The 214,404-nt window shown below is 41.6% G+C and overlaps 6 protein-coding genes across 21 annotated transcripts; 1 reads left to right on the forward strand and 5 right to left on the reverse strand.

Annotated features, from left to right (window-relative positions):
• Positions 1-1,545: 1,545 nt before the first annotated feature.
• LOC133969256 (carbohydrate-responsive element-binding protein) lies at positions 1,546-19,706 on the reverse strand. Of its 9 annotated transcripts, none has more exons than XM_062405610.1 (18): positions 19,184-19,699; positions 17,055-17,161; positions 16,789-16,871; positions 16,521-16,610; positions 15,381-15,422; positions 11,849-11,962; positions 10,964-11,138; positions 9,502-9,582; positions 8,294-8,445; positions 7,609-8,221; positions 7,458-7,513; positions 6,341-6,608; positions 5,281-5,387; positions 5,015-5,137; positions 4,721-4,848; positions 3,565-3,688; positions 2,087-2,216; positions 1,546-1,993 (listed from the first exon to the last, which is right to left on the reverse strand). In XM_062405610.1, the coding sequence occupies exons 1-18, from the start codon at positions 19,534-19,536 to the stop codon at positions 1,827-1,829; spliced, it is 2,913 nt and encodes a 970-aa protein (XP_062261594.1). In that variant the 5' UTR covers positions 19,537-19,699; the 3' UTR covers positions 1,546-1,826. The 9 variants fall into 9 exon arrangements, 8 of the variants coding, with proteins under 8 accessions (XP_062261594.1, XP_062261593.1, XP_062261595.1 ...); XM_062405609.1 differs by having other exon boundaries at positions 6,341-6,611; XM_062405611.1 differs by having other exon boundaries at positions 6,341-6,611; positions 7,609-8,200; positions 19,184-19,698.
• Positions 19,707-21,476: 1,770 nt separating this feature from the next.
• On the reverse strand, positions 21,477-25,988 carry c1qbp (complement component 1, q subcomponent binding protein). Its single transcript, XM_062406588.1, has 6 exons — positions 25,604-25,988; positions 24,028-24,178; positions 23,848-23,944; positions 23,635-23,730; positions 23,389-23,514; positions 21,477-22,283 (listed from the first exon to the last, which is right to left on the reverse strand). Exons 1-6 carry the CDS (start codon positions 25,854-25,856, stop codon positions 22,134-22,136), a joined length of 873 nt encoding a protein of 290 aa, XP_062262572.1. The 5' UTR covers positions 25,857-25,988; the 3' UTR covers positions 21,477-22,133.
• A 1,149-nt stretch (positions 25,989-27,137) lies between these two features.
• Positions 27,138-34,384, reverse strand: dhx33 (DEAH (Asp-Glu-Ala-His) box polypeptide 33). Its single transcript, XM_062405494.1, has 12 exons — positions 33,961-34,384; positions 33,623-33,783; positions 32,717-32,944; positions 32,389-32,559; positions 31,913-32,098; positions 31,522-31,633; positions 30,902-31,061; positions 30,673-30,761; positions 30,457-30,584; positions 30,117-30,320; positions 29,306-29,392; positions 27,138-28,726 (listed from the first exon to the last, which is right to left on the reverse strand). Exons 1-12 carry the CDS (start codon positions 34,169-34,171, stop codon positions 28,418-28,420), a joined length of 2,046 nt encoding a protein of 681 aa, XP_062261478.1. The 5' UTR covers positions 34,172-34,384; the 3' UTR covers positions 27,138-28,417.
• A 10,783-nt stretch (positions 34,385-45,167) lies between these two features.
• p2rx1 (purinergic receptor P2X, ligand-gated ion channel, 1) lies at positions 45,168-65,300 on the forward strand. 6 transcript variants are annotated; one of them, XR_009924187.1, is made up of 14 exons: positions 45,168-45,645; positions 48,970-49,114; positions 50,076-50,147; positions 50,509-50,578; positions 51,721-51,808; positions 51,924-52,004; positions 52,579-52,720; positions 52,845-52,990; positions 63,596-63,686; positions 63,773-63,838; positions 63,927-64,022; positions 64,308-64,389; positions 64,493-64,537; positions 64,623-65,300. XR_009924187.1 is itself a non-coding variant. In XM_062405498.1 (13 exons), the coding sequence occupies exons 1-13, from the start codon at positions 45,509-45,511 to the stop codon at positions 64,626-64,628; spliced, it is 1,185 nt and encodes a 394-aa protein (XP_062261482.1). In that variant the 5' UTR covers positions 45,170-45,508; the 3' UTR covers positions 64,629-65,300. The 6 variants fall into 6 exon arrangements, 3 of the variants coding, with proteins under 3 accessions (XP_062261484.1, XP_062261482.1, XP_062261483.1); XR_009924188.1 differs by having other exon boundaries at positions 64,189-64,537; XR_009924186.1 differs by having other exon boundaries at positions 64,308-64,537.
• Positions 65,301-65,992: 692 nt separating this feature from the next.
• camkk1a (calcium/calmodulin-dependent protein kinase kinase 1, alpha a) lies at positions 65,993-129,554 on the reverse strand. Of its 2 annotated transcripts, XM_062405496.1 has the most exons (17): positions 129,127-129,554; positions 102,254-102,707; positions 96,505-96,552; positions 94,566-94,619; positions 90,180-90,231; positions 87,788-87,921; positions 83,927-83,963; positions 83,537-83,558; positions 81,811-81,899; positions 79,519-79,718; positions 77,732-77,785; positions 77,345-77,418; positions 74,116-74,203; positions 72,431-72,559; positions 70,751-70,854; positions 69,251-69,298; positions 65,993-68,905 (listed from the first exon to the last, which is right to left on the reverse strand). In XM_062405496.1, the coding sequence occupies exons 2-17, from the start codon at positions 102,584-102,586 to the stop codon at positions 68,833-68,835; spliced, it is 1,539 nt and encodes a 512-aa protein (XP_062261480.1). In that variant the 5' UTR covers positions 102,587-102,707; positions 129,127-129,554; the 3' UTR covers positions 65,993-68,832. The 2 variants fall into 2 exon arrangements, with proteins under 2 accessions (XP_062261480.1, XP_062261481.1); XM_062405497.1 differs by lacking the exon at positions 69,251-69,298.
• A 4,991-nt stretch (positions 129,555-134,545) lies between these two features.
• Positions 134,546-182,412, reverse strand: atp2a3 (ATPase sarcoplasmic/endoplasmic reticulum Ca2+ transporting 3). Of its 2 annotated transcripts, XM_062405894.1 has the most exons (22): positions 182,070-182,412; positions 169,727-169,744; positions 169,352-169,434; positions 164,498-164,602; positions 163,062-163,200; positions 157,492-157,572; positions 157,142-157,227; positions 156,592-157,056; positions 150,367-150,455; positions 149,100-149,202; positions 147,964-148,095; positions 145,361-145,477; positions 145,039-145,257; positions 144,044-144,379; positions 142,581-142,801; positions 142,272-142,474; positions 141,414-141,499; positions 140,962-141,095; positions 140,146-140,263; positions 138,409-138,526; positions 138,204-138,237; positions 134,546-138,087 (listed from the first exon to the last, which is right to left on the reverse strand). In XM_062405894.1, the coding sequence occupies exons 1-21, from the start codon at positions 182,185-182,187 to the stop codon at positions 138,233-138,235; spliced, it is 2,976 nt and encodes a 991-aa protein (XP_062261878.1). In that variant the 5' UTR covers positions 182,188-182,412; the 3' UTR covers positions 134,546-138,087; positions 138,204-138,232. The 2 variants fall into 2 exon arrangements, with proteins under 2 accessions (XP_062261878.1, XP_062261877.1); XM_062405893.1 differs by lacking the exon at positions 138,204-138,237.
• Between the last annotated feature and the right edge of the window lie 31,992 nt (positions 182,413-214,404).

Here is a 214,404-nt window from a genome sequence, read left to right on the forward strand (position 1 = left end):
AGGTGAAAGAGGGAGAGATGGTCAAAGGCCCTGGGAAAACATAACCTAACACGCCTCTTCTTCCATGTTGCTTCAGAGAGAAGATTTCCTAAAAATAGACATTGGGGTTCTGCTTGTTTGACACAGTGGGGCAGTTGGCACTTCCTTTAAAAAATTCATGTTTTCAGGTAGCCATTTTGACATGTCATGGCAGGAAAAGGTGCAGATTGTTACGATTAAATGTCAAAGATCTATTCCATTCAGTTGCTTCAGTTTCAGGGTCCTGGTTTGGTCACTCTAACATGATTTGGGACATTAAAAGAAGTGAAGATTTGTTAACGTTATTAGATTTCCACTCCATTAAATGGTAAATGGTCTGTATTCATATAGTGCATCTAGTCATGATCACTCAAAGCAGTTCATTCATATGGAGCAGCTATGTGCAGCACAAACTCTATCATACACACTGTGCTCCCGTCAGAGGAAATTTGGTGTTCAGTATCAGGCCCAACGACAATTCATCATGGAGAATGGGGCAGACTGGGATCAAACTTTTGACCTTCTGGTTAGTGGACGACCCGCTGTGTCTCCTGAGCCTCACCCTGCTGTGAAATAAATCTAAAAACCATCCTCCCTAACTTGTGACATATCCCATGTGGGTCTAATCACTTTTGGATATTGACTGTGTCCAAACCTCATGTGTCCAAGCTCCCTTAATTCTCACAATATAGTCCACTACATAGTGAGTATGGGTTAGTGAATGAGTGGGTGATTTCGGACACAGTCCATGTTCACCAGCACCAGAAAGAAAGGATACAGGCTCAACTCTGGGATACTGAATATCACACAAGTCAGGGTCATAGCTTAACTTTTGCCTTGGTTCTAAGGGAACCTATAATATATCTTATGTTATGGTTTTGTTCAAAACTGACACAAAAATCTCGAATCAGAGCACCTGTCATTATAAAATAAAAAGTTTATGGGGGGGAATCATTTTGCTAGTCCTAGTTTGACTCTGAACCATGAGTCACATGTAATGTAATGATGAGTCACATGTAACAATCCTGGTGGTCTGCAGACTCCACTTTCAGAGCCGTCCATCCATTATTGACACCATGGGGAGCGGCACCAAATCCCAGTCCAATTTCAGCAAGAGGCAGGAACACGCTGGACAGGTTGCCAGGTCATCATAGCCGACATAAAAAAGAGAATCCACCATTCACACTTGTGCATATGGTCAATTTAGGGTCTCCAATTAAACTATACCCCAATCAGAATGTCTTTAGACTGTGGAAGGAAGCTGGAGTACCGAGAGCAAATCCACACAGAAAGACCCGGGAAGAACCGGGATTCAAACCAAGAACCTACTTACTGTGAGGTGACATTGCTAACCACCCTAAAAGCTACTGAACCTTATATTCTAAAATAGCTCTTACATTTTTTTCAAGCACTTTTCCAGGCCTGGAAATAAACATTTAACAATTCCATGACTTTTCCAGTTTTTTCATGGCCATAGGAGCCATGAACCAGATGAAACAATAATAGATAATAAATGCAGCCGTCAACTGATGTAAACAAACTTTATTTTACAAAAATGTAAGTCATTCAACAGTCACAGTAACTGACGTCACTTTCTACTGAACATCTTATGAAATTCTGCTTTGCCAAAGTAAAACTACATTGAAGATGAGAAATAGTTTGAAACATATAACAAGTTTTTATGCCGATACCAAATATACATTATTTTTGCAGCTGGTGGGTTTTATTGGAATATAATTACATACAGTCTCAGGGATGAACATTCTAGGCCCTGCTCTGGCTCCCGGTCTCCTGTACACTGTGTTTTTTTAATGGTCAAGGTGAACATCGTCCCAAGTAGGTGGGTGTAAGGAGTCATCCGGGGGGGCAAGGGGGTCACCCTGGGTGACAGCTAGGGTGGCCTGCTCTGGAAGGAGCCTGGGCTCTGTCAGGATGGCAGTGCTGGTGCTCAAGTGGCGGAGTGAATTCAGAACCACTAATGACACATGACAAAGACAACTTTCAGTAATGAGAAAGGACAACACATGGAGCGATGGCAGTATTAGTTTTACATCAGCACCGGACTTACTGGGTCTGAGGGCAAGCAGGGAGCAGTGCTGGTCCAGCCAGGACATAGTGGTTCTAAAGTGGTCCTCCACGCTGGCAGTGGACACCATTGAATTATAGGACTCGAACAGCGGCTCGATGATGAAACCGAACTGATGCTGAGTTGAGAAAAGGCTCATCGAAAACGTGAATTCAAGAAAAGTGTTTAATAGTCTTTAAATCAACATATAAAGTTTATTTTCTCCAAATAAGAACGAAGCCAAACTGAGGAGTTGGTCCTCAATTTTCATTGGTTCTTACTGCAGACATATATCTCATAAAAATTGTTTATAAAAAAAAAGCTTAGCATGTTTCAATGAGAAAATGGAGAATTAGTTGGGCAATACATTCCCACTGCAAATTGATACACATTTGGTGCAGTACATGCAGCAGCAGATTTGTGAATGTGGATCAATTCAAAATAAACTAAAGTGACCATATCCGTGGTAATAAAGGAACATGTTCTGTGTAATACTGTGGCTCACCTAAAAAATCCGGCATATTTAGGGAACTGATTTCTATTTGGTTATATACTTTGATGTGGCCTAATCGATCTAAAGGAAACTGTTCGGCCTTGGCAGGGGTATATGCTTTTCTGATTGATTTTTGATTATTGATTTGTATTGATATAAATACGGTTTTGGTTTTGGTCTTTTCATGTGATTTAAATAAGAAACTGGTAAATGTTGCTTATCTTGAATCCGAGAGAAAGCATCCTCTTGGAAAACCTTTGTATTTAAATAAGGATACTTTGAAAGCAGATCAAGATAAAAGCACAATCTCTAAAGGAACCATCAGGAAATATCTCAATATTCATGGAGAGGAAACCCCCTCGAGGTGTTTTTTTGTGCAACACACAAACATGATAAAATCATTATCTAGTCTTCTAATCTTGCCTCCAAGATAAGAGCAGCGGTAACGGATTAGGTGATCATTAAGGGAAGAGTTATGTATTACATTTACATAATCATTTTTTTATGCAACACACACACTTTTGATGTATCTCCCTGATAAGGCTTGGCATAATCATGGGCTTTGTTTGAATTAAAACTTACCTGAAATAATAAAACCCAAGTTTGGATATTTATCATTTAGTATGTCCTGGACTAAAGGCTCCATTTCTAGGGATATTTCCCCGGCCAGACTATAATTTATAAACACTATCTTTCTCAGTATCTGTCCATATTGGCACAATACTCACTGTAATAAGCTCATTTGGATTCTGGGATAAAGGTTTTAGGAAACAAGATGTAATTTGAAATTCATCCAAAAGTCTGCAGAAGCCAAATGATGCTGCAGCCAACTACAGTACTGAACCATAAGACGCTCACGCAGGAACAGAAGGGTACATTTAGTGCACAGCGCTTAATTATAATGCGGAATTAGTTTTATGCAGATTAGGTGAGTTTTTAAAGTCGTGTCTGTTTTAATTAACTTGCAGATTTACATTCACAGGGATACGATCCAGAACTTCCAGTTTTGCAGAGTCTGCATCCGGACGTACTCTCTGAACTTCTGCCTCATGTGGTCGAAGCGCTGCCGCGTGATGGGCACGCCGGTGGCCGGTAGCTGCATCTGACACGCACTGTACGGACACACACACAGTGAGTTAACAGCCCCCCCCCACCACAACAGACAGACAATGGTCAGCATGAATTCATCCAACTTGTCTGTAACACCCCCATACTCAACTGAGTTCTGTCTTTACAAACTGCCATTAAAAAAACAGGGTTACTCCCAAATATAAGACTTTGTGCACACCATGATTGACTTACCATTTACAGATAAAATAAAAGACCCCTCACTTTCTTCAGCAGTTTAAATGGCATCAGCTGATCATCAATTTATATCACAGGAATATAAAACAATGCTTCTATACAAGAGAGTAATAGGGCCACTTGTGGAGAAAAATATATATGAGATTTTTTAATTAAAATTGTAATAGTACGAGAATAAGGTCGTACCTTCAAACTATGTGTCACATTAGATGGAGACTATCAGGAGATCAGCCTGTTTTCTGTGTTAAACAGAGGAATGTGGAGCATCCTGTTAAGGTGTATTTTGGTGTAAGTTTCACATATACCAAATTAGGTTTTGTCAAATCAGCGTCACATTATCATAGTATCAGGTCTTTGGAAATAATGTGGAAGAAACTGAGTCTATTCTGCAAAAAGAACAACGAGGAAATTGCCTCTTTTGTTGAGGAGGAAATGTTTGGTAATTGTCACAATGAGTCTTGTGCGAGTACTCCCTGCAGCTTACTTCCATAAATGTTCTCTACTTTATTCTTGGTATATTTCAACTGTCTTCTCAATTAAGAATTTATTACTTGACGCTCCTGATATTACGGATTATTCCAGAAATCTCAGAATTATCTTTACTAATATGGCCCTAAAACCTGTTCTTTAAACACAACTTCAACAAAATATTTATTTTTAGAGTGTTCATCCTAACTGCAGAATATCCAACAATCCTCATGGAAATACTTACACTCATATTGATGCACGCATGCACACACACACGTACGCACACACACACACACACACACACACACACACACACACACACACACCCAGTGAGATAGAAAGTAGAAGTCAGGCCGATCTAAAGGTCTCACTTGATGTCAGAGTTGAGGAGCTGGACTTCCTCTCGGAGCTTCTGAGCCTGCTCCTGCAGCTGAGTTCTCTCCTGCTGCATCTTAGTGATGTACTCGCCCGTCTTCTGCAGTGTGGTGGCATTACTGATCTGTGACGGCACACAGAGGATCACCACGTCAGCCACACTGAGCGTCACAAATATGAAATAGTCCTGTGGTTACATTCCTAATAATAACGTTTGTGGTCATCTGCATTCATTTACGTTTTCCGGTCAAATACATTATCTATACAAGCGGCAATCTTTTTTCCAGTACCTTTATGCTTGGCTGAGAGCTGAGTGTTGTCACAAGGTTATGTAAAGTGTCAAATCCCGTTTTGATGTTGAACCGCCTCTTCTGCTCTGCTGAGATGTGAGTTACCCTCCTGGTCTCGGAATGCTGCAGACAACAAATCTTAGAAATGTGCACTGAGAGTTTCTCTTTACTTTTCACTTCTCACATATTTAACATTCAACAGGGAAAACAGTTCACTGCCTTCACGTTCAGTTAAAGGGCAGACTGAAGGAGATAGTATGTATTACCTTACTTGACTCTCTCTTTACATGGACTGGCTGCGGGGACTCTGGGTTGGAGACCATCTCTAAAGGGTTTGGTGTTGATGTTCTCCCAGGATGTTCTGAAAAATTTACTAAAATAACATTTTATTACAATATTTTGACTTCTACATCTCGTCTTTATACCAAAATGTACTGCTGTGCACCTTAAAATCTCAAAAGGACAATAATCTAATTTATATTACATATCATCATCCTTTCAGTCTATGCTATGATTGTGGATGCTCTGACTTCTACAGTAATCTTTATTCAACATTACTTTTTTGCTACTTATCGACTCACAATTGATGAGAAAATAGAGGAACATACATTAATGTGTATACAATTTTAGCATTGTAACCATTATCTGTATATAAAGATGGACGACGCATCTCCACTTTCCTTCCACTATCCTAAAATTTAGATGAAACATCTTGGATATCCTGCCTTCAGAAGCTATACGGTAGTGATCACAGGATGGAGCCACAGTATCAAGGTCCTGCTGATACATGCAATCAACTGATCGAGAGTCAGTCTCAGCCGTCAATCTTAACGTTTAACCCCATTTCTATAGCTTTGGATAACTAATTAAAACCAAACATAATGGACAAATGAAAACATCAGAGTGACAAGTGCTATGTGAAATGACATCTGTGTGAAATGACACCGTCTGTGAGATTTTTTTCTTTTTAGTTTGGTCAATGACCCATACACTAACATGGAGGAGGCAGGGTCTATGACCCATACTGCAGCCAGCCACCAAGGGGGAATTGAGCTGTGGGACAGTAATGTCATCCATCTTTATATACAGTCTATGGTATAGTGGTAATTATCCAAAACTCATAAAAGATGGTAAATTGCTCCTTCACTTTAAATAATTTTCTTTTAATTTGTAATCAGTCAATGACAAAAAAAGCAGTTTATTTTTTATAAACCACTGGACAGAACAATTTTTATCTTCAAATTTATCTTTGACGAGCTGAATTTGTATTTCTTGACAATATTTGCATTTAGAAAATAAAATGTTTCAGAGCTCTGAGGGCCTCACCAGATTGGCTGCTCCTGTCTGTGCTGTAGATCTGGACAGGAGACAGTTTCTCATTCTTGGGAATGACCATGGTGGGGCCAGTATGTGCAGAGCCGTGGGCGAGCAGGGTAGACACCCCCAGGCCCCTGGTGGTTCTGTGTTGAGGACTGCTGTGACCCATGGTGGTGCTCTGGTCGTGCATAGGCGTCAACACGTACATTCCCGCAGGCCAGCCGGCTCCATGCGGCAGCTGCGAAGCAGCTCCACCAACATGTGCGCTGCCTCTTGACTGCTGAACAACACACAACCTCTACTTAGAATGATTTCAAGCATTTAGGCTTTTAGTTTATACATTTTAAGTTTCTTTAACTTGGATAATCATTAAGTTTCATGTAATATAACTCTTCAGATACGGTTCAACTTTACATTGATGCATGACTCCATTTATGTTGGAAACTGTTTTTACTCATGAATGTTTTATTTTATTTAATCTTTATCCTTTTTTTCATTATAAATACATTTAGCAGTTTTGTCAGTCCCCACATTGAAGATACACTACAGATCAAAGTGGGTTCAGCTTGACATAAAGCCAGAAGTTTTCCCATGTCTCTTTTGCACCCCATTATTGATTAGCTGCTTTATGGGTAAAATAATGACAATTTCTAAATAATTTATCCAATATAAGTTTTGTCCTCATTTTATTAAAAAAAAACAACAATTAAACTATATTTTACACCTGTGGTGTCTAACAACCCAGACAGATCAAATGTGTAATTTTCTGTTTCCTTAAACTTCATTGTGCTGTCTACATCAATGTTTTAGAGCAAATCTCATAAAATTATGAGAAGACAGAAAGTGAAAAAGCTCAAGTTAAAATAAAGTCGAATTGTTAAAAATGACCCACAGATCCTAAGCCTAACATCAGAGTTAATAATACAGAGTAATTATAAAATACTGCAGTGTAGCTTCAAACTTATTATTTAGATATATGAGTGGTATAATAATATATATTCTTCATTTTCTTCTTCTTCTTCTACTTCTTCTTTTTCTTTTTCATCTTCTTCTTCTTATTATATTATTTGACGCGGGCATGCTATACCCAGCTACTTACTGTATCAACAGAATGTGACCGTCTTACCGTGGAGCTGGGAGATGATGACCTCTGACCTTTGGCTGTCACCAGCAATGGATGCCCTGAAAACCCAATACCAATACTTGTTTCCTCACAAAATCTTGTTTCCAACTAATAACTGATGTTAATGACAGAATGATGGAGAGAGCTGACTTACGTTCCCGGGTGCCGGAGAGCAGTTGAGCCAGGCAGCTAGGGGGTTTGGGGGCAATGAACTGGGAGCCAGACTGAGCGATAGAGGGACTAACTGTCCTCGCTCCCCCGGTCTTTTTCTTGTGCTTCCCCCTGACCCCAGTGATGGCGACCTGCTTCGGGACGGAGAAGTAGTGGGCCGGGGTGACAGAGGGCAGCATCGCCTGGAGCGGGTCAGACATGTTGGCAGGGTAACTGAGAGAGTGGCAGGGAGTCTGTGCGTATGTGAAGCCGTGACCCTGCTGCACAGAGCCCTGGGCCCCAATGGTAGAGGCGGTATGGGTGATGACACTGGACGTCACACTTGTTGTCGGGTAGATGCCAAACTTTTGGGATGGTTGGTGCAAAAAAGGAATACTTGCAGTGGCCGGCTGCTGGGTGCAGGTGTTGAAGGCAAGAGCAGCAGGTGCATTGGGGTACAGCTGGTGTCCATAGGACATGGCTTGTGATCCCATGCTGGACGTGTGGTATTCGCTGAAGTCCTGCCCTGGCCTTGTCGGTTCTGGACGGATATTGGATGAGGACAGCTGAGGCAAATTGACAGAAGACAGACTGGGCTGGAAGAGACAAGATTGACTCTTTACTGTGTGTGAAATATTTGCACAGCAAGGTGTCTCAATAGCAGGTGAAGTTGTTAGCAGCAACTGTACCTGGGCGAGCTGGCTGTCCAAAAGCAGCTGAGGAGCTGTTACTACAGGCGAGGGAACCGGAGCGAATGCTGTGCTGGAGGAGCTCTGGAAATAACCGCAGTCAGCAAAACCAGTGTGCGCCATGGCCTGGTCAGTGCAGTTCATAAAGATATCTGAGGAAAACACACACACTGTTAATCACAAATTCTGAACCCTGACAATGATGCGAGGAGACAAATTATAACAATATAGGAAAAGTAGAGTCTTGGTGAATTTGTGCCAACTCAATAAATGATTCCATCAATCATTAAATGTTGAAGTGACTCAATTTTTTTAAATTTTGTTTGTCTGTTTGTTAATTTGTCAGCAGCATTACGCAAAAACTACTCAACCACTTTCCATGTAGTGTTTTGGAGGGGCATGACTGAAGGGAGGACTCCTTGAGTGTCGGTGTGGATCTGAATCAGTGACAAACACACACACTGTATTTCAACAGTGGGTGGCAGGAACTATGTGTGTCTTACAAAGATTGACGAGTAGCCAGTGGCCTGTTGGATTGTTTCACTGACAGTAACACAACAACCACAGCCAACGTGCCTCTGAGCAAGGACCTAAACCCAGCCTGACTACTCCATCCTGTATGCAGGTCCCCTGTCGACGTTGTCTTGCTGCAGGCGCGCTGTTAGGGCTCCAGAGGTGAGCAGCATTTCCTGCCTCTCACACTCTGGAGGACATATTAACAAGTATTAACTTATAAAAGGATTCAGGAGTCAGCCAGTAGAGAATCAATTATCTTGCACTAAAATAAAACTTGTTGCTGTTGCTGATTTTATTATGTGTTTACTTTACCAAGACCTTTACATAACTCTGCACTTACTTATTTTGGGCCATAGTGGATCCCTCTTACGTGAAAAGATGACAGACATGCAGAAAATACACTTTAAAAGTCCACTGACTGCCTGCTGAGCTTTTCTTCTTTTTATGCTTCAATAAATTTTTCGCACAGATAAAGACAAGCTCTTAAAACAGAGGTCAGCATCATCATTTTGCTGCAGTGTGCATCATTTTCTATTCTTTGTTAAAGAAAAAGAAATTCTCAATTATATCAAACTATGATTTAATTATTAACTACGCAGGAAGACACACAGAGACAGACAGACAGACAGACAGACAGACAGACAGACAGACAGACAGACAGACAGACAGACAGACAGACAGACAGAGACTACCTTGCATATCCATGAATTCAGCCAGGTCGGGCTGCAGTGGACTCAGCCCTGGCTGGATAATATCAGCATTGCTGGTGTAATCTGAAGAGGAAGGACAACGAGATGGAAAAACATTTGATTGAGTGTATCTGTCAATGTGTCACTAATTTCCTTTCTTGCAGAGAGGAAGACGAAAAGATCATGATCGATCGCTAAAATCTTCCTTTGAATCCACAGTGGCAAGAAAAAGGTCTCTGAAGACTTCCTCACTCTAGTCGGGGGTTAAGGGCAGAGGATGTCGCACCTTGTCAAACCCTATGAGGCAAATTGTGAACTGTGAATATAGCCTATAAGAATTGAAATTTGATTGATTGATTGATTTAGAATAACCTGTTTTCCTACATTAACTAGTCGTTGTGACGCAGCCTCCATTAAACTTTCACTGGGTGGTGAAATATACGTTGAACTCTATGATTTATTAACCGGTGGAATGTTTTCTGTAGCTGCCGTTTAGACCTGAACAATGTCAATTTACTCCCAGAGACATGCTTGTCAGCTCAGCTTCAGCTATTCGTGAGATCACTAGGGTAAACTCTTGAGGTACTGCCGTAGCATCTCTATTCTGTTAAGGTCTGGGCCCTGACTTGGCCACTTCAATGGGATGATTTGTGTTAAGGATTATTTTCCTGCTGCATCACCACCTCCACTGGTCATCAGATAAATAAATATGATACACAGATACATTTACACATCAGCACCTCAGTTTTGGTGTTCCCTTCACTGTACTTCCTGTTGGATTAAGTGAAGTGAATGAAGGTCTGCTCAAAAGGCCACATAATCTATTTTATTTAATCAACTCAAAAAGAGTAAAAATAATAAGGTTGCACAGCGAGTTCAAGCTATAAAGTATTATTATGTGGTTTAGTTGAAATTGATGATGATAAAATTACATTGATTACTATTGGACACAGCAAAGCGATTCCCCTGTTTCCTAATGCTAGACTCCACTACACTGTCCTGGCTTTGGTCTTACATCGAATGAACAGTTATGTGTATGCGTGTGGGAAAGAAAACATATCTATATTTATAAATAAAAAATGAATATATATAGAAATAAGGTAAAAAAAAAAAAAATAAATAAATAAAATACGCAGCAATCACATTTATCAGCAAGAAGTTTCAGCGCTGTATGAAAGCGATTTCATCAGATTTGATTGGGAAAATTGCGCTGGTGGCATGAGAATCAATCACAGAACTGTATTCAAAAATACAAAATCCTGAATTGATGTCTGCAGTATATGTTTGTCCAAATGCAAGTCCTTTGAAAAGAATACTTTTTAGGGGCTTTAAAACATAAGAAATGGGATATTCTCATTTTATTATGTTACATTATATATCACATACATACAGTATATGTGGAGCTGATCTATCCGTGACCCTATATGTGAGACTGGGGGCAGAGTCACAGTGTGTGCCTACTTACTGTCCTGCTGGTCGCAGGCCCAGGAGCCCGGCTTTTGCGTCATGGTGAACAGGGTGTCGGCGATGTCGGACAGAAGGCAGTCCAGGTCAAACATGTGGGCCTCCACTGGAGCTGCCTCAGGCTCCTGGTGCATCTGACTGTTCCATTTCTCCAGCTTGGACTGGCACATCTGACCCTGCAGCACATCAGCCCAAGGAGAACAACGCTTCTATCAGTCAATGCCTGATCCATCCATTGGAGGGCGCCCTGCACATAGGGCTGCGAAGGCCTGAATGCAGATTAGGGCATTGATGGCATTTAGCCCCACCTGAATTCATCCAGCACTAATACTAAAAACTAAAATGTAATAATACACACTGAATGGATCCAGTTACCAAATTACAAATATCAAAGCAGCAAGCACTCCAGTTGAATCCAAATACTAAATTACACACATAGGATCTGTATATCCATTATCCATCCAGCCAATCAGCGATTAAGTCCAAGAGCCGGTTGCCCTCTTTAAACCCAGTTAACGAAACTCACAGAGAAAGGAGCTCTTGGCTCAGGCTTTTCCCTCTGTTTTGGAAATGTGAGGCTACATTTATAGGGAAGCCCAGACTGAGCCGGAAACAGTTTTGATTACGTCTCAAAACATGACATATCCCCGCTGGAAATTTATTTATTCACCCCTCGATTTGTTTTCTTTGCAGGAGAATATAAGTGAAAACCAGCCGAAATGAGGTAAGATTGCCGTGTGCATATATGCATGTTTGTGTGTGTCTCTGCGTGTAAACACAGTGCGCGATAATGAAAAAGCAGTTTTGACATATTGTTCAAAAACACTAGCACCTCACAGATTCTCATTATGTTGCCTTTGTCAATTTCATTATTTTGATGTCTCACCGTTTCAACAAGACCAGCAGGCTTTTGTCCCTGACCTAATTTTGGCGGCACGTTCACGTTCACGTGTGGCGACCGGGGAGACTTGAAGCCCCTCACAAAACAAATTGCTGTTGCCTTGGTGAAGAAAGAAAACATAATGCGCATGCATATGAGCGACTCCAAGTTTCTCACTTCCGATTGGGATTATTTACAATTTTTGAGGGCTTTCCTACAACTGGGTGGAACAGTGCATTAAATGTGTGACATGAGATCAACAAATATTCGATAATACACAAGATAATATGATATTGACATTAAAATATGTAGGCAGATGCTAAAACACACTTTAGTCTCAATCCATCCACATTCTCACAGGGTCCATGAAAAAGTTTCCAGACGTGGTAAAAATATTTTTTTATGTGTTATTAATATATTTTTCTGAGACATTTCTCTTGTGTTGTCCTTTCACATAACTAACTAAAACGAAAAAAAACAATAGGCTGTGTCAAATTATTCCGTGGGATATACATGAACAATTGAGAACCTCTGCTCTAGATTGCTGTTATGCAGTAATCTGCTCCAGACAGCAAATGACTTGAGCTACAAGATCCAGAAAATATGAGGAAGTGGATACAGGAGGGTACACACAGATCGCTAGGCCTCTCCCACAGACTTTCCCTCAGATGTAAGAAAAATGAAGGACAATTAAAGATATCTGAGAATGAACTAAAACAAGTGAAATAGCCTTCCAGGTTCAAAGTGATTCATATATAAAACAACTTTTGTTAGTTGTATAAACGAGCAAAAAATGGTTAACACAGAATAGGTCTCCATCTTGGAAAAGAGGTGTAACTGTAATTTCCATATGGAAATGAACAAGTAGATTTAATTTAATAAACAACAAGGAGATAAATTATTATGAGCAGCAACTTTTACTCCAATATAGGAAATTATTTGTCCAAATAAATATAAACCATCAGAAGATGTTGAGTTGAGGAATCAGAATTGTAATGGGGGGAAAACAAAGTTAGGCATCAGTAATAATCATGTGGTTAATTTGTATCGGTTTTATAATATTTTATTCGGTTTATTGAGAATACAGTTCAGTTGTTTCCAGAACTGTCTGGGGTAAAAAATATCCTGCAAAAAAACAAACTCTATTGTATTTGGATTTTGCATTCTTTGTTCTGGTCTTACATGCATTCCTCAATCAGAAGTATCTTTTGTTTGAAGAGGCTAAGATGTGAACTGAAACAGGGTAAATGTCTACCATTGACTCTTATACACTTATTTGCAGTGACATGTTTATCATTTACTTCACTAAATTAGAAAAAGAGACATTCCGTCAAATTTACATTCTACCGTCTCAGTCTAATATTTTTCAGAGGAATTGTGGAATTTAAGTTTTCCCTTCACTTAATAAAACAGAGTGATCAGATACAACAATCTGATTGAATTCTCCCTTCAGGTCTCCAGTCGAACAGAGATGAGGACAGATGAACCTATCTGGTTGCTTCATTGATTCTCTATGTGAGGTTTACGGTAACAATACATTAGTGGGAGTCAATCAAACCAGTTACTGTTGACGTCACCCAAAACAATCACTTCATCATGCCTCTTAAACAAATCAATAGTTTGCAATATGTCATTCTGGAGGAGAGGGAGGCCTATAAATATTACCAAATTTTTTTGAAATCGCACAGAATAATGCTAATGAAAAGAGCTTTAAAATGAACTTGGTCTATCACATAGAAACCAGATCTGCATCACATCTCCTCCCGGCATCCTGTCAGCACCACGCAGAACATTAAGGTCATTATAACGTGTAACTGAGGCTCTGAGGGAATCACTTTTTAAAGCGATGTTCTTATGTTTAAGATGAGCATGTTACTGAATCCAAAAAGCCAAAGCAAAAGGTCAGGAAAGTAAAGTGGGTCGTGAGAGACACCTACCAAATACATAATCCATTACAACTACACAAACAGACAGGACTAACAGAGAGGAAGTGACCAAAGCTTAACTTTAAAAACAAGGCCAACCTATTGACCCTCAACCCCACAGGCCAAATCCACTCTGACCTTTGTCTCCTTCAATGTATTTACACATTAAGGGGACTGATCTTTATGAGATATTCGGTGCAGCTTGATGGACTTTAAGGGGACTGGTGGAGGAATGTGCTCTATTGAGTGGCATTCTAGTTCAGTCTGGTTCACTGTGGTGTACTGACCAGTCGACCGACCAACCTACGTTGGTATCTATAGAGGCGTAGCCTGGCTACAAATCAATAGTGATACCCCATCACTATCAAAGTACAAACTTCTGATTGGTTGTACAGTCCACTCCCCATGTTGAAGCACAGCGTTCCTGCTATGGCCTTTATTTATAACCTGGTTCAGGAGCCTGGGAGGACTTTGTTTCCCTCTTAAAATGATTGACTGAGTTTTGATATTAGGACCGACAGTGTACTAACAGTCTATAAGAGTCTGTAAAAGATCAGATCCCCAAAGGCGTTTGAAATGCAACGCGCAGTGTGAGATGATAAAGCTATTGTCCTTGCGTAAATCAGAATGTAAACGAATTTATGAGAACAACACACTAACTTTATTTAGCCAATTCAATTTTCAAATGAGGCTTTGAGAGCCACAAACTGTTATAAAGTATATGACATAAACAAGCATTACAGTAAACTGATATTGCAGGTATTGTTTTTACAGCCACTGCAAATGATCTGTTCAGTCAAACGCGAGATAACACTTTGGGAACAGGGAGCATAAAAGCAGCTCCATGAATCTTTGACCTGTCAGATATGTGCTGACTTGTGCCTTTTCATGCGCTGCAAAGTGCATACACAATGTGATCTGCAGACACACAGACACTCACACCACTGCAGTGCTCTTAACTGTGACCTCAGTTCAAATGTGAGCATCCGGTGGCACAGAGAAAGTATTGGTGAAAGGTGAAAGAGTAGTAATAGTGGGACGTGGGCTGTGATTTCCGAGGGCCCAACTCAGGCTCTGTGAGTATACGATCATGAATGAAGTGCTTCCCCACAGTCCCTCCCCTCTCTTTGCTTTTCTCCTATTTTGCCTTTTGCTCTTTTGTGTGTTTTTTGCCCGCTGAACTAGGTCAGATTTGATGACATTAAATTCTGTAGCTATTTCACCTGAATACAGATGAAGCCTAAGGGTCTGTGAGAGGTATTGTCGCTGCAGGAAATCAATATGCGTCAATTGCCTACAAATTATGGACCAAATCTTTTTGCATGTTTTTGTTTCTATTCAGTTGTTTATTTTCCTCTGTACTTAATCAGGGGAGACTAATAGCTGTTTGTAGAACTTTAATGAACATAAAACCATCAAACAATGCCAGCAGGTCACCAGCTCGCACACACACACACACACACACACACACACACACACACACACACTCACACACACACAGGAGGATGGGCCAATGAGCCAAATTCAGCTTTCAAAAATCAAATCAATGTTTCTTTTCATTAATGATTTTTATATGATAGTAATGCTAAAAGTGGACTGGTCTGTTGCCATACCTCTTGCAGCATTGAAAGAATATCATCCTTCTTTTTCTCAAGCTGCAAAGCAAAAGCAAGAGAAACTGTTTAATTGATGAGAAAACTCACAAAGCCAAAAGCCGTGGTAGCAGACATGCTAACAACACAGTGCAACCGGGACTGATGATGTCATTATTTTTTGGCAGGAATTTGGTCACAAACTACAAAAAAATTCTAATTCGTTTAATGATGGTGTTGGAAATGTCAAAGTCATTTGAGGCTCATCCTGTTGGAAACATGTTTTCGCATTAATAGGTGCAACATTTCACAGCAGTCAATCCAAATGGGCCGTGGCGCAGAGAGCTCAACGCAATGCAACTTCACAAAACACATGCAAATAAACACAACACATAAACAGGTGTGCTACAAATAGAAAGCGCACAGCAAAACAAGTGTTTCCAGGGGACGCTAAACGAGATGAAATTGGCCTGGACCCACTTGTTGCCATTATTTGAGACTCCAGAACTAACTGATGTTGGCTTTACCTCAGTGCTAAAAAATGTGAATTGTGTGACAAATTTGATAAACAATTTTTTTAACATTTATATGTTTTTTCTGATAAATGCTGTTAACCTAGCATTAGCACTGTGCACAATGTTAGCCTGCCAATTCCAGTAATCGGATGAAATACACTTAATTGAGAAACGGACTAACTTCATGTTAGGTAGCTGTTAGGTATCAGATCAACAACGTCGCAGTAAAGACAATACATGTTGATCTAAAAAAGACATGAAGTTACCCTGTTTCTTAATTAATTCTGCGTTTGGGTTTTTTCTATACGTGTACGTGTAGTGTCTATTTGTTCATGTGTCCTGACGTTGTAATGCGTTGACCTCTCAGGGCCATTATAGAGACATAGTGAATATTAGTGAATACTACCTAGGAACCAAGACTGTCCTTGTGGTTGTTTTGCTAATCCATCTAGTTAATTTGGAAATACTTGTTAGGGTAAGTGTAACTTTAGAAATTTTACAGGACAAATCCATCCCTGCAGTCGGAGGACTTCATCCTCTATGTATATAGGTACAAAATATTAAAATGTCAATCCAATCCACTGAGCTGCGAGCATACAGCTCAAAATAAACTGGTGTGCTTCTAAAATAAAATGAGTTCTCTCACCCTCTTCTTATAGTAAATCCTCCACTTATGATACTCCCTGATCACCACCTCAATCCTTCTCTTCCAGTAGCTGCCCTCCAGCACAATCGTCTGTTGATGTGAAGCAGAAATACAAAAATCACACGTGTAAACGGTCATTAGCTTATTATATAAACATCAGCAATATACGTTTATTATCATTTGCATTCATAACTTAATGAAAAAGAACCCAGCTTATACTTCATCAAACAAGACTGATTAAAGAATTCCTTAAACACAGTGGACTCACCTGAGGCTTTCGATGGGCATCGCCCTCAGAGCCCTCCAGAGGGGTGACGAAGCCACACACTGAGCTCTTCTTCCTCTCCCAGTCTAAAGAGACATAGCAACAAAATCAACAGGATTGTAGCTGTTGCACAAGGAACACTCATTTAGAGTTCTAGTTAAGGGGGAATCTTTAGTTTGTGTGTGTTTTTTTTTTATTTTTCTAATTTCTGTTGTTTTTCCTGTAACGTCATTGTCCATCATGAGGAAGGTGCAGAGTGGCGGTCTCACACTGAATGTACCAGCCTCTCCAGATGGCATTGTTAATACGAATTTTATCCCTCCACAGCAGCCGCAGACCCTTAAAAGACTTCCACTTCGGTGAGACGATCTTGCCACTGCAACAGAGGGAAAGAAGACTTTGAATAATACATTGTTTGTGGAAAATATTATTTTCTCTTCATGATTAGTGGCACAGACAATTGACAAAATACTCTTTGGAGGGAAAATGACACAGTGGAAAAACTCAGTGGCCACATCTGTTAGAAACCTGTCTTGATGTTGACTAATAGTGTCCAATCAGCTTTTTCACCAGTGCACTGCAGACTTCTTGCACTCTTTCCCAGTGTCCCTTATCCCGCTGAGTGCTCAGAGGAGGCCCCATAATGTGAGGTGCTTGGGAAGTTGCTAGGAAGCCAGAGGGAGTCATTTTCAACATGCATTTAATGGAGAAACATCGCTGTCAGGATGAGACCTCATTAACACCTGTCCAGTTGAAGACAAAGAACCGCACTAAACCTGTTCCACCTTATAGGTCCTTAATGCTGCAGTCCTTAAGGGGAACGTGGTCTGGTTTTACTGGAAACCATCTTCAGGCATTATTGTGCTACTGTCATGAAACTACTGACACAAAGTGCAAGAAAAAGATCTGCTCTGGGTCTGTCATTTGTAACTGCAACTGAAATATGCTTTTAAAGAGGAAGAGCAGGAGCCTTCTTTGCAAGTGTGCTCCAGATGTGGTCACAAAACAACAGCTTCAAATCTGGACAATTCTTATTTCATACAACATTTTTAAATGTCAAAATACAACTTGGCATTTTTCATCTTTCCATTTACACAGTATATATGTAGTACATGAAATAAGCACAGTGTTAAGTCAAAGCAAAAGGCTAACTAAAATAATGTTAGTCATCATAGGATCTTCTCTGCTTTCCCTCAGTGACACTGTAGTCTGCCCAGTGCTGCCAACTAGTATCAAAGTCCAGTTTTCACTGCAGATTTTCCAAGCTGTTGCACAAGAGGCTGCAAAAACATCTCTTTTCCAACACATCCACTCAATGGTCTAAAACATTGAGTGGATACTTCACAGTTTTAAAATGAATGTGCAGAAACAATAAATCCTGGTATAGTTTTAGGTGGAGCTCTCTATGTCTGTGGCTCTTGAAAACACATCTAGAGAGTGGATCACAACACAGGGAAAGATTGTATTCTTATCAATAATGCCCTGCTGGCTTATTTTTCAAAATAAGTTGCTGCAAACAAGAAACAGCGATCATGTGGTCCATCGTTTGTGAAAACATGGCCACGCCTGCCGCAGCTGGAAAATTAAGATTTTAATGCAGAATTTTTGAGAATATTAATAAGGAAAGTCAGCAAAGATTTCATTATGGGACTCATAAATTGCAAAATTTTTATATTATTTTTTAAGATAATATTTTTATTATAAATTTTTAAAATATCTTAAGATGTAAAAAATAATTGTCCACTTTTCTCTTGTTCAGGATGACCACCATTGTATCCCATGTTTCAGAAGATTGCACTGCAGACATTTTTAGAAAATGAAAGGGAAATCAATTCAATTTACATTATGGTATTCATCAATTGCTCAAAATTAAATATAATTTAAAACATCATTTAAAAAATGTCCTTAAAAGGTGTCAAAGAACCTCCACCACCCTCTTGTTCATTGTGACCACCCCTGTCTGCATGTCAAGTTTCAAGTAATGTACTGTAGATATTTTAAGAAAACTTAAGGGAAAATACCATCAATTTTCCGTAGGAAATTAATAACTTCCATAACCATAAACAAGAGTGAGGTGAAAATGCCTATATGACATTTTTTTTATTATCTTTATAATATTCCATTTCATTTTACTTGTTAATATCGTTTTACATTTTTATCAAACGTCCACAACAAGTGACATTAAACCTTGTTTTTCGTCCTTTTTCCAGCACCTAGATCGTAACACCTGGAACAGACGCGCAGACGAAGGCCCACATAACCGCAACTAAAGGAGAAGACCTGAACACATTCACCAGAGAAACTAAAAAGAATGGCTGCAGATTCAGATGAAGAAGCAGCCAAACTGAGCTCATGCACGGTTTTCACGTGGTTCCAGAGAAGACGAGCAGGGACCCACCTGTAGGCCAGGGACATGCACTCAAACAGGCGGGTCAGAGTGGGGTCGATGCTCAGGCTGCCGGAGCTCAGGGGCCCGTAGCGGTAGGTCTGACACCACGTCCTGTTCACCGTGTCGAAGTCGTACCTCAGCGACTCCCCGCTTTCCCTCTTGCGCCGCTCGGAGTCGCTGTGCGGCGACGACACCATGAAGTGTCCGCTGTGGATGACCTGGACGCGGTTGGAGGAGAGGCAGGAGGAGCGGCTGGAGGAGCAAGTGGACGGCCCCGCTTGGGCCGCCCGAGCCGGGGCCCCCTCCGGCTCCAAGTCCAACTCCCATGAGTGCTGGAGCTGGCTCTGCCCTTTACCCGCCATGGTGCGTCGTTCTTTCAGCGTGGATTTCTCCTGCAGACTGTGAACTTTCTCCTCAAATGACTCCGCCACTCTCCTCCTCCTCCTCTCCCCGCCCCCCCTGGGTTTCCCATGATGTTCCAGTGTCCCTGCTCACATCTGTCAGCTGAGACACATCTGTCCACCTCAGCAGCCGCACACCTCTGACCCATACTGTTATAACAGCGGAGCGTTATGTCAACTTCCTGAAGAGGCTAATCATTAATAGACCAATGCTGATGAGGTCATTTCAAAATATAATAACGATACATTTAGACTCTAATACATGGTCAGAATGGGCCTATCATTTACAATGAAATATTCTAATAGCATTTTCATATTTCAGAGTAACTCTAGTTACTCTAGTTTAGAGTATTTTAGACTGTTCGTACTTATTCTAAATTCCCTTAACGATCAATAAAGTTCCATCTATCTATAGATCTATATTTCTCTCTCTCTCCCTCTTCTCTCTCTGTATACAGTATATCGATCTGTCTGTCTATCTATCTATCTATCTATCTATCTATCTATCTATCTATCTATCTATCTCTCTCTGTCTATCTATCTCTCTATCTATCTATATCTGTCATTACAGGGGGGGGGAAACCACTTCAAATGAGAGTGTTACCATCTTGTAAAAAAGAGGTTGATAAGTTCAAGTTCAAGAAGTTGGTAAATTGCTCTCTTGGCCTGATCAAGGCCTGAATGACTAAAAGTCATTGGAATGTTTTCACTGTTGATTTGATTCAATAGATCTTAAAGGCTTTTTTAACTTCCTACATTCTTGAGTTCCTCCGATTCCTTCAACTTCACCCTGCACTTCATACGTCTGCTCTGCCACACAGAAATATTGTCCTGTCAGTCAGCATAGTTATTTTACTACATTCATTTCGGAGCTGTAGTTATTTTTATGATTTACTACTAATGATCAGCTCATTAAATATGATACATATTCTCTTAACGATCGTAGAGTTAATAAATATATTTTAGCAGTGCTGTGCAAAGATTTTAGTGTCTTTAGATGTTGACAGCATATGTGCTCCCCACCCTAAGGGTGATGTAAAAGGAAAAAACTGCCGCCATGTAAATACGGTGAATTGTATTTTTTTTTATCTTGTTTTATGATAAATGGCAAGTGAACTGTATTTATTTAGAGCTTTTCCAGTCTTATCCACTCACACGCACCTGTTTCCACAACTTTATAAAGTGCTTGTAAACACTGCGTTTTTCTCCATCAGACACCATTCACCACCCTCAGCCATTAGGGTCAATTTGGGGTTCAGTGCAGTTGAGTTTTCCGTCTGGAAAAGCTTGGGATCGAACCACCGACTCTTGGTTAGTGATTTTTTGTTTTACTTGAGAGCACTTTATTACTTTGGAAACAGCTCGACTTTCGCCAGGGTTGACATAATGAATAAATCACATGTTTATCTCACCTCTGGTTTGGAAGTCATATTTGCATCTTTCCTACTCTCCTTTGAACAAATCCTCTCAGAACTTATTTTTGGGGAACTTGGTATATGCCATCTATTAAAAGTATATTTATTAGGAATGCAGGTAATAGCAAGCAATTGCCTAAAAGAGAATAATTCTCAGAGAAAAAGACGGTAAACATACAGAAATCAAACATTTTGAGATGAGTTCAAAAGCCCTGGATGTAAATACATTTTTCAATGTGAGGAAAATAACAAAAAAAGGTTTCATAGTAATCGGTCTAGAACTTATTGTGTTATCCTGCTCTCAAATTGACAGGATGCAAAAAGTGGAGGACATTTACCTTCCTTGAGGGCTGGAACCTCTGGTATTAAAAGTACCATGAAGGTTGTGATCTTTTCAGTGATTTGTGAGGTTCTGATAATTGTCACGTGGCCACTCGATATATTTTAAAGAGGATCACCTGATGAAATAAAACATCAAAACATCCATTCATATCAAACTGTTTTAATGAACACAGACCTTCCATTCTCAACACACAAATATGCCATTCAGATTTAAACTGTTTGTTATGGTCTTACAGAGTTGAATGTATAATAGCTAACATGAACTCCTGTTCCAAGCCACCTAACAATTAGACTCAGCAGGGTAACATAGAATGTCACACACACGAGAGTTAGGAGTGACTTTGTAAACGCATTTGTTTTTCTGTGTTTGTGTTTTGAAGTTCCATCCTGACTAATTTTCCATTTTTTACTCGAGGGAACTTGAACATTTACAATAGTGCTCGAACATGTTGAACCACTGCAGTGAAGAGAGTATCTCCAGAAGAGAGAGGCATTTCTTGAGATGATGGTTTCTGCACATTTTCATGACCTAAACTGTTTACAGCCTTCATATATTTAACTTATATTTCTATCTTGTTTAAGTTACAGAAAAATAAAGTCACATTTTCTCAAAGATCATGCTTTGCAGCCCAGTCTTTGTGACATTTCGTGTCACAAACACTACCGTCAGTCTCTTGAGAGTGCCAAGCAGATCAATCTTTCAGTGCTGCAACATTCGCTTTAGTCTTGCTGAACCATTGAATTTCCAAATTTGCCAGGACATGATTTAAAGATCAGTGAAATTCAGCTTCTATCTTAGCACTAGTTACATTTAACAAAGCCTTGGAGGTTTTCCAGAAATTTGATGTATTCTTGATGCTCAATGGCGGTGCTCAGCTCCATCAGTTCATCAGCAAAAGTGTTGTCGACCCCGCGGTCGGCCAGGAAGTCCATCAAGTGGTCATACAGGGCCTGAAAAAAAACCACACAGCATGAAATCCTAGGTCATTTAAAGTGACTCTTCCAACCTCAAGTCTCATCAACTCCTATACCCACACACCAGGGATGTCACGAGATTACATTTTTTTCAAAGGAAATATCAAGGTTTTTTTTGGATAATCAATACTACTGAAGTAAAAAGAAGTGCAATAAAGAGTATAGTATAATTATTTAGCTAATGAACTAAAATATGATATATTATATTATCAGTTTTCATTGTGCAAAGCTGGCTTTAAACAAAATGATTTATCTAAGCTATTTTATTTAGTTGCCTTATTGTGTAAGGCTGGTCAGTGAATTTGTGTTCCCTTTCATCATAAGCAGTGTATCTGGTTGGGACTTTTATTGTGAAAGCTCACCAACTCTAATTGTTCTGTTTTCTGAGCGAAGTGTGGACTAGTTTTGAAAAAATAAACAGGCATACTGTCTCGGTTCAAACTCACATTCTTCATGTCCTAGTTAAACTTTAACCTCTCGGTATATATGAATTGAACTCTTGGCTACATGTATAATGGTTAATAGGAAGATAGGGAGGGTGTGGGTGTGTATGTTTCAGCTGAAGGAGCTGTCAGTGGGCCGAGTTAAACATGTCTTCTTTTACACCCTCTGATAAACTACAGCCTTATATATCAGACTATATAAGACTAAAACAGACATTGACGGTGGTCCATGGTAATGATCTCCGTCATGGCAGCAACGGTCATAAAATCACATTTCTTTGGCAAGTTACCTTCAAAGTAAAAGCACAACATTTATTTTGTCGAAGTAATGTTTTGTAGAGAGTAGAATTAAAAGAGCTTTTATTGTAAAAAAGCTGAGCCTGAAGATTGTGTCGCTTGCTTAACAGACCTCTGTAATAGCCGACATGCAATGTATAAAATATAACAGCAGTTATCTTAATCATTTAAACTTGTATATAAACAACATGTGAACTATAATAAAGCAAATTCAGTTTCATTTTATGAAAAACATTGACTATAATATCTTCTTTGCAGATAAACCAGGTAGGAGGATCCCAAAGTAGTCTAACCACTCAAACAACAATAAACAGGTTTTTGTTCCCCATCTCAGGTCTTACCCAGTCCAGAGAGTCTGTGCCGAGTGTATAGCTCGTCTCCTTCCACTCATCATCTCCCTCGGGCTGGAAACTGACCTCACGAATGGCAAAGATGTCGCTCTCCTCCTCTCCTTCACCATGACTCATCTAGAAATGCCAAACGAGATTCTTATGTACATCACAGATTGGCTATTTCACAGAAAGGTCAGAGACATGCCGTTGCTTACAATACGACAGCTTACATGAATTTACACATACTGTGCTTACCTCATCTTCAGGATAATGGCAGTCAAACACCAGGGAATGTTTTGCACCCTGTTTCGTTACTTCAACAACAAAGTTTGGCGATGACACCATTTCTGGCTGTAAACAGAATTATAAATTATATTAATGTCAATCAGTAAATTCTTAAGTACCAACATAGTTATGTTTTTTTACATACACGTCTGACTTAAACAGTCAGGTTTGCTGTGGGCTCACCTCTTCTTCTGCTGCTGCTGACTTCTGCTGTCCTTGTTCTGCCTCTTCCTCGAAGCTAGGAGGAATGCTGTTGTTGACGTTGAATGTGACAGAGATCCTGTGGAGCAGCAGATGCATTATGAGCTAATTTACAGTAGCGTTAACGAACCATTATTTCTTTAGTCACAGCCGCAGACTTACTTATCTCCTGCAAAATGTCTTGTGAGTTTAGCCTCTGTGCCGTTCAGCCCAAGATCCCATCCTCCAGACATCTTGGGAAGAGTTTTGGTTTTCTGGATCTTCTGCTCTTCTTTGATTTCATCGGACAGGAAATCACCGAATGCTTTGTCACCTGTTAAAAAGTGTCAGCCGGGTTAAATGACTCCATCATGAGACGGAAGGCAACAGAGATAAACTGATACACAAGATGAAAATTCATCAAGTCTCATGTGCCAACAAGTGCAGCAAACATTTACGATTCATTTTAACTGTGAGTTTTTCACATTTTCTAGACAGAACCAGGGATTCAATTTAGACAGGGCTGTAAGAATCAGCACAATGAGCACGTAGAAAGTGGGTTATCAGTTGTGAGCATGCATACTTTTCATTGGATCCCTCAGGATGGATGTTAATACCAGGACCATAGACTTATCATGGGATAGTAAGCCTTACACATCAGTCTGATGTATATTTCTACAGCTTTCCTGATCTCAATAAATGTTAACTTTGTGACTGCAGAGAACATAAATGAGGCACTAATGTGCTTTGCCTAAGCACAGGCTGTCGACCTTATACGTTTGTGCTACAGAAGGTATTTTATTTCAGATATATTGTGTTGGATAAGTGTTTTTTTTTCTTCATATTAACATTTATATTCGCCCTGATTCTCAGGCCAGCTCTCCTTAGAGACAGATGATATTCACACTGCGTGGCCCTCCACCCACACATTAGGCAGAGCAGTGAGGCTGCAGTGGACACAGTGTAGCAGGTGAAGTGATAACTTAACTTAATTTGATGAAAACTTAATTTGTTCATAGGTCAGGTAGTGTTATTTTTGTGGTTATTATGATGTTACAACAGATGTGTTATAATATCAACCTGTTTGTCACAAAGGTTTTGATTTTGTTCATTTAGTTTGTTAGTTAGTGTATCAGAAATAAAGTGGATTTAAGGCAACACACCAATACACTTGCATGTAAACGGCTAATTAGACCTTAACATTTGTTCTGAATTCAAAACCCTATAACTGAAGCTGGTTAATACCTGATAATGTGCAGAGATCATGTTAAAAAGAGAAGAGGATGATCACATAACATTTGATTGGAGAAAATATTATAATTGTAGCTAGTACAGATAATGTGTATTTGACAGTAAGGGGGATTTCTGTTGGAAACCACTTTACAATGTGTCAAACAATTTTTCAATGAATATGTATTGCTTATAATATATATATACATAAATACATATTGGAAGATATCTTTTCTCTCCAGATAAGAACAGACTGAATCCTAATCCTAATTTAACCTCTGCTCGCAGCCACTGTCTGTCAAGGTGAATGCCAACCATCTAAAGAGACTAGATGCTATCCCTGCTAACTTGTGACTGACAACAGATCGAAACCAGTTGTGTCTAGAGGCTGAATTTATCAATTGAATATATTAATTTAAGTGAACAGTTTGTATAGCTCTACAGCTTGGTCCTCCCTCAACGTGCAGCACTGTCACATAGCATCTAGCTTAGCTTAGCTTCCCTCGTTCCCTGGTTCCCTGGTGAATACCTTCTGTGTGCAGTCCTCCACATCCACACGACACCGAGGGATTCCGCACTCTGGAGCTGAAAAGCTGTGGCCGGTATCCCGACGAGGCTCCGTTGTTGTTGAGCATCCAGAGGGAGCGGGTGAAGGGCCGCGCTGTGGCCGAGCTCGGAGAGCACAGAGTCGGGCAGCAGAGCGGCAGGGCTCGGGCTGTGGACGCGGTGGCTGAGGAGACGCGGACGGCGGCTCCCACCGCCCGGACAACAGACTTCAGCATGACTGGGGTAATAATGATAAGGTGAACAACGAGGGAATAAGTTAGTGTGGAAACACACGAGCACCGAGCTACTGCCTGTTGGAGCCGCTGCTGTAAGATGACAGGAACACACGTGTGGAAGGACACATTGACCTGTCGTAACTATGACCTCTGCACCGGAAGTTAAACCTTAAAACCCAGTGAAGCAAAATTACATCATCTGGATTCTTTAACATTACAAAACCATAAGACTTGTATGCTACATTAATTATTTAACTTTAATTATAAGGTATGGATAGTAACATTAATAACATTAATAACATGGATTTTATATAGGCTTTGATATCCAGGTTCCATTCCAAACAGCGCCCCCTGCGGCTTGATGAAGGCACTGCAGCTTCAGAGCAGAGATCTGACCTCAGTGAAGACTTGAAGGTTACAGCATCTGAAACAGCACCACGTGTCTGTGTAAGATATCTGGGTCACATCATCAGGGACAATTTAAGTAATGATGTAGAGATGTGCAGTGTCATTGCTGAAAACTCTGTGTGAATAGATGATGTTAAAATAGATCTTCTTAGAGCCTGCTGTACTCTGTTTTAAACAGCACACTCCCCAAGATGTGACCATGTTCCAACATGTAAGTGTAAGTGGCTACTGAGGTGGCCCCACCACTCATGCTCTCCTGACAATCAATGTTTATGTCTTGATCGATTTAATTGAGTATTGCATTACATTACATTACATGTCATTTGGCTGACGCTTTTGTCCAAAGCAACTTACAATTAGTACACTCAACATTCATGAGGGAGTAATGTGATCATAAGGGCCTTAACCGGGACGACAGAAACACTGGAACAAATATCTGTTCTGTGTTTTTAATTCCTGTGGACATGTAAAGTGGGCGGTTGTGGCTGAGGGGTAGAGTGGTCGTCCTCCAACCTGAAGGTCGGCAGTTCGATTCCCAGTCTGACCCATCTGCATGCCGAAGTGTCCTTGAGCAAGATGCTGAACCCTAAATGGCCCCCCATAGAATAACTAAGTGCTGCAAATAAAAGCACTCTATGAATGTGGGTGAATGGGTGAATGTTGAACTGTACTGTAAAGTAGTGGTCATCAAAGACTAGAAAAGCACTATAAAAATACAAAGCCATTTATCACAAAGGGTGTGATTTTATTTTTATACTGATCTATTGAAATTAAACGTTACTAACTATGTTACATCAAACATGTAGTGGAAAACTCCCATTACCCTCTTTGAATCTTTACTCTCCACATTCACAGCAGACTCGTACACTTGGGCAGTGTTTTTTTGTTTTATTTATTAGAAATTATAACATCTGTGTAACTAAGACCATAACAAATTACAAGATGTATAGTTATAATAAAGTCATCAAAGGCGTGCATTCATTTGTGTAAAATTGACAAGGGCTCATGCAGATCCTAAACCATTTACTTAAAAACCTCATGGGCCGCCTGATGTGCAAGACTCGATCTCTGAACATACAACCGGTATGTGGGAGTAGGTCTGATGATCTCTATAGCAACACCAGATGCAACTGGTGTTTAATAGTTTGTAAACTTAGAAACAGTTCTCATTTTATTCAGGTTACAGAACATGTTGTACAATCCTGAGTCCAGTGTAAAAAAAGAGGAGCATCCATCCTATTCTTCAAATTGGTGAGATTTACATTCTACAAAGTATGTAAGACCTGAGTGATCAGATCGCTAACTACAATCTCCATGCATTGCTTTGCATCCATTGGTCGTCAGCATACGTCGGTTGTTAGTCTTTGCAGTCATGAGTCATGGATCTGTGCAACAAGAGTAGAACCTGGAGAATAAGGCATGCTGCTTCTCCTGACGTGCATGTATTTGGGAAAGTGTGATACAGTCGTAGTTGTGTAACACGAGCACCCTGCGTTTTAACCATAACTTTGGTGTTTTTCATGTTTAAATATTATTACAGGAATTTATGGATTAAGACAACGCTACTGTGCTTGTGTATGAAACCCCTTCAGAGCACTTTGTGTAAACCTACACGACATAGTGGGACCGTTTAAGAGAAGATTGCTTTTCTTAGCCTCCAACTTTCAGGCAGAACTGTTCAGTCAACTACCCTGTATGAAAAAGTACTTTGACAACTAAACACAATATTTTGTGAAGTTATATGACTAAGAGAAAAAAATTGATACAGTTATCAGAAATGCATGCAAACATTGAAAGAATAGGAGCAGGGAACCTAAAAGAAGAATCTATTCTTAAATATGTTAAACATGTTGCTAAATGGAAAGAATGAATGTCAGGCAGAAGAAAAATGGTTTATAAAATGTGAATAAGAGTCTGGAGGAGGTCAACAAAGTTGTGAGGCCTCAGTTTGCAGATTTCTGCTGCAGTGACACATGCCAGATGCTGGTCAACTGAGAGGTAGTAAAATCCAGAGAAGATTACTGCACAGAAACTCAGATTCTTCTGATTTGTAGCAAGTGTCTTAATCCAAATTCAGCTCTGTAAAGAGGAAACATTTTTCCAGTTTTTCAGTCACTGGGTAAATTGAAAAATGTGTCCTGTATCTCTACTGGTTAGCTCCTGGTGAGGTGGAGCTTGCGGCCAAAGTATTCTGGTGCTGCATCCAGCAGCCAGTCGGCGTCAACCAGACAGAGGTCTCTCATGTAGCAGCGCGACGTGTGCAGCAGCTCATTAAAGACCACGTATGCTGGCTTGGCCTGGAAAAGGACAGAGGAGGGATGGATGGCCACAGGCTGGTGGGTGTCCAGAGCTAAGTAGCTGCCGTCGGGTTGCAGTTCTGCCGCGTTGACAAACATCCCGTGGGCGAGGCAGCGGCGAACGTCCTCCGTGTCTGCTCCACATGACTCCATCTTCAAATTCATCTAGTGAAACAAAAATAATCCAGTCATCATGAGGCTCAAATGGGCTGCTGGTTCTACTGCCGTGACTTTAGGCCAGTGATTCTCAAACTGTCTCCCGGCATATCCGATGGGGCACGCTGAAGCTGCATGCTTCATCATCTTTTTAACAATGTGATTATAATTTAATACATTTTCTCTATTTTTGAAAAGTACAGACTGATAGAGGAATGTAGAGATAAATGTCACCAAAGGTACTTAAATTAAGTTGAATTTGAGAAAAGTTATTGCACTATTTTTTGTAACTTTTAAAGCGACAAATGTCACAAAAAGTTGTTAGAAAGGGGTTTTTTATCTGCACATCAGAAATTCCTGAAAGTAATGTGAATATAATGTTCTTGTGTATGTTATGTAAATACACATGTTAAACTTGGCCCATTTTGTCATTTGTTTGGTGCAGGGGAGAAGTCGGGGCATGAAAAATATTCTGGCTCCAAAGTGGGGCATGACAGAAAAAGTTCGAGAACCACTGCTTTAGGCCTACATAGAACATTCACATTCCCACTGTACATCCAGTGGTTACAGTGATTTGCAGTTATGTACCTTAAGGCAGATTTCTTTAAGTTGCGCCTGGACGTCTTTCACCAGACCCATGTTCCTGCTGTTGACAAAGTTCTCCCGACACCACTCCTTTAAAAGCAAACATAAAGACACTCAGAAACATGTTCTCATAATTTCATTTAATAGGGCTTTCATTTCTTATTTCAATTCAAAGATTCATTGGAACGTTGGGGGAAACGTTCATAGTCAACCCATAATGACTCGGTTAAATTCAAATTATACAGTCTAGAACAGGGCTGTTCAAACTTTTTTTCCGAGGGCCACAAAATTATATTGGAAGGACTGGACCACTCACTAGACGTGAGGTATACTGCCTCGCTTCTAATGCACTACTATTGTCAAAATCAATCAAATGCAGGTAAACCACGTTCATGCTGGTAACCGCAGCCTCCGCCACGCCCCCCATGCCAGTGGTCTGAGGGACAGCTGGCAAGTCAGGAGTAAGTTTGGCGCCACCTAGTGATTAGACTTAGAAGTGTAATTCAGTGGGCCAGTCAATTATAGTTTTAGACATTGATACGGCCAATTAAACATGTATGGGCCGTAGTTTGGACACCCCTGGTCTAGAATCTCATCAGACCGACTGAAGTAGGCTTTCCTGATAAAGCAGAGATGCAAGCAAATCTGTCCTGATCTGATTCGTTACACCAGAGCATTTAAGAGTCTGTTTTCCGGAAACCCCCTTATACAACTTGTCAATTAAAATTCGCTCAAACTTGATTTTTGGAAAAACATACAGCCCTAACGTGTAGACATTTATTATATTTTCCTCTACTTGTCCAGATATTCTCACCTTATTACCACTGACTTTCTTGAATGCTCTGTAAATGCTAAGGAGGGTCATGTGGTCTCCTTCGCTGGAGGAGAACTTCTTGCGCGCCGCGAGCACCTCTTCCCGCCGGGCTGGAGGGTTGAACAACACCGTGTCTACTGACAGTAGAGACACAATGCATAAAATCTCCTCAGAACAGGAGTAATCCGGGGACAGCAGGATGGTCTGTGAGAACGGAGAAAAGAAGAAGGCATCAACCACATTGGCTCTATGCATAATAGACTTTATGTCATCTTCAACTAAATATACAAATCAATGCAGAGCTCCTGAACAGTTTCTGCTTGTGTGAAGCACTTTCTACCTTGGCATATCTTGGCTCCAGGGGGAAGCTTGCCATCTTCTTTCCAAGAGCAGTGAGGAAATCCTGGCCCTCCTTCCTCTCCACGGCTCCAAGCAGCTCTAAATGCTCCACAGCAGAGTGAACGGCCTCTGGGATAAACACAAACTGGTCACTTCAACCTACCAACTCTCTGGATGACCAGACGAGCACAGTGAGTCATGATCAGTAGCATCTTACCTGGAGAGGGCTTTGACATGAAGTCAAAATTCATCACGTCTGGGATCCCCAGAGCCATTAACTGCAGCATCACGCTGGCCAAGTTACACCTGCGGCAGACACACACAGAGGGGAGGAAAAAGAGCATACTCGATCACACTGACCCAAATGAATCAAGGTGCAGGAGAGCCTTGTTCAGAGCAGCACACACTGTACTGAAGTTTATCAACTGCATGAAACAGAGACTTACCTCTGGATCTCAGGCACGGTCATGGGGATGAGGCCGTCGAACTCCGCCTCGGTGTAGAGACGATAGCAGGAGCCAGAGTCCTCCCTGCCAGCTCGACCCGATCGCTGCCAGGCCTGTGCTTTAGAGATCCGCTGCACTGCCAGCACCTCCAAACCACTGTCTGCGGAGTCACACAACACATGTACAATAAAACCACAACATGCACAATCTACTGTGTCATTCACCATAAAATGAATTATTTTATAGTTAACACTTAAATTAGGGTGTTTGAAACATTTTGAAAGGGTTGAGTCTATTAGGGTGAAGTGTAGGTTAGGGTGGGGGTTAAATTAAAAGACCATAGACTATTCAAAACAAGTAATAATAAAAAAACAAAAACTTGAAATTCATACTAGATGAAGTATATTTAACATAAGCGTTAATCAAATCAGTAAAGAACATTTGACATGACTAAATGTACATACTACACTTAGGTTGAGCCATTGCCTTGTGATGATTAAGGTAAGGGTTAAGAGTTAGGGAATGCATTATGCTAATGACTATCCTCGTAAGGATTCAAGTACAAGGGTGTGTGTGTGTGTGTGGGTGTGTTTGCGTGCGTGCAGAATGAATCATCTCACCAGGATTAAACCGTTTGGCCTTCACCATCCCTGTGTCTATGACATATTTAATCCCAGAGATTGTAAGCGACGTCTCAGCGATGTTGGTCGAGAGGATGACTTTCCTACAACCCTGGATCAAAGCAAAGAGAACAAACAATATGTTTGACAATAGAAAATAACAAGACAATGATAATGGCAACTTCAGAATCACAAAAAACTGGTGATTGAGTGTCTCTACTGCTTTAAAGAAGCCAAACAAGTACATACTATTAAGGATAATGACAATTGAGAACAGCAGCACACAGATTTCACACAATCTGTCCAAAACCAAAGTGACTGTTCATTCAGAACGACTTCCTTCAGTACATACAAATCTACAGAACTCTGTTGTGTTTGTTGTTGTCTTTACCTTGGGAGCTAGCTGGAAGACCCTGAGCTGCTGTGCTGGGGGCAGCGATGCGTACAACGGGATAACCACCATGGGACTGCAGCCTTCAGGAAGATGCTTGGCGATGTCCCGGCAAGTCCTCGCCAGGGCCTCGATTTCCTCTTGGCCCGTCATGAAGACTAAAATATCATGACTCGGAGGCGCCTCCTGCAACGAGACCACGTTGTGTTCCAGTGTCACGAAGAGTCATCACAGTGCATGAAACTGCACCAAGGGAAATGTTCACTCATTGTTTGCTTCCTTACGATACAGAAGTAAACACCTGATATTTTAGATATCAGTGTTTAAATGAGAAAATGATCACGCGGCGGATGTTCACCGCCATCACTAAGACTCATATGAGGTCAGCATAACCTGGACCTTTGATCTTCCAAATCTAATCAGTTAATCTAAAGTCTACTTGACAGATTAGTTGATAGTTAAATGTTGAACACTACCTGATGGATCTGGAACACTGACACCAGTGCAGCCTGCAGGTAGTCGGACTGGGGATGCTTGGTGTAGTAGATCTGAATGGGATGCTGCCTTCCCTCCAGGTACAGCACTGGTGACTTGTTAAAGTATTCAGAGAACAAATCCACGTCCATTGTGGCCGACATCACTATGACCTGTGCAGGAAAAACAATAAAAAAAAAAAAGAGATCAACAAAGTAGGGGCAGAAAATTTGCTTTTGTGTAATAATTCAGAGCCAGTTTTGATGAGTTGAGTGTCGACTACGAAGTGAAACTTTATTCAACCCAGTGCAGCTCAAGCTCTTCTCCTACCTTCAAGGGAATCTTGTGAAGTTCTCTCCGCTTGCGTTGAGCAGCCTTCACCACGCCGAACAGCACATCCGTGTGCACGGTGCGCTCGTGGGCTTCATCCAGGACCACCACGGTGTAGCGCAGCAGTAACGGGTCTCCGATGGCCTCACGCAGCAGCATGCCGTCTGTCATGAACTTCAGCTTCGTCTCTGAGGAGGTGACATCCTCAAAACGCACCGTGTAACCAACCTGACGAGAAGATTGAGTCAGTGAGACTTAACACTGCTGACATTGGCTAGTCAAATGAATAAATGTGATGAGTTTGTATTTATTGATTTGGTTACTGATGGCTGTACTACTAATTGCCCCTCAGGGATAATTCACCTTGAACACACCGATATTAGGGACACCACAGTTGAGATTTTCCCATCAGGTAATAAAATTAACAAGAAAGCATGCTTGAGGTTCAGCGTCTGTCCAGAGTTTACTTAATGTGACATTACACCCAGCAGCCTCTGGCTTCTACTTTAATTATTCAATGAACCGTGCTCTCCACCCATCTCTCTCTTTCAAACACACGGGACTTGTCTGAGGTGTAACAGTAGATCCCATAATAACATTTTGATCAAATCCTCCTCATCCCTGTCCGTCAACTCTCCTCCCATCATGTCATAAGACTACGGGACACGGAAGGTGTGAATGAGTGTGTGAAGAAGTGAATGACAAAGCTTTGTTGTGAAGAGCTTTGAGTGGTCATCAAGACTAAAGCTCTAACATAACTGATTAACTCAACACACACACATATATATACATCATCAGCAATGTATTCCACCTTTTCTCCTACATACAGAGCTGAATCTTCAGCATTGTGCCTCGTGTGTTTCTAAGTACACATGAAGCAGTTGAACACCGGTCTCCTGTTCGTACCAGCTTGCCGAGCTGAGTCCTCTTCTCCTCGGCCACCCTTCCGGCTAGCGAGATGGCAGCGACCCGGCGAGGCTGAGTGATGGCGACCATGCCCTGTCGCCCGATGCCAGCCTCATACAGATACTGGGGGATCTGGGTGGTCTTCCCTGACCCGGTCTCACCTGAGGTGTGCACGAGAGAGAGGAATGAGGCGGAGTCAAAACAAGGCGCCGTTGGTGTTCAACAAAAGTTGATTATCGCCAACATAGTCTGACAATGGTTGATAATAATAACAAATCGCCAGCCTGTCTGATTACTACGTGAGATCTATCTCATGTAAAGAGTAGCGGGGACTCTACCTATCAGAATGACATTGGGCAGCTGCCTCAGTTGGTTCAGCAGCTGAGGTTTCGCCTGGTAGATCGGAAGCTGTTTCCTCTGGACTTCTATCGGAGTGGTCGCATTCCCCTTTCTAGGAAGCAGCATGCCAGGCTTGTTCCTATCCAGACGGAAGAACACTGACCCCGGCTTGAATTTCTTCGCCGGAGGAGGGTGAGGGTCGTTGGGCATGGTCTAGAAAGAGTGACTCTGGTGGGGGAAACCGTCGCAGCTCCTTCGGGTTGGTTTGATGTAAGGGGGAAAAGAAATCAAAAGTTTTTCTCCGTGCTCACTGACACCAGCGTCACTGCGGATGTTTTGCTAGCGCTTCACTAAAACGTCCCCACGTGGTTACAGCGTGGCGCGGACGTTCGACGTCATCTCACCGCGGGTAAAATCCAACCCGCGTCGTGACTGTCAGGTTCATCCTCGTTAAAGCCCTCATCAAACCACCTCCTCTACATCACGTATTAGGGATCTTATGATTGTAGATAGCTGGCACGTGCGCACACAGACATCAATTTACACTAAATTAATTGTATAGTCCTATTTGTGCACAGATTCCCTGTCAACAAATATATTGATTGAATAAAAAAATCTAAATATCAGGTCGGGGGATTAGACTTGGTGGAGTTCCGATGCCTCTCAACCCTTACTCCTAGTCTCCTGCATTACAGTGAATTATTCTCAAACTGCTGCTTCAGGACAGACACTCATCAAAGGTCCTGTATGTGTCCGAGTCTCTGTCGGAGTCTGCTTCCTCTGACACTTTAACAATAAACACCATCACTGATCAGCAGTTGTTATAACACGTACGGGACCGACGTTGCCTTTGTGTTTGTTTGATTCTCTCCAGAGCTCACGAGACACGCGTTTAAACCTGCTACACAACACGAGAAGTGACGTGACGCGCACAGTCAGGAAATCAGGATTAAGACGCAGCGCGTGTTTTAACTTCAATGTTGCAGAAGAAGCGACGCCCCGTTTATCAAGGAACATAAATTAGGGTCAAGCAGTTTTTTTTTATAAAGATCAGTTCTCATCAGAGGAAAGGAGTCACCTGTTTACCAGCGGAGTGATGCGCCTCGGTGCAGTGGTGCTGCCAAGGGGGGCCAGGTGGGGCCACCTTGATAAAGGCTATAATCAGAGTTTGTCCTTTTAAGCTTTAGATGCAGCAGTCTAAACTGGATGAATGTCAGTGTGAAGAGCACTGACCACTGTCACAGACTAACTATAGTAGTCTGATTACAATTTATTGTTGTAAATTTTGGTTTAATCAACCGATGAAACAGCAGCTACGTGCAGTGCTATAGGCAATTGTGGATGTGATACATCGTTGTGTATTCGAATCATTGACTGCTGAATGGTAATCGAATCGTGAGGCTAGTGAAGGTGCACTACTGCAGTGATTTTTATATAGTTAGTAATATAGTTTCTAAATGTATTTATACTCAATCAGTGTTAAAACCTGACACACACAAAGCTCTTCATCAACAGCTCTCAGTGTCTGTTTTTAGTGTTTATCGCAGTCAAGCTTGAAAAGCTCAGCTCACAAATATGTTGTGGAAAACGAGAGCAATGTCCAAATAGCTTTGTTGGCCAGATTGGGGAACTCCTTGGCAGCAGATAGCACAAAGCTGTCCAAAGGAAGATCAGCAAAGTTTAGTTTTAAACCACAATCTTGTTTCAGCTCAATAAGTTCCTCTTGCGCCTGTAAAGTCATGTCCTTTCCAGCATCTGATGCTGAGCTGTATGGGTCCCTAACCCAGTCAAGGCATTCTGTGAAGGCTGAAGAGAAATAAAATGACAACTTCTCCTCAAGAGTTTTCAAATGTGTGCCTATCACCTCGCACATTGCAGCAGTGTGGACATCATGTCTTTTCTAGGTCAGTGGGAACATCTTAAGGTTCCCACGCTGCACATGTTGTTGACAGAGCTGCACCTTTAAACGAAATCCATTTATTTTATCAGTGCTTGGAAGCAGGTTTTCATTTCGGCCTTGCATCCGTGTGTTCAGTTCATTCAGATGATGAAATATATCAGCCAGGTAAGCCAGCTTTGCACACCACTCATCAGTTGCAGGCAGCTTTGAGTAATCGGACCTCTCAATTGTCAGAAATACTTTCCTTCGCCAAACATTATGTATAACATTATCTGCCACACTTTATTACAGCACAGACCAGGGGTGCCCACACTTTATAGGCCTGTGAGCTACTCTTGAAATGACCAGCTCAGCAAGATCTACCGACCAAATAATGTTGGTATCACCCAACAGACACTGGACAATGGTTAATTAGGTCATATTAGATAATTTCCCACGGCACACTAGTGTAAAAATCACTGCACTAAACGATCTGGCAGAGGAAAAAGGAAACAGGCAGTAAGATATACTGGGGAGACTAATGACTTGATGGAAGGCAGGTGTGTCTTTGGTTGGGGCTGGTAAAGGGATGTGTGGAATGAGGAAGTGCAGAGCAGAGGGAGTGGCTGAGTTCTGAAATGACATCATGATTAGTATATACTAGTGCTGTCAGTTAAACGCGTTATTAACGGCCTTAACGCACACCCAGTTTAACAACGTCAATCCACTTTTCCATGTTGAAAAGAGCATTAAAGCGGAAAAAAAAATATGGAAAAAAAATAAATGAAGGGACATTTAGAATAGATACAAATTTGCGATTAATTGCGATTAATTTTGAGTTCACTATGATATAAATGCGATTAATTGCAATTAGATATTTTAAACGTTTGACAGCACTAGTATATACAAAGGATACGATTGGACAAATAAAAATGTTAATAGGAGGGGGAATTCGTGACAGACCTTGACAAAAGAATTACAGAGAAACATGCAGTTTGAGATTTGGGGTGATATCCTGCAGGAGGAGAAAAATAGTGTAATCTTCCAGGATTATAATGGAAAGGAGCAAATCGTTTTCAAGATAAAGCTAAAAAAGAAGAGGAAGCGCAGACCTATTCAAATTAAGCAGGTTGCAGGTGCTGCCTCCTCTGAAGAGCAGCCACAGGTGGAACTTTATGTTTCATCCACCCAGAACACTGAGGAGGAGATGCAGCCAATCAGCAGCCAGACTGACCTCACTCTCACTCCTCATGTGAAGACCTCAGTCACAGAGGAGGGGGAGGAGGAGAAGCTGCCTGAGGACACTGTTGATGTTGTCCCACCCAGAACACTGAGGAGGAGATGCAGCCAATCAGCAACCAGACGGACACAACTATAGATCTCCTGCAGGAGGAGAAAAATAGTGAAATCTTCCAGGGTTATGGTGGAAAGGAGTCAATCGTTTTCAAGATCAAGCTAAAAAAAAAGAGGAGGCGCAAACCTGCTCAAACTCAACCGTTGGCAGGTGCTGCCTCCTCTGAAGAGCAACCACAGGTTGGAGTTACTGTTGATGCTTCATCCACCCAGAACACTGAGGAGGAGACGCAGCCAATCAGCAGCCAGACTGACCTCACTCTCAGTCCTCATGTGAAGACCTCAGTCACAGAGGAGGAGGGGAGGAGCTGCATGAGGACACTGTTGATGTTGCATCCGCCTAGAACACTGAGGAGGAGATGCAGCCAATCAGCAACCAGACTGACCCCACTCCTCATTTGAAGAACTCAGTCACAGAGAAGGAGGTGGAGAAGCTGTATGAGGACACTGTTGATGCTGTGTCCTAACAGAACACTGACGAGGACATGCAACCAATCAGCAACCAGACTGACCTAACTCTAACACCTCGGTCCCACAGGAGGAGGTGGAGAAGCTATTTGAGGACTCTGTTGATGTTGCATTCAGCAGATTCAGCAAATCAGTGAACAGTCTGACTCCACTATCGCTCTCCTGAAGTAGCCGAAAATGAGAGAAATCTCCCAGGGTTATGGTGGAAAGGAGCCAGATCAAGATCAGGATCAAGCTAAAAAAGAGGAAGAAGCTCAGACCTGCTTAAACCAAGCCACAAGTGGATGGAGACGCTATCCAAGATAATTTTTGACAGTTTTCTCAACCATGGCAGCTTGGAGGACACCAGGAGCACTGTGGCAGACTGTGCGCCAGGTTTTTGTCAGATTCCTGACACGGAGCTGGAGGAGGATGGGCCTGTTGCTGCGTGAAATGTTCAACAGCAAAGCAGGTAGTTAAAATTCTGGAAGACATCATCGATCAACTGTGGACATTGATGAAGAGGTGCCCAACATCTGGCTGTACCTCACTTAGGTGATCCGCCCTCTGCCTCCGGAGGCGTCTCCGTTGAACAGCTTATTCAAGTATCTTGTAAAAAACATTCTAGAAATAAAAGTTTTACAGTCCTGATCCCTTCTCTGCTTGGTCACATCATTAATCCAGCTATGAAGATAATAGAAAGAAACCTATGAAGAGTATAGAGCACTGATTTTCAACCAGTGTGCCGCAGCACACTAGTGTGCTGTGAGAGATTGTCAGGTGTGCTGTGGGAAATTATCTAATATGACCTAATTAACCATTGTCGAGTGTCTGTTGGGTGACATACCTGGCTGATATATTTCATCATCTGAATGAACTGAACACACGGTTTCAAGGCCGAAATGAAAACCTGCTTCCAAGCACTGATAAAATAAATGGATTTCGTTTAAAGGTGCAGCTCTGGCAACAACATGTGCAGCGTGGGAACCTTAAGATGTTCCCACTGACCTAGAAAAGACATGATGTCAACAATGCTGCAATGTGCAAGGTGATAGGCACACATTTGAAAACTCTTGAGGAGAAGTTGTCATTTATTTCTTTCAGCCTTCACAGAATGCCTTGACTGGGTTAGGGATCCATACAGCTCAGCATCAGATGCTGGAAAGGTCATGACTTTACAGGCGCAAGCAGGGCCGGTCTTTCCTACAGGCGACATAGGCGGTTGCCTAGGGCGCCACTCAGAGGGGGGCGCCAAAAACTGCGCCGAGCAAAAAATAAGATGAAATAAAATAAAAATTGTTTTGCTAGGCAGAGTTTTTTGTGCCCCCTTCTATATGTGGTATAGCCAAAAATATTGTATTTAATTACTCTGACAGTAATTTAAGTAGTTTCATTAGAGAAATCAGTAAATGACAGCAGCACTCAGGTGGAACGTTTGGCACGGGAGCAGTTTCACCCGTACTGTCAGGTGCAGTCTGGATGAGGAACTGAATGCTCCGTGTCGTTCCTGCTGCTGCTTCCATCCTGTATTCTACAGGGTAGTAGTGGGTGAGAGTCACCTACGTTAGCTCCTAAAGCCTCGCTTGATCACCACGGGTGTCATTGAGACGTGTTGACTGGTAAAACTTAGAAACTCCGCTGGGCAGTGAGGAGAGACACTCGCGCACTAGGTGGGCGGGGCTACATTCGCCTGTAAAGGTGTTTATTTTACCTGCACGTCGTCTTGCAGGCTGGTCGCGATAGTATATTGTTTACTTTACAGTGTGTAGTTCAGCTCCGACACACACAGACTCTGTAATTCATGTATTGTTATTGTGCCTTATAAAGACCAGTTATAAGCTAATGTTCAATAGGTCTATATTGTAAATGTTTATATTTCTTTATTGTTTAATTTGAATAAGATGCAGTCTGGATGTGGAACTGAATGCTCCGTGTCGTTACTGCTGCTGCATTCATGCTGTATTCTACAGATATGCTTTGTTGCTGTGGTATCAATTTTGGGACCCATAACATATATCTCCAACCAATATTTTGACATTAAAAAAATGAATCTATCATTAGGGTAAAATGAGGCAAAAATTGAGGTACGAACCTCCTTGGTGTTGTCAGAACATGCTAGCACATTGAGGCGTATGGTTAGTGTGTGTGTGTCCAAGCAACTTCGACGAAGAAAGAAATCATTTTATAATAAGCTTTCGTGTGTGTGTGTGTGGGGGGGGGGGGGGGGGGGGGCGCCAGGAGTGAAGCTTGCCTAGAGCCGCCAAATATGCTAGGGCCGGCCCTGGGCGCAAGAGGAACTTATTGAACTGAAACAAGATCGTGGTTTAAAGCTAAACTTTGCTGATCTTCCTTTGGACAGTTTTTGGCTATCTGCTGCAAAAGAGTTCCCCAATCTGGTCCCCTTTTTTCCACAACATATGTGTGAGCTGAGCTTTTCATAAAAAACTAAAAACAGACACTGAGAGCTGTTGATGAAGAGCTTCATGTGTGTCTTTATTCCATTACTGCCAGGATATCAGTTTGTGTTCATCTAAACAGGCCCAGGTTTAACACTGAGTGAGTATAAATACATTTAGAAACTGTATTACTAACTATATGCATTGTATATACTGGGTCAGGCCATAGACGGTCATTTTGTGTCATTTTGATTGGTAATATGCCCCAGGATTTTGTAATTGTAAAAAATGTGCCGCGGCTAAAAAAAGGTTGAAAATCACTGATCTATGATATGTACGCTACATTCTACAATAGATAATTATCTTAAAGTACAGACTTTCATGACAGAGTTTCAATAGACGTTACTCCTGTACATCTCTATTAACTCTATCTAGTCTCTATCAAGATTCCTCCACAATCACCTGAATAAAGCACTTCAAGTTTTCCTGCTCCAGAAGTAACATATCTTTGTAGAACACTCTGCTGTTCCAGTACCTGGGAGAGAACCCTTGGTGTTACCACAGAATCCTCATCGTCTAATAACCAACGCCATTACCACTAGAATCAGCTATATTTTGTGTATATTCAGCTTTGTTTGCAAGTGTTAGCATTATAGCCAAGGATTGATTATAAAGATGGATGACATGACTGCTCTGCATAAGTGAAGCCAAAGTGTCTCCATCGTCACCTGGGGGCTGACTGCAGTATATTTTGAAAATCCCTCTTCCTCCATGTTAGTGGACAGGACATGGAACAAATTAAAAAGTCAAAGTGCACGTAAAAAAAAGTTTCCCAAAGATGGTTTCTGTCATTGAAAGTTGTCCTAATCACACTGATGTATTTTCAAGTTCTAGTTTTCAAGAACATTTGGGTATAAATACTTATTTGATGCTATAAAAAACTGATTCGATGTCATGATGAGCACATGCTTCGGTTTGACCTCGCTACCACGGCTCCATCACGCAATCGCTACTGTGCAGATTGTGACTCCAGATAGTTTCGTTCAAATCCGGGATAGAGTGGCTCTATATCCGGAGAGAAGTCTGAAACTGGAAATGGATTGTCCATGATTAGAAGCAGTTTATGATTATAATCTAAGGTGATGAGTACAGTAAACATAAAGTTTAACACCTAGCGTTGCGTAAGTACCCAGAGCTGTGAGCATTACTCTGTAGACCTTTCGGGTGTGTCCAAATTCATGTCCAAACACTGCTCTACATTTGCTCTCAACCATTTTGTTACTTGTATATGTTACCACTGCATCCGCCTCGTAGCCCAAAAAATTCACAATTGGATAAATGTGATATCTATGGAATGTACGCTACCTTCTACAACAGTGGTGATCCTACAGTACGGACTTTCATGACGGAGTTTCAATAGATGCTATTCCTGTACATCTCTATTAACTCTATCCAGTCTCCATCCAGTTTCCTCCACGAATACCTGAATAAAGCACTTACAAGTTTTCCTGCTCCAGAAGTAACATATTTTGTAGAACACTCTGCTGTTCCAGTACCTGGGAGAGAACCCTTGGTGTTACCACAGAATCCTCATCGTCTAATAACCAACGACATTACCACTAGTATCAGCTATATTTTGTGTTTCATCCGAATTGTTTGCCAGTGTTAGCATTATAGCCAAGGATTGATTATAAAGATGACTGTTCTGCATAAGTGAAGCCAAAGTGTCTCCATCATCACCTCGTGGTTGACTGCAGTATATTTTGAAAATCCCTCTTCATGCATGTTAGTGGACAGGACATTGAACAAATTAAAAAGTCAAAGTGCACGTAGAATAAAAGTTTCCCAAAGATGGTTTCTGTCATTGAAAGTTGTCCTAATCACACTTGTGTATTTTCAAGTGAGATTTTTTCAAGAACATTTGGGTTTAATTACTTATTTGATGCTATAGAAAACGGGGTCAATGTCATGATTGAGCACCTGCTTCAGTTGGACCTCGCTACCACGGCTCCAACGCGCAAACGCTACTGTGCAGATTGTGACTCCAGATAGTTTCGTTCCAATCTGGGATAGTGTGGCTCTATATATCCGGAGAGAAGTCTGAAAGTGGAAATGCATTGTCCATGATTAGAAGCAGTTTACGATTATAATCTAAAGTGATGAGTTCAAGCATAAAGTTCAACACACAGCGATGCGTAAGTACCCAGAGCTGTGAGCATTACTCTGTAGACCTTTCGGGTGTGTCCAAAATCATGTACAAATACTGCACTACATTTGCTCTCAGCCATGTTGTTACTTGTGTATATCAATCAATCAAATAATCAAATTTTATTTGTATAACCCATATTCACAATTCACAATTCGTTTCATAGGGCTTTAACATGGTGTGATATCCTCTGTCCTTAACCCTCAACAAGAGTATGGAAAAACTACTAAAAACCCTTTTAACAGGGTAAAAAGAACATAGAACCCTCAGAGAGAGCCCCATGTGAGGGATCCCTCTCCCAGGACGAACAGAAGTGCAATAGATGTCAAGTGTAGAGGAAAACATCATCCGGGTAAAGGTTTTAGCAGCATTGATGAGGGTAAACATTTGAAGGATAACTGAAGGTCAGATACTTGAAGGTCAAGTATCTGAGGAGAAATACTATATGTCAAGCAGTCCTGCTGCAATCATAGTCTATGGTCAGCAGCCAGCAAGATCATGATCCACCATCAAGATCGAATGCCACTATAGTCCACAGTCATCGTCCATTGCCGCCAATTAGGATCCATCTTCAGCTGCCACCTCGGTGGTGGTCTGCTTCCCGAACTGAAAGTGAGAGATTATTCCACAGGAGAGGGGCTTGATGGCTAAAAGCTCTGGCTGCTACTCTACTTTTATAGACTTTAGGGACGACAAGTAAGCCTGAATTCTGGACGCGGAGTGCTCTAGTGGGTTGATAGGGTACTAACAGCTCTTTAAGGTAAAATGGCACCATATTATCAAGGGCCTCGAAGGTGAGGAGAATATTTTAAATCCTATTCCAGATTTAACCATAAGCCAGCGTAGCAATGCTAATACTGGATAAATGTGCTCTCTTTTCTTGGTTCTTGTCAGGACATGTGCTGCGGCACTTTGGACAAGCTGAAGAGTCTCTGATGACCTACGGCTGGAGCCTGATAACCATTCATTACAGTAATCCAGTCTTGATATAACAAAGGCGTGGATTCTACGCAAGTGGAAAAGGGTGGTCCTAGAAATTTGTTATTTGTTATTGCTATATAATTAGATAATGTATTTCAAATGTGTTTAGGTCAAGTATTATAACCTCTGTTTTATCTGAGTTTAATAAAGAAAATTGCGGTCATCCAGGTTTTTATGTCCTTGAGAAATGCTCGAAGTTTAGTTAATTGATTACTTTGTTCAGGTTTTAATAACAAGTATAACTGGTTGTCGACCGCCTACCAGTGGAAATTTACCGAGTGTGTCCAAATAATGTTTACTGGTGGAAGCATATACACCGTGGTTAACTTTGGTGGGCACAGAGATGACTCATCTCTAATTTGCACAAATTGGAGGCGATCAGACAAATACGATTTTAAACCAGTTTAGGGCAGTTAATTAACTGTTCTAGTCTCTGAAATAAAATGTGATGGTCAATTGTGTTGAATGCTGCACTGAGATCCAACAGAATGAGGACAGACACGAATCCTTGATCTGAAGCTATTAGAAGGTCGTTAGTGACTTTTGCTAAGGCTGTCTCTGTACTGTGATTGTTGGTTTTTTGAGAAGGGATTTGATTACTGCTATTTTAAAGGACTGTGTTACATAACCTGATGATAATGACAGATTGATTGTGTTCAGTAACACACTATCAATTAGTGGCAGAATTTCTTTAATTTACTTTGTAGGAAAGGGATCTAAGATACAGGTTGTTTGTTTAGAACCTGAGATTATTTTGGTAAACTGATCACAGGTGATCAGGGAGAAGCTTTCTAGATAATGGGTAGGACTCTCAGCCGTTTCTGAGATTTCTGTTCTTGGTAGGGTATTAGTGCCAACTGAGGGCAGGAGATGGTTGATTTTACTTCTAATAGTTCAAATTTTATCATTAAAAAAGATCATTAAGATATTGCTATTTAGGGATCGAGGAATACTGGGTTCGGTGGAGGTGTGACTCTCTGTCAGCCTGGCTACAGTGCTGAAGAGAAACCTGGGGTTGTTTTTATTTTATATGTTACCACTGCATCCGGCTAGTAGCCCAAAACATTCACAATTGGATAAAAACCTATATCTATGGTAGGTACGTTACTTTCTACAACAGATAATGATCACAAATAATGATGATTGTTAGTGTCTGAAATCTTCCTACTCACTGTCAAGAAAACTACTGAGTGTCCTTGGCTGAGTGAACAAGTGAGCGTTTTCAGACACAGTGATTGACACAGTTTTTTTTTTTTTACACTTGCAATCCCACCAAAGTCTAGACAGGGCTATTTGTAGACAATTTCCAATGTATATTGACGTCTCCTTTGGAATAGGCTTAGCCACATCTAGATTTGGATTTTTGATTCCAGCACAAGATGTTCCCTTCACTAATCTCTCGGGATTAGAAGGAAGTGCACACAAGCCAGGAAAAAACATTTTTCAGATGGAAAAACCTTTCATGCAATGTAGTTTTTATATGTAAACAATTTCATACCGAAATGGTAGAAATGCAACAGTTCACTTTGATTGCAACAACAGTTTGTTTGCCACCTTCCTTCACCTGAGAGAGGGTGGAAATAAGAAATGCAAAGCAACCTCAGTATATGAAAGGGAGAAGTTGGATTGTTGGTTGTTTGTGAGAAACACACAAACCCGACGCAGAAATATAATAAAACATAAGAAGGCTTAGTGTCCTCATATGGTGACATGAGAGCAGGCAAACAAGCTGAACTGTGGCGTACGCTTTCTATCTCTGCTGTGCAAGCAGGAAGAGAGTTGAGAGATAAGGTTTGATTGCACATGCAGCGGAGGGATGTCCGTTGCATGTGTTGCAACTGCTGAGTTCCAAACAAGTCAAGACTCGTCTCCCCAAAACATTAGTTTATGCCAATCTATTGTGAAACTGGGGCATGAAAGATAGAGAGGCAGAGAAAATTCAGAGGAAGCAGTGATGAGGTGAGGGACATGCTGCACCCATGAGTGGAGAGAGAGAGAGAGAGAGAGAGAAAGAGAGAGAGAGAGAGAGATAGAGAGAGAGAGAGAGAGAGAGGAAGTCCAACACCTCAGGACTTCTTGCTTCAGACGTCACTGATGAGAGGAAGGAGGCAGAGGACCCTCGCCACCAGTGAGGAAAGAGTCAGAGGCGACCAGGACGCACAGAGAGTGGAGTTTGAGTGCTTGGGTGAAGAGAGAGAGAGAGAGAGAGAGAGAGAGAGAAAGAGAGAGAGAGAGAGAGAGAGAGAGAGAGACCCTCCTCTCTGCAGGTTAGCCCATGACAGAAGATGAAAAGGCAGATCACCAATGCCCTCGCTGACTTCTTTTTTGAGTATGAGACCCCTCGCCAGGTGTTGGTCAGGAACAGTAAGGTGGGAGTGGTGTGCCGTCTGATCCAGCTGGGAGTCGTGGCTTACATCATTGGGTAAGAATCTCAAAATTAGCCTACTTTGGCTGTGTTTGTTTTGCTATCTGGCAGCTTTTGTATTGCCTTGGAGGGACGCAGTGTGATGCAGGAATGACCTCTCAGAGTGCACATTCCTGCAACTTCAGTATTAACATACAGGTTGACATAAAAACTGACTGTGATCTTCATTTTGCATTTCGTTTGAAAAAGAAGAGAAAAACTTGAGGCCTCTTGTTTGACTTTGAACGTATGTATGTATGTATTGACGGTTTGAGTGATGCCGAGAGGGACGAGAACATGAGATGACATGATCAGAAGATCACTGTTGTTATATGCCCGTCTAAAGTTGAGACCAAGCAGCAGCATGCTTTATAACTTACGCATCACCCACACACTTGCTTGGACATGTTGCCTTTGTGCCTTGGAAAGTCACTGTGGAGAGCGGAGAGCGGAGAGCTTGTTGTTAATTAATCTCACTTCAGATGACACCATTTCAGTTTTCAGTTTGGGATGACTCCCGGGCTGTCGTTTGTGTGTTTGACATTATTCCCTTGCACCTCTGAGGAGCAGAACCTGAGGAGCTGGATGTGATGAACGAGCTTAGACATATGCTAACACAGATAACAATCAACCGCTGCCCAATTCACTGCCAAATGGCGCAGAAATGTGTTACCTTCTGCTGCCGGTGGTGATCAGTCACCAGAACTGTGACAGAGAAAGACAAATTTAAGAACATCTCCTCTTGCTGATGGCAAGGACTATTTCCCTTTGATTTAAACTGATTTGAAATGGCACACATGGTTTCCCTTTGTGGTTCACATCTTATCACTGGACTTTAATCTTCACAAGCCCCAGAGCCAGAAAAAGTTCACCATCACCATTTCTGTAATGCAAAAAAAACGGATATAAATTACACATTATATTTTGCACTTTGCGCTGATACAATTTAAAAGTGAACAGATGCAGAGTGTTTCAGATGTTTGGCCTGTGTTGGCATCAGGGCTGTGTGTGCATGACAGAGCTTGCACCCTGTCACCTGCCTTTTTGAGGTTGGCGCAGTGATGGACATGAACGGAGATGTGATTATAAAGCCGTCCAGATTCTCCTTCTCACCATTTAAGCACCAGGGCTGACAGGTCGGAGCAGCAGTCAGCCCATGTCTCTCAGGCACTTGCAGTGAACCGGTGTCTCGCTGGTCGTTTTGTCCCGCAGGAAGTTCTACATTTTTATTTTGTCTTATACAAACACACACTACTTATTTTTGAGATATTAAATGGGAAATATTTCAAAATGCACTTATTTTCCAAATATATGTTTGTGCTTTTGCTCACTTATTCCTCATTCATGAAACATGCACCAGGGTTTAGCAGTACAAATACAACACAGAGCTTTTGCATTAAAACAAATGCACAAGTTCCCATTCATGGTTTTGAAAATGTTTCATACATCACTCAAAACTGAATCTCTAAAATTAAGCATACACTAATTTAATGGAGGACAGCAGCAAAACCATTATGTCTGTTCTTTTAATTCATTCCCATCTTGTTGCTTTTAGGTTGACAAAAAAAAAATGCCAATCCACAGTTTGCATTTTACAGTGATTAGTTGGAGCTGGATGTTTTCATTCATTCATTCTAATTTGTCTTCACAAAACGAGGACTAATCTCGGCGCCACAGTATGGTGGAAGGAGAAAGCCCTCTCAGCACATGAAGGAGCTGCCTTGTCTCTGCGTCGCCTTCTGTCGGAGCAGATACAGATCTCACTTAGACTGCTGTTTCGGGAAGATTCTTCCATTATTTCATGCTCATGCGTTTCTTTATTCCTTTAATGTGCTCCATTTCTTATTCCCCCCTCCACGTCCGCTTCAGTGTTAGCTCCAGCTTACATAATTTGATTGGCCAAACTGATTGGCTCATTATGCACCTTATTTCTCTCTGCAAAGATGTTTCTGTTCGTCTGTTGCCGTAAGGTGCTCTCATTGTGCACACACAAATGAACGTGTGCAGCAATGCAAACCGTCCTGCAGGCTTTCTGCCCGGGGATAATTACTTTTCACAACCTAGCTCCACATGCGCGTGTGTGTGCATACAGTGTCTGTCCAGTGCAGGCCAGCTGTTAGTCATATCCCTCCTGGCCACACAAAGAGTGAGCAACACAATGAGAAGCTTCACTCTGCAGAATTCAGAAAAGTGGTGCACTCGAGTGTGAAGTGGGGTTTTGCTTGATGCCAATCCTTTTATATGATGAGGGATTCAGGCACTTAATTTGGTCAAGGCGACATAGCTGCAGTTTTTAGCCAGAAAAAAAAGGAATATTTAACATTTGCTGTGTAAATAAAAAAATGGATTTAAATCCGGAGTTCAGTACACTTCAAATCTCTCTATGGATCATAACCACAGATTGAGAAAATGGTAGTTCCTTTACTTAAGTCAAAATATCAATATAATATATATATTTCTTTGAAAATAAGTCCTGCATTTAAAATTCAAATAAATTACTGAGATGGTATTATGTAAATACAATTGCTCTGCAATATGTATGAGAGATATATTAAGATTAAGATTAAGATTAAGATATGTTTATTCATACCAAACACATGCACAGACATGCACAACACACCCATGTAATGGCAGGCAAATTCAACCTCTGCATTTAACCCATCTGTGTGCAGGACACAGAGAGCAGTGAGCGACCATGTACGGCCCTCTGGGAGCAGATGTTGGGGGAGTAGGGTGCCTTGCTCAGGGGCACTAGATAGGGTAGGGAGACTCTTGGATTTTTGGACAGATCAATCCAGGTTCGTCTTTTGTTGTCTCTCCGTGGAGTCGAACCAGAGACGAACCAGAGACCTTCTCTGCCCATAGTCCAAGTTTCTACCACTAACTGCCCTAAACTGGTTTAAACAGCTTTGTTTTACTTTTACTTGCTACTTTATAAATAAATACTTAATACTTGTAGTTAAATGGTTCCCAATTTAGGTCATTCATCTGTGAATGAGCACAATAGCTCTACTGACCGAAACCGCAATTACTCACAGTGTGTTTACTTCCACCTTGTGCTGATTTAAACTTTTGACTTCTATCTAACGTGTTACTTTTCCTCACATATTTTGAAACTGGTAAGCTGCCACCTTGAAAAATAACTATTTGTAAATGCCACGGACAATAACATTCACATGTGAGCCTGTGAGGTGTGCTGGTGGCATCTGGGGTCACTGTGCAGGCTATCAACATCACAATCACACATGCAGTCGCCTGTGGGGTTCAGATGTTTGGCTGAGGTTGATAGGGAGTTCGAGGTGCTGACATGCCTGACAGAACTCTTTGTGTGTCCCCCTACAGATGGGTTTTCATCTACGAGAAAGGCTACCAGTCCACGGACACGGCAGTCAGCTCCGTCTTCACCAAAATGAAAGGCGTGGGCTACACCAGTGTGAATGGATATGAGAGAATCTGGGATGTGGCTGACTACGTCTTCCCACCGCAGGTAGGTGGCTGCCGGTGAATGGTGAAGATTTTTTTTTTGCACCTGATACAAGTTACCGACCATTGTTGAGATTATATCAAATCTGGGTCGGAGTCAAATGTCATGACATCCACAGTCCATGATTCCAGCTGTCAGAGTGATTAAACATCAACCTGAGTCAATGCGTCAAATGCTTTGTTTACCCAAAATGCTAGTGGTTCAAGTTATCTATGGGAAGCAAAGAAAGGAATACACAATGAAGGCTGTCATGTTTGCTCTGTGGTGTGGGTGTGTAGGCTTTGGCTTGGCTTTATGAGTAAGTGAAGAAGACATCTCTGTGTTCAAGTGTGGAGCTGGAGCCAGCAGCGAGGTAGCTTAGATTAGCACAATAACTAGCCACAACAGATAGCCTGGATCTAATGTGCTTCAAATAAGTTACAAAGACATAACACATGTTATTTAATGATCTTTTAGAGATGCTGGCAGATTATTTACCCTTCATATATAATTATTATCATTATAACATGTCATTTGGGGTAAGTTTTTGTCCAAAGCGACTTACATTTTTAGTACACTCAACATTTAGGGGTTCAGTATCTTGCCAAGGACACTTCGGCATGCAGATGGGGAAGAGTGGGGATTGAACCGGCAACCTTCTTGTTGGAGAACGTCCAGTCTAGCCTCTAGGCCACTCTGACCCTATAAAATAACATCACTGTTTCCCTAGTTGCTTCCTGTCATTTCCCAAATAATTATTCAATATGAATGAAAATTCCTTTATGTTGACAAATTGTGGGGAATGATCTTTTTTAATTTGAATGTGTTTGTGATATGAGCAGGGTTACAATGAGAAACACCTGATTAATGTTTGACCTTCCACCAGCAATAAACTGAATGTTGCAAAAGAACCATTATGTCATTTTTATTGCATAAATAAATGGAGATATAATAACATATTCCTTCCTTTAATCCTAAACCTCAGGGGGACGCATCATTTGTGGTGATGACAAACTACATCGTAACTGAAGGTCAGACTCTGGGAAAATGTCCAGAGGTATGTGAATAGGCTCTTTGGTTTCCATTTCTCTTTCTAAATGTTTTCCTCTTCCCCCCTCTGTTTTCTTTATGTCCGTCTCACTTCCATAAATAGTAAAACAAAACGGAAACCGTGTCCCATTCCGAGACTGTTTGTGTAAATGGATAATTGTGTAGCAAATTCCAGAAAATTCTATTTAAGTTTAATGGTTTCAAGATGACATAAACAGTGGTTCCTTGTGTGCTGCAGAGTATCCCAATAAATGCAAAACTTCATTTTCACAATGTCATGTTATTTTCACTTTTAAAGCCTCTAGTTTATTCACGTCCACATTCCACTGTTGCCTACGCCTACTGACCCGATCTCTTGTTTACAACAGCTCAAAGGCCACAACAGCTGCAGCTCGGACGCCGACTGTGAAGGAGGGAATTTGAAACGTACGGGACATGGTAAATCCTGACGGCCTGACAGTGTATGACCTAGGAAGTCCCCACTGAGGAACCGTCTCGTTTGCCTGTGGCCAAAATCAGATCAGTCCCATTTTTTGGCTTTTCATATGCTTTGTTTTGTTTCCCCCGGAGACGAAAAGCCTGTCTTATACTTATGTAAAGCCAGTGATGGGACTGTGATGTACTGAGGGAGGTAGAGAGGATCATTCTGGAGTAGTGTATTTGCAAAATGGGCAGTGGCTCTTAAGATCTGCCATTGAATGGGCTCACACAGTATAAACTAAAACACACCAGATCTGACTCATCCCTGTGGCTGCTAGGGTAAACACTCGCATGCAACTTACGCATACACTTGTCTAGCACGTAGAAAAAAACTGATTTATATCAACAACCTAGAGTTAGCAACCAAACACATAGTGTGTGTTCTTATATCATGTTGATCACCCTGCCTTGAGTAAGTAGACACAAGCATATGAAAACAGGCAGTGAATATGAGCTCAGAAACAATATTAAATTCATCCAGATGAGAGCGTATTTTTAATAGGTTCAAACATATACTGCATTGATGTTAAGTTCAAAGAGCGCTTATATAAATTTATAGTCCCCCATCTGTCCCAGGGTTAAATCTGAAGCCATTAAAGTCCCCTGTGTCACCCGTCCCCTTCAATAAGACCAGTGTTAGCTAAAGCTTTAGATCTGTCTGTTTCATACCAGACAATTTCACCTTGAGGTGCCAGTGCCTCTTCAGAGGCGGCCAACTGTCTCTGTGCTGGAAGACAAGTAAACATAAGGGGGGTGATAGGCCTGGAGCCATAGTATGGTGAAAGGTCAGAGTATGAAAAAAAAGTGACCCAACAAGCGCCTTTTGGGATACTATCTGTGAAGTCGCCCTGCACACAATGATAGGAACTGATACAAACAAAACTAATCACACAGAGACATAAAGGAAACGTCTATTTCAGCGTTTTGGTCCACTTTTATATCTCGCTCACTGCTCTTGATGCTAATTCAAGATAAGATGACGAGTGGGGGCGGGAAATGTTCCGATGTGCTTCAATGTTTAAGCGAATGCCTGGTTTCTGCTGCTTGAAACACACTCCCTTCTGTTTTAATTTTTTCTACATGGTAAATTCTGTTTCAAGGGCAAATGACAGGAGTCTGTGTGAACACCACGAAGACCTGTGAGGTGTTGGCTTGGTGCCCTGTTGAGGATGATAAGATTATACCAGAGTACGTGGAAACACTGAACTATCCATAATGTGATGATAGAATTTGTAGTGATTCTGTGTTGTTTTTAAAGCTCCTCAACATACTGTATTTTATTCTTTTATCTTTTCCATTCCAGTCCTCCTCTGTTGATGTCTGCCGAAAACTACACTCTGTTCATCAAAAACTCTGTAACCTTCCCCTTATTTGATGTCACAAGGTGATGGACCTCATTCATGTCAACTTTAATTTAGCTAGGCAGATGCAAAGTGTGATTATAACTAGAGAAACTAGGATGGCACTCATCAGAACACCTACATCCGCCTAGGCCCAACAGTTTCTTCATAAAACCACAATTCAATTCACTGAATCTGGATTTTTATTTGGATCTGCGGCAAACTGCACAACATCATTAATACCACTTTCCTTAACACGCCTGGATCTTTTCATCAAGGTCCATGAATTATTCTCTGACAAGTCAAGGAATATGTTGAAAAAACACCCTTTAAATCCATTTCAGTCATGCTGTAGATGATAAAAAAATGATACTGTTGTGTAACTTGCTTCAAGATTTTTTTTTTTATAAGAAATACGTTTGAGATAGAGTACTTTCATTTATCATCAAACATCACTCCATCTATTCATCCAGCCATTGACTATACCAACAATGTCTAATAGAGACAAATAAACCATTCACCTCTATGTGCATTTTATAGTCGCTTTTATTCATCAAATTCATGCAATACATTCTGTTTCCCTGAAGTTTGCACTTTAACGTAAATCTGCGTTTTCAGGAGTAACCTTGTGGACGGCGTTGATAACGCATACATCAACAAATGCTACCATGATCCGGAAACTGATCCACTGTGTCCAATATTCAGACTGGGAGACATAGTTAGACTCTCTGGCTTTGATTTTGAAACTATTGCCAGAGTGGTAAGTTGGCGGCATAAATTCAACACTGAATATGTTTGGATCATCTTTCGGTGCCTTGTTTTGTTCCTTGTGTTGAAGTGGAGACTAGACTTGATCGATGTATCATGGGCTTGTGTCTTGACAGGGAGGGGCCATTGGCATTGTGGTCGACTGGACATGTAACTTTGATGTGGCTGTCAAACACTGTATACCAAAATACAACTTCCATGGTCTGTATGGAAACCCTGAGGAGACAGACAAAACCAAAGCATCAGTGGGCTACAACTTCAGGTGTGTTAATACACTTCAGTGATTTAAAAGGAGCAGTGTGTATGATTTAGGTCAATCTATTGGCAGGGGTGAATGCATAATTATGTGTGGTGAATTTGTGTGTTTTGTACTGACACTGAACTGTGCAGTCAGTGTGTAAACAGATGATTGATAAAGAAGAACTGTTTGAACGTGAGAATGAATCTGAATGTGACCTCTGGCGTAAAGCACTTAGAGTGGTTGGTAAGATAGTGAGATGATGATGATGAGGATGATGATACCTGATGCTGGATCTCCAGGTTTGAGTCAGTCAGTGTTGAGGAGAGAGAATTCTTTGAAAAGGTTAAATTTGAAAAATGAAATGACAATTTGTAAGATTTTATTTCAGAATGTGGTTTGAGCTTCTTATGCAGTTGCATTTGTCCTTGTGACTCAACTATTACAGCATGTTCATTGCCAGGCTTATGCCTATGCCGGCCTGAAGAAACCACCATGAAGCATATATATCTACCGCACTTTTTTTATGTTATTTTCCATAACTGCAGATGAAAGTAATTGCTAGTAAGATTTTCTTTTTGATTTGCGAGTAGCCTTTTTGACATTTGGGGAAATAAGCGCTTTCACTTCTCTCGAGAATGAGATGGGGAATTTGATACCACTCAAGCGACTGTACATAAAGTGTGAAGCTGGAGCCAACTGATGGTTAGGAAATAGGGGAAATGGCTATTTCACTTCTGTTTTACAAGATAACACTGTAGAACACCACAAAGTGTTGGTCGTAGCTTCCCTTTGTTTTGATGGAGGATACCATGTTACTTTGTGGCTTTACAGGTGCTGGTAAGAATATTGTTAGCTGTTAGCTTTGGATGGAGCCCAGCTAGCTATTTTCACTGTGTCCAGCTCTTGACTTTAACTAACCGTCTTCTGGCTGTATCTTGTCCCTCACATTGTCCTGCTCGTCTAACATGGACAAAGAGGCACAGTTATTGAAACAAATTAGTATCGGTCCAATGCTCCGGCGCCATTTTGCTCAGTCATCTCTTGTTTTGTGAAGAAAAGATACGTTGCAATAACCTCCACTAGCAAAGTCATGTTTTCACCGGTTCATTCATTTGTTTGTTGGTAATCAAGATTACACAGAAATTACAGAGCGGATCACCAAGAAACTTTGTGTAAAGAAGCAGTGTGGGTCGGGGAAGAACACATTCATTTGTTTGTATTACATAACCAGACAGGACGTTCTGCAACAATTTCACCATTTAACCGATATCTATGTGTAACCTTGTAGACAATTGGGCCCTGTTTATTATAATTATTATTTATTATCATTTACTATCATTATTTTATTTCCATATAATATATACTTATTTCTCGATTTCCCCTTTCTGTACCATTCCCTGCATTCACATATCATTTACCTGTTGGTTAATTAAGCTGTCCATTAGTGATTGAGTATACTGGAGTCTAATTGGCTGTATCTAAGGATGCAGACCTACGATTGGGTAGAGGGAAGTAAGCCCCGCCTTTTCACGTAGCTGTCGTCGATGCGCAGCCACACACGAGCAGACGAGAGACAAGCAGAGAAAACTAGTAGAAGTCGTAAAACTAGTATAACTGTAGAAACTGTGTTTATAAAACTATATAAAGCAGTGGAAGTTGAAGGAAACGGAACCGAAGTGAGACCGGATTGATGAGCGTCGGGAGTTTTATTATTTTCGGCAGAGTCTTGGCTAGGTTTTTTGGAATCCCTTGAAACCGTTGAGAGATTGGATCGAATTCCCCTTGACGAAGGGGTGGCGAGCTAGTGATGAAAACATCTCCTTATCCCAAGGAGTGGATCGGATGACCTCTATGAGAAGCATCACCTCCCATCAGGTCAACACGTTCTGAAGCGCACACGTGACCATTGACTAACTTTTTGACTTACGACATGACATTTTGACTTGAAGGACATTGAACCAAAGAACACTTGCAAGGATTTTATTTTGTTTTTATTTTATTTTTCCTTATGGACATTCCGCAGCCATTTATTGGTGTTTAAAAGAAATTGTTTTGAATTGTTCTAATGTTACCGGATATTGATTATTATTGAAAATTGAATATTACTGATTGCACTTGAATCTATTTTATTATTTTTCTAAAAGTCAATACAATTCATCTAAACGTACTCAGTGGCTCCAGTTGATCATTGTGTGTGTCCTTTTATTCTTCCCTCCGTACGAACCTGGTAACTAGTCCACATCTGAATATATTCTATTGCCCATAGGGGTTACAAAACTTGGCGAGCTAGCCAGGAGGGATTTATTTGTGACAACTGCACATTTGCAACCTTGACAATTAAGGTGAACCACATTTGAACAACTGGAGCAACCTAAGGTTAATTTGCTATTCATTTAATTTGAGTTTCACTTTTATTGTGGTGCATTATTCTTACAAAATGGAAGTTGTGAAATCACAAAATGTTAAGGTTCTGAACGCTGTTTTAGTCAGTGGACTTACTCACATCGAGACAGACAATGAAGTTTTTGACTTCCTGAAACAGTTTGGTCCTGTAGCTAGGCTGATTGATGTGCCTTCAGTTGGTAGAGAAGTAACTGTTATCGTTGAGTTCCAACATGAGGCTACAGTCAAAGAGCTTGAGAAACTGTATTTACCTCTTGACCGACCTTGCATTGCACGCCCAGAAGTTGTGCACCGTGTTCAAAGCCTATCAAGTGTCTATAGTAGTGAAGTAAGTTCCTCGGTAACCGAAACCTACCTGTCCGAGTTGAGGGATTTAGCAAAAAGGAGTAGCAGGTCTTTTGAAGACATTTTGCGGGTGGAGTTGGGTAGGATCGGAGAGTCTGTGGGGAGGGAGGTCCCAGTAACTGTTGCTGAAACCCCTGTAGAACAAGAGCCATTTCCCCTTACAGATGATCCCCAAACCACACCACCTTTCTCCCCTGCTAGTGAACATGTACTCCCAGTAAGTGTCACCCCTCAGCTTAGTGAGACTGGCCCAGAAACCTTTCAAAATCAAGGTAAGACAATTCAAACCTCCCAGATCCCGTCCAACCTACTCAGCACGCCTGAGGTGCAACGTGTCATTGTAGAGCACATTGTAAAAAGCAGTGAGGTAGCATCTCATTCCAACTCTGCTTATAGACTGAAGTCCTTCTCTGGGAGAGTTCCGCGTCCTGCTTTCGAAATTGACTATGAGGCATGGCGCAACAGTGTGGAATTCTGCTTGAATGATCCCACAATTTCAGAAACCCAGACTGTAAGAAAAATAGTTGAAAGTCTTTCACCTCCAGCCTCAAACATTGTGAAATCACTTGGTCCAAAAGCAACTTCTAATGCTTATCTCACACTCCTTGATTCAGCCTATTCCACAGTGGAGGATGGTGATGAGCTCTTTGCTCGCTTCTTGAACACCAACCAGAATGTTGGTGAAAAAGCTTCTGACTACTTGCAGAGACTTCACACTGCTTTGAGCTTAGTTATCAAAAGGAAAGGAATTGCTTCGGGTGAGGCTAACAAGCACCTTCTCCGTCAATTCTGTCGTGGTTGCTGGGATAGCTCACTGATAACCAATCTCCAGCTTGAACAACGCAAAGGTGAGCCTCCATCTTTCGCTGAACTCCTGCTTCTAGTACGTACTGAAGAGGATAAGCAGTTAAATAAAGCAACAAGGATGAAACAACACCTTGGGATCACTAAGACAAAAGCTCTTTCCCATCTCCAGACCACCTGCATGCCCAGCATTGGCAGACTGGATCCTGTCTCAGAGGATATTTCCTCTGCTACTACTAACGACCTCAGAAAGCAGATTGCAGATCTTCAGGCTCAAGTAGCGCAACTCAAAGTTAACAGCACAGAGAAACATGCAAAAAAGGCATCAAAAGAAATCAACAAATGGCAAAAGACAAAGAGTGAACCAGAAACACAAGAACTCAAACAGATCACAGCAAGGTTGCCAAAACCTTGGTATTGTTTCAGATGCGGTGAAGATGCTCACATTGCCTCTGCTTGCAGTAATGACCCAAACCCAGCGTTAGTAGAGGCAAAGAAGAAAGCCCTAAGAGAGAAACAGCGTGTGTGGGAAAGCCACCAAAACACCCCTGATTTAAACTAATTGGAGCTTCTGTTGAAGGGCAAACGGGAGCTAAAAATGAGCATCGTCCTATCGTTACAGAGACTAAGAAAGCTGTGAGCCTAAAGGCTGGTGGTTGCCGCAACAACAAACTTCCGCACCGACTTGTGGGAAGAAAATGTACAGCCAGAGTAGCAGTTGATGGAGTGGACTGCTGTTGTTTACTCGACACTGGCTCACAAGTCACAACCATAGCCATGGCCTTCTACCAAGAACATTTATCTAAGCATCAAATCAAGCCGATAGCCGACCTTCTTGAGGTCGAAGGAGCCAATGGCCAGACTGTCCCATATCTCGGATATGTGGAAATCGAAATAAAGTTCCCAAAAGACTTCTTTGAAACTGAACCTGAAATATCCACCTTAGCTCTTATTGTGCCTGATATCCGTTCAAACAGTGACACCCCACTGCTGATTGGCACAAACACTCTTGACCCCTTGTATGAGCTGCTGTGCGAATCGCCCTTGCCAAATCATCGATTTTCTTCCTATGGCTATCAGCAGGTGCTAAAAACACTTGAGGTCAGGAAAAAACAAGCCGATAGTGGCAAGATAGGTTTGGTGACCCTCAAGGGTCGGACCCAGGAAGTTCTTCCTGCAAACCAGAAACTGCTGCTTGAGGGATTTGTGGGTGCTAATCAGGCAAAGTCTGAGCTGTGGGCACTACTCGAACAACCAACTACCTCATCTCTGCCAGGTGGTGTCTTTGTCGATTGTTGCCTGATCACCCTGCCAATGCATGGTCCTTACAAAGTGCCAGTGCTACTCAGAAACGAGACTGATCATGACATCATCTTGCCTACCAACTGTGTTATTGCTGAGTTAATTGCTCCTGGTAGTGTCCTTCCAAATCCTGTACCAGATCAAAATAACCAAAAAGTCTCTGCTACATGTCCCCACCAGCAGCAGACTACAGACACAAAACCTACTTTGAGTTTTGACTTTGGTACTTCACCTCTTCCTGAAGAGTGGAAGCAGAGAATCACTCAAAAGTTGAATACTTTTTCTGATGTATTTTCTCACCATGACCTCGATTTTGGTCATGCAACTAAGACCCAACATCACATTAAGCTTAAAGACGAGACCCCATTCAAACAGAGATCCCGACCGATTCATCCTCATGATTACGAAGCAGTCAAAAAGCATCTGCAAGCTCTTTTAGATGCTGGCGTCATCAAAGAGTCAGAGTCTCCATTCTCGTCGCCCATTGTAGTAGTTCGAAAAAAGAATGGTGACGTGAGGTTATGCGTGGATTATAGGAAACTAAATCTGCAAACCATCCGTGATGCATATGCACTGCCAAATCTTGAGGAGTCCTTTTCAGCTCTTGTTGGATCACAATGGTTTTCTGTTATGGACCTCAAATCTGGGTATTACCAGTTAGAAATGAACGAAGCAGACAAGCCAAAGACAGCTTTTGTGTGCCCCTTCGGGTTCTATGAATTTAACCGTATGCCCCAAGGAATCACAAACGCTCCAAGCACTTTTCAAAGGCTCATGGAGAAGTGCATGAAAGACCTCAATCTGAAAGAAGTTCTTGTCTTCCTTGACGATTTGATCGTGTTTTCCAGTACACTTGAGGAGCATGAGACCAGACTCATTCATGTCCTTGAACGTCTGAAAGAATACGGACTCAAGCTTTCACCTGAAAAGTGTAAGTTCTTTCAGACCTCCGTTCGCTATCTAGGACACATAGTGTCCAGAGATGGAGTGAAAACTGATCCCGATAAGACAGAGGCTTTAAAAACCTGGCCAAGACCACAAACCTTGAAAGAACTCCAGTCATTCCTGGGATTTACCGGTTATTACCGGAGGTTCGTGAAGGACTATTCAAAGATAGTTAAACCACTTACCTCTCTCACCGCAGGCTACCCACCTCTTCGGAAAGGCTGTAAATCCAGTCCGGGTGACGGTAAATACCTAAATCCCAAGGAACCGCTTGGAGAACGTTGGCGTGATGCATGTCAGCAAGCCTTTGAAAGAATCATCGAAAAACTTACTACTTCACCTGTGCTAGGCTATGCTGATCCAAAACTTCAGTATTTCCTTCATACAGATGCAAGCACCATCGGTCTTGGAGCTGCTCTGTACCAAGAACAGAACGGAGTGACACGTGTAATTGCCTACGCAAGCCGAGGTTTATCACGCAGTGAGTCCAGATACCCTGCTCACAAATTAGAATTTTTGGCCCTTAAATGGGCCATAACAGACAAATTTCATGACTATTTGTATGGTAACAAATTCACTGTTATCACAGATAACAATCCTTTAACCTACCTTCTCACCACGGCAAAGCTTGATGCCGCTAGCTACCGCTGGCTGGCAGCATTGTCCACATTCAATTTCGACATCAAATATAGACCCGGAAAACACAATCTTGATGCAGATGGTCTGTCCCGAAGGCAACATGGTGTGGTGGAAGATGACATGAGTTTTGAGGAGGAGGGTCGTATCCAAGAGTTCAGATCCCGTCTCATGTCATCTTTCAAGGATGTAGGGCCACAAATCCTCCTTGCAGATACAGTTGCCGCAACCTGCCAGAAACATACAGTCCTTATGCAGAATGACTTGTCTTCCTTTGGGCTGGTACAATCTCTTGCCATGTCCCCTGCTGCTATCCCTGTCATGTTTGAACAGGAGGATCTTAAGAATGGTCTTCTGACTATACCAAAGTACAGTCAACCTGATCTGATGCAGATGCAGAGAAATGATCCTGTCATTGGAAAAGTCATTCGCTTGTTGGAAGCAGGGACCAACTTACCTGCCAACTACAAAGCTGACTCCCACGATCTTCACTTGATCTTGAATGAATGGAAGCGCCTTGAGCTACAAGACGATCTTCTTTACCGAAAGCGCCTGTCTGGAACAGAGATTCTGATGCAGTTCGTTCTCCCTGAGGCCCTCAGATTCACTGTGTTGCAAAACCTTCATGATCATATGGGCCATCTAGGAATCGAGCGAACAGTTGAACTTACAAGATCTCGCTTCTATTGGCCCAAAATGGCCTCAGAGATTGAGAAGAAAGTGAAAACTTGTGAGAGGTGTGTCCGCAGAAAAGCCTCTCCTGACAAGGCAGCCCCACTTGTAAACATTAATACCACCAGGCCGTTGGAGCTAGTCTGTATGGACTTCCTCTCAATAGAGCCTGATAGCAAGAACACAAAAGACATCTTAGTGATCACAGATCACTTCACAAAGTACGCTGTGGCCATCCCTACAAGAGATCAAAAGGCCAGTACTGTTGCAAAGAGTCTGTGGGAACACTTCCTAGTCCATTATGGTTTTCCAGAGCGACTCCACAGTGACCAGGGAAGAGATTTCGAATCTCATACCATCCGAGAACTGTGCTCCCTGCTAGGTATACGCAAAGTAAGAACCAGCCCGTATCACCCCAGTGGTAATCCTGTGGAGCGCTACAACCGGACTTTACTGAGTATGTTAGGTACATTGAAGGACACAGAGAAAACCCACTGGCGTGACTTCGTTAAGCCGCTTACTCATGCCTACAACTGTACCAGAAATGATGTCACAGGCTTCTCCCCATATGAACTTATGTTTGGGAGGCAACCCCGTCTACCCATTGATATTGCCTTCGGACTACCACTCACCAACAAACAGCCCCTCTCACATTCACAGTATGTGAAAAAATTGAAAAGCCATCTTGAGGAGAGCTACCAAGTAGCCATCAATAACTCTCGCAAAGTGGCTGACAAAAACAAGAAGAGGTTTGACAAAGTCATTCGTGAGTCTACCTTGGATGTTGGAGACAGAGTCTTAGTCCGAAATCTTCGTCTCAGAAGTAAACACAAACTGGCAGACAGGTGGGAATCGACTACATATATAGTCACCAAACGAATGGGCGAAATGCCTGTATACACAGTGAGACCAGAAAAAGAGTTTGGGCCTCTGAGAACACTCCATAGGGATCTCTTACTCCCTTGTGGTTTTCTCTCACAGACAGAAGAGGAACCTGAGCGCATTAGTAAACCTCAAAAACCCCGAACCCGACAAAGCCCAGATCAACCAGAGGATAACAGCTGGAATCAAGAGGATGACGAAGATACCTGTTATCACTTTGAACCATTACAAGAAATAAAAGAGACACGTTTCATCGAAATCATTGACAACCCAATAAAAAACACAGACATTCACAGAGAGGAATATGACAAATCTGAAGGAGAGCCATGTGCAATTTCACCTGGTTCAGAACCACAGGAAGATCAGGAGATCCTCTCTTGTGATAATGACTCACCTGATGAACCGGCTAAAGTTCCTCACTCACCTGAAACTTTTTCCATGCAAAAATCTGTGAATAAGGAGTCTAGCCATGTATCAAATCAACCTGAAAAAGAAACAGAGCCATACTTACCTGAAATGGTACAAGGAAACACACCAAATGGAGAGTCTGAACCTGAGGCTAAGGATAGTGAAACGAACATGCATCCATCCATGCAGGAGTACTCCTTAGCAGATACACCAGACCTACAGACCAAAACGAGCCTTGTACATACAGAAAACCAGAATGATGCAGAAACAGAAATGTTAAATCAGATCAATGAGCACTCAGACACTGAACCTCAATCCATCAGAAGATCTGAGAGAATTAGACAACCACCCCGTAGACTTGACTATCCCGAGCTAGGAAATCCCTTAGTCACAGTGGTTAAGTCATTGTTCCAGGGTTTAAGTAAAGCTTTTATTGATTCCCTGAATGTTGATCAAGATTATTGGTCACAGAGTCAAGCCTTTGAAGTAACAACCCCTATTTTAGAGTAACATGCAACGGGACGTGCATGATATTTAAGAGGGGAGGATGTAACCTTGTAGACAATTGGGCCCTGTTTATTATAATTATTATTTATTATCATTTACTATCATTATTTTATTTCCATATAATATATACTTATTTCTCGATTTCCCCTTTCTGTACCATTCCCTGCATTCACATATCATTTACCTGTTGGTTAATTAAGCTGTCCATTAGTGATTGAGTATACTGGAGTCTAATTGGCTGTATCTAAGGATGCAGACCTACGATTGGGTAGAGGGAAGTAAGCCCCGCCTTTTCACGTAGCTGTCGTCGATGCGCAGCCACACACGAGCAGACGAGAGACAAGCAGAGAAAACTAGTAGAAGTCGTAAAACTAGTATAACTGTAGAAACTGTGTTTATAAAGCTATATAAAGCAGTGGAAGTTGAAGGAAACGGAACCGAAGTGAGACCGGATTGATGAGCGTCGGGAGTTTTATTATTTTCGGCAGAGTCTTGGCTAGGTTTTTTGGAATCCCTTGAAACCGTTGAGAGATTGGATCGAATTCCCCTTGACGAAGGGGTGGCGAGCTAGTGATGAAAACATCTCCTTATCCCAAGGAGTGGATCGGATGACCTCTATGAGAAGCATCACCTCCCATCAGGTCAACACGTTCTGAAGCGCACACGTGACCATTGACTAACTTTTTGACTTACGACATGACATTTTGACTTGAAGGACATTGAACCAAAGAACACTTGCAAGGATTTTATTTTGTTTTTATTTTATTTTTCCTTATGGACATTCCGCAGCCATTTATTGGTGTTTAAAAGAAATTGTTTTGAATTGTTCTAATGTTACCGGATATTGATTATTATTGAAAATTGAATATTACTGATTGCACTTGAATCTATTTTATTATTTTTCTAAAAGTCAATACAATTCATCTAAACGTACTCAGTGGCTCCAGTTGATCATTGTGTGTGTCCTTTTATTCTTCCCTCCGTACGAACCTGGTAACTAGTCCACATCTGAATATATTCTATTGCCCATAGGGGTTACATATGCATGGGTGAAGTTTGGTGCCATTTGATTGAATTTAAAGACTGTTGTGATGTGATGTATGCGCTCTACTTAATGCCCTTCTGATTTACAAAATCAGTCAAACACTGCTGTCGGACATTTCTATTCTCCTGATGGTATACCATTTATAGTTGGCTCACTGGATTTTTCCGTGCACTGAAGTGAACTCACTGTTGGCTCCTGATGCTGCTCTGCTCCAGGACTGTGTGTACTAACTGCAGACAGCCTCAGTACAAACCCAGTTTATAATATTTACTCTCCGTCAGTTCAAACGGCTCAATGTGGCTGCTGAGATCTGTCTCAAACTGTCACTTGTTAGTATTCAGAGTGCCCTGCGAATCTTCTATTCTCTCTGAGCTCACACATGCACCATCACTACCAGGCATTATCTACATAATGGTAATGCTACTAGGCAGTAGTGTTGTTGACTGTAGTTGCTGGGTTAGCCTTCAATACTATCCCACCAGTATTATTATTTATTCATAAATAAAAATGAATGGATGTTTCCTTTTTTCACAAGATAAATCTAAAAGAGGCTGCTTGTGTGCTGTTAAGGTTTACCATATAACATTTAATGTATTATAGGGAATATATGTGGAAAATGTGAATATTTACTAAATGCTTTGTCAAAATATTGCTTTTATTGTTGTGACATATTATAGGTATGCAAGGCATTATTTTGAGGATAAAGTTCAGAAGAGAACCCTTCTCAAAGTATTTGGGATCAGATTGGATATCATTGTGCAGTCCCTGGTAAGTGGTGTATTCACACAAATTTCATTAGGACGAAAAACATTAATTAACATTATTTTGATTAGTTGGCACTCTGTTGTTGACAGGCAAGAAAGTTTGACGTCATCCCAACCCTGATGGCGATAGGCTCTGGAGTGGGAATTTTTGGAGTGGTATGTTGCACCTGTAAGAATTGTTTTTCATTGCTTGTGAAACACCTTAAATACAAACTAATATAACTCCGTTGAAATACTTTTTCAGGCCACTGTCGTATGTGACTTGATGCTGCTCTACCTGCTGCCTAAAAGAGAGTTTTACAAGAACATGAAATTTAAACATACTAATTCACATGTACCGGTAAGATCTATTCCAAATTGAATCATTTAAGTATCGCATGTAAATTACTGCTGTAAACACAAGATGGCAGCAGAGGTGCATTTAACAATATCACTAACAACAAAAACGGTGCTGATAAAAGTACAGCATTCAACTTTATAATTATTTATCTAAACGTCTATTTCAGTTCTTCTGAAGGACAGCTACAGAAACACGGGAACAGTCAACTTCGGAATTAACGCCGAAATCTCAGATCATCTCACCCCGACAGTGTCCCTATTTCACCAGTGCATTTTGTATTTACAGCAGGACAGTGAGTTGCTTGGTTTAGACACGTGTCTATTCCACCCTTGAAGCAAATCGAAGACCAGTCCAATGTGCTATAAAGGTCACGACAGTAGAGTAGGTGTTTCTTTACTTTGTGATGCAAGAATCCTGATTTACCTGATACGTATCTACGGCTCCTGTCCTGTGTTACTTTTATTTCATAGGATCCTGACTCAGAGGCAGGTAGCGTAGAAACAGAGGCATCTAAAGTAAGCCATTCACACTGTGTACCTTTTTTTTACTAAAATATGTCATGATTGTTGATTCATTAATTTATCTGCTTTTCTTGTGTAGAAGTGACCTGGGGGCCCAATGTTCATGCCAGTGGCCATGCTGCTTTGAAGGTTTCTGCACTTGAACCCTATCCTAGTCCGTGCAAGACAACACAAACACACTTTCACAAATGGACTTGAACCGAGAAGGAAACAATTTCAAGACATGGATAAACGGGCACTCAATTCCTTGCAGATCTCCTTCAGAACCTCTTTCCAACGTCCTCCCACTCTTCAAGCCACCCTGAGAGAATAAGACTCTCGCTGTTGATGGCGTAGCTCAGCTTTATGTGTACTTGCTTATTGGGTGTAACTCGGTTTTCTTCTGTTCACACACTGGGTGTAACCTGCACCTTCCTTAACTGTTCTCCACATCCTCACTGGTGGTAGAACACCTCCTGGCGCGCTGCAGCGGTCCTGTGTGTATACACATCATCATCGTCATCGGTACTCATCCATAGCCTCCGTGACTGTCTCTGTCACAGCAGGACACACACGTGATGGGTGGACGTGCCACCGTCAGAGTGACTCATCCCTTCCCCAGTGAATTCAATAAAAGATGTACAGTGATGGTCCCGATGTTTCTCTTGTCTCACAGTGCAAGTCGTAGAAAAAACATCATATGCGAAATATCAAAAATGTAATTGTTTTGTTTTTTCATTGTTTATGTGTAGGTGTATAAAAGCAATCAAAAACTGTGCTTCTTTTCTATATTGGTAAATATTTACATTGCACTAACTGCATTCCATAGGGATGTGCCAGGCGTCTGTTTTCATACGCGTGACCTATGCGGGCGGTTGAGTACATTCAGAGAGACCCACAAGACAACATAAGACTGAAACATCCAGAAACGGAGACAGCAGGCACCTTCACCACACACATATCAGGACAGTTACATAAGATACACAGCAGCCACTCCAGCGGACCCTGACTTCATGTGCTCACCTGCTCTCCCACAGTCCTCCTCATGTGGATACAGTCACCTGAAATCATGAGAAATGAGTCATTCACTTAACGTGCTTCAACTGGAGCGACTGCCCCCATTGATTTCTCCTCTGTGTTTCACTGCTGCCCCAGCACTAAGCTATAGAGAATTTAAGATGGGCAACTTCCGCCAATGTTGCACATTCCCTTACATGTTTGAGCCTGTATCCAAGATAATAAAGTGTCATGGATTATCTACCAGGATCATCTGTAACAGGTTTTAAAAGGATCGTGTAGGTGACCACTATGATAGGGAAATTCCAATTCATCATGTCTGGAACAAGTCATCTAAAAGTAGTTCTTGAAGTATGAATGGTTTTCCTATAAAAAAAAAAAACATGAACTTTTGGCTAACAACAATTCAGATTCATTTTGATATGTTACCAAAAGAAAAAGTCAGGACAGCTCTTAAGGTGGAAAACTTTTTTGCTCATATATTTCAGTTCAGGAATGAACGCAAACAAATGAATAGGCCTTATAAATGGTAAAAAAAAAAAAAAGGAAAAAAAAAGCATTGTCTTCTTGTTTAAATTTCTTCAAATTGTGATTCATGATATTTGAGGTATTAATATACGATAAAATAATTGTTGGCTGGCTGATTGAAAAGACCGCTCCTGAGCTCTGAACCTGGCTCTTTCAGTACTTTGGTGTTATGGATCATTTCAGAAGTAAAACCCAGCAAGCTCCAGAGTTGTACAACTTCCCCAATTCTGTCATCATGCAGATATGCAAACCCAAACCAGTTTATTCAAAACCAGTCCAGTTGCTGAAGCCGATTCAGCGCAGGCAAGAAAAGAAGTTTTAGAAACGTATTTTGAGTTTCATTTTGTAAAAATTCTCAAAAACCAAGCAGCAGCTCTGTGACATGCAGAGAGTGACGCATCAAAGAGCACAGGAGATTATGAGAACATACAAATACACAGTAAATATGGTCTTTTACAGGTGAACACAGTATTTTCTCTGGATTAATTACTGTACAGTGTGTCGTGGCTGGCAGGCACCAGTAGAAGCAGTAATTTCAACATTTATGTGTAAGTGGGAAAAGTGCAAACATTTAAATATAAGTGATGTTTTAGCAAGAACAACTAAAGCATGCACAAAAAGATGATTGGCCGGAATCCTCTGACATGAGCCAATAATACACAGATGATTATTTATAATGCACCTCAAACACACACAAACACACACACACAATGTAAAGCTGGACACATCTACGTAAAAAATAAATAAAAAAGATAAGTGTTGCACAGCATTAAAGCAAATAAAACAAACATTTCAACATCTTTTACTTTTTGGTTTGATCAGCCCTTCATTGAAGGTTACTCTGCAAACACAGTACACCTCCCTGCTGTCACTCACTGCACCTGATCCTCAGCACAGACAGGAAAACACAAAAGAGGAGCACAATCCTCTGACACAAAGTCACACAAAGACATTTTAGACATTGATATGCATGCGTCAACTGTTCTCCTGAACAATAAAAGTAAAAATTATATAAAGATCTACATTCCCCAGGAGCCACATGATTTTAGATTTTGCAATTAGGTCACTGTCTCTATGAGCACAAACCCAGAAACATGGACACTAACATCACGTGAAATACATTTCCACTTCAGACCGCACCACGCCATCTCTAGTCTCTGCACTTGAGTTAATGTGCTGCACTGGAGGCTACCGAGAACCAGGCTAAGAGAGGGAAAGTGAAGCGCTGTGCTGCCTGTCTCCGATCAGCTTGTTTCTGCTGCTGTTATTGTTGGCAGCCCGGACCTTATCATAACATTGAGATGCTCCTTTCTCACTGTAGTTCGAGTGTTTAGATCCAAACTGTTTTTCCCCCGAGGGGGTAATGTGCAAGACCAGCAAAAAAAAAAAAAAGGGGACAAATTGAGATATATAAATAATACAAATAGGTTATCTGAGGCAGAGCTGCTATGGTGGCAGAAATGTTCTCAGCTGGGTTGAGTCGGTTCAGAAAAAACTAACACAACCTACCCTAAGAGTTAGCCAACCAACTCGAATGCCAAACAAGGTAGTAACTGAAAAGGAATAAATATATTCTAGTGTGATCTCATTTAACGGTTGTTGTCCTGCACATGATAAACATACTTTAATGACTGTGAACACCAGAGCCATCATGTGTGACTATTGATTAAATCTGTTGAAATCATTCTCACAACGAACTGACAAGAGTATATTTGGGGTGTTTATAATAAAGAGACCCTTCTCAACTAGGACTACCCTTCCCTTCTTAACAGTAACATTAATGACCTCCCCCCCACCCTCCCAGATGTCCTAGATGTTTCTGAACAGTCACTTCACGTGGATGATGCTGCACTGGACAATTAGGCGTTGGAATAAACTGGAGTCAGGGCAGTGTGGGTGGTTTCTAATCCCTTCCTGTTCCCTCTCGTCCTCAAACAACAGGCATCTTGATGTGCTCTATTCTCTGTCACTATGACCTCACATCAATCAGTAGTGTGTGATGTTGTAGTTTCTTATAACAGTGTTCGAGAACCAAACTCAGATAATCACAATAGATTTGAAGAGAAAATGATAATCAGAATAGTAATAGTTACACACATTGACAGCAGGAAACGTCACACTGAAATGTGTTCAAACAAAGCTGAGGCCTGGTGTGTGTGTGTGGTCCCCTTCCAACTGGGACTATGAAGGCAGCACAGGAAGTAATTCGGCCTACAAAATAAAAGCTACTGATGGCACAAACATAACGAGGGTGTAAGACGATAACACTGAAGTTACTTTAAGACATCTTTGTACAATATTACAAATGGCCGATCACTGATCAGAAATCAAAAGCCATGTACGCCAATGAAGAGACGGTATAGTGTCATTTACATGCTGAAGTCTGTGATGAGTTTCTCGTCTCTTCAATGGGTTGACTATGAGTGAAGATGGGGTGTAAAGTAGAAGTCCCCCCCACCACAAAACAGTTTAATGCAAGTGAACAAACATTTCCTTGTCCTTTTCTGCAACACAATACTCTGATCCAGAAAATTATCAGAGCTCCCCTCGTCGGTTTATCCATTGCATTGCCGATAGTGGTTAAGCAGGTAAGACGATCACACTTAGTGCCGGGAGACTCCACAGTGAAGAAGGAAACTGGGGGAATAAGAAAGGATCGACTGGAAGCAAAAAAACAAAACAAAGCAAGCCTGAGTGTGAGAGGTGAGCAAACAGTAGTCCAAGCACGGGGATGTAAAGAGGACGGAGTTCTGTGGACGGCAGACTCAAGGCGAGGGCTCGTCCTCATGCAGGTCCTCCAGCTCTCCCTCTCTGGGTCCGTCACCTGTGCTTCCCTTTCTGAGAAAAGAAATGAAAAAGGGAGAGAACGTCAATATCAACATTTTGTCTTTCCGGGAATGTGAAGCTGGAGGACCGCGGCGAGGAGAGAGATCCAAGTGATGACACTTTGACAAGGTTAGGCAGGTTCTTCCCCCTTTTTTTGTAACATGATGAAGGTTAAAAATATAACAGCGTAAAATGGCAGTAGCAGGGAGATGAGGAAAATTACAGAATGGGAGAGGATCCGCATCCATCACTTCTCATGATGGTGGATAAGCTGATGGCAAGGGGAGGAGTCTAAGAGGATGGCAGACGCAGCGGCTGGTAGACGTTGGACAGACAGCAAGCCAGACAGAGTTTTACCTGAGAGAGGGATGGAGTTTTAAAGAGGGCCGGAAGGGCCACGAGTCCCTGCAGCAGAGTGAGAGAAAAAGATGGGAAAAGTCACAGGTGAGAGGGCGGAGGTCACCTCAGGAGGTCAGAGGCGTGGTCACTGCTGGAAAAGACATCCTCCACCTCCACAGTCCACCTCCTCAGGATGATGTCATCATTTGGATATTTGATTAAATGCTTAAGTTACTGTTTCTTAAATGTTGAACTTTGTCCTGCTTCATACCAATGCACCTTTCTATAAGTTGGGGATTTTGACAACTTTATTTTCAAACGTTGCAACTGGCACAAGAATGGACCTACCCTAGGCATTTTATATATCCTGAAAAGAGGTTCAGCCGTGGTTAGCATTTTGGGAGCTTTTTGATTTCCGGCTTAAGAAAATTGTTTTCTTGGCAGGAGTTATAGAAAAGAGTGAGCTATTCTTGTATATGTTCTTTGGCATTTTCGGGAAAACTACTTTTTTGCATTACAAAGAGATGATAGGAAACCATCAGGGATTGTCATCAACAACATGATTAAGGCAGGGTAAATATAGCGCAAGATTCTATCTTGGCCATTTCCCCAGATTGGAACTAATCAAGCATTATCTTATCTATCGAGTAGCATTATGTAAAATTTAGAACAAGGTTTTTTGGGGATTAAAGTCTGATATTTTGGTCTCAGCTGAGCATTCTTATTTAAAATAGTCTCTTTAGAATTTCACAGCATTAAACAGGTGTAATACTAAAACCATAACACCAATAATAATTATTTGCAGTGTTGATCAGATCACTCTCTTTAATCGCCTCTAGAATGTCCCATAAATCCAGGGGCATTCTATCACAAAAAGGAAATTACTTGGTGCTACCAGTAAATCATTCAAATTCTTCATTATCCAACAGGGGGCAGTATTGATTCATGTCCCCTGAAGAAACTAAATAGCAACTATGGGCTCTGAGTGTAGCAGGGGAAAACCTGGTGCTAGATAGAGAAATCCTCAAAGAAAAAAAAGCCACAGTCGTCCATTTTTGTGGACACTAATCATGGATTACACTGTCCAGAGGGCAGCTGAAGTACAGCAGGGAACAGCTAGACTTGCTCTGATCTGCCTTTGACTGCATATATATATTAAAACAGCATGATGGGATAAGACTTTCCAAGGTCAGCCCGAGGCTCTGAAGGATCTGTATCATTCTTTTTCTCCGCAAACCCTTCCTCCATTCAAAGCTGAGAGCAACACAGAAAGAAACACTTAGAAAAGCTGTAAGCTCCACCGCATACAATGAAAGAATGAATTATGGTGCTATGGCAACAAAAAGCAGTTGCTGCCATCGCGGGGATGAGCGCTAGTTAACCAGATGCAGCAGAGAGAGGAGACAGGTGTGAGGTATCAATCTGTGTAACCTCAACAATAAGATCGAACCTCTGTGGTTTTATTGGACTTTTCTCCTCAGGCATTAGATCTGAAAGGATGTGTGGACTGGAGCTTACATGAGCAGGCTGCCAGGTGCAGACATGGAGCGCTCCTCTCTCCTGCTCGGGCATTCGAAGGGGTTACTGAAGGAGCGCTTCCTCAGCATGGCCTTCACCAAGATCTGAAACATTCACAAACACACAATGGTTACAAACGCGCACAAGGCCCGCTTTGTTGTGCGGTGCTTGTGCAGAGAATACATAAAAGAGCAGAATACCTGACTCCTAGCAGGGAGAACAACACATGGGCTGGTTTTCTGAGCCAGAAACTGTGTGAATCTCAAGTCATTCACAGGGAGAAAATGGGAAATATATGTAATAGCTAAGAGTGTGTAATTTGATTCTTGGGTGTAGCGATCTGAGATTGTGCAGAATCAGGTGAGGTAGAAACGCATGTTTTAAGGAAAGAAAGGACTGTGTGTTTATGTCAATAAGGTCAATGCTTTCGTGATCAATGTAATTTGTGTTTAGAGCTTAAGTGTGTGACATGGTGACCTCTGACAGAGGCTTCACACCAAACCACCAACAGGTCAACAGATTCAATCAGTGTGTCTCCGTAAGAACAGCTTTTATTCTGTATTAATGTATTGACACAGTTTGTCCTGACTGAAGCTTTTCCTGTGAGCACTCCAGTTAAAAGCTGCTGTTAACAAATAACATCTGGCTCATGCCCAGTTTCTGATCTGCTTTAACAGTGAACAGAGGCATCTTCATAAACACTGATGTTACTGTGCAGCAGGCAAACAGCACAGGGCGGTAAAGGAGCCAAAATGTACACAATTCTATGTCCAACATCCATGCACAACCCCTGATTCAGAAGGTGAACTTTGAGCAAAGACACACATCGATGAATATATTTTGAAAATGTATCCTTGTTCACACACATTGTGTTCTTCAAAAAAGCTTAGAAAATAAAATGTAATGTAAATTGGGCCAGATGGTGGCACCTTGGAAGAGCCTACAAGAGGCAGGACATAAATACTGCGGACTGTGTCTGTTTACAGCACACATCAAAACCAGTGTCACCAAAACCTTTCAAATCTTAAGTCTTTCAAATTTGAATTCTTTGTTAGTTTTTCCTATTTTTCACTTGCTTGTAATTTCTTCAAACTTCTTGTGGCTTCATTCAGACATTCTCATGAGTTCTTATTAGGGTGCTTGCAGGAGGAACTCCAGAGAAAGTCCGGAGCAATTGACTCAATGATAAAGCAGGAGATTATCAGGGGGACAATGCATGTCTGAAAGCAGCTTTAAACCCAACTATGTCTGAATGTTTTGAATAGTTGAGCAATGAGTGTCTAAAAATGCCCGATGTGTATGGCACCTCATTTACATCCTGGGATATTTGTATTGTTCAAGAGTCCCCATCAACACGACCACTCGCTCGATGTGAATATTTTTTTGGACAATGTCAGGAGAAAGTTATGAGGACATTTTTGTTCTCACATACAGATGCTCCAGAATATTTCAGGATAATATCTGGACTTACACGCATGTCTGAATGCAGCTTAGGACACAAGCTTTACCTAAACAAGGCTTTGTTGTACTGTTGGTCTCTGTGCTGCTTGTTATTCTGTCCCATTTATGGTGAACACAATAATGCAGCTATTGAGGGACAGCTACCACTCAGTGCTGCAGACTGTTTCAGTGTTGACACAACGGTGCTCGGTGGACGTAGGACACTCGGCCGCCTCTTACCACTGCAGAGAGGCTGGGGACAAACTTGACTGAATTCTGGATGTCCTCCTCTGTCACCTCCACCACAGAGCAGTGCTCCTCCTCTAGGGGCAAGGGGTCGCTGCCTCCCTGGGTCACCCACTGGTCCAACTAAACACACAAACACACAAATATATGTGACTGAACGTGACAACCTGACCCGACCACATACATGCTGCTGAAGGGTCAAAGGGACTCAGTTTATATTTGTTACTTCATTATTGATCAAATTAAGACTGATTTTTCTATTGTGTAAAGCTGCAGATCTATATTTTCTTATATTTTTCTCTGCTGCAGATTTGTTGCAGGACGTCCAATCAGTGATTGACACAAGAAACTAGAGTATCCATATTCATCATCATGAAGGAACTTGTCACCCAGTGTAATGGCTCACTGATGTATTTAAACTTATTATATTCAGAATTCTAACATGACTACACAATAAGCATTTTGACAAGAAAACGCAGAACACAATTAAGATCACTACTCCTTCAAAATGATGATGATTCTGAGAATTAACTTTTCTTCCTCATCATCATCCTCATCATCCACCCAGTAGCTTTACCGCTTCTCCTTTTGAGCAGGTCCCAGCCACAACAGGCTGCCAGCGATATCACAGCACTGACACATGGTGGCAACAGACAGACAATTATGCTTGTGTTTGTAGCTATGGGCAATTGAGAGTTGTCAATAGGGTTTGTAAACGAAACCTTCTTGCTGTGAAGAGAAGCTGTGAGGTGATGGTGCTCATCGCTGCACCACCGCGCCGCCCTGTTCAATGTCCATTAATCTGTGGGCGCTTTGTGCTAGAGCATTGTCTTTCCGTTTGAGAGCAGTACTTATTAATTTCAGGTGAAGGGTTGACAAATCTAATGTCCCGACTGACCTGAACATCATACATTTGACTGTCGGCTCAAAGTTAGTGTGAAAAATAATAAATACAAATATATATATATATACATAACAAAATCATGGATGTAAAAACCAACAAGTCCTGCTCTGAAACTCAAAGACCAGGCTGTTGAAAGAAAAACCCACACCAATGAAAATGTCCATTAAACAAGGAAGAGACCAGAAGATCGGTGAGCTTCAGATCTGTGAGCTTCAATACACGTTGATGAAGCGGTAGTTGACAAAGGGGCAGCTGTGGCTCAGGGGCTCGACTGTGCTGTAAAGCGCTTTCTGTGGCCATCAAGACTAGAAAAGATCTATATAAATACAGGCCATTTATAAAGAATTCAAAAATCAAGTAGTACACTATGCTATAATAATCTACCAATCTCAATTGATTGGAAGGTTTTGTCTTTAGTGAGAAATCAACTCGACATGATTAGTGTGTATCATGGAAACACACGGTGGGGGAGAGGAGGGACAGTCTTCTGTTCATGGCTGCAGGTCCAGGACCTCCCTGCCTCTCTGGCACTGACGGACCCACTTTCAGCCCGCTCCTCCACCGTGACAAACAGGCTTCATCCTGCCCTGCGGCGACACAGCATGTCTAAAGAACCCTGCCACCACGTCAGAGCCTCACAAGCCAATAGGTGCAGAGAGATGCCCGGGCCTGTGAAATCACTAAAACTCCTCTTTGTAACGATCAGGCTCACGCTTGCTGCCTGTCACGAAGCCCAGGGGGTCGTATCCCAACTCCTCTGCTCTCTACACGTTACCTTGATCTCAGGGATGGTGATCCTGGAGTCTGGGTTCTTGTCCAGCATCCGCAAGATCAGAGTCCGCAGCTCTTCACTGATCTTTGGTCTGCATGAAACACAAGATAAAAGATACAGATCATTTAGAATGAGGGTTAAGATAATCAACACCACAGGCATCAAGATCATTATCCCTGATTGTTTCATGCACTCTGAGTCGGACTGCAACATTTAAACGATTTAATCATTCAGTAAACAACTTCACCAGGGGACAACAAATTGTGTCGATTCATATTTGTTAGTGTTAGTGTTATTTAAATGAAAAGAGTTGAATATTCTTTGATTTCAGCTTTTTAAATGTGAATTTGTTCTGGTTTCATCAACACTTAAGTGAATACCTTTGGTTTGTGGAGCAAGCTATGTTCGGGTTTGGGAAAAAAGCAGATGCACAAAACTAATTGATTTGTAATAAATATAAAAACAAATGATTCTGAGCATTTTTTTTGAAGAATTTCTCACATCATAGCAATTACATAAAATACCATAGATAGGTTTTAATCAAAATACCTCAAATTTTATTTATCAGAAGGCTCAAAATAAGTGCTATTCAGAGACCTTCTTAAGTACCAAGAATTTAGGGTGAGTCAGTCAGTCATGAGCAGCAAAGGCAGCAGCCACACACATTTTAATTTCAGCAGTGTATGATGGTATGATGCTAACGTATAAATAACATATTTATATAGATAACTATAATGTATAACAAATAAATACACAATATACATAAACATATATCCCATATGGTGGCCCTGAGGTTAAATGACAAACATCTTAGACAACCTCCACAGATGGATATCTTTGAATAGGTAATGTAGTTTTCTTTAAAATATTTAAGATGTTGATGAATAATGTGCCTTATAGCATATATTGATATTGTAAATAAAACTATTGGGGAAATATCTTACATAAACTTAGCTTTTTCAATGTTTTGGGTATATAGAGGCAATGTCGGGCACAATGCATGATGGGAGTTCTTATCATGAAAAGTTGTGAACGAAGCTTTAATCAGTGATGCAGCAAACGGAGCGTCTTCAACTGAGAGGCTGCAATGTGGTGGTATTTGATCACCCACTATTTGTCTTTAAAAAGATAAATCTACCATCACACAGTCCCTTCAGCCAGGTGATGACATTCGAGCGGCCAGAACAAATTATCGTTATTCTATTTTCAGCAAGTGACAGACATGAGCAATTAAAAACGATCACACATTTAGAGCTTTGAGTTGGTTCAGTCCAACCTGTCGCTGATGGATGGGAGCAGACTGACAGCGCAGTGACAGTCTGAAGGGTCTGAATTAACCAACAGTCAAATTGTCAAATTAAATAGTGCTCAGTGGTGGAAACTGACTTATTCAAACATGTACAGACTTTTAGTCAAACCGCAAAAGGATTTAGATTTTGAATTGGATGACGTATTGCTCCCTGTAATCACGTCTTCTCCAAATTTTCCCACACAGGGTAAACAAGAGTTTACTGCAAGGGGTGTTTAAAGTCACCTTCTGAGATGTGCATTAAAATAATCCTTGATGTGAGATCATGATCTGCACTTAAAGTTAGATAATCCCTGTAAACCATTACATATACAGTAGCTTGTGGTGTTTTGAGGACAGCTACCAGTAGAACAGGTGGCACTGGAATCAGAGGACATTTCCTTCATCCAAACTGTTTGTACTTTGCTACAGTTGTTAAGACTTAATAGCAACCCTCATGTTTAACCAGGATTAATTATTCAAATCGTATTGGGTTGTGATGGAGGGCTATTACATGTATACATGTTTATCCTTGTTGGACCTTGATGGTAGCCTTGAAGCCTGCAGCCTAATAACATTTTTACCACATAACAATTTCAAATATTAAATAGCTTTTCTTCATTTACTGTCCTGATCCATGCAGTCATATGATTTTCATCAATAGCAATATAACAAAGGTTCAATACATAACTATATAAAGCTTGTACTGTACAAGCACAGTGAGGAGGTTTAACACAAAATTGATCCACCACAGATTTGTAAAATGTTTAGCTGTTTTTTTCAAGTGTTTGTCATTTTCTGTTTGTCAAGGAGAGAGCAAAAACAAATAGTGACATGGCATTATCATGTTAATTATTAATATTTCCTCATAATATTTTTTATCTTGATATAATTTGTAGCCATGTCATCCAGCCCTAGCTTACAGATAGTTATAATTACTTGAAAAACTGTTGAAATGATCAAAAATAATAATAGAAAAACAATCTTGAAATACTACTACCTGCCACAACAGTAAATAATAATACAAAATAAAAATAATAATAGTATTCAATTCATTTACTTTTCAAGTTTGAGCACAAAGTGCTTTCCAAGTGAAACATATTTTGAAACATGTCAGAAGATAGAAATAAATGGTTTTGTTTAATGTAGGTGCTCTGGAATGCATCTGACAAGATCTATGAGGGAGGCATGGTAGAATTAAAGGATCTATTATTACTATTATCTATTTACTATCTCTGTAAAAGTTTGTGTGATCAAAATGGTAACAGTATAGCGACATTACATGCACTGTACCCATAGTGAAATGACCCTGTCAGAGCTGACAGGGGTGTACAGCTGTCGTCGATTGGTGCAGCGTGGAGATGATTTCATTATGTGATTTCATTAGCTGTTGTGTTAGGAGGGTGGTGTTTAGTGAAGAAGTTGTGGGCACAGCACGCAGTCTCTTGAGCCTGTGGGCGAAGCCACTTTACAGTCATTAAGGACACAACACCCTTTACTGACACATCCTCCAACTGCCACTCAGGGCCCCCTCACCCGTGCTGTGTTTATACTTAAGTCTATCACCACGGCTCTTCCTGGCTTCTTTTTTTATCACCTCTTCTCACTCCACCTTTTCAACATAGATCTCCATGTTTATCTTTAACCTTTCGGGTGGATGGGAGATAGGGGAGGCCCAGCAGCTTGTATGTGTCCAGGCTGCTGCTGCCCCTGTTTGTTTTCTCTCTCTCTCCAGTGCTTGTTTTGATCACAGGCAGGTGACATTTACTGTGTGCTGGCGCCGACTGCTGTGCTGAGCTACTTAGTTTTTCTGGAAGTGTAATTTTTATCTGGAACCGAGAATGAAAAATGAGATGGATAGAGCTGCGGCCGCTTGGCTGTCACGTCACTGCTGTCTCTTTTAATCAAGCGGAGGAGCGAGACGGATGCAGGAGATGGACTTACACTTCTGGGAAATCCACGAGCCTGGTCCTGATCTTGTTGTGCAAGGCCAATATGTACTCGTCGATAAACGGACACTGCATATGGAGCAGAAGAGAGAGTGAAAAACAAAAGCAGGAACATTGAGTTACTACTTTGCCAGAAGAAAAACTGCATGCCCGGAGACAAGCAAGGCAAATAACAGCAGCTTGTGGTCTGCATTAAAATTAATTATGCCAATAAACTGGTGCAGAGTCACACGTTAAAAAAATTGGTAATTGATAGTATCCCCGCTGAAAGTGTCCCTGTGTGCTGCTAACAAGCCCTGTTACAATGAACACTTTCCAGCCTTTACAGTGTGTGAAGCAGATAGTGATAAGTGACTGAGGGAGAGAAAATGTGCAGACTTGCCTTTCCAAAGACGAAACAGTAGAGAGTGACTCCCATGGCCCACACGTCCAGAGCCTGTGATGTTTAAAGTGACACAGTGAGATCATAAACGGTCCAAACATCAACTTTTATAAAAAAAACATCACAGTCACATTTAATCGCTATCGACCGTGATTTACGAGAAATTTTCTGACCATGAGCTCATTTTCTGTAACCTGTATAGCATGTTCTAATGGCCCAAAGTACTCCTGGAGTATTCAATATTTCACAGAATCACAAATGTTGGTGAATAGTGGACAGGAAGTTCTCTGAGGCTTGAACAAATCTGAATCAAGATGAATGCAAGACTAACAAGTGAAAAAGTCCAACTTCAAAGCTCCAGGAAATACTCGACCCTAACACCTGGATAGTGTTTTGTCTGCAATCAAATATTCTATTTTGGCCCTTTTATTATGCAAATGCAGGTTCAGTCCTGGAGCAGATCCATCTGTATGCCTTTGGTGATGACAGCTGTAGAAAGGAACATGACTTTAACTGAGATGAATAGCATGTCAGGGGGTTGAGAGCTCAGCCTTTGTTTTAATCTTTCATAAATCAGCAGGTACATTTGGGAACACGAGCCTCAAAACGCCACTCATACTGCACAAAAACATACTGCAGCCAGCCACGAGGGGGCGATCAATAGCTTCATCCATCTTTATATACAGTCTATGGTAAAAACCTTGTGTATGGCTGGACCATATATTGTAGAGATGCTCTGATCGGCTCTGACATCATCCTCATCCCCACGTATGTTTGACTCATCCACCCAGCACCCACCCGAAGGAATTTCTTTCTCCAATACAGAGACCAGCACCCGCATGAACATTCCAAAATTAAAATAGCATCCACTGTTCGACTAGACTCCGCCCCGCCTCAATGATGCACCCGGCTTCAACAGTGTTATGGCAATGTGTGCATGGATTTGGCTGTGGACAGAAGGCCTTGTGCCAACGCAGCAGTTCCGACAACTCTCTCCTGTAGAAATTAGTTTTGTTGAAAAGTTCTTTGACAGATTTGTTGCTAGGTGCTTTTGAAGACAGAACAAAAAGGAATGTGACAAGTTGGTAAATCTAGCACAAAAAGGTGCCACGGTGGCAAAACCCCAATTTATCTCAAGAGTGGCAGCCAATGAGGAATCTCCAACACTCAGCTGGTGTTAATTCATCAGTCAGACAGTGAAATAATGAGGATTTGCTGTATCGGCATTGCAGAAGTGTAGATTGACCTGGAACAACATGACTGATCATTGCTTTGACTGTCAAAGTAGCAGCGCAGTATAATGATGTGAATCTTTCCCCTCCTCAATAACATGGTTTTGGTTTTGTATTTATATAGTGCTTTTCTAGTCTTGATGACCACTCAAAGCGCTTTACACTACAGTTTTACATTCACCCATTCACACACACATTCATACAGTGCATCTAATGGTATCACTTTGTTATTCTATGGGGGGCCATTCAGGGTTCAGCATCTTGCCCAAGGACACTTCGGCATGCAGATGGGTCAGACTGGCGATCGAACTGCCGACCTTCAGCCACATCCGCCAATGTATGTATGTACGCAACATGTACGCAAACCTGTTAGCTTAGCTCCCCTTCTTTACTCTGCTAATGCCTTTGTTTGGTTTTCAGTAGGAATCCACTCGTAAATAGCAGCTAACGAGGAAACTGCTGACAAAGACAATCTGCGTCTGACATTAACAGGTCAGCAAAGGTCTTGGTTTACTGGTTCTCTTTTTCAAATCAGCAGCTCAGACTGTAATTCACCTTTCCACTGAAGCTCTTGCGCTGGTCTGACAGCGTCTCTGGGGCCATGAAGGCTGGAGTGCCGGCTGTACTGGACAGCAAAGCATCGTTGCCCTCAAACTGGTTGCTGACCCCAAAGTCTGCAATCTTCACGTGGCCGTCGTCCCCCAGCAACAAGTTGGAGGGCTTGATGTCCCGGTGGACAATCTTCTGATAGTGCACTGAGGATGAGCAAGAGGTCATTGTTCAGCAGGTGTTTAGAGCTGCTGTAATAAAACCTGATGAGTAAATTTGAAAAAGTTTATACTCTGGGAAAATATGGATGAAACCTGGGGCTTTAAAAAAATGAAATGTTAATATCTTGAAAATAATACGTGCATGATAATATTACGTGTGTGTGTGTTTGTGCCCATGTCGAATGTGCTGAATGTTGAAGAAGAGCATATGTGAAACCCATGCATGGTTTAATATTATTCAATGCTAATATAAACAACTACTAATACTTCTAATAATTAATAATAAAATGTATTCCTCATAAATTACAATACTTGGGTTAATATTATAGTAAAATTATCAATCACATTTTTCTCGACTGATATTGTGAATTATTTTGATCTTTATCATAGTTTAGTGAAAATGTGATTCTGGGACAGTTCAACATTTGATAGTGAAAATCATCATGTCTCGTAGCAAGAAGTTTCTACAGGAGTCAGTAATATCTTTGTGTAATTAAAACCTACAGTGAATAGGTACTTGGTAGTGGACATTTGAAGGTGTTTGATCTCTGCTCCCAGAGGCCTCTTCTTCAGTTCTGAGTGACACGTGTCTCATCACATAAGGGCCGACTCCTGTTGTAAGGATGTACCCATGACAACTAAAGAGGAGTGAAGGAGGCGGTCTGTGTCAAAGTACACACACAATCCCTCAGCTGAGGAGAAAGGTCAGAGCTGCTTAGCCCCCTCCTCTTAATACTGCTCCTTCCTCCCTTCACGGGACCTCTCACACTTGGATTCATTTGATTTCAAAATAAGGTTGTCTACACGTGTCAAATGGAGTAGTGTATCAGTAGCATCTTCACAAAGGTTCCACTCTTTATCTTTGGACCAAGGAAACAAGCGACTGAACTACAGGAAGATGCTGCTGATGCACTAACCCATCTATAACAAAAAGTGTAGACAACTAACTTTTGAAGAGACCGTGTCACTTGGGCTAATCTAAATTAAACTAACTGAGGTTTAGAGAACTTGGAGCAGACCCCAGTGTCACAAGCCAAAAATGTTGAGAGCAGTTTTGATATTTAAATTGTAATTAACAGCTGTCTGCAGCTAAGACCTGGACACTTGACTGATTGGATAAGTGGGGCCTTCATGTCTGAAGAGGTCTTTTTAAAAACACAGGGCTCCTGACCTATTCAAGGCCCTGGCAATACAATTATGGTTTGCTTTAATAATACTTCAATTAAAGAAAAAATGTGAGCTACAGAAATGTTTGAGATTACATATATAAGTAATCATAAAATAGGCTTGTGAAGAAATTGCATAATGATTTACCGAAAACATCGCCTGTTAACAGTTAAATCAAAACGTGTTTTAATTTTCCTATTAAGAAATATAACATTGTATTTGTCTTCCCTGGTTTTAAGGAATCAGTAAAGGTTTCTATGAAAGATTTTCTCAGATGTCACCTTAAACAAGACTAGCTGTATAACACAGGCTCCTAACTTTTAGATCAAGAGGTTTTGTTACTGGGTCTGTGCAGTTAGTTGATGAAGAATAACTTTTGTCGTTATTTCTTAAGAACTGTTGGTTATTAATGCAACTTCTTCACAACCACAATCAAACAGACAAGTCACACAAAAAAGGCTAACAACACACAGTGTACAATAATAGGAAAAATCTAAAATGTATTAAAAATGGTATCAAATAAAATCTTTTTTGCACTTATATTTTATATAACAGGAATTGTAACTGTGTCTCAAATCTGAGTGACGCCTGACTCCCAAAGCGCAGAGTGAAACTCTGAACGTCAGAGCTCAGAAGGAGGCAGCATTAATCTCTAATCATTAGAAGCATGGCCCAGTGAAATGGATCGAGTACAGAGAATGAGGCCACAGCTTGAGGAAAAAAAAAAAAGTAAATGTCACTGAGCAGAGGCTTCGATACTGATGATGTGGACGGCACTCAACTGCAGCCACACCCCAGGGGCATGGAGAGAGATGGTCTGAGGAACACTTTGTTCCTCATGATGAAAAAGGAAAATACGACCATAATATGGGCAAACCCTTCATGACGCCTCCATGCAGAAGATACTCACAGTATTCTATACCCAGGATGATGTCTCTGAAGTATAACCTCGCCTGCTCCTCTGAAAAAGCATCGTCTGTGGGCACTTCCATCACTGGACTTGAAATCCATGCAGGCAGACAGGCAGTATGGAAAAGACACACACATAAACACATGTACACACCCACACATACACACACACACAAACAAACAAACACGGTGAAGCAGTACACACATCTGTAAAGAGTCAGACACTAATAACTCTGATCAAACTAATATTTGATCAATAATCACAGACTGACCACAGTGAAAATCCATCTTTGTGTTTGTGTGAATTGGAAACACAACAACTCAGTATCTTTTTGTAAGATTTTGTTATGTTTTTGCGTCACTACATAGTTTTTCAGTTATGGTCGGATAAAAGAAGAAAATCTTCACTTGGGCTTCAGGGATAAATATTGGCCATTTTCTAATTTTCTCCGACATTTTAAACATTTGACAATGAACTGCAGGTTCATGAAAAAAAAAATTCCCATGGAACTGAAAATAATTGCTAGTTGCAGACTTTCACGTCTCTTGTGATGCTATTCCGTGCCTTTGACCCGTTACCTGACACACAAAAATACTGATCAATTGAATAAAACATAGGTTAAGAACATCTGAGCTCAGTATTTATTAAATTATTTTGGTTAATAAACTAGATTAAAGCACAGTGTAACTGTACAAGGGAAAAAAGAGGATGAAGAATCCGTCCATTTATAATTTATTCTAGTGGTGAAAGTTTCTGACAAACTTTGTGATTAATCAGCCTCATGTAAAAGGTTCCAGACTCTGAAGTGTCTCAGTCTAGTCAACAGAAGCTCTTTAGAAATGAAAAATGCCCCTTTGCACAATTTCCCAAAGCCTGTGGTAATTTACCTTCTAATACATTTTAAAATAGAAAAAAAAAAACAGAGAAGAAAAAACTTGAATTATGCATGATACACTACAGATGTGTATTCATACTGGAAGGCATAAAAGGAAGCAGTCTGTTTGTAAATATATGAATACAAAATGTCACAAAGTGTTCTCTGGTGCAGGGCTGATGATTTCTGAAGCAGAAAAAAAGATCATGGAACTAATACGAATATAGAGAGTACAATTATTAGTCCTGTGTGTTAGAAGTGGTAGAACCAGTTGTTGTGTGTCAATAGAAACAGCAACTGGTGGCACCATCTTGTTAGTCAAGCAGCAGTAAAATAATTAGTAGTAACGAGTAACTCTTTTCATGAGCAGAAGATGACAGATTAATAGAAGCTGTATTAATCAGCTCAGTCTTTCTATCATTTACCTCCCATAGGGAACAACAGGGCAGACTCATTATGAGAAAGCAAACACATTTCGAACAGAGCACGTTTATAAACATATGTGAAATAACACCAGCTCCATTCATTTAGAACAAGAGAAGGTCTCAGGTCATTAGATCATCACAGATGTTTTACTGGTGCAGGAAGGAGCAGCTGATGCATGAGGACCTGAATCGGCGACAGGGCCGGCAGCCACAGGTAATAACTGTGAAAACTTAAGAACATGATCAATCCCTTTGAAGCCTTGAATGGAACAAACAGCCATTCCGTGTCATTGTGGAGTAATGAGGGGAACACTGCTGACAACCCAGGCAGGGATGGAGAGATGCAGAAATGCAGAGGGGAAGGTGGCATGAACAGTGGGATGAGCTTTGAATTATTAAAAAAGGAGAGGACATGCTCTCTACTCACCCTTTAGGCATCAGCTCAAACACTGTCAGGAAAAAGGGAGAGAGGGAGCAATGGGAACAGATTCAACATTTTACTCATTCATTCACTCATCCAGCAGGGTTTGACCACTGCTGCCACTGAGGCAACATCCCAGCCTCAGTGTTGCTCATCATCAGAAGCACTGAATTACCTAAACGTGACATCCTAAGGCGTTACACTGACTGCCGTCTTAGCTGTGACCTGGCCCTGCTGATGGAGGATTCCTGCATAATATGAGCCCTGAGGTGGTGAGCGAGGGATGTTCTGAATTCTGAATAAGTTATGTGAACCTTGGTTGGTGGCACGTGTGTCAAGGGCCAAACGACTGAGAGAGGGTGAATGTAGAAAGCAAAGAATAGAAGATCTGCATACCCATGTGAAGGTTGTCCTCCGCGGGATCATCCAGCACCTGCAACATTAACACAATGGTCACGAATGGAGAAACCGTCAAGGTCCTTGTCCTTACAGGAGGAAGTGAAAAATCTAAAACTGGCAGAAGACCTTTTGTCCTTTTCTTTATTCTCTAATGATGGTAATTTTCAACCGGGACTTCTGCAAACGATGTTATGTACAGTTAATGAGAATAGATGTCAGTTCGAGGCCGCAGAGTTAAGTTACCATGGTTACAGGTGTCCATTACGATGTTATCCACCGTCATACAGTCGGAGTCTCCTCAGTAAAATTAAGTGAACATTTCAAATCTCTGTCTGTTTGAGCTGAAACACTCTCTTATTTAAACCTGACATCGCGGCAGCTGTCTGTGCTGCTCACTGCACAACACTGAGTTCAGTCTGAGAGGCGCTGCGACAGAGGGGGACACTGCTCCAGGATCAGGAGAGATACGGCACTGGGAAAATGATTTGCCTCTTTCCTGGTTCTATTTGTTTTGTATTTGTCACACTTTGATGTTTCAGATCATCAGACTATTCAAAAACCCAAGTCAGCATAACATGCAGTTTTTTAATTATTTTATTTATTGAAGGAAAAAACCTGAACTGCTATGAAATAGCTGTTTCTGAATGATAACCCTTGAATGTGAATATGAATTAAAACAATTTATCACAAACATTTCATTACACAAACAGTTATTAGGTCTTGGAACCATTAATTTTTCACCCGGGGGATTTAGGTTTTGAGAAATCGCTTAATCTTCAAAAAATGGGATCATCTTTTAAAGTGGAGATGGAACAATACCAGCATTAGATCGAAATACAATTATGGAAATCTAAATTTAAAGATTAAAGTGTAATTTTTCACCAAGATAAAACTTTATTTTTCAGAAATCACTTCTTCATCTCCGCTCCAAAGGAAGTTATTATGTAATCCCAGATTTATACATGTGTGTTCTTTTTCAGTTTGATTCCGTCTGTACAGGGTTAGCAACATTTTATTAAAATACATTATGTAAGTCTTTTTTTAATTGCACTTGTATCAAATCAGTTCTTGGTGTCAGCCAATACCCAAAGTTCAGGTATCAGAATCGTGGAAGGGAAAAATCGTATCAGAAAATCTCTAATTCAAAAGCTGCATTTTGCATTTACTCACTTTGTCTTATATCAAAATTAAGTTTAATTATCAAGCCATAATAGAAGAAAAAATCAGAGGCGGAGCAAATACTTCTTCAGAGCACAAAGCAGCACCTAACTTAAGGTCCATGACGTATATTAGTATTATTCCTCAGTTGTGATATTTTCATACATGTGAAACTACATTAACAAACCAGATGACACAAGCTAAATAGATCCCAGCGGCGCGACTAGAATGTCCAATGACGAAGGTTCCTTACAATTCGTCCTTTCATGCCCGAGAATCGAAGGCTCCAAAAGGTGGATCCATCTCGGACGCCAAACACGGAACCACCAGACCCTCTCATTAAGGTTACGCCTTCGTGGTCTACACGGCCCCTGAACTGGGACCCAGTGTGTTTAAAGGCACTGGGCAGTTGCCTGTCTGGATAATACATCCACAGCCAGGTTATTAAAATAGGTCTTCACACAGGACTGCGTAAAGGCAACCGCTCACACCTCAAACCGCAGGACATACGGTTCATCTGTCTAAATCCAAGACCCTGGGGATTTTAAATGATCACTGTGGAGCTAACGCTTGCCAAGGACACAGTGGTGGAAAAACAAGGGCAGAACATCGGGTCTGAGGAAACAGGAACATGACTAATGTCAGTTTCAATCCATTAAACAGTCAATAATTGAATGTTTGCTCAGGAGGTCTTGTACTCTACTGACCATATTGTTTTTCTCTCTTTGTTGAAAGTGAACAAACAAATAAAATCCATTAACTGTAAATAAGTTGGTCTGTGCTAAGTGGAAACCATAGAAAGTATTTTTTATTTGTAGATTTTGACTAATGCATTGATGTAAGATGCATTAAAGGGATCTTTGATTTCTGAGGAAAGGATATAAATTGAGCTCTGGATTTTTAAGTGTCCGCTTTGAAAACATGTGAGCATGCGAGTACGGGCCCGGTTGTTACCGTGTCTTTCCAACCATCTGCGACAAATGACCATATCACTTTCACCAGGTTTAATCTGTTCCACTTAGCGCAGGCTCTTAGGTTTCAAAATGAATGAAAATGTCTGCTCATAATTAGATGGACTGGACTGAATCCTCGCAAGAACCAGTTGGACGCCCGTAATGAATGTGATCCTTACCCAGGCAAAGCCCATTTAAACGGATGAACAGAGATAGATGGTGCGAGGGGGAGAGCGTGTCATCCCTGTGCCTACGCACGCCCATTATGTGGAGAGAGTGAGGGTGGACAAAGAAGGGAAGAGATTAGTGTGTGTGTGTGTCTGTGTGTGTGTGTTTTTTTTCTGCTGGAGCAAGCACAGAGGAGCAGAAGTGCTCAAATTTGATTTAAAAACTCTGGCACACTGCTGGCACTCTCTCCACCAGAACAAGCCAGGCAGCTTTTCTACTGACTGACTCCCTGAGCTTCACTCCCAGCAACAGCGGCCGCCACCGCCGCCCCTCTCCCCTCCGCCATCTGGCTAAGATCGAAATTGCTCTGATTATATCGCAGGGGAGCGGCAGGCATCTTGAATCCCATCTACAAAAACAGGCTATCGTATTTCATAAACAGCCGCCTCCAACAAAAAAAAACGCCATCATTCCAACTTCGAAATGTCTTGACTTAAGTTTGAGGGAGTGCCGGCTGCGGTAAATATGAGAATCAATTCACAGGCTGTGGTTTTCCAGAATGTGTCACCTGCATATGATGAAATTCCAGTGGGAGGAAGTGTGATCGATGTGCTGGAGGGTAAAATTCTTCTCATATTTCCTGGCAGAACAGTGTATGTCCTGTAACAAAACCCTCAAACATGACAAAAGATCCAGACTGACACAAAAAGAGACACAAACAACTACTAACAACAGGCCTTTATGTAACATCTGGTTGTGTTGTCATTTGGGAATTTTTCGAGGCATTCTGTATTGTACTTTGGTCATTAAATGTCTCTTGTCCAGGTATTTTGCATTGACTTGCCGTCTTTTTGTTAATGTTTTGCGTCGCTTTGTGTTTTTTTGCATCTCTTATCGGTTGTTTTGCATCAATTTGAAGGCGCTCTGCATCCCCTTGTCATTGTTGTGTGTCACTTTTTTAATGTTTTGCATCTTTTTGTAGTCATGCTGCGTTTCCTTGTTATAGCTGTGTGTCAGTTTGTTTTGGTTTTGCATCTTGTTGTGGTTGTTTTGTGTCTCTTTGAAGTCAGATTGCTTCTCTCTGAGGTCTTTTTGAGTCAGTTGGTTGTTGTTTTCAGGTTTTTGTGGTTGTTCAACAACAAACGTAAAACCCTTGATACTAACAAAACTCTTCTGACTAAGTCTGATAGACACAAACACAAACTTTCATTGGAATTCATGTGTAAGAAACTTATCTAGCCTCATTTTATAATATGACTGCACTGGTACTGTGCTGGTTGATGAAGAACATAATTGGTTGTTTTAATATTACATTTCCTGACAAATGCATTAAAGAAAATCTTTATTTCATGGGTTGTTAAAATGTTCAAAGATAACCTTGCCGTCCTTACTACTTTGCCGCTCACAATGCTAATTAACTGTTACTCATTCTCATCCAGGTATCCTTGAACAATGATCATCAATTCTAAATAGGCAGTTTGATAATAAAAAATAGACAAAACATGAAAGTACTTTCAAACCTCATTTGACTAATTTGTTGGATCCATGTTAGTACAAACACTGACAGAGAAACTCTCACCTCCACCAGTTTGACAATGTTGATGTGGTCCAGTTTTTTAAGGATGGCGATCTCTTGGTAGACCCTCTCCAGGGGTCCTAGGATTTTGGGCTGCTCCCCTTGGGCTGCCTTGGGTCCTCGTGGGGGTGGGCGACCTGCAGGAAAACACATGAAGCACAAGCACAACGTGGCTCAATGATTCATTTGATCAGAAGTCCTCTTGATAAACACAGAGTTTCTCTAATGTGGTAGGAAGAAATAGAAAAGAGGAAATGGGGAAACTGTGTCAGATCTCTTTCCTGCTAGAATACATATATTTATATTTGTGTGTCTGACAAATTAATAAAAAAATACTTTTTTCAGTCTCTAAAATTGAGAATCATTTGAAAACCAAGTAACCTGGAACTCTATTTCAATCTTTCCGAGATCCAAATGAACTTAACCTAATTATCACAGTCGAGCTAGGCGGTCACACAAAGCGGGTTATCAACTATAAGTCAACCCAGGTTTTCCTCATCTCAGGATCTGAGCTTGTGCACATGTTTCCTGTGTATGAACAATCAGACACGGACAGTGAATACACCGCAACAAGGATCCACCTGTTAGATAATAAGAATAGGAGGAATGCAAACACATTATCCACACTAAAAGTGAAGACCCCGCTGACGTTTGGGAAAAAATTATACTTCGTGACAGCGATATATTAACTGTTGGGAACCAGATAAATAATCGGGGACACGAGATATGAATCTGTTCGTTACTAAGCAGGACCAGTGGACCTAGAATGAAGAAGCCTCTAGATGAATCTGATGACACACTGTGGTGGAAACGTCAACAATAACTAATCAATAAAACACAGAACTATCTTAGTGCGCTATGGCACAGGGAATGGGAATGTGGATATTTGGTATCAGGTTACAGTTTGCATCTGGTGCCTCGGAGGCAGGAGGAGATTGATTCTCTGATGAGAATCCCATATCTTTCATGAAGAAACTAAGAGTCGGTATTAGGATTTTTTGAGTTTCTGAAGAGCCTTGTCTTCCTAAGAGACTCTACACCAATCTACACCCAGCTCCACGAGATCCCCTAAGAACGATGATGCCATGTTTCAAAGGAATTGATTGGTCAGTGGGGGGAGCTTTTATACTGCTTGTTCTAATATTTATTTCCTTCGGGACATCAGGGAACAGGAAAAGAGCATCACCGTTCTTAGAGGATCCCGTTGAGCAAATAGATCCCTTAGATCTTGGGGCAGATTGTTAGGGTCTCTGAGGAGGACAAGGGTCTTCGTACTCTGATTCCCTCCAATTTTCATTGATTCTCATCGGATGGAATGATAACCCTCGTCAGCTGCTAGAGCCGAACATAACCGACTCTGCTGTTTACTTTGTAGCCAAGTTGGCACCCAAAATAATAAAGGCTCCTAGATGAGGACACCCTCGATTGACTTCACAAGTTGATAACCAGCGTCGCGTAACAGCTTTGCCTGATTGTATTTGTTAAGTTAAGTTCAGACCTGTAAACGGGAAAGATATCGAGGGCTCCCCTCATAGTACAGGCCCCAGGTCCACTTCCACCATCATTTTGCATTGCACCTGTAATCTGCGGCACATGAGCTTACAACTCTGGAGATTTTAGAAATCACTTATCAGTGCGCTGATTGTCAGACCCCTTATGGAACTCAAAAACTATTTTCAGGACAAGGAGGCCATAACCCATGTGATGTGAGTGACTGTATCTGGCATGTGTGATTAGGCCTGGATGATGGGTTGGGTCGGAGTACATATCAGGGTTCATACATATTTTGACCAATGGATTTTCACGACTTTTCCATTACTTTAAACCAAATTTCCATGACCAAACATTTTGTGGAATCTCGGTGTATACATGAAAAAGTGACAAAATTTTGTATTTAAGCTAACAATGAGAATTTCAAAGCATACAGTATACCTTAAATTTCACAAATGAATGAGACAATAGTTTGATTGAGGTCTTTGTCTGTTGTAACCCATGGCATGTACTTTTCCATTTGTAGCCAAGCATGGTTAAATCTACACTTCCCTGGCATAGTGCACTATCCCGCCTGCTTCTCCACCGAACTTTTCAAATAGTATGAGAGCGTATGTCTCCTTATATTTTGAGCGTATTTATTTTAAAAGCATATGAATTATTTAAAACTCAGCATAAATGAACAACATGAAAATATGAACATAACAAATTTCCATGACTTCTCCAAAACTTTTGGGATTAAATTTTTTTAATGAGGGAGTGAGCAGGTGCAAGTTTGCAAAAATGGAGCCATGCAGGATTCTGCTCCACAGTCCTGTTTTTCTTTGGAGGATACCTTCTTAATCTTTGACCTGCTTTGTTCATTTCACTGAATTCAATGAGCACAGAGGAGAATGGCACTTACGGGGAAAACCACACTGCTTGATTAACTTCTTCTTGGACACCACCTTCATGGCCTGGGGGAGAAAAACAGTGTGATCAGTATCAACAGTCAGAGAAGTCAAAGCCATTAATTACAAATCAAGAACTTACATGAACTATACCTGTAAGCACATTAACCCATGAACCAACATTAAATGAATGTTTAGATGACATGTTTTGTAATTGGGTCCTTAAGGGCTTCCAATAATCAACAGAGCATTCTGAAGATTTTATTTTCCATGCAGGAACATCAGCTCTGACACAACCTTCAGCAGTTAGATCTGGCATCTATGTGATTATCGTTGTAGAAGGTCTGGGAGTATCTGCAAGGTCTGAGGCAATGGAATCTTCTTAGGAACTCTGTGTGTGCGTTTGTGTGTGTGTTTTAAATGTATGGTTTATGCATGTGTGTACATCTGCCTGTGTGTTTGTGAGAGAGTCAATGGGTGAAAAGTCTTGAGACAAGGAACTTCTTATCCAAAGAAAGAGACAAAGAAAATCAGAAAGGAACTTAGTCTAGCAAACAACTCCGCCAAGGCCCAGCAGTGCCTTTCAAATTAAACCAAGCTTCACTAAATTCCACACACTCATAGATATCTGTGTCCTTAATGTGCTATATCTCTCAATGTTATTAAAGAAAGTGATGAAATAAAATCCTGGACATATTATTTGCAATCTTGCTTACAACCAGACAAAGAGACCAACCAACCAACCAACAATCAGGTGGACAGGGGTGAATGCACAAACCTGATGGACCTTCCTCTAAAAATACTAGAACCCCAACAGTGTCAGACACTCATCAGCTGTGTCTCAATTCAGTGGATGCATCCTTCGGAGGATTCGGTCACCGGGGCGAACAAAGGCCAACCCTTCAGGGGGAAACCGAAATGAGAGGGTTCGGTCTACAAAGGATTTCCATGATCAAAGTCACCAGGTCATCCCACCCTTATTTGTGTTGCCTATAGCAACAGAGCTGAAGTTGGACGCGTCGAGAAAGTTTGAAAGCCCCTTGGTTTTTGAACACGTTGAATATGTTTACTGTTAGCTGTTCGGTTCAGTGTCCCATCACCTCTGATACACAGTTGGTCACTGAAGCACAATGAATCGTGGGATAGGTTTGGTCGAGACGGAGCCTTTGTTTATCAGGAACAGAAAGAGCCTTTGAAATAGGGCAGTAGAGTTGCATCGCTGTGATGCAATCGACTTCAAATGCAGCCTCTAAAGTGAGAGGCAACTAATCTTATTTCAATGATGACTGATTTTTGCCGAGGTGGCACATTCTCTATCTCACAACAAACAGTTTCAATGATGCACAAGAGAACCAAGAGAAATGGTTTAGAAAGCGGTGCATGCCTCTCCATTGCATGTTATACAGACCTCAATATCATCCTAAACAACCAATACAAACGTGTGTAAAATATGCATACTCAAACATGAGTCAAACAGCTAAAACAAACTGGGTTCAAATCCACCTCAAAGAAATTGAAAATTAATTATCTTGTTCATTTTAAGATTAACCAGCTGTCCCCATTCAATTAGGGAAATTCATAGAATTTGATGCCAAAAGGCAGTGAAGACATTGAAAGATGCTACGGACTCGTTTTAAGAATTTATCTCCTTCGTGGGCACAAAGTGCATAAAGCAGCTGCCAGGAACTCCTGGGCTAATGGCTGACTGTATAGATTCTCTATAAACAGACTGACTAAAGGCTAAAGAACCCATAACTCCACACTCCATCTTTTCAGTGGGTTCATTTCCATAAAATTATATCATATACTGTACATTATCTGACCATCACTGTGTGTGTGTGTGTGTATGTGTGTGTGTCGAGTTTTAAGCTATAAACTATATTATATGTTCTTCAATCAAACACATTAATGCTGCTTTGAAAATCACAAACAAATATTTAGTTAACACCCTCAAGTTGACACCCTCAAATCGAAGGTGGGTGACCCTTTGCCACCAACAACAGCTCTTCAGTGGAAATCTAGAGATCTTCCGCGCAGAGACGTCTCACACCCTCTGCTGCCCCTCAGCTGTCTCTCTCTCTCTCTCACAAACACACACCATTTGAACCTCTGGCTGAGACACTTTCCTGTGCCAGTGGTTCTAACAACGTGGGACCGCCGCACTCAGACCAAGTTGAACACATCTGTCCTCTGTGTCGACGGCAGGCGCGTCTCAGCCTCGTCTCCCAGCGCTGCCCTCTGGAAGCATTCTTTGAATTTCCAGGGAGAGGCACCTCAACATAAACTTAGGGGGGAAACTATTCCTTAAATAAAGAAGGAAAGAGTCTGCAAAAGTAGACTGCTATACATATCTGCTAATAATTAAGCTCTTTACATTCATCTCTCTTTCTATTTGAGTTAAGCTTAGGGTGCATGAATTTATTTTTAAGGCTGTTAATACCATCATCACCACTGGATGCGTGCTGAGAGCAAGGAAATAATACAAACACCACAAACACATGCATGATTCAGAGACCTCTTCTACTCTGCTGAACTGTTGAACTGGTTCCCAACACCCACAGGGAGAGGATGATTGTCTTGATACACAGCACTGGGACGAATTAGTCATCGTTTTATTTCCATCCTGGCAAAAACATTGCCATTCAGTCTAAAGATGACCACCGCTGCTTCATCAACATAATGATTCAGCTGTGATTCACTCACTATGTGTGGAAAAGGATGAGGAATCAATACGTGATACATCTTGATATAGAATGTAAAACTATTTCAAAAGCGTCATCTCCTTATTTTATATTTATATTCACAGAATTTCCAGCTCGTAGGAAGATGGTGAATACAGGCGAAGTACTTGAGCCTGCAGGAGCCTGCTGAGATATTATCGTTCCTGTGAATGCTATCTGTATGTGTGTGTGTGTGTGTGTGCGTGTGTGTGTGTGTGTGTGTGTGCGTGTTGATACTTGTGCCGCTTCGTGAGGAAAAATCCAATCAGTTCCTTGTGAAACCAATTCAGACTGTCAGGAAATAGGACCAACCTTTCACGCCACCATTACTCAGCTGGTCCTCTCCTGATTCCTGTCAGTGTTACTGCAGATGAGTCTGTTATTGAGGAGGAGTGCAATATAGTCTGCCTCCAGAGGTTTCTATCAGCAATAAATAACAAACATAAAACCAGGAGCAAAGATGGAAAGTACAAATGGTAGATACTTGCACAGCAAATACGAAAGCTCGCTATGCTTTATAAGAGACGGATGGGAAAGACTGTGGAGGTAATAAAAAAGAGCTTATTGTATATTTCTTAATCTCACTTCTAGACCTTTTATAATATTCAAGTTCCGACTGAGTGAAGAGAAAATCACTGAGGCGATTATGATGTTAACAGAGCACAGTCAGATCATCACTCTTTTCACCTGCTGTATGTCAATGTGACAAAATGCTGTGAAAACTCCAAGAGGACGCTCTAATGAGATTAAGACATATCTACAGTATGTCTACAGAGTGTGACTGAGATCAGAATACTCCACATCAATACTACTACGCTTCCCTTTGAAAACTGCAAGAAAAGCTTATGGCTCGGTATCATTTTAAATCCTCGTCCATACTAACACATGAATACTCATATGACGTGACAACTCAAGTACACTGGGCATGCGTGTGCTGGTGTGAAAAGGATTTGCTCCCATGACATCTCATCTCCTGAAGCATCTCCTAGCAGCTGTTAGCAAAGACAACAGGGTCAGCAACACTTGTCATTGATTACCCATGTTGCATTCTTCACCGGTAGAGGGTCATGTGATAGGAGCCTGACGAATCAGTAAAGGCTATGTAGTGACCAAATAGACCCAATCAGCAAGCCATTGTGTGTCTCAGAGTCAAACATGGCCCAGAGTTTCCAAGCTTCTCTGTTTTAGCGCCCCTTCAACTTCAGAGTAGTGTGGATGGCTGGTATCCATAGCAGAGTTGATGTAACATAAATCAGCTTTTGTGGAGTGAGGCTGAGGTTGCAGAGCTTTAATGGGAAACGGATCACCTTGATGGAAGCGCCCGCCCTGACCTCTCCCACATAAACTGACCTCAAAGCAAGAGAAAAACAGATTTGATGAGAGTAAAACTGAGATGCTCCTTCAGTGGCAGCAGAGGTCGCTCGCTTTTCTATATTTCTTCTGTGGCGACTGGTGCAACGCGTGCTGATGGGAGGCAGAGCTGAGCAGCGAGGTTCAAGGGGAAAGAGAAAAATCAATAGGCCTGGTGGGATCCTGCAAAGCTGCTCTGTCTAGACAGTGGATGCAGAGGGAATGGATGAAAAACACAAAGGAGAGCAGCGGCGGCTGCGTGGCAGAGCGACAGCCTTTCACAGGATCCTCTGACAGCAGCTGAAATGTAAAGCGACTACTTTGACTTACATAATTCTTGTCATCGTCCTCGTTGTAGGCAAGTTTGACCACACCGTAGGAGCCCTGCAACACAAAAATATGAGAGTCATATTCATGTGGATGGACACCACACATCATTTAATTATCATTCAGTGAAATTTTTTGTGGTTTAGCTCCACATGTATGGAACCCCAAACATTTAATATGAGATATACAAAATGACAGTAAAAAAAATCACATTCATGAATAGTGTAAATCAACAGTGCAAGTAGAATAATGTATTATCTATTAAATCTCAACTCACAATTATGAAAAGAGTTTCATAATATATTTTTTAAAGAGTATAATTTTCTTTCATTGAAGACACGAAATGTGTTATCGGGCAAATTCTTACATAAAAGAAGAAATGTTTATCTAAAAACGAATTGAGATTGCAAGGTAATGAATTGAGTTCTGTCAATCCTAAAACAAAGAAGTTCTTCAGATCTGATGTGTTTCCTTTCAAACACAACAATTCTATTCTTTGACAGCACAGAATGGCTGCTTTCACGCACATGCACAAGCACTAACCCCCACCCACACACACCCACCCACACACACACACAAACACACACACACGTTTCTTCTTGATAAGTGCAAAAATAACCATTAACTGGTCGATCATACACTCGCATGAATAAAACAAACCAAGTTACATCACCACTGATGTCTCTGATGGCTTAAACGGCCAGCTGGCTCTGAACAAATGACTCAGCATTTAAATGCCCTTATAAAATGATGTTATGAAAAAAAATCTGGTTTTCACTGAGAGTGAATTCATCCAAACATTACCAAACACCATCCATGTTTAATCCATTTTTTACCCTTTAAAGGTAAAGTGATTCATTAAAACTCAAAGTGTTTAGTTTGTCCAGTTTAGATTTATTTACACAACACGGTGGCCTCCGCTGAGAGGACCCGCTCCCTATGTAAAAATAAAGATTTTAAAAATAAAGGGATAATATTAGGGTTAAAGAAAAGGACTATTCTTAAAAATAAGATGATTACACACTAATGAACACGTCTCTAGGATTAATTTATTTTCAATTTCTGCCACGATCCCTTTCAGCTGAATCTTACACACTGAACCATTAATATATATATATATGTACTGTAAAAATGTGCTAAACATGAGAATGTATTCATTTGTTAGCATTTAGCGCCACGCACAACAACCATAAATCCTCGACATAATCGTCATAACCCCCCACCCCCACCCACTTGCTGGCGGTGAATCCAGAGGGTACACCCTGCTGTGCGCTCACATTGGATTGTCCTGACTTTCTACAGATGTTATACTAGGAGGCCATGCGGAGACACACGCACCTCCTCCGGAGAAAATACGGGGGATCTGCAGAGTTCAGTGCATGTCTGAAAACAGCTTTAGTTTCAGATGTGCGTGTTCCCACAAGTGTCAAGAGCCTGTCGTTCAATTTTTTCAATTCAGGCACCTCAGTCACAAGGAATTGTACACGTAAAAGTGACGTTCTTACACTGTGGGAAAAACTGCAGAGAAAATTAAAAAAAATTCCTGGATCCTCCCATTTATTCAGATCCCGTTAAAAAGATAATGGATTCTTCCCTCACCCAGACCACATCCTTTTACAGACTTTCATGGTTATCGATCCTGCAGTTTTTGCAAGATGAGACAAACAACGAACACCAATTAAAACATAACCTCCTCGATGAGGTAACAAAATCTTATATCCAAAAAAACAGGACCTGAGTAACTATAAAAGGTACAGAGAGTTGTGGCCAAGGACTTTTGTGTGAACAAAGTGAACAAAATATGAAACAGCATTATCTAGGTCAATTTCCAGTTCCACTTTTTTAGAAATACAGATGTGCTGAATTAGAGATTGTTTTGACTTAAAGAGGCAAGTGGTACATTTTCCTAAACCACCTGAAGATGAACATACGCCAACCTCACCTTTCCGATCTCACTCTTCAGCTTATACTGGTTCAACTGGATGCAGTCCTGTGAAGGGGGAGAGAAAAAGAAGCACGTGAATCATCAATAAAAACATGATCAGCACACAAGTGAATGTTTTGCCTCATCGAAGGCCAAGAGAAACAGGGCTGCCTCTGGTACAAGAACAAAATGTTCCCTCTGTGCGTGTGTGTGTGTGTGTTTTTGTGTGTGATTGTGTGTGTGATTGTGCTGAAAGCCATTTATTTCTGAGTAACGATGCATTCTGTAGTTTCTGTTTACTGTCTGCAAATCCATTAAGGTGCCATCGCTTAAATGGCTGATTTGAAGTGCCATAGCAACCACCGCTACAGCGCGGAGTCAGCCAGGGGCACAGGAGAGGAGACCACAGCAGGACACAGAGGACGGAGGTTGCTGGGTGAGAGGAGTTTGGTGGTGGTGGTGGTGGGGGGATGATTTTACAGGAGGTAGGCTGAGAAGGAGAAGGGGGTCCACAGACGGTAAAGTCCACGAGCAGAAACAGAGAGCAGAGACAGGGATGGAGCAGAGGAGGAAACGGATTTAAAGTGGATTTCTCATTACAGTTGAGGGGGGGTGGTGGCTTTTCTGTGAGCCAGACCAGTGCCTGAGGCTCAATACTGGAACATGTTAAAAGGATGAGAGGCGGCAGGAGATCAAAGATGTAACAAAAAAAAGATCTAATGGCGGCAGGACTGAAAGCAAAGCACCAACTCATGGTGTGGGAAATGCACCAGGCAAGGTTTTCTGGAGTGGGTTACTTAACAAGCTCGTTATGAAGCTGTTGGTGCTGCAGGAGATGTGAGGATGGGGTTATGCACTTAAGGGTAGGGTGGTGTAAAGTATAGTGTGCGCAGGGGTTATGAAAAAGTGGTTGAGGGAAAACTCCGGGAAAGAGCTGCTTGGATTTCGCGAGAGATAAGGGGGAGTAAAAAAATAGGGCGGAGGAGGATAAATGGCGGGGCAAATGAGGAGAAACCGGAGAAAAGAGCAATTGGAGGGATTGTCTGAGAGGAGTACCATTGGGTTCAGAGTTTGTCGGCACATGCTCAGAGGCTCCCGGGCGCTGCAGTGCAGTTAATACACTCTCCGTGCAGATGGATAAAGAGGGCCGTGCAGAAAGCCTTAAACGCATCTGCCACATGCACACACACATAAATTCCAGCCGAATGCTCCACTGGGCACCAACACATCTTTTTTGTTTCTGTCACTGTCACGTTAGACTGTTGCTTTACATGAACAGTGCAGCCCCCCCACCATCATCTTCCCTCAGTATGCAACACACCCATCTCTCCACATTTCCCCATCCATTACTCAGCTACTGATCAATATCAGTGTATAACACATAGATCAGCGTCACTGTGCAATTTGAAACCAATGGCCATTCATTTCAGTCCCTTTATGAATAATGTGCATGTCTGCCTCAGTAAGTCTGTTATACAAAAGGGAAATTGTATTAGATTATACTTAAATATTTAAGATCATTTCCCACTCCTGTCATTTTACAATCGATTTTGATAGAATGGTGCAATGGTGTGGATACCACACCATTCAAAGAAAACAGCAAAGAACTGTATGCAAAGAAATTAGACTACAATTAGAAATGCCACTCCCTGTCAAAAGTGGTTTAAACCATATATTAGGCTGGGTATAGCCACAAATGATGAAGATAAGTATTTTCAGTTGAAATCATTGGGTTCTGATCAAGAGGTGATGAGGTATTTTGTCTCTTTGGAAAAAAACTTCTTTCGCACTCAAAAAAACACCAAAAAGGCCAAATATCCCAAGTTTTCTCCCAGCATTGAAACACAGCATGCATTGTGTATCGTTGTGGAGCTGGAGCCTCTGATCCATGTAAACACATTTAAAAATCTGAATGCAAATACAAAAGAATATCACAAATATTTTCAGACATTTGTTAAAGGGATACATGTCAGCAACATTACTGCTTTAAAATACACCTGAAATGTATTCGAAAGAGGCCACCAGCCTCAGCCATAATGATGTAGTTGACTGGAGTGGCCCCGCTAAATATAAAGTATTATAAACATCCCAAGGGCTATTTTACATTCTATTTCTGCCAATTGATCCCTTTCACAAAAATCTTACACACTGATCCTTTTAGAATAGAGACAACTGCATCATTCACTTTACTAATGTACTGTGAAGATGGATGGATTGAAACCTTCATCATTGCTCCAGTGATTGCTTTAATGACCATTTCTGGCATTAGCTATAGCACAGCGTTAACTAAAACATATATTTATTAAGAGAAAACTGAGAGAAAGCAAAAGATCTCGGCTTTAAATAATTTAATTCCTATCTGACATGCCTCTCCGAATATTTAAGCATTCCTCGTCATTTATATTGGTCTTATTGTGATTCCAATGTGAATGTGAGTGAATATCCTAATTTTCATTTCAGTGCAAAAACTTAATACGAGGCATAAGTACGAGAAAAAGGAACTATGGGTTTTTCCCACATCACTTCCCCCTACAAGTGTTTGTAGCCAGTGTAGACACAATGTGGTAAATGTAAGTATCAGTATGTGTGGAGCCTTTCCGTCACAAGGTTTATTGTTGTGTCATTTCCTTGCTGTCAATACAGGTTACTGTTGGGAGAGGGGTAGGGATTCATAATCACCCATTATTTGTCTTCATGGTTTCATCCCTGTGAATAGCCCCTACATAAATAAACACAATTTAATATCCTGTTTTGACATAAAACATAATGCTTTCAGAAGAACATGCACATTGAGCACCATATATTTGGGGATTAACATAATCCTAAAATTAAAACCACAAAACAGAACCCAAAGACATTCGTAACTTAAAAATTACAGACATTGTGTGTACAAAAGAGTCAAACCACAACAAATGTGATGAGAAAGTTGGGTATGAGAACTCAGACGAGTAAGAGGCTTTTGTGCTTTAGTGTCACTGTTATATAAGCACACCAACACGCACACACACACACCCCCCCCCCCCCCCCCCTTCCTCATGTGGATTAGTGCTTGACTTCTCAAACTGCACAGGAAGGACATTCTCTATAATGAGGAGGGGGAAGAGAACATGAGCATGTAAATCATTTCCACATTTTATTTTTACTGCGGTTGTATTTATAAACTGTGAAATACACAGGAGGGTCTGTGTACCTGCCCAGACTGCAGAAAACAATAAACTGAGATTCCACAAAGACAAAGAAAACAAAGGCATCAGCTATTTCAAAAAAATCCTTGATAAATATTCTGTTCAGGTCATTACTGGTGTTTGTGTAAAAAAAAAAGTAAAGAAAAAAGAAATGTTGTGCTCTCTCCCTCTCTGTTGTGCTGTAGTGTAGACATGAGAGACCTGCATGTCAATTGTTTGAGGAATGGACACAAGGCCAGGGTCTGTGAGTCTTCTTCCAAATCCTGGAAGATGTGATGAATTTTTTATGTTCAATGTGGATTCTAAAAAAGGAGAAACTAGGAAATTCAGGTATCACTCCATGCAAGTTCTTCTGCTATGAAATTGGGTTGAGTTGTTTACGAGTATTACGGCCATTTAAAGGGGTAAAAAACGTTTAAGATTTCGAGAATAAAGTTGTACTATTAGAAGAAAAGTTTAGGATAATTATTTTTTACATTAGGAGAATTAACTCAATATTTTGCGTGTCATGTTAGAGGAGGAATATCCGAGGATCAGTCTGTCGCCTGATAGAAAAGTATCAAAATTCTTCTAGATATTTTGTCAGGTCAGCTTAACATTATTAAAATTTTGAAAATATTGTGCAAGAAATTCAGTCTATTCTGCTGAAAGAACCACACCGACTCAGAGGAACTTGCCTCTTTAGTATAGAAGGACATGTTTAGAAGTGGTCGACTGTGAGAATTTGCTTAATTACAACTGGGATATTCAAAGGGGTTTCATAGTTTCTCAAGAAACAATGAGAATTTGGATCCAGAAGGAGTGGAAGTTTATCTTTATTCTCAAGATATTATGATGTGTTTCTCAATAACTTACAACTTAATCTTGTAATTTAATTGTTACTTGTTAAATTACAACTTTATTCTCACAATACAATGAATTTGTCCTTGTTAAATTATGACTTATTCCTTGTAATATTCTAAATTAATTTATTCTTAATTTTAATTCTTAAAAATGTAGGCATCTCAAAATTTGAGAGGCCAGATTGTGAGATTACACATTTTGCCCAGTGGACCAATGTAGCTCAGTATCCTCCTCATTGCAGAGAAGGAGGGATTTGCTTCTTGCATCAGCATTCTACCATCTGCATGATGTTGGTCCGTCAGATAAGCTGAATGCTGACTTGATATGAGTGGATAGTGTGATTGCTGGTGTCCCCTGAGTTGATGATTAAGTTTGATTGACAGGCTTTGTTTCCTGCTCATGAGCTGTTAGGGGTAAACTGCTTCTTCTCCAGGGGTCAGGAAGCTTTACCTTTAATTTTGTACATTTAAGATGATATAATGTCGATGCTCTATAGTCCACACTGATTGGATCAAATATGAAAGCCACAGTTTCGGACCTATTGTTTGCATCAGTGTGGGTTTGTCAGCTCTAAATCCACAGAGAGCAGGCGATGAAGTTGGTAAATTTAGACACTGATGCTGTAAAGAAATGTTGCAGAAAAAAACTGAAATGTTACAAATACAAGCATGTGACGGTTCCAGTAAAGCGACTAACAAAGCCTTTACATGGTCAGAGGATGAGAGGTGACCTGAACACAGCGTCAGACAAGTGGTATTATAATCTATATCATTAAAAAAAATAAGAATAATGAACAGACATGTTCCACTGCAAATTCTCAACCGAGCCCGATCACCCCTAACTTCTGCTGCGGCGCAGCAGGCTGTACAAAGTCAACAGCAGAACACAGTGATCTCACACTTCACAATGACACAGATGTGAGTACAGTGTAGATCACTGAATAATTATATAAGGGGCACATGATGCATTCAAATAAAAAATAATTACATACAGGGGCTCTCATTTTTTTCTCAGCTAATGACCCACAAGATTGAAAATATTCAATCTATATTCATATATGAGATATTTCTATCACAGTATCTACCTGCCTCTTGAGCCCCTCCTCTGATTGGCTGACTGCACTGTATTGAGACCAGGCCTATCACCGGTCTCATTCTGGGGCATTCAGTCTCTCTGGTAAGCAGAGCTGAAAGTCACGCTATGTTTGGTTACCGCTATAGAAGACCCGCCACACATTTACAGTCGGCCTCAACAGGATGTTTCTGAAGGGGAAGTTACACCGTCCTCATGTCCGTTCAAGATTTAGCAGGAGAGTCGGCCAACGTAGGAGTAACGTCCCGAATTACAGTATGGAGTTTAACAACTACACTTCAGTACTGAGTAACGTAGACTTAACCCCGCAGTGAGCACTGTGACACAGCACGTCAGAAGAAAGAAAGTGTAACCGCTGGTCTCCAACACTAACATTCTTAGGAGGAATGTGCACAGACACATTCTCTTCCCTCAACGCTGCAGTGTTTCTTCGATCCTGAATGACTCATACGGGGGAGGAAGTACGAAACAAGACATTTCAATAACATATTTCTTAGAATGGACTGAGTGAAGAAGTCTGCGGAGTGACTGTTCAAGTCATTACAGATAGTAAAAGCCCAGAAACTGGGTTTTAAACAATATGGGCCCTTTAAGGTCATTTCAGGATTTAATCATGATCATCTTGAAATAAAAAATGACTTCCTCACCTGAGAGTCAGATATAGACACGCGTTTGGATTCCACTGTGGGCCTGCGAGCCACGCGAGGGGAGATGTGTGTGTAGCCTCCTCCAGAGCCTGAGGACAGATAAGTGCCTCTCTCCTGCAGGGACAGCTTCCTTCCAGTCAGGTGAGGCCGCAACGGATGAGCCCTCTTGGCCTGAGCCTCCTCCTGCTGAGCCCCCCCGTTTCTCACGCCGTTGGCAGTCGAGCCGCCTGAATCTTTCGTCGTCATGGCAGCCATGATGTTCGTGAGGCCGGCGGCCTGTTCAGCAGAGTCAGGGTCGAGCCTCTCGCAGCCAGGGTCACTGCTCATAGCCATGGCCGTCGGGTAGATGGGAGCGATGCAGGAGGAGATGGTGGGGAGAATACTGGGAGGTGCCCACCAGCATCAACGTGACCTTGTCTGGCCTATGGTCAGGATGTTCAGAGTCCCACCACAGCTGGAACAGAGGAGAGGGGGAGACGAGCTCAGTCAAGATGCAGCAAAATGAGTGGATCTGCATTATCTGAAGCAAGAGAAATTTTATGCTTGTAAAATAAAGCTGACAGGAGTTGCACTTTTGTTTCTACCAGTTCAAAAGAATACAGCCCTTATTATGGCTAAGAGGTAAAATATTTGCTATAGATTATACCTGCCTATATACTTATAACAGCGTATGTACACACACACACACACACACACACACACACACACACACACACACACACACACACACACACACACACACACACACACACACACACACACACACACACACACACACACACACACACACACACACACACACACACACACACACACACACACACACACACACACACACACACACACACACGTATTTGTGCAATATGTATGAAGAGATATTTACAACACAGTATACATCATTGTGCATCATCCTGTGCCACTGCACTTTATTGACCCAAGTATGTCTCTCTAAAAACAATATATAAGTCTGTAGTGAAAGGCGTATATTATAATTAATTTTAATCTTATTTTATATTTTATCGTGTTCACTTGTTTACCTCATTCTATGCTACAACAAGTTAATCTCCCTGGTGTGGGAACAATAAGCTTGATCTTTTCTTATCTCATCTTGCAAGGTTAATCATCTCAGTTTAGCCTTTGTGTATGTTAGATAAGACCGGCAGATATTACTCTGGGCTGTAAAAATACAGCTCACTTCTTTGCACATTTTTCCAATGGAAAGAAAAAATAAAATGTACTTTAATATTTGTAATCAGTAATCTTAAGAGATTGAACATTGAACATAACAAAGTAAATACAAAAGAAAAACCTAATCGTCAATCATAATGTAAAAAGAACGATGTGGATGCATTAATTAATGTTGCATTTTACATTTATTTCACTCTAATTTTTTAACCCAAACCTTGTCCCTTGATCATTAGCAACAATCCCTCTGGTAGTTGTTGACATGTTTCAGTCTGGACCAGAGGTGGAGACACAGACTGTCAATCAGAGAGCAACTAGTGAGGCTAACTTGATCTACTGTTAGCAACCCTCAGTCTCCCCATATACACACACACGTGTATATGGTTGCGAAATGTAATATTGTCCATATAACCAACCCATGTCAGTCAAAATCCTTGACTTCTGTTATTGCCAGCCACAGATCAATATCTTACAATATTTTGTGAAAGTCAAGAAAAACCAAGCAGACATGAAAAATAAATTGTAATCTCTTTGTTGACATCTCATGAATCGAAATAAACCCCAAACAAAACCATGTCAAATTTTGCTGAACAAACCACACAGAGAAAAACACACATAAAATATATGTGTGTGTACCCAGTCATTAAGCTGGCTTTGTTTATTGCCTTTGTTGCCTTTCATCTTTAATGTGAATCAAGTCAGACAGACAGCCAGCGAATATCTAAGCTCTTCATGACATCTGATTCAGGTGGAAGAACACAGATATGCAAAGTGGGTCCGCACACTCTTCCGAGGTAAAAGGCTACTTAAATCCCTTTTCTCTAATATTATGCATCATTGTAACAGCACGAATCAAGAGGAAAAAGAATGGTGGTTGTTTTCATCTGTAAGGAGCCACCTGGGTCTGTGCATGTTCCATGAAAAGACAGACTGAAGAAAGTGACTGGAGTCACTTCTCTGGATATTAGACAAGGCCCAAATTAAATGGGCCATGTAATGCTATTCCTGAAATGTGTCAGGTGGTTAGAGCTTCAAATTCATAAATAACAGTGTTCCACTTCGTCCCGGTCCAGGTAGGTCACACCAATTCAGGCACTTGTATACAATCACGACTCAATGCAAAATGTATTATATATTTAGCCATGGCAGCAGAACACCTCTGGGGGATGCAATGTCAGTCCACCAGTTTACTCCAGACAGATATAATTTAACAACAACTGGAGGGACTGCATGCATACTACCTCTAGTGTTACCTTGACAATGCTATTTTCGGTTTAAAGTGAAATATCTCAGCATGAAGTGGTTGTTAAAGAATATGATCGGACACATGTGTAAACTCTGATTAAAAACAAAATAATTTGAATCACACGTGGTGACAACAGAGTATCGATTGGTCTTGTTGGTCAGGATGATCTCGGCCCAAGCCACTGATGTAGGCGATTCTTTTTTTGGACCGAGAGCCGAGAGTTCTTTGGTGATTGAAAGTAACAGACCTCTTGAGCCGCATTGGTGGAAAAGGGCAGTGTCTTCTTCCGTGTGTTTTCGTGACTAAACATAGTTTGGGGACCAGTCCGGGGTTGCTCTCCCGGTGAATGGACATGCAAAAGACCTCAAGCCTGTATTGTGTACTGTACTTTGAAAGGCATGTGCATGAACTTGGCTTAAACAACATCCAGTCAGAATTATGTACATGAAAAACTTAAACAAGATTCCCTTCAGTTTTAGTTTTCACGTTGTATTTAACTGCAATTACCAATTGCTGAGACATTGTATTAAGATTGTAAATGTATATTAAAAATATAAACAGTCTTAACACCACCACGTTAGCATTGTTAGCAAGTGTATTTATCCCAAATAAAGCTCTGTTTAAGTACTGAGAGGCAGCTGCGAGCATGGCTGCGAACTCTACTGAATATGGCACAAGGACAATGCAGTGTTCCACTGGTTGTTGCTTTGCAAGACATTGTGTGATTACAGGATAGACCGGGGTTGACCTGCTGCACGAGGACAGCTGAAATATAAAATCTGCCTGAAGGCTTCTCAGTGATTGACTGGTAGCTAAATTACACTGAAAAGATGACGCAGAGGTGGAAGCTTAGACTTATACTTGCAGTGGACGAATGTCTGGAGGAGTAGTCAGGGACAGTGATGGTCTAACTGCACACATTATCATCCTTATATGGAGGAAATATAGCTTTGATTTATTAGTATTTCTTTAAATCACAATTACCCCATAGGTGGTGCGAGGCTGAAGAAATGTGAACGATGCCGGAGCTGAACTTGTTTTGATGGAAACAAGGACTTAGAGATGGATCCACAACAGCTCTCCAAAACAAAGACAAGCCAAGGCATCTCACTTTCAGCCAGTAGGTTGCTAGCTCCGAGGTAGTAATTATGTTTTAACCCCTGTCCATTTGTTTGTTGGTTGGTTTCACACAAAACTTGGTGTTAAGTCGGTTATGGTTAAAAAAGAGCCCAATACATGTTGGAGCAGATGCAGGTTTCGTTTTCTTTCTTTAACATTGTGAAATAGGGCGTTTTTCAACATTTTTTCCCAGTTTTCCTTTGGGGAATAATTCAAGAATCCTGATGGGATAAAAACTAAAAAAAAAGCACATTAAGGAAACTGTATGACATTTGTTGCAGCTTGATTGAATTCAAAAGGACTGCTGGGTGCTTGCGGAGGTACGTGCTCTACTGAGTGCCACTGTAGCTGCTTCCTGGACCAAAGGCAATTTTGGAAATGGTTACAGGCAGATATGATATTAGGAGGAAAATGCAGTATGAGATACTGCCGACGGCCGGCTCATAAACTCTACATCTGGAAGGGTCGGACTTGAGGAGTAGAACATCACCATCGCAGTTTCCTTTTAAAATATCCAAATTATATCACCAAGAGTTGTTTTAACTCCATTATACATCTTTTTTTCCATTGAAGCGTTGTATTTGCCTGGTAACATAAAATATGCAAATATAAAAGGTAAGTCAGCAATTTTTATTGTGCATAGTCATTTCATAAATTGAGTCTCATGTGTGTGTCGGGAGCCATGGACACCGTTTGCTCATGACACACACACACACTCACACACACACACTCACTCACACAACCCATCATGATTTGCAGGTTCCAATTTGCATATTTTAAATGACCATTATTCAAACTATGTAAATTCAGACTTCAGGAAAAGAAAAATGTATACAGACAGCAGCAAGAGGAAATGCATTGTTTGACCCCTGACTTATTTCAGCAAAAACAAAAAGGAACTTTCATATTTTGCTAACTCCTATCACAACTAGTGATAATCCTTCTCTTGAAACGCCTTTGTCTCCCCTGCAGCTCCATTAAGCTTGCTGCCTGTGTGAGCAATATCCTGCTCCAGGCGGGAGCAGCCGAGGTTTGGTTATCCATTTTGGCTGGAGAGACTTTTATTTGTTTACAGAGGCAGGTAACCACACATTTTCATTATAGAGGACATTGTTTTATTAGGTTTAATACTTTTTTTCACATCTAACCTTATCAGATTCCAGCCGCATCCATCCATTTTATCATATAAATATGTGAGGTGAAATTTATTTCTCTCCAGCTTGACATATTGTGGCTGACACACTGTTGGAGTGTTTACATCTGGTATGGATTTATTCTGATAAAAGTTGCAAAACACAGTTATAAAACATTTTGTTGAATTTCCTAAAGATCTTTTAATGATTTCAGAGAAGTGAAGATGGCATAACAGGGAAATGTATACACTTGGATCACCCATCTCGTCCGGCAGGCTTTAACAAAATAAAGGCAGATTATGGTGAACCAATAATACCACAAAAAAATCCAGCTTTTGAATCTTGTAATGTTTATTAATTTATCCTATTTTATGACACCACCAGCACTGTTCACATCAGAACATAAGTGGGTCCTTCAATCTTCTCCAAACTGAAAAAGACCTGCTGAGCACTTTGAAGGCCCCTCGTGCAGAGATGGAGAATTTAAATCAAACACTTGCCAACTGGCAGGTCATTCAAATCAAGGCCTCAGAGATCGACTCAAACAGAGTTTGGTTTAACCGTCAGTAACACTGACACGTTGAGGGCTGACGAGCCAGAGAAATGGTGCATAGCAACTTGCAGCTTAATTTAAGAAAGGATCATTGTCAAGAGCCAACGGAAGGACCTTGAGCGGGAACATTTCTTCACTCAAAACATACATGATCTTCAAGAGATGCTCCAAAATGAGATTTTCTGTCACTTAAAGTGTATCTATCTATCTATCTATCCATCCATCCATCCATCCATCCATCCATCAGCCATTAGGTAATTGGTAAAAGACTCTTACTTTAGTATTATTTGAACTGATATGTGTTTATTACATTACATTTCTTCTTTTGTCACTCTCAAACAGGACAATCTAATGCTTAATAAAGGGTCTCTGGCACATGTTTAAATAATTGTAACTGTGTATTCAAATGGGTGTATGTATTAATTATTCGGTATAAAATGTTGGCTTTAGAGAGACTCCAGGAGCTAAAGCATGTATATGTGCTTGAATGCATCATGAGAGAAAATATTCAATAGAAAAATTAGCATTTCATATTTGTTGCATAATGTTCATTCTTCGGGATTACATAAATGACGGTTAAACGTAATGGTTATTCTCACTACACACAAGGATAAATTCAAAGTCAGACAACTAAAGCAAACTTGAATTAATTTAATGTCCTCAAACCAAAAATCATCGATTCACTTGGATATACTGTACTTGACCCTATTTCTTCAACTTGCTTCTTTATATATCTCAGGGTCTTTAATCTGTATTCATATAGTTCAGCAAAAAAACTGTGAGGGAACGCAATAAGCTAAACCTGTTGCTGCAGTGACCAGGTCCAACAGTTCAGGCCCATATCTTTTTTTCCAATACTGCAAGAGAACAGAAAAAATGAAATATTTATTTGAATATAAAAAAAATTGCATCGGTGGTAAAGAAACTCAGGAGGAAAATGTGCTCTGATTACACCCAAAAAAAGAAAATCCATCAGGTGGTTGTTCATTTATAAGGGTCTTCTGCAATGTCATGTTTACTTGAGAGGTTTCTTCACTTCCTCTAGTGTCCATGACAAAGACCAAGGAGAAAGGCACAGAGTCAACAGTGTATATTAAAGAAAGGGCTTAAAGGCTAGTGGTGCATGGATTATGTTTTCTGGGGAAAGAAAGTCTGTATCCATGTAACTGCATGTTCAAGGGAGATGCTGATTGTACAGGGTTCGGGTGTGTAGAAAGCATTCAGGTGGGGCTCTCTTCCTTTGATGAGAGGCAGCAGTGGATTTCTCCATCTCCCTTCTCAGCCACACTACTCATCAACCGTGAGACTGAATGTGTTAAGCGAGGTGTAGCTTTGCACCCTTTTCAACCGGTTCAAAGGCAATCAGCTTTGATTGCTTCGTCTTTACACATTCACGAAATGTAGATTACATGTGCATATGACATTAAAACCACTGACGGGTTGTGTCAGTTTGTCAGGTTACTGTAATGTCCCTTGTTGCAAGATCAGAGGCATGTGCTCATTTCATGCTGTTGACTAAGTGCACTCCTGAGCAGAACAGAGCACATTAGGGGTGCAACGATTAGTCGACGTCGACGAAATTCGATGACAAAAATAGTCGCCGACGGATATACTCGACTATGAGTCGTTGGTTACTTTATAGCGGGTTTTTCGTGCTGTGCAGATGAACTAAAAGTTGTTTTATCGGAGGTGCTGATGGAAATAGCTGAGGAGTGAGCCATCTCGCTTCCTTCCTATCTCTGAAAGTCGCGCATGTGCAGTAGTGACAAAACATTGGCCAATGGCGGCGTCCGCTGCAACAGCATCGCGCAACAGGAAGTCAGTAGTTCGGGAGAACTTCACCCTCAACATGGCCCGAAAAAAACTACCTGCATTATGTGTACGGCAGACCCGCTGTACACTGGTCTGTTGTTGCAACTTGTGAAGATTAAATCAAAAGCACTTATGATGCGCAGTTATTCTTCCACATCAAATCTTTGATGATAAGTTGGCAAGTATTTTGGTGAGAAATCATTTTGAATATTTAGCAAATTTGAATATCTACTGATTTTCCTGTTCACAAGTAGCTTTAGTTTAGGATTTGTTACCAGATACATATCAGATATATAGATAAGCAGCAAGTAGAACTGCTCAACAGATTCTATCAATATAAGGAGTCAAGAGATGACTATGTACGTGAGGAAAATTATGATGATGTTAGAGATTATCAAAGGTTATTGATTTGCTAAAATCAAATGGGCACATTCTTTAAAAAATGGAGTTGGAAAACAATAACATTTATAAAAGAGCTGCTGGAGCGAGGAGCACAGGTTCGAGAAGCAGAAAATCATTCCTATGCCCTGACTCGAGAGCATGTCGAGAACGCCTTCCAGGTTTGTGGGTGGACATGTTCCCTTGTTAATGATCAAGAGAAGACCCTGGTAAGCCTCCCATACAGTAGGGCCAGGCGGCAGTTTACACAAACATACAAAAAGTTGTAGCTAGAGTCAAAGTTTTATGAACTGATGGAACAAAAAGTGTGGATTGTGTGGATAACTGAGCAGACAAATGGAAAAGCTCATGACCCCCGTCCCCAGTGCATCAGTCAAACATGGTGCTGGTACTGTTAAGGTTTGGGTCTCAATTTATTGATGATATACAGGAGTCTGTGCTCAGCCTTGGGATGTTTTGGCTTCATATAAAAAATTATCTCTTTCCATACTCACAGACCTGAAACTGTGAATCTTTTAAATGCATATAAACAGGATGTATCATCAGCCAAATACACAGAGCTCCTAGGGCAGGGGTAGGCAACCTTTACTATTGAAAGAGCCATTTCCGCCCCTCTTCCCCCAATTTTAAACAGGTTATAGTTATATATATATATGCAACAAACTATGATTTTTATATATATTGTATAACTATATATATATATAGATATATTTGTTTATATATATTGTATAACTATATATATATAGTTATACAATATATATAAAAAACATAGTTTGTTGCATTTATTAAATAATAGAACGACAATAACAAAAACTGTTGACATTTAACTGCTATTTTTACCTGTTACAAAATAGGAAAACACCAAACTCTTATAAATTGGAGAACAAAATACATGTGTAGTAGCCTGGATGCCAGACGAACTTAGCCCCGCCCACAACATTTTTGGTCGGGCAGTTCGGTCTGGAGTCGCTCCGTCGAGGAAAAATAATGCCCGACCGGGCCAATCAGATTGTCAGGGCGGGCTTTATACTTCCTGTCAGTTGAAACACGCCCCATAATCACAGCCCAATGGAGCAGTCTCAGACTCACATTCTGACTAGAATTGTGAGTCTGACAACGTCAGGCTACATGTGTGGGCCTAGTTTGGAATAAATTACTTTTCAGCAGATGCTGTGAGATTGCTCTGGAAATATCTTTCAACATTACATTTCTTATTGTTTGCTAATTCCTCGCCACATATCAAGCATACATGTAAGACAGCAACGGTGGCAGTGAAAGCAAATCAATCTGTCCACGCAGAATTAAACTCTATTTTCCCCCCAGACTTTTATCAATGATTAGTTTACCGAGTCCGGGGGTCGGAACTATAGATTAGCGACCTGCAGGGAAGAGCGCCGGGACGTAATAGTATGTGACGCATATTTTAGTTGCTGAAATATTAAAACAAAACTTGAGAGAAGGTCAGACTGGAGGCCGACACAGAAACTGCAGATCGGTACAAACCACCTGCAGCTTCTGCTCTGATCAAGAAGCTTAGGCGCTGATCTCTGATCAGCTGAGACCAGAGAAACTCGTTGTTTTCACTGTTGAGAAGCAGCCGGTCAGTCACTGAGAGGCTGCTCCACATGAACGAGCTCCGATCTCACTGTGTCTCTCTGAGCGAGTGAGCGGGGCTCAGGGCGGGGGGCAGAGCCCCGGCTCTGTGTGTGTGTCGGCTATCTGGGAGCGCGCACACACACACACACAGACACACAGACACACATTCATCCGCTCCTGGTATTTCATGATGGCCTGTTACGATGATTATTTAAACGTGAACGCTACGTTCACTCACGTTCATCATATGAAAGAACTGATTCGTTAAATTCACCGTTCGCGAAAAATATGCGCAACATGCACTGTACAGGGAGCCACTGCAGAGGGGCTGAAGAGCCGCATGCGGCTCCGGAGCCGCAGGTTGCCGACCTAGGTCCTAGGGCATCAATTTAATCATCCAGCAGGACGGCGATCCTCGACTTGCCGAGTAAAGTCCATCTCACAGAGCTTCAGGTCCATTTGCTGAAGACCAGACTAAAGGCAGAGAGACCCTCTGACAAACAAGAGCCTGAAGAACATCAGATGTGCTGTATTTCAAGACATCCCCTTGAGAAGTTCCGATGAAAATTGGCTTCTATGTTCTGATGGATTTTGATCGACTGATTGATCAGTCAGTTAAGAAAATACGATTTTTCAATAATAATAGTAATAGAGAGACTATAACATTGTCAGTAAAATTTAGGGTTGTAACAACAATCGTGTTTTCATTGGCTTAAAATTAGACTTTTGTATCTGCACCTGGAGCAGGCTGTATTTGAATAGCTTGTTTGGCTCAGGACACTTTTATTATATTGTTTCAACGTTTCAGCCTTTTTTTTTAATTTCTATTTTCAATAAAATCTTCTTTGTTGTTACTATTACTAAGAGATTATTTAAACTTTCTAAACACAGCCAATGTTTTCTTTCTACTGTACAAAGACTGCTGAAATGCATCGTTATTATATGCAGACCTAAAAAAGCACCGTTCGGTAATCAAATCCCTGAGTTAGTGTCATTGTCAGTCAGGTAAATTCAATAGTCTTATCTTGCATTTCAGAGAACAAGCAGAGTCTTTGAGACTTGATCCCTCCTGCGCTTTGCACAGAACAAATTGTAAACATTTACAATTCTGCAGGTGCTTACGAAGTGTGCATACATTATGCAGTACAGTTGAATCTCTGTATAGCTATATGACCTTTCCTGGGACTCTACTGAAAGCCATTTTCATCCTGCATATGATCAAATGTCAATATCAAAGCCAGAGGGATCATTAGAGAGGACTTGACTTCACTGCAGTGGATATGTAAAGTGTTTGCTCCTCTGTTCACATCATTAAAAAACATCCCATGAGATCTCAGATGACAAAATCAAATGTTAGGAACTCACAATTGTCACTGCAGAGCACCGTGATCAATATGATTTAATTTGTTCTATAAATAAATATTTCAATAGACAGTTTACGCTAAAAATATCTAGCTGTAATGTGCAACCATTTTAATGTCAAGACAATTGTAAAATAACGAGATCGAGGATGCAATGCCCCATCCAGTATCTGCAGACTTGGCGGTTTGGAACAGCGTTTATTCAGATGAGCGATGATAAAAATCTCTTCTAATAAAATTCTTTCACAGAGTGAGTATCTATTTAAAAGACAATAAAGAAGACACTATTTCACTACCGACTACAGTCTCCACTCTCACTGGCTAGTATCCCAGATTTAATAAAAAAAAGATCAGCACAAACCATTACGTTCATCTAACGCTCCTTAATATCAAGTCAGAGCTCTCTTCTCTTTTCCCTTCCTGCAGCTCCACTCCCCCTGGGCCCACAGGTTGGTCAATCCTTCTCTGCCGTCGCCTTCTCCTGTCACATTCCATTTTACTCAAACCAAGGATTAACTGCTGAGAAAAAATATGCAGGAAGAGTAAGAGGGGAAAGCCGTGCAGGAACATTAACCTGGCTGTTTATGCTTGATGGTAGAATAAGCCTGGGCAATAGCTTGGATTAGTATGGCTTTTGTCTGCATGCACAGGCACACCTGCCCACACAATCAACCCCCACACACACACTTGATTTTTTTGTTTTGTCCAAAAGGATTATGGGGGAGATTACATCCTCCTTTAAACACACACGCACACTGTTCCTCATATTCCTCCTGTTGCGGTATTCAACAGCTGCAGCGATTATGCTTCATCATGATTGTCTGAGTGGGCCTCATTCATATGGAGCAGAGGTTACTGCATCTTCAGGGGCCTCCGAAATAGTGAGAGAACATAGTAATCAGCTATCAACTGTGATCAAGGGACGCTGTCAGCACTATGGACGTGGATGAATATATTTAATGTCAATGACAACTTGTTCTAGGAGGCAATAACAGATTCAAAATGATATGTCAGTATCAAAATAAATCCTCATCGGTGGTCGATGCACCACAGCAGCAGGAGCCGAAAACGGAGCACAATTGATTGCACTAAAAACAATAACATGATTCAGAACGTACCTTTTGAGATTTAAAGTTCGGTTTTATTTGTATCACACCAAATCATAATAAGCAACATCACAAGGTCGAGACCCAACAGTTGGAGTGTGACTGTGGAGAGAAAAAACTCCCTGGAAGAAGAAGAAACATCTTGCAGAATGTGGGCGGCCATCTGCCTCGACCGGTCAGGGTGAGCAGAGAAAAATGGAATCTGACAACATGATAATTATCGATATTGTTAGATATGCATTTTTTTATCTTGATGTTATTGGGTCATTTATCCCCGCTCTGGATTTGTGTGTGTTGGACATACTGCATAAACAGAGCTCTACAACTGGCTCTGAAGATTTGCATTTAGGCCTAATGGTGTTTCAAGCTCAATGCTAACAGCGACATGCTACCAAGCTAAATGCAGAGTGATGTTAGGATGTACTGTTTGCCATCTTAGTTTAATATTTGCTATTTAGCACTAGAGAGTCAGTTGTAGTTTTTGCAGGTATAAGCAGGTATTTGGTCTTAAACCAAATTCTTGGACTAAAATGTTGCCGGATGCAAACTGAGGGGTAAGCAAAGCTGTTACTAGTCATAGTCAGGAAGCTGTATGTGCTAAATTTGATAGGAATGTGTTGAGACATTTCATGGCCATACAAAAAACTCTGGGAGTAGGACTGACCTACATGGCCATCCCTAGAGCCATGTCCATAATGTGCAATCAAACACACATACCAAGGTATACTTCACTACGGCTAACCACTCAGTACTACGGTAAGGATTTTTCGTTCTATAAAGTACAGTACCAGGTTTTAGACACTGAGCATGCTTAAGTTCTTATCTATCTTGCAATACTATCAGTTGTAGCTGCATATTAATTGCAGATGACACATACAACTAGATACATAAAGAACGATCTTCAGAGACCAAAAGGACAATAAGTCCTGCAGCGGTACTCTGTCCCCCACAGAGCCCTGACCCCCAGAGCCCTGACCCCCAGAGCCCTGACATCACAGAGTCAGTCTGGGATCATATGAAGAAACCAGAATGGATTAAATCCACATTAGAACTTTGGCGAGATTTGAACAACCTAACTTCTAAGTATCTTAAAAAACTTTACTGAGGAGAACTGCAGTGGCCATTTTAAAGGTGAAGCTTGTTCACATCACTTCTTTTTTTGTTGTTTTTGTTGATTGCTAAAGAAAATGTATTCATGGAATTGCTGTTGAAAGCATCTTCAATTTACTAAAAATATAGAAATTTGCCAGAGTGATGTACATTCAGTATGTGTGAATGTCACAACTTGAGCACATTAAGTAAAATCATTTAGTATATATTTAGAAGAGAACGCAATCAGAATATGTGAAACTCAACCCCCACTGCTACACTTTAATACCCACATGGGTCGTGGCTCACACAAAGACTCTATTCTTCACATTGCTGATGATAAACAAATATAACTGACAACACAGAAGGTCAATGTCTGTGAACAAAACCACCTCCACAAATCCTCCTTCAAACAAACAGGAACAAACATAATTGCAATAATTCAATACAATAATAAAAGTCACAGACTAATCCCTGGAATCTTTTAATTCAATCCAGAGATTATGAGGCAGCTGTCAAGGCACATCTAGCTGTGTCTGTGAACCTGTTCAACACAATCTCGTAGAGCCAATCAATGTGATGTGATGGAGCAAACAGGCAGCAGCTCGAGGCTAGATGCCGAAGACAGGGTCCACGGGCAGCCATCAATCAGACTGGACACCAGTACACTTTGGGACAATCTCAACTGAGTCCAGGGCCACCCTTCTCTCCCGCAGGCTGCCTGAGGCAACGATAAGCCCGGAAAGAAGACTGAACACCGGCAAGTTGGATGAGCCAATTATTTCTTCTCTTCTCACTCAGACAATGATGCCGAGGACTCCAGTGTGGCTGACCATACTGGAATTGGAACAATGTCGCCTGACTACAGACCAGCACAGGATGCAACCCTCCCTCCTCACATTCAGGGAACAGGCAGAAAAAAACTCACCTGCAAATCTGTAATGAACAGGACTCACTATATTTCCAGTTCAGGCTGGCTGGAAAGAGGGATGAGGGAAGGGATAGCATGAGAGGATGAGACAGTTAATGTAAAAGAAGATGAGCACCGGGCAGCCTGTCATTCACTGATCTCAGGATTCCCATTTAAAGCTTTGGATATCACCATGCTGTAATGCTGTGAAGATGTGCGGAGGACAACAGTTCCTGCTGAATACGAGAAGCCATCAATCTTCTCCCTTGGGAGTAATACCCAGTGCCCTGGATTACACCAGTGATCTCTATCCCTTCTCGTAGCTGTGACAAACCTGTGGTCAGGTGGCAGGTCGTCCTGATGCAGAGGCTGCAGCCGGCTCTAGTTAAATCTTGTCTATGAGACCAATTCAGTATCAAGCAAGCTGTGAGATGCAGGCAAACAAGCCCAGCTCCAGGGCTGGAAACTCTGTTCATGCACAGTGAGAGCACAGACAGTGTTCTCTCAGGCAGACAGACAGACAGACATGTAAACCGACCATCATTTCCAAATTGGTCATTACTACAGATAATACAACAGAAGGGGCCACAGAATTCGTCTTTTTCAGACGACTTTATTTAGTTTTTTACAAACAAGTGAACATTTTAACAAATAAGTGAAAAAGCTTTTATGAAACAATTTACCAACGATACCTCTAAAGAAACACTGACAGTTGTTCTTTGAGACCGTGCTGTACTTCTGTACAGTACTCACAAAGTTAACATACTGAAGTGTAATCTAGCTACACGTTTAACAAGGTCCGTAAATTAATTTATAATAGTACCTGCTTACACGTTTGGTAATTTGTTGACTCACACTAAACAGAAAAGCTGCTGAGAATATAATTAGTAGAGTAGCAAACCGTCATGCTCTTGGTGTTCGAGGTGATATGTTTATCTCCTCAGGCAGCACAGAGCCGCAGGTGTTTCAGTGCCAGTTTGTCTGGTACCGCACGTGTGTGTGTGTGTGTGTTCGGTGTTTATGGTCTAAGTGAGGAAGCGAAGCCAGAGTGAGTTAGCGTGTGCCTGTCTTTGTTTGTGTGTGTGTGCTAGGGATGTCACGAGGACTGATACTTTCTACCAATTCAATGCCAAAATACTAAAAAAGTCACACTATTCTTTTGTTATTTTTACAGTACAGTAAGTCCCGACCTATACCGACCTGCCCCTCTAGGATGGTTGCCGCCACTGCTTCGGCATTACAACAGGCACACATTGCATTTCGGGTGTCCTTGTACTGTGCATATTGCCACATGTCCTCGCTCCCCCGCTGACCTGTGCTCACTTTGCATGTCGACGGTGGACAGTCACTGGTCAGATGTTCTTGGGAGTGCAATGCAGTGCTTAGGGTTTACTTTGTGTTTGCTTGGGTCGCTCTGGTGTTTATGAGACATGTATTGAAACAGAGTGTCAGAGATGAGCAAACACACACAGACACACACGCAGTCCTGGGAATAGGAGAGAGGGTTCTTCCTACAGATTGTGACAACACAGTGTTTTAACTTTGTTAAATGATCCAACACCCGGTTTATCCAGATTTATCCAACTGCCAAACTCAATCAAAAAAAGCCTTAGCTAAAACACATTTTGTCCTAGCCCACTTTTATCTAAGTGGTTATTTATTATTAAAGTGATGAATGTGTGACTTCATCTGCCGAAAACATGTTATGCATGCCCCGGCTGTTTTAGCATTATTGACCTGACATTTAAACAGTCGACTCAAACGTTAAGATCTCTAGAAATAAAGTTGCATTGTGTATGCAGTTGTGTTTGGCAGTTGTGTATTTGATTTGCATCCCCTTTTTAATCAGACTAGATGATAATGAAATTCTTAATGCTAAGTCAAAACAGCACAAAATATCAGCTGGGAAAAGTGCATTGCGTGTGCAGCATCTGCGGTTCTCTTATTGATCTATAACAAATACTGTTGTTGTATTCATTACTTGAACGCTACATAGCCACTGTTCTTTTGTGTGTGTTCATATATTTCTGATAAAAGGAGTGTGCGTTGATATGAATGTGATTTATTGTTTTGCTTTGTGTTTTTGTTGTGGTGTCAAATTTGGGTAACGAGAATCGTGAAAATGCCATGTTATCGGTCTCTTACTACCCAACCAGATGCTTGTAGCCTCTAACTGTGGATAATCATCAAATTAACACAATTAGTCAGATAATTACACTTGGTGTGTAAGGGCCAGTTATTCTAAATGGGAAATAACTGCAGTTCGCAGTAAACCGACTTAATACAGCCGTTTCCTCCATGACCTAGTTTGACCGTCGATCACATGTAATCACCACTAATGTCTGTACCGGCTGCAGAGTGAGCTCTCTTCCACCACTGCATTTCAGAGAATCAACACCGCATAAGAGACTGAGCTTATCTGTTTCTCACAGCATTTAACATCACAACTAAATGGAGCACTTATCTCTACAGCACAGGTTCCCAATACAGAATTTGGAGTTGGTATAAAGAATAAACCCCCCAAAAAAACTCTCAGAAACTGAATCAGACTTGAGGTTTTTGTTCTTTTGTGTTGGTAAAGGTCACGAGCGGAAGAACGATGGAGGCATCACCATGGGCAAGCTGCTGATATGACAGATGGAGCAAATGTTTAGCCCAGCAGCCCTTTGATGACTCATCCTAATAATTCTTACTCCCTCAGGACAGAGAAACATTATTTACAGCTCATTTTATTAAAAGTGTTTTATATTTTTATTATGAAGCCAAGTATATTTGCAGATTTGGATGATGCTGACAAGTTATACATTTTCAAAAATATGACTAAAGTCAAAAATGAGTGAATCATTATTTTTCCCTCCATGCTGCCGTAGGAGGAACAGAAACACTCAAATTGAGCAGCCTTATATGTTCCACAGCACAATAATTACTAAAGACTGTTAATCTAGTTGAAAACAGTCAATTTCTCCACTTTTGAAGCTGGCTTTTTACTGACAGCTATTTTTTTGTTGTAGTCATCTGTTCTTCCTGCGTAAGAGAGGGACAGATTTGGTTTGAGAAATTCAAGAATTGTAGGCCTCGGGGCTGCGAGCCTCTTTCTCCCCTAATCAATAATGTGAGCTGCAGCATTGAAGAGTCTCTTATTCTCCACCCTGGTGCAAGCTACAAAGAGAATTGTTGAGGCAGTTGGAGATGGGAGCAGAGGCTGGTCGATTATCCAGAGCAGGAGTGGATTTGAGGAACGGTTTGCTCACAAAAATAGGCTGCTTTTCCAAAGGACAGGCCCGGTGTCAGCTGGCCCATGGTCAGCTTCTGCTTTTTTACTCCTCCAGGATTTCATCAAAAACACACCCGGCCTCTTTCGATTCCACCATCTACACAGAGGGATATTTCTAACGGCCAATCACAAACAAGACCTGAGCCGAAATAGAAATTCATGTCATATAGAGAAGCTGAAGTGGGGAGTACTTAGCGGGAGGTTTAAGCTCCTTCTCTTGAGCTGGCAGTCCTCGCTGAAATCACAAACCTGTCTTTGGAGCCGATTCCTCCCCCAACACTGTCACTGCTAAGCACTGCCAGAGCCTCCTACACCACCACTGCACACATTCTTTGTACTAGCACAGAAGAAAACAGTTTTTACAATATTAATGATTGATTTCTTTAAGGCCATCGTACAGATTAATGAAGAAATCTGCTTAAATACCTCGTGAAAAGCTTTGCCAGTTCCTTACTTACTTTGTATAGGCTCCAACATTCATAGATTGAGTGTCATTGATTATAATACCGAACAAAGAAAATCGACCTTATCCTCATTTATACTTCTATCAAGGATCAAAACAGAGCCAACTCCTGAAGCCAACGCAAGTGGCCTCCGCCATTGTGACCATTTATACTGGTATATTCTCTTTATACACTGGTGTACCAAGGCCAGTTGGCAGTGGGGTCTCTAGGCCACTGTTAATAAATAATAACGAACGATGAATTTAGCAAACTAAATTCAAAAACCTCAGGGATGAGATAAGACCATCATGGTCTAAACAAAAGATTAACAGATGCTGAATTCTGCAGCTTGACAACTCTCTTGTATTTGTGTTTGTTTCCTTCATTGGTCACTGGAAGTCTCGTATTAGATACAAGCTGACTTCTTGACCCAACTATAATAAATGTATTTACGCTTGAGATGACCTGAGATAAAAAAGTTATTGTAATTCATCCTGAAGGGAACACGAACATCTGAGCCATATTCATGGCAATCAATGTGAGAGGTTTGGATGAATGTCAACCGGTGGAAGGCAGTCGAGGGGGATCTCCAAAGTCATTATGAGATTCATCTTCAGAGGATCAGGAATGTCGGTATCAAATTTGATGGCAGTTAAGAATTTTGTTCAGATCTGTAACAAAATAACTGACAGACAGACACAACCAGACTCCCTTGGACAAAGTCGCTAGCATGACTAAAAAAGACCAGAACCTATGTGCAAACACACTGTTATATCAAGTACATGCAGTAATTGGAAAACAAACAGTTGGTGTCGGCATCTTCATTCTTCATTCAGCCATAAACCAAAAGAAAATACCATCTGTTAATGCCGCAGATAATTTTAACATGTGGGTTGGGTGGCAATCTACAAAGCCTCTGAGTGTGAGCGTGTGGGCATTCATTAAAAATCACAGATAACATGTACTATTTTTTTGAAATCATCTCATGCTAGAGAAAATCAAACCTTTCAGCACATTGTCAGCCCATCCAGTAAGACAACTAACACTGTGTGGAAATGAGACCAACCTGCAAAGCTGGAAAGACCGGGGCCTTCTACACTTTGACCAACTGAGTCCACAGTGACCCTAAAGGACAACACTGGTGTCAAGGTTTGAGGGAATGCTTTGGACAGCACACAGACAAGCCTGTGTAGGGGACACAAGCAGCCATCAGTTACTGTATTTCACTAAGCTCATCAGCCACATACAGCACAAACATAGGGACAGCACAATATGAGACATTCATGAATAAACCTAAAGGAATAGTTCACCCGAAAATGATAATTCACTCATCATCTACTCACCCCTATGCCAATGGAGGGTGTTGAAGTGTTTGAGGCCACAAACACTTCACAGCACTTAAGGGGTAAACAGCGTAGCAGCAAGGTAGCAGCCGAATCCAATACAACTGAAGACATATCTTCAGACGTAAAAAAAAATGTCCACAGGTGTCCACAAGCCCTGACATTCATATTCAACTCCAAACGAGGTCATCTATACCATGTTTTAGAGCATAAAAGTGTCCGCTGATATCTACCGATCAGGTGCATTCAGGGACAGTCAGAAATGCTTACGTCCGCTAGCTCAGCCACTTCTGGTGGGCTTTTAGGTGCAAAACACTTTGGAACCTACATCGTTTCGAGTCGAATACGAATCCCGGGCTTGTGGATGCTTGGATGAAACCAGATGAGCAGTATGGAGGCATGTAATGTAGTGTTCTTCTTTTTTTTATTCGTGAAGATAAGTCCAGTAAACTCCAGTAGTGTTTTGTGGACTCAAACACTTCACCCACCCCTCTATCAGCATAGGCTTGAGTAGATAATTAGAGAATTATCGTTTTTGGGTGAACTTTTCCTTTAAGAGAGATTAAAGGTTGTCAGGTAATTCTTTCAGCTGACAGGGTTAGAATGCTAAAAAAATGTTTCTTGAGGATCGAGTTAGAAGGTTTGTCTAACTCAATAAAGCATCAGAAACAGAGTGATGACCATTTTCTTTGGTTTGACTTAGCTCTTACTTCCTGAGAGCTAATCAATGCTCTTCCAATAAACCTGGTCTAATAAAAGAGATTAACTGGTGTAGGTCCTCAGTGGGCTCCTCGTTAATGCCGGTGCATCTCATACACAGGCTAATGACTACAGGAGAGACGTGTGAGCAGGGTGGAGTGCAGGAAAGCACTTACCTAAAAGATGAGAGAACCCCCAGAGTCCTGACTGCATGTGCTCTGAATAATGAGGGTAAATATGCAGATGTGGCCGTGCACCTGGCACATTGTGAACTAATGAGAACAGTTAGATGTATTCATTTATTCCGTTTCTACCTACACCCAAAGAGATTTGTTAGCAACTCGTCTCATTTCAAATCTCAATATTGTTTTGTAGGTAAGTAGACATTTGATTGATGATCAAAATGTGCAAGTGTGAAAAAAAACATTCAGTTGCAGCAGGGAGACCATTTCCTATTGACTCTGATACAGTCTATTTACAACAAGGTTCTCTATATACTCTAGGCAGCCTCGGACAAAATGTGGCAACACGTTCCTTAAACATTGGCTTAGGTGCCTTGAACACTGTTATTATACACGAGCGTGGAAACTGTGGCAACTGAGAAGGCCATTCTTGTCATTCTTGTGAAAGAGATCTCAGAGAATAATGGCCCAGGTTTAAATACGGTGTAAATATTTCAGGTCTGCCGTTATATTCTCTTATATTCGTAGGACTGGGTCTTTAATAAAGTTGGGGTTTATATAAACGTTGCTGCTGATTGGGCAACATCTCTGACACACCCATCAAATGAGAGAAAACATACCTCCAAGCCTGTTGCACATCATTTTGAGCAAACCGGGTTTAACCCAGAATCCATAACAAAAAGGTTTGAATCAATTTGACATTGAACATGACCCAGTCTATGAGTTTGTATTAACACTTTTAACTCTGCATTAAATTCAGCCCCTCAGCTTACTAACGTGCTCAAGATGACATTGTCAAATAATCTATTTTGCAGGTATTCACCATGGTGCTATTGGTTAAGGTCAGGGTTATGTACGCTTCTTAACATTTTCACATAAGCTTAGCTAAAGCTAATGGAAATATCAGTGTTGCAGGTATTTAAACTAAAGTATTAGACAAATTACAATTTCAGCTAGATAATTAAGTCAAGTATGAAGTCAAATCTGTGCCAACCTTTGAGACAATACATTCAATAGCTTTACAAACACTTCACTCAAAGGCACAGTCAGGATTCCTGAAAATCATCTCTCGATAAGGAAACATTCATGTCTATACAAAAATCCATCCATCAAGTAGTGGTTAAGATATTTCGCAGGTTTAAGTGAATATTCTAATCTGCTGCTAAACCTGCAACAAGCTCAACTGCAGCACAATCGCTCTAATCTGCAAAACTGAAATGAAAAACAAATCCCAAACGTGCAGGCTTTACACCAGATTCACTTTGTAGTATCTTATTTTAAATAAGATTAATGTGTAATGTTTCAGATACTGCAGACATTCACCATGTCTCTCTCATTTGTCCTCAGAATCACTTTGTTGTCTTTACTTCACCTAGAAATGGTGCATTTGTTGCTGCTCACAAACCATTTTTTCAATATAGTAAAAAACAAAACAAGATTTACAGGAGAGAGAACGTCAGGCTGAATAAGAACCTGTGTCAATTTTCCTTCACTCGACTGGACAACTCTTTTTCTTTCCTTAAATAATTATTTGTTTTGGGCCATTGTATTTTGAAGATCAATCCGTCCAGTCTAAATGATGTGGGATGCATGATGCAACATGTCTACACTTGATTGATCGTGCAAAAAAGACAGTCAATATCTCTGCATCAGCAGTCTTTGACTCTGTCAGCAATGGAAAGATTGCAAAGTGAATCCTCTACAGCTCCCTCCGTGCATTAATCCGTCTCTAGGGTGCCCTTAGCGCTACATGCACGTACCCAGGTTGTGCTTGGCAGACGATAAGAGCTGTGTGGACTAAATTCCACTCTTGCCCCTCTTTCCTCACCCAGCTGTGTTTCCTGTCTTGTCTCTCACTGATCTGACTGAGCGGAATAACTGAGTGTCACAACTCCCTGGGTGTCTCTTCCCCCTCTGTGGCTGAAGCTCTATGGTTGCCCCATGTTTGAAGGTTCCCCAAGGGAAACTGCATGTGGAGGCACAGTATAACCATCTGTATGATGCAGCTGGACATGGCCTTTTTTCAGGATAATCCCAGCCAGCAGCCACATATTCCACGGCAGGATTGTGACTCCAAGTTACAAAGAATTATTTTAATTCCTCGTGGCTTTTCTTAGTAGAATTCAACCAATAATATGTTGCAAACAACCTTCATGGTAAATTGCTGTTTGACTGTCCTTATACAACTCGACGGCTATTATACCTCAGGGGTAAACACTTTATGGTTTGCCTCCAGGTCACCTACAGTATTTGCACAGCACACAAACGTTTTTACAACTGCCTTAGTGAGGATACTCATTGGCATTATGCATTCCCTAGCCCCTTACCCTAACCATCCAAACTAAAGGCCTAACCCTAAATCCAAGTCTAAACCCCAAACAGTCTATTGAAGGGGGGTCACAAAGTGAGGACCGGCCAAAAGGTCCTCACTTTTCCTAAATTTCCTCACTCTGTAGGTTCCAGGCCCCAACTGGTCCTCACAAAGATAGCTGTACAAGAGCCCACGCGCACACACACAGTTTGTGTTTGCTGACATACAGAGACAAACTAATATTCAGACTCACGTGTAACTATGAACCCACGTTGCATGTGTTTGGACTATAGAAGGATGAGCAAACCCACACAGACATGAGAACATGCACTGCACTACTGGACAAGCAGGCCGCCCACATTTGCCATGATGAAAGAGGAAAATTGCTTTTTAGACTGGTAAATATCTTTTTCATTTCACCATGTGTGGTGGGTGATCTGAGGATCCTAATTTATGATTAGAAGATGTCCATGATTAAAGATCAAGTGAAACAAAGAGTATTTTGACATCTTCAGAAATATACACCTGCGTGAACCCAAACAATGTCCCTCACAAACCAACAGAATGATTTCCAACAGGAGAGCGGTGCTGACTGGCTAAATTGTATCCAAGTCTCTGTCATTGCTTGCTTTATGTGTTATACTTGGAAAAAACTGATTCGAGCAGAAGCGCAGATGAGGTTACAAAAATTATGGGTTGGAGGGGATTGTATTTGCACAGTTAAAATATTTCTCAAAGCAAAGTTATATTTACAATTTGTCAGGTAACGGTCAGCAAGACAAATATATTCAGCCACTTTAAAAAGAAAAACATCTGAATAAACCTGTTGCCAGTGTTTCACTCGGGTCAACACAACCTTACTCGTTTGTTTCTCACAAGGTCCCGAAACAAAAATAGTCATCATCAACTGACACATTAGAGCAGTGGTTCTCAACCTTTTTTCAGTGACGTACCCCCTTCGAAGAAAAAATTCTGCCGAGTACCCCCTAACCAGCGCAAAACATTTTTGGTTGAAAGAAAGATGTAATGTGATTTATTAAGCCTTGTAACTAGACACATTCAAATTTAAAACTCCATCAATGTCCATAACATTGCTCATTTGCAGTGGTCTCTCTAGAACTATTTCGAAATAAAAAGATAAAAAAATAACTAAAGACTTTTATTATAATCTCATTATAAATAAAGATTTGTGCACCTCAAAATAATTATCAACTTAAAGTGACCTCTTTTGGGATCATAATAAAGATATGTTCTCAAACTGAACTCATGAACTTAATTATAGCTAAACATTTCTTCCCAAAAAATAAATCATTAACTTGGTCTTAAATAAAAGATTAGCTCAAAACATATTCTTTTAATATTTATCATCTTAAAATATCTTCTTTAAGGATCGAAAAGAATACTGACACGTAGCTTGTTTCCGTTTGCTTCAGGGAGGCTTTTCGCATCGTGTCTTGAGATGACCTGAATTCAGAAAGTTTCCTCTTAAAAAAACTCAGGTGGCTTACCAACATGACTTTCATGTTTTGTCTGGAGATACCGCTGAAGATGTGGTGGCTTAATGCCACTGTTGGCTAATCTCTCCCCACAGAAAAAAACTAAAAGTGAAAATAACCCAATCTATGTTATTGTTAATATTATTGAAGCGTCTTTCTGTTATTTTATTGTGAAATATTTGCTCGCTTTAAGGTCATACAATTGCATTTCCGCTTTTGTATTACATGCTTTTATTTTGAAAGGGTACCGGTAGAGACGCGGACTTCTTGTTATGAATCATTAACTTCACAACGGAAAACTTTTACGTTTTAGCGCCCCTCCGAAGAGGCACAAGTTCTCACGGTGTTGTTTAGGGAAGGCTCTCTGCTCTGGTTTCGCCTTCTTTGGCGCTTGTCCCTCCGTGTTTCGACAGCATTGCTGCTGCACTTCAACTCGACTCCATTGTTGAAGTTTTCAAGGCAGGTGATGACAGGCGATGACAGGTGGCGTGTGCCAGGTTGGGTCAAACCATTGGTATGGGGGAGAGTTTTTTTATGATAATTAAATTGAAAATCCTACTGAATATAAAATTTAGTTCATGAACTTACACTTATATTTTATTGAATATTTGTTAAATAAAAAAATTTCAAGGATTTTTGAATGGATGCTAATTTAAATATATTAAAACAAAATCTCAAGTACCCCCTGGAGTACCTTCAAGTACCCCCAGGGGTACGCTTACCCCCATTTGAGAATCACTGCATTAGAGCACAATCGGAGCTGATTCCAAAGAAGAGGTGGCAGCGTTAACACTTTGAGCAGGCACAATACAGCAGGTATGGCTATCACTCTTTTCTCACAGTTGTAACATGAAAACCTGACAGACATTAAGTAAAGAGCTCTCCACAGGGCTCAGTCTTAACACTACACACTGGAAAACACACTCAAGTCGCACATTACGTGTTGTCTTAAATCTCTGGTGGTAACTGTTCTGTGAAAGCATTTGCAATGCTCTCCAGCTAATGCGTTCTCAGAATGACTCATCAAGGTTGTCTTCATAAAAAACGTAGACCAACGACACGGAACTTTAATTACAGGCAGTGGTATTACTGCAGCGTTTGTTAAACGTACATCTCATGCCTCCAACGCTTAGACCAAGGTCATACATGGACACACACACACGCACGCGCAAACACAATTGCAGCCCCCTAATGATGATTACTTGAGTGATGCATCCACCAATTTCACACCCAACAAATGCAAGTCTTTTGGTTAGTCTGCGATGAAGAAAAAGCACCTCCTGCAAACGGTGTGTACCTCTGCAGAGAGTAGAATAAGAATTACTCAATTACACCATTTAGTCATGACAACATACACATACAGTACACCTGCACACATTCACACAAATACACACATTCGATGATTTCATTCTCCACACACCGCGTTCAAGTGATTTCCCAGAGGGGCTTTAAGGAGCTGGGAGCTGTTGACATGTCCTCGTCCTCAGGAGCTGTGTCAGAGCTCTGGTACAATTACCAAAGCCAACAAGAGGAAGTGTTAAAAGGGGTTCACAGCCATCAGCCATCAACGTTTAGAAATGGAAAGGGGGCAAGAGAAACAGAAGTGATACTCGGTGTTGATAATTTAAATAAGGGAAAACAGCTGTCCTGAACATGAAACATGCAAACACGAGTAAGACTGACATTACATCAATCTTTAGTTGTCTCTTCCTCTCAGTCCTGACACAGAAATGTCCAACTACAATTCATATCGCAGTCCCATTCCTGGCCTTCTGGCAACACTATGCAGACAAATTCATTAGGCGGGGTACAGAACAAAAGCGGAGACGCAGCAGTAATTTGCTGCAAGTCATTCAGGTACTTACTGATTGTTCTCCACTGTGCAGCACTGGAGGAGGCCATTCAATTTCTGAAGTCCTCCTTCAAGCAAATTCAAAAAGGATGAATTCAGCCCTGCGCCTCATGACTGAGGGATGAAACAACTTACAGGCTAAGCTGTGCACCACTTGAGGCTGAGAGGAAGTCATTCTCAGACAGAGAGTCGGTATAGGCCCTCACATAAAGTCACAGCAGTCAGAATCACCTTAATGAAACTGATGAGAAATTTGAGCCCTTTTCAGAAATGATATATGGAAAATGGGGGTTTTGATTTTGCCTTTTCAGAAAGAACTCAGCAGGAGACGTTCATATTAACAGAAACATCCGAGTAGGCAGGCGAGCGGTGGCGCAGCATGCAGGAGGCAGGAAGTAACACGTTAATTCCACAATGGTGATTAGGTGTCTTTGTTTACAGCTAATCAACACTGGCGTCAGCCCCTCTCACCAAAAGCTCTCGAATCTCGTTGATATCTTTGTCAGTTTCTTCTACGTGTACAGCACCTCTTGTGTTGTTTTTCTGTTTTGTGCCTGTCAAGTGTAAACATCATCGACATCGCCCTCTCACTCACAGTGAATCCTCAAGGTAATCTCCTGTTGTTTGCTCAGATGGGTTCATTCGGACACTATCCAGAGTTTTTGTTAAAGGGGCTGGCCTGAGAATCTCTGGAGAATGTCCGCAGAAACTTACTTGGACATTTGCGTCCTCACGTACAACCACTCCGGGGAATATCAGGAGTTCACTGCATATGTAGAAGCGGCTTGTGACACCTGTTTTTCCTCCTGAGATATTACAGGATATTACCCAGAGCTCAGTGCATGTCCGAAACAGCATGGGTGCCTTTGCCAATCATGCTGTTCATTTCTTTAGTCAAGATCTTTAAAATCAAATGTTTTCATCCAACCAATCATCCAAAACCCGACGCTATTTAATTTGCAATGAATGCAATTTCATACTCTTATTATGTGTAGTTTTAGAAGTGTACATATTGTGATCTCTTTCTTTTTTCTTTTTTTTTTTTTTACAGTGCTTCGACACTGTTACTTTAATTCTGTTTTTCTATTTCTACTGTAACAAGGGAATTTCCCCATTGTGTGGATAATTAAAGAAATCTAATCTAATCTAATCTAATGATCAAACAATAATGAAGTTGTGAATCCTCTCATCTGAGGAAACTCGATCCAGAAAATGTTTGCTGTATTTCCTCCTGGCCGATGATTAATCAATACATAGAGACATTGCTGGTCCATCTTCTATCCACAGACTAATCCATTCATCGGGAATAACTGTGTCTGGCTGCTATAATCCCAAAAGAAACAAAAGACTCCCGACCAGAGCCCCTTGGATTCTCCACCAGCGTCCCTGTTGGGAACCCGGACCACAGCTTACACAGCACCACAGTTAAACCAATAGATGAATATCCACTGCAAGGCAACACCATCATCTCATGTCAGGTGCATGACACATTTTTCTGTGCGTTTCACTGCAGCGTCCAGTGCCCGTTCTCCCCCTGTGTGCACGTGCATTTGTGTGTAAAGTGATACCCCAAAAAAATTCCAGAGCAACAAACTGCAGAGGATGCAATTTCCTAATGTGCCCGCGCCTGAGCAACAATAAAACACGTGCACAAGGGAGACAGCTCTCCGTCGCATGGGAGACCATGCAGCTTCACTTCCCCACACTCACACGGCACAGACTCACGCGCACGGGACTGGACATGATCTTAAAAGTTTCACTCACCCAGAGACGAGTGCTGGGGCGTGTTCGAGCCCCTTCTGATCGCTCCGGTCACAGGGATGGGGAGGGATGTCCCGCTCGGTGCCGAGGTTGTGGATTCCCTCTCTGCGCACACTCACACTCTCAAACACGCGCGCAGCCCCACTGCTCAACGCACACTCACTCACACGTATCCACGCACTGACTCCTCCGCGAGACGTGTGGCGGAATCAGCTGCTGACCCGAGGTGTCGTCCCATGTCTCACACCCTGTCTTCCGGATCACACGAGCGGATCAGCCCACTCCGGCCTCCCCCCCGGCCGAGGCAGACACCCAGCGGCTGATCGGCCGCACAGCTGGATAGGGCTGTTGTTGCAGCGTGATCACCGCAGCTGCACGCAAACAGCTGGAAACACACACTGACTGACAGGGTTTGTCTCACGTCGACAGCACAGACACACAGACACACACACATACACAGATAATAACCCCAACTTTTATTATTCGACAGGGGATGAATCCATGGGTCCTAAAACCCGCCATGTTCCTGCACCATGCGCCATGCAGCCTGCCATCACTGAGGATGGACCCGACAGCGTCATGTTGCACAGTGCCTCGTCATGCATGTAGCGATGTTACGTTAACAACCATAAGTGACTCGTTATTATCAAGTCTCCTGCACTGTGCAAGTGGAAATTAACAGGAAGTCAATTCAAGGGGTAAATGTGAAGCTAGCGCCTCTAGCGGCCATGTTCCTCCCTCTATTATTACAATTGAAAAAAAGAGTGAGTAATTAGTGAAGATAAGCAGAGGTCATTACTGACAGCAGAGGCTAATGGTTTAATCTCAGCCCACAGAACATGCTGTATGCACCTAATCCATCAACCAGGGTCACCTAAATTAATATCAGCCCTAATATATCTTTAAACGTTGTGTCTCTGAGGGATTGTTGCAGGCAGATATTGACATGTCAGGGCGAGCTGGTGGATTATAGTGGAGTGTCACATTGAGCGATAGATCCTGTCGCAGTCTATTTTGTGTGCAAGCATAAAGATCCTCTGTTGTTTATTGTGTTTTTTGTCATTTTGACATTTCAGAGCCGTAACATTCCCTCTCTTTTAGCTTGATATAAGACGTTTCATGTATCTGGGTCACATGTGTTGTGCACAGACGATGTATGAGGTCAAAGTCACCAGCAGGGGTCAAATCAAGGTAGCTGGTGGTGTTGATGAATTGTGAAACAGGGAAACAATAGATTGGCACGTCTCTGTAACGTTGTCTGTTGTCTGCTTGTTACAATTTGTGTGCACCATGGTTTTCCATCCAAAAGATTTTTGAAACTAGAATTATTTTGCCCACGATACATTTTGGACAACTACTGGTTTCGGCTGTAATGTCACATAACCATCCTCCGCCTTAAACTCAGATGTAAGGTGAGGGTCGATGGTCAGACTCTGCACGTTCAATGATGCATGTGCACAGTATAACATCCAAAGTGAAGAAACAATATCTGGACGATCGTCAGTCCAGATACTCACCATGAAACTTTCTATTTTTATTATAATCTCTTCACCATTAACTCCACTTCATCATCATTTTGTGCAGTGTGAAAGCAAAAATACAGCATCATATGATACAATCAAACCACACCCTTTACAATCTAAATACCCTCGCCAATCCACCCTTCCCTGCACGATGGCTATTAGTGACACAAGGAAAATAATTACAGATCGAGTAGAAAATGTACTAATAAAAATAAATAACAAAAGAAAACTACTGTTCAAGTATACCTAAACACCTAACCAAGAAATATTTCAACCTTATTTGCTTTGGAGCCTTTCACACATAGTTTGGGCAGTTGAGTGAAATCGAGGCAAACATTGGAGGCCAAGTCTGTCCACATTTCTTCCCCTTATTCATATTTAATGGGCACACATAGAGAAGTGGTGCAGCCATTGTTGTCTGCTGCAGGGCACAGTCCATGTTCAGCCACCGAGAGGCAACTGTTCCTGTTAGTTCTCTGATAACAAATTCATCAGACACCACAACATATCTCCCTTTGCTGTGAGTGATTACCCTCACACATCACTGGAGGGTTGTCACTGAGATGGATCACAGAGAGGACACACACGATGACGTACTGCCGTGTTAACTGAGGACAGACGATAATGCAATATACTGTGCGACACACGCTATGATTATGACACAGGGTTAAATATCCTCACTCTGAACTAAAGGGGTATGGAAATGGATTGCATTTCAGTAGATGAACAACAGCTGACAACCCTGGCAGGCCTGTGTCATCATGAGTCAGCCTCTTTGAGTAAAATGCAATTCATCGCGGTATGGAAACCACAACTTCTTTCTTTTTGGGGGTTGGCTTATTTATCTTTTTTGTGACAATTTTTTTGCGGAACACAACAAATTACAACAAAACCCAGCTGAAACCATTTGTTATGCATTTTTGAAAAACACAGGGTCCTTTAACAAAGAACCATTTTCTAAAAAAATCAATGTGTGGTTCTGCTCAAAGCTACTCGAGAAAAATCCTTGATTCACGACTGTATTGTTCGCTTCATACAAGGGGAAATAGTAAACAAAAAAGAGTGACAGCTTCACACTGCTTGTTTTGTGCATCCAACAGCAACTTATTTGTTTTTTACAAAATTGATGAGATTGAATGATTGAAATAATTAGAAAAAGTTTGCAAATGTTCTTGTTGCTCATATTTTCTAGTTTACAAATTGTTTCTAATTAATGTATACAGACTATTGGGATAAAAGTTTCATATTCTATAAGCTTCATATGTTTGTGATATGTATATATGAATAGGAATGTATATATGTATGTAAATGTATATGTATACATATGTGTATATGTGCAGGTGCAGTATATATGTGTGTCTATATGTATGTGTATGTATATGTGTGTGTATGTATATGTGTATTTGTATGTATATGAATAGATATGTGTATTTGTATGTGTGAATATGAATGTAGAATAATTTGGTATTGGAAACTAGAGCTGCCGGATATACATGTATTGCTGTATCATTGCAACAAAGTGCAATATTCACCTGGCATGAACAAAATGTAGAAATACCCCAACTTTTCTATGTTTATATGAGTGAGTAAATTTATTGTACCTTTTACGATGTGCTTTAACCTTCAGTCCACTGTAAACACTGCACAGTTTATGAGACTTTAAGTAAGTGTTGGACAAAGGAAAGTGGGCCTCTAATGGGTGCTGCCGCCTCGGCGTGTACTTCCTCTTCCCTGTGGCTGCCGTGGGGGGAAGTTCATAGCGAGTTCATTTAGTTTCTTGGCAACAGCTTCAGCCTCGCAGCACAACACAGACTGACAACCCGGGATAAGGGGCAGCATGTCCTCCCTCACAGTAAAAATCACCCCCCCCCCCCCATATTTCAAGTGTCTTGCAGCCCTCGTCTGTCTCAAGGCAGTTTTGTGGACGCGTGTCCCTGCAGAGCCCAACGCACAGCGAGCAGCCCCTGCTTGTTCTCATGTGCGTCATAGAGCAAATGGGCCACAGCCCGGCCTTGTATGTGCATGTCAGAGGGGCCACATCAGAGTGGTTTGATGTAGGCATGGCGTGACCAGATCCTAATCAAATAGAATCTGCGAGCCCTGCTTGGGGTAGAGTTTTCTCCTGGTTGGACCTTTGAGATGCTCATTTCAGTTTGGCCTTTGTGTGTGTTTGTAATTTATGCATTGATTTTGTTGTCATTCGGCAGTGGTAAGATGACGCTCCTGGGGTTCTTGTTATTTCACCTGCACAAAGTCCAGGCGCTCATATAAAGGATACTCGTTGCCAAACAATAAATGTTGCTGGCACATTTCGTGCTTTGTGCTTTTGGAGTACCACTCATAGGCTGCTGCTGCTAGAGAGGATCATCCAATTTAATCAGAGCAAATCGTGCACGCCATGGTCACAAACAGTGTTCATGCTGGTACAAAATCAGCCAGTGGAAAAAGACACACTTCAATTAAAGTTAAGCACAGAAATGAAAAAAAATATTCTATTCTGACACCTTTGTCCCCCACGTGTGACCTTTCCATTAGTTCAGATTGCTCATGTTAACCCAGCAGGCCTGTGTGTTTCATTGGGACAGTGCTGACTCTCCCGATCCAGCGCCCCTCTGGGGTTCAGGGTGGAAACAGCGGCCTAATACTAATGAGATGCTCTTCTTATCTCACCGCAGCCCCTGGGATCCCACCGTCACTCCAGGAGCTTCCCCTGGAGAGGGCTTGTGTCACACATGAGCGCAGCGGAAGCATTAACTTCACAATCTGTTATTTCTATTCCCATGTAGTAAGAGCAAAACCTTGTTATAATGGGTTGGTTGGTCATTTCTGTACCTTCTCCTGTTCAAATGTGAAGGATGAGATACATTTCCTGTCAGTTGAGCAGCTCTGTCCCGTCTGTGTCAGCATCGTGTTACCCGATACAACCAGTGTATTATGCTCTAATATAAATACCTTAAAGTAAATTTTAATTTGAACTTCTTCTTGTAAAGGATGAGGCACTTGTTACTGTGGAATTATACATATAGGACAGGTGGTGTATGTCTCCCCCTGCTGGGAGAAAAGCTTCAATGCACATAGTGTGCTACAGTTATTCCTCCATGGATATGATGCACCATGGATGTGATGCCAACTTTGTTTTTGTCAATGCCATTACAAAACATACGTTTATAAATGACTCAAACTAGGAGAGAAACATTTTTATATCTAGTATTCATATTTACTCATTCATGTATAAAGCTTTTGACTATTTTCGAAAGCAGTGTGTCTTGAGTTAACCAATCAGAACTAGGATTAATCCGTGGAGAAAACTGTTTCAGAATGTCAGCTGGTTGTATGATTAACCATCATTCAGATGGTAATCTGGTAATTTAAATCTGTTTGGATAAGAAATATATCAGTGTTTTAGCCTAAATAGTAGTATTAGCCTAAAGGGTTAGGCATTTAGTTGTGATGGTTTGGGAGTGCATTCTGCCAGTGAGTGTCTTTGCAAAGAAACAAGCACAGAAACAAGAGTGTCTGTTTGTGTGTGTGTGTTTGTTTGTGTGTGTGTGTATAGATAATTCTAGATGTTTGGTTGCTGCTCTGCATTACCATTAGGAGAAACATTGTCAATTGAATAACCCAATTTCTAACGAGAACAAAAAAACCTTTTTTTTGCTCACCCCCCCTGCCTGGTGTACAAATATGCAGACCACTTTATTATCTGTGGCCAGGTTTCAATTGATCAAAGACTGAATCCCCTGAATGGAACTTTGTTTACAATTATCAAAGCAACAACAAATTACTTCATAAAAAGGGTTAGGGTAACAGTTTCCGCTGGGACAATAGCATATATTTGGTTGAAGCTAAAAATATCCCATATTCAAAATAAATTTAAAAAAAATGACACAGCCTCTGAATAAATAACAAGATAAATAATCTTTATTTCCACGTCTTTGTCATTTATAAAATTATGTGTCCACAATTAATATTAACAAGGCAATACAGAGAATCCTTTTAATTTCTCAGAGGTGGAACTCAGGCTCTAGAGACTGTTTACTTGTCTGTACACACAAAGGCAAAAGGAACTATACTATTTAGATGTTACTGATATGAAACTGATCACTCCTACACTGTTAGTGAGGGCGGGGGGTTAATGATTTATTGATGGTAGATTGACTGAGAACCATGCTGGATTGTCGCAGGTCTCCAGAGCCTGCATCCACACCAAACCCTTCAATGTATAGTCGTAAAACTTCATAAGCCAGGAATCATCACTGCTTATCGCATCAGTGTAAACCAGACACAGTTCATTCACAAGATCCTGAACATTCTCACACTGGACAATTATCACTGAAAAGATCAGCGTCCTCATCATTGATTAGCGTAAGTGTGATTCTTGTCTATCTTTAACATGATAACATCAGATTCTTTTATCCCTACAGTAAAAGACACAAAACCCCAGAAACTGTAAAAACCAAACGGGAACAATGAAGACACAGCTTTAATATTCAACAAAAAAAAAACTAAAAGAAAAAAACGTGCTCAAAGCAAAATAAACAATGTTCTTTTTTTGGAAGTCTCTCTGGTCGGTGAGTTGATTTCAATGAAGTCATCAAAAACGAAAACTATTATATATTGTATAGGTTATTATTACAGTAAAAGGGTTCCATGCGATCATATTCTCCTCTTCTGTACAGAGTTGAGGATTCAGTAGTAAAGAACAAGGCTATACAGACCTATAGTGCCAGAATGATACAGAGTCATGGAGAGCTGGGACAGGGACGGGTGGTCTGCTGGTTGGAACAGAGGTGCCACATTGTCACAGTGGTGAAAATAAAATTAATAATAATGAATTGGAAAAAGTCACCACTGTTTATGGCATGTATAATAAAAAAACAGCTTCTGGAATAACATTAAAGGAATAAGTCCACATTTTAATCCTCACTCTAGGTTATTGGTAATGTTTTAAGTATTTCAGAATCAGGTTGCTTGTTTCTGGGGACGTGTTGTTGTTTATCGTTAAATATCTGGACTCCATGATGTCACACCAAAAGGTGTGGCTAGTTCCCCTGATGTAAGAAAATCACCAAACGAAAAAATATAATTTACTTTAGCGATATCAGGCTGATTTTAATAATGAATTTGCCTTTATATTTTAAACCTTCAAATGAGCACCGCTATTGAAATAAGGACTGGAAGCTAAAAATAGGTCAGAAAAAGAGTAAAGGTGTGCACACTGTGTCAATAACTCCTGGTTTCATAACTTAAAAAAATGAATTGTCCAGATCTACATTATTCTACAGCTGCAACAAAGCAGGGCCACAACATATCCCTTGCAGCCCCTTTTCTTTCTTAGTAAATCAACCTTATCAAACAAATCACCATAGAAAACTGTTAAAATGCCTGTTATCATATAGCTGAGCACAATGTCCTGTTTTGTGTGACCAGCAAAATTATATTTACTGTCATGACAGATAGTTGCCATTTTAATAATAACTAATAATCGCAACTTTAGACGTCTATGATAAAATGAACTATACAGGAAGCAGTTGATGCAGTGAGATATTTTTCCTATTTTTCATCCAGCACCTTTACAACCTTTTTTTTTTTTTTTTTTTTTAAATGTCCACACACTCTCCTCTCCTGTGCGGAGGAGAAGTAAGACCAAGAAGCCCCCCCGACCCAGTCCACAGACCGCCAGGGCCCAACACAAGACCCTTAATTAAGACTTTGAGACACAATCCACACCACCGTGGGTTCATTCAGTCAAATACATTATTATTTATTAATTACAAAACGATACCCAAGTGAAGGAGCGCTAAAGCACTGAAAAAGCAGGAGGAGTGGAGGGAGCAGCGCACAAAGCACAAAGCAGGAGGACATTCAGAGTCTGATATCACTGTCAGGAGTGGCGGCAGGACAAAAGGTAATTAAAGGCGATAGCAGGAACACATTCATTTGGACCACATATTCAATGTGGAGGTGCAGTGAGCTGTATAAGGCATGGATGTTGGATGTGTCGAGTACATAAGCGAGACAATCAAGCAGTTGTCATTTTTCTAAACTTACTTTATCTACATCTACCGTGACTGAAAATCCTGTCGAGTCAAATCAATTCAAGTAAGGCTTGCACACACACACACACACACTCATACACACAAACGTCTTAGCACTGCTGCAGGATTCAAAATAGCTAACTTGAAATGAACGGTACATGGTATTGTACTGTAAGGTGTTCTGTACGAAATGCTCAGGTCCACCTTTAGATGTCTGACAGCCCAGCAGATGGATGTCAAGTGAGGCTGACAACTCCACTACTAACATTTTTTTTTTTTTTTTAATTTTCCTTATGTTTTTGTGTTGGTTTGTTGTGTGAGCTGACCTCAACCCCTCGAAAAGAAAGAGCCGGAGGAAGCCTAAAGCTATTCACACCTTTAGGTGGTGGTGGTGGGTGATTGGGGGGTCGACACCTCCACACACCGGCTCGAGAGCCAGGTTAACGTCATGACTCCCGGGAGAGGGGGCGGGCCCACAGCTGCCACCTCGACAGAGAGCGATAAAGCGAGAGAGCAAGACGACAAAAAGGAGAGCAAGTCTGCATGAAATACAATCAACGGGAGTTCTTATGCGATGAGAGTAAAGGGAGTTGAAGGAGCAGAGCTGGAGCAGATTAGGCCAAAAATACGATTGTGTTGTGCTGATGATGCCCTGCTCCTGCACAGCTGGAAATCCACCGCAGTGGTGTGGGTGGCCGGAGGCTGGGAGGGGGGGGTACCATGAAATACAACACTCCTATGGACACACACACACGTATGACGGCTCTCTTCACTGATCTAACATTCTTGCCGATGTTCTTCTCTTGCCAGTGCGTACACCGGTCTCTTCTCCACAGCGGGCCTCACCTCTCCATCTCTCTTTCAGTCGCTGTGCTGATTTCAAACCCACTCCCCTCCGACCTACTATTAATAAAATCATCCCCCTGTCCTCCGTCTCCATCCCTCCCCAAAGTCCAGTTCCTGCACCACTATGTTTTTAACTGTACAGTCAAAAAAGAAATAACAATGAGCAGAAAACTTTAAAAGCAAAAGAGCCCTGGGCACTTTATCTAATTTTTCCCCCTTTTTTTGCAGTTGTTTCTCAATCTCACAGCTAAAGACAGACCTGCATCTGCCTGTTCACACACACACACACACTATTCAACTTCTCACACAGTTGTACAAAGCCATGCTCGCAGGAACACACGCTCGCTTTTTCTTGCACTCATGCAGACCCTGCTCATCTCTAGTGGTGGTCTGAGGGACATGCAGGAGTCGGGGGGGGGGATCGAGGACATTGGGAGAGGAGAGATTTCCTAGCTCATAAAGGGAAGAGGGGGAGCGTGTGTCTAACTGAGTGAGTGTGTTGAGGGAGAGGTCTTAGTTCTGCTTCCATCTCCTCCGATATTTCTTGTCATCATCAACTGAAAAACACAAAATGAAAACAGAGAGTTTAGGGACCAGTGACTGGTGCGGTTAGTCTACAGCTGTTGGTTTCTACAGGACAGAGAAGGAATGAAGAGATTGGAAATAAAAGTACCTTTTCACAGAAGGTGAGTTTTAAAGAAGTTAGGCTGATTAAGAAATAAAGGAAAGAGAAAAAGAGCAGAGGAGACAATTAAGTAAAGGTCAATTCTGAAGGTCAACACAACTATTTATTGAGTTTAAGAAGCTTCAGATAAATAAAACCAGATGTTTTATGGGCTGATTTATTGGAAAAGTGGAAACAAAAGCACTCAACATACCTTCTAGATGGTTCCTGGAGACATATTTCAGCACCTCATCAAGGAGAATGACCGGAATGGAAATCTTCAAGACCACGATCCACTGGTGCCAGTGCAGGGGGGTCACCTGGAAGATCAACTGAAGGACAAAAGGAATCAGATGTTAAAGAGAATGTCCAATGGAGCATTTTCTGTAAGAAAACACGAGGAAATCTAAGAATGAATGAACATTCTAACACAAAGGCATAATACAATCATAGAAACACGCTACAGCATGGAAACACAATGTAGATAAGGAAACACGCTACAGAGGTAGAAACATGCTACAGAAACATAAACATGCTACAGACATAGAAACAAGGTATAGATTAAGAAACATGCTACAGACATACAACAAGCTGTAGATAAAGAGACTCGCTACAGTCTTAGAAACACTACAGATGAAGAAACATGCTACAGATGTAGAAACACACTACAGATGTTGAAACGCGCTACAGACATAGAAAAAGCATTGAAACACACTGTAGATAAGGAAACGCGCTACAGAGGTAGAAACATGCTACAAACACAGAAATATGCTGTAGATAAAGAAACATGCTACAGACATAGAAACACGCTATAGATTAAGAAACATGCTACAGACATACAACACGCTGTAGATGAAGAAATATGCCTCAGATTTAGAAACATGCTACAGATGTAGAAACAGGCTGTAGATGTAGAAAACACAACAAACGCTGAACAGGGAAATTACTTAAAACAACATACGTTTCCAGGGGACACTAAAACATGATGAACACACCAAACATATTTAGAAACCTCTGGAAACGTCTCTTGTTTGGCCCGAATCAAAGGTTTCACGGTGCCTACACTTGCAGACTGAGCCCGGTGCCGGACCAGGAGGGGATGAGATGAGCTGTGAGATGGGATTTTTAAACCCTCATGTGTTTCCATGGAGACTAACTCAAACTCCTAATCCCTATGACTCATTTCAAAGTAATGTCTTTTCTGAGTGGTTCTTCACGGTATTGATATTTTGGTAACCCTATATTAGGGAACACATATTAACCATTAACTAGTGGCTGATGAGCATGCATATCAGTAGCATATTGGCTCTCTATTATTCATTATGGAGCACTTTTAATGCCTTATTCTGCATGACCTTATTCTACAACTATTGGGCCATTAACTAACAGTTTTCCCTCAATAACCTCCTAATAACTGATTATTGGTGCCACTCGAATATCATTTTAGTTTTACTTCCAGCAAAATGGAATTTGTTGCTATCCAAAATTGCGCCTACATCGTTGAAGGCAAGAACTACTAATATGAAGTATTATGACCACAAGCTATCCTGCGAGCCACTTTCTCTCCTCTTCCTACCTCCATCCATAGTATCCCCCCCAAAAATGTAAACTATGCAACGAACCAAACCATGGCACAATAATATGAACAGAGAGACCACCTCCTTTGGTTGGATAACATTTTGGTCTGGACCTTAGTCAGAGCCACATTTCACATTGTCCAGAACAATCAAGTGATTCCGAGTCGCAGTGAATTGAACCTTCAGGGCCACCCTACTCTCCTCTCAAGGTATTTTATGTCTATACAAACAACACATTAAATTAGCTTTAAAAACCTGACATATGAATATTATCAGTTTATGTATTTTTACGATATTTACATAGATAGATCATTTAGGCTCAGTGGCAGCTGCAGTCCCTTTCAGCTAACCAAACGACTGCCCTGTGTACTCACCGGCAGAGGCTCCACATAGAGGATTAGGAAGTGGAGGGAGAGGGAGAGGATGATGGCTCCCAGCAGCCAAATGTTGACCCAGGGAGGCATCCTGATCAGAGACTGGTTCTCAGACAAACTGTCAGGGAGAGGTTTTCATAGATCAAAACATGTTGACAGTTCAACTCGCGCTGCCAAGATCAAACAAGGATATTCTGACAAGCTTGCGGATTTCATTCATTTCTCATAGGACAATTGCATGCGTGATAAGTTCAGATTTAATTTGACTAGTTTGTCTCTAAATGTCACAAAATGCATCATAACAACAAGTCTCCCTTCTTCTAGCAACCACGAAACAAGTGTCCCCACTTGATTTTGGATTAAATGAACTTTCACTGGTCAGACACTCCTTTATTTTAACCATCCCTCTCTCAGATTCTTTCCTAAGTGAGACATTAGAATTAGTTTCTATAGGGAGCTACTGACAGCCTTGCTCCATGAGTGTTTCTGGCAAAAACACATGGAGTTTTCCCCTCACACCACTGTTCCTTTCATTTCCTGTCTCCTCAAAGAAGAGATTATTCCATTTCTTAAGATGTGTGACCAAAGCCTGATTCATTTGCCACATCCACTAAATGCAGCATGTTAAAAACATGGTCTTTATGAACAACAACATTAAGTAATTTAGCAGAGAATGGGATGGATGCTTGGGATAGACGTGTTTTTGTATTGCCGTTATCCATCAGGCTGTTTTGTTGGACGACAGTGTCTCTTCTAGCCGACAGCTGTGACGTTACAGATCTCTTTACCTCAACATCATAACATAAGATGACTGACCTGTTGAGTGAGTTGAACATTTCAATAGTGACCAGCACAGACAGGGCCATCGTTGTGGGGTAGCGGGATTCAAACACCTCGCAGTCTATTCCTTTGAACAAGGGGTTGTCCTCAGTACACTGCATGAAATGTCTCTGTAGAGAGAGACAGACAAAGAGTGTGTTAGTGCGAGTGTGTGCATGTGTGTCACCAGGACCTCGGTGACCTGGTTTGATGGAACTCAGAACAGCTGCAGAACTTTCGGCCTCCTTCCTGCCCTGTGTGCAATCAAACCACCGGGGTCTTAGGACTCTTTCTATTTCTGTACGCAGCTGGGATCCCCGAGCATCACTGAGTCCAACAGGAGCGGATGTAGAGAAGACAACAGTAACAAAAGCCCTGCCCTCTGAGGACAGAACTGTGCTGCAGAACACAACAAGGCCGACTCAGCTGAATAATGTCTTGCAACTCACCAGCTGATAGAAAGTTACTTCTGGGCCGTCTTCATCGTACAGGTACCACCATGTGGCAGCGCCCACCGTTCCAAGACCCACATATCCTACAGGAAGTCAGGGACATAAGTGTTCACCAGATATCACTTCACACAAACATTAAGTCGAAATATTCAGGGGGAAACATCGGGGAGGGACAAGGGGGGCACTGACTCCAGCTGCAATCTGATTGGCTATGACTAACAATTAATATGACAATTTGTTTTGAGTTCTTGTTTTCTATTCTTTTTTTAAGTACAAAATATGCTTAAACAAGAAACAAATGTCAAAATATGTTCAACATTGTGTGGTTTTGCTCAAAGCTATAGAGCTAAAGGTAAACAAGCAATTACTTAAATGTGCACTTTACTGAATCAGTAATTGTTCATCGATGTTGGACATGTAGATGGCCCCTCTGTGTGAATAGTTGCCCCTTTACGGTCCCTGATTTAGAGAAATCCTAGATCCGTCACTGCTGACAATATTATACCTCAGGTTGTTACTATGCTGGACTGTAGGGGAGTTTTAAAATGATGACACTGCAAGATTTTTGTGCAAAGGGTAGAAAACAATCACAGCTTCAGGGGATATTAACTTCAGTGGTTTTGAGCTTTAAATTGCACAAAACCAGAGGCTGCCTCTTTACGCTAGAATATCATGATGCATAACTTTAGAATTCCAGTGAGTCCTCCATTTCTAATTACTGGAAAAGCCCATATAATATAAGCCGCCATGATCTTGCAGAAATGTGTTGTCTACCCTTCTACTGCCTAAACATCCACCATTTAACTGGTGACCTGTTTGCAGGATGTCAGAGTCACTGATTATCAGTAATGTTACCTCCAATAGCCAGGTATCTGAAGAAGAGCCAGCCAGAGATGAGAGGCTCCTTTGGGTTGCGGGGTGGTTTGTCCATGATGTCCAGGTCTGGAGGGTTGAAGCCCAGGGCGGTGGCGGGCAGGCCGTCGGTCACCAGATTAACCCACAGCAGCTGCACTGGAATCAAAGCTTCGGGGAGACCCAGGATGGCGGTCAGGAAGATGCTGGGGATGGACAAAGAGGAGACACGCAATAAGTCAACCGAGGAGGTCCGACTGACGGTGAAGCCTGCTTGACGACTCGAACTGTGTGTTCGGCCGTTTCACTCACCAGACGACCTCCCCCACGTTAGAGGAGATGAGGTATCTGATGAACTGCTTCATGTTGTTGTAGATGGCTCTGCCCTCCTCCACGGCAGCCACGATGGTGGAGAAGTTATCGTCAGACAGCACCATCTCGGACGCCGACTTGGCTACCGCGGTTCCCGAGCCCATGGCGATGCCGATCTCTGCTTTCTTCAGGGCCGGGGCATCGTTCACTCCATCTCCTGTCTGCGACATGAAGGGAATGACTTGTACCATTAAGGCAGAATCAGAGACACAAGATTATATTTCAATTACTGATAAACGATAGAAAACATAACACTTGTGTAAATGAGAGGTTCTTTCAGAATTTTCTCATAAACCAGTAGTGAGGTGTCCGGCCGCAGTGGGAGATTTCATGGACTCAAACACTTCTCCCACCCTTCCATCAGCATAGTGGTGAGTAGATAACGAGTCAATTAAAATTTTGCGGTGAACTATCCCTTTAATCCATGCCTTAAAGCATGTAGGGGGGCTCCTTTGTTCCATCACCCATCCGACTGCATAACAACTCAGCACCCAGAGTTTAAGACTTATATCCATTATCCAAGAAGGTACTGCACATACTGTATATTGTTGGGACAGAGAATTTTGGACAAATTTCACAATTACACAACTTATCTTTCTACTGCTCACTTATAAAACAGCCCAATATTGTATAGAGTGTTTCTATTTTTATTTTGTTTCAATTCTTATTTTTATTTCTTACTACATTTTCCAAATGTGCTTCTATTTCCTTGCGCTGCTTTGTCAACTTTGAATATCCTCTACAGAGGATCAATATAGGAACAGCTTAACTAATAATCTTGTGATAGAAAAAAACTAAACTGAAATCACCACTGCTTTATATGAGGGTTCCTTACTTTTTAAATACACAATTTCATTTTTGGAGCCGATTATTCTTTAAACACTGATGAGTCCAACAAACTAACACTGGCTCAAAACTGCTCCCTCATTATTCAAAGTCCAGACAGGAATAAGTCAAAGCTGAGGAGGAGGGAGATACCGATCTGTCACAACAGGGGCCTGGAGTAGCTTTCGACTGTGGTGATTTCTGAAGTGTGTCTTGACAGGCAAATGGTGAAATTATAGTTTCCCTCTCTCCCAGCATCCCCTCTCCTGAGTTGTGTGAGATGGAGGGGGCAGCAGAGCGGGCCAGAGATGACAGCTCTTGATTGCAGTGTCTGAGAGAGCAGCTTCAGAGAGAACATGACAAGCCTCGCTGGCCTCTACTCATGAATCCTGTTCTCACCACACACAGGTGGAGGAAGGAGAAAAACCTTTTGCCTTGCTAGAAAATAAACGACGTGTGACAAAGAGTTCACTGTGTGTATTTGTAGAATGCCTTAACAAGTGTCTGTAAATTGAAGTGGGTGGGTGGGACTCATTTGAGCTCTGAGGTGAGTGAGTTGCATCAGCCCCTCTCCTCACCATGGCGGTAATCTCATCGAATGACTGCAGGAATCCAACGATCTTAGACTTATGAGCCGGCTCGACGCGGGCGAAGCAGCGCGCCCTTTTCACGGCTTCTCTCTGCTCGTCCGGTGCAAGATCGTCGAACTCACGGCCCGTGTAGGCCTTTCCCGTCACGTCCTCCTCCTCCCCGAAGATGCCGATTCGCCTGCAGATGGCCACGGCTGTGCCCTTGTTGTCTCCCGTGATCATGATGACGCGAATGCCGGCCTCGTTGCACAGTTTAATCGCGCCGACCACCTCCTTCCTGGGCGGGTCCAGCATGCCAACGCAGCCAACAAACGTGAGACCCAACTGAAGGGAGAAAAGAAAGGGGGGGTTAAGTTGCAGAGTTGTAGCTATAACTGAATTTACCACATTTCCATTTGTTTTGTTGCTAAAAACAAGGAATTAAAATGTTTGACGGGAGAAAAAATAAGTGTAAAGCCTCTATCTTTAGTGGGATGGAGATTCAATCAATCTACCCACCTAACTATTTACCGGTCTGTCGACTAATTCCAGTAATATCTGCCTGTCTGTATATGGCTCGTTTAACTTGAGAACCGTTCATCTCATTGGCTTCTGACACACTCAAGCTTAACCAAACTTTGAATAAACATGTGCTGGAGCTTCTGGGCTCTTCCTGCAGCTGGTCTTAACTCTGTCACGGGTCACTGTTACAGTTTCAAAAGAGACAGCTGCAACAAGCATCACCACAGGCCGGGTAAACAGGCATGTTTAGAACAGACACTGCACTAGTGGCTACAAACAACAGAAAAGATGACATGGGAGGAATACATTGACCAATCTTTAAATAATTCAATTAAAAAATGTTCAAGTGTAAGAGGCCTCTGGATGGTTCAGCCCCTCCACATTGAGTAGAGTTAGGCTAGGTACAGTCTTAAAGCTAATGAGAAACTAAACAAAAATATATGTGTTTAGTTTTATTTAGATTTAGTTTAGTTTTCCTTTACCTCATACTCTGCAAACTTGTTGGAATTCTCCAAGTCCATGCTCTCTTTGCGTGGTGGGGTGTCATGAGTGGCCAGAGCCAGGCAGCGCAGGGTGTCCCTGCCTGTCCCCCAGTCCCTGATCCTAGACAATAGCTGCTCCCGCAGGGTTTGTGTCAGCGCAACCTTTCCCGTCCCCACTCGTAGGTACTTACACCGCTCGATCACACTCTCTGGAGCACCCTGAGGGGACAGATTGTAATGGACAACAAGAGACGATTATAAAACAATGGTGAAAATGTAAAATGTTTTCCTATGTGTTCTAGGTTATAGTATCAATTCATGCCTTGATGAACATCTTGCTCTGGGAGCCCTGCTTGACTGGCGTGCAGTAGACTGACATGGACTTGCGGTCACGGGAGAACTCCAGGGTGAACTCCTTCTTCATCAGCTGTTTGATCACCTGATGGATACAAACAAAGGAAGAGAAGAAGAAGAAAAAAGAAGGAAGAGGTGAAAAAGGGTTGAGAGCTTGAGTAGTGCAAGTGTCCATGGGCTGCTGTCAGGCTGGTAGCTGTGACTGAGAGGTTTGGCTGAGCTGCTGACAGGTTGACACTTCAAACCAAGTACTTAACCACCTTGTCTGGATATCTGACTGCCACATGTGAACAACAGCAGCTGATGTTAGTGTAGACCTGGCTAAGGGGGATTAGCAATAACAAGTGGAAATACATGGATAACAATGGCAAAAATGATAATGAGAAGATAAATCCTAATAGGTTTACTATTGGAACACAATATTATGCACAGGATAAGGCCAGGTCCCTCCACACATTACAATACATTACATAACATGTCATTTAATTGACGCTTTTGTCCAAAGCGACTTACATTTTTAGAACACTAAGCATTCCTGAGGGGCCATTTTAGGGATTCAGTATCTTGCCAAGGACACTTAGGCATGAAGATGGGAAAGAGTGGGATTCTAACCTGCAACCTTCTTGTTGCAGAACACCCGCTCTATCCCCTAGGCCGAGCTCTCCAACACTGTTTTTATCTCGCGTTTAGTGTCAAGTCCTTTTCTACCAGTAGGTGTCCCTCTAGTTCAGAGTCTATACTGATCCCAGTGCACATGCAGGCTGAAAGGTTAACACTGATAATGCTGCCTGCTCAACACATAGCTGGGATACTGGGATGTACACACACCATGCCAGGGGTCTTAACATGTGATGGATAGTCTCAAATCTGTCAATGTGACAAACTTGCTGTTCTATCAAACATAGCAAGACGTGCTGAGAAATTGCTGTCCCCTTCAGAAAAAAAAGTAAAAGTAAAAATACAAGTATTTTGCGTCCTGATTAGATTTGGAAAGTTTGGATCATCTCATCTATAATTTACTCATGATGCATATTATTGTCAAGAAGTGTCCTGCAGTGCACTGGGCCTGTTCTCAGGTTTCAATTTAAACCCAGAAAACATTTGCTGTCCCCACAAAGCTCATTTCATGTGAGACTCCAAAGTGTTTGTCACCGACGAGCTTTGTCCTAATCTGAAAGTGAGACAAACAGGGGCTTCAATGACTTTTATCCACAGTGGGGCGAGAAGGCTCAGAACCAGTGGAAATGACTGGCTGCTCTGATACACCAACATCAGCTTAGTGATCCCATTGGGGCATTACTCCCACACACAGCCCAGACTCAACACTTTCCACATACACCTGACACCTTCTCATAGAGGATGCCTTTGTTTGAGATAAGCTGCAGTCACAATTGACCTGAACTCAAATAAAAGCAACAGGCAGGCTTGTGTTCTCTACAGCAGCTGTATGACATTTTAAACAATATCACACAAATAAAAGGATATTTTTTTTAATTATTCAAAAAGAAACTCCTTTAAAAAATGTATGGCATTGAATTAATGAGCTTGTGTCATAGACTGAACCTGAAAACATGTTGTATAACGTCAGATGGAAACTACTGTGTGGCCCATTTATTAACAATCTGTCTTCTTTGGATCTGAGTGCAAGCGTACAACCCCTCCTGGATCAACCCAAACATCAACATGTTGATTATGTATATGGGTCTATATGTATACATCGGTATATATATGTATATACATTTAATATGACTAAAAAAGAAAGATCCATACAAGGGAAGTGGGTTGAGAAAGCTATATTTTTTCCTTCTTCTTATCCTACACACATCTAGTAAATTCAAGTGTTTACACATATATTTGGTTTATGGAACATGTGTTTTTATTATATGCTCATATAATTTTATATTTCATGTTCATGAGTTATTTTTATCATACAAAAGCTGATATTTGCTTTGTGTATTACAATCACATTGTAATATGAATATGCGTTTAAAAGAAACGGATAAGTTATGAGTGACATTTCAAATCAAACAATTCCCAAGTTCACACCCTGAAGTCAAACATGTGCCTGTTAACAGCCTTGTGCCTTACTAGAAGTTAATAGAACTCAGAATCCTGACCTGCTGACTCGTAAGTCACTGTGGATAAGAGTAGCAATAATGATTCATGCAAAACATGATCTTGTACAGATATGTAAAGAGAGGGTACACAGGGTCATCACGTCGCCCCCTGTGCATGTGCACAACCATTGCAGTTGTCCTCGGGTAAAATGAGAGTATGAATATTTCCAGTGTTAGTGGCATACTAATGCTGCCATTATTTCCAGGATATTTTTTGTCATTTCAACACACACACACACACACACACACACACACACACACACACACACACACACACACACACACACACACACACACACACACACACACACACACACACACACACACACACACACACACACACACACACACACACACACACACACACACACACACACACACACACACACACACACACACACACACACACACACACACACACACACACACACACACACACACACACACACCTTACCGAGTTGCAGGCCCCTGCACGTTCCACCTTGCTCAGACCGGAGACGTCGGTCTTGAAGACGTTCATCTTCTCCACCAGGGTGGTGAGAGCCGTCTCTGTTGCTTCACCCACCTTCTCATAAACACCTTTGACCTGTAAGAGAAACATGCTGCTCAATAGTGATACAGTTTACAGAATAGGCTTTTATGGCCAGGTAGATTTACACATACAAGGAATTTGCTGCTGTATGTTTGTGCTGAATATAAACACAAGACTAGAAAATATGGAAGAGTATATAAAATTATAAACACTAGAGAAAGATATGTATAATATAAACCTGAGATATGGTCATACTGTTCATATGCACATGAGTGGCCATGGTGGGTTCTTAACATTTATGGAGTGCAATGATGGGGTCCTGGCCCTTATTGTTGAGGAGTAATACATTTAATTCAGATGCTGTAGCTAACATGGTAGTGCAAATAGCCCTACACAAGCATGCACCGTGTCCATTGTTAAATATGAACGATGTCAAAACAACAACTCCGGAGCAAACATGCTGTGAACAAATCTTTGGGTCATCAACCTCTGCCTCCACAAACTTTGAGTCATGTTGCTGAGAAACCGGAGTAGGTGAGATGAGGCCGTCATGGCGCTCTACACATCATTTGTTTGTGTGAGCGCTGACGGCGATAACACCCCACACCTCCCCAGCACCCGCCTGCTCTGCACCCACCCCCCCAAACCCTTCCTGCCTTCGGTTTCACACACTTTCAATCGCACTCGCAGGCTCTTTGATCAAAGATGCACAAAATTGGTGACGAAAGGATTATTCACGAGCACAGAAAGATTTAGTCAAGGGAGGACGAGTGGAATCTGAGAAGTGCCTCATCCCTGCCCCTCTCTCCTCAGCATGGTTACCATGATAACATGGCGATAATAAAGAAGAGAGAAACCAGAAAATGACTTTACACCAGAGTGAAACTAGCTCTGCAGAAGAGGAGTCTTTACAGGATATTATACATACACACAGTTTTTGCATGAGGGAATTTGTAAAGAAACATGAAATAAGCAATACTGTGTGTTTCCAATTAGTTTATTTTGCATGGAATCTATAATAATATCTCTGTGTGTGGGTGCGTGTGTGTGTTAATGACCTCATTGAAGTCCAGTGAAGAGTCATTGCACATGGAGCAAACGGTGGCCAACTCCAAAAGTCCATCATAGTCTCCACATTGGACAGGCCGGTCTCCTTTCAGTCTAGAAGAAAAATAAAGACACACACACACACACACACAAACTAACGTCAGCCACAACACACCTGGGGGGGGGGGGGGGGAAACGGTGAACTCATCCATATTTATGAGCTCGTAAGACATTCATTTGTTGAGCTTTCCAAAGTTAACTAGAGAAACAGTGTTTGTACAGTAGTAAAGAGTGCATTTGTGTATGTGTGTGTGTGGTTGTGTGTGTGCGTGCATGTTCCGGACGAGAGGGGCTGATTGCATGACAACCATGGATCCCTTCCCAGTAGAGACTGCAACGGTTGCTAGCGAAGCTCCCACACAATAACCCACACTCGGCTGTTATGAAATCGACAGGTTCATGCAGAGTCAGAAAGCTGAACTCACCAAACAGCAAAATAAACAACATGCATACACAATGAAGTGCAGAGAGCCTTCTCCTACATAACGAATCGCCACCTACAGGTACTTGGGTCCTCCACAAATTTGTTTTACTGAAACACTCGGACATGTTTAAATCGCTCTGTTCAGTTAAACTATTCACTCTGCACTTGAACAATTACAACCAAAAATTTGAGTAATTCAGTACAAGCACAGAGCAGCTAAGGCTCGATGATGCTGCCCGAGAGTTAACAACTGAAACTGGTTCGTGCATTTTGAACTAGCTGTAGTTTCTTACAGATTTTTCATGTAATCCAGTAAAAATGGAATCGTGACCCGGCATCTCAGCATCCTTCTGAGTTTAATAAACTAACTTTGGCAACAGATCTGCACTTAAAAAAAAAAAGGAGGTGCTAATGACATCGTTCCAGTCACAGTTTAAATCAAGATCAGTCTAAAAGTACTTGTGATTGGAGTTTTTAATTAGACCTAAAAGCCTCCAAACACCGAATTAAAAATGGCCCCTGCTGTTTTTACGTCCAATTAAAAATGTTTTCTTCACCTCTGTGTGTATTAAGGCACAGCTAGCGAAATTTTAAGGGAAATCATTAGCACCGAGGCGACAGATCTTGGACCACAACACCGTTTTCTTGAGTAGGGTTTAGACTATAACAGGCCATAGAACTCGCATCCATGGAGAAATATGTTTGCAAAATGTGAGACGGCTATTTGATGAGGTATTAAAGCTTCACAGGCGTGCCACAATTAAAGTAATACATGCTTGAACTGTGACACTTACATTTGTCCCTCAGGGGCATATGTAGAACCAGTTATAGAGAACTCATGAAGGGTGCAGTTTAAATCTTCCACCTTGTCAACGACGAACATCTGGAGAGGAGAAAAGGCAAACACAGACAGGGGAAGTGTAGTTAGTTAATTAGTCAGACATGCAGTTGGTCTTTGTGAGCCTAAGGCCGCCCACTGCTGCTGAAACTGTTAAGATGGATTAAATGAAGAAATCGGTCTGTTGCTAGAGCGGTGAAATAAAAACAAAACATCTCGGCAGTGACTGAGAAAGTGACCAAAAGCCCTGTGGACTGAGATGTGGTTTTGACCCACATGGAAATAGGTAGTCACAGTACTGACTAGTCTTAACATTATTTAACTCAAATTATTCCTCTTCTCAACAACGCTACCTGCTCCTCCAGTGGATCCATCATTACAAAATAGGGTTGCTTGGGCAAAATAAGTTGCACAGAATCATATCTCTGCTTAGTTTTCTTCAAGAAGTCAGACTCTTCCATTTAACCTGTAATTATACCTGCAATTTAGAAAAAAAATAGGGAGTGTGTCTTTAAATAGAAGGAATTGAGGAGGATGACAAGCAATGTTTAGACCTGCTGTGATGGTGCATCGACATAATCATGGGATCCTATTATTTCACTCACCAATTAGTCTAGTGTTAGCACCAGCATATGGAGGATTTTTCTGTACAATCAATATGACTGGAGGCTTTGCACAGTGTTTACTGTGGTCACAGGTAACAACTGCAAAGACACTCAATCAGTAGAGGTATGTGCTCGACTATCTATGAATGAGCAGCTCTGAAATGAGGGCATGTCCTTGTGTTGTGTTGGTTCACACAGGTGATACAATAGCTTGGTTGTCACTGTGGAATTGTAGCAGTGCTGTTGGCTAATCTTTGACAACACCGATTAATTACCGATTACAGAAGCGATACACACTTCAAATAAACAATGAGGGCTGCATCATGTCTAGATAAGACGCTGCCAATAAGAACTTATTAGTACTGCATTATTTTTCGACCTGCGCAAATCAAATTCAGATTAGTACATATCGGATGGAAAGATTGTTACTGGAGAGGTGGAGTTTAAGTAAAGAAATCTCTGTTCTATCAGCTCCAGATTCTTTAGTGTTTCCAAACACGCAGCAGGCAACACAAGTACAGATCACACGTCTTGATGCAACGCTTCACCAGTCACTCACACAACCACACACGCTCCAGTCAACTGCAGAAAAAACAACACAAGTCAGAGATGGTAGAGGAAAGAGCTGGAGTCCCTTGGTCCATGGAGTTGCTTGGTTAGCAAATCTTCTTCCCTGAAATTCCCCAGAGTGGTGATTCATGACGTACTGGTAATGCTGATACACTGATTAAAAACAGGGGAGGTGTGCTGGGGCTGCTGGTCAGAGCGAGACAGGCTCCGTCTTTCTAAACACGTAAATGTACAACCGGCTAATAGACTGTCCTCTATTGCCTTGTTATTTATATTATTCCCTTTTTAACAACTTGACATTTAAATGAAGAAAACAGTAAACAAACATACACAGGGGCAGCCCTCGTAGAGCTCCTTGTTTTAGAGTCCATTAAGTCCAGCTGATTGAGGAATTAATGAAGCAGCTGTTTGGTTAAACTTGGTCACCTCCTCGATTCTTCTGCCTGTGTGTGTGTGTGTGCGTGTGTGTGTGTGTGCGTGTGCGTGTGGTTAGCAGCCATTAATTTACAAAGAAGCAGAAAATCAATGACAGACCTGGAATGTGGGGCAGCTGCTGTCCCTTCAGCATTACGTTTGAGCCTCTTCAAGGGGAAATGACTTAACAACTCCCTGCAGCAGCAGGGTTACTACATTTAGTCTCCTGCTTTAGTCTAGTTTGCAGAGGATTGAAACATAGTGATAAATAACCTCTATGATTGGTTGTTTTCAACATCAGTTCAATATTCCCACAGGATTTAAATGGCTTTTAAAAGCACAAAGGAGAATGTATGGGTACAGTGGTGGAAGATAACAAAGTACATTTGCCAAGTTACTGAGCTTTATTACATTTTGCAAGTATCTGTACGTTACTTCAGTAGATAATTTCAGGTACTTTTCCCTTTTACTCCACTATATATTTCAGCAAATATGTGTACTATCTACTCCACTATATTTTTACAATGTTTTCATTGTATTTTTTATTATATTTTTAAAAATAAATCAACGATGAGGGAGGAATTAGTCCATAGACCCAATCAGAGCTGACCTAGCCCTCACCTCCTTCAATGACAGCAAAGTGCAGCATTGGTAAAGAAGTATAAAAAACTTGAGGAATACACTTGGCAAGTGCTTTTACTATTAATACTTTAAATATATTTAAATGCAAATACATACTCTTTCTCAGAAGATAATGTGGTATTTACTTTTACCTGGGGGACATTTAAGTTGTACTTTCACTTAAGACAAATATTTGAGAACCTGTAAGTTATGTAACCTAACTAATGATCTCATTAAGATCAGGCTGGCTGTTTGCTGTTCCCTCTCCTTCACAAGGTTCACTGTGTGGAAACCGTGTTGATTGATTAATATCCACTGAAACTTCTTGAGGACATTAATGTAATCCCTCGCAAATGTAAATAGTCTTGTGACAGCGTGTCAACACCTTGCGTTACTTCAAATGTTTCAGTTGATATTATGTGACATATTACAAATGTTTTGTTTGCATATTGCTTACACATGTGATTAATCAAACTAAGACTCTGGCTCAGTATTGGGCCACATCTCAACTATTTGTCCCCTGGGACCCACCACCAGGTTACAGTCCAGTCCTGTTGCTGCTTCACAGTCACAAACATTGTGCCGCTGAAACACAGGGTGGCGCTTAATATGAAGCAGTTAAAAAAAAAAAAAAAAACGAAGTATCTTTTTGACCAAATCAGGAAGTAACAGTAGAAAACTGTACACCTAACTCTACTGTCTTCAACAGCCAGTAACCAACTCAGTTTTTCTGCTGTTGAGTGGACAACTACTCACATATGTGCAGAATGAAATTAGATCAATGTTGCAAAATTGATGATGACTACTTTGTTTATTTGTGTATCGCTGTATTTCTGTGATTATGTTTATAAGTATCTGCTCAGTGCATTTTTCCTGTAGTATTAAACCACACGGCTTTGGCTGAGAGGTAGAGTGGTCGTCCTCCAACTTGAAGGTCGGCGGATCGATCCCCAGTCTGACCCATCTCCATGCGGAAGTGTCCTTGGGCAAGATGCTGATCCCCAAATGGCCCCCCCATAGAATAGCAGAGTGCTGCGAATAGATGTAAAGGTACTTTCATAAAGGGACTGATGGGCCTTGGTGGAGGTATGTGCTCTAATTCTCTTTGTGATCATTCTCATTCGGGTCTTAAAACTGTGTTTGTGTACAGGTTTATATAGTATGTGTATTATGTCAGCTGGGTGGCTGCAGGATCAAAGTAACCTATGCAGGATGTTAATTTATATGTGTATACTTCCAAAGAAAGAAAAGTCATATTAGACACAAAACGGGTTAGCTCGATAGTTTGTGACCTACTTATATGTTAAAGTACTTTATTCCATCTCTGCAGCTAAAGCCTGGACGATCACAGACGGACCGCAGTACTGATGGTCAATTAACGATTCTTAATATCACCGCTATATTGTTTTTGTTCATTGATTTATACTTTCATATCATCAGGGTGTACTGCCCCTTTAAGGTTCTTTAAATAGCCTCACCTCACCTCCTCGCTCAATTCTTAATTTCACAAAAGGTCATCACCTTCACTAGTCTCTGCTCTACCATTCTATAAGAGACCTTCGATGAATGCAGCGAGTCAGGGCACAAACAGACAAGGTTCTGAGGAATAAGATGAGGGTGTTCTTTCATCCGTGGTCACTTCCCCTCACTATCTGATCCGCTGTGGTCTCCAGGGAAACAAGGCACAAGTGTGATCCACGTTCCTCAAGTTTGTATTCTTCTACTTAACTCCCTTCCTCTGAGCTTTAATGAGGAAGAATGGTGAGCAACCCTTTTTTATGCGTGTGTGGGTTTTCTGCATGTGTTGTTTGGAGGGAAAAAGGGAAATACAGTGTCATGAAACGGAGGGGAAATCCCAGGAAGTCCTGCCCATGCAGGGATACCCCCGAGGCAAGTGGAGACACAGGGCCCAATCAAGACCACAGGCTAGAGGCCAGTCCAAGAATAAGCACAGATGGATAAGCCTGGGCAAACATTCAATGTGGCCATTAAACCATGACGCAAAAGAAACTCCCGTAAAAAAAAAAAATAGCAGTGGTCCGAGCACACAAGGGACACAAGGAGGGACAAGTTAAACAACAACAAAAATGACTATCTCCAGGAAACACTGTCATGAGAAAAAAAACTGCAAAGAGGAAGCGAGTACGAGAGTGTTTGTGTGTGTGTGTGTGTGTGTGCCCCCTTATCTCCCACCAGAGAGCTGAGCACAGCGAGCCGGGGAGTTGCGGTGGAAGAAGAAGGTCAATATTGACCATTGTCAGCCGGTCTCACTCTTTTACTGTCTGGGAGGGACTCAGGAGTGCGGTGAGATCACTCCTCCGGGTTCTTCCTGCTGCAGGGAATTCCCTGCTGCTACGCATTAATCACACACACAGGAAGAGAGGAGAGGAGAGGGAGGGGCCTTTCTATGACAGTCCTTCATTAGAACTCTATTTCACAACAGAAATGATTGGATACAGACTGATAAGATAGCAGTCCACTTATTTGTTTTATCCCCGGTGCTCCTGACCATGGCCAAACACAAAGGATTTCATTCAATCAGTAGATCATCAACTTCTGATGTAGCTTATTAACTACATGTGCTACTGTCCTGTTCCCACAGTGGAAGCTGTTCAACCGAATTCACAAACTGTAGGTTCACTTATAACTGGGCTTCAGTTCAATTCAGGCTCTGAGTGTGATCCTCTGGCATCGAACAATCAGCAAAAGGTCAAGTCAAATTAAAGTAAACTCTAAACTCAGGGTCTTCATGGGTCATGATCTAATACTGTTTCAGGTCTTTGTGTTAACATGTCAAAAATAAGAACACAGTGTGGGAAAACATTACACTTAAAATAATTAATTAAATCAGTTTATCATGATTAAGGTTTAGGGTGTGGCTGGCAAGGATAATGTCTTGGCTGATGCACTATCCCATATGCCGGTCGAGGAGCCTACTTGAATAACGGCTTTGACAGTTATACTTTATTCAATCTTTTGTTAAATTATGCAAAATAACATATCTCTACTACTGTTAAGCTCTATGGGTAACAATTCTTAAATAACCGACAACAGTTGTCCAGATTCCAGGGGTGACAGTTATTTTACTTATGACATCTAGATTTCCCAGTGGTAGTCAGTGAATGAGCAGGCAGCACTGTCCTCTAATAGCTGTTTTCTCTCAGTTACTTCCTTTAGCCCAAATCGTAATTGATGTAAAGACAAGAAGTGTTATCTCAAAGCAGGTGTGAGTGCATGAGTGTGAGAGTGTGAGAGTGTGTGTAGCCAGAGCTCTCAACAGGAGCCAAGACAAATAGCACCGCTGGTTTTTACTCTGTACTTTTAACAGAGATGGCTACGGAGCAACACACAGACACACACACACTAAAGGGTGGGGCTGCGTAGTACAGAGCAGTTGTGAATACCATAGGAGCTTTCTATATTTGCTTCCTGGTGTAATTATGCACATAAATAAATACAAGCATAATATTAGAGGACAGTTCAGGATATGGATCCCTGAGGTGCGTTTATTCTGGCATTGTGACATTTTGGAAACCTTCGCTGTGCATGTGTTGGCTGATCTGGTGATAAGCTGTCGAGCTCTGGGCGCTGCCGGGTCATGCCAGCCTGTACTACTCCTCCAGCAGCTATCTCATACCTGTCAAGTGAGGGTAAACATTACAACGCCACAAGGATTTTCCATCCTCCTTTAAGCTCTTCAGGGCAAACACACACACAAACAGGGAAAAGGTGGATGAACTGTGGAGACTGACATGAATAATGAAAAACAAACCCTTGTAGACGTCTCCTCTGCAGCACTTTTTCACATGGAGTTCCCACAAGTTTTTTTGTTTTTTTTTAGAAGAGTCAATCAAATGACAGGATGTGGAAATTCAATTTATGAGCCTTAAGTTTCTGCTCTGGAACAAATCCTGCTACGTGTCCTGATCTTAAAAAATAAGCATGTTTTTTGTTACCAAAATGCCACTTACTTTGGAAACAGACATCTGGTTGGTGGTGAGGGTGCCCGTCTTGTCAGAGCAGATAACAGAGGTGCAGCCCAGGGTCTCCACAGAGGGGAGGCTGCGAACGATGGCGTTCTTCTTGGCCATGCGACGCGTGCCGAGGGCGAGGCAGGTGGTGATAACAGCTGGCAGGCCCTCTGGGATGGCGGCCACCGCCAGTGCCACGGCGATTTTAAAATAGTAGATGGCTCCTCTGACCCAGGAGCCGCCGTGGACGGGGTCTCCGAAGTGGCCGATGTTGATCACCCACACGGCGACGCAGATCAGGGAGATGACCTTGGAGAGCTGCTGTCCGAACTCGTCCAGCTTCTGCTGCAGAGGGGTCTTCTCTTGCTCCGTCGCCGCCATCTGGTTACGGATTTTGCCGATCTCTGTGGTCACGCCGGTGGCAATGACGACCCCTACGGCCCGGCCTGCAGCGATGTTGGTGCCCTGACAGAACAAAGCAAGGTATGTGAATAATAACAGATCAAAAATGACCGGGCTGAGAGCTACAGGGGTTCTGGTCGATGCTTACAGAAAACAGCATGTTTTTCTTGTCCTGGTTGACAGCTCTGGGGTCAGGAACAGGGTCAGTGTGTTTGATGATGGACACAGACTCCCCTTTAAAAAGAAAAGAAAATTAGACAGTTGTACACGACTAGATTCTGTGAGCGTGTGAGGTTAGACAAGCAATGAGATTTTTCCACAGTGACAAAAGCAAACAACATTATATTCACAGCCTAGAGGGTAGAAACTAACACAGAATACAAGATTGCTTATAACCTTAGGTCGTCCAAGTTCAGTTCAAACAAAAAGGTGTGTTCACTCTATTCGAATAGTGTGAAGCCTTAAAGCCGGATCTGTGAAATGAGACATGAGAAATACCTGTGAGGATGGACTGGTCCACTCGCAGGGTGGTGGACTTTATAGAGGTCACTCTGATGTCAGCAGGCACCTTGTCACCAACTAACAAAAACAAGAAAGATATACAAAAAAACATAAACACACAGTCCTGTATGCTAACACTCATAATGACAACATGCTGATGTTAACCTTGTTCAACATCTTAGTTCAGCCTGTTAACATGCTAACATTCATAAATTAGCATAAAGCTAAAATTACAGCCGAGTCTTGTCATCAGTTTTGCAGCTATTGGGAAAACGGAAATGTTGGCATGACTATCAAGATATCAAAAATTAAATATGTATACAATAGATATGGGGACATTCAATATAATGTTTAAAAAATCTTTATGATGTGCCAATCTGTAATGAAGAGGCAAAATCCTTGACCTACAGGAAACATCTGGAGATTAGAATTTATCACTTACACACCACGAACATCAGAAACACATTTTGTGGCGATCTAGATCACAAAATATTTCACTCTGAACCAGAAATGTCAACCTGCTCACTGAAATAAAGGATGGATCCCCAAAGAAATTCGGCAGTAAACTATGGGGACCATGAGTTTCTGTATAAAGTTTCATGGTTATACATGGAATAGTTTCTTCATTCTGCACCAAAGTTGTGAAATAAAGGAGCAATCAACTCACAGACCAAGAGCCATCCCAAAAGCTGTGAAATGCACAACAAGACATCCAATGAAAGCTAACACACCACTTTAACACAAACAGGGAAGATGACGCTGTTCTCCAAAGAAGTTTGACCTTCAGCTTGTGATTTGTCCTCCGAGGAGTCCATGTGTGTAGCTGCAGGTGTACACACACACACACACACACACGCACACACGCACACGGTTGGATTCAGACCAGGCTCTGGCTGCAGCCTCGGGTAAACAACGGCTCGATACAGCCTTGATGGAGTCATGTTGCCGTTTTCAAATGATCGATTATTTCACCTCCTCTTTGTTCTCCCTTCACTCTCTCCATTCCTCTGATAACACCCCGTCCTCACAAGTGGCAGAAACTGCAGATGAAGCCTGCAGTAAATGCTTCTCATCTTCTCAACCAAAGTCAGAGAGTCTGTTCATTAAGCTTCCATATTAAACTTCTTATGTAATGCCTCACACCAAGTGGCTGTTGATTTGTCTACATCAGAACCTGGTGATTAACACAGATTGAATTGATTTTCATATAAAGACAGAACAAGGAAAGAGCATTGATCATTCCTTTGTGTGATAATTGTCTCATTAATGCCGACTGAGAGTCCTCAGGCGTCACCGCTTCTCAGTGTTAATGACAACCAGAAATCAAAAGGACTCACCGTGAATCTACCAAAGCTTTTCAGCATTAAAAAGCTGGTTGATTTTCTACTTATCCTCGGTCTACGACACTCGACGGGCAGGATTTTTCCATTTCTTTCTGAGCTCCATTAACTCCTCCTGACATTAGCTCAACTAGTGAAGTGTCCTCTCTAGACCTGCCTGTCCCCCTCACACAGCTCTACTCTATACTTTCACTGTTTATCGTTTGTGTGCTGGCAGTGTGTGCAGATCTTTTTATAAAACAGTCCATGCTGCAGACTGAGTGAAGTTAAAACATTTGTGTTAATCCTACCTGGTTTATCGGCATTAAAAAATTGATTGTCAATGATTTTCATGAAATGAAATTGTAAATTTGTATTATTGTTCCCGTGTGTCTGTTATATTAGGTTTAGATGAATCCAGAGTGTTTTCTCTCCTGTTTATTTAAAGTTAATAAATATTGAATATATTGTGTATCCAAATCCTACCACATTTACAACCGCACTGCGCTGGGGATTAACAATACACAACACATGTGTAAAGCCGATACGATAAACAGTTCTTGAGTTATGCATTCCACATATAGAGAGAAGATTGTGGAATGAGTCGGTAGATGCTCTGAGACTTGAGGGGTGATTTTTAATAACAGGACCAGAGATGGTGAGAGAGATGGATGAAGAAGCCATACTGTATATGCCTAGTGCTGTGGCTGAATATGGCTGCGCTTCAATTTCGATATTTCTCTGCCGTCCTCCGTCTGACACCCATGGGTTGTGAGAGAAGAACAGCAGGAGAGGCGGCGAGGGGGAGAGAAGTGTGTGGTTTGCCTGTGTGGGAGGTGGCCGGGGGCTACAGGTTCACTGTAGCCGGACCGGTCCAGGGCAGAAAAGAGAGGCTTTTCAAAACGCCTACCCACAGACTCCTTGTCTCCTGATCAAACCTTCACTTTCTGCCACGGCCTTCCACAGACACTCTCCATCTACCAGAAGAGAAATCCAAGTCCTAATGGAGCTGTGTGGAGTTCAGATAATCTTTTAAATGTTATAACGATCATAATGGTCTGTTATTAGTGATTAGAAGCAAGACACAATATACAACGCATGCATTCATGACTAGGTAGCCAACTGGTTTCAACAGATCTCCCTTTCCATTTAGTAAAACTGGACTCAAAACAAAATCTGGCCATCTTGCATAATATACTGGCAGAGATGTCTCCATTCACGTGTAGGCCAACCGTGACTCGATACTGGGCATGGCTCGGTGCAAACCCTCCAGGAGTTCCTGACAATCTGACCACTGCAGTCACTCCATTCAAGAAAAACAGAGGAAAGTTCCAGTGGAGGCGCAAATCACAACTGTGTCGTAACGTGGGGCTGGCATCGACTGAGCGCACCTAGAAAAGAGGGCAGGCGGGCAGCGGCCGTGGAAACTCGAGTAAATATATTTAATGTTCTTTTCTCTCCTCAAAGGCTCCTGCGGTCGAACGGTGTCCTTTTCCGAGACCCGCGCGCAGTTTGCTTTACCCCCCCCAACATCGTGTTCCCATGGAACAACCAGTGGCTAATCTGAAGCACAGGAAAGCCTGGGAAATCCATGTAGGAAAGGAAAATATTAATTTGTTTTCTTTGTCACAACATTTGCACGTCTTGCAGTCAGATGGGTGTTCCTGATGATCGCTGAAACGCATATTTTCTAAGTGAGAGGAGCATGTGGCGCGTTACCTACCTCCGTTGTTTACCCCTGTTTTAAAACTGCTTAGCAACAACAGTATGTCCGACCCAACGACGCCCTGAGTATCTAAATATATATGAAAGTGTGCAATTTTGCATAACACCACCATCATACCTCTTCTTAAAATAGACTGTCATTGCATTGTATAGTTAAACTGGAATTTCAGCCTTGATGAGCACCTCATCTGCAACAGTTTCACTTTTACAAAACATCCAGATCAAACCATCACTTATTCATGGAAGATGAGTTCTCTATGCCTTTTCATCTCATTTAAACGTACAGGATTTACTTTTTAACTTTTCTTCAGTCCTGTCTTCATAATTAAACCATTTATTGCAACAAATAAAAATACAGTTCGGCTTTGTGCTGATGGCTCCACTTGTAAAATGGATTAATCCAGCAGCTTGCCGAGCGAAACAGGGCGTGCAATGCAGAAGACTCCCTATACAAGTGGGAGCCCAAAGCAAGATGTTGAGCAACATTTTTTAACAACCGAGCCTGGTTGAGACTCTGAACTAGGCAAGGCAATCTCTTTTAAAAAGCACCATTCATACACAGAGGTAGATTCAAGATGCTGTACAGGGCATTCAAAACAAACAAAACGAGGAGGTAACAACTTACATCTGAAAACACAGTTTGAAACAACTTCAACAAAGATAAAAGATGCAAAAGAGATGAAAAGATTAAAGGATGTTTAAAACTGTGTTAATTAATAAAACAGGGATAAATTAAAGTACGATGATGGTATGACTGTATAAAATAGCATAGCAAAAGGCACTGTGAGCAAGGTTGAAGAAACGCAAACCTTCTTTTATGATAGAAATGTTACGTTTATTGGCATTTTTGTCTTCTACTCCATGTATTTCTGATGAATTGGCCGTCGAATTTTTTTATTTATTTAATGTATGATCTATCTGCAACATTTGTCTAGTTCATCGTTCAGGAGACCAAATACTGATCAACAGACGAGGAGCCAGCATGGAGCCTAGAGTTTTTACCCACTGTCACTACACAATGGGACACCCACCGTGGATCCACCGGCAGCTGCCGACCGCGACCGAAAACATCAGATCCCTTATTCAAACAGCAGCTGCTTCATTTAAAGTGGTATCTGTCTCGCCTCCACGCTGTCATCAGCGGTGTCATTATACCTCAGCCCCTCGTGAACTTCGGCGACACGGAGATGAGCAGGGTGCCGCGCATCGTCATGGTGACACTGCCGGTGTTGACAGTGCTGGCGGTGATAGTGGTGTCGGATGGGGGGGGGGCTTGTCGGCCTGTGTGTGCGCATGCATGTGTGATTGTAAATGGTTTTGTATTTATATAGCGCTTTTCTAGTCTTGATGACCACAAAAAGTGCTTTACAGTACAGTTTTACATTTACACACACATTCATACAGTGCATCTATTCGCAGCACTTTGTTATTCTATGGGGGGCCATTCAGGCTTCAGCATCTTGCCCAAGGACACTTTGGCATGCAGATGGGTCAGACTGGGGATCGAACCGCCGACCTTCAGGTTGGAGGACGACCACTCTGCCCCTCAGCCACAGACGCCCCTAAGGAGGTGACCGGCCGTAACAAGCCCAAATTCCAAGGAGTTGCTGGCTTTGACATAAACACACAGACATGTAATGTAATTTACATTTTGTGATTTTAATTTTAAGCCCTCTACGATCATTACTTGGGGGGGGGGGGGGGGGGGGGTTGTTGAAATCGAGCCGAGGCTTCACTGTATCCAACGCGGAATGTATAATCTCTCCCCTCTCCTCTCTCCGTGCTGTGCTTATGAATGAACGCTGTGATCTCTCACACACTCCCTGAGCTCTGCCTCCGCTCTCATGCACCACTGCGGCCGTCTGAGGCAAATCAGCCACCGTGCAATGGCGTAGATCGCGCCCCAGAAGCCGTTTAGGTTTAAAGTGAGGTGATCTCCCGGGTGCTGCATGCGTGTGTGTGTGTGTCTGCTTGCACATTCAATCTGGCATACACAGATGTTCTGGTACCAGAGTGACAACAACACTATTCTTAGCCGAGGCTGCCCACACACGGGCGAGTTTACAGCGGGGGAATTGTGTGGATGTAACGTAGGGGAGTGCGAGTGCGCAGCTGACAAACATCCAGCGGTGTCCAGGTGGTGAGACTGAGAGCATGGAAAGCAGAGGGATGGGGAGAGTGCTGGAAAATTCAACTGGGCCTTAAATACAAGGGCTGACCACAGCCACTTACACATAACCTCACACACACACACACACACACAAATAATCACAACTGGATGAGAGCCCTGGCACCTGCACATCCAGGGGAAAGACTCTTATGTAATTCAGTCTGAGATATTCCAACGGTGTTTCCAGACTCATGAATGAGTGGCTGAGGTTGTGTGAGTGCATGTTTCTGTGAGTGTGTGTCAGAGGTAAGTGGCAGCACACAGGCAGTTAGAGTCGTCTGGAGCCACACAAAGCATAAATTAGTCCCAGCGGGTGACGGGAGGAGTGTGTCTAGGTGCAGGTTACAGCTTACCTGCCACCTCCACTATGTCTCCTGGGACGAGTTCTCGGGCTTTGATCCTCTGGACAGCCTTGCGGTTCATGCGGTACACCTTGCCCATCTCTGGCTCGTACTCTTTCAGGGCTTCGATGGCGCTCTCAGCATTGCGCTCCTGTGCAGGAAGAAGTGCGAGAAAATGGAAAGAGAAGTTTGTGACAAAAGGGCGAGAGACACTTTTGAAAATCAAATATTTTTCAAAAGGGCGTACGTGGACATTTTATCAATCCTTCTCATAATAACCCTTCGTGTCCTCGCTGGGACACTGTTCAGACCTGGGCTTAATATTCACCCTGAGTGAGCCAATCACAAGAGCTCTGAGCTCCAGTTCAAGTCTGAACGAATAGGTCTGAATGAATGTGTCCTGAATGCTTCCAGAGATCCAATCACTGCGATTGTGGTCTAAGAGGCATGTGGCCACATCATTTTCGCGTGTGAAGGTTAAATTCATCCTGGGCCACATATACAGAGGCGCCTGCTCAGCTGATGTCTCTGACCCAAACACAGTTTGAACGCATCACAGTGTCCATACATTGATTTGTTTGTAGCCAACACTGATCACTACATGATACAACTTTTCTTAACAACAATCACAATTCACTCATTATCTACTCACTACTATGCTGATGGGGGGGGGGGGGGGGGGGGGGTGAAGTCTTTGAGTCCACAAAACACTTCTGTAGTCTCGAGGGTAAATCTGTTAGAGCGGTCACGATTGACTTCAGTTGTATTGGATTCTGCTGCTGCAAAGTTTCCCCCCCAAGACTCCTAAAGTGTTTGGTGGACTCAAACCCTTCACCCACCGCTCCATTGGCATAGTATGAGGAGATAATGAGTGAATTGATATTCCTGTGTGAACTTTCCCTTTAAATTGCTATAATCATTCATTCATTCTCACTCGTTTCGTCACACACAAAAACATGGTCACTGCACACATCTGTGAACTCAAACTAGGTTAAAACAACATCATTCGAGCTTGGTTAACACAAATGACAGTTAAGATTATTTGCATACAGAGCGAGAGGGGGAGATCTGTGCTCACAGGAGACCCTTTCGGACACACTTTAATACCAGGTGTTCACCAGCAACATGACATCTCCTCTAAAAGGGCTGATTGATGCCTGTGTCTATTTAAAAATTCCTGTTTCCTCATGGAGGCCGGCATTTTGCATGAGCTCCGCGGCCTGTTTCCGTTTTGACCTGACGCACAGACGCTACTGTTCCACTGTCACCAGCCTCACCTCACATCAAGGCACTACTTGGACAGACGTTAACACACTGGTGTCAGTTTGAATATAGTACACGGGTAAAAAGATGAATCACCCGGTGAACTGGAACCTTGTAACCATGAGAACTGGAATGCACTCACACTTCACAAGACACCGAGACGGGGGATGAAGAGTGTTTCTTACCTGCCAGACCCCGATAACTGCGTTGGCAATGAGGATGAGCAGGATAACGATAGGCTCGACGAAGGCGGTGGTCGTCTCCTCTCCCTCCTCAAACAGAGCCAGTACCTGTATGAACATGAAGCAGACATATCATGAGCAGACTGACACATTTCATAGCAGCTCAGACACATTTACACAGACGGGCTTCTCTGTGACATGTTTGGGAGAAAAGGCGTCTGAGTGAGACCACTTTCTCATTCACTTGAATGTGACTTTCAACCGAATGGCTGACCGGAGTTCAAGCCAGTCCTCTGCAGTAAATACAGTTATGAGTTCAGGCTGGAAGAATAACAAGATACTGCAGAGCAATGTGAGAGCAGAAGAAAAACTAACATGTCTCACATCCAGCAGGATAAACAGTGGCTGCAGGCATTCAGAACAAATAGAACAAAATGATGCAATACTAATAAGCCTAATAGGCATTTCTCTATCCACTCAGCAGACTGTTATTTACTTTAGATAACTTTAATTATATTTTTGCAAGTTTATTCATACCAATAAAACTGGTCTAATATTAAAAAACATTAAAACAAATGATTGGTGAGTTGGAACCACACACACACACAAGCGCACACGCACACACACCTAAATGTTGAGTTGCCGAGAGCAACAAGACGATGCCTAAAATGACAAGGGCAATAAAAATAAATTGAATCCTGCAGGAAATTAGATCATTGGAAAAATGAAATTGTCGAGATTAGACTGAATGAACTTTCAATCTTTTAAGGCTCAGTTATTAAAGGAGCATATTTCTCAGAGCAGGGCAATGCAGTGCACCAAATCTCTCTGATGGTTAATAAAATTAAATAAATACAAAAAATAACTGAATAAGGATAGCTGCTTTAAATACATGCCTTAAACACGCTACAAATGGCCAAACTATGAAGATGTAAGTTACAGTACATAATCAGTCAACCAGGAAAATATAAATGAACGTTAAAAAGATTTTACTCATCAAAAGGATTGGCTCCAATAACATCTTCACAGAGACGGTGAGAAAAGTACGGAGTCAGTGCCTCTTACGACTCTATAACCAGACACATTATTAAAGCCGAATACTAATAGCATGGGAAACCAATCAGTGAGCTTGTTCCTATTTGCTCTTGATGATGGATCTGTCCCCTTCCATTCAGACTGACTTCTATCCATCATGAAACAGGCCAATCATAACCATTTATGTAGAATGGCCGAGTTTTGACTGACAGAGGAAAGCCAATAGGAATCTCGCTAGAGACATTATTGGGAGGGTATAATTTCTCAAAATGAAGAACAAACAACTGCTCTATATTATCCCTTTACATCTTTCAGTCATCGAGTCTACTCTGTGCCCATTGATGACGCCCCTTAGAGACCATTCTTAAATGTGAATTGGTCTGGTGGCAAAGCTTTCAGAGATAGTGACTCCATGCCAGTTGGTAGAATAAGCAACAAAGAACTTCCTTGGGAAATGGTAACAGAAAAATCTTCCCATTGCAACACAGAAAGGATTTTCCTCATCTCTTTCCAGTTTGTCAATGAAATTCAATAGAACCTGAAATTACTTGTGTTGACAACAAAAGCTGCAGAGAGTAAAGGAGGGATGAAGCGGATCCGTGCTTTAATTTGCAGATGGGGTGAGACGACGTTGAGCCTTCAGTGTGTAAGTCATGGCAGCCTGAGCCAGATCGATAGCTCATCATTCCCCATCATTTGGGACGTTAAATCTCTCCTCTGACTGCTCTGAGACTGGAGGGCAACAACGTCTATCCGCTTAGTGAAGGACACTTCAGAAGACACTTCACAGTCATCAAACCTTGGGTCTGAATCCCTAACTCCTGCTTTTCCTCTCCATTCAAAAGCAGAGAAGATGATTTTTGGTGGACATTTAACTGCCTCCTTCCTGTTATCGTGTTGGTTTTGAATATGAAAGCTGTGTCACCAAAATAAACCTCTCTTCACACCCCACATGTATAACCAAGCGCCGAAAACAAGTGCCGACAGATGGCCTTTTATTTCTGAACGTCTCCAGGGGTTTTGGTATGTTGCAGAATTGTCAGTTAAATGGAAAAAACACATTTTATTCATATCAAATTGATCATAAGGTCAGCTATTAAAAAAAACACACTGTAAACAAAGGAGGCTTGAAATCCAATTGAAAAATCCCTTTGACTTTTTAAAGTTTCTTCCTGTACTCTCTCAACCTCCCCGATGTTAACTAAGCTTCATGTGGCTGAAAACAAGTATAGGGTCAGGCCTCATTCTTCCCTAAACTCAAAGGGAGGAAGTGAACCGTTTGTTTCTGGTGGTAAGCACAGCTCTCCATGGCTCCGCTCTTTGGATTAAACCCTACCAGAGAAATAACTAAGGCCTTATTGGGACAGCCAAATGAAAATAGATAAACTATAATAAAATGGTTAAATTATTTATATTTTTAGTGATGTCATATACACTATATCTTGTAAGGGAGTCCAGCTCCTGACCGGTTGTGTCTGATAACAAGCTTCACTCTTGTGTCGTGCAAAGAAGGCAGCAGATTCTAATCATCTCAATTTGAATATGTTCAAACCAACATTCAAATGAGGTTTGAATAACTCTCTCAGCATTTGCCACTCCCTGATTAGACTGGAGACTTACCAAACAGTGAGCAAATAGAAGAGCTTATTAAAGGACGAAGGGAATATAATTCATCAACAGAAAAGCTCTGAACATTTGTCTGAAATGCTCTGGAGTGTAATATATTTTTACTTTGTAGTCAGATTGGGGACTGTTTACAACATTCTGGGTTTACCCTCGGCATACTCCTCTAAATTACACTCACAAATTATAACAAGGAGTCAGAGCTTGGGAGTGATGAAGGAAAATCCTCAGAGCAACTCTAAGCAAGGAACAGAGAGTTTGAAATCATTAGTAGGTGTTGTTGACCCTGTGAACAGGTATGATGCATTCACGGAATGGTTGATATAAGAATATAGAAATATCTTGGTCACAATGGCCATAGAATGGACAGTGAAATCCAAAACAATAAAGACCAATCAGTGGTTGGCGTATATCTTATGGGAGGGGACTGGGATGTATCTATTTATTCAAGGCGGAGCCTGGTCTTGCTAACTTGTTCAGGATTACCAACCCTAACTTTAAGACATGTGGTATTTATGAAAACTGAAAATGTTCTGTTGAATAAATTGTAAGCCATACTTTAAAAGTTGCAGACAAAAGGTTTGAAAACACAAGCCTATTTGTGCTTTTGCTTTTTCACATGCTGAAAGTTTTGTTAACATTTTAATTCCAATGATGGTAATTTTATTTCATCTATTCAATATTAACAAGGGCCTCAGCTTTCATCGACTGCTGCGAATACTCGCCAGTGCATATACGGTAAGAAGTGGTGTTAGGCGGCGTATAACTGTAACACAAACAAATGTACAATCAAATCGCAATTCTCCTGACTTTACCCGCAGGTCGTGTCTGTAAACAGCTTTAAGGCTAAGATGCTTAGAGAATAGCTTTTTCTTGACAAGGATCTTAAATAACTAAGTTTGGCCACTAGGGGTCCCTAAATCGTAACAATATCAAAATACCTTATTTGATGACGTGGTGTAGCAGCGTGGGATCATGGGAGTTGTCTCTACCACTATGAGGGGATTTATTTATTTTATTCAGGTAACGCAGCAAACAACAATTAATAATCGTGATCAATTACCAGTGACTAATACTAACAATGGAAGGAAAAAACAGCCGACTGGCTAATTTGCCAAGTGGCTAGCAATAACTTTTTCCTGTGTCATACGTCGCCTCCCCCAGAAGTTACAGTAGAGATGGACAAAGCCTTGGGTCCAGCTCTTTAATGCAATTAAAAAGGCGACTAAACTAAAACGTCCTGTTACCTTGAATTAAATTGGGTATGGCTCTGCATTTGAACAACGTTGGCGAGATTTGGGATGATGGAAGTAAAATATATATATATACATTTTAATTAAGAATTGTTACATATTCTATCTTTAACTGAGAGAAATTCTTTAGAAACATCATACATCCAAGAGTTTTCATAGAATTTTAAGGACCAACTCTCTTGAACTAGAAGGTTTCATGAATACAGCTGCAGGTCAGGAGGAACCTTGTTGTTGTTACTGAGCAGCAGCTACTCCAAGCCATGATGACATTGTAAAGCATTGGGGTCTGTGCAGCAGTGGAACAGGAGCTTTGTTCCACTATAAACAACCTTTTTAAAGTAAGGAAAGCCTGATTTACACGAGGAAAAGTCAGCCCGCACTCCAAAGTCCTGCAGTTGCAGCCCACGCCTGAACTCCGAGCCTCTACACTAACAGCCAGAAACGATATATTGTGTCATATACATTTTTAGAGCAATTTTCCTACTCCCTGAAATAGCAACAGCGATTCCCTCCCGAGACACCGGGGACACGCTGTAATTACTGGAAAAGTTATTATGCAGTCCGGATTCCCCCACTCCCCCCCTGTTCGACCTTCTACGCCCTCGGAGGGCAAGCTGGGTCACCGTATGAGGCCCTTCAGCAGAGGGAGCTTTGATTGATAGCTTTGTTTCCAATTTCGCTGAGGTGCTTGGCCCCGTTCCCTTCAGTGAAACCATATCAACACTGGGTGGAAAAGCCAGTAATACACTCGTTTCCACATGAAAAAGGGGACAGCTAACTTGACCATGCTTAATAGGGGAATAAAGCTGCATAAAGATAATGGAGCAGTTATTTGGGTGCCAGGACAGTGTCCAATTTGGGTCTCAAATCCCACAGGGGTACATCGGGATATGGGAACAATGCAGTGAGAGCCAGTGGCATTTGAACTAGCTGGGGTGGTACTCACGAAGGAAACGCAGGCGGCGAGCAGCAGGATCCTGACCAGGAGGTCTTCAAACTGCTCGGCCACCAGCTCCCACAGGGACTTGCCTGAAATATAAGAAGACAAATGACCATCATGTTACATCAGATTTCAAGTAGAAAAGGACAGGAAATTTGCCTGTGCACTTAAAGCATCGGTGAGATCTATTGACATTGACTTTCTTCACCAGACACTCCCTGTGTTTACAGAGGAGTAGTGGTGGGTGTCCATGGGTGTAGCCGTGTACACTCCCTAAAGTTTAGCCCTCGGTCCACAGAAAAGAAAAGATCCCGGCTCGAGACTCATAATCAGGTAGTAAAGGGAGGAGGACCGCAGGTCACTGGAAAGATCAATATTTACCTTCTTCAGCCGGGAGCTCTGTGGATGCCACATGCCATGCCAGGTGTAAAGGAATCCAGTTGGCAGTGGAGCAGGAGAGCGTGGAGGGAGAGAGGGAGAGAAAGAGGATGGGGGTTTGGGGAGAAAGTCAAAGAGAAGTTAATAGATTTGATTAATCTGTCTGACATTGAGACACACACACACACACATTAAAACTCGCTCTGCAAAATTGTCCTGCTTAGATGCAATGATTACATTTCAGACAGCGGCACAGCAACACTGTTGTTTTTGATGCCGAGTGTTTTCGTCTGCTCACGTACTGTTACTCGAATGAATAAACCTAATGGTACAATATGATTAGAGGAAAATAATTTGTTACGCGATTCTGAACTCAGTGGGTTTTAAATTCCACCTTTAATGCAGCTTCAAGTCTCCAGAATCTACTCAGCAGTATAATTGCTGACACATTACATTGTAAATACAGATATTGTATTAATAAACTGTTTCATTATATAACCAAAGCTGTTGATATGGTGCGATTGTTCATCTTCGGCTCTGTGCACACAAATGTTTTCAAATGTGTGAATAAAACTGTTTTCAATCTTATGGAATTTAGTCCAGTGGTCAGAAGTAGCTTCAGTTTAATCCGATCAATTCATATTTCTTTGTAAAGCAAATTCTGTTTTATATACATGTGCACTCATTTTATCAAGTGAGCATTTGGCTGATTACATGTCATCAAATATTTTCTCAAAGACCGAGTGGCAATATTTAAATAGTTGGTTTTCACACATGTTTAACATCATGGAAGACTATGAACAAATTTGCCTATAAGGAAGAAAATTCTTGGCCCTGGTGTAAAGTAACCAAGTTGGCCTACAAAACTCAAGCTCATACTTTCTTATAATTTGAAAAGGTACTTGTACTTTTTGTATTTCCATTTTATACTGTGTGTAACTTTACACAACAACAATTTAGGAGGAAATATTGTATTTTTCACTCCACTTATTTAAAAAGGAAGTTCCCACGTACTCCTCAGATTCTGATAAATAATACTAAATATATATTCAGCAAATAATTATGGTGTTTTATTAGAGGGACATTTGCAAACTACCGAAGGGAAGAGTATAATATAATATAATATATTACCTTGAAATTGGCCAGTCTGCTTAATGAGTACTGTAACACTTGGCAGATATTATAATCATTTTTAAGAAAACATAAGTTGTACCTGATTGAAATTTACAATTCATAGAGCAGCACAAGAAAATATGAAAATTTAAAAATAAAACTTCATCAAGGTTATTCCTGCATGTCTTCCCCGACTCTCTCTACCCTTCACAGCTAGCTATCCAAAAGAAAGGCCAAAAAAGGCGCCCCAAAAAAACAAAATATATATATGTATATATACAGAAATAGAGAAGTCATATTTTTCCACCTTCTCAATGCGAGTAATTTCCAGTTTTTTCATATCAGAATAACCTGAATGCATATGTGTTTGAGCCGTTATTCGTACAACCCCGGACCCCAGTGTGGACTCTGGGATCTTTGGGGACTTTTCAGTCGATGCTGCTTCACTTTTAATTCAATGAAAGAATAACAGTTGAAAGACCTGTGGTGGTCGTTGACATTCATACTGCAGCTTCACTCTCTATACCATAGTTAATTTGTCCGTCTCAGAGGTCAGAGCAGAGGCTGATTTTCTGCACTTAACCTTTTCTGCATCAGTATCACAAAAACCAAACAGAGATTGAAACTGCCAGTTCTCTCTTTATTCACCTCATCATGTTATTTTTCAGAAAACATTTACAAAGAAAAGATGATTTTGTTTTGGGTTTCAACACAAGCCGAGCATGGGAGCACTCGGAGTTGATCACAAGAACACAACCCCCACACCAAACAGGAGTCACTGTTGTGAGCAGAGAACACATCAGTCATATTCTGAAAAAACTCCACTCGACGAGTACTGTTGCTCAGTGTCAAAATAATGAGACACAGACGCGCTTAGTCACTGCGTTTGTCAGCTTCTCATCAAGCCCGGTTATGAGTTATGGATCAAACAGGTCCAACGAAACAAACAACATCCATCACATCTGAAGAACTTCATGAATTCATTTCATCTGATCAGCCTATTAAATGCTCCATATGCTGCATTTCTTATCAAAGTCTAGAAACGTGGGTTTCTGACACAAAACTATTTTATTACTTCTGTCGTGTAAGAAATGCTCATTATACGCTGCATTAAGCCACGACAGAAACCTAAATTACAGCATGCATTACAGAGTGACGGGAGGAAAGCAGTTATTTTTAGCCGGCAGTGGGCTGTATCCCTAAATGACAGCAGTGTTCTCCTTCGAGCAGTGGAAACCTCGTGTTCTGAATGTTATGACCAGGCCGCGAATTTAAAACTGGACGGAGGAAGGCCCAAAACATGAGCTCACAGCATCCTTCCAAAAATAAAAAGCTTTGCAGGGACTCACGTTAAACATGACGCTGGCAAGAAAGAGAAATGATTTCACATCATGGCATTGTCTTTATTTGTTTGGTATAAAAAAAACGGGGAGTCGAATGGAATGTTGCTGCAAAAAAACGGCTATTAAGCATTAAAGCCAATTTTGAACTGATAATACAGTCCCTTCAGTCAAACCTGCATGTGACTCCGTCCACACTGAACGGAAGATGAAGACGTTTGGAAACACTGCTGGCCCCATCTTAGTTAGAAAACTCCAGGGGCTGTGTTTTGTGTTTATGTTAAAAAATGATGATGGAGACCCTGATTGGATCTTCTCAGTCATGACAAAGCCTTCGCTGATTCGCCAGGCTCCTATCACATGACCCAATTTTAGAAGAAAACAACCGGCATTAGACTCGGCTACCAGTGTAGAACGCAACATGGGTCTAGCTTTGTATCTGTTTGTAGCTTTGCACTCTCTGCAACTCACAACCAAGAGCTTTCTGTTTTCACTGGCGTGTGCATGTTTGGTGTGTGGGAGAGGTCACGTGATGTGCGTTTTCAGGCGTGTTAGTATGGACATGGATTAAACTGATCCGGAGCAAAACCACTTGCCTGGACACTGATTTTTTCAGCTTAAACATGTAATTTCAAAAAGGGAAACATAGTAGCATGGATGAAGCCTGAGACAACAAACCCTGCTGACCCTCGTGCCGGGGTCATCTCTCAGCTCCATAAATGACCATCTTCAGCCAGTGTAATAATAGTTGATGAATCATACTGAATAAACCTGCCTGACTTTTCAGAGTTCAGTTTGGACACAGTTGAACTCACAAGGGACTTTTGGCTGCACTCTGCCAGCAGTGGCAGCAGAAATGTGTAGAAGTGGCTTCTGCTGTTTTCCACCAGTCTGACATAAGCCGGTTTCCCCATTACTGTGCCTCCTCAGTTGTGTAATGCTTTTTTATGGCAGACAGGCTGGCTGCAGCTCGAGGGCAGGAGACAAAGAGAGACTGAGTGAGAGGACAAGACAAAGGCAAGGGGTAAGAGAGAGCGAAAGAGAGAGAGAGAGAGAGCGAAGGAGGGACGGAAAGAGCTGGAGGTGTTGAACGGGGTTCCCCGGCCTCCCTCTGCCAAGGATTCCCTCACAGTCATCTGGGCTGTGTCAACCCGAAGGCTTGCCCAGGCACATTCCAGAGCACTGACTTCAGCCGCCACCACTCCCCCCCCGCCCTCACTGTGTCCCCACAGAACCTCCCCGCCTCGCCGCTCAGCCCTTCCAGTGCAGACAATGCATAAAAGAGCTTGTTTACGAGCAGCAGCGAAGCCAGCGAGCAGAGGGGAGACACTTCCTGGAGACGGTTGCCAGCAACAGCAGGAGGCCGGTTCTCCCAGTCCGGAGAGTCGGGAAGCGGAGCGGGGAACTGGACGTGTGTATTGATCTGCAGCCAATAGCCCGCTCTGATAGAGGAGCTCTTCTTTTCCGCCCAGTCTGACGGAGTCCATTAACACATTACCGCTCACATTACGAGGGCCCCCCAGTGAACATCTCGTCTGCGTGTGGTCACAGTCGGCGTTAACAAGCCGGAGTTCAGGCCGTCTTGAGTAAACTACAAACATGAGAAGGGGTTGAGCCGTTACCGTGACAACTTGGATCACAGAGGCTCCTTCCAACAAGCGTTTTCACGGAGTAATGTGCCAGGGCCTGTCAAAATTTACCAAGAATAACTGTTATGCAATCAGCAGGGCCTTGATGCAGCACGCTCTGACTGTAGAGATCAAAATCTCCAGCGTCTGAAGGGAACAAGCTCATTTCTGGGCTGAGCCGCGGGCGTCTTCCACACAGTTGTCACGAAAGATGGCAGGAAGGTGAGCAGACACACCGGATGAGAAGTGTTGAAGGATCGTACCAGAGGCTGACAATTACAAGCGTATCCATACACCAATGCAAATATCGCGGGTCAAAGTTCACCAGAGCTGAACTGCACTCAAAGCCAAGCTGCGATTTGCCTGGTCACAGGAAGCAAATGTTTCAATAGCCTCCTCCGCTCTCACAGATTGGGAGTTAACTGAAGGTCCAAGGTTCTCGACTCAAGCACTCACATGTGTGTGACTGGGCCCTGAGTCTTCATCAGAGGGTGCGTCAAACTATCAGACAGGCTACACAGAAAACATACCGACTGTACTAAAAATGAAATCCAAGTGCTACTTTCAAAATTATGTTCGGCAAAATTAATGAAATTAAACTTTCAAAGCAAACGTTTTCCCTTGTAGCTACACTCCTTGCCAGAAGAAGTGCTGCAGCCCACTCAGCACCCCTGCATCCTCGCTTTCATAAAAACACATTGAGACGATTAAGAATTTGACACGGCCCAAAAAAATAACCACGTGAGATAAACATGGTTCAAGCTCCACCTCTCAATTACTGCCTGTGTCTCCTTATTTCTTCGCCTGTCCATCAATTCTGATTGCCGGGAAAGACATTGCGTCAAATGATTTAAAAAAAAAAAAAAGCTGACGCATGGCACATATTCAAGATCATCATCACAAGGAGCATGCGTATACACACACGTGGATCCACATTTGACTACAACCCGTAGTAATTTCCAGTACGAAATTATCGTACATCATGGGACTTTGGGCCTTTTGGATTTAACAGAGGGCGAATGGATCGTACAATGTGATAATAGTACATCTGGTAACAATGGCAGGGCGGCATAGGAATTGTGAGAGCAGGGAGTCACAGTGGTGCTGCTTCAGTAAGTGGCTGCAGCTCCAGGTTCCCACTCTGTGGGGAGAATTTAAAACAGGCCTATAAAAGCCATGATGAGGATGATGATGATAACATTGTACCTTCCTAAATCCCATCACTTTCCTAATGCATGTTCCCACTGAGGCCTGAATGCATTAACCATATCAAATGTAAATTATAAATGTAACCCATTCTCCACCCTAACCTTATTATCTCTGAAACAAAGGCCCTGATGGGTGACTGCAGAGGAGACGTGTGCATACGGACAGTCAAGGTTTCCTTCATTTACATATGTCAGTGGCGGGTGCTACTTCTCTGAGGAAGTCATACACAACCATGTCAAGTGGTCGAGTGTCGGTAGTTATCTTTACCCATCCTGCCGACCTCAGAGGAGCCACCCTGAGAAGGAGGAAGTGAGCAGAGGAGCAGAAGTGGTAAAGTGGTGACACTGACCAATCCTCTGCAGCATTATGAAACAATGTCACAGAGCAGTCACAAGCAGCTTCTCTCCAGCTGGTATCAGAACCCTGAGTGGAAATGACTGAAGAGCAACAGTCAGATGCCTCTCACACCGGATTTAAGCTGCTATATTCAAACACACTGATCAAACAGCCATGTTAGCCGCTCTGTGCAGGTCAAAGTGACAATAGCAACATGAGGATGTTTTTCATGTTAAACATGATCACCATGACTGAAGATTGTTTTATGTCAGATTGTTGTTTTATGTTCTATGTACAGTGCAACAACCACACCAAGGCAATTTCCTGTATGTGTAAATATGATTGGTAAATAAAATTATTCTGATTCTGATCTTAGCTGGGCATGTTACCATGGCAGCATACGCTGTTTGGCACAGTGCACCAGGGCTGAGGTATTTGGTAATAGTCCAAAGTGCTTGGCAAACTGACATTTTTATGATAATAATAGATGATATTCACAATTCTGAGGGAAACATTATTTCATTCATGAGTTTAGGCAAGATTTCACTGAAAAGTAGGAGGAATACCCTAATAATGATGCCACAGGAATATTTAGAGGCTCACCCGAGTCAGCGAGGTTCATTCTCTAAGAGCCGTAAAAGTCTGTATTAAATATTGTTCCATTGCATCAAGGAGGTGTTTGCGATTATTTTTACAATTAATGATTTATAGGTTCCTCTAACAGAGGGACCAAGATCTCCAAAGTCTTTAGGATTCATCTTCTGGGGATCATTACTCTGCAACATGGAATGCCAATCCATCCGATTGCAGCTATATGGATCTAAGTCTGGATCACAGTATCTTTAGCAGTAATATTTTTCTGACCGAGCAACAGTTTAAAACCTTCCATCACATCCACACTCCCAAGCTGAAATGACATTCACTTTTGCGGAGTACAACAGAGAGTAAATAATGGTTTCATTTCAGTAAAGGGAAAATTATATTATCCTTCACGGGTGGAAAAAGAACAGTAGTGTACGGGAATGAGATGTCTTGCTCAATGCAAGTAATTTAGTTTTACTGCTATGTTGGATTTCCTGATTATCTATTAATTTATTTCATGCTAGGGACACAGTAAAATGTACCACCAACTGTCGAAGCAGCACAAAGATAATTCATATGTGAGGCTCTTTTGTTAAAAGACTATCGTGTCGGTACAGTAGAATTAGTTATTAAGACAAATGGCAGGAGATCCAGCTCCACCCACAGCTGCCGATTGGTTGGTTGATTGATCTGACAATGGCAAAAATACACTTTTTTTTTTGTTTGCGACTCTGCACGATATGCAGTATGCTAAAATGTAACTGTAGCATTGTTTCTGCTTTCTCTTTTAATTTGATGTTTTATATGAAAAGTACCAAAATGTATCATACTAAAAAGCATGTTCTTCAATATGTCCTCTTGATAAACACATTTTGATCAGTATAATTTGGATAATTCATCAAACACTTGCATGCCATGATGATGATTACTAAAGATAAGACTAAATATTAAGTTTACTCCTTGTTGTATTTTATTTACACATTTAAAAAAACTGAAACACAACACAAAGCGCTACTTGCTCTACATTTTACGACACAACATTGTATCATGAGCGCCACCGGCCAGTTAGACAGGCCTGTCAACCATGCAGGATATGCATGAGGTGATTAGCAAGGAGCCGATATCTCGTAAGGGCTCAGAGCTTCCTCTTCGAGGTCACAGCTGTGCAAAGCAACACTTTTTTGAACATCTAAACAGGCCAGTGAGGATGATGGCACCACGCCGCCCTGCCAAGAAGCTGAATGCTGTGAAAAAAAAGTCAGCAATCCCCTAAACAGCAAACTGACATATTTATAGGGTTTATTCTGGGTTTAGAAAATCAGTGCCACACTTAGGTCCAATCGAAAGCTACAGTACGACTTTGCTGACCTGAGCGATGGAGGCAAATTTAAGTAGGTACATTTTAAACGTTGGAAATGTTTTAAAAAGGTTTCAAATGTGTATACTTTTTTATATGTCAGAAGCCAGAACAAAAAGAGGAAGAGAGAAAGTGACGGAACCAGAAATTGACCGCGGGTGAATATAAGAGTATGTGTCACCCACCCGTTGGCGAGAGCTAAAAGAGGTCAAAAGATGCAGGACAGATTCAGACCTGCCGTCGTTGTTATTGGACAAGTAAGTCATATCCATTTTTTGTTTGTCATGTCTTGTGCTGTACGGTCTCTTCTCCGTCCGCTCCAACCACCATTCGAAATTACATCAGTGAATTATGTATCCCGCTTACAGGGGGAGCCTAAGTGTAGGAGGGATTGACTCTAGCATCATGTTGCTTTAAGGCGTCACTCACGCTGCATCTGATTAAATGTGTTAAAAATGAAGAGCCGGACACCAGCAAGGGTTCTGAAAAGGATTACGGAAATTAGGGAACTGTTAACAATTGTGTGAAAAAACTGAAACAAATTCGAAATTTAAGTATTTTGGATGTAAACACTCTTCGGCATTATTGATTATTGAGGCAGATATTCACTATAAAGTAGTAATCATTTCCACTGTTCTTTCCATTCTACTTGTTTTCTTTCTGCTAAACCTGTCCCTGTGAAGTGCAAACAGGTTTATCCATCTGATCCAAGCTCGTGGCTCTTCTAGTACTTACTCTTTTTTTCTCCAGACGATAACGAGCGATCCTACGTACAAGTCTCTGTACTTAGCAAACAGCTCATCTCTATCTGAATGCTTTCAAAGCACCTCCACTAAAGACACATGTAAACTGAGCGTCATGTGCTCTGTGTACACACGGCCTGCTCCTTGAAACAGAATCACCTCTGCATGCATGTGTCCACAGCGGCCCGAGCTGTGCTGTGGCACAGCGTCCGGGCGCCAGACGGCAGCAGCAGTGCATTAGACCCCCCACGGCTCAACGTCATCATCGCCATGAGAGCATGATGGTGACTGACAAATAAAGAGGTGGGAGAGAAGTGACAGGCTGGAACAGGATCGCAGCTCGGTTTGAAGGCAGCTGGGGCAGGCACACACAGAGGCCCGCTAGAACAGGGAAGTGACTCAAATTACTTTTCTGCTAACTTCATTGTCCTTTCTCAGCCCACGTACCTGTCACTGCAACACTTGTTCCACATATTTAACTCTTAACTGGACACTTTTCAGAAACAAGGGACAGTAAAGCACAAACCAACAGGAGGGTGCTCCCATGTGCCATCAAGAGTGTTTCTGTGTGAAGGAGGAGCAGGAAACTGCAGAACTCCTCTCGTATTTCAAAGGCCGGAGCGAGTAGGTGCGAGGCTGCCTTTATGTGGAGTTGCAGAACAGGAAAAGAACCAACACTCCGAGTGAGTGAAATCCCACTAGAGGAAGTTGTAATTATTAGCCATGGAAGAAACAAGAGGGAGGAAAGTGCCGTAACGTTGCATGATTGCCCAAGGACATCAGTGACGGAAAAACCAAACACCTTGTCGGTGCCAGAGAGCTGTTGCAAATCCACAATGGGAGAATAAATTCACACATTTTAAAACTGAATCAATAACAGGAGTTTTTAAAAATAACCTCATATCAATGAAATCAGCAGAAGCAGAGTGGCGCTCGAGTGCCGAGTATCCAAGAGATGAAAAGATGATTTGTCTTTATTGCATCAGTGGAGGTTTGGAATTTGTCGTTGGCACTGCTGAAAACTTTTCTACCTTATTCTGGCTGTAAGATGCGTCGCTTAAATTGAACACTGTGACAGGATGGTGCAATCACATACATGGTAAGGTTGTTCAACCTGAATATGTTGCGCAATTGTACTCCTGTCCTGCAGGGAGTGTTGAGAGACAGCCAGGGCCCATTTTGAAGCGTCTTCAGCTGAGCAAAGTCATTTATAGTAACCTATGGAGCATAATCTGATTAATTATGGCTTTAATTAATGAACTCTACTTTAATATTTCTAACTTTAAAAGTAGTGTTTTGTCAAATAAAAGGATGAAAGGTGAAAAGGGATCAATGAATTCCCACCGCCTTGTTTACAGGATGCTCCTTCAGCTGGTGTGTGAAAAATAGCGTCTTCACAGCCACCACCGCCACCCACCAATCAAGATGACTGCTCATGGGGATAATATGGCCTTTTACTTTCAAACGTGAACACACTCTACCTTTGAAAATGGGGTTGTGAGGGCACCGAAAACAATCGTGCACCGCAAGCTGTAACAGCACAAACATTCTTTGTGCACCCACACACATATAGAGCATGTGAGTGTGTTTGTGTTCGAGGGAGAAAAAAAGAAAAAAGAGAGAGAGAGAGAAAGAGCGAGAGTTAGAGGCCTGTGACTTCCTCTACTACATCCGATTCATCCGATTAAGCGGGAAAATTGTGGGGCTTGTAGTTCTCAAAAGTAAATTAGATAGATTCCTGTAGTCTGAATGAAGCTGCAAAAACGTTTTGCTGTCGGTTGACCATAAATGGAGGTTGTGATTAAAAAGGTCAGTCGCCTCCTTTCCGCAGCAAAGACTTCGCAGAGGAGACCGTCCAGATGTGGAAGCTAAGCTAATTTTCCACCATCGCAGAAGGGGATCAGAAACTCTGACGCTGGTCAGTGGGGTTTGCCTGTCAGAGCACATGAAAGTGCCGACTCAAAAGCCAGGAAACCCAGTCACCGCCTGCCTGTCTTCACTTACAGTGCGGCACTGGAAAACAATAGTCTACGTGCTTTGATCAAAAGTAAGGATCTATACTTCTTCCGTCACTCTGCTGCCTCAATACGAGAAGGGCACAAAAAGAAAAAATGAACAGGCAATGACATCGAACCTCAAAGTGGTTCCACCGCATTTTAAACTGTGTTGTCTATAGGAGTAATGAGGCAGGACACACACTCGTCATGTACCGATGCTGGGGTTGATGGGACTGTTAACGACCAGCAGACAGTCCACAGAGGTCTCATGGAAACCAACGGTGGTTAAACTCCCTCATCCGCCTCAGAGATGCGGAGGGGAATGGAGTGTGTGAAACCTCTCCGGTCCCACGGAGGAGTGTAATGTCTGAGCCAAACATGACACACCATCCTCCCTGCGTGCCTCCTCCTGCAGACACCCGGAGCGTGAAGATGGTGAAATGGCAGAGGACGGTGTCATTTTCACCTCCTGTGTTCTCGCTCTCGTGTCCAGGACCGACACAAACACCGGCACTGAGCTCTGACGCGTTTTGTCTGTGGACGTTGTTGATTTAGGCAAGTGATCCCTGTGATAATCAGATCCTGCTAACCATTACAGCCGAGTGAAGCATGGTGAATGCATGTGAGAGGGAGGGGGGGGGGGGGTAAATCATACCACCCGCAAACAGCTCTGAACAGACTCTCACTGGAACAAAACACTGAGGCTCACACAGAGTCCTTGCAGTCAACTACAAACTCTGCGGTTTGTGTGCAGAGGGGAAGGAGCCGTTTAGCAGCCATACATCACTCCACTATGACATGTGCTAAAATAGGAAACGAACCAAATTCAATGCTGGTTTCTCCTGTTTGTTGCCGGCTTGGGAGCAGCCAGAGTGGATTACCTTTATGCAGTGAGCCCTAAAAAGGAGGGAAAATGGGTATTCCCTCCCTCCATTTATCTATAACACTGGTTGCATGAGACAGGAAGTTCACAGCTCAAAGCGAAAGAGATGTTATCTGTGGCAAGACGTTGCTTTTTTTCCATGAAGTCATCACAAGCCCCTTGGTAGGGTGGCTGGCTGCAACAATAGAGCTTCTGTTTGACTGGCACAATGTGCCGCTCTGCTCCACAGCTTGGCCACACATGCAAATGACAGGCCAGGAGCTTGGGGAAGGTGTGGTGATGTCAGGTCCGAGCTCCACACGAAAACACAACTCAAACACCAGCTGAATGGAGGAGAAGATTACAGCCGGGGGCTCGTGTCCGTGTGATCCACACTGAGAAACTCTATCTTCACCTGAAACCCACCTGATGAAGAGCAATTTCACTCGCCCCCTGTTGCTGTTTTGACCGCACAAGTTTGCGCGTGTGCGATCTTTATCTCTCACATACACATCCACTTCCCTCTGAGGTCTGGTAATCTGAACTGGAGAGATATAACCATAACTGTTGAAAGTGAAAACAGGTTGCTCGAGATTGACTGTTTCATTATTACCCCCCCCACCTCCCATTATCTTCTTACACTGCAGTAGCCTGAGCATGCCTGCATTTCCTGATCCTGCATGACAGCCCGGGTTGTGCACTGTCTCTCCACACACACGCACGCACAAACACACATGCACCCACACAACTTGTGTCAATACTTAGTCAAGCAGAGTTGCACGTTAGTCCTCGATAAGAATAAAGCTGTCTTAGGCCATTACGCACAGCGTGCTCTCAAACCACACCTGACGTGAGGTGACCTCTGCGGATACCCTGGATACAAAAAGTCAATCGTGGTTTATTTGCATTGATACCTTCCCTGTCCAGCTGTCTCCGTGTCCATGTATTCCTTAAACACGCGGTACAACGAGCGGAATGGTTTCAACACGAGCATGTGCATGAATGAATGTGCCACTGACTGCGCGCCACGGGCATTATTGTTTTACGCACAAGAGCGGCCTGAAATCCAACCGCAGCGGTGTGACTTCCTGGCACATGGATGGAAATCGGCTTCAACACACTGCAGCTGGGAACTGAGACGGAGACATAATAATAACAGTAACGTGTAGAACTACTCACCGTTCGGTCCATATCTCTCCACGCTGACTTTGACCTGCTCCAGAGTCAGCCCAGTGTTCTCGTTCACGCCGAAGTTGTCTAAAACTTCGGTCGCCGATTTTGTGTGCGCATTTTCCATCTTGACTCAGACAATCAGAGGCAGGTAGTATCGAAATGCATGTATTGTGGTAATCGGAGGGATGTCGCTGGAGGGAAGAAGGAGGTGAAACGTCTCCACCACCGGTGCGGAGGCGCAGGCTCGCTCGGCTCGCTGTGTCACCTGCTGTCCCCCCTGAAGAAAAACCTCCAGATCCTCGGCACAGACGCTGCTGTTCCTCTGTCGGTCGACTGCTGCCGCTGCTACTTCATCTCCTCCATCTGAAGGTGTGCTCTGTGTGCGGAGCGCCTCCCCGCCGCCCGGGTACTCCCTCCTGCGCTCTCATTGGCTGCGCGTACCTGCGCGGAGCCTTCATACAAACACTTGACGCATCTCAGAACAGGACACACAAATGCTCAGGAACTGCGTCTTGGCTTCGCCCCACACTCTCCCCCTGTGTCCCCCTGGAGCTGACAGGGAGACACAGTGCCTTGCTCAAGGGCCCAGAGAATGGCTTTCTGCTGCTTGTGTGAGAACAAATTTCACAGAGCTCGTTGCGTGTGTTTATAATAACTTTGTTTGTTTAGCATTTATCCAAACAAGGTCACAAAGAGCTTCACAAAAATAATCCATGGCAAAAAGAAAAATGAATTATACTTAAAGGTATTTAATTCGGTTTAATTCTAGGGGCCAGACCATAACATAATAAGGTAAACACCTTAAAATGTATTGAGAATTTATATTCTCTGCGAATTTATATTTCTCTGCATGGTAACTCACCATACCATACGATACATGATACATGGCCCGAGATAAGGATAAGATCATGATACAGAGATTCTTCGTTAATCAGTAAATTGACGGACAATTATATAACAATACAACATGATATCTGTCCAACTGAAGAATACAAAATGCCCATGAAGAGGTTAAGTGCAGGATTTGTGTATTTATTCACTGCGACTCACAGAGTTTGACACAAACCGAGATGAAAGAATACACAAAAAAAGCATTAAGTCTTATCTTAGTGCCTCTTTATACAGAAACTTATCATTGTCCACATGTGCCACAATTCAATGTAAATTAGGCATTAACTATTAACTGGCAAAATTCTTTATATATACATATAAAAAAACGAAAAATCAATATTTGGCACCAGTTTATAGATTGTAGATATAGATATAGACTCTCATGAGTCGGGACGATGATATGTTGCCACATCCATATTTTGCCACACCTCTAATGCAAAGTGTCCGTCATCACCCTGGGGCCTGTTGCACAATTCTATGTAAATGTATAGTCTGTTGGCCATTTTACTTGTGTTAGCCAACTACCTGCATGCAAGTCAGACAAACAATATGGCTGACGAATTTTAAACTTCTACCCCCCCCACCCAGGTCAATTTCCACTGTGAGATTATAATGTGTGGTTTGTTGCAGAGTAAGCAAGGAAAGGAAGTTTCTGCACAGAGTTTAGTTTTACTTTGTGTGGAGGATACAATACTTTTACATGCAGAGAAATGCATTTGTCATACATGAGAAAAAAACTGTTCAATACTATGAAAAAAAACTAAATTCATTTTCACACAAACGCAATACAGGGGGATGACGCTGGTGTCTGTGGCTGGTGGAAGGAGCAGGACGTTCTGAGCTGGACAACAGCAGCTTAACACGACGTCCAAAACTCTAACAGCTGTGGTCCTTGTCCTTGCAGTCTCGCCAGACTGTTCTTTCCTGAGGAGACTTAGAAATAATCTCCCTCTTTCTCTCTCTCTCTCTCTCTCTCTCTCTCTCTCTCTCTCTCTCTCTCTCTCTCTTTCTCTCTCTCTCTCTCTCTCTCTCTCTGTGTGTGTCTGCGTGTGAAACGGCCTCAGACGCCTCAGGACCATAATGGCTGCATACAACTGCTGTGGATGGGATGTTTGCCAGTCCAGTTAGACCATAATTTTCAGTAAAATGGAATAAGACATTCAATAACACAGGACTTCACCATATAAAATATACAGTAATGCCCAGGAAGCAATTGTTGGGATTACAGGTTATACTGTATTCTCACATGTACAGTACAGAAATCAAAATGTAGCACATAGAAGAAAAATAGGAATTATGTACTGTAGTTTTGTATTGATCATTTACTTGAAACAACTTTGAATTAGTCACTTATTAGTGAAATTTGTATTTGATGTTCTGTAAGAAACCTGGACGAGTAGTAGAAGCTCTCAGATTCTTTACTAATGTGAAAGAGCTAATTCAACAATATGAAAATACTCCAATTACAATTCAACATTTTCCTTAAAGCAAGTACAACAACAGCATTATCAGCTAAATGTGCAGAAAGTATACATGAATCGCCCAAGTGACAATATATTACCATACATCATATCAATTGATAATGAACATGAATGCATGAATGTATGAACTGTGACCCACTTTCAAATGTTCGAACTACTTAATATGCAGTTCAGTAGTTTAGTCCTGTGTTCCCCAACCTAGGGGTTGACCCCCTCTGAAGGGTCCCAGATTTGAGAGGACATGAGATGATTGACAGAGGAGGAAAGAAGGTCTTTATATCATTTAAGCCATGTGAGAACTTCAGAGGGGAAGATGTCCGTGGTTGAGCAAGACAGAGGACGAGGCGTCCTAGATAAAAATGCTTTAAATGTAAAGCTTCATCTCGAACTACTGCTGTCAGATAAATGTGGATGTTCGATTTGTTTTATAATGATCTCAAATTTGTAATAAGGAATTGTTATATAACAAAATACACTTAATACTTCATGATTTCATATTCAACCCAAGGTTTTCAAGTGGTTTATTGAAAACAGCATAAACGACATGATGAGTGTTTGAGTGATCATTCTTTGTGACATGTTTTGTAATAAACAAAGTCAACACAAGGTCCAAATCCTATCTGGTGACTGAAAAAGTTATTCAATTTTATGGATTAGTAATTTATGACATCCCTGAATCATCAACATGTATACACAAAGTGACTTTCCTGGTTTATTGAGGACGGACACACTTACACTGTTCCATTCCGACAACTCATTTCAACCAGACATACGCACACATATACAGCAGCAGCAGCAGCACATCCCAGTAGTCTTTCCCTGTCGCTTACAATAACCAGTAGCTCACACTCATAGCATCAGAAACAAACACTACACTCAGAGTACACAAAAACGTTAATTTGCATAATAACCCCCCCTGGGACCTGAGCTTCCTGGGAAACAGGTGACTTCATGGGACATATAGAGAATGTGTTACCTAAACTTCCAACAAATAAACCCGCCCATCTTTATCTGCTTTCAAATCAGATTATTGATGTCCCTCTAACTGACAGCCTTGTTGATATGTTTCGATTGATATCCCACTCTCTTTTGATTCTTCTTGGCTTTTGGTGGGACTTCACTTCACCCTGGTATCTAAGGAACATGATTTCACTTCTCATTCATATACAGCCGATCTCCAGGTGTCATGTCAGGAGAAACCAGCAGTTTGTTGATGCAATGGTAGAAGTTTCATGAATTTGCACACTCACGTTGAATGCGGCGGAATGGGCCAATTACGTGCAAGTAGGGAAACCTGTGTTCCACGTTTCTCTGTCATCACGTTACCTCCCCACTCTATGCAGAGGCTGAAATGGGTCTACTGCTGGAGACCACAGGCGCTGGACTGGGACCTGGTTGGGCACAAAGTATAAAAAGAACAAGGTGCTCCAATTCTGTCCCCACTCACAGCTGGCCTCTTCTCTCACAGTGAAGGAAAAAAAAGGGTATTTATATCTGGAGCTTATGCAACTTCCATAGCTGCTGTCTGGAGGATGAAGTTCTTGGATCCTAAGTGCCTACAAGTGCCTTCTCGCTTGTTCTGGAGGTTTTGTCTCTGCCTCTGCGTCGATATTCAGATCCAGAGATTTCAGTTTTTAAAACCAGACCTCACTGCAGCTATCCACAGATCCACTGCAGGCACTCAGGCTTCACTCGCAGGCCCCACTCGCTCTGCTCGCTGCCCACTCACACACAGTGAGTGAGGTTATCGTTCATCATCAGCACTATGGATTTTATGAAGTAGACTTTGCAAGTGTGTGTCACAGCCTCTGCACCAGACCTCATAGAGACCAAAAATTCAAGAGAACCCCTTCGATGCCAAAGCTCTCACGCAAAGGAAATCCCCACCCGGCCCCCCCTCTCTGACTCGCTCCCTCCTTCCCCTCAGCAGCACACACTGGGGGACTGTGCTAGCCTCAGGACCAGTCACACAACATTTTCCACATAGCACGGTCGGCCCTCCAATAGCATTTGCCTTCCCCTTTCGCATGCAGCTTTCATTTGCATGAGGGAAATGAGCCGTGGCCTCCAGAGCGTAGAAAAAAAGAAATTTCCCTCCACATCGCACGTGATGAATCATAAATCGACGAGCACTACCCAGATCGAGAGCTGCCATTCTGTGCCGCTGAGCCTGGAGTCAGGTTTTTATATTTGACAAAAAAAACATTATGAATTTAACTCTGAAACACATAAACAGGCACCTTTTCGATTATTTTTTCTTCAGAGTCTGTTAGTATTGACATCTACTATACAAAAGACTGGAGTGTTGGGGACAAACAGCTGCTGGTGCCATTGACTTTGAATCAAGGAGATGTGATGTGAGTAAAAAAAACAGTCTGGAGCAGCTGTACTTGACAAGAAACCCAAGTGGCAAACCAACCCACCCAGCCGTCGCCTTCGCCTCTTCCCCATTCATGCACATCTGTGAGAGAGTCATCATTTCACAGTCTGGTGCAGCAGGGTTCCACCAGCCTGTCAGCCCCGGGGACAGAAGGGATGCATTTTATATGAGAGAAGAACTGTCTGCTTTTTAGTATTGATACTAACTTTCTATAACTTAATTTCTTTAATATTCAGTATTAAAAAGCTTGTGGTTTAATCATCAAAAGAAATATAAAGTTTATCTATTTATACGACTCAAGATGAATCGATGCTCAGGTTATTTAGGTTTAAGGTCATAAGTCATTTAAACTATTTTGTGTTGGACGTGATCGCTGTTGATATTTATTCTTGATGAGATTAAACTCAACAACCCTTGATGAACCATTTTGTACACTTGTCACTATTCATTTTCCAATCCCGTTAAAGCCAATGTTTTAATTCAGAATACGCAGACCGGCCTCCACACCCACTGACAGACACACTCTCACGCACATTCCTCATCACAACGTCCAGGCAGGCTGACTATTCGCTATTTAATAATTTTGGGGCAGGATGAGTCGCTGAGGGATGACAGGGCTCCGCCTGTCAATCAGTCAGTCTGTCATGGAATCAATCGCCACATGTGAAGCAATTAATCAAGTCACTGATGATGAGTGTGTTTAATAGGCAAAAGGACTGAATATCAATATATGATGTTGTTTTTACATACTTGTCAGTGTTATGTAACTGTTTCAAGTGAATAATCAAGACAAAGTATTAATAATATTTTAATGATAACAATGTTCAAAATGACAATATACTAAGACAGTTTGAAAACATTTTAATGAACCAGTTAGTGACTAAACAAATTATTGATTAAGAAAAAATGAAAAAATAATCCAAATTTGCACATTCTCATTCTATACCCAATAAACAATGCTTCACCTTCAAAGTATCATATTTGGTATTTGTAGACTTTACAGATGTTCTGCCGTGAAGCTGTAGAAACATTTTAGTTTCTTCATCCTACAGCAAGGAGACTTACATCTACATCGCATTACATCACAGTCATACAGTCATTCTGTAATGGTTCCTATGGGATCAACCCACAATTCAGTCAGCTCACAATCAGCTCATTGGTCTCCAAAATTATTCTTCCCAGTACTCGGGCCACGTATTTTTGTTTCTTCTGGCTCCATTTCTGCCTGTTTCCTTGGCCCATGTACGCCGCCACATACAGCATGATTGTCAGACGCTTCCATACCTGGACACATTCTGGCGAACACACAGAAAATCGTTCTGGCTCTCCACCAACACTGGAAGGTAACAGCCAGAATCAGCCCAGATGTGGAGTTGTATGAGCCAGACCTGGGCTGAGGACACAGACGCATGTTGTGCCAGAAGTTTGGTTTTGTCTGCAAAGCAAAACCTTAATATGACTATATATAGTCATTCAATATTCTGTAGCTTTCACACTCTTTTGAATGTATGAAAAAGAGAGAAAATAGGAAAATGATTCAGTCAAAAAAAGAAAAACCATCACATTTATTGATGGACCCATTATGCTTTGTATCATTTCTTTTAAACGGATCAATAGTGCAGATGCTCATCTCTCTGAGCCTGCAAACTCAATACTATCAAGTTTTTCTGATCTGAAATCCTGTCTTTGGAAAACACTGAGACGATACTTTAAAATTAATTAAAATCTTCTCACCTTCACTGAAACCTGTCCTGAGTACTTAAAATATTGCTGAATTGATGAACGGCTGGAGCAAACCTTGTGATCAATATTCCAGCAATGAATTTGACCAGCTCAGACTTTTAGTTCGAAGCCAAATTTGAAATAACCACATTTTGTAATGAGGAGCCATTGGAGGGAACCTGCTAATGACAAATGAAGTACATTAAGATTGAAACACACTTGGTTTTCAAATCAATCAATCAGAACCAAATACATCCAGTATAAACCCAAAGTGTATAATGGTTACCAACTCATCCTATTTTTTTAATTCCTTGTCAAATTTATAAAACAGCATGGATGAAGAAGCAGAACAAATGCTGGAGAAAACAGGTCACAAACACAAAAAACTGACTGCTCCTCAGGCAAAGCGAAGACAACACTGAATAATAAATGTCGGGGTTATCCCTGTCCTGGTGATGGATTGAATTTTGCATGAGACGTTGGCTCTTCTCGCCCTTCTGAGGCTTCCGCCCGTTGCGGCTATTAATAGCGGCGATGATCAACCTCCGAAGGCTCCGTCGGCTCCATCTGTTCCCAAGTCAGCTGGTTTGACAGGTCATCTACACCAATTAACTCCAGTCTGAGACGCTGTCAACAAGTGCAACGGCTTCAGAACTTTGGGCTTTTGACGTGACATACAGCTGCCGGTATAAATATTCAGCAATGAACCCACCTCTGAGCCTGCATGCTTCAGAGGAGGCCGTTGTTCCTGTGTGAGGAGTACTGCTTGTTTAAGAAAAAAACAAGAGTAAAAGCTACACAAGTGTTCGATTGAAGAATGTCACTCTTTCATGCACAATAATTGTGTGTTGAAAATGAGCTCTGTAGTGCGACTCTCCCGCCTCTTCTAATCATGTCTCCACACTGATCATCGCCAAGGACATACTGGGCCGTTTTTTATGTAAATTACCAATGACCACGCTTCTCCACATCACAACAGAGAGAGCACAAAAACAACGGAGGTTGCCACTTCCTGTTACCAGACCAGTGTTACCAGAAGAAATGCTTTTTCTGTACTCTACCTGGAAGAGATGGTAGTTGAGAGCAGCTGTTGGGTCAGCTCATGATGGGACTGGGACTTGAAGAAATAAAAAAAAAAACATGATAAAACCTGTTTAGGACAAACTGGATTCACATTCTTTGGAAAGCATTGTGATATGTATATGCAAATAAATCCTTTTAGAACAAACACAAAATGCAGTCAACAGTGATCAGTGTGTTCTCGCTTTTTTCTCTTAGAAAATCTAAATGAACTCATAATTTAATGCAAAAGGGAGGAGCTAATTTCAGTGCAGAAAAAGATTAAAGGAGCTTCCAGTCATTGGTTCATGATTTAAAATTAAGAGGCTGTAGCAAATGTTGGCATTTAGTTAAGCCGAGGTTGGTCCCAGCGAAGACTCTTACCACTCCCAGAGATGATCTCTCTCAAACTCTCCTCTGTGTCCAGTTCCTTCAGCTGTGTCATGGAATCCTTAAATGTTTCAGGAGTCGGACTGAAGATGCTCCTGACTCACCTGAAAGGCTTTTAAAGTGACACCCATCTTAGCTGCCAGTGTACAGTCTCCTTTAGGGGAAGGTTGGGAATTCTAATGATAATGAATATTCTTTGAGAATGTTAACAACATTTACACTTCATAAACATATATACTATGCAAGTGACAACTGTTCCAAATTTGAAAAAAATCCCTACCGGCAGACTTGAGATATCACATTCAAGAAACCAAAAGCATGTTACGTGAGTCCACCGTGACCTCCACCTTTGACCACCAAAATACAATCAGCTAATCTAGGAGTCCAAGTGTTCATATGAACAAATATGAAAGTATTCTTCAAAAGTGATTTTAAGATATTGTGTTCACAATAATTGAGCAGACGCACAGACAGCCAACTACTGGCTGTCGCTGACACAGAGGCATCAAAACATAAAACTAAAGCTTTTCATCAAAAGTTGCAGAAAGTCGCAGGAGAACTTCTCAGTGAGGCGATTTAATAATTACAAACAAAACCTTTCAACCTTTCATATTCATTGTATCCATTCTTATAATAAAAAACATAAGTTACAGGCAACTTAAAGGTAGGGTTGGTCATTTGTTTCGAGAAAAACCTTTTGTCGTGGATGTATCGCTTTCATTTGTGTGCAGCCTTTGTATGCTCTTGCTAGCTTTTCAGGTATTAACAACCCTAGCTTTAAATACAGACAAAGCTCCTCTTTTTACTGTAAATGGATGAGTTACCTTTGGCCCCACAATAAAAGCAGCTGGTATTCACAGAGACTTTGTTTGAATAATAATCTGCAAAGTCAGCCGACAAGGTGAAGCCTATGCTGGATGCAAATCACGCACACAGTCTCCTGAAAGACAGAACCCAGAGCCTTTTGACACGCTGTCTGACGTGCAGCGTTCAGGCTTCCTAACAAGAAAAAACAACTGTTATTATACTTGGTGCACTGGAAGTTGCCATGGCACACACAGAGTCATATTGATCTAACATCCCAAGGGTAACGTTGTCTCTCCGTGCGTATGGGTGTGCATGTGTGATGTGTATACCTTTTCCGAATGAGGAGCTCACTCTCCCCTCCCTCTGATTTGTTTTTGAGGGACAAACCGCTGCTCACTGTCAGCATCTCTTCTGTTTGTCATCTTTTCATCACTCCACAGTGAAAAAACGCAACTCAGACCGATGGCGGCTTAATGACAAAAGCTCCTGTGGCTTCATAAAGGGATTTTCCTAACCGGTGATAGTAAGCAAATGGTTGTGTGTGTGTGTGTGTGTGTGTGTGTGTGTGTGTGTGTGTGTGTGTGTGTCGTGCAACATGTCAGACACTGTCAGATGGAACAGATGGGAGAGGGGAGTGAGCTGACAGTTTGAATATCAACAATTCCCCTTTTAGAATAATGCCTGACCTTATTCAAATGAGCTGAGAGAGACACACTTCCTCCCTTTGAATCATGCCTCCCTGTCACCAGAGAGGGATTAAAGACTAGAGCCACAGAGGGACAAGTTTGAAACCAGTCTAACAGCAGTTAGACAAGATTTCATGACTGGATCCCATCACATTTGTGGAGAGTATTTAAAGTGATCAACAATTTGTTTTTGAAAATAGAAATATTGCTGATCAACTACGACCTAAAGATGTTTCACTACAAAGCTCACTCTCGTTGTACAAACTAATTGTCATGTCAGAAAACCCAATTGGTAATTCATATATATTAAACTAAAACTAACCCTGTTCACGGAAAAGGTCAAGGATTCATGTGAAGCAATAAAAACATTATTACTCGATGAGGACTTTGAACCTGCATTAACTTTTTTTGCCCCTAAATTGTGAACATAACACAAAAACGTTTCTGGTGTCTATCAACTCCTGAGGGAAATAAAATGGCTTTGCTGCCTTAAGTAAAGACAGACACACTAATTGTAATAACCTCCGGTCCACAAACATGATAAAAGCAACACATGTAAGAACTAAACCATGGCAGATTACATTTAAGATGGTTGAAAATGGATACAGTCCGCCCCCACTAATGCACTCCATTTTCACAGAGTGCGAATCCACAAACTTCTCAAATTGTTCCCAAGTCAAACTATCTTCACATGCAGCAGATGGTTTTTCATCCGTCAGTCATCAGTTTTTCAGGAATATATTTTTAGCCTGTGAGCCAGTGCTAGATATTAGAAAGGAACCAGGGGGAGAGGAGGGGAATGAATAGAGGGAATGATTAGCACAGACTCTGCACTCCTGTGAGGTTTGTGTACTGCCTGACAAGGCTGTAGACTTTTAAAACAGGGTAAAAGGAAGGAGGGGAGCAAGACGTGACGGCAGATGGATCTAAAATGCTACAGATTATTACTGTGGGTGTTCATCTGGCACAATACTGATGAAAATGGCGGGATTATGGAAAGAAAAAAACAGTTTACATGATCTGGATCATTCTTCACAGTATCTGGACTCTTGACCTATAAGGTACACGTTATGACAAATTGAATCCATCAATTGTTTCCCTTGCAACAGGAAAAAGGTTAAGAGGTTATCTGTGGGATAAAACCTCAAAATGCAAAAATGTTGATGTCATGAGAGACATGATACAGTACAGCTTGTAAAATTACAAACAGATAAGTATTTGTAGATTGTTTTGTCCATCATCTGGCTTCAAAGCTACGATTTAGGCAACCAATAAAAGTAGGGCCAAATATAAATGCACCATTGCTTTCATACACATGCAAAAATAATGAGGGCAATTTAAAATTTATAACTTCCCATGAGGGACATAAATATCATTTAACTAATACATCACATGGACTTCTCTCATGTCACGTCTGCTTCTCGAAAGGTCTGATATCAGATGGTATTGATGATGATGCTACTCAAAGCTCATAGAGTTTTTTTTCTTTTAGAAACAGCAGTAGGTAGACTCAAACATAGATCCACACTCAAGAGCCTGCTTCCTCAGAATGTGTAAGTCCTCAGGATGTACAGCACATACAGTTTATAGAAGTGGAGCAGAGGGAGGTTGTGTTATCTAGTTTGGAGCTTGTCGTTCCAGTAATGAAGGAAAATAAAAGTTTTATATGCATACCAGAGAAACTTGGATTGTGTACCGATCACCAGAGGTGGTAAAAGTACTACAATTAGTCAAAAAAAAATTAAGTTATACAGGGTAAAAGCAACAAAAAACAATAATGTGCATGAAAAACTGCCAAGGAGGAAATGTGTTCGTAATGTAGACATTTTAAAATTTAAGAAGTTAAAAGCACAGATATTTGTTTTAAAATGTAGGTAGTACAAGTAAAAAAAATATACTCTAGTGATGGAACCTGAAAAACGTACTTTAGTTCTGTTCTATTTGTACTTAGTCACTTCCCACCACTGCTGATAACTGTAACTAAGTTAAAAGCTATGAAACTAATACAACATTGTGGATTGAAAATAACTATAATAACTCAAGCGCTCCTGAAAGTGCCAATTTCCAATAAACCGTGACTGGAAAATGGTTTATCTGCTTGTCATAGATACATCCACTTAGAAAATCTCCATGGAAACCACTGAAGCGGTTTATCACATGATTGACAGGGAGGAAACCTCAGTGCTTGAGGCGAGTGTGTGTCTGACTGAAAAGTCACCATTGAGCCGTTTATATAGTGATAAAAAAAGTGCAGAATGAATTTGACGAGTCAACTGTTTTATGAAAATACATTTTTCATCCATTGCTGAAGCAGATTAGATCTTGAATGCACTATTCCCACTTCTATTTAATATGTATTGGAAATTATTTTCTACTCTTCTTATTCATATCCTTTTGTTTTTTACAGGTATCTCATATAAATAAATGATTTGCCTCAGTAGATGCTCTTCTGAAGAAAGACCATGCATCACTTTGTCATGTCCCTGTAATGCTGCTGCATTTTACATATTTTTCTCAATGCACAATGACGTAGTGCTCGCTGAAGCTGCTCCATTCAAAGTGACAAGGACATTAACTTCATAAACAGAGCCACAGTAATTCAGCTCGAAATCTAAAAGTCTCTCGTTTATGGAATTGCCATCTACTTAGTTATTCCACAAATGTCTGTCTGTCTGCAAGTGTGACGCATTTCTCCGAATGGTTCATTTAATCAGATTCACACTTGTGTATTTTGAATAGCCCGAGAGAGTGAGATGCTGAGTTTTGTGCATTTGACACAATGTTCAATTTTCTTTAAATTAATTTTGATAAGTTGTGAACTTAGGTCTGAAGATTGTGTTGATTGCAGACCTCTGAAATAGATGACTTATAATGTGGACATATAACAGCAGTTCAGTAAATCATTCAAGCTTATACACACTGCCACATTTCTTTAAGCATACATTTGATGTAAATTGTATGTACATGTGTAACTATTTCATCAAATCACTTTCAGGTTATTTGACTCATTCAAATCAATTCTACATTATAGGGAACTCTGACCTTTTTATATTGAACCTATGTAATACATTTAAATGAAAATGTTCTATGCATTTTAAACACAAAAAGTTATAATTTTAGGCAGAATTTTAGGCAGGCACATCATGAAAAACATTGACTGTAAGTCTTCACTGCAGATAAACCAGGTGGGATGAACGCACAGTTTTCTAAAAAAAGCTTATAAAAAGCTCTGCACACAACGTCCAGCACACAAACAATAAAAAGTTACAGTATTGTTGAACCGTTGGAAGAGGACTCACCAATGACAAGGAATAATTCTGAAGTAGTTCCAGAGAAAATTAACACAGGACAAGGGAACAGTACGGTCCAGAGAGGCAGGTTTAGAACAGGCTCTGCACTACTAAAACCAGCACATACAATGTTTTAAAACTATATGTCTACTGCTGTTACAGTCAGCTCTTTCCAGAGAAATCACAGCCGGAGGAGAAAGAAACCTGTCCTCTGCAGCCTTGTTATGGTTAGAGACGCCAGTGCATGCACTGTCATGACCGTCGTTTGTACCTGCCCTGCTCATCGGCGGTGCCTGTCTGGTCATGCCGAGCTTATCATCTCAGGGATGTTTCTCCTCATCAGAGGCCTCGCAACGCTGGCTGAACAAAGCTGAGTGTGCTTCCTCCTAACGCTTTAATGACCCACCCTGCCATCACACACTGATATGTAACTTTGATGATTTGTTGTGTCATGATATCACTAAGCTTTCACCGCGTGCCCCTCGGCGGACACGGCCGCAGCCGGGGCTCATGCCCTCGAGATGACATCGGTCTCCTGGCTGCAGGTATGAGGACATGGAGGAGACGGGAAAAGAGGAAGAGAGGAGGATTGTGATGAAGGTCAGAGATTAGGCAAGCGGATGTTGATACCTCAGGGAGTGCTTGTGCTCTGGGAAGACTCACTCTTTTTATAGTTTCACTGGTCAGGGTTGGAAAAGAAGATGAGATCCCATACACTCCACATGACACCTCATTCCTTCTTCTCTCCCTCTAAAAGAAACCCAACACAAAGCTAATGTTTGTATTTAAAGTGCCCAGACCTCCCCATGACTTTCCAAAAAGGTTTTTCAAACAAACTCTACACATGGAATGACTCTCACTCTACAGTTCCACTTCCTGGAGGAGGCAGCTTTGGAGAGTGTCTGTTTATGTGAACGTTATCAGACATAAATGGTGTTCAAGACACTTGAGATTTATGCTGTGAAGAAAATATTAAGAGAGAGTCCCCGAGAGGAGTACCACGCAGTGGCTGCTTATGGAAAGAAACACGCCAATGGAATGTGAGAAAAAGCCGCAAGCACACCCACAAGCATCCGTGTGAACTGTGTGTGTGCGTGTGTGTGTACATACTGTACATTTGCACAGAGGCAATGTGCCACGCAAGCTTTGAAAAGATGAGAGGCTGCATTTTGTCTGTGGGTGGGACAAGATGAGCAAACAGCTTCATAAGCTGTGAGCTGAGCTGTAGTTGAGGGACATGCAAACACACTCCTCTTCTTTTTTTGGTTTTACACTTCACTTCATATCCATCTGTCCATCTCTTTCTCATTGTGATACACAAACAGATAAAGACATGTGTGTCTTCATTAAATCAAATGACACCCGTGACATATAGTCGGCTGCACATTCCAAACTGGGAGTCTCATCAACAGAAACACAGGCACACAATGAACACGGCTGTACTGTTATCATGCACAGTGGTGGAATAACAGTAACTATTACTACTCCTACTACTCGTACCACTCCTACTACTGCTACTAACAACAATGACAAACAATATTGATAGTACATTTCATTTCACCGCACATTTCTAGACACCCGTCAACACCTTTAAATATATCCTAAACAAACACTTGAATAATTTAATAATAACTTCAGTAGAAATGTCCTGTACCTGTAGTGCTAGAAGAGCATTTCTATTCTATGATGCCCTCTACTACATTTCAGTGAGAAATATTCAACTTTTTTGCAACTCTAATAAAAACAGTTATTGAAGCATGTAATCTATCACGTGATATCTTAAAAAAACCCTCTTCATTGGACCTGGTAAAATGTCTGTTATTTGTGAGTGTATTAATGAAACAATGTTCCATTAATTTCATTAATTGCTAGTTTTTACTTATCTGGGGCCTTTCGGGCCTCTGAAGGATTTCTGATTATATAAAGTAGTTACTTACAACACTACATTTACTAAAACTATTGATTTCCTGTTCACACCTTTATGTACTGAACTTCCAGTAATATACCTATCTTATACCTTAATGAGATTATAGCTCTAATATGAGCAAAATGAATATTTTTACTTTTGATACTTTGAGTAGATTTTTATAGAAAACCTTCATACTTAAATGACATTTTGAATGCAGGACTTGCACACATAAGTTTCCATTGTTAATAAGTGAGATAAAAACCAACAGGCCACCAACGGTCTCCGTCCTTATAACAGTGGTGGATAGTGTTGACAAACTGGGCTGGGTCAGAGTCTCAGTAAACACATCCTGCTCCCTGTGTTCACAGTGGTGACAGACAAAGTTCATGATGAGGATACGTCCCTCAAGATTTCAAACTGTTTACTTTCTAAGTTAAGTGAATACAAACTCTCATTAAAATCCCATTCAGACATGTTTTTAAAATTACACAGAAATTGTCTTTTATCCAAAAAAATGTGTAACGAGTTACAAGTCAATAAGCTTACATCCTTCATTGAAAAACAAAAAGGGAATGTCAGTTAATTTGTTTTATACAAGCCCATTGTCAGTTTACATCCACTGCAGATTTAAGATTTCACTTCACGCCTGCATGTTGGACCATAACTGGCTTTCAAATCAATAGTGATGTTATTGACTGTATGTTTCATGTGTTTTTAAGGTGAGAGCTGAAAAACAAATTATTCCTTAATATAAATGAATGTGAAACTCTGCACATATATCATTCTGTATGGTACAGCTGCCACATTAAGTTAAATAACAATGGGATAAACATATTTCTGAGTGACAACACACTTATGCTTACCGGATTAGTCTTGTGCGTAAAGATGAATATAATAAATTAAAGCCCTACAAGGAGATTTTTACTGGTTATGAAAGGGTCTCATTTAAAATTGTGAGTTTTGTGGTAAAGTACCTACACTGGATTCCACAGCAGCCAGTCCAGAGAGGTCTATGTTTCCATTCACTCCGGCATCGGTTTCAACACTTCTGTTATCCCCCTGGAGATCCTACGTGCCTGTTTAACCTAACAACTCTCAACACAGAGGTTAAATACATGAAACGTCCCATTAATCAGTAAGAACACAAGAAGCCTCTTGGATGAGAGGGGAAACGTCTTCAACAAACACAAGCAAGGTGCAGATACCATGACCTGGATAACCGAGAATCTTCACAGACATACGTACCCCAGAGGTCACCGGCATTACCATCTCGCCAGAGAAACGATGCAGGCAGCGTAGGGAGGGGATAGAGCTAACCTGTACAGACCAGCGTTTCCGAGTCTGTTCCTCTTCCACTTCAGCTCTTTTACAAACAAGATGGATGCGATCAGAATGAGAATTACGCCTCGTTGTGTGACTATAGTCTCAGACACCTGGCTGAACAACAACATCCCGGATTTCCCAACAATCAACAATCATAAAGCAACAAAAAGTTTCATCCAGTCATTGCTATGCATCCTGCAAACAGCTGTTTGTCTTTTTTTCATGCCTCCCTAAAACAAATGCACATGCTGGCTACACCAAGGTTTTTACTATAGGAAACAGTGGAATCAATAACACTTTTGTTCACAGAGGTGACAAAATCAACTCAAATGAAAAGTTTGATTACAGTTGTTGTTGTTATGAGATCAGTGCTACATCGATTGTAATAAATGATGCAGAACAACTTGTTTTTAACCCCAAAACATAAAGATTTTTAATAACTACTGAAAATATATATATATGTTTTTCAGGAAGTACTCATGTAATTTAATTTTGGATAAACCATCTAAATTCTAGAACTGCAGCCACCTTCAGTTTTTGGGAGTGAGCAGTCTTTAGCTATAGCACCAGCTCCAAAATAGTTATTTTTTTATTTTTTACATGAAGTTAAACCAGATATAATATAGATCTAAGGACAATGTTCCAATACACTGAGAGATCCACCTCTAATCAGTCATATGAGATTCCTTGGACACCGTTCTGCAGCTAGCAGTGAAAATCATCAGTGCAGATGCAGTGTGGTGAATTTCCTGCGATGTGAGGCCAGCACGCTGCTGACGGCAGCACCAACAAGCAGAACACCAGCGGCTTTTCTCCTCCAGATGGGAAGTAGCTCAGGAAGCAGCGGTGTGTCTGATTAGGGGAGAAATTACTCACCAGTGGACTCGGCAGTCATCTGGTGTCTGCGGCGGCTTCACCCTCCACTCGCTCTCAAACTGCCGAAAACACAAAACTCTCAAGTATGACTACGTTTACACGTTTTCTCTATTTGTTCTTGTTTATACCGGCACTGTCAACCAGGCGCAGGCCCTTGTTGACAACTTATGCAACAAGATGACATAGTGTTATATAATGAGATTTCACAAGTTATTTTTAATAACGTCTCTAATTCTATACTCTTAAGATTAATCTTTTAAGTTCTTTTTATCACAATTACACTAACATTTTCACAGTCTCCACATTTCCTCCTCCTGCCCCTCTGTTCTATACCTGTATGCTTAACAGCTCTGTGTATGTGTGATGCTACAAAATAAAGGCTTTGCTGTTTTCTTTCCAACACCTTTCCAAACCTGGCAAACAAGCATTGGAGCTGTTTGGCCCATGTAAGTGTCTTTAAAATAAAGTGCATAGGACAAGTACAGTTATCTGTATTTATGTATAAATGTATATCTGTAACTTATTGAAATCATGATCAAACACATAAATCAGTAGTTGTAACTAATGTAGTTCTTGTCAATACTGAATACATCATTCACACTAGAAAGTATCTGAACATCTAAAAACCTGGAGTCCAGTTGTAAAAGTGTCTGCTGATGTGAAACATGCCTTGAAAAAGACTTACAATCAGGACTGGTAGATTTATATGAAACTAAATGGTTATAAATTGATTTCAAAGACTTTGGAGATTCATAATTCCACAGTCAGACAAGTCCCTGACACTTCACAACCCACTGGGGAAATGTTTTGTGCCTTGACAGAACTTAGGTTGAATTGTTTGTGAAAAACAAACACACTGCATTAAATTACATTCAGCGGACGCCTTTATCCAAGGCGACAATAAGTTCATTCAACCATGAGGGTAAAAACCGAGAACAACAAGAGCCAAGAAAGTACAAGTTTAAAAAAAGCCAAACTACAGAGTATAAGTAAGTGCCATTTAAGTGCTGCTAAATTTTTTGTTTCAACTAGAGTTATACAATTTTTATTCAAGGAATAGTCGGAAGAGATGTGTTTTTAGTCTGCTGCAGGAGATGTCACAACTTTCTAATGTCCTGATGTCATTGGGGAGCTCATTCCACCATTTAGAATCCAAGACAGCAAACAGTGAGTGTTTAGCTCACAATGAGGGAGCAACCAGCTGTTTGGCAGAGGCAGAGAGTAGTGGACGGACTGGGGTGTAAGGTTTGACCATGTCCTGGATGTAGACTGGACCCGATCTGTACGCAGCGCGGTACGCAAGTACTAATGTTTTGTAACGGATGCGGCCAGCCACTGGTAACCAGTGAAGAGAGCGAAGGAGCTGAGTAGTGTGGGTGAATTTAGGTAGGTTAAAGACCAGTCGAGCTGCTGCATGCTGGATGAGCTGCAGAGGTGGAAACTTCACTAGCAGGTAGACCTGCCAGGAGGGAGTTACAATAGTCTAGGTGTGAGATGACCAGAGCCTGGACCAGAACCTGGGCCACCTTCTGAGTGAAAAGTGGACGTATTCTCTGATGTTGTGCAGCATGTATCTACAGGAACGTGTTGATAAGGTAATAGACACGACATGGGTGGGAGAGCCTTTCCCTGGAAGGAAAAGTAGTTCAGTCTTGTCAAGGTTGATTTTCAGGTCGAGATTGAGATTTCAGTCAGACAGGCAGGGATTCGTGCTGCTACCTGTGTTTCAGATTGGGGAAAAGATAGGATTAGTTGGGTGTCATCAGTGTAGCTATGATAAGAAAAGACATGTGAGTGAATGACAGAGCCGAGAGATTTGGTGCACAGAGAGAAGAGGAAAGGACCCAGGACTGAACCTTGAGGGACCCCAGTAGTGAGAGGACAAGGTTCAGACACAGATCCTCTCCAAGTTACCCGATAAGTGCGGTCATTGAGGTGGGATGAGAGCAGAGAGAGAGCAGAGCGAGGAGTCACCAGATCCTGAAGGGAGGAAATAAGGAACTGGTGGTTCTCTGTGTCAAATGCAGCAGGAAAGTGTTGAAGGATAAGAACAGAGGAGGGGGAGGCTGCTCTAGCAGTGTGTTGCTCAGAGACAGCAAGGAAGGCAGTCTCAGTTGAGTGGTGTAGTGAGGATCAAGAAGGTTGTTATGGTGAAGATAGGAGGAGAGATAGCTCGCTCAAGAGTTTAGGAAAGAAAGGGAAGAAGAGAGACAAGTTAGGGAAACAGCCAGTTGACAGGGAAGTGTTTATAAGATGGGTGAGAAAAGGAAGAAGGTTAGGACCAATAGATTAGAGAACGTGAGATGGGATGGGGTCAAGGGGGCAGGTGGTTGGGCGCTCGGAGGTTACAAAGATAAGAACTTGATTGGAAGACGGGGGGGGGGACACTGAACACAATGAGGGAGTTCTGTAAGATAGTGAATGTCTAATGGTCAATTCTTCATACATTTTCTGAGATTTTAAAAGACTGATTCATAAAAACATATGAATCTGTCTTTTCCAGGCCCCTTAGCCGTTAAGTATTAATAATGACTTAAATTTTGGATCTGCATCTGTGGATACACAGAGATTTATTTTAAACGCAGATAAACCTGCTAAAAAAAAGGCGATTGACTTCTTTCCCATTTACAGTAGAGGATTGCAGAGTAATATGTAATATTACAGCTACTGCCTGTGATTGTAAAAGTTGTTCTATTTGTCAAACAAGAGTTTTCTCCATAAAGGGTCACACTCACGCTTACGGAAGAAATCTACACACATGATTAACAAACCTGTCATGTTTCCACAAGCACCAACAGTCACTGTGCGCACATGCCATTCAGTACACTCACCCTCCCACATCTTTATAGTAATAATGACACATACAGTTTCAAAGGCCTTGCACACACACACATGTGACAATTGGACTTGTGAGCTAAGCAGATGTCCGCCCTGTCATCCTCTTCTCGTCATTATCCCTCACAGCGCTCAGAGGAAACCATCACACACTCTGCTGTCCGGCTCCACATTGCAGCACGTTTTGAAGTCGGGAAAGAAAGAGGGCCTATAGGTGTTAAAAGTTAGTAGGAGGTCTGATCACCTCTGTGCGAGCCGTGAAGCGTTGAAGCCCCTGAGAGTTGCTGCTGCCCACGTTACAGTCTTTAAATAAAACACTGGCCTGAATACACTGCTCTCCTCAGTCTCAGGCACATGCGGCACTGAGCAGCTTGCCTACATGGCCTAGATGCAGAATGCAGCACAGCACGACAGGGTGGCAGAGCAGTCTGCTGACAGTACTGAGATCGGCGAGTGGTCTCAGACACCACCTACACTACTAATCAGCCAGAGCGATAAGATTTTACGTGTGTAAAATGTGCAAATCAAAGTTTTTAAAGTTTCTGAGTGAAGTGAGTGACCCACTGTCATTATTTCAGGTAAAACAGGTAATGAGAAGCTGCATTAAAAATCTAGACATAAAAAAGGATTTCCACGAAACCGAGGGGCAGGATGGGACCCGAGGAAGAATCCATTACATTTGTGTTCAGATCCATACTAGGGTCCATGAGGCAGGGTGTTTTCAGCAATTTCACAGATTTTTCGGGAAAGATATATGGATCTTGATTTACAGAAAAAGAATCAGGCATTTTTCAGGGACTCATATTTGTGAGTGTGTGCAATTTGGTGCAGATCAACATAAAAATCTGGTTGTTATGAATTCAATTGTGGTTCCACAAGGGGACTGTTGGGAATTGAAGGAGATTTGCACTCTACTCTAAAGTAGAGAAAAGAAAGTTAGCTGAGTTTTACTCCAAGCAAGGAGTGCTGTGTCAGGAACGACTACAGAAGCTGGACTCATGCGCAGTAACCGACAAACACAAAGTAGTAAACAAAGTAGAGGCAACAATAAAAGTGTGTAAAAGAGTGTATATTGAAATAAAAGTGCTTAAGTAAGATCCTTGATTTATTATATTATTTAAAAACAGGTTCTTGATCTGCCCTATTGTCCAGATATGAGACAAATTTTAATGGGGTCTTTTTGACCCATGTTCCATTTTACCACCAAGTTTCATGGAAATCTGGTCGATATATTTTGCATAGTCCTGCTGACAAACAAACAAACAAATGGACAGGGGCAAAAACATAACCTCCTTGACGAGGAGTTGTGCTAAGATTTGGCCAAAGCACAGCACCAGTTCCATTCTAGCAGGAAAGTGGTGAACAGACTGGTGAGTAGATGAGACCCAGTGATGAAGTGATTGCTGGGGAGGAGCAGGAAGTGATGGTGACGCTCAGCCAACCACACACACTGAAGGGAAAACCAACACAATGAGGACAGGGGAAACACACATCCCATCCTGGCAGCCAGGCAACGGACCAGATATCAAACTGGGATTTCATAATCATATTGTTCCGTCTGCATAATGTCCTCTCTAGCTTCCCTTTGTCAAGTCTGAGAAAAACCCTGATGACGTCATAATGTGAGTGAGAGTGTGCCCTTCTGGACTTGTGTTACTGTGTACTATTGTGTACTTCTGAAATGTCGTGAGTCGCAGCCCAAGCACCATTCAAATCGGCCACATCTGCATTAAAAGACCCCAAATATTCTTGTTCTGCCTGTTTTATCAGGGAGAGACAGGTTTGTACATGGAGTAGAGACAGTGAAGGACACACTGCACATCAAACAACAAAAGTGGGATTGTGTGTATATATATATATGTATTCTTATTGTATTGCTTGACTTTCTCTCTGTCGCTTTATATGGTTATGGTCTGTCGCGCTTCTCTAGTCTTGATGACCACTCAAAGCTCTTTACAGTGCAGCTGTTCCATTCACACACACATTCAATTCAAGGTTCAGTATCTTGCCCATCAACACCTCATCATGCAGATGGGGATACACTGGGATCAAACCGCCGACCTTCTGGATGACCGCACTACCCCCTCAGCAATAGCCGCTCCTTTATAGTTGCATCATGGCTGTTATTGTTTGAGAACCAGATAAAGTGTTATATATAAAAACAACATGGTGGGGATTTTGTGCATTTTCAACCGGGGCCAGTCAACAGTCTTTTTCATCCTGGGGAGTTCTATCTGTTTCATCTCAGCCGGTCCTTTAGTAAATCGATGGTGGCTCTGATGTCTCATTTTGAACATATGAGTTCATTTTGTACTGGAAAGCACATTATGGTCTCCTTGTTAATATTTGTTACTGCCACATTAGTTTGTCTGAGGTGAAGGTTCAGGTTTTCACTGGACTGTTAAACGCTCCATTGTGAGGCTGCATCTCACAGTGAGTGTGGTGGAAAATGCTGAGTCGGCAAGTTTGAGCCGCAGTTAATTTTGTTACGGGGCGGCTGTAATGAGGTGAAGGGGCCTCACCTGAGTTGGGGAAGTCAGTTTAGAACTCTCGTGTCCTGACTGTAAATATTGAGCTCAACTGCATCTTCACAACATTTGGAGTTTTGACTGCTGAACATGAGTCTCCGGGGACACAAGTACAAACCTGGTGTATTCTGTAGTGAGGAAGGCCAATGGGCTTTCACCAGGCAAGTGTGTTAAAGGGATAGTTCAGATCAAACGAAACTTCACTCACCACAATGCCGATGGAGGGGTGGGTGAAGTGTTTTAGTCCACAAAACCCTTTAGGAGTCTCAGTGGTAAACAGAGTAGCATCTAATACAATTGAAGTCAATGATGACCTACACTTTAGACGTATTAAAACAACACAACAAACATACAATGCTCCATACTGCTCGTATGCTGAGGCAAGAACAAGATTTGCTTAACAAACGATGGCGAGCAGAAAATGGACGCTGGATGCAAATGAGATAATAGAGACTAAGGGTGGCTTCTGTGTGTCACACACGCATGTTAGTGTGAGCATTATGGCTGCTGTCTAAGAAGGTAAAAAATCCTTTGGACTTTATCATTTAGGATTTAAAAAAAAAAAGGTGGTCGTGGGATGAACAGAAGTTCACACTGCCACCTCACAGCAAGAGGGTTCTTGGTTTGAAATCCGGTTTGGCATGGTCTGGAGTTTGCATGATCTCTGTGTGTCTGTGGGGATTTTTTCTGGGTACTGAATGGATGACTGAGTGAATAGAGGGATGGAGGACTGAATGAATTAATGAATTAATGAATCAATGGATGGATCTGTTATGGAGAGAATGAACTATAAGTAACAGAGTGAATCCAAAGGGTAATTTTCTTTCTGAAATGTCCTCTTAGTGAGTTGTTGGCCATTCCAAGTTGTATGTGTACTCAAGCTCATGGTTCCTCTGTTGTTCTGTGATCACCAACCAGCATGAGCATGAGATTAGAAGTGCTTCTTACAGAAAAAAGCTATGGAGACACATTAGGCTCTAGTTTAGTTATCAGATTCAAATTAAGATGGTAATGAGCAATTCCAGTGGTGTTATGATATGATTGCTCCTCAGATGAGGCAAAGCTATTGATGAACAACTGTCTTAGAAGCAGCCTCCTTTTTGCGATCAGGCATAAATTATCCGTATGAAAAAACAGGTTGAAGTGCGTTTGATGTGATAGTGAAACAGCACAGTGTAGAGGGAAGAGATCACTTGAAAGATGTTTGGAAGTGTTGAAAGGAAGTTCACTATAAAGACAAGCTGAAAGGAAGTCCCCCCCCCCCCCCCCCCCCGTCTGCGCTCCTTGTTCCTGGACTCCATTACAGCATGTGTAATGTTTTTAGTGTATGTGCAGGCTCTCACACAGGTGGACAAGACACCCGACTCCTTCATGTTGTGGTGAAGCAGCTGCTTCTGACCCACAGCCAGAGAGCTGCTCGCTATATTGTGAGTGCAATCACTCTCCCTCTCTTTGAGCCTCCTTAACTCTCTGAGCAGCGAGAGGTGACAACTTGGAAAAGGGAAATCCAAAAGACAGCATCACCCGGACTGATTTTTCCTTTCACTTCTTTAATGATCTATTTTCCAGTCATTCCTGCTGACACTGATATTTCCTACTATTTTCAGCTATTACAGTAACAACAACTATTTAAAACCTTTTCCTTTGGTCGTCTGTAGACAAAAAGGTTTCCTTTTTATGTAGCAAAAAACAGATCTTGCTCTCATTTTTTTTCCAAACACATGCTCATCAACACAGGCTCTGCTGCTCCTATAATAGAGATACCATTAACTATTAACCAGCTCCTTCTCATTAATGCTGAGGCTTCTTTGTCCGTCAAGGTCATTTGGGGAGAAAGGATATCGAGCCAGCAGGGCTCTATAAAAACCAGGGGATTAAAATCTCATCTTTCGTGGCCGTGTCTCCGCTGGACAGTCGACATTCAACCCGAATGAGTTCTAGTACCGTGAACGCTTAAGAATATCACATTGTGCAGTGGGGCTACGGGTTAATGATAGAGTTCCAAGTAGACCACTGCGGCACATTGCTGTGCACCAAAGTGTGACTGAATGTGGGGCAGGATGTGGAGCGAGTGGGGCACGAGTCGCAGCACGCTGCTTTGTCAGGTTTTTAATTGGTTTATATTTCATGTGGAGAAGATCCACTGTAGGTGTGAGCTGGAGATGAGTGCAGATTGTACACATGTGTGACCTTTCCTTTTAACCAAGGGCACCTGAGCCAAAATAAGTTGATGCAGGCACAGAGTGACACACTTCTCATCCTGACGTGGGCTCCATCTTGTGCATGTGTGGTTATTGTTCTACACAAGGCAAGGTCACTGCAGATGTGGACAGCTCATTCATTTAATTAGACTAATGGTTGGAACTATAATAAAACAAAGGTTCTTGTTGTCTTGTGCTTTGAATCATTTATTTGACTGCAGTCCCACTGCAGTAATGCACTTCTATGTCCCTGAGAGGAGGAATTAGGTAGATGTGTGTTTAAATTCAGTTCTGTTTGTGTGTGTGTGTGTGTGTGTGTGTGTGTGTGTGTCTGTGTGTATGTGTTTGTGTTGTGTGTGTGTTTGTGTGTCTGTGAGAATCCAAATTGTGTAACAGTTATGACCTTGCAGAACAGAGGCTGGCATTCTCCTCTACATAATGTCGTCTGTTTCTTACCCACAATCCCCTCCTCTCCCCATCCCTCTGTCTAATCAATCACTTTAATAAACCCCAGTCTGTGGGTTTGTGGACTGAGTGTTGTCCTGTCAATCCCTGGAGCTCAGCTGACAATCTTTATCCCTGCAGGAAGTAGATCTCCAAAATAACCTGTACCCCTAATGCATCTGTTTTGGATTCATGAGAAGCACAGTGTGAATGTGCACAGCAGAAGTTTTTGCAGTTGCAGTGTTGTAGGAAGTATTTAGTTTAGATTGCATACTTCAATGAGTAGTAATACTGCAATGCAATGCAATGTAAACATAATGTCATATATAATGGATTTTTAGGCATTAGCTTTTTCTCTTTTATAACCTGCAGAAATCTCCTATTGAACTTTCTGCCTGTAACCAAATCCTTATTTTACAGTCGTCCAGAGAGAATATTTGAATGTGTCTTTAGTTTAAATGTTCTACATATTAGCATCTGTGTCCTGAAGCAAGACTTAAAATGATTCCACAAAACTTCCCCCCTTCAATATGAAAATCAATATCACTATATTTTAGTAACAATTTATCATCTGTTTTGTATAAAACATAGTTCTGTATGCGAGTAATATACAATATCTCCAAAGCTTGGAGCAAAAAGTACCACATCTACCTCTGAAATGCAGTGTAGTAGAAGTTTAAAGTCGAATATAAGCACCTTCAAATATAGTGTTCTTCACTTTGCACCTCTGTATTAAATGTGTAATATTCGAAATGACATATGAACTTTTCTTCACACATATTTATAACCGATTGATTGTTTAACTGAATAAGATCCTTTGGTCTGTGAATAAGTAGAGCCACACATGGAAGCTTAGTAACAGAAACCCAGTTCAACACCAAAGCTACAGGATCAGTGTGATTTGTGTTTTCCATTACTGACTGGATAAAAACAAAAAGGATGTTTGTAGTCGCACCTTAGAACGGGTGAGAACGACAGAACACTAACAAAGGTGAAAAGAAGAAATGAAGAAAAAGGCAGAGAGAAAAGAGAGAGGTGGTATGACACAAAACAACAGAGGAGTAGAAGAGATAGAGAGAGAGATGAGGGAGAAACAGTGCCCTCCTTCAGGCGTTCAGGTTGGTGGGTTCACCTGGCGTGGGCAGCAGCGTCTGCAGCGTGGAGACACACATCAGGGACTAATGGAGGCTTCATGATGCTGTACCAGCCGTCGGGCTTCTCTCGGCCGATGACATCCTCCTACAAGCGGTGGCATCAAAACAAGCCGGCCACCTCCGTCACAGGCGAGCAGCGAACAGAGGGCGAGCTGATGGCACTGTGTCCCAAAGATATTTCTCACTCGATCTTTGCCACAAGCCTCGCAACGGTTTCCAGCAGGATGGAGGCAGCATGATAAACAAACTCAGCTCTGAATGGCACTTGTTTTGAAAAACAAAGGGTGAAGCCACTGACAGCAACTGACGGCCCACTTGATGTTGAGGAGTCCCTGATATTTGTGGAGTCGTGTTTACGCTGTGGCAGGAGAAGAAGTCCACACACTGAAGGAGTCTGAGGATTGTTGTGCTGATAAGATAAGAACATCAAAAACAAACATGAATCTTTCCGACAAGTCCTCCAACCTTAACGAGACCTTCTCTGTCATGGTAACAGTAATAAACATGTGGTGAAGGCTTATGGAACAGTTTGGTTCAGTTCAGTTTAGTCACAAAAACGACTTGGTCAGTTTAAGGGAAAATGGTGGTTTGGCTAAAAATAAGCGCCTTGATCGTGGTTACAGCAATAAACACAGCAATCAATCAAACTATGCGTCACAGGGAAGTTCACAGACAAATTAAAATTCACTCATCTATTCACCACTCTGCTGATGGAGGGATGGGTGAAGTGTTTGTTTCAGGGGTATTGTGGACTCAAACACTCCACCCACCTCTCCATCGGCATAGGGTGTGTGTAGAAGATGTGTGAAATTCATTTTTGGGTGAATTTTCCCTTTAAGCTGATGGAACAGACGACCTATACAGTATGTGCTTGTGTTTCACAGGACAGTATTGATCCATCACAGGCATTAAGTTATAGCTTAGGAGGAGATTTGGGGCAAAATACACTAACTCCCTGTCTTATTGAGGGTGAGATGATTGAATCACCGCCACGTGGCCAGTGTTGCATTAAAGATAATTTAGATTTTGAGCCCTGTGTTCATAAATGTAGGTGTGTAAATGAATGGTACTTAAAAAAAACTATGGAATCAGTCAAGTAGATCCTCTCCGCTGGCAGCCACATCACAGCAGCATTGGCTACAATGTAATCTTATGGGGCAACTGCGACAGTCCAGGAAATATATTTTTTTCTGTCAACATGTCAACTCTCAACCCAGCTTGTGTATGTGTGGACATGTTTGAACTTTTCACTCTCGCCAGCTCTGGGGAGAAAACACCCAGAGGACTGGAAGTCATTCTCTTCTTTAAAAGCCTCGTCATGTTTCCCAGTGATGTCCCCTCCAAAAGGACCGAACACGTCCAGACTGCTTCGCACACAGACAGCAGTGTGATGAGAGCGGTCCAAGTTTCTTCTGTCCACAGACGCGCTCTGTGCACTGTCTCTGTGCATGTCGGCAAGTCAACCCACGAAAAATGAACCACTGGGGGGTAACGACCAGTATAGTGGGGCTTCCAGAGCAGACAGCAGATATCCAGACCAAGAATCTACTTTCCATTCGCTGTACATGGTTCACAGTTGGAATTGTTTCTCCTCACTAAACACAAACTGGTGTTTTAGGTCCAGACAAGTTTTTGAAGAATCTCTCTTAAAGATATATTTTGCGTTAATGATTGAAGATAAATTAAAAAGCTGATGTACCTCTGTCAACGTGCGTCTACTGCCCCTGACTGTTTACCTGTAGGGAACCAAAGCCTGCTCAAACGTGATTGGTCAAAGTAATAACGGAAACCACTCTGAGTCATCGTTGCCACCGGACACATCAATAGCTTCTAGCAGGGGAGTTCCCCTCAGTGGTGACGGAGAACCCACTCATCCTTCCTGGCTTACAAGAAGATTATCAAATTACAATGAACTGAAGGATGCTATCAAATCAGCTAAGACAGATTCAGATCTCTGACGTCACACTGGCTAATGTTAAGCTTTGTGTTACCAGCGGATTCGTAACGGCCAATCTTATTAATGCAGCTACAACAATGTGACATAATTTCTGTGCTCTTCTGTGGCCGGTGCATTTTGCTGCTTTAGCTCCCTCCATCACCACAGCCTCCTCCTTAGGTAATATGTTTACAGTTTTGTTCAGTGTCGTGATGGAGAAAAGCTAATTTACTGCATCATTGTCCTTAGTTTTCATGTATCTGTGATTAAGTAGATCTGCAGGTATATTTCACTTTTACTTCATTACATATATCAGCAAAAATCTGTTCTTTCTCCTCCACTAGATCTTACATTATTTTACATATCTTTAAGAGTCATCAATAACGAGAGGGGAACTGGTCCAATCAGAGCGGACAGGTAGACCCCGCCTCCTGCAGCAGTAGCATCACTGGTGAAGAAAGACAGAAAATGGATAGGAAGTCACGAAGACTCAGCCATGAGGATGCAGTAGGATTCACTCAGCAAGTACTTTTACTTTTAATACCTAAGTATATTTGAAAGCAAATACTTTCTCATTTTTTGTACTTTTACTTGTAAAATGTTTTGAGTACTTCCTCCACAATTGGTTGTGCTGCTTTAACTAAGATTTCATGTTCATGTACTGTACGTCTGTATATTATGTAATTGTATAACCATGTGACATATATGTTTATATATAAAAATATATAGTTGAGCTTGCCAGCTGACATACAAGGATGAATGGGTAAAAAAGATGAAGCAACCCAGCAGTGCTATTTCATCATATTTGGGGTTTAGTAGGAAAGCATTTCAATGTTTTCTCTCTGCTACAAACAAGCACACACAGGTCAGGGATAAACATACAGTACAGGCTTCCATTTTAAGCAGGGCAGTCCACCTGCCCTCATTTTCATCACTTTATAGCCACTCTCTCCTTTTAGTCCAACGCAGTCCCCCTCTCTATGTTCCAGATTAGATCACAGGCACGGCATGCTGGCTGTCATGTCGGCAGCCCCAGCTATCCATTATGGTCCACCTTCTCCTGATGCCACAGGTGGCTGCTCCAATAACAGCCCACCTCTACCCCAGATAGGAGATGGCCGAGAGAAATGAGATGGAGACGCAGCAAAGCGTCTCCCCCCCCCGCTGCAGTCACACACTGCAGCATGTGCAGAGCTGCTATATCCGGGGCGTAGGCTTTCGCTGCGTCTTATTCTCACTGGATTGTTAAACTACCCAATTATTCCAAGAGCCTCGTGAGGGGTGACCCACACTGCTCCACTGTCCCAGGTGGGGGAGAGGAAGTAGGGCTCATTATGACAAGGTGGAGGTGGAGTTTTCAGGTTCAAATGAGCAAAGGTGCACGAGGAATGGATGTAGAAGAAGAGTGGGAAACGCCAAGAGATGAGAAATGGCTCAAAGCTAGAACACTGGATCACATCACATGACATAACAGGGTCTGTATAGTAGACCTCAATGAACATTCAGCTAAAAATGATGATGATGATAATTGTATGGATGACAGGGGTTCGTCTTAGCACTTGCAAAAAATTTTAAATTACAAGCAAAAATAGTTTTTTAGTTTCACGAGAATTGTACATTATAGATTGCAAATCAGATTTGACAGAGTATTTTTTATGTTTTAAAGATTTTATTTATTTATTCAAAACCTCCACTGTTACTATTTGTCGTTTGGTTCATTTGTAAGCAGGATAAACCAAAAACAAGAAAAAAGATTTCCACAAAATTTAAAAGAAGGATCTGGAAAAGGGTCAGAGTTTTTCCCTTCACTTTCTTTGACATGGTGATATAAGGCGTGGATTTCCCCTGAATAATTTCAGTTGAATTTAAGGAATCTGTTGGGCCTTGGTGGAGGGATGAGCTCTATTGATATAGTGCCTTTCTAGTTTTTATTGGAGTAGGCTTTGTGAAGGGTTCTTTGTAGATCATTGTAAAAAAAAAAAAAAAAGGCTTATTTAATCCTTTAAAATTCAAAGCGGACGTGAATACTTCACTGAACTGTATATTGTTAGTCCACCTGCACTAACACATGGTCACAGTTACCATTTCTTGGAGACGTACCCTAACACCAACCAACCCCTTAACCATCAAAACTAAACCAGACCAGACAAAAATGTTCTTGAGGACCAGCCAAAAATGTAGGTTTGAGGTGAAAAGTGGTCCTCACAGAGATATGTGTCCAACTACAGACACACACATGGAAGACTAATACAATCAAAGAGGGATAATCAGCTCCCAGAGAACAGAGCACCGCCAAACAGGCGAATTGAGCAGTTGTTATTGTTGCTCTGGTGCCAGATGATTCCAATGGGAAACCTGTCCCTCAGCTGACCCTGATAATGGGAGTCATTCGGCAGTTTCCTAAATTATCTGAACGTTCTAACAGGAAAGTGATGCGAAACGGGGGGGTGGGGGGGGCAGCAGATAAATTTAGGGATGTGGGTGGGCGAACGCGGTTTCTGCTAAAGGCAACACTTTGGAATACATTGCCGTCATGATTCATTTGATGCTCATGGTGGTTTGTGATTCATACGTGTAAACAGCTGAAGCAGATGATGGTGAAAAGCCACTGAGCTCTGAGGCAGAACGTTCCTGTCGCGCACTTGCTGCGAATCCCAGGCTGACGAAACAACCTGTGTCAAATCAGTCGGTTCCACATCAGTTGTCGGGGTCATGTTAACACTGCTGAGTCCGTGGTTCTCCACCAGATCTGCTTTCTTTACTGGTTTAGGTTTTTTCATTATTCATCAACCCTCACCATGTGGTGTTTGGACAATAAACCGCTTGCTTTGGATTTTTGAACTAGCTGCACTAGTTCAGTATTTATCTTTCATTTTCTCTATCCCTTGCACTTCCTTTTTGCTTCCATGTTAAATAAACATATTTTCAAAATTCAAATACATATTTATTATTTCCATCTGTTTACTGGAGGCATCACATCTAGTAAAGAATATAGCCTAACCTAGACACACAGACAAATTTTTTATTAAAATCTATGTACCTTTTCACACCATTCCAATATGAATTAAAACAGTAATAAAATAAAACCTCCTAGCTTTCAAAGCATTCTTTGTCCACGAGTGAAGCAGAGTCCCAGTGCAAATGTCCGCTGGATTTTATCTGAAATATATTTGATCTTTTTGGAGGCCAAATGCTTGGGAGGAGCGATGCACATTGTAAATAACCTACTCAGGCAAGTTTCATGCCATTTCATGATATCATGGCTTCATTCATACAAAATGTAATAATCTCCTTTATGTGGACGTTTTGCGATTTGTGGTTCGACACCTAAAGCATGGAATCATTTTATGTAAATCTTGATTAGTCGAACCTGGTTAAAGCGAACCTGGTTAAAGCTTATAATAAAAAAGGTCAAGGCATGCCTTCTTTGTATGACAATCTTCCGGCTTTATAGTGACATCATTCCTACCTAATCATCATATTTGTTCCACATAAACATTAGGTTGTGTTTAGAGTCCTATAGGTTGCAAATATCCCTGGAAAATGTTTTTGAACGACCTATGACATCATTCATCTGACATGACGTCACCAATCAAATCAAGTTATACGATTGGGATCCATGTTCTTATCAGCACGAGCTTCAGATCGTCTCTCAAGCTCGAATATTTGAGGAAATAAGATGTTTTATTTTTGTTTCGTTCACCATGACTTATGAGCTGTGTTTATTGACAGCAGCAGCAGCAGAGTTGGTTGACTTCAGCATCTTTGTTGCTCCAGGGACCAGGAGCTCATTCTGGCAACAGTTGTCCACCTTTGTAGTTGAAGTGGCTGAAAGGTGAAAGGGCCCGAAACAGCTTCATGTTCAAGAAGAGGTTATGATTATCAAATATGACATGAAATAAAAGTGTAACTGGGAAAAATACTAAGACACAAAGAAAGGGTATTTTAGAAAAAAAACATGAAATTAATTAAATAAATAATAATGTTATATATATGTTATTAATAACTTGATTAAGTAATCAAGTTGAGTTGTTATTAAGTATTCATACTAATTAATAAATACTGTAATTATTGCATCATTTCATTCATTATTTAATTCTTGGCACTTTTGAGCACCATACCATTTAATATTTTACAGATTCAACATTGATACACCTCTCCACATAAGTCAGACACCATTTTTTATAATGAAAGCTGTAAATGTTTTGTTGATGTGCTCTGTTACACGTGACATCTCTTGCACGTCTGTCCGTCCTGGGAGGGTGGAGCTGTTTTTCTGCAAAACTTTTGTTTTTGGTAGTTTTTCCTCATTCTGGTCGAGGGTTAGGGGCAGAAGATGTTGCCCCTTGTACAGATGACTCCTGTACAAACTGTGTTTTGTGAATATTGGCAGTACAAATTCAAATTGATTCTATTACAGAATAATTTA

This window comes from Platichthys flesus, chromosome 15 (genome assembly GCF_949316205.1).
Source record: "Platichthys flesus chromosome 15, fPlaFle2.1, whole genome shotgun sequence".
Taxonomy (NCBI): Eukaryota; Metazoa; Chordata; class Actinopteri; order Pleuronectiformes; family Pleuronectidae; genus Platichthys; species Platichthys flesus.

Excerpts from the sequence above, each read along its gene's own strand:
- dhx33 (XM_062405494.1), bottom strand. The coding sequence starts at position 34,171 with ATGCCCAACGACCCTCACCCTCCTCCGGCGAAGAAATTCAAGCCGGGG. Across the intron at positions 33,784-33,960 it reads GCCCAATGTCATTCTGATAG|GTGAGACCGGGTCAGGGAAG; the intron begins GTAGAGTCCCCG and ends TGCACACCTCAG. Across the intron at positions 32,560-32,716 it reads TTCACAAGATTCCCTTGAAG|GTCATAGTGATGTCGGCCAC; the intron begins GTAGGAGAAGAG and ends TTTCCTGCACAG.
- p2rx1 (XM_062405498.1), top strand. The coding sequence starts at position 45,509 with ATGAAAAGGCAGATCACCAATGCCCTCGCTGACTTCTTTTTTGAGTAT. Across the intron at positions 50,148-50,508 it reads CTCTGGGAAAATGTCCAGAG|CTCAAAGGCCACAACAGCTG; the intron begins GTATGTGAATAG and ends TGTTTACAACAG. Across the intron at positions 64,023-64,492 it reads ATACTAATTCACATGTACCG|GATCCTGACTCAGAGGCAGG; the intron begins GTAAGATCTATT and ends TTTATTTCATAG.
- camkk1a (XM_062405496.1), bottom strand. The coding sequence starts at position 102,586 with ATGGCTATGAGCAGTGACCCTGGCTGCGAGAGGCTCGACCCTGACTCT. Across the intron at positions 90,232-94,565 it reads AGGACGATGACAAGAATTAT|GCCATGAAGGTGGTGTCCAA; the intron begins GTAAGTCAAAGT and ends TTTCTCCCCCAG. Across the intron at positions 87,922-90,179 it reads CAAGCAGTGTGGTTTTCCCC|GTCGCCCACCCCCACGAGGA; the intron begins GTAAGTGCCATT and ends GTTTTCCTGCAG.
- LOC133969256 (XM_062405609.1), bottom strand. The coding sequence starts at position 19,536 with ATGGCGGGTAAAGGGCAGAGCCAGCTCCAGCACTCATGGGAGTTGGAC. Across the intron at positions 15,423-16,520 it reads GGATTTACTATAAGAAGAGG|CTTGAGAAAAAGAAGGATGA; the intron begins GTGAGAGAACTC and ends TTTGCTTTGCAG. Across the intron at positions 4,849-5,014 it reads GCTCTCAGCCAAGCATAAAG|ATCAGTAATGCCACCACACT; the intron begins GTACTGGAAAAA and ends GTGCCGTCACAG.
- c1qbp (XM_062406588.1), bottom strand. The coding sequence starts at position 25,856 with ATGCTGAAGTCTGTTGTCCGGGCGGTGGGAGCCGCCGTCCGCGTCTCC. Across the intron at positions 23,515-23,634 it reads GCCATTATCCTGAAGATGAG|ATGAGTCATGGTGAAGGAGA; the intron begins GTAAGCACAGTA and ends TGGCATTTCTAG. Across the intron at positions 22,284-23,388 it reads GCACAGACTCTCTGGACTGG|GCCCTGTATGACCACTTGAT; the intron begins GTAAGACCTGAG and ends GTTTTTTTTCAG.
- atp2a3 (XM_062405893.1), bottom strand. The coding sequence starts at position 182,187 with ATGGAAAATGCGCACACAAAATCGGCGACCGAAGTTTTAGACAACTTC. Across the intron at positions 164,603-169,351 it reads TCGCCGCCTGCGTTTCCTTC|GTACTGGCTCTGTTTGAGGA; the intron begins GTGAGTACCACC and ends ATGTTCATACAG. Across the intron at positions 145,478-147,963 it reads GTGCAGGGGCCTGCAACTCG|GTGATCAAACAGCTGATGAA; the intron begins GTAAGGTGTGTG and ends TGTATCCATCAG.